Source organism: Taudactylus pleione, unplaced genomic scaffold (assembly GCF_031769625.1).
Source record: "Taudactylus pleione unplaced genomic scaffold, aTauple2 ptg000006l, whole genome shotgun sequence".
NCBI lineage: Eukaryota > Metazoa > Chordata > Amphibia > Anura > Myobatrachidae > Taudactylus > Taudactylus pleione.
In genome coordinates, this window is record NW_028284409.1 from 28,043,723 (window position 1) to 28,246,993 (window position 203,271).

Consider the following 203,271-nt stretch of genomic DNA (forward strand, 5'->3'; position numbering starts at 1 on the left):
TTTTGTTACCACTGTGAAGAGTATTTTCAGGAAAAAAATAGACACTACTCAGAGAATCTTATTGTGCATATCCACTACATGATATGCTCCCTGAATAATATCGTTGAACGATTTTCCTTTGAACTTTCCATATCTGGGATGTACGATATGATGTACAATTTACAAACGATTAATGATAAACAATATCGTATCATTCAAATTGAGTGACAGATGTTTTCTAGAGGGGTGTATACTGGGCAGATATGTTTCTTGAGGGGTGGGCAGTGCTTTCATGAGGGAATAAATAGGTGGCGGCAATTTTAATCTTTGCATTTATGCTCTGTGGCTAATTTGGTTTGGTTTATACCTGCTGAATACTGTTACATTGCTAATTTGCTCTGGTTTGTTTTTGGCTTGTCTTTAAACAAACTGTGTTTATTTTTGCAGATCATGGATCACTTTCATTATTGTGTGATGACAGCATATCAAACAAAATTGGATTAAAGTAGTTAATCTTAGAGGAAGCGCTCTGCGGTATCTAGCTACTCCTAAAATATGTGTCAGTCCCACTGAATGTGTACAATAAGGGGAAGTGGGGATTGCTGCCAAATAGGTTTATAGGTTCTAAAGTATTTTTCTGTCTCTATGTATATCCACCAGGGGAAAAAAATTCAGGCAAGTAATAACTTGAGGCTGGATCTTGTAGTTAATACTCTAATATTGTAATATTGTCTCAAAACACCAATAGTGAACACTGTTTATATCAGTAAATAGTTCAGGTGGACAAAAACTTGAGGCTGAGTCTTGATCGTTAGTGTTAACAACACAATTACTGCAGTAAAGTAAATGAATAATCATCAAAGGTGAAGTATATTAATCCCAACGGAGTAGGGGGATATATCCCATATAACCACGTGTCAGCTCAGCAAAAACTTTTGGCAGAGTGTTGTTTAGTTATATTGCAATCTTTCCTTCATGAGGGATGGAATAATTACCTCCGTCTCAGCTCCTTGTGACCTCCTAGATGTATAGACTGCTGGTCCGGTTCCTTCTTACGTCCTCTCTGCTGTATGGGTCTGGTCACAGGGCCCAGTGTTGGGAGAATGTTGTGAGGATTTCTCAAAAAGATTCTGATGTTTATTGTACCAATTTGTTTATTTCACAATAAACTGTTGTGGTATAATATGGTATAACAGAACCAAATCAAAATTAAATAAAAAGGAAAATAAATACAAAAATTGTATAAAAAACAGACAAATATCGGGGATCAAGTCTGTGCAGATATGTATAGACCCAACGCGTTTCATCCCTATAGGGGACTTTATCACGGGCAAATGGTGGTGATTAGCTTTCTGAAATATCTTTAAATAGCCCCCGTTTGTGCGGCAAAAAAGCCGCACTTCTGGGTTGCCGTTTGTAGCGCATGCGCACTAGTTTGTTATTGTGGACTGTTATGGAGACGGGGCCTTCCATCGGAGATTCAGTGCTGCTGAGGTATTGTGGCTGGGTGTCATGGAGACCAAGCTCTCCATTGGCAGATCATTGCTGGAACAGGGATCTCCGTATGTTGTCTTTAAAACGCCCATTATGTGCACTAACTAATGGCTGGTTGCACACTGGAAAAGCATTCCCAAAGGACAGTTCACCAGGCTCAGACGTAACTGCACCAACCTTTCAGATTACATTAAACAAGGTACAGATCTCAAACAGAAATTTGAGGAGAAACATTATCACATGGGAGAAGTAGAGGAAGCGTTTAAATCTCTAGAAGCTACATCTAGAGAATCACTTTTGATCCATCCCTCAAAAAAGTCTATAACAGCAAAAGAGAACACCTTCTTTGTGACTGAATATACAGGGGCCTCTAGGAAGGTCAACAATATTTTTAAAAAACACTGGCACATCCTTAGGATGGATAATAGCCTTAATACCATGCTACAAGACAAGCCAGATATAGTATTTCGCAAGGCTCCTGATATCCGAAAAAAATTAGTGCGCAATCATCTTAAACAACACAATAAAACCTCACAAATGACACTAGAGGGAACCAAAACAAGGGAGGGGTTCTTCCATTGTGGTAGGTGCGGCAATTGTAAGAAATTGGGGTATAAAAGTACAAAACCAACAACTTTCATTATATCCAATCAAACAAGCAAAGAATACAAAATTAGAAATACAATAACCTGTGATAGTACTGACGTTATCTACTTACTGGAATGCCCTTGTGGGCTACAATATGTAGGACGCACAACCAGAGCCTTGAGAGTTCGGATCTATGAGCATATTATAAACATCACAATAGGTTTTGAGAAACATAGCATCTCGGAACATTTTAAAACTATACATGACTGCAACCCGATAGGTTTAAAATTTACAGCTATTGAAAAGATCAATTACAACTGGAGGGGTGGCAACAAATCAGACAAAATAGATAGGGTGGAAAGCAGATGGATCTATGATCTACAGACATTACAACCAGAAGGTCTTAATATTGACTCTTAAATCTCCGGTCTCCTAGTGCACATCATTAATTTCCTTATCCTTTGTGCTCATTTCTTATTCTTCAGATAAATAATTATGATCAGCTGATCATTATTCATATTCTACCTCAACTTTTCTTGTATCCTCATTTTGACTTGGTCCTTTGATCCTTTTCATATTTATTAAGTTTTAATTTTCCATGCTGCTGATAGTGTGTCTAATGCATAAATTTACCATCATATAGAATTTTTAATCCTTTAATCCTTTATGGAATCTTAGCCCACTCAACAATGATTGTTAGAATAATGGGTAATAGTTACCTCATTTAGCTTAATATATTAATTTATTTAGGTTTGAGCCCCATAATGACTGTCTTATTAGCGTGTTATAGGGCTACAGTATAAGGAGCCAAATTGATCCCACCCAAAATGGCTGCCTCCATACCATAGGATCTATTTAAGAAACAGGAGCACAGTCACATCTAATCTGCATTGGAAATAGAGCATCAAAAATGGCCACCGCCAGTAATAGAGACACTTTCCAGTGTGCAACCAGCCATTAGTTAGTGCACATAATGGGCGTTTTAAAGACAACATATGTTCCAGCAATGATCTGCCGATGGAGAGCTTGGTCTCCATGACACCCAGCCACATCACCTCAGCAGCACTGAATCTCCGACGGAAGGCCCCGTCTCCATAACAGTTCACAATAACAAACTAGTGCGCATGCGCTACAAACGGCAACCCGGAAGTGCGGCTTTTTTGCCGCGCAAACGGGGGCTATTTAAAGATATTTCAGAAGCTAATCACCACCATTTGCCCTTGATAAAGTCCCCTATAGGGATGAAACGCATTGGGACTATACATATCTGCACAGATTTGATCCCCGATATTTGTCTGTTTTTTATACAATTTTTGTATTTATTTTCCTTTTTATTTAATTTTGATTTGGTTCTGTTATACCATATTATACCACAACAGTTTATTGTGGAATAAACAAATTAGTACAATAAACATCAGTCTTTTTGAGAAATCCTCACAACATTCTCCCGACACTGGGCCCTGCGACCAGACCCATACAGCAGAGAGGACGTAAGGAGGAACCGGACCAGCAGTCTATACATCTAGGAGGTCACAAGGAGCTGAGATAATTATTCCATCCCTCATGAAGGAAAGATTGCAATATAACTAAACAACACTCTGCCAAAAGTTTTTGCTGAGCTGACACGTGATTATATGGGATATATCCCCCTACTCCGTTGGGATTAATATACTTCACCTTTGATGATTATTCATTTACTTTACTGCAGTAATTGTGTTGTTAACACTAACGATCAAGACTCAGCCTCAAGTTTTTGTCCACCTGAACTATTTACTGATATAAACAGTGTTCACTATTGGTGTTTTGAGACAATATTACAATATTAGAGTATTAACTACAAGATCCAGCCTCAAGTTATTGCTTACCTGAATTTTTTCCCCCTGGTGGATATACAAAGAGACAGAAAAATACTTTAGAACCTATAAACCTATTTGGCAGCAATCCCCACTTCCCCTTATTGTACACATTCAGTGGGACTGACACATATTTTAGGAGTAGCTAGATACCGCAGAGCGCTTCCTCTAAGATTAACTACTTTAATCCAATTTTGTTTGATATTCCTGAGGGAGTCGGGACACTCCCTGAGGCAGCTGCTAGTGGCATCTTTTCATTTCCACCTTCTCACCTACTTTGTGAGCGCTGATCGCATATATCTTTCTCTTTACTGATGACAGCATATGCTGGAGTTGTGCTGTTAGCAGATAGTGAGAGGTCTGAGAAGCGGAGAAGGGTTAACTCATGCTGGACCAATGAGTGGCTGCTGCAGAGGGATACTCTTTCTCACATGCCACTACTGATGGGAATTTGTGAGAACAACCCTGATGACTTCTGCAACTTTCTGCGTATGGATAACGTCATTTTCTGGGAGTTATTGAGCCTGGTGATGCCCTACATTCAGAGGCAGAATACGAAGATGCGGAGAGCCATGTCCCTTGAGGAGAGGCTGAATGCTACCCTGCGGTTCCTGGCAACCAGCAGATCACTGGTCGATTTGAAGTTTGGCACCCTAATCTCAGTGCAAACTTTGGGTCGCATCATACCAGAGACTTGCCGAGCCATATTTACCATCCTGAAGGCTCAGTATTTTAAGGTAATCACAATTTATATTGTCTCTATTTGTCATATTCTGCTGGTCCCCACTGTATAACCCTTAAATGTTAATCATGCGCTGTCCTCATACTATATGCTTGCAGGTCCCCGATATATGCCCTAATATGTTATAAATCATGTGCTGACCTTCTACTAGATGCTGCTGGTCCCCACTGTACACCCCATAAATGTTAATCATGTGTTGTCCTCATACTATATGCTTGCAGGTCCCCGCTATATGCATTAATATGTTATAAATTATGTGCTGGCCTTCAACTAGATGCTGCTGGTCCCCACTGTACACCCCATAAATGTTAATCATGTGCTGTCCTCATACTATATGCTTGCAGGTCGCTAATATATGCTCTAATATGTTATAAATCATGTGCTGGCTGTCAGGATTCTGCCTGGGATCGACTGTTACTCACCACAGCGCTGGCTTCCCCTCATTAGTGAGAGCAGTGAGATGTCAGATCCAGTGGTAGCTGTGTCAGTTCTCAGCTGACTTGCTCATCCAATGGACAGCTACCTGGGGGTATAAACAGGACTCCAGGTGAACAGGAAATTGCCTGATCAACTTCATTAATCCCAGATGTTTGCTGTTTGCTTTATTCCAGGCTTCACATGCAATCTTCCAGAGACTCTTCCCAGTGGTATTTCCAGTGTATCCTCAGTACATCTCCTATGTACTGAGTCCTAGTGATTATTTCAAGTGCCTTTACCTGTGTGTTATTAACAAGTACCATATCCTGATAAAGCAGACCTACAGAACTACTCTTGGCTGTTTGTGCTTTTCAAGTGCCTTTGCCTGTGTAATATTTACAAGTGCCATATTCTTGTCTTTGTCTGTGTACAACTCCTGTGCCACCTTTTGGTGCAGCAGTGCACCAGAATACCTTTGCCTGTGTACTTGGTACGCACAGTGGTGTACAAGTACAGGTCCTCCTTCTCCTCGAGTCAGCAGCATATCCTTATTCTCCAGTGTTAGCTACGGAACATACTCCTCAGTGGATTTCCTTTCTCTGGTCTCCCAAAGGACATCTTCAGGAAACATTTCTATTGTGCTTACTCTGTGCTAGTGGTACAGAGATTATATTTCCAGTGGGCCAAAGTGGTTTGTCTTTTTCCATTCCCACTCGCTTCAGATCCCTGACCTGGGGACCGTGACCTGAAACCCATATACCGCTTGGAAGGGTCACTGGTGAACACCTCCTGGCAGGTTAGACTCTGCACTCTAGGTCAGATCTCGCCAACATCCGATGCTTGTGGACGAGGAGACTGAACATCCAGGCCCCTCGCTTCTGATTCCTTCCTTGACCCAGGACCACAACTTCCAGCCCCTTAGTAGGGGACTCAGGCTGCTAAACGTGACACTGGCCTTCTACTAGATGCTGCTGGTCCCCATTGTACACCCCATAAATGTTAATCATGTGCTGTCCTCATACTATATGCTTGCAGGTGCCCGATATATATGCTCTAATATATTATAAATCATGTGCTGGCCTTCTACTAGATGCTGCTGGTCCCCATAAATGCTGTACACCCCATAAATGTTAATCATGTGCTGTCCTCCTACTATATGCTTGCAGGTCCCCGATATATATGCTCTAATATTTTATAAATCATGTGCTGGCTTTCTACCACATGCTGCTGCCAAACTCAATTTGCTTATCAATTATTATTGGCAAATGCTATTATGGTATTTGAGTTGCTAAAATTTAGATTTCCTTTATTTTTATTTATGTTTTTTTTTCTAGTTTTCATTTTCCATTGATAATTGGAAAGTAATAGCCCAAGAATTTGAGGAAAAGTGGAATATTCCGAATTGTGGTGGGGCAATTGATGGAAAACACGTGCGCATTGTACCTCCAGCTTATAGTGGACCCCTTTATTTTAATTATGAAGGCTTTTTTAGCATATTACTGATAGCCATTGTAAATGCCAATTATGAGTTCATTTACGTGGATGTTGGCAAAAATGGACGAGCTTCAGATGGTGAGTCCTTCAAGGACACAGTATTCTACGAACGGATGATGTCATGGAACCTCCATTTCCCACCTGCCTCCCAGTGCCACAATAATCTTAATTTCGTATTTGTTGCTGATGAGACCTTTGCTTTAAATCAACATCTAATGAAAACCTTTCCACAAAGGGGTTTAATAAAGGAAAGACGGATATACAATTATCATCTATCAAGGGCTAGGCGTACAGTGGAAAATGCATTCATTATAATGGAGTAGTCGTTTCCGCATTGTCTATGCTCCTATCAATTTAAGGGTCGACAAAATTGAGTGGGTAGTGATGGCCTACTGTGTCCTACATAATTACCTTAGTCGGACATCCACACCTCAAAGGCCTGTACCTAACTCAGTTTCAGAACCTCAGGAAAACATGGTCAACATGGAACTGTGGCCCTCATTCTCTAGGTCACGATTTCCCATGGTGGCCTCAGGACGTGCAAAAGAGGTCAGGGAACAATATATCACTTTTTTTTAAAGGTGAAGGTGACAATTGCATTTAAAACTGTGTTTTTAAAAAAAAAAAAAACTTTGTATTTTCAATAAAGTGTGTTGTTTCATCCACATGTGTCCCATTTTTTTATTCCAAAAAAACCCAATTTAATAAAAATATGTATTATTATAAACATAATTAATGCTAATAATGTTTAAAATAACTAATGGATATTAATTACTTTATCCATTTCCACACTTAGGTAATTTGATAATGCAATTATCCCTAAGTAGATGATGATACCATGTTTGTGAACCACATTACTTTTTATATTTTTATAGGGTTTTATTTAAATTTATAGGCTGCAGCGGCCAGTGCCATCTTCACATGGCATTAGCTGCAGGGGTCAAAATCTAGAGTGTTAGGTTATGTTATCTAACATTTTAAAATAATCTAAATCTCTGACCAACCAACACCCTCAACACCACCAACACGCCCATCACCCCACCCCAACACCCTCCCTAGCACAACCCATCTACCCCTCAGCATGCCTTTTAATCTACCTTTATTAAACTGAATATTGACAATAAAAATAAATACACCACACATGATTTTTGATTTTTAAAATATTAATATACCGTTTTTTTTTTTTATATACTAGTCTGGACAGGATTCAGCAAAATATACCAGAGTGCCCCTAGAGCAAGGACTATTCCAATAAAAACAAAGAATCAGGCACTTAAACAATTGGTCATGTACAGTAGAGACCAATTTAGTGATGCCAACATAACCAAAGTAAAGGGAAGGATCCAGAATTTCAAAACTGTGTTCCCAAAAAGAGCACAAGAAATATAAAGAAGTCACAACATTCAGGAAACAGGGGTAATTGAACAAGGGTAAATGAAGCCCAAAAGCCATCATCATGGCACTTTGACCATACTCCAGATCATTCTGGAGAAAAAAAACAAAGAAAACGGAGTGACCAAATTTTGCAACACTTAAAAAATCGCTTAAAAAAATTACAAATTGAAATAATCTTCATCACCCTGAAGAGTGGTCTGTACACTCTGCCATGATGAATGCAAACCACTCGTGGAGGTGCTGGGAAAGGGAGGTGGAGGCACTCGACTACACGATACTTGGTAGGTGTGGGATGTGATGGAGGAGGAATTGGCGTGAGGGATACGCCGGTCGATATTGCGGGATGGGGAATTGCCTGAGGCTGAGGGGGTGGGCCGATGCCTAGGATATGATCCTAGGTTCGTGTCTTTCTCCAATTCACTTTCAAGACCACAAACCATAGCATCATACACTATGCGCTTGAAATGACAGACCTGGCTTGGCGTCATGGCCTTCATTTCATGGGCGATGTTCATAGCAAAACATTTTTCAGCAGCCGGGGGCTTCTGAAGAACCTCCTCCTTGTGTTTCAAAAAATGGTCACTCCTCAAAGGTCCAAAAGCTAGAGTCCTGGTATCCATCCTCCTCTTTTTGGCCGGAGCCTGGGAAGATGGTAGCTCAGTTGTAGACTGCATAACCTCGGTGGGCTTGCTGGAGGCGGGATCAAGATCCACATCCAATGCGACGAATTAGGGTAAAAAAGAACATGATAGTATCAAAACAAATACTTATGCTGGTATACCTTCGATATATCAAAAGAGTTGATGGTTGTGGTTGAAGTATGCATGACATCAGCACCTTCTCTGTCCATGCAATCTGTCCTCCTGGACTATTCTTTTGTGTTGATATTAATTCTGCCCTTAAGATGGGCTGCTGGAGTGTCACGACCAGGATTTCTCAACATAGGGGACGATGGGTATTACCTGTGAGGGTGCTGTGGCGTGGTCCTTCCAGTGGAGAGGCTGGTGTCTGGGGCTGGGCATTGGCTGTGCAAAGTGTTCCGCGTGCAGTTTGTCATTATAGCCGGGGTAGGCCTTGTGATGTTTCCATTCCACTCTGGTATGGGCACTGCCATCTTGCCTCTGGTCATGTGACTTAGCTGCTCCAGACCTGGTGTGTCACATGCTCTCTCTGACCTATCATGATTCTGCACTGGGTACTCCATGGAGTTCAGAGCTTCCCATAGTTGCCAGTGCAATGTGTTTCACAGCTCATGCTGTGAGAGAGTTCCTGTGCTCCTTAAAACCTGTCTGTTTGAGTGCTCACCTTGGCTTTTGCTGAATCAAAGCTTCCCAGCAGCTTACATTGCCCTGCCTGCTCCCAGTCTCCTGCTGGAACCATCCTACACCTTCTATCTACCCTTTCCCTGCCAGAGGACCTGAGTGTGCAGTTAACCCTGTACCTACACTGCCTCCATTTACCTAGCTCTCTGATTCTACACTGAGCCATCTCAGTCCAACTCTCCATTCAATTCATCAGCTGCTGCTAATCCAATTACTTAATTATAACCTCTCTGGATTTCATCTCACCAGTATCAATCAGTAACTGTTATCCTGTCTGCAGCCTTGCAGTGACCTTTTGGATTACAAAGACTTTTTATTAGTTCTGCCACTACCCGGACATTATTTATTCTTACTTCACTACAGTTTCTAATCATCATCATCCTCTTAATATTCTGGACTTTATTTTATCCGTGTACATGTCTTCAAGTTCATGCATCAGCTGTCTAGGCAATGTATGTGATATTATTTGACATACTGCAAACCACAACTCCTAATCTATAGTTGCATTAATGCAAAATTAGCTGTGTATTTAAAGTATGTGTTTAATGCTGTACATGTTTGTAATTAGTATTGTTTAAATATCTGTGAATCTTTTTTGACTTGCTAGCCATAGTCATGACCTGTGTTTGGATGGGGATCACTGAAGCATAGTTTATAGTGCCATACTGCCTGTTTACTTAAACTTTGCAATATATGTCCACTGATCAATCTGCATTTCAACCAGCTGACCAATTGGCTCAGATGTAAGCTTGGGTCTTAATCAGGCATACTATTTCTTAACATTCAGTATTAGGGCAGCTTGCTGAGGGTAGCAGCTTGATGTGGTTATGCATTAAGTGGTTAAAATCAAGTGTGCTTTCTGAACAGTTAAATAACAGTTGAAAAACATTGACGACCAGGTAATTACAAACCCATTACTTAAAAAATTTAATTTTTTCCAAATGCAAAAAAAAAGACAATGTATCAAAAACTTCTTTTTATAATCTCACTCCATGGAATACTCTCTAGGGCTACTACATCCTTTACTCTTCCTGCAGCTCACCCTTCTGTACATATTGCTGCCTCTTTAATCTACTCTCCACTTATGAACACACATGAGCTTTTAAATTGTCTACACACACTGAAAATAACATTTACAACCTGTCGCCATAAAAAACTTTCGGACAAATCCAACAATTATATTTATATCTCTCTCCTGCTGCTTCTATTAGCTGGTGACATATCACCAAATCCAGGCCCAACCCACATGCCACACCCACAACGAACTATAAATCCAGCTAACCTCATAAACATTGCGTGCCTCCCTTCACCATCCAAGTCACTAAAATGTGCCTTATGGAATGCACGCTCTGTCTGCAATAAGCTAACATCCATCCACGACTTCTTTATTTCAACCAACCTCAACCTTCTGGCAATAACAGAAACATGGCTTACACAATCAGACACTGTCTCCCCTGCTTAACTTTCACATAGTAACCTACACTTCTCACACACCTCCAGGCCTGGTAATTGTAAAGGAGGTGGGGTAGGAATATTACTCTCCCAATCTTTCACATACACAGTTCTCCCACAGGTACCTTCACTCACATTTACATCATTTGAAGTGCATTCTATCAGGACTTTCACCCCTTTCTCTCTGCGAGTTGCTGTTATCTACCGCCCACCTGGGCCACCCCAACAATTTCTGGAACACTTTTCTGCCTGGCTCCCTCACTTCCTATCCTCAGACATCTCCACCATCATTATGGGTGATTTCAATATCCCCATTGACAGTACACAATCTCCTCATGCCTCCAAACTACTCTCTTTAACATCCTCTCTTGGCCTCTCCCAATGGACTGACTCCTCTACTCATCAGGAGGGCCACTGTCTTGATCTTGTATTCACCAGACTATGCTCAGTTTCTGATTTCACTAATGCTCCTTTCCCTCTCTCAGATCATAACCGTATCACCTGCACACTCTCCTCCATTACATCAACATCATTGAAATCAACCAAACCTAAACCCAAAACCCGTAGAAATATTAATGCCATTAACCTTCAACAACTATCTACCTCTCTAAAACAACAGCTTTCGCCAATTTCTACATTCACTTCTCCTGAGACTGCTGCATCACACCTAAACCAGATTCTAGAAAAAGCCCTCAATGAAGTAGCTCCAGCTACCCATCACACACCACGTAGAGTTAGACGTCAACCGTGGCATTCTAGCTTAACAAGGCATCTACAAAAACTCTCGCGTAAAGTTGAACGTCAGTGGCGAAAGTCTAATACTCCAAGTGACTTCCTCACATATAAGACTATCTACAACTCTTATTGTACTGCTCTGGACACTGCCAAACAAACATATTTCCAATCTCTAATCTCTGCTCAAGCTTCTAATCCAAAGCAACTTTTTAATACATTTAAACTGCTTCTTACCCCTCCATCACCCAAACCACCTGCTACTATCTGTGCACAAGATCTTGCTTCCTATTTTAGGGACAAGATTGATAAGATCCGAAATGAAATAGTAGGCTCTTCCTCAGCTAGTGACCTGCTCAATTCCCTACCTGAACCCTCTGGCACACTCTCCTCATTTGATCTCACAAACGAAGATGAAGTATCTACACTCTTCTCATCCTCCTACTCTATTACCTCTCCTCTAGATCCTATACCCTCACAAATCAGTAAAGCTTTGTCTCCTGTGCTTATCCCAACCCTAACTAAAATCTGTAATCTCTCTCACTCTACTGGCAACTTTCCATCACTGTTCAAGCACGCAGTGATTACTCCCATTCTGAAAAAACAAAATTCTGACCCTAGTACTCTCTCAAATTACCGTCCTATCTCCCAGCTCCCATGCCCCTCCAAGCTACTTGAGAGACTTGTCTACACCCGCCTCACACACTTTCTTAACTCGCACAACTTATTGGACCCACTTCAATCTGGCTTTTGTTCCCAACACTCCACAGAGACAGCACTGACTAAGGTAGTAAATGATCTTGTCACTGCCAAGGCTAAAGGCCATTATTCACTTCTAATTCTTCTAGATCTCTCTGCTGCTTTTGACACTGTTGACCACTCTCTTCTCATACAAACACTACAATCCATAGGTCTTAAGGGCACAGCTCTTTCTTGGTTTTCTTCCTACCTATCTGATCGCTCTTTTACTGTTCATTTTTCTGATTCTGCCTCCTCTTCGCTACCTCTATCAGTTGGAGTACCGCAAGGCTCTGTCTTAGGTCCTCTGCTATTCTCAATCTATACCACCTCTCTTGGCAAACTAATCAGCTCTTTTGGATTTCAGTACCATCTGTATGCAGATGATACTCAAATCTACCTATCCTCTTCAGATTTATCTCCATCTGTATTGGTCCGTGTCACTGAATGTCTTTCTGCCATTTCATCTTGGATGTCATCTCGCCACCTGAAACTTAATATTTCTAAAACAGAATTAATTATATTTCCACCGGCCAATAACAATTACCAACCTGATCTCTCTATCACTGTTGATACCTTGACCATCCACCCCGCCCCACAAGCTCGCTGCCTTGGTGTCATCCTTGACTCTGAACTGTGTTACATGTTACATACACTTATAAAAAATATTTAAATTTCGACCATATCTCACACAAGACACTGCAAAAACTCTAATCCATGCACTTATTATTTCCCGCATTGACTATTGCAATAGCCTCCTTACTGGTCTTCCCAAAAACAGGCTATCACCATTACAATCCATTATGAATGCAGCTGCAAGGCTTATCTTCCTTGCAAAACGTTCTTCTTCTGCTGCCCCACTCTGTCAGTCCCTCCATTGGTTGCCGGTTTTCTACCGTATTCAATACAAAATACTTTCACTTACACATAAGGCTATTAACCAAACCACACCAACATACATCTCTTCACTCATCTCAAAATATCTCCCAGCCTGACCTCTCCACTCAGCACAAGATCTGCGTCTCTCATTCCCATGCATTACTTGCTCCCATTCACGGTTACAGGACTTTCTTCATGCTGCACACACTCTATGGAATGAACTACCTCACACAATAAGACTTTCATCTAGTCTCCAATCCTTCAAGTGATCCCTGAAAACTCACCTCTTCAGGCAAGCTTATCAAATTCCAGAACCTCCCATTTAACCTTCATAGCTTCCATATCTAATTACATCCCCTTTTTACAGTCCACACACAATCTCACACATTGTCTTTCTCTCACATCCTCATGACATTTGGTCGACATTCCTGTGTGACTGGATCATGCAGCCAACCAAGGAACTGTGCATTCTGGCTGGACCAAATGCAATATATAGCACCTATTCTTGTGTATCAATGCCTATTTCCCTATAGATTGTAAGCTTGCGAGCAGGGCCTTCCTATCTATATATCTGTCTGTTATTACCCAGTTTTGTTCTATTAATGTTTACAATTGTAAAGCGCAACAGAATATGCTGCGCCATATAAGAAACTGTTAATAAATAAATAAGTTCACCCATTAAAAATCCCACTTTTCAATTTAAATCTGTTCGGGGTGTCTGCTCCTATTACCACCCAGGGTCCACAACAAACCCAGATCCTAACAGTTTGCACTGGCCCAATGGGACAGGAGTCCAGAATGGATTTAATTCAGACCATAGCAACCTGTTTAGAAAACCTGGAAACTATGCAACACCAAATGGCTCAGTTCTTTCAAGAAATGGTTAAACGTCAAGATATCATGCAAACTACTTTGACTACTTCAAATATTACAGTGGTTACACCTGCTCTTCCGTCTGATAATACAGGTTACAGAGCATCTCCCCGGTTACATCTACCTATGCCAAGTAAATTTGATGGCAGTCCCAAGTTATGTCGCGGATTTCTTAATCAGTGTGATGTGCATTTTACCTTGCAGCAAGATAACTTTCCTTCTGCTAAAACAAAAGTGGCCTATATCATGTCCCTATTGACCGGCTCAGCTTTGGATTGGGCTTCTCCACTCTGGGAGCGTTCAGACCCTCTTCTGGACAATTATACTGAATTTATAACATCATTCAGGAGGTTTTTGATGAGCCAGGAAGAACAGTTTCGGCCTCATCCAGTATTATGACTTTAAAACAGGGAACCCGTCCTGTAGCCAGTATGTTGTACAGTTTCAGATTTTGGCATCAGAGCTCAAATGGAATGAAGAAGCCCTTACCTCAGCTTTTTGGCACAGACTTTCTGATCAATTAAAGGATGATTTGGTCACCCGCGAGCTTCCAACTAATCATAACAATATGATTTCTCTTTGCAATAAAACAGATCTACTATTTAGAGAACGCCAGGCAGAGAAGCATAGAACTGACCATTACAAGCCACCCCCACTACCCACTCCTACCCGCCGACCTTCTCCTACAGATGAAGAGCTCATGCAGGTGAATCATACCCATCTCTCTAAGGAGGAATGACAGAGAAGAATTTTAAAAAACCTCTGTCTATATTATGGAGATTCAGGGTACCTGGTGGTCTCCTGTTCCCGTAAGCCGGGAAATGCCCGATCCTAACTGGTCCTGGGGACATCAAGTTAGGAGTAATAAGTCCATCCCTAAAATCTAAAGATTCTGTCTTGATCTTAGCTGTAGATCTTAAGCCTAAACCTGTTTTTGTCACTGCTCTGTTAGACTCTGGATCAGCAGGAAACTTCTAGTTTTGTTGACAAGCTATAAATTCCTTGTACATCTATTGATCACTCTATCTCCCTGACCTCTGTAGATGGACAACCTCTGTTAAATGGAACTGTCTCTAAGTAGACTCAGCCAGTCTTGGTTCATATTGGAGCACTCCATTCTAAGCATCTTAAGTTCTGAGTGATACCCAAGGCATCCCATGAAGTTATTCTAGGATTACCATGGTTACATCATTACAACCCCAGGATTGACTGGTGCACTATGCAGGTTCTCTCATTGAGTACAAGTTGTCAGGAATCTTGTCTTCCCAAAGTACGACCCATGAGGAAAATAGCATCATTAGTACCTCGAGCAATGCCTAAAGAATATCAACCTTTTACTGATGTCTTTTCTGAAAAACAAGCTAATCTCTTACCTCCTCACAGAAAATGGGACTGCCCAGTCGATCTACTGCCTGACAAGATACCTCCTTGTGGTCATACTTATCCTTTGTCCCTGCCAGAGACCAAAGCCATGTCGGAGTATATACAGAATTATTTGATAGAGTCATATATAACGGATAACATATAGGCCTATAATCTTATCAGTATCCACGCAGGAGATAAGTGGAAGACCGCTTTCAATACAAGAGATGGACACTTTGAATATCTTGTCATGCCCTTTGGGTTGTGCAACGCACCTGCTGTTTCCCAAGGTTTTGTCAATTAAATATTCAGAAATCTGTTATACATTTTTGTTGTTGTCTATTTAGACGACATTTTGATTTTCTCTCCATCCCTAGAGGAACACCACAAACATGTAAAAGAAGTCCTGTCTCGTCTGAGAAAAACCATCTCTACTGTAAATTGGAAAAATGTGTCTTCAGCGTTCCTAGTGTACCATTCCTTGGCTATATCATCTCTGGTTCCAGTCTAGAAATGGATCCCAAAAAAGTTCAGGCAATTCTGGATTGGTCTCGACCTCAGACATTGGAGGCTGTTCAGAGACTTCTCGGATTCGCCAACTATTATAGATGTTTCATCAAGGGATTTTCATCTCTAATGGCTCCCATTACAGCTTTGACCTGCAACATTGTCAACCCTGTGCTGTGGCCTCCTGAGGCAGAAACAGCCTTTCCACTTCTGAAGCAGGCTTTCATAACAGCTCCCATCTTAAGACAACCAGACTTGGATAGACCCTTCCTGTTAGAAGTGGATGCATCTTCAGAGGCAGTGGGAGCTGTTCTTTCCCAACGATTTGAGGAAATTTTAATCCACCCATGCGTTTTTTTTTTCTAAGAAGTTCTCTCCAGCTCAGAAACACTACACCATAACAAGAACTTTTAGCCGTTAACTTGGGATTAAAGGATTGGTGATAATCTTTGGAAGGGGCTAAATTCCCCTTTACTATCTTCACTGATCATAGGAATCTTCTTTTCTTAAAAAATGTCCAATGCGTGAGTCCTCATCTGGCCCAATGGGCAATATTACTTTGACTTTCTGTTCAGGAGCTTTCAATCATAAGGCTGATGCCTTGTCAAGATCCCTATCCTTTGACAACAATTCTGAGATTCTACATAGTACTCCAGTGTTAGAGTCGAAAGTATTTGCTGCAATACAACTACAACATCCTACTGGGAAAACTTTTGTGGCCCCGGAGATAAGGAAGCTGCTACTTACATGGGCTTATTCTTCATGGTTCGCGGGTCACTATGGCATTCGGAAGACTCTGAAGTTCCTAAGAAGATCTTACTGGTGGCCATCAATGAAAGTTGACGTAGTGGAGTTCATTTCTTCCTGTACCTTATGTGCACAGCACAAGTCTCCTCGTCAATCTCCAGCTGGTGAACTTTTACCTCTGCCCATTCCATCTCACCCGTGGACACACCTCTCCATGGATTTTATAACAGATTTACCAAATTCTGATGGCTATACCACCATCTGGGTAGTAATAGACCAATTTTCAAAAATGGTTCACTATATACCTCTGAAGAAATGACCTTCTGCATTGGATCTGGCTCATCTTTTTGTTCAACACATACTTCGTCTCCATGGACTTCCTGCCGTGATTGTCTCGGATCATGGTGTCCAATTTGTAGTGAAGTTTTGGAGAGCGCTCTCTTCTGTTTTACAAGTGAAATTGAATTTCTCTATGGCCTATCACCCGCAAAGTAATGGATCTACTGAGAGAGTAAACCAGGATCTCGAAACCTTTTAAGAATCTTTATGTCTTCTTCCCAGATTAATTGGGTTGAATTTCTTCCCTGGGCTGAGTTTGCGCACAACGCTCTTACCATTCCTCCAGCAATAAAACTCAATTTTTTATTGTGTATGGCCTTCACCCTCGAATCCCTGAATTCCGGAGTCTGCCTGTCTTTGACGTACTGGCTGTGGATGACACTGTACAGAGGTTTGCCTCAATGTGGGCTCAAGTATGCACGAATTTGGAGAAGACCTCTTCACATTACAAAATTCAGGCAGACAGGAAGTGAAGGAAAGTGCCTCAAATGCAAATTGGGGATCAAGTTTGGCTTTCCACCCACAATTTGCACCTCAGAGTTCTATCAATGATTCATTGGACCCTTTTCCATTACTGAAGTAATTAATCCAGTTTCCTACCATCTCCAACTTCCTTCCTATCTAAGAATTCCTATTTCCTTCCACATATTCCTACTCAAGCCATTGATTCTTAACAAGTTTCTCAAAGTTCTTCCAGTTCTTCCCTGTGTCCAAACAGAGAGAGGTGTGGAGTTTGAAGTGTTCCAAGTCTTGCATTCCCATGTCCGAAGGGGTCGGTTACAGTATCTTCTGGGTTGGAGAGGCTATGGCCCAGAGGAACGCTGCTGGACTAAGGCCCAAGACATTCACACTCCTACACTCATTAGGAAGTTTCACTCTGCCCATCCAGAGAAGCCTGGTAAGTGTCCTGAGGCCACCCGTAAGGAGGGGGGTACTGTCACGACCAGGGTTTCTTAGCATAGGGGACAACGGGTATTACCTGTAAGGGCACTGTGGTGTGGTTCTTCTGGCGGAGGGGCTGGTGTCTGGTGGTGGGTGATGGCCGTGCAAAGTGTTCTGCAGGCACTGTGTCATTCTGGCTGGGGTAGGCCTGGTGGTGTTTCCATTCCACTCTGGTGTGGGTGCCGCCATCTTACCTCTGGTCATGTGACTTAGCTGTTCCAGTCTTGGCATGTCACATGCTCTCTCTGACCTATCACGATTCTGCACTGGGTACTTCAGGGAGTTCAGAGCTTCCCATAGTTGCCAGTGCAATGTGTTTCACAGCTCATGCTGTGAGAGAGTTCCTGTGCTCCTTAAAACCTGTCTGTTTGAGTGCTCACCTTGGCTTTTGCTGAATCAAAGCTTCCCAGCAGCCTACATTGCCCTGCCTGCTCCCAGTCTCCTGCTGGAACCATCCTACACCTTCTATCTACCCTTTTCCTGCCAAAGGACCTGAGTGTGCAGTTAACCCTGTACCTACACTGCCTCCATTTACCTAGCTCTCTGATTCTACACTGAGCCATCTCAGTCCAACTCTCCATTCAATTCATCAGCTGCTTTATTTAAATAAAGCATACATTTATATATAAATACTTGAATTGTGTGACACATTCATTCCAGGTCCAATAGTGAAGCGCCAGAGGTACCACTATTGTTTTAATTTGAACCATATACAGGGCAGGTGAATCCTTGATAACCTCAAAGGCAACATCCCTAACGGACCAAGTAAGTCTTTAGCACAGCCCTCATACATATACAGTATAACTATATCCAGTAGAGGGTTAAGTGTATTCGCTAGGATTTTTGCGTATATTTTCACATCTATGTTGAGTAGGGCATTCAGTCAATAATTATCTGATATAGTAGAGTTTTTTCCTGGCTTGGGAAATGCAGCTATTCTCGCCTATAGCATTTCTTTAGAGAAGGACCCATAGGATGAGGCTTCATTAAATAACCTGAGCCAGAATCGGGGATAGGGTATCCTTGAAACATTTATAAAAGTTATTGATGTATCCATTAGGACCAGTGGCCTTATCTGTTGAAAGGGAATGAATGAATGACTGTCTCTATTTGTTCCCTGGACAATGAGTGAAGTGTATGTACATCTTGTGAAGGTAAATTGATATCTTTAAGAACTTGGTGAGTGGGTTTAGACTGCACACCCTAATTTTAAACATAATAAGAGGTGCTACCATGCTGAGACTTGTAGTACAATACAGGGGACAAAGAATACAGTTGCACACTGTGAGTACTAAGAACAATGATAGTCAAAATAATGCCAATAAACTCTATAATTAAACTCTCACCCTATTAAATTTGGCCCATTGTATTTGTTCTCTGATGTCACTGTGTATCCCAGTGATATATTCCAATAGATGTGTATATCTTTCCATACTAAGTGGCAATTGCAGCTAGAACTGGGATGATGTCATCGGACATCTGGCTAATTGATTTAGCAACTGAAATTGATCTTCTTATATATGTATATGGATTACTGAGTAACTCTCTGAAGTCTAATGGTTTAATACATAATGTTTGTTCTCTGATGTCTTTATGTATCCCAGTAAAACAATCAATTAGATGTGCATCTCTTTCTATATTAGCAACTATATGACTATATCAAACTCAAGGTGCCCATCCACTAGACGATTTAATTGAGCGATTGAAAGGTAATGATATCGTTCATAAATCGTTTGCAAAAATGTCTTAGACATCTATCATCAGGCAAACATGCTGGACAACCTGACGATAACGTCATGTTCAGCATGTTTGCAGATGATTGCATTGTGCATACACTGAATGACTGCTCATTCAGTGCAGGCTCATCACAGACTGACAAACGACTGCACGATTACAATGTCGGAATCGTGCAGTCGTTTTCATGTCTTGTAGTGGATGGGCACCTTAAGCCACTATATTAAGGATTGTTTCAAATACAGCAGCAAAAAAAGTTGCCTTTTTTATGCAATCTGCCTGCTACAAGTCTCAAAAAGAGTATTGGATAAAGGAGACTTCTAACTTTGTCAGTTGATATGTATTATTATTATAAATGCCTATAATTTTTTTTAATGTATTCTTGTTTTTTAGACTGCTAATATTCATATAATACATTATTGTTATATTTAATCGATCACCATTTATACTTTTTATATATTTGTTATAGTAACCCTAAGCACTTACCTTAATTCCTTCCATCCTCTTGTATAATTGATTTAGCAATTGATACTGATCCTCTTGTATATGCATATGAAATACTCAGTACCTTTATGACTTTTGATGACTTAATATATAGTGTTTGTTCTCTGATGTCTCCATATGTCCAAGTGAAATAATTGAATAGATGTGTAATTTTTTCCTACACTAGCAGAAATCGAGGCAAGTACTGAGATGATGTCAATGAACATCTGACTAATTGAATCAACAATTGCAATTGATCCTGCAGGATCAGGAGGAGCTCTGCTGGGCGATACTTCACTTGTCAAGATGTGAACAAGCCCTCTAGATGAAACGATCGTCATCTTTACCTCTAACAAAGATACCGTCGTCTCTTCAGGAATTTGATCGCTAAGCAATGCAATGGGAGACGTTGATGTAACTTACTAGCGTCCTTACCTTACCTATGCTTATTCAGACAGTGTTGCATCATCCGCATACAGATTGCTGCACATGTTTTCTGACACTCCACATTCGCGCTCTCTCATCAGGACTTCCCCCGGCTTGTGCTGCACTGTTGGCTGACATCAGCACAGGTGGGTTGGTTACTGTCACGACAGCAGAAGTGCATCTCCATCTGTCTTTCACCCCAGACAGGGCCACTTCACTCTCTCATCTATCACCCTCTACCCTATGTGTGGCAGTAAGAAAGCAGAAGTAAAAGTGGACTCACCAGCCTGGATTAGCTCAACCTACTAAGGGTCAAACAACTTGCCTTGTAGTGAGTTAAGTCCACAAACTCACAACAGAAAAGCTCAGAGTTTCTAATCCACCCTCAGTGTATTTACCACAACCAAGAGCAAACATATTTACTTTAACTGTGTCTGATTTTAGTTAGCCACATCAATGACATATTTGTTGGATGCTATAACTATTAGAGATCTTTATGAAAGCCTATATACTAAGGGGTTATATTTTTTTAACCTCATATGCATTAATTGTTATTGAATGGCAAGCTGTATGATGCTCCGCTGTGAGCAATCTGAATATGCCATAATAATGTGTTTGCTATGATTTGTCTTGTCAGTTCTGAGATATAAAAATGTCTTGGTTACTGGCAAACTATATGTAACATTCTTAAACAAATGGACAAACATTCTTATACTTGGGCTGTATCTCGTATTTTGTTTGGGAAAAACCAGCAGCACTGGTAATAAAAGCCTGCTGGATCTTATGTTGCAATCGAATTGTACAAAATAGATACTAAGATATCCTTCACTAGCATTCTGTATGCGGGCTAAATTATTGAGAAAAAACAAGTATATGTGAAACAGAATTTCTTTTATTTAACTTGATTATCCTCAATAACAAAGGAAGTTTTGATATATCAACAGTAGATATATACGTGTCATGGGATTTAAGCTACTAATAATAATCGCCTTTGCCTGTTTGACACAAACGTGTTGTGAATTTTGTTGTATTTGTATTTTTTTATTTGTATTTTCTATTTCTGTACACATCATATTTAAATATTGACCATCGCTGTTTGAATTTTATATATAAATGGATGTTGTTTTTTCTCCCTATATATTCTAACCTTATATATTAAAAGTTAAGTTTTAATTTATTCATACACCTACAAGAGTGCCTCCAATGAAGAATCTTCTTTTTCTTTTTTCTTGAATCTTACTGTTCTGACTCAGGGGAGCACCACCAACCATAAAAGAGGAAGCAACCATTGTCATTGCTTAAAATCTAATCAAGTTAGTCTTCCACATACATGTATACTTTGTTGTATCAATTGTTGTAAGAATTTTTATATAAAGTATACAGAGCCAACTATCTCTAGGTTGGCCAAGCTAGATTGTTTTCTCTAGTGTGGGTCCCAACCCTACTGTTTCTTCAAAGAATCATCCACCAGATTATACAATTTGGAATAGTATGTCTAAAAAGCTTTAGCAATGACTGAGGGATCTGATACCTTAATACCTTTCGGGTTGATAATCGCTCTAATTTGGTCTTTTGCTAGTTTCCCTCTCAATTTTCTTGTGATTAGATGATCTGCCCTGTTTCCCTGAACACAGAATCTCTGTTTCAATTTTATCAGAGCTTTATGGACCTCTTTCGAGGCCAAAATATTCCATTCCTTTCATACCGTAAGGAGTTTGCGATAAAGTTTATCATTGAACGTGGATGATTTATGTCTAGATTCTAAGTCAGCCAGACAGAATTCTATGTCAGCCTGATATGGGATATAGCTGCATTACGTAGGTGTGCCGCTGCCTGTATGGCTGAGCCCCGAACCACTGCCTTTAGAGAACACAAAAAAGTAAATAGAGGTGTCTTCAGGTTTGTTGGTCTCCAAATACATGGAGAGGGATTGAGAAATGGTTTGTTTGGCTTCTAGGTCTAGAAGTAAATTATCACCTAGGTGCTATGAGCTGGGGGGGGGTAAAGGATTTAATACCCCAATGGAGACTTAATGCCACATGGTCAGACCACGTTACTGGCAGGATAGAAGCCTGTTATTTGTTGTAGGGTCCACTTATCTGAGATGGCCAAGTCAATATGAGAGTTGGAACTGTGAACATGGAAATATAAGGTGTAATCTCTCATAGTCTGATTCCTAGTCCTCCATATATCATAGAGATCATATTCACATACTATACACCTACAAGTTTTGGATGGTCTTGTGTAGATTGGCATCTGATTTTTCTTCTGGAGGAATATTTGTCTAAAGAAGGATCAATGACCATGTTAAAGTCCCCCAGAACTAGGATTGACCCTTTACAACAGGAGTGAAGAGCATTACAAAATTTCCTAGCAAACATAGTTTGTTTATTACTGATGACATACGCTACCTCAATCGTAACTGGTCTATCTTCTATATGCCCGATAAAAATTAAATACTGGCCTTCCTGGTCATTCACCTGGTTATCTAGAACAAAGTTATAGGAACTAGATAAAAAGATAGCAACCCGTTTTCTTACAAGGACCATTTGACATATAGCAGTGGGGAAACTTAATATTTGAAAATTGAGGGGGAGAAGTCTGGATGACATTAGTCTCTGCGGGCTCTGAGTTTAGCAAAGTAACGTAAAGGCGAATCTTCTTTTGTTCAGTGAATTAAGGCCTTTAACATTCAAGGATAACACATTAACCATTGAAAAGACAAGGCTTCCTGATTAGGTTCAAAGTGGACAAGTATTCTATATCAATTGTGTAATGTGTTTAAAAGCGGAGGAAATATTAAGTAAGAGTAGGGAAACAGTGCTAATGATTCTAATATCCAAAAAGGAAGAGAAAAACAAAAAAAGCTGGAGGGTTGTTAGGATAAAAAAAAGAAAACATAAAGAACTCACTAAAGGAGCTATATGGGACCACCTCCAAAGGCAGCACATTGGGGTACGTGGAGGTAGAGATTGACTTCCATTCTTCCAGTTGGAACTGAGAGAACATTACAAAATGATAAAAAATTAGAGTCACCCAGAAGTATTCTGGAGACAACTAGGTCTGATAGAACCGTTATACAGCTAAATAAAAAAAAACAACACTAGGATATGTGTTGCAGATAATAGCTTATACACTATGCAAGAATTAACATAGGAATTGATAGGAGAAGATTGGTATGGCTGAATTTATGTGTTTTAACAATCGCCTCTCTAGAAGGGAAATGTATATAAAATCAGCGGAAAATATAGAACCCAAAAGGGAAGTAGATCATACGGATTGTGAAGTAATTAAGGTTTTTTTCAAATTAGAACAACTTTTAAAAGACAAAATGAGGCATTGGTGGGACAGTGTTTCTCTGAAAAATATCTAGCTAACAAAAGGATATTTAAAGCATTAGCTATTCGAGATGATCCTAATTTGATAGCCACTTGGAATTGCACTTTAGATGAATGTTCCTTTAGATTGATAGAATTGTTCATTGCTTATAGAGAAAGAAAACTGATGGAAATAGGACATAAAATAGATGAGGTTAAGGAGACCCTTACTAACTATAAAGACTCTTTACTGAGAGAGACAGAAGTACAAACAAAAAAGTAGAGCTATTTGAAAAATAATTAGTGGAATTGAAAAATAAGAAATTTGCGAGAGATGATAGAGACTATAAAGATGATAAAGAAAATGCAATCAATACATTTTCCAACTGAATGAGGGACCCCTAGGATGTATAGGAAGCATGAAGCAGGGAGAAATAGTAGTCAATGGTATACAAACAGAGATAAGAGCCATAAGTCAATCAGAAATAGATGGGAGTCTCCTAGGAATGATAATATTGAACGGAACTATAATCATTCAAGGACAATAAACCCAGAAGACAGTATTATCAAGATCTAGGTACCACCCCTAAAAGGATTTTTTTTAGAAGAAGGAAATAGGTTGGCAAGATTCAATACTCAGAACAGGTTTGCCACCCTAGCAAGATATATCCCCAAGAGGTTAAGAGCCCAAGAGGAAAAAGAAGTGTAGAAAATTATATAAGAAGGCCAAGACTACAATAAATCAAGAGGGGATATTCAATCTGACAGATAAGAAGTTGAGTGATGAACAGATTACTCTTTTGAAAAAGGGTCTTAATTTTGCCCTAATATATTTGACTTGTTCATCAATTTTAATTATTTTGTCCATGATTTAAGCAGGAAAAGGTATTTTGCCTCTAAAAAATTAAAAGAATCTCTATCCCCACTGATCTTAGATAGCATGGACATGGAATCCCTATTAATTTTGGAAAGTTTGTGGGAGGAGAATCATGTGAATACAGATGAGAAATCAGAAAAAATGATATTAGAAATATCTTGGATTCTTTAAGAGAGAGAAATATTTTTAAAAGAAAATAACATTTTAATCCCATAAATCATAAGTCTAATACTATCTTATATTTCTATAAGAAGACTATGGATGATTTCCATAAGATCCATGCTAAAAAATCACATTGGTCTAATTTAACTAGGAAAGAACATGCAGCATTAAACAATTGGAAAAGGATCACTCTTTAGTGTTTAAAAGTGCTGACAAAGGTGGGGGTGTAGTCCTGCTAGAAAGATAAGCATACTTAAAAGAAGCTTACACTCAGTTGTATGATGAAACTTTCTATTGGAAAATAGAGAAAGATCCTACTCTAGAATTTCTAGTATAATTTAAAGTGTTGTTGAATGAGGCCCTCGGGAGAGGGGTCATCTCCAAACATGAATACACTTTCTTATATGTTGATTTTCTGGTTATCCCTTTATTTTATCACTTACCTAAAATCCATAAATCACTCACAGCACCTCTTGGTCTTTCCATTATTTCTGGTATTGGGTCTCTCACATCTAATTTATCACAGTTTATTGATAATTTTTTACAGAAATATGTCATTTCCTTGAAATCCCACACCTGGGATAACACAAGTTTATTGAATTTGATTAAAGACATTAAATGGAAACCGAACTATGCATTTGTGTCTTTGGACATTCAAGCTGTATATACGCACATACCCCACAATAAAGGGACTAAAGTTACAGAATGGTTTCTAGAGAAGGATGTGGAAATTTCCGGTGGACTTAGACAATTTCTACTTCCTGCAATCACTTTTATTTTAAAACACAATTATTTTATTTTTGAAGGTGAATTTTTTCTTAAGGTGTTGAGAACGGCCATGGGCATTTTGTTTGTGCCTAGTTTTGCCAACCTTTACATGGGATGGTCTGAAGAAGAATTTATTTGGGAGGGACCGTTTGGTGCAAACCTAGTGTACTATGGCCATTATATAGATCAGTGGTTCTCAAACTCGGTCCTCAGGACCCCACACAGTTCACTTTTTGCAGATCACCCAGCAGGTGCACAGGTGTATTCATTAGTCACTGACATTTTTTAAAAGATCCACAGGTGCAGCTAACAGTTTCACTAGTAATTATGTGAAGAGACCTGCAAAACATGCACTGTTTGGAGTCCTGAGGACCAAGTTTGAGAACCTGTGATATAGATGATTTGTTAATTATTTGGGATGGAGATGAACACACAGCACCTGATTTTGTGTTTCACTTAAATTGTAAGAATTATAATCTTATATTCACACACACTTTTAGTCACATGGTGGTGAATTTTTTGGATTTGACCATTTCCTCTGAGGGTGAGAGTATTTTGACAAAAAATGTTAAGAAACCTGTTGATGCAAATAATTTTTTACATTACTCCAGTAATCATTATAAGCCTTGGTTGCAAAATGTTCCATTTAGCCAATTTAGAATTTGTTCCTCTCTAAAGGATTTTCAAGTACAGGCAGATGCTATGCTTCACAATTTTATTTTGAGAGGTTACCCTGAACCGCTATTAAAGGCAGCTTATAGTAAAGTGGAGAGAAGCGATAGACCTGATTTAAATAAAATAAAAACATAACCAGTCAAGAATAGGGACTATAATGGCTCCAATCCTACCCAGATGTATTTTATCTCTAAATTCAATAGTCAATCTATCAACATTAAAAATATATTGAAAAATAATTTTAAGATACTACAGTAAGACCCTATACTCCAATCCAATATTACATCACAATTGAAGGTGGTATTTAGAAAGAATAAGAATTTAAAAAATATATTAGCACCAATTATGCTTAGGAAAGAAGCGAAGAAGAATTTGAATAATTTTAGGACCCAGACATGGTTACCTACCCCAAATATAGGATGTAATAAATGTGGGAAAACTAGATGATAACAAGTGGATTTATAGCCAATAGAACTGTGGAAATAGAATCCTTTACTACTAAAGAGAAATTCTCAATATGTGAATTCGTTAATTGTGACACCACCTATTGTGTATACGTACTGCAGTGCCTTTGTGGCCTGCAGTATGTGGGTCGAACCACCCGTACTTTAAAAACTAGATTTAGAGAACATAAGACTAAATATCACGAAAGGTTTTCAAAAGCACAGTGTGTCACAACATTTTTCTATAAAACATAAATTGTAACCCAGATGGTATCACTGTCGTTGGGGTATACCATGTCACCAAGACCTTAAGAGGGGGAAACAGATTTAAAAACCTGTGTGCTAAAGAAGCCCTCTGGATTTTTACACTCAGATCTTTGTTTCCTCATGAATTAAATTATAGTATTGAATTTGAATCTTTTGCCCACTTATATTTATTGTAGAGATGAGAGAAGGTTGTTAAAAGAGGTAAATTATTCTAGAGTATTTTATGGGGTCTATATTTAGCTGTGGGTCATGTTTCCTCTGTTTTAAGAGGATTTTAGAGTGTTGGCTTTTATATACTTGTGTAACTATAGGTCGACATTGGTAGTATTGGGAGGCCAAGCCCACCCCCCCTTCCCCTCCCTTCCCCCCTCCTTTATAGGCACATTCCAACTTGAGTAATATACTAATTAATTAATTTTTGGATTGTTGAGATGGACGAATGCAGTAATATATTATATGAGTTAGATGAGAAGTTAGTGGAAAGTACACATATGTACTAACAATAAAGTGTTTTTGTGGTAACATGAAGTATTTTCACTATTATCCACTGGGTTTGGAGTAGTTAGAGGGGATTCTGATTACGTAGGTATTAATTAGGATGATTCTGATGTACTGGGTTAAAATTAAATTATGATTTCAAGCAAAATGATCTATATTGGTTAATACACAAGTAAGAGCATTATAAGAGATATAGAGGTGATGGAGTAATGGTAGTGTAATGGGTTGGGATAGTATGTGTCATGGGTTCTAGAGACAGTTAGATTTGTCTATGTTTTTTTTGGTTTTAACCTTATTTAGATATATTTAGATGTATTTGTTTCTTAAAGATTAAGGGCAAGCAGTTAACTATTGGATCATTCTATACTAGAATTTTGGAGATTGATTAGTGATAATAGAATGCTGAATATTTAATGTTAAGTGGCTCTGAGAAGCCAGTGGCTAGATAGGGTAGTGGTAGAGTAATGGGCTGGATTACAATAGATCATGAGATCTAGACCTGGTTGGGTTGATTATTATTATTATTATTATTATTATTATTATATTTTTTATTAAGTAATATTTTATTGGGAGTTATATTATTCTTTATTTTGATAATACACAAATATGCTCAGATAAATGAATCTGATATTCTTACTTCTGATTAATGTTAGCACCTTGGACTAGGGTATATAGAAATGGATATATGTGAAACTTTGCTATGTATAATCACACATAGGATGCAGATCTCATTGAGTTCCAGCTGATATATGTGCAATTAATATGAATTGTTGATGGATCAATGAAATTAAATTTTGTTAATTTAAAAAGGTCCCTTGTGGAGTTAACTATCACTTTTTGATAAAGCCCCCAATTGTGGTGCAAAATACATTAAGGGTTTGGATCCCTTGAGATAGCCCTATGAGACATACACGTTTTTGTTGTGGAGCTCTGGAGAGATGGATATTTGCTGTGTTGTTGGACACACAGCGGCATTGAGGTTGATGCTGGGATCAAGACACGGCTGATGCAGGACAGAGACTGAGCCTGACAGGTATCTGTCGTGCAAAACCTCTGCCTGGAGATTAGGCTCCCTCTCCCACCCTTTCCCTCCATCAACACACAGGGGAATATGCAGGTATCCTGAAGTGGAGACATACTAACAATTGTGGAGTTCCATTAACAGACATACAATTAAACGACTAAGAGTACAGTCTATGGAGTGATTTAAGCACCATGAGTAAACTGGACACTGTTACATTTACTATTGTTTCGGCATAAGTGTGGACACAGCAAATATCCCTTTCATATTGGATTTTTTAGGATACTTGAGATCCACCTCCTTTAACAACCTGAATAAGCTGATTTTTAGATATTTTTTATAATAGAATATGTAATAACTGTTTTTATTTTATTTGTTTATAGAGAATTTATGTGAATAAGTTTTTTCATTCATGTTTGATCAGTCAATCGAATGTTCAAGGTAATAAATCTGTTTTATAAGTAATTTTTTAATTAGAATGTGAAAATTTCCATACCCACCTTCTCCCATATTATTAGCGCATAGGCTATTAGTAGATTTCTATGAACATAGGAATGCAGTAAATTTGTCAAAATGACAAATAAAAGATCAACACAGGGTGAAGTATCTAGCCATGTCCTATGGGTATAGAAATGAACAGGGGATTAGATCAGCATAGTACAGTACCAGTCAGCAATTGTGTATAAGCATAAACTAGAACAATATGCCAAAGAAAGAAAGGTAACAACCAGTTAGGTGGTACCAGGGCCGTATCTAGGGTAGTGCAACCAGTGCCATGGCACAGGGCATCGCAGGGCAGGAGGCGCTGTTTGTGCCTGACAATTTTCCTGTTTACTATCATCCTCACTTGTAGCTTCCTCTTCTTTTATTCCCAGCATCTCCTGGCCTCCTCTACCTCTTCCCTGGCCCTTCCTCATGAGGTCTTGGCCCTTTTTCAGGTACACTATCTTATTTCCCTAGTTAAAAAATGGGGGGGGGGTCCTCAATGCTCTCTCTGGCACAAGGCACCAAAAAGTCTAGTTAAGGCTCTGGGTGTTACCTTAAAAATGTACCTCCTTTAACATATAAAACTTGAACATACCATATAAGACCCTGTAATGGGGTAGCAAAGATAACAATTATTTCAAAATAGCCCAAGAAGTATAACATTAAGGGCAAACAGTACAGGCAATAAAACACGGTACTAGTATATGCATTGAAGAAACAAGAAAAACATTTTGGAGAATATAACAAAAGGATATCAAGTAGAGATGCCAGCTGTAAACCAATCTGATACAATCCGAGGGCTTCCTGGTACCTTTGATGAAATGTTCTCTAAATTACAGGATACCAGAAGTTGGATACCATCAGTGGGTGTGGAGATCACAGATGTGGAACCATATCTTCTAACTAGCAGCTTTGTCGGGAACCCCCAATGGTAGAGGATGTCAGCTTTTTGAAGAGCTTTAGTGACTGGGTAAAGAGACCTTCAAAGGGCCAAAGTAGTGGCTGAGAAATCTCCAAATATTTGGAGGTCCCCCAGAATAGGAGTTGAGGAATCCGAGGGTGTAGCTGCTCAAAGGATTGACTCTTTGACATGAAAAGAGTCACATCAGAGTGTCTCTAGGGACGCCCAGCGGAGCATTCCGGGCCTTGGGTAACTGATGAATGCGATCCAAAAGAAAGTTGGTGATCGGAGTTGTGGGAAGAAGTTTCATAAAAATATCTGTTACGTATTCTTTAAGATCCATATTAGAGACTGACTCTGGGATGCCACGCATTTTGATGTTATTGCACCGCGACCTATCCTCCAAGTCGCCAACCTTACTTTGCAGAGCATTGACTTCTGCCTGAAGTTCTTCATGAAGGGTGATCAGTTCGTTATGTGATTTGACTACTTCCTCAAGCTTATTTTCAAGATGATCAGTTTGATTTCATAAAGTGTCGACTGTTGCTGACAGGTCTGTAGGGTAGCTTTGAAGTCTGCGTATATATCTGCTTTAAAAGTAGCCAATATTTGTTTAATGGAACCCAAGGTCAATGGAGCATCATCTCCTAGATCACTCTGCTGTGTGGATATCAAAGGGGTAGGGTCAAAGGGCACACTAAGTGCAGATAGTTGCTTAGGCACTTTGTCCTGTGTAGAACTACTCTTTGCTCCTTGCGAGGAAGGGGGAGGTTTGAAGAAAAAAAAGCTGACTGGAGGAACTACAGCTGGATCTTTCTTACATTTAGGTGCCAGGGGAAGGCCAGAAAAAACAGCAGTATGAAGCACTGGTAATATCGAGTTAGGGTTATATCAGAATAAGTTCCAGAGAGAAAGTTATATAGAAATTTTATATCATGAAGGAGTGATGGAGCTAAAAGGGCACATTGCGTGCAGAGACAAAAAAATTGAGGGAGGTACCCTCTATAGACGGTCATGCCAGCACTGACCGTGTCACACTGTACTAAATGCAAGTGTTCCAAAAGCAACAAAATGAGGAATTCACCTGGGGAAGTATCACAACAGTGACAGGGAATGAGTGTTTTAGCTTGGGTCCCCTAGTTTGAGGATAATAAATGGGGAGTGCTGCCCTGGCGAGAGGCCGATTATCCAAGCACTCACCTACTCCTGGGCTGAGGAACTGTGGGCTGCAGCAGATCTGTGTCCCGCAGCTTCTCAGTGTCAGATGCTGCTGTTGAGAGATTTAAAATGCAGGGCATAGAGCTGCCTCAAGCAAGATGGCCGCCGTCAGAACATTCATACAGGGGAGGGAGACAGACCCATGCAGCCCGTCCTGTAGCTGCAGATAGTGTTTGGGGATCACTTTCCAGGTGCCCAGGGGGTTGGGGACTCCTGTCCACAGCCACCGGTAACCTCTGTGCCCACGATGCACCACCTTTGGGACTTCCGGTTCACAGCACCGGCTCCAGCTAGGAAAGGGCGCTTCTTTAGTCAGCTCCATAGGCCGCGATGTCCGGAGTGAGGCTAAATTAATGCTACTAGTTGGAAACAAGCACAAGTGGTCCTGGGCAAGAAGGGCAGTAGTCGGTGACCTCTCAAAATGTTTGGGACCCCGGGGAAGATGGTAAATCCTGGGAGAGTGCATGAGCTCCTGGATGACATGTCTGCACAGACGGACAGCTAGGCCATGCCCCCTACAGCACAGTCTTTAAGAGAATCCTTGGTGAGTGTTATTGCTGCACCCAAAAGAGAGGCCACTGAACAAAATGACATCACAGCAGAAGGTTTAAGCAAATATTTAACCACAATTTTGTAGCTTCACTTATAATGCTTTCAGATGTGTTGTCTTATATGTCTAAATTGTCTAAAGTTTGGCAAAGGAAAGATGTTAATTTAACAGAAATAAATCCTATCTTAAACGAAAAAACTATGCATTATGGAATTGAGACACACACCTGCTAATCATTTTTAATATCTCCATCTACATGTACATCTTGCTGGTGAATGGTCAGATCTTTGAATAAAGTGTTCTGCTGCTAAGGCTTTTAAGATAAATATCTGTGGTAAATATATAAATACAGTTAGAAGCAAGATTTCCAGATATGCCAATAATATCCAGTTTTTCAATAGATTGCAATTGTTATGAATCCCTGGGTAGATTCACTGTGCTGTGTATGAATGGTATAAGTAATCAGAAAAGAGGAACACAAAGAAGCTAGAAGACTGGGTAAGAAAGTAGCCTAAAGGCCTGCAGTAGTCAGAAAGGTCAGGAAATAATAAGGTAGGAGATGAGGACCTATGGCCAAGTTGCAGCCTCGAGTGCTGATGTGTACAAGGTTTGATATGTGAGAAAACGATAATTGTAGCCTTGAGGGCTGATATGTACTTGGTTGGGATGCCGCCTTGAGGCCGAATTGCAGCCTTGAGGGCTGATGTGTACTTGGCTGGGATGCGGCCTTGTGGCCAAGTTGCAGCCTTGAGGGTTGATGTGTACATGGCTGAGGTGCGGCCTTGAGGTCAAGTTGCAGCCTTGAGGGCTGATGTGCATTTGGCTGGGATGCGGCCTTGTGGCCAAGTTGCAACCTTGAGGGCTGAGAAGTACTTAAAAAATCACACCAAACAATAAGTGCTGTACCTCTCAAACCTTATTAATAGTAACCAAAAAGATCAATATAAGTGTAATATATATATATACACAAAATTACAATGCATGTACTAATAACTGACAGCAGCCGTCAAATTGGTGGAAACTGGACCCTCCAGTAATTAGCTTATCAGAAACACACACTATCAGGCGCTAAACAGTTAAATATTTAATATGAAAATTAGAGATACATATGAATAATATCAGATATATTAACAAGGTTAAAAATAAATATAAAAATGAAAATAAATAGATTCCAAAGAAACAATGTTGCTAAATGGAACTTAACATCACACAGTTCTAATTAGAAATGTTTAGGGCTTCTTTTATATCCAATACTGTTCACAGTAGAAAGCAAATAGTCTTCCCTATATCAGGGTATATTTTTCCAGTATTTACAAATTGGGTTGATCCTCCCATTTTGTGTAGAAATGACAAATGACGTAAGGGTCCCCCGTATTCAGCAGAAGCAGCCCTGGGCTCTGAGCTGGTCCTGGAAATACAGGGGGAAAATTGTGTATGATCCTCCTGTATTAACCAGAACCAGCACCGGACCCTTTCTAGCAGGAGGATGATGCCACAGCCAGGGGTGCCCTTTCACCGGGCCCCCTAGCTGAAGCATCACCCCTGACCACTAGTCAGCCCACGCCATGGAATCCCTGGGGAGTTGGGGACCCCCCCAAATGAAGGGGTCCCCCTCTCCAGGGCACCCCAGGCCAAGGCTGATAGCCTGGGGCTATCCCCAGCACCCCTGGGCGGTGGGTACTGGATTGATTGTGTTGATTGGTGCATATGTAAAAATAAATATTGTCTTTTGCAGTAGTACTACAGGTCCCAGCAGGCATCCCTGAATACTGGTACTTGGAGAACCACAAGTACCAGCAGGCGGGGCATTAAGGGCCCGCTGGTACCGATAGTACCCCTGAAAAAGAAATATTAAAATAAATCAAGGACACCATTTTTATAAGTATTTTATTTTTTGCATCTTCACCTGGGGGGGCGGCAGCCTTCAAGCTCTTTTTGATGGCTGCTGCTTCCCCCAGGACTCCCACGGCGTCTTCACCTGGAGGGCGGCAGCCTTTAAGCTCTTTTTAATGGCCACCGCCCATCCAGGGCTTCCACTGCATCTTCTTACTTCATTGGGTTATGCAGTCAGCGCTCCTAAAGAAGGGTTAGTGTGGCACCACTAGCTGCTACCTAAGGGATTGTCCTTACTTCCCTAATTTAGAGTGAATAGAAAAAGAGGAGGGAAGCGCTCTGTGGTGGGTGGAAGAAGTAGAGATCTATGGGGATAGATAGTACCATGTAATTTATGGCCTCTTAGTATGGTATAGTCAATATAGAGACGTATATGTGGAATATCCGGTAGGCAATAACTTGAGTCTAGGACTTGTCGGTGTAATATATAAAATAAATGCTCAGGAGAGTCTATATATCGGTCTATAACAGAATCTAGTGGGCAAAAACTGTAGGCAGTAGGTTCAGTATAATTGTGTGGACAACTGTGGGGTAGGGAAGTCGATAATTAGATCCAATAAGATCTTTTGCTGTGGAACTACAGGTACCAGCAGGCCTGTAATGCCCCGCATGCTGATACTTGTGGTTCTCCAAGTACCAGCATGAGGGAGGCTTGCTGGGAACTGTAGTTCCACAGCAAAAGCCAATATTTTAACTCTGTACTTGCACCACACTTTACACAATCTACCCGGCACCAGGGCTCTCAGCCTGGGGTGCCCTGGAGAGGGGGACCCCTTTATTGGGGGGGTCCCCAGCTCCCCAGGGATCCCCAGTCTGGGCTGACTAGCAGTCAGGGGTGATGCTTCGGCTGGGATGCCCGTTGAAAGATCTTCCCTTCGCAGTGGCACCCCCCCGCTAAAAATAGTCCGGTGCTGGTTCTGGTAAATACAGCGGGACCCTATGCATTTTTACCCCTGTATTTCCAAAACCAGGGCCGGCTCAGAGCCCAGTGCTGGTTGCACTGAATACGGGGGACCCTACGTCATTTGTCCCCCATATTTTGGCAACCAGGACTGGTTCTGAAAAGCCTGGTGCTGGTTGTGCTTCATACGGGGGACCCCTACGTCATTTGTCCCCTGTATTTAGCACAACCAGTACTGGCTTTCCAAAGCCCGGTGCTGGTTGTTGTTTTTGGGGAGGGGGCCACGCCATTTATTTTTACACAGCGCAAGCGCAAGCACTAATGCCCACTACAGTCCGCGGGTCCCGGCCACAGCTGATGCCCGCTACCCCGCCCCCTAGGTCCTGGTCGCAGTTAATTACCGCTTTCTTCCTCCCGGTTCTGACCCCCACTACTGCCCACAAAAGGCAGCCATCTTGCTGCACCCAAGTGAAGCCACAGTGAGTACACCTGCTGAAGGCTCCTACTGAGGCTGTGCAAGGAATTGAATCTCCCTATCTCTATAATGGCGGCTTTGTGAGGTAATAGTTTAAAAACTGTAACTTTCTCAATTACCTGAACCCCAAAAGGCCCTATTCTGGAACAATAGCTACCTAATAAAACAAACCCCAAGTCTTAATTCGCCCCCTACCCTGAGTTATGCCTTCCCAAAAATCCCCCATAGAGAACAGCAGAAAAGTGGTCCTAACTCTGAGTATGAGAAAAAAGTGACAGTTGGAGCTTTAGATTACTCCCAAATCCTCATTTTTCATTTTTTTGTCCTGAAATTTGGCATGCCACACCGAGCAACAGTTCTACCGAATGTAGCCCCTTAAACACCCTGACCCCCCCCCCCCTTCGGAATTCTCTATGGAGATTTCCATTTTTTTCTATTCAGCCTTAATATAAGGGCACGACAGTGCCCTTATAATAACAGTTGACCTACAGTTTAGAAATCCCTAATTTGGAAACTTTCCCCTGAATTGGTTGACTTAAAAGCCACTGTTTTCCTTTCAGTAAATTTACATGTTATGCAGGAATCCCTTCCGCATTTATGGAAACCCGCTGGTTTTTGTGGGCAGCCAAGTATTACAATTTTCTAAGCTCTTTATATCCCTCTTGAAGTGACTAGGTGCTAAATTTAGTTTTAAATTGGCTGATTTTCTAAAAATTACTGATTTGTAGGCTATAAATGAAGAACCAATAAAGTTATCTAATTTTAGAATAGGTAGGTTCTTTTTGAGTACTTTATTTCATATGAATATGAACTAAACTGTGTCACAAGGGCACAGGATCTTTCCTCATTTCTTTTCTCTCTATTTCTACCTTTCATCAGAATTTCCCTATCTATATCTGCTGTTTCTCTGTATGCATCATCTAACACGTTGACGATATCCCTGTTCTAGAAAGGATTTGAATAGGGCCGAAACCTGTTTCTCATAAGCCTCTCCCTGTGAACAGTTCCTTTTTAACCTTGGGAACTGTCATTTCTGAATATTTCTTTCCATCTTCGTAGATGGCTACTTCCATAGTTGAGGTATCTATTTTGATCAACCTCCTTAATGTATGGTTTTTTGATCAGTACCTATCAATAACGCAATGTCTAGAAAGTTGATTGAAGATGGGTTAATGTTATTTGTGAACTTAAATACAAAATTATTGTGATTAAAACTATCAAGAAACGTGTTAAGTGACAAAACATCCCCATCCCAAATAAAAAATAATATTGGATACATGTATATGTAGTTCCTTATTGGGTCAGCTGCAAATACATGGGATATGGAGAACCAATTATTATGATTTAAATACCAATCTAATGAGATAGTTGTAGGGAAATGTATATGCTGTTTATAGTTTAGGTTGTATCTTAAGTCGCCTCTTATTATAAGGGGTGGCATTTTATGACTGGATATGAGAAATGATGGCTACCAAAGTATTCTAAAACAAACATTTGAAGAAGATTTTCCACTATTTGGTAGAAATGACATTGTATTATGGGGTCAAATACAGTTTAAGCGTAACTAGTGTAAACCATACCTGACTATGGGGGGATAACTTTATAGAGCCCTTTTCATATATATATAAATATATATATATATATATATATATATATATATTTATATTATATGCACTATTTTTAAATATTAGCATGGATAAATCTTGATAAAATTAGAATAAATCAGACTATATGTTATGAAAAACCAAATGAGCACTGTGATATTAAGTACTGTATAAATTATAGAAGCGAATATATGGCCTTAAGGTGTATGTGCTTATTATAAGCTAAAATACAGTATATCATGCAATATTGAACTGGTATGCATTCTAATATGTGGTTCTTTCCGGATATTGAAACAAATGGAAATGGCCTGCTGCTCTATGTCTCTAGTACAATGGTTCTCAAACTTGGTCCTCAGGACCCCACACAGTTCACGTTTTGCAGGTCACCCAGCAGGTGCACAGGTGTAATCATTACTCATTGACACATTTGAAAAGGTGGAGCCAATCATTTCACTTGATTCAGTGTGGAGACATGGAAAACATGCACTGTTTGGGGTTCTGAGGACCGAGTTTGAGAACCTGTGCTTTAGTATAAACATCAATCTAAGGGCCTGATTCAGACCCACTCGCAAGCGGCTGTCCACTCGCAAGTGGGTCGATGTTGTGCACTGTGCATGCACATGACGGCGGGAACTCCGTCGTGCGCATGCGCCAGACGCGACGAGCGAAGGAAAGTCCTTCGCTCATTGTGTCTGATCAAAGGGGGCGTGCTGTCAATGTTGATTGACAGCACGCGCCCTTTGCTGGGCGTGCCGGGGGCGTGCCTCCCTGACGGGGGCGTACCCAAGGGAACGCCTCCCGTCAGAAGCCGGCCCACTGACAACACTAGTGATGTCAGTGGGAGTGATTTTGGCTCTGATAGAGCCAAAATCACTCCGGGCCTTGCGGTTGAAAACCTCAACCGCAGGCTCCGGCTCGCAGTTTCGATGGTCGCGATGGTCACGACCATCGCGGCCATCAAACTGCACGCTCGTATAGGCTGTGGGTGGTGACCCACAGCTATACGAGCATCCAGGAGGACGCTCCATTTTTATGGAGGGCGGCCCTCATTCAGAGCGTGCGCTCTGCTCAGAGCGTATGGCTCTGAATGAGGGCCCAAGTTATAGAAATTTGTTATGGGAAATTAAATGAGCACCGCGCTGGTAAACGCTATACTATATAGTGCTATATAGTACTGTTAAATTGAAATAGCATGACGTTTCATGCTTCTGATATGGGTCAAAATAAATAATGTAAAAATTTAATGAATATTGCGCCAATATGCGCTACAATATATAGGATTTCCTAATTGAATGTAAATGGCTTGACATTCTATGCTTTTAATATAGAATCTAAATTAAGTAAGAACATATGTGATACAATAATGAGGCTTGAAACGCACTGGGCGTTTAAATATTTGCTACTCTGACAGCCTCTGTAATCACGAACAACTGAGCCAATTAGAGTTGTGTGGGTATAAATAAAACAACATCGATACCACACACTCTGGGCCTGATTCAGAGACGGACGCTCTGAACGAGCGCTCGCTCTGAATCAGGGCGTTTTTCTTTTTTTCGCAACCATCGGGCTTGCGACAAGACCCTTGTGGTAGGGTCTCGTGGCCGCAAGCCCCAGAGAGCTTCTGGCTCTAATAGAGCCGGAAGCTCTCCCACTGACATCACTGTCTCCTGAGGAAGCCGCTGATACTCTGAAAGTGGAGAAACGCATAGAGAGAAGCGTGAGACTGCTAGCCGATTCAGTGGACCACTAGCTGCACACTGGGGGCTGGTCTATATCATACTGAGGCATAAGATCGCCGATGGGCGACTACAGCGGATTTATTATCTTCTTGGTATTAGAGAACACAAAAGAAAAATCCCAGCAGGGAAAGTGGATCCAAAAAGGGTCATGAGTTATACATACAAGCATGCATGCATAAAGTGTTGATTACCCTCTCTGCCTGTGTTATATAAAACTGCATAATAATAATGACTGTGCACACAAAACGGGAGTGGTCTGCATCTAAGGAGCAGCCACCCAATATGGAAATACTGGATAAATATACCCTGATATAGGGAAGACTATTTGCTTTCTACTGTGAACAGTATAAGATATAAAAAAAGCCCTAAACATTTCTAATTAGAACTGTGTGATACTAAAGGTGCCTACACACATGGCGATATTTTACCTGATCTTGCCGATTCCAACGCATCGGAATGACAGATCGTGTAAAATATGTTCTAATCATGAGTCCCCACTCACAATCACGATGCCGATGTGCGTCCCCGCTGGTCGCACATCGCATCTTCAGATCTGCCTTGCTGTAGGGCAGATCTGACAATTTGGGATACGATGCACTGGATAAAAAGAAAGGATACATGATGTATCGTTTGTTCATACACCAAATCGTGTACCAAATCATAAGCAGGACTGCCGGGGAGCTGCTGGGAGAGTTTCAAGGAAAATCGTACACATCGTCGGATCGGCAGCACATCGCCATATGCGTAGGAACCTTAAGTTCCATTTAGCAACAGTGTTTCTTTGGAACTGATTAACATTGAAACTAATCGCTACAGCAGATACGGGGCATTCAAACAAAGTGTGGCCTATAGCACATGGGAAAAAAATATGATTATTGCTAAATGCTATGTTATTTGTGCGCATATACGGTTTTATGATAAGGGCCAACTTTTGCATATTAAGTGCTAAATTGTTCTTAATCACTGTCCTTAATGTTTTATTTGTATGTTTCATGTGAATCTATTTATTTTCATTTTTATATTTATCCTTGCTAATTTTTATCTGATATTTTTCATGTGTACCTCTAATTTGCATATTAAATATTTAACTGTTTAGCACCTGATACTGATGTGTACTTGGCTGGGATGCGGCCTTGTGGCCAAGTTGCAGCCTTGAGGGCTGATGTGTACTTGACTGAGGTGCGGCCTTGAGGGCTGATGTGTACTTGGCTGGGATGCAGCCTTGTGGCCAAGTTGCGGCCTGGAGGGCTGATGTGTACTTGGCTAAGGCTCGGCCTTGTGGCCGAGGCAGTTGTGAACATTTTTTGCTTAGCTGTGGCGTAACGGCCATGATGAGGCTGAGACGGCCGGGATGAAGTAACAAAAGTCCACTCAGGCGCAGCAGTGCGACTGAGACTACTGTGAGGCTGGTAACTATAAGTCCAATCAGACGCAGCAGTGTGCCTGAGACAGCTGTGAAGTTGGTAATCAAAAATCCACTCAGGCGCAGCAGTGCAGCTAAAACTGCCGCAATGTAAATAACAAAAGTCCCCTCAGATGCCACAGTATGACTGAGGCTGTAAAGATACACGCTGGACAGGAGGTACTGGAACACACCACGAGAATGATCTCCACATATGGAACCGGAAGACACGTGTTGAGTGCTATAGCCGGCATACGAGCAGAGAATCTGCAGAGGTGAAAAAGGAGAAGGATCCAATCAGGAAAGGGCATAGATGACGAAGCAGCCAGGTAGGAGACCAGGATGCCGGTCCAGCAGTCCGGCGTCCTGGTCTCTTAGGAACGGGCCTGAGAGGACCACCCAGAGCACTGTTGTCAAACAAGACGCAGCGGTGGCTTCTGACAGCAAAACAGAGAGCCATGATCAACATGAGGCTTGTGACATTCTTTTTGAGCATTATTACAAAAATGGAAGTCCTGCAATCTTAAAGTATGAAAATATTAAACTAGAATGGACAGTTGCATCTAAATTGTTTGGAAGAGACCAACAAAAATATAGAGTCAAAACAAATAAAAATAATGAATACATTTTGTCACGGACAGGGTTTCTCGGCATGGTGGTCAATGGGTAATACCTGTGAGGTCACTGTGGCGGGGGGTGTCTGACGACGGCGCTGGTGTTTGGCGAGGGGCATTGGCTGCTTGTGGTTCTGTGCGGGCACATTGTCACTAGGGGCTGGTGAGGCCTGGCGGCGTTTCCATTCCGCTCGGTATGGGCGCCGCCATCTTGCCTCCGGCCATGTAATTCAGTTGTCCAGTCCTGGTGGGTCAAGTGCTCTCTCCAGACAGTCATAGCACGGCACTTGGTATTTAGGAAGGTCCAGAGCCTTCCTTCCTTGCCAGTGCAACGTGTTTCTCAGCTACAGCTGAGAGAGAGTACCTGTGTCTTACCTACCTCCTTGGAAATGCTACCTAGCCTGTTACCTTGCCTGCTCCAACCTGCTGGATTTACCCTGCACCCTCCATTTACCTTTCCCCTGCCTGAGTACCTGAACCTGCTGTCTCCCTGCACCTTGCCTCCACTTACACCCAGCTGTACTACATCACCTCTGCCTGCATTTGTTTTCAGCTCACCATACCTGCATACTGGACTGTTCCTGCCTGTCACTTTCTGGACATTCTCCCATTTACTCCACTACAGTTATCAAGTGCACTTTAGTGCTATACCTGGACTATTTCTTTTGCCATTCCCATGTCTACCAAAGCTCCACTTTTTTATTTAAATTTGCTTCTGCTTCTGCTCTTATCACACCCCGGGTCCACAACAAAAGCAGAACCTCACAGTTTGCACTGGCCCCATGGATCCGGCCACGGAACAGGAGTCTGGAGTGGATTTATTCCGATGTATTTCTGGCTGTTTAGAAAACCTGGAAGCTATGCAGCACCAAATGGCTCAGTTTCTACAGGAGATGTCTAAACGACAAGATAATCTGCAAACCTTGTTAAACACCCCTGGGGTATCAGCAATTACACCTCCTCCTGTGCCTGGTAATACAGGGAACACGGTATCTCCTCGTTTACACCTTCCTATGCCAAGCAAATTTGACAGAAATCCTAAGCTCTGTTGTGGTTTCTTAAATCAGTGTGATATACACTTTACATTACAGCCTGATAACTTTCTCACTGCAAGAACTAAAGTGGCATACATTGTGTCTTTGTTGCCCGTCTTGGTTTTGGATTGGGCCTCCCCACTCTGGGAGCGTTCAGACTCGCTGCTGGATAACTATGCGGACTTTGTATCATCATTCAGGAGGATTTTCGACTGACCTGGACGCACTGTGGGCCTGATTCAGAGCCACTCGTAAGCAGCCGCTCGTTCACTCCGATAGATGTTCGCACATCTGCGCATGCGTATGGGTCGTAATGCGCATGCGCCAACCAGTCATTGCGGTTGGAAATCAAGCGCTCGCAAAATAGCGAGTGCCTGCTAATTTGAGTGACAGGATGAGGTGTTTGTGGGTGGTAACAGGGGAAGGTGCTTGAAAACGAGGAGTGGTGATCCGAACGCAGGCGTGCCAAATGGGCAAAACGGGCGTTTTAAGGGTGTGCATAATTAACAAAGCAGTGTCATCGACCATGTCACTTGGTTGTTTCTTAGCCTGAACTGTTCGCATGATTGCGTAGGAAAATCCAACCACAAGCACTGCGAGCAGTTCAGACGCCCTTCGATGTACTCGATCAATCAAATAAATAGCGGAGATGACGTAGGATGCGAGCGGCCAGGGGCGTCTTTACAAAATAGCGAGCGCATGTTTCGTTCGCTCGCTCGCTCAGACATAGAGGCGTCAACAGACCGCAAAGAGCGAGCGCTCAATTTAAATAGCCGGCCCCTTTTTCTGAATGAGCGAGCGCAAATAGCGTCCGGCTCTGAATCAGGCCCTGTGTCAGCATCATCCAGTATCATGACCCTGAGACAAGGAATCTGTCCTGTCAGCCAATATGCCGTACAGGTTCAAATTTTGGCATCAGAGCTTAAGTGGAATGAGGGGGCCCTCATCTCAGCCTTTTGGCATGGACTTTCGGACCGACTAAAGGATGATTTGATCACCCGTGAGCTTCCCACTAAAGAGATGATCTCACTCTGCAAAAAAATTGACCTATGCTTCAGAGAACGTCAGGCTGAAAAGCACAGAACTGACCGGCAGAGTAATTTACTCCTCCGTTGCCTACCCATCCACCCCATCCTCCTATAGATGAGGAGCCTATGCAGGTGAACCAAACCTATCTCTCCAAAGAGGAACATCAGAGAAGGATACTAAAAAACCTATGTCTATAACGCGGAGATTCGGGTCACCTGGTGGCCTCCTGCTCCTGTAAATCGGGAACCGCCCGTTCCTAACTGACCCTGGGGACATCAAGTTAGGAGTTATGAGCTCGTCCCCATATACTAAAGATTTCAAAATTTCCTTAGATTTAGATCTCAAGCCTAAACCTGTCTTCGTTTCTGCTCTATTAGATTCTGGAGCAGCCGGAAACTTCATGACTTCCAGCCTAGTTGATAAACTACAGATTCCTTGTTCATCTCTCAATCACGCAATTTCCCTGACCTCTGTAGATGGATGGCCTCTAGCTAAAGGAGTGGTCACCAAGGAAACTCAACCAGTATTAGTCCATGTTGGGGCACTCCACTCCGAGTCTTTAAAGCTCTTAGTGATACCTGAGGCTTCCCAAGAAATCATTTTAGGACTACCCTGGTTAGGCCAGCATAATCCCAGGATAGACTGGTGCTCAATGCAGATTCTTTCATGAGGAACTGACTGTCAGAAATCCTGTCTTCCCAAGATAAGGTTTTATTCGTCCTTCCACCTCTCCTGCCAGAGCTGGGTTCTTTTTCATCGGCAAGGACGGTGGCCTAAGACCTTGTATAGACTACTGGAGCCTTAATGATATAATGGTCAAGAATCAATATCCACTTCCACTGATCACAGAGTTGTTCGACAGAGTTAAGGGGTCCATCATATTCTCAAAGTTGGATCTGAGAAGGGTTATAATCTCATCCGTATTCACGCTGGTGATGAATGGAAGACCGCCTTTAATACTAGAGAAGGACATTTTGAATACCTTGTGATGTCCTTTGGGTTGTGCAATGCCCCTGCTGTTTTTCAGGGCTTCGTTAATGAGATTTTCCGGGACTTGTTGTACGTCTCGGTTGTTGTCCACCTGGAAGATATATTGATTTTTTCGTCTTCTGTAGTGAAACATCATGAACATGTGAAGGAAGTATTATCCCGTCTAAAAAAGAACCACCTTTACTGCAAATTGGAGAAATGTGTCTTTGGTGTGCCCAGTGAGCCATTCCTTGGTTACGTCATCTCTGGCTCCAGTCTAGAAATGGACCCCAAGAAGGTGCAGGCGATTTTGGATTGGACCCGACCTCAAACTTTGAAAGCCATCCAGAGACTGCTTGGGTTCGCCAACTACTATAGGCGCTTTATCAAGGGATTCTCGTCATTATTGGCTCCCATTACCGCCCTGACCCGTAAAGACGCTAATCCTGCCCTATGGTCACCTGAGGCAGAGACTGCCTTCCAGCTTCTAAAACAGGCTTTTATTTCTGTTCCAGTCTTATGACAACCAGATCTGGATAGGCCTTTCTTATTGGAAGTGGATGCATCATCAGAGGCCGTGGGAGCAGTTCTTTCCCAGCGTTATGAGGACAATCGAGTTCATCCCTGTGGGTTTTTCTCCAAGAAAGTTTCTCCTGCCGAAAGAAATTATACTATAGGTGAACAAGAGCTCTTGGCAGTGAAGTTAGCATTAAAAGAATGGAGATACCTGTTGGAAGGGGCTAAGTTTCCATTCACTGTCTTCACAGACCATAGGAACCTCCTCTTCTTCAAGAATCTCCAGTGCGTGAGTCCTCATTTGGCCCGATGGGCAATATTTTTCGCTCGGTTCCAGTTCACTCTGACCTTCCGGTCTAGAGCCCTTAATCAAAAGGCAGATGCCCTGTCCAGATCCCTTCTCTGTGACAACAAATCGGAGAATCAACATAATACCCCTATCTTGGAGTCAAGAGCGTTCGCCACCTTACAGTTACAGCCCCCTACTGGGAAGTCTTTTGTGGCCCCGGAGTTAAGGAAGCAGCTCCTCAACTGGGCTCATTCCTCTCACTTTGCAGGTCACAGGTACCCGGAAGACCCTGGAATTTTTAAAGAGGCTATTAGTGGCCATCCATGAAAGCGGACGTGTCGGAGTTCATTTCTTCATGTTCCTCTTGTGCCCAGAATAAATCTTCACGTCAGGCTCCGGCTGGTGAGTTGTTGCCACTACCTATTCCATCACGTCCATGGACGAATCCCTCCATGGACTTTGTTACGTATCTGCCGAATTCTCAAGGGTTCACTACCATCTGGGTCGCAGTAGACCGATTTTCAAAAATGGTCCATTACATACCCCTAAAGAAACTGCCTACTGCTCCTGACTTTGCTCACCTGTTCATTCAACATATATAACGTCTCCATGGTCTTCCTGCCAAGATAGTCTCTGACCGTGGTGTTCAGTTTACAGCAAAATTTTGGAGAGCCGTATGTTCTGTACTACAAGTGAAACAAAATTTTTCTACGGCTTATCACCCACTAAGCAATGGATCCACTGAGAGGGTTAATCAAGACCTTGAGACCTTCCTGAGGATTTTTATGACATCTTCTCAAGACAATTGGTCTGTATTGCTGCCATGGGCCGAATTTGCACATAATGCCTCCTACCACTCTTCTACGAACCAAACTCCATTGCAAGTGGTCTGCGGTCTTCATCCTCAGGTTACTGAATTTCAAAGCCTGCCTGTCTTTGTTGTACCAGTCGTAGAAGACACTGTACGGAGATTTGCATCAATTTGGACTCAAGTACGTGCTGACCTGGAGAAGGCGTCCTCCCATTACAAATTTCAAGCAGATAAAAGGCGTAGGAAGGTACCATGTATGCAAGTTGGAGACCAAGTTTGGTTGTCCACCCGGAACCTACGGCTTAGAGTACCATCAATGAAATTTGCTCCATGCTTCATCGGGCCCTTCTCCATCATAGAAATCATTAACCCAGTGGCTTATAGCCTTCAGTTGCCCTCTTACCTGAAAATCCCCAATTCCTTTCATGTCTCCCTGCTTAAACCCCTGGTGCTGAACAGGTTCCACAAAGCCCTGCCTGTTTCTCCCCATTTCCAGACTGAAAGGGGCATGGAGTTTGAGGTCTCCCATGTCCTGGATTCTCGTAAGAGCAGAGGACATTTGCAGTACTTGTTGGATTGGAGGGGTTACGGCCCGGAGGAGCGTTGTTGGACCGATGCCTGAGCTATCCATGCTCCTGCACTCATCAAAAGGTCAAAAGATTCCATGCTGCCCATCCAGAGAAGCCTGGTGAGTGTCATGAGGCCACCCATAAGGGGGGGTACTGTCACGGCCAGGGTTTCTCAGCATGGTGGTCAACGGGTAAACCTGTGAGATCATTGTGGCGGGGGGTGTCTGGCAGCGCTGGTGTTTGGCAAGGGGCATTGGCTGCGCGTGGTTCTGTGTGGGCACATTGTCATTAGGGGCTGGTGAGTCCTTGCAGCATTTCCGTTCCGCTCGGCATGGGCGCCGCCATCTTGCCTCCAGCCATGTGATTCAGTTGTCCAATGCTGGTGGGTCATGTGCTTTCTCCATACAGTCATAGCGTGGCACTTGGTATTTAGGAAGGTCCAGAGCCTTCCTTCCTTGCCAGTGCAACATGTTTCTCAGCTACAGCTGAGAGAGTACCTGTGCCTTACCTGCCTCCTTGGAAATGCTACCTAGCCTGTTACCTTGCCTGCTCCAACCTGCTGGATTTACCCTGCACCCTCCATTTACCTTTCCCCTGCCTGAGTACCTGAACCTGCTGTCTCCCTGCACCTTGCCTCTACTTACACCCAGCTGGACTACATCACCTGCATTTGTTTTCAGCTCACCATACCTGCATACTAGACTGTTCCTGCCTGTCACCTTCTGGACACTCTCCCATTTACTCCACTACAGTTACCAAGTGCACTTTAGTGCTATACCTAGACTATTTCTTATGCCATACCCATGTCTACCAAGTCACTTATTAAAAGCTCCACTTTTTTATTTAAATCTGCTTCTTTGTCTGCTCCTATCATCACCCCGGGTCCACAACAAAACCAGAACCTCACACATTTTCAACAACTGAGCTCAAATAATCTTTTCCAAATTTAGCAAAATTAACTGCTATTGGACTGTCTATACCTGTAAGCACAGTTGAATGTGAAATAGGGTTTTCTACTCAAACAAAACCTGTTTAAGGAATTCCATGAAGCAAAGCACACTAAAAAATCTGATACTGATTATCCTACAGACTTTGATTACGAAAAATCTGCAGACAACTGGGCTTCTAAGAAGAACAGAAGAATTAATATATAAAATGTTAATTTGGAGTTTAAATCAATATACTGTAAGGTCGGGATTTCAACATTTTATTATTGCGAAGGCCCCTACCCGGCTAATTCTTGATGCCACCCATCAAAAGTTTCTGGGGAGAACACTGAGATGGTTTCTATCATTAGCACTGCCTTATACTTATGAAACACCAAATATAGTGAACAAAGGCCAACACCCCAACACTCAGAAACCCTTCTAGTGAGGAAATTCAAGAAAGGTAGTTTTCCAAGTTACATATGTGAGGTCCATCAAAATAGTTTCAGTATGTAATGACCTACAGTAAGAACAAGGTAAACCTCATTTGGTTTGTTTGAGTTCATGACTATGCCATTTAGGATTAATAATGTGCCAGCTACCTTCCAGAGCACGGTTGATGAATGGATTCAGAGATTTAGATCAAGCCTACTTGGATAACATTGCCATCTTCAGTCGAACTTGGAAAGATCACTTGTGACATGTGGGTTGGTATTAGAAAGGATTCAGTGGGAAGGTCTGACCATCAAGGCAGGCAAGTACCAAATGAGGATATCAGAGGTACAGTACCTGGGACACTATTCAGAGTATGTGGGGAGGCAAGGTGAAGCCTAAACTAGCATAGGAGTAGCAATCTGAAACTGGCCCACAACCGAGAGACAGGTCCTGGCCTTCTTCGAGGGTTACTACAGATGCTTTATCACTGACTTCAGTTCTGTGGCCACACCCCATGGCAGACCTGATTAAGAAACTCTGCAAGGTGGTTGACTGGACACCTGCTTGTGAGTTGGCATTTCAGTCATTGAAAATGGCTCTGGTAAAAGCTCCAGTATTGATGGCGCCTGACTACAGTAAAAACTTTGTTGTACAGACTAATGCGTCACAGTAGGGACTCAGGGACTGATTCAGCAAGGAACACACAGGAGAGAACGCACGCACTTGGCCGATGTTTTTGCACTGCTCATGCATCACACTGTGCATGCGCGAACTAGCAAGTGCGATCTGGTTAGGGTACGCAGACTACACGCAGTGTGTATGCAGACCTCTCCGAAGTGCCGTTTGTGGGTGGCGACAGGGAGTGGTCAGGCAAACGCAGTCGTTATAATGCCGTTATAGGGGTGTGCATAATTAAGGCAGTGCGGTGGCATATGCAGCCATACCTTAAGATGTACACAGGAATCGGCCAAAATCCTGTGGCAGGTCAGGTCAACCACTATTATGCTAATGTGTCTGATGGTTCTCGATGTTATTATGTTTACGCTATCTTGCATACTAATCAGGCTTTGAGTAAAAGGAGATTGGTGGCATGGTATGGGGCTGAGCGTCTGCAACTTGTGCTGCGGTCTCCGTGCATATGCATTGATTAGCATATTCTCGCAGTGGACGGGTGCGTGCGTCTGCATCCGTGTGTTCCTTGCTGAATCAGGCCCTCAGAGCAGTACTGATCCAGGAGGGGCCAGAGACACACTTTGGCTTATTTGAGTAGTGAACTACTACAGCAGGGTATGCCACAATTGAAAAGGAATGTTTGTGAAGAAGGACCAGCCGTATTTGTATGCTAGGCATTATTTTCTAAATGCATTACCGATGCCAGGTGGTTAAAAAGCTGTATTTCATGTTTTGTGTGATGTGCTGCAGCCTTGGATCACCTCTGCAGCAGGGGGCAGCATGTTAAAGTATACAAAGGGCTGCTACAGCCACAACATAGTCTAACTCCCAAGGCCCCAGCGCTACAGAGCAGCATGCGTTGCATCGTGGGAGTGTAATTGTATGTGCTGCCGGTGGCTGCAGTGATACAGTGGGAGCCTGCAGGGCTATGGGCTGCTTAGCATTGGGGGACCAGGAAACACAGCTCCTGGTACTCCCAATGCTGAGAGTGTCACAGTGGCTTCAGCAATTGAGGCAGTTAACCCCCAGTGCACTGCTCAAAGAGAAAGCCCCTGCTATTTTCAGCGGTGAAACGCGTCAGTAGAATCCCTTAGCTGTTATCTTTATGGTTTAGACGTCCACTTACTGAACCTCGATCATCCAGGAGGCTGATGTGCTGTTCACGTGGCGAGCACTGTTGAAACATTGCTCTGAGACATAGTCTAAGCGGACTGACGGCTGGTGCTAAATCTACACACCTAAGGCACCCGCAGCCAAGTCATGGCAAGGTGCCTCCAGGATACAGATCAAACCTGTGGGGTGAGCATTACTATAGACTTTGGCCCTGATTCAGAGCCGGACGCTCTGACAGAGCACTCGCTCTGAATCAGGGCGTCTATTTTTTTTTATGGAGCGGCCTCCTGGCCGCTCGCATTGCTGTGCTGTCACTCAACATTGACCTTTGGTGCGAGACCCGGAGCGACGGATTGCCCATCGCTATCCAGGTCTCGCGCATGCGAACGACGGAGCCGGCTCCGTCGTGCGCATGCACTCTGGGCCACCATCGACCCGGTTGCGAGCGCTCAGCGCTTGCGACTGGGTCTGAATCAGGCCCTCTGTCACATCCTAGGCTATTTCTAATATTTCACCCTCATGGGACTGTCTGGCTATTTGCATGATTGATTTCAGTATATGTAGTAAATACTACATGCGGGACATATACATTAATATCTGTGGACTACATCAAGCTATTTAACCTGGATTTGACATCAGTATTAAGGAGTTGAGAGATCTATAACTCAATTTATACATTGACATTGTTTCGTATATTGTCTCACTCATTCCAGCTGATTGATGAATGATAATTAGAGGTATTATGACGTCATAAGTATATAAAGTGTGTTATTTTTAAGGTCAAATGTTTTATATTACTATTCAATTAAAAATTTATATTTATGCATTTTTGATCGAGTCCTGACAATTCCCATTTCTTTTTGTTGTTGTCTGCCATCTCACATACTGACCGGGATGCACTAAACGGAAAATGCGGTAAAACCTGTTTACCGCATTTTCCGTGCACATCATTCTCCTGTCCGCCAGGATCCGATGCGGAGGGTAATGCCAGCTACACCAGACCCCCACCCCCGGTCGTCCCGCTGGCACACGCGGCACGTGTACGTTGGCAGAAGCGTGTAAACCATTCCCAGGTGCCGCCAGCCCGTCACAGTCCGCCCACCCAACCCGGGTACAAACACCGAGCTGCCGCAGACATCTCCAGTCTGCCATCAAGAACGCCACCACCATCACCACCAGCACGTGGCACAGCCGCTCCAGGAGACACAGTACAAAAAGAACAGCCTGCAGCCACAACACTGCACAACAACCAGAGACTGCCGATTACCATCTCCATATCGCAACGCCTACCCAGGCACCTACCGGTAGGTAAGTTGCACACTGTGCGGGACGCCGCCACTACACCCTCCACCACCTCATTGCCGGGCGACAAGACTGTTGACCAAAGGTCCAGCAGGGATTACGTGCTGGTCAAGAACTGCACGGCAAGGAGCCCCCTAAAAGGGTCCACCCACCTTCCCCCCCGTGCACGCATCCATCTACACCCCAGGGTCATTTGTTTTTCAAGCAGCACTGTGTCTACTTTAATAAAGCCTTTGACCCAACATTACCGCCTCAGTCTCTCTTTTAGACAACTCATACACACCCACACGCAGCACACACTCCTACTTCCCACAGAAGAGCGAGAGTTGTTAGTTCATCTCGCCCACTGTGTTCATTTAGCGCAGAGATTTATTGTATTTTTCTTTATTATTTATTTTTTATTTTGATTATTAAATGAGTTTTCACAGGCTCATTAAAGTCTCTACAGCTGGAAATATACTGTATGATAATTTTATTTGATGACAATTGATTTAACCTAAATTGATAAGTGCCGGAGTTATTTGATTATTTTGTCTGATACTAGTAAGATTGCACCTAAATCAACCATTTATCGGATCATCAAGAACTTCAAGGAGAGAAGTTCAATAGTTGTGAAGAAGGCTTCAGAGCGCCCAAGAACGTCCAGCAAGCGTCAGGAATGGCAGCAGGCAGGTGTGAGTGCAACTTCACGCACAGTTAAAAACATCAGGGACAGACTGATATTCTGCAAAAGGTACAGGGATTGGACTGCTGAGGACTGGAGTAAAGTTATTTTCTCTGATGAATCCCCTTTCAGATTGTTTGGGGCATCTGGAAAAACACAGCCATGAATAAAGAATGGTACTAAAACATCCTCCAAGACCAACCATCCAAGTACAGCTTGGTGACGAACAATGCCTTTTCCAGCATGATGGAGCACCGTGCCATAAGGCAAAAGTGATAACTAAGTGGCTCGGGAAACATCGAAATGTGGGTCCATGGCCAGGAAACTCCCCAGACCTTAATCCCATTGAGAACTTGTGGTCAATGCTCAAGAGATGGGTGGACAAACAAAAACCCACAAATTCTGACAAACTCCAAGCATTGATTAGGCAAGAATGGGCAGCCATCAGTCAGTATGTTGCCCAGAGCTTGATTGACTTCATGTCAGGGTGAATTGCAGAGGTCTTGAAAATAAAGGGTCAACACTGCAAATATTGACTCTTTGCATAAACTTAATGCAATTGTCAATAGAAGCCATTGATGCTTATGAAAAGCTTGTAATATTACTTTAGTATACCATAGTAACATCTGACAAATAGGTCTAAAAACACTGAAGCAGCAAACTTTGTGAAAACCAATACTTGTGTCATTCTCAAAACTTTTGGCCATGGCTGTAGGAATGGGGAAGTGGTTCCAAGTGCCAGTGAAGGAGCCTGGTGGTGGCAGCAAAGAACCCGCCCACTACGCACATGGAGAAGTCAGTAACAGGTGGTTACTGACAGTGAGAGGAAATCCCTAGGAGTGATGAAGCCCACTCAGGGTTTTGAAAAAGCTCACAACGTGGAGCAAAACTAGTTGACGAAAGGGTTACTATCGCTGGAATAGAGGAAGATACCCAACCCACCCAAGCCCGTCACTTTGCACCTTTGGCTATTGAAGTGAGCCCTGCAGACCGGACAAACATACAGCCACGGAGGGATTGACCGGGAGCTAGCAAGCGGCCGCTGCATCATCTGCACCCTGGTCTCCCTGAAGTACGGACCTACTACACATCAGTGTGCTGGTACAGGACCGTGGTAATATTCTGGAGCTACAGCCGCAGAGGATCAACAGCCATATACTATTACCATCTGTGGCAACTAAGACTGAAATATCTGCATATCTAATTACATCCCCTTTCACAGTCCACACACAACCTCACACATCGTCTTTCTCTCACATCATCATGACATTTGGCCGACATTCAGGTGTGAATGGATCATGCAGCCCACCAAGAAACTGTGCATTCTGGCTGGACCAAAATACAATATATAGCACCTATCCTTGTGTATCAATGCCTATTTCCCTATAGATTGTAAGCTTGCGAGCAGGGCCTTCCTACCTATATATCTGTCTGTTATTACCCAGTTTTGTTCTATTAATGTGTACAATTGTAGAGCGCAACAGAATATGCTGCGCTATATAAGAAACTGTCAATAAATAAATAAATCTGCAGAAGAGTAAGGACACTTTGATACGGGCTGTGCAAGCACTTACATTACACAAATCTCTGGTGGAGAGATATTTATCCACTAAGAACTAAACAAATGACTGTGGATTTTGGACATTCTCTCATATATTCCAGCGTGAAACATATATACTAAACATTCATTTTTGATCAGCGTAACAACTGGGCGCTACAGAGCCAGCTTGTGTGTATTACATGTTTTTAGTGTTGTGAGTCAAGTTAAAGAGTATATGTATTGAATGTAATAAATTGTGATTTTTTATTTTAAGAGAAGCCTTGTTCTTGGCACATTATTCAGACAGGTGCTACCATATTGCAACAAGTGTTTTATCATGTATACATTCCTTGCAGTTCAATAATTTGTTAGTGTGTGCTTTTGTGGACCAGATGGTACTGGTAGATGAACTAGCTAAATAAAGGGGGAATTCTTTACTACCCACCTATTATACTGCTACTCTTTAAGTAAAGCACAAGGATACTGGACACTAAGCTATTAGTATCCAGAAACTATCCCATTTTACTCATGATGAGTAACCACTCTCTATTCCAAGTGGAAAAAAAATCTGTGAACGCACGGCAGAGCGAGGTCATCCGGTCACAGCAAAAATAACGAGGATGTTGAAAGACCCGTTATACAACAGTCATGTATGAAGGGCAGTTTGTAACAGACCGTATAAAAGAAATAAAGACGGCGCATATAGGTCTAACCGGACCCAGAAGACACACCAATTGTAAAAGGAATAAATTGTTTAATTAGACATGCAAATGTTAAACTGTAAATGGCCAGTAATAATAATAAATTAAATGGTCAATAACCACAATAGATTTGCTGCAAAGAATTGGATATGATAGTGAAAAAGAGAGAATCTCACATATATAAAAATAAGGATTAGAGCACCAGCTGTAAGCTCCAATCACATAGATAATCAGACTGATAATGCTGTTGATAGACACCTCTATTTCATTGAGTAGAATAAAATCCTCTTCAGGAGTAAATGAATAATTAAATAGCCTGTTATTTGCATCAAAATGACATTTCCGTTAATAGGAATCCATGCTGACATAGATCTTGTATCCAAGCATTAGCTGTGATTGCTATAATGTAACAGATGAAAGAGCCAATGTTACCAAAAATGTGTATCTTTCTGGTGAGAGAGAGGATGAGTGTTTAAGCGTATAAATCCTCCTCTAGCCCACCTAGGAATTTAGGCTGGGAGATAAGACGTAGGTATGTCTCTCACCTAGTATTCTTAGATACTTGCTGCTGTGCACTGGATTTGTGCCGTGGAAAGTAGAGCAGTGATGCCGTCGATGCACAATGTGAAGGGGAATGATTCCCGTGTCAGCGCTGGTTCAGATTGCGCTAGCTGAAGTCTAGCTGCGGCTGTAAACCGAAGGATCCTGAGCCGTGGTTGAAAGGCTGTAGCTCTACGGAGGCACTCACATGGAGTATTTCAACTCCGGAGCATATCGCTGTCTGCGGCCACAGCAGAGGAGAATGTGCTCTATCGGCTGAAGTGGAAACAAACTCTGCTATGACTCCACAAGTGCTTCAGCAAGGCAGGAATGCAGGTTAGCTCGCAGGGACACCCTTAACGCGTTTCTTTCTCTGCTGATTAAAAATAATCCTTATTTTTATATATGTGAGATTCTCTCTTTTTCACTATCATATCCAATTCTTTGCAGCAAATCTATTGTGGTTATTGACCATTTAATTTATTATTATTACTGACCATTTACAGTTTAACATTTGCATGTCTAATTAAACAATTTATTCCTTTTACAATTGGTGTGTCTTCTGGTTCCGGTTAGACCTATATGTGCCGTCTTTATTTCTTTTATACATTCTCCCTTGGATTAGGGGACTGGAGGACCCCTGGGACGGCTGCTGGTCGATATAGGTTGCAGGGAGGTGGGCGCTACAAACCTTTATATCTTATTGTAACAGACCGATTTAGCATTACAGAAACCAAAGGGGAAAAGGCAGTGGATGAGTGAGAGAGTGGGGATAGGACAAGAGGCAGAGCTGAGAGGGGCAGGGAAGTGGACCAGGAGCAGCTGTGAGAAGGACTGAGTAATCAGGGGGGGGGGAGATAAATGGCCTGATTCAGAAGTGGACGCAGACGCATCTCTTGGTGGTTGCCTGTCTGCAACATTTAGCAAGTGCAAGGACTGAGATGTCACATTTCAGTGTCAGTATATGCTATAGTACCTCCTGATGCAATTTTAGACACCACCATCGAAAACTTGCACCAGCCCTTATGACTGGAGCAGATCTGCGGTCTGAGTATAGCCTCCAATGATTGAACTTGTTAGTACATAAACACTTCAGTGACAAGCCCGTGACACTACCATAACACGCTCATAGGACATCTGTTAGCCACAGTCCAGGAGCATCCAACACTTTACCGAGTCATCTTTGATACCGTACATTCCATCACAACAGTGCATTTGTGTGTACCATCTATGTGTTAGTACATAAACACTTCAGTGACAAGCCCGTGACACTACCATAACACGCTCATAGGACATCTGTTAGCCACAGTCCAGGAGCATCCAACACTTTACCGAGTCATCTTTGATACCGTACATTCCATCACAACAGTGCATTTGTGTGTACCATCTATGTAACGCATGCGATGTAGGAGTTTTTAGGAAAATTCTGTGCATGAGCAATAACAAAAAAAACATCACTCAACTCTATCAACATCAGCATTGCGTGCAGCTCTGAATCAGTCCCATAAAGAGTAAATAACATAAGCTATAGATAGTAATGGTAGAAAATATATAAATGTAAATAAGTAGATGATGGAAATTAGGTTGTTATTTTTGGGTTCAGGGTTATGGTGTCAAAAGTATATTCAAAGAGAGGGTAAAAGTCTGTGAGGTCCAAAAAGAGTGGGAGGAGGGATGGGAATAATGACAGCATGGGGCCCAATGAGAGGTGGAGGCTAATGGTGAGGAAACAGTGGTAGTACACATGGTGGGTGGAATGGTTGGTGAAGCGCATATGTGATACAGTAGATGGTGAGCAGAGGGAGCTTTTTGGACACATAAAGCTGTCTAAACCATCAAACTGAACACCTTCTCTCAAAAATTCCCATCCATACCATTGCATGGTTCCCTGGCCCAGCTGTTCCCTCAACATGCTATCTGTCTCACATGACCCCAGCTTCTCCATGACATGCCCCCTCCACAGCAGGTTATTCTCACATATCCCCAGCTCCTCTATTACGTACCTGGCTTCCCTTCCAGCTTCTCCTTGACAACTCCCCCCCCAAGTAGCGTGTTCCCTACATGCTCCCGTGTCAAAAATTCCTGTCTTTAGGAAATGCCCACCCCACATCAGGTTTTTGTCCACATGCACCCATGTACCCCACATGCCCTGTCTCCCTAACATGCTCTATGTGCCCAAAATACCCACAGTATCTGACCCTCCCAGCATGTTCCAAACATGCCTTCTGTGACACATACCCCTAGCATCTCCTCCTGTGTACTGAATATGCCCCCAGCATCATGCACCCTACATGCCGTTGTGCCTCATCATCTGTGACATGCCCTCTCAACAGCATCTTCTCCACATGCCCATATGCCCCCAGCTTCTGTGACATCCCCCAGCAGCATGTTCTCCACATGCCCCCAGCAACTCCCTAACACGCCCCATGGCCCAAATACCCTGACCATCTCTTCCACCAGCAGCGTCTTCCCCACATACCCCTAAGGTCTCCCTAACATGCCCTGAGTGCCCAAATGCCCCCAAAATTTACCTAACATGCCCACCTACGTACCCAAATGCCCCTGGAATAGGTGAAAAACATTCACCTATGAAAGCTCAGTGTTCTACCCAGAAATTTTTTTTAGCCGGGTGGCATCAAGAAGTAGCCAGGTGGGGGCCTTCGCAATAATAAAATGTGTTATTTCAAGTTTAAATCATTATAACGTCACCTTATAATGATTTAAACTTGAAATAAAACTTTATATATTAATTCTCCTCTTCTTCTTAGAGTTAGATTTTTTTCAACCCTATATTGTCAATTTGTTCAATTATTTTGTTAGTTATAGTTTCAGCTTTGCCATCAATGATACTACATGTGGATATAAAACTAACAGTAATCTCTTTTTTTACTTGACAAACATATTTAATGTATATAATAAGTTGCTTCAAAACAGAGATGTCTGTTGTTTCATCACATAGAACACTGAAATATTCTGCTGAATGCAATTGTTTAAGTATTTCACATCTTATCTGTGAAGCGAAGATGTCAAGCGGTTCTTGCATTATTCTTTCGGAAGTGTCATTTGCATTCTTCCCAATATCAAGATGGCGTAAGTATGTACAACCCATAGCCTTGCAGTGTTTAATCAAATTTCCATACAGTGTAGTATGTGGTACTTCGTTTTTTGCCAACCAATACATACTTCTTAACGCTCCCACAAAAGCATCTCTCTGCAAGTTAATCAAAATTGAAACTGATCGTTCAATGGGGCAGATGTATGAAGCTCTGGAAAGTGATAAAGTGCAGAGTGATAAACGACCAACCAATCAGCTCACAACTGTCATGTTACAGGCTGTGTTTGAAAAATGACAGGTGGGAGCGGATTGGTTGGTCGTTTATCACTCTGCACTTTATCACTTTCCACAGCTTCATACATCTGCCCTAATGTCTCCTATCCCTGTTTCTTGAAGAACACGTTTTTGAAGTATATTTGAACACGAATCGGTGTGTAATTTACTTTGCTCATGGTTAAGAAAGCTTTCTTTACGGAGTGTTTTGCACGGAATAGTTACCCAAGTTACTTCCTTATTTGCAGCCGGTCTCTTTCCATATTTTATACAAGTTGAACACATCATTCCACTATCTTTTTCCAACAACCACTGAAATGTTTTAAACCAGTCATAGTTTACTCCTGATGTGCGATGTTTAGAGAAACATTTATCATGTGAAACAGACTGATTCAGAAGATGGTCCGGCTTTGGCCCTCATTCAGAGCCGTACGCTATTTGCGTTCGTTCGTTCAAAAACAAGGGGTGGCTATTCAAATGATCCGTACGCACATTGCAGTCTGTTCACACCTCTAAGTCTGAACGAGCGTGCAAAACATACGCTCGTTTATTTGTTAAAAACGCCCCCTGGCCGCTCGCACCATACGTCATGTCCGCTATTTATTAGATTAATCGAGTACATCGACCAGCGTATGAACTGCTCGCTATTCTTGTGGTTGGTTTTTGCTACCACAAATTTGCGAGCAGTTCTGGCTATAAAATAACCCAGTGACGTGGTCAATGACGCTGCTGTATTAATTATGCACACCCTTAAAACGCCCGTTTTGACCTTTAGGCACGCCTGCGTTCGGATCTCCACTCCCCGTTTTCAAGCACCTTCCCCTGTTACCACCCACATACGCCTCATTCTGTCACTCAAAATAGCAGGCCCTCGCTATATTGCGTACCAACGATTTTCGGCCGCACTGACTGGTTCGCGCATGCGTACTAAAATCCGTACGCATGCGCAGATGTGCAAACATCGCTCGGAACGAGCGTACTGCCGCTAACGAGCGGCTCTGAATGAGGGCCTTTGTCTGAGGTGTCCTTGTTGGAAATCTCTGGCTCTGAGACTTTGTTAGTAGTTTCATTTTTCTTAAAGAAACTTAAAATTGTTATTTTCTGATTTATATTCTTACTCATTATGGGTAACAAGTGGCTGAACACAGATGTATTTTTAACAGCGCCCAGGTACTGTCCCCACTTGCTGGCACCAAAGAAATATATTTTTATACAGCCTTCAGATACAGGCCTAACTTGCTGGCTCAAATGAATTTATTTTTAAACAGCCCTCAAATACAGGCCTAACTTGCCGGCACTAAAGAAATTTATTTTTTATACAGCCCTCAAATACAGACCTAACTTGCTGGCACAAATTAATTTTTTTATAGCACCCTTAAACACAGGTGACTTACTGGCACAAATGAATTTCTTTTTATAGCACCTTCAAACACAGATGACTTACCGGCACAAATGAATTTTTTTATAGCACCCTCAAACACAGATGATTTGCCGGCACAAATGAATTTTTTTATAGTACCCTCAAACACAGCTGACTTGCTGGCACAAATGAATTTATTTTATAGCACCCTCAAACACAGGTGACTTGCTGGTACAAATGAATTTATTTTATAGCACCCTCAAACACAGGTGACTTGCCGGCACAAATTAATTTATTTTTATAGCACCCTCAAATACAGGTGACTTGCCGACACAAATTAATTAATTTTTATAGCACCCTCAAACACAGGTGACTTGCCGGCACAAATTAATTTCTTTTTATAGCACCCTCAAACACAGGTGACTTGCCGGCACAAATTAATTTTTTTATAGCACCCTCAAACACAGGTGACTTTCTGGCACAAATTAATTTTTTATAGCACCCTCAAACACAGGTGACTTGCCGACACAAATTAATTTTTTTATAGCACCTTCAAACACAGGTGAGTTGCCGGCACAAAATGAATTAATTTATAGCACCCTCAAACACAGGTAACTTGCTGGCACAAATTTATTTTTTTATAGCACCCTCAAACACAGGTGACTTGCCGACACAAATTAATTTTTATACAGCCCTTTGATACTGGCCCCTAAATACAGTCCCCACAGATTAGTTTGAGCTCCAACACAGAGAGAGTGGACACAGGTCTACTCTCTTTAAGCAGCTCAGACAACTGTTCCCGCCTGAACAGTGCGCCTGTGATTTTATACAGGGGGAGGGATCTTTGCACTGCAGTCTGACACCTCCCCTGCAGCATCCCCTGCCCAGCATGGTCATCCACTCGACACCTCCCCCGTCGCAGAGCCGCACCCCTTGTCCGGCACCTCCCCCGTCCCAGTGCAGCGTCCGCTGCCCGGCACCTACCATAGCAGCATCCCCCATCCCAATAGAGTCAGTGTCCCCTGCCCGGAGTCCAGCGTTGGCATCACATCCGGCACTAGCGTCGGCGTCATATCCGGCACCCGTGCCCTTGGCAACAGGGACACATTAAGGGTGACAAGGAGACGTTGCGCATTGTGGCCGGGGGGAATGCTAAATGCCGGGCGGCAGAAGTTAGGAGACTTTGCGCATTGTGGCCAGGGGGGAATGCTAAATGCGGGGCGGCAGACGTTAGGAGACTTTGCGCAATGTGGCCGGGGGGGGGGAATGCTAATTGCCGGGCGGCAGAGATTTGTTGCCGGGCGCTGCGTCCGGGACATAGAGCGTTGGGAGAACATTGAAGCTGTCAGAAAAAAGTGCAGAATTGGGGTTTTGGGGTACAAAGTTGCGGGAACCACCCTGCACCCTTGGGACAGCCCCCCAAACTGTGTCAAAAAAAGTTTACAAAAAACTTAAGAACACCCCAAAAAAGTACTTTCATTTTGGGGGCCGAAAAAAATCCAAAGTTGGTGGACAAACTTAAAAACTAGCTAAATAGAATCCAGTGGATCCTCAAGTATGCCCCAGGTGTTTTTAAGATTGCAAGTGCTCGCAGCAGGTGGATTTTTTATGTTTTTTAAAACGTCACATTAGCAACTCCCAAATATGCTAGTACCCATTTTCAAGTACCCCAAATTTGCTGGGACTACTTATTTTGATGAAAAAATATTGCTTAAGGGCCATTCGTCACCACTTATGTAAAGATGCTAATAGCAAGCTTTCTGAGAAAAAAAACAAACCAGATTAGCTTTATTAGAGGTACTAGAACACCCCTGTAGTGGTCCCCTATGTTAGTGCAGCTTTTCAGGGGGTTCAGACTGTTTTCCCCATTTTTGACAGGACTTTTCGCTGGTGCCTAATTCGCCGGGTGCCGTTTTCGCCACTTTGTAATTGGCCACGATTCTATTCAACGCGATGTAAATAGCGCAAGGAGATAGCTCCCGGAGCTATTCAATTCATCGCGATGTTAGGTCGGGGAAGGCTCGTTCTCGCGCCTTAAACAGGGTGTTTAGGCGCAATAACGGGTATTCCCCGACCTAACTTCCCGGCGCGAGGCTGTTTTCCAGGCGCGAAGGGCAGAAAACAGCCTCGCGCCAGGACTTTTGTCGGATTTCTTCTCTCATCCCCGGAGGGATGAGAGAAGAAATCATTAGTCGGACTTGGCAGCGCGGTGTATTGGATAGCTCCGGGAGCTCACTCCCGGCGCTACTTACATCGAGTTGAATAGAATCATGCCCATTGAATACGGGGATAAGCGGTGACACGAGAGACTTTTTCACATGGAAGATGGCGAAAAGTCCGACTTTTCGCTGCATTGAATACGGACTTCAGTGTCAGCTGTTACACAGCAGGTCAACGCAGCAGTCTCTCTCCTCCTCGCTTCCTGGACTCACTTCAGCAGCCTCTCCCAACCTGTGCCGTGTATGCTGGAGCCGGACTGTGTATGTAGCTAGTGTACCCGTCCCTACAGTCCCCACAGCACAGAGCGGCAGCGCTGCTAGAAAGTACACAGTATGTATTGTTGCTCCAGGCCCCACCCACAATCCCACGCCCTGCCTACCGCGCTGCCCTGTGTTTTTTGCGTATGCTTACATCATATAAATACTAGTTTTCACCATCGAATGCTTTTGATGCGGTTGTTACCATCGCATCAAAAGCTTCAATGGTGGAAGCCCAGCCATCATCTGATGGTGGGCTTCCGATGTCCATCCGGGTCACATGGTTTGATCACATGATCGGATGACTCCTGATGACGTCAGAGGATCCAATCGCTACCATTTTGGTGTACACCTCGTCCTCCTGCATTGATTTGGCCGGCCCCACTCCCTGCCCTCCTCCGTATGCACTCCAATGCCTGCTAGCGTGCCTCCCCTTTGCAGCTGCCTAATAGTGATTCTATGCTGTGAATGGGGGGAGAGCGCCTGCGCGGGAGGATCCGGCTCCCTTCCTGGCAAATAGTGATCCACTCGGTATTTGGTGATGGCATCTTGCAACTAGAGGGGACGAGAGAGGAAAAAAAGAACGAAAACAAAAAAAGTCCATAGGTGCAGCTTTGTGTCTCCAGCCGCAACTACTGCGATTCTGCTGCAGCCACGGATTCTGGGCACCATGCATTTGCTCTGGATCCTGAGGGAGCTCCTTAAGATGCTTTAAATAAAAAAAGACGTGGACGGGAATTTTGTTTCTATGAGGTATGTGATTTGTGAATGATAAGTGACGCAGCCTTCAGTCATGCTATCGTCACCGCCGGCCGGGCGGATGGCTATATGCAGCCGTGCACACTACTTGTTACACGGGCGCCGCTGCTGCAAGCTGAGCTCGGGCAGGACAGCTGCGGCTTGTTGCTGTAATGGAAATCTCGGCGCTATCGGTAGTGGGCTGCAGCCTGGTTGCATGTTAATGGTTTTGGTTGTTTTTTTGCAGTTCTGCCTAATAAAAAATAAAAGCAATATATTAAGTGAAACTTAAGTGGTTGAGTTGCAGAGATTCTGGCTTGTTGCTCATTCTCTAACAAAGCTTAGGTGGTTTGATGAGGGACTTGTTGGGCAATACCATGTAAGTAAGTTACCTGATGTGGTTATTATCATACTGCTGTGGTGGAGCATATGTACTATCCATAATCGGTTCAATTAGATTTGTTTTTTAAAATATATCTTTAACATTCGACTATCCAGCTGCTGAGGAACTACACATCCCAGCTTGCCCTGCTGCAGTTTTACTATTAGGGCATGCTGGTATGTGATGTGTAGTTGATCTGCAGCTGGAAGGCTGCTTATTGCTCACCCTGTATGTGTGGACAGTGATTGTGAAGGAGTGGGTGGCATTTACAAAAAGTTTTACCATCAGCTCAGGAGGTTGGAACTTCCTGTCTGTGGTGCATTCACCTCTATTGCAGAATTGCTGTATTTGAATCCTGGACCATTTTGCTATACATTGGTTTTATTGCTACTTATGTAACCAATAATGAAGGCTATTCAATCTTGATTTACTTTTTGCACAAAGGCCTATTTGTAGAATATCTTATATAAACATTAGTAAGATTAAATCTACCAGTTTATGGGGCCTATGTATTAATTGTGACAATGCTAAGATTATTAAGTCTGTATTGCAAAGGACCTTTTCACTGTAAAGAAAATTCCCCCTATAAGTATGAAAGAAAACTTGCCGGGACAGTAGTCGCAATAACCCCTGTCCCTTTGAGTTTGATCTCGACCACATAGGAGTATTATTTCACATATTTGAGTGACTCCTTCGGGGAAATCAGTGTCAGCTTTCGGGGGCAGCTGGAGAGTGCATGAAAGGGATCATAAGGTCCCTCTCCTGCGAATATGCCTCCATAGGCATTTTTTTTAAAAACAAAAAAATGCAAATAAAATCCTAATTCACACGCTCTTTAGAATGTTGTTTACAAACAGTACTTATCAGCTGTTATCACCTCTAACATAGTGTTAGAAATTAAGTGAATTGCGCCGGGGATCAACTCCAGGAGCTATTCAATTAATTTGCTCTGCTAAGCCCGACTAAGGGCTTCTTCTCGCATCCCTCCGGGGATGCGAGCAGAAATCTGACAAAAGTCAAAATGCAATGCTGTTTTCTGCCCTTAGCACCAGGAAAACAGCATTGCGCTGGGAAGTTTAGTCGGAGAATGCCCGTTTTCGCATCTAAACACCCTGTTTAAGGCACAAACGAGCCTTCCCCGACCTAACTTTGCGCAGAATTGAATGGCTCTGGGAGCTCATTCCCGGCACTATTCACTTCGCGTGTAAATGAATCGTGCCCAAAGTTGACTAACATTAACTTCCAGATGTGTCCTTATACATCTTTGCTGCAGTAGTGCTAAAAGCCCTTCTCGGCAAGCCAGGTCCCGTGAGAGTTTGCCGTCCTATTTGACATTTGGTAAGTGCATACACACTTGCCAATCGTCTGCCCACTGTGTCGTGCCTGACATCACAACTGGACGGCACTGAACGATATCGTTAATGATATCGCTTAGTGTATGTGCTCAATGTCGTTAAGGACATTGAGCACACCACTGCCGGGGACACACTAAACGATATCTCTCATGGAGCGAATAGTTTAGTGGATACCTGCCTTTACTGGAACCACTGCTCCATGAAATATCTGCATCGGAACTTCTCCACATGTGACCGTCAGGACCCTGAAGCCTCTGCTGGAGATGCCACTGCTGCCGGGAGCAGGTGTCATAGTGTTCACTCTAGGTCTGGCACCAGGCATGGCCTGAAAAAGGGACGTGACCAAGAAAAAGGGGTGTGTCTTTAAGATGCGCCCCCCTTTCATCACTCTTGGGAGCGTGCCCGGCATTTGGGGACATATCGGGTTGCCCCCAAGCTCTGCTGTCTGTGTGAATAAATGGCGGACGCATGCGCCCGGCATCCATTCACCGACAGTGACCGCTACACCGCAGATTTCCCCACCCGCGGGACACTGTGGGCTGTTTTAGCGGGGTCGCTGCTAAGGAGGACAGGGCGCGGCGCCACCCTAAAGCTGCCTTGCGGGAACGCTAAGTCATCTCTAGACCACCAGGAAGGACTTTTGAAATTTAAGCAGTGTTCACATGATGAATGCTGACATGCTAAGTATGTCTACATTTAGGCCATGTCGACATTCTCATGTTGACATTATGAATGTCGACCTTATACACCACACCTCATTGCCATGTAAGCCAACATATTTTACCCAAATTGGGTATGTGCTGGTTTTGCCACTCCAGCTGTGAAACATTCTGTATGCTGGTACCGGCTGGTTTTAGTACACTACTTGTTTTCCATTAATTGCGTTAATTTATATAAAATTATATATGTGTGCCTTTTTCTGACTTTTGGGAACAGCCTGTCACATAGTAGATGCAGCATTTGTTCCCTCTGTTTTAAGCATCCCTATTGTTTCTGCTTTGCAAAGGAGGTTAGGCGTTGGGGACAGTCTATTGCAATGTGTTACATGTCTGTTTGCTAAACACTATTGAATATAATTTTTTTTTCTTATAAATTATTATAATTTTTAAATATACTGGCTCCTTATTTTTGGTCCTGCCTCTTAACTTTTAGGGGGAAATGAAATTGTTTTATCGCAGCTGCAGCTCCTGTATAAAGTGAAAAACAAATAATTTATGGTCGCCCATCACTTGCACGGATGTCATGCCCGAAATATAGAGGATTAGCCACATAAAGCGCCTTCTCCTGTTTAAAGTAAGGTGCCCAAAAGCAGGGCACGCTGCAGATAAGGCACCCAAAAGCCCTACTTATCTGCGATAAGTGAAAAGAATTGACCAGTTCCCGGTCACTTTAGGCGGGAGCTACAGCTGTCACAAATAATTGAATTCCCTCCGTTTCCATGATTATGTAATGGTTAGATCATCTTATTATTAGCCTGGGCTAGTCTGCTTTGCAGAAGGAATCGGAAATCCTCTTCCTAAACACATCCTTAGAAAGGATGTTCACACAAAAAAGCTTTTTTTCTTTTTACAGTCAGAAAGTTTGGCCCTTAACTGCATGTGTACGGATTGTCGGCTTTTTTTCTTGTAAATGTTCTGTATTAGAACTCGTACTCCTTAGCCTTTTTAAATGCAATTTAAAAGTTTCAAGATGCATATAATCTGATCTGACAATAACATCATGTTTCTGTGTGATGATCTCTTAATTATTTTCACTTATTTTTGTTTGTACATCATGAGCTATGGTTCTTGTTACTTAAGGTTTCCGTTAATGTGTGTAGAAACATACCAGACTGGAGCCTTGCACCTCATTCATTCAGCCACATCATATGATACATACATCAATGATCAATCTCATTTTGAAATAAGCCATGAGCTTACACAGTCATGTAATATGTTTTGAATAAATTAAAATAAATATATACAGGTTGAATCTCCCATATCCAATATGTTTAGGACCAGAAGTATTTTGGATATCAGATTTCTCCGTATTGGAATATTTGCATATCAGAATGAAATATATTGGGAATGGGGCTCAAATGAAAACACAATGCTTTTTTGTTTTATACACACCTTGTACAGCAAGTCAGCGAAAAACAGTGTGTAACATCGAACCCATACGCACAGTTGTTTGACCATGACCTGCCGCAAAAACTGCTAAACTTCCTGTCGCCAACTAGTTCTTTGGCTACGTATATAATCGCAGGGGCTTAATTATGCACGCCCCTGTAATGACGTTCAAACGCACAGACACGTCTGCGTTCGCCCAAACACCTCCCTTCAGTAATGGGTCTGTGTGCTTACTGCGATCGATTGCAGATCGCAGTGGTCTGTTCACGCACGTGCACTGCGATGCATGCGCAGAATGCAAACATCGGCCGGCTGCATGCAAAATAAACCTGAATCAGGCCCTAAATTCAGAGTTAGTCCTTTTTAAAGTGACTATATATAGATGTGTCCTGCTACATCCTTGCTGCTTACACAGAAAATCGCACCATGCATGCGTTTGCAAGCATGCATCCATAGGATTGCACGGTGTGATCACAGTGCGTACCATAGCATATGCTACTGCGGGTAATTGTATGGCGTAATGCATGCGCACGTTTGTAGCACAATTGGCAAAGATGAAGCTGGACACATCTGTATATTAGTCAACCCACAGTGTTTGCATGCAAGAGCGATATTAGAACTTTGGGGACCATTTAGCAAGAACTTAAGAGGCCCCCTCCCAGAGGTAAAATCCCCCATACATTGGCCCCCACACAAAGCCCATTCAGGTTATGCCACACAGTAGTACCGTATATTATGCCATGCAGTAGTAGGGCCCCTTATATACGATGCCACACAAAATTCCCCTCACACTACACAGTAATGCCCCTTACACATTCTACCACACAATAATGCCCTTTACAGATTATGCCACATAGTAGTAGTCCCCCATATAACACATTATGCCCCACAGTAATGCCCCTTACTTACACATTATGCCCCCCCCCCAGCCATTCATCAGCCCGTGTCCCTCCAGCAGCCTCTTTCCTCCCCCTTGTGCCATCAGCAGCCCAGCAGGTGAGTATTTGGGGTTGAGCCGCCAGCATATTAAAGCTGGCACACAGGCAGGCAGCTACAGACATGGACAGACACCACCAGCGCAATTTGAATTTACGCTAGTCGCTGACCGTCAGCCAGCCGGGGGCTGCCTTTGTCTCGCAACCGGCTGCGTTGTTTCTCCATGTCTGCCTGCCAGTGCGCCAGCTGTAATCAACTGGAGGGCCGGCACCAAATCCACACCGCTGCCTAGTGTTCACTCTAGCTCCGGCAGCAGGCAGGGCGCCGGAGCTAGAGAGGGCACTTCCGCGCGCGCCTGGCGTGGTCACTGAAAAGGGGGCGTGTCTACTAGACGCGTCCCCTTTCCGTCACTCTTTGGGGCGTGCCCGGCACTTACGGATATGCCGGGCAGCTCCCAAGCGCTGCTGAAAGGAAGAATAGATGCCGGGTGCATGCGCCCGGTGTCTATTCACCGGCGGTGACCGTGTCACTGCACATTTCCCCACCCACGGGACACAACTGTTTTAGCGGTGCGCTGGGCGGTAAGGGCAGGGCGCTTGGCAGCACCAGAAGGAGGGCAGGGCGCCGCGCCCCGCTAAAACAGCCTAGCGGGTACGCTACCGCTGCCACCCAGAGGAGCAGCGGGCCACAGAGGCAGCCACCCACAGTAGTTATGCCACTGTTTGCATGCAATGGAATGGGGTTATAGGCGAGGACAATGTGAACAAATAAAGGCTGCAGGTGTACTGCAGGGTACAATCCGGGTATCCCAGCTAGTGTAAAATAATTTATTACGGTTTAGAGCTCTGTCCATGATCTGAGGTTTTATAATGAAAAAAAATAGTATTCTTGCATCTTAACTTTTGCCGGGCATAAACTGCCAGATAAAATGCCTGTGAGACATTTTATCTGGCAGCCTGACTGCACTGCAGATATCACGGGCATACACTGTGAGATATCAGTGTATTGAGACCTCTGCTTCCCGGTCACATGATGGCGCCAGACTCTCTCCAACAGTTGCCGTTCCCTGCGCCGCACGGGCTGACAGCGTGATTGTGCTCCCGGCCTCCATGCTCAGGTCTGTGGCTAGGTAACGGATCCCCCCCCTCTTCCCAGGCCCGATCCTATTCATGTTAGAACCCCGCCCAGAGCCGCAATGTCCGACCAGAGCAACACTGATTGTATCCGGATCATCTGCAAGGCAACCACCCATGAGATTGCCCCAAGAAAAAGCACCTGGACTGTGAGTAGCCACTCTCCAGGGCCACATCCTGTGTTAACCAGTGCCCAGTGTTTTACCTGGGACTGCCAGTGTGTGGTGGGGTACTCCTTTGATATGAAATGCCAAAGTGGTACCAGTGTGCGGTGTTGCTGTACTGTGTGGTACATGGGGGTACCAGGGTGAGCGAAGGCCTCTTGTGTTGCACTAGGTGTTCTTCATTGTGTTGTGGGACCCTCATTTCCCAGTGTGTGGTGGGAGTCTGCTCTGTTGTGCCCATGTGTGGTGGGACCCTTCCGTGCAATGCCAGGCTGGTGCTATTATGTAGTGGGAGCCTTCTGTGTGGTTCCAGGGTGCTGCCAGTGTATGGTGAAAGCCTTCTGTCCAATGCCAGTGAGAGCCCCTAACCCCCTCCTTGCCTCCCAGTACAGCACAAACTATCTACCCTTGCCCCCTCCCTACTCCCAGCACTGCCTGCCCTAGCCCCCTCTATGCCCCGCAGCACTGTTGCAACTGTTTTCTGCACTTATCCCCTCCCTCCCCTCCCCCAGCACCGCCTGCCCATCTCTCTGACTTTACCTGCAGCTCTAACCCAACTGCTGCTTGCCCTTAACCCCCTCTGCCCCAACTGCTACCTGCCCCTACTGCTGCCTGCCCCTACTGCTGCCTGCCCTCACCACCCGTGATATGTGATGGGACCAAGAAACCGTGCAGTCAGACCTCAATTTTTTAAAGTGAGGGGTCACCGGGACCCACAATTTTTTTTTTCACTCAGTGCGTTCGCTGGGGCTTGCCATATCATCTCTTTAGGTCGGAACACACATGAATTATGAAGATTCTGTGGATGGCTGACTTCAAGTCTCCCTTTCACTTGGTTTTAATCAGCCACAGAACCTGTGTAATATACATGTGTCCCGAATTAAAGGGATTATATGGCAAGCCTGTTCATACGTTAATGTGCATTCTTATCACATTGGGGTAGATGTATTTAACGTGCCGCTATATCGCTTCCTGCTTCGCCTGTTTACCGAGGCGAAGCAGGAAGCACTACCGATGAGACCTAGTGCTGACGCGCTGTGTCTCAGTCACGGCCAGCTTCACAGAGCATGCGTGGGATACCCGCGTAAAGCCTGGAGCTGGCAGTCACCACAGCAGGGACAGGGCTGCATTTGCTAGGCTGTAGCAGCGACAGCTACAGCGTGCCGAACGGTCAGGCGATCTGACCGTTCATACATGGCCCAGGCTATCGGTGCTGCTATCATGTAGATAGCAGCACCGATAATGACAGGTGCGCAAAACCCCGATCATACATCAGGTAGAAGCGGTATCAGCGCACATAACGTTCGCTGATACCGCTTCTGAGCTCCCCCATTGAAACTTAATGCACTGTAATGTGTACAAATGATTATAAAGCTTACAGTAGTTTGTTTGATGTAGATGCAGTCTTTATGGTTTTAATGCCCCACATGCATTGCACATAGGGCCTGATGCAGATCCTCTCGCTAGGATGTGTTCGCACACCGCCTGCCGATGTTTGCAATGTATGCATGCGTATGCATCGCAGTGCACGTGTGCAAACCAGTACGTGCGCAAACCAGTACGTGCGATCGCCCCTTGTGCACAGACTCCTCGCTAGCTTGACTGACAGGACGAGGCGTTTGTGGGTGGTGACGGGTTGGTCGATGGAAACGGGGGAGTGGTGGTTCGAAAGCAGGCGTGTCTGAGCGTCATAACGCCGTATCGTAGGCGTGCATAATTAAGACGCAGCGTCATAGTACATGTCACATGGCTGAATTTTACACTGAAGCACTCGCAGTGCTTGCGGTAGGGTATGGTAATCCACAAGTGCTGCATATGCAACCGATGGTAATCAATGTTACCGATTGTTGCATACACTTCCTGGAGATGACGTGTATTGCTAAGGGAAAGTGGGCATCTTAAGACAGGCTGGTGGGTGTCTACATACACACCGTGATCGCACACCAAGACATAGTGGGCGTGCTAATGCCTTGCTGTGCGAACGCAGAATTTGCGTACTTTGGCAGCGTGCGAGCGGGTCTGAATCGGGCCCATAATGCAAAACTCAATGACATAGCTTTCCACTTGTTTAATATGACTTATTTACGTCTTTAGTTTCTCGTGTACCATAACAAGAGAGAAAATATTTGGAGATTGTTTTCTTCTTTCCTTGTTTAAAGATCTTGACTTATCAGATGATTTAGGTAATAAAAAGCTATGTACAAGCTCCTACATTAGGCTTGCTTGCCTTATTGCAATAAATTTCTGGTAATACTGTTATAGTTCTTCTTGTATATGTCACTTACTTTTTTTCTTTAATATTCTCCACTCTCCCATATGTGCAAATGCGTATTCTCTTTCCCATGTTATAACCTGACATATAAGCAGTTTGTTGATAACATTCCAAAGGTGGCCATTATTATGGAATATAAACAGACTGTTGAGAGAGAGAAGCTGTACTGTATATCAAGTATCGTTTTGCCTGGCAGCTTGCAAATATTATTCCTGTATATTATTTTGAAAAGTGTCTGAACATGCTAATTTACTCAGACATACCATCTGGCCGAAAGAAAATGCTACTAATAACTTTTTGCTATATAGCCCTTAGCTTTGTTTTTAAGTAGGCATTGCTTTATTTTTTAACACCTTCCTCTTAGAACTATAGAAATTGAAATATAGTTTAGACTTCTCAGCCACTAGTGTTGAATTTGGACAAGAAAAAAAAAAAAAAGAACAGTCTTTGAAACAGCATATAAACTATATGGGGGGCAGTTCAATTGTTTTATCGCGCCCTATCTCCCGTATAAAGTGACGGGAGATTTGGGGGCAATATTCAACTGTTTTTGGGGACCCATGCTTTATCACGCAGGTCGTGCCTGAAGAGGCAGGGTTAAACCGGATAAAGAGGCTAAACCTGTCTAAAGTCCTGGTTAGGGCGCCCAAACTTATAGCTCGTTTCTGCTCACCACTTCAGGAGGGTACGAGCAGAAATGCCACTGCCGGCAGCTATTGCACTCAAACGGAGCAACAATTGAATTGCTCTTTTGGGCGCCCATTAAGCAGATCTGCTGGCAAAAACATTTGAATTACCCCCTATGTGGGGATTTCAATTGTTTTTATTGCGGCTTTAGCTACTTGTCGTTCTACAGAGCAATTCAATTAATGCTCCAATCGGATGCACATATCTCGAGGTGGTGAGCAGAAGTGTACAATAAGTATGTGTTTTGGGTGCCCAAGCGGTAGTTTGGGCACGATAGGCAGGACTTTAGACGGGTTTAGACGTTGCTTTTGGGCATGACAAGTGTGATAATTATTGGGTGCCCAAAACAATTGACTTGCTCCTGCAGGTGCCCATTAATTGTCACCCAAAAAACAATTGATCGCCCTCTATGGGGCAAATTCAATTTAGTGCTTGTTTGTTAAACTCCCGGGATGAGTGCTGGAGCTATTCAATTGCCTGTGCTGTAATTCCGCGACTAATGGGTTTCTGCTCGCACCCTCATAAGGTGCGAGCAGAAATCTGAGCTAGCTAGTGCGGGCAATTGAATATCTCTAGGCACTCAACTCCTGGAGCTTAACAACTTGCGCTGAATTGAATACCCCCTAATGGGCTTGCATACACAAAACACATTTACCATGAGAGCATATAAATGGCTGTGTAACAAAATTTGTGCCAATTTTCTACTTTTGTAGGGGGATACTGGTAACACGTTAATTGGGTGCGACATGCACAATAAGTAATGTGCGCCTGCCGGCACTAGCAATTGAATATCACCCTGTAACTTTAGATGGAACATCAGGAGCGATAGGGTGTGAAAAAGCAATTGAACCCACCCCCCCATGTTGGAAACAGAGCTAGATGGGGGCCTCCGTCCCTAATCTTTATTTTTTTTTTATTTAAAAAACAAAACAAAAAAACAACACAGATAAAGCCATGAAGCACTGTCGGTGGACTACTGAAGACTGGAAGAAGGTATTATGGAAATCTTTGGTTCATCATGCAGGGTTTTTGAATGCCACTGTGTAATTGCTCCTCAGTGTGTGGATTTGATTTCCTAATCAGGCTTGTAGAAACTGCCAATGCAATGTAATAGGCGAAAAAGTTTTGCCTATGAATGGGAGGCGGAAAAAAGTGCAGAATTGGGGTTTCGGGGTGCAACATTGCGGTAACCCCCGTGCAGCCTTCAGACAGTCCCCCAAAGGTGAACTGTGTCAAAAATTAAAAAAAAAAAAATACTTAAGGACACCCCAAAAAATTACTTACAAAAATGGAGAAAAAAAAATAAATTTTGGGGTACAAACTTAAAAACTAGCGAACGTGACTCTGTTGGGGTCCCCAAGTATGCCCCAAGTGTTTTTTTGATTGCAGGTGCTTATGGCAGGTGGATGTTTCACGATTTTTCAACTTCACTTTAGCAACTTTTAAATATGCTGACCCCAAATTTGCTGGGATAAGTTATTTTCTGGAAAAAAAAGCTCCTAAATACTATTCTGTATCACGTATAGAAAAACGCTATTTAGCAGCTATTGAGCCCGTTTAAAATCACCAAATACCTTCAGCAAGCCAAATCGGGGGGTACCATAGCTAACCCCATGTCAAAGCATCTTTTGGGGGGTGTCAGGCTGATTTCCCCAAATCTGACAGTGCTTTCCGCCTATTCACGTTTCGTCGGGTCCCGTTTTTCGCATACTTCCATATTGAATACGGGGTAAAGCAGGGACGGCCGCTATACTTTTCCGCCTGCAGAACAGGCGAAGTAGGTGGAAAGTCCAGGCGAAAAAGTATTGCGGCTCGGCTCATATTGAATACGGCTCTATATATGATACCTGGCACCCTGCACTCGCTACATCTCTGTTACGAGTGGTAGAGAATAGATCATCATGTCTATAAAGAGCAAAATAGATGGTCTTGTCTTTATATGTTGCTCCCACATATGTAGAATTGTTTCAGTGTTCCTTAAAACTCCAAGATAGCTTAGTGGCAAGACATGAAAGAGAGCAGTTTTGATTTGTCACATTTCACAGGGCCTTCCTCTAGTGGCTTGGGTATGAAATACCTGCAGTCGGGATGCCAGCTGCCAGTATACCGACAGTGGCATGCCGATGCTCCATATCCTGACAGGGGTACGTAACTATGCTAACCCTCCCCGTTCGTGCGTAAACCTAATGCTCCCCCATTGGTGCCTGAACTTGACCCTCTTCCCATCCCCCCCCCCCCACACCCAGGGGGGGTGTTCAGTTTCTTCACAATTTTATGAACTGTTGCAGTGTACTAATATCACAATGCACGATATTTCGCAGAAATCTCCGGCAGAGTACTAATTAGCACTGCAGATCACAGTCCCCATTATAATCAATGGGCACTACGATCTGAGGCTTTTCGGAGTTTGGCCCTGGTAGTTTACACTATCATCAGATGGTGTAAACTGCTTTAACCCTATGGAAGCTTACAAACAGGAGAGAAATCTTCCACACTCTCTCCCGCAGCCCCTGCCTGGTGGCGGAAGCTGTCACTGTGTGCTTGCGCAGGGTCAGCTTTCACAGAGGAAGTCTTTCGCAAACATGAAAGACTTCTACAATTTACAGGGGATATAACTCGCAGGGACAGCAGTTACCGCAACCACTGTTCCTGCTAGTTCCCCTTTGTACATAGCGGGAATATTTTCATTAAATATGAAAATATCCCCTGCAATATGGATCCTTAATAATTGCGCCAGTGCTGCGATTATTAATACATAGGCCCATAATACACAAAATTGAGGAAAAAGTACACAACTGCTACGAGTGACCTGTGCCGTGCATCGTCATGCTTTAATATGCTTAATATGCAACTTTATACCAATACACAAGATTGAGGTAAAAGTAGCAAACTAGAGAAAAAAGTATGCAGTCTGTAAGTTGGCAAAATACAGGTCCTATATGAGTGCACAAAAGGTATAGGTGTATGAGGATACATATGTTGTTCCAGAAATTCCCAAATTTGTCCTCAAGGCACCCCTAACACTGCATGTTTTCCAGGTCTCCCCACAGAAGCACAAGTAAAGTAATTCGTAACAGCGGTGGATCTCTTAAAATGTGTCAGTAACTAATAGACTTGGGTTCCTAGTCAAGGAAATATTGAAAAGTAGCTTTGAAATAACTGCACAGTGTAATACATCTGCACTATCACATACATATTAGATGTGGCTTACCTGCTGCTCCCTCTACCTGGCAGCTACATGCATCCTTTTTTTTTTTTTTTTTTCCAATGGGAAACTGTCGGCTCCTGCTAGGGAGAGGGACAAATTGGTAAAATCTTTTACCTTGGTGGTAGTGTAGCTTTAATTGTAATGTTCTAAATACTGCTTCCCAGGGCAGTAACTAGGGTAGTGCGGCCTGTGCCATGGCACAGGGCACCGCAGGACAAGGGGCGCTGTTCACGCCAGTCAATTTTCTGTTTATTATCATTCTCACTTGTAGCTTCCTCTTATTTCATCCCCAGCATCTCCTGGCCTCTCCTATCTCTTCCCTGGCCCTTCCCCATGAAGCCATTCCCCTTTTTTGGATGCGTTATGTCCCTATTTTAAAAATGGGGGGGCTCCAATGCTCTTTCTGGCACAGGGCACCAAAAAGTCTAGTTACAGCTCTGCTGCTTCCAAATCATTGTTTCACTACAATACATTTGATATTACTTTCTAAACAAACGTTATCTCTTTATTGAAGTGTAATAGCCTTGCAGTTCCTGTTTGATTCACTTTTGACCTTTGGATGCAGACGGGATGCCGGTTGGCTGTCAGCAGCCTTTGTGGGTGTGGGTTCATGACTATGGAAAATTGTTTCCAGTAACTGGAAGTTTAGAGCTTTGGGTGTTTGTGTAAATATGTAACTCCTAGTAACACGCCTTTCAATAGTGACCTTTATGGTATAGTTAAGAACATGTGGTTTGTTGCCAAGCTTTTCTCATTGCATAATACATTTTCACTTTACATAATTGTAGCTGTGTGCTTGTAGAAATCTTTTCTTTTATATATGGAGATAAGCATGTTCATTTTGTAGATGCTGTTCATGCTCAATATGATGGCCTTTTTCTATTTGAATTACTTAAAAAGGTGTTTATATGGAGATATAAGCCTGCTGATCTGTAAAACTTTTCTTGGATGCTGAGAGCCAGAGACTCCCGCTTGAAGACTGTACTTTATCAGAACGCTTCCTGGCAAGGAATCTTGTGCAACGGAGGCCATGTGTGAGGTCATCCAGCCTGTTAACTGAAGCTCAGAACTGCAATGAATTTTCTTCTCCCATTTGTATTACTTATTTCCTGGAAATAGCATGGGAAATATTTCAGTGGAAGAAAACTGATCTATCCCTCCACATCCTTGCTGCGGCTTACACTCTGTGCAGGCAGAACAGCTTTCTTACAGTTTAGTCACTTGTATTTCCTGGAAATACATCAGAAGCAGCCTGCACAGCAACTGAACTCCTCAACAATTCTTGCAGCAGTGTGGGCTTGTCTTGCAGCCCACATATGTGAAAAAAAAAATAGCCCCTTGCTTGTCTTAAGGCTGTTGTGAATGTTTTTTTTAATTAACTTTCTAAATATGTGTAAAATAAGTTTTAAGACTCTTCAAAATATCATCATTTTCATTAAGGTGCCCATCCACTTGCAGACATGAAAACGACTGCACAATTATGACATTGTAATCGTGCAGTTGTTTGTCAGTCTTGATGAGCCTGCACTGAACGAGCGGGCACGTGCATCGCTGGTCGTTTTAGACATTTCATATCGTTCAATCGCTCAACTTAATAGTCTAGTGGATGGGCACCTTTAGAGATATTTTCAGCTAAGCCACATTATTTATTATATTGTTTTGTACAGTTTGTAGCTAAAGACTATCTGATGGTGACACCACATAGCTGTCAATTAGAATTAGTGCTGAATTAATGATCGTTTTTTTTTGCATAATTATAAATACCTGATATTGAGATGTGCAGTGGTCATGTATTCACATTTTATATCCTTCCAACCAACCCGTGCCTTCCTAATTTTACTGCATGACATCTTGTCAGGGCATGTTTGCACTTCGGTAGGCTTATAACACTGCTGAGTTTTGCCTTCTGTGCAAATTCTCCTTCAGATAGATCACTTGACCTTGGTTTGAACTGCAGGAAATCACCTTTGTCACTATTGGTAGCACCATTTATTTAAACCTGTTGAAACAGTGTTTGGCAAGTGATGGACTTGCATTTTACTTTACTGACTCTGAATCCTAAGTATGCACTATTAAAATGTCACTTGCTAGGGCATTTGGATATCTACAAGAGGAAAATGTTGTCCAGCCAGGATGGTTTCAATGTAATTATAGCATGTTGGCATTTTAGACTTTATTTCCCAAGTTTTCTTTTTAATGTTAATTTCTATTCTTCTATAAAGTGCTATACAATGGGATTTGCCTTTCAAGGGCTTTCCAGTTGTAAAGGACTATGGGACTGAGGCACAGTGGGACATACGGCTCTTTGCGGAAATCTTGCATCTTTTCACACTATTACATGCACCAGAACTGGGGGCACACAAGTACAGATGATGCAGGGAAGTGCACATTGCGATCCCAATAAAGGCATAACAGTCCTTTCTCACATAAGCAAAGTCTAGTGGGTATAGTGACACAACTGCGGCTAGGCAAAAAGATATGCCTATTATCAGGACTTATTATAGTATTAACACTTATTTATGTAGTGCGTACGGAATCTATATGATTTACCGCCGGACCCATGCCCGGCGGTTGGAATCCCGACAGCGGCATCCCGGCAGAGGACGAAATTTCGATCGTCCTAAGGTAAGTATTGACTAACCTATTTCTGCCCCCTAACCCTCCCTTAGGGGTGCCTAGCCCTAATCCCCCTTCTAAGTGCCTAAACCTAACCCCCTCCTTCCCCGCCGCCTAAACCTAAGTACCCGGGGGGGTGCCTAATGCTAACCCCCCCCCTTCCCCTAGCCTAAACCTAACCTCCCAGAGGGGTGCCTAACCCTAAGTACCCCCCTGGGAACCCTAAACCTTAATCCCCTCCCCCCGCGCGGCTATCTGCCCGGTGTCCCTTCGATCGGGATGCCGGGCGTCGGGCTCCCGGCATATTTCTAATGACAGGCGTCGGCATATTGACGCCTTTCTTTAGACAGTCGGGAAGCCGGCTGTCGGGATTAGGTCCGCCGGCTTCCCGACTGCATACCGCGCATAAAGGTAGTACTTTGGTGAGGAATTGAACTCATGATCTCAAGGCTGTGAGGCAGTTATGCTAACCACTACACCAACTGTGTTGCCCAAGTTTGGTGCAAGTGTGGTCTTGTCGCAAACCAAGCATACATATAGATACTAGAGATGTGCGCTGACCTCCGTGTTTTGGATCTGGATCTGGTTTTGGATCTTTTGCCTTGGTGTTTTGTTTTTAGGTTTTGGATCTGTATTTTTTCCCCAAAATTATATAAACAGCTAAAACCACATAATTTGGGCCTGTTTTTTTCCTACAGTATTATTAACCTTACTAACAATCATTTTCAGGCATTTCCATGCATTTTTAGCCACCTCACAGTTCACAATATTGATTTCACAATTTTTCACCTATATAGGCCAAAGGCTGCATCGAGTTGGTGTCTAAAGTAAGCAACAGAGCAGTGGCACAAATGCACGGCAGTTTAAAAAAATATAGGACATCTATGAAACATTGCCACACAGCAGTGGCAGACAGGATGACAGTTTAATAAACTATAATAATGTCAGTCGGTAATGCCCCAAATTGTGCAAAATTTAAAGAAAAGAGGTGCAAGATGAAATTGTCCCTCCCACTTTCTCTTATGTGGGATATTAAATAGGACATGCACAGTTTAACAAACCAAGCACTTTAGAGACTAGGACTGACACGTTCGTGGCTGAACTCCTTGGTTTGTTTGGGCCCCCACAAAACATTTTTTGGAAGAACTGCCTTCAATTAGTGGTGAAGATTGCATGTGCTGGTCCAAACTGCTGGTAGCTGATACTGGACTGCTTGTTATTAATTTACAAAGTATTATAATTTGTTAAACAAATTGCATGAACTCGCTGCAAGTTACGTAACAGGGTGGAGGTGCCTAGATGGTTAACATCCCTTCCTCTGCTAACTTTGGCTTTGCAAATGGAATAGATGCCTTCACAACTGTTGTCAGAATTTAGATAAAAATAATTCCACACACAAGACGTGGCTTTTGTGGCTTTCTTATTATCATGAGCAAGAACTGCTGCCACTGGTGGCTGATTTACGCAAACAACATCCTCATCATCAACATCCTCATTAGCATCAGATAGGACACAAATTTCCCCCCGCATCCTTCTTTTGCACTTCCTCCACACGATCATCCTCATTTTTTATTATTTCACCATCTAATACTAGCACAGCTGTCATGGTGTCAGTGATCCGCTGTGAAACTGTGTGACACCTGTTATTCTTACTTCCTCTATCAAAGGACTGTTTAATAGTCATTTGTTTTTTAAATTACTACTAGTAGTAGTCTTCTTGGTCCCTTTCTGGGATGAAGATCCACACCCAGCAGCAGCAACAGGCATAGCACTCAAGGATCCTTCTGAGGAATCATGGATAGGAGAGGAGTCAGTCATGCTTATGAAATTGGATGCAGGACTACTTCTGATCACAAATGTGGATGTTGATGATGATCCAGGTGTTGGTGGTGGAAATTGCTGGTGCTTGGATCCAGATAGAAGGGAGCAGCTAGGTGACAATGGACTGATTGTTGTTTGGTTTTTTGTCCCCAAAGTTTTAGAATTTGAAATACCCTTTCCAATTTGATGAATGCGCTGCAAGTGACGTAACAGGGAGGAGGTTCCAAGATGGTTAAGGTCCCTACCTCTACTCATTGTTACTTGGCAATGGTTACAGATGGCTTGGCAAAGGTTGTCCGGATTTGGGTGGAAATAATTCCACACAATGGAAGTGCATTATCTGGTCCTTTACCCAGCATGGCAACAATGGGATTTTTCCCACCATGGGCAACAACTGTTACCTGATTTACAGTTTTTACACAAAACATCCTTGGCATCAACATCCTCATCATCCTTGTTATTATCGGCAACTACATAAATATCCTCCTCGTGCAATTCCACAGAAGTATCCTTGATTTCTACGTCAGCATGTTGACTTGTGCTGCTCATTCCCACATTTGCAGAGGGCACACAAATGGTGGAAGGAGGATCCTCTTCAAGTACAGTATTAGAAAAGTCAGGCTCACTTATGGCAACCGCGGACACACTTGGATTCTCCTTGGGGATTTGTGATTTTTTGGAGCGCACAGTTGGTTCCGGTGTCTTACTCGTCTTAACAATTTTTTACTTTTTTTGTGCCTCTTACAAGCAGAGGGGCTTAAATCATCACTAGAACCCCCAGTCATAAATAATAAAGGCCAAGGACTTATCCTTTCCTTGCCACTTCATGTAATGAATGGCATATTGCCAATTTTTTGTTTCTATAAAGCTGACTTAACTCTAGATTTTTTTTTTTTTCTTTAACTGGGTAAAAGTAGATTTTTTGAGTCTGACTTTTTGGCCTGACTTAAGCACTGGTACATCGGCCTTAATGGATGCCAATGACGGCCTTGCATCGTCGTCATGACTGCTGCCGGCAGCTACAAGACTGGTATGTGGATCCTGCTCTCCTGTCATGTGACTGTCCTCCATACTCAGTGCGGTCTTACAGCAGTGTCACCAAGCAAATATAACGCGGCTAACGCACACAACCAACCACACGCACACAAAAAAAATGTTTTTATTTGAATACTGGTGGTGTGGCAGGCTAACACACACACACACAAAAAAATGTATTTCATATTTTTCACACTGGGGGTGAAGAGCACCCCTGAAAGAGGCAGCAGCCTCTTGATAAATGAGACACAAGCAGCACAGCACCCTTGCGAACCACGTTGCTGATAGGTGTGGCTAACAGGCGTGCGCACACACAGAACCAGAAATAAAAATAACAATACTTTATTTTTTTTTTCACACTGGGGGTTAATAGCACCCCCTGGACAGCACAGCTATAGACAACAGCCAGCCAGCCCCTATAGAGTGGACAGGACAACAGCCAGCCCCAATATATAACTTACATATGGAATGGATATTATGGATAACAGCAAGCCAGCCCCAGTATATGTACAAGAGCCAGCCCCGTTCCCTATGGACATAAGCAGCCAGCCGCTGAAACAACAGTAGCCAGCCCCTATTAACACTAGGCCAGCACAGCTCCCAGCTCCCTCCCTCTTCAATCTCCACAGCCGGAATGAAAAATGGCGGTAAGTGCGGGACCTGTTATAGAATCCAAAACTTGCGAGAATGCGACAGCGGGATGATGACGTTTTGCCTTGTTTTCATATCCGAGTCAGGCGGGAAAACCCGAGCCGACTCGGATCGCCTAATTTCGGGTGGGTTCGGATCTCTGAAATCCGGACCCGCTTATCTCTAATAGATAACGAAAGATACCATCAACTCTGCCTACTATGATTATAAGCATTTTTCTGTGCGTGTACTTTATGAGAATATGCCCCGATTTGGTTCCAACTCTGCAGTTTTACAACTTTAGAAAATTTTTTCACTTTCAATGTGTATTCCCAGCCGCATTAAGCTAGAACAATAGTTGTATATCATCTTATGCTTGTAGCTACTATAATGTAGCGTTCCCGCTAGGCTCTTTTAGCGGGGCGTTGTGCCCTGCACTCCTTCTGGAGGGCAAAAAGCGCCCTGCCCTCCTTCTGGAGGGCAAAAACTGCCCTGCCCTCACCGCGCAGCGCACCGCTAACACAGCCTGCGGGTGCCGTCTTCACCCGTGGGTGGGGAAATGTGCGGTGGTGAATAGACGCTGGGCGCATACGGCCGGCATCTATTCTACCAGTCATCAGCGCTTGGGGGCTGCCTGGCATGTCCGTAAGTGCCAGGCACGCCCCCAAGAGTGACGATAAGGTGACGTGTCTTATAGACACTCCCCCTTTTCAATGGCCACGCCTCCTTTTTGGGTGCACGCGCTCTAGCTCCGGCGCCCTGCCTGCCGCCGGAGCTAGAGTGAACACTAATAATGGGAGGTAGTCAAACAGACTGGAATTTTTATATGCAGTTTTTCTTTATGACACCAGCCTTAATACGAGATTTACTCATAATTAAAATAGTGTAGTACCTGGGGCAAAACATGCTTGTCCACCACAGTTTTACCAGTGCTCCTGAGACATTGAACCTATGTGGAGATGGATGAAACCAACTGGGGAAAGATCATGGCTTACTATGCAACTGAAGTTATTTGCTTTTACGAATCAGCTACTCTCCTCAATAAAGGGGGCACAGAATAACACCTAAATGCACTGAATAGCAGTTTGGCGCACCACAGACTTTGACTAAGCCTTGCAATATGTTTTGCCACAGACTTTTTCAGAAAATATACATCTTATCCTGGGTAAACACTGGACGATATGTTGGGCGTTAAATCGAACACCCAATATATTGTTAGCGCTTTGGTGGCTGTGTACTCACGATATGAATATGAACAACGTCGTTGAGACAAATCACAGCTGCAGATATATCGCTGCTTCCGCTGGTGTGTTCGGGTGACCTGCTGAACACCCATACACATGTTGCAGGGCCCCGGCATTGAGTCACAGCTGAACTGGATGGGCAAATGTAAATGCCTGTCCAGTTGTGACGTCAGGTCTGACACGGGCGGACGATTGGAAAGTGTATGTGCACTTACCAATCGTCAGGTCTGTGGGTCGACCTAGTGTGTACCAAGCTTTAGTTTCTCTGCTTATGTGACAAAATGACAATTACCAGGTACCCCAGACACTGGGGCTGACATTGCGTGCAGTTGCTGTGTGCAACTCAGACCCTAACTTGTGGAAAAGTAAAAGACAGATGACCAATACAAGTGCTACATGCTGTCCATCATTGTGCTTAATCTGCAACTTTGTATCTATTCCTTTGCAGCAAAAGCACTATTTCTAGCTCCTAGTACACTATAAGCAACTTGTATGTGATAACAATGCAAATATGATAAATATTGGACAAAGTATATGTACCTGTGTTGGAGCATCAAAGTTGTGTCATGCGTCCATATGCCATAAAAAAGGATACAGTAGGTGTATGAGTACACATCTGTGGGAGATGCTGTCTCCTAGGGTTGACAGTGACGGCTCAGCGGCAGCTAGTAAACCATACAGTCCAGTAATATGGTGCACCTTGACACAGTTTTAGTAGTCAAGAAAATAAAATACAAAAACAACTAAATAAATCTTAAAAATGTAGCTCTTACTAACACATGGTTCCATTTTTATTTTTTGGGGGGGGAGGTGTGCTAATGTCTGATACACAGAGTTGTAATTAAATTTGTCTGACTAAGGCTGGGTACACCCTGGACCAGAGGTTCCCAAACACGGTCCTCAAGGCTCCCCAACAGTTCAGGTTTTAGAGATATCCATGGTTAAGCACATAAGCACAGGTGACTTAATTAGTACCTCAGTCAATTTGTTTAACCACCTGTGCTCAACCTTGGATATCTCTAAAACCTGAACTGTTGGGGAGCTTTGAGGACTGCGTTTGGGAACCTCTGCCCTAGACGATAAATTGGACGATTTGTCTTTTTGAGCTGAATTGGAACGACAAATCATCTAATGTGTACGCACTATTGCGCGCTCCCGTGCTTCCCTCCTTGCATCTTCTGATCTGCTGTACATGCACGGCAGATGAGAAGATGGCTTTAGCGATTTTGTGCAAATCGTGTGTGTACGCCCAAATGGACGACCAGGCGATACGTTAACGTTATATCTGAACGATCGAACGACTAAACGATGCAAAATATATTGTTCAGCCATTTGAAGGATTGCATAGTATGTGCGCACTATATCGTTTGTTCTGGGGATGAAGGGAAATCATGACTATCATCGAGTTGTTGCACATCATTTAATGTAGGGGTGGGCAATAAGCGGCCCCTCAGCTGTTGTAGAACTACACATCCCAGCATGCGCTGCCACAGTTTTGCTATTTGGCAATTCTAAAACTGTTGCAAGGCGTGCTAGGATTTGTAGTTTAACAGCTGGAGGGCCGCTTATTGCCCACCCCTGATCTAATGTGTACCCCACCTTACAACTTATGCAGGTGTCTCTTCATTGGCCTCCTGCCTACTGTGTTTCTTCTGGTAGAGATAGACACACTGCAGCCAACACACCCTTCATTTAGACGGAGATTTAGCTACCAATCAGTCTGCTGTGTTGCTTTGAGACCAGAAAACCCAAATTGGGCCTCAGACCACCCTCTTTTTCCATTTACTTCAGGGAACCCTTAATCCAGCTTTTTCTAGAGCTACACCTTTTCTGTTCAGTCCTACATGCCAGCCATTCCCTATTAGATTAGTTAGCTAAAAATAAAAAAGTACTCTGACAATATATCATGCAACGCTTCCCATTCCTCATGTATTTTCTGGTCTCTAGAGCAGGTAGGTCAGCCAGTGGTCTTTTGGTTTCTGTATTGTGGTGACTTAACTGTTTGTAAGTTCTGGCAAGACTCTATCCGAGGAGGCAACTCATGGTGTCACACGTCCCCCCCCCCCCCCCCCGTGGACCTCCTCCTGTATCACCCCATACAGAATCCTTAGTAATGTGTTTCACGCAAGCCCTGGGATATATGTAAATGTTGCCTTTTTGGTCTCTAAAAGCCCCCACACATGGAGCGATATAGCGGCCGATCTGACATATTGGAATGATATCGCAGCTACAGTGTTCGTTTGTGGGTATGATATTGATCACTGCATGCTCCCGTGGGGTCGTTCTCGCTCCTCCAGATCTTTCATGCTGTACAAGAAATCTAGAGAAGCGATGAACGATCCCATGTAGGTTTATGCGGGGAGGAAGGGGGCCGTCATATCGGGCGGTCAGGCACCTGATCGCTCCGTGTGTGAGGACCGCCCGCTCTGTTGGCCATGGTATTGTGTGTACCCAGCTTAAGGGATATATATATATATATATATATATATATATCCCTTAAGCTGGGTACATGGCATATGGACGCATGACACAACTTTGATGCTCCAACACAGGTACATATACTTTGTCCAATATATATATACACACAGCCCGTTGTGGATGGCTCTCCCATACAAAAACAACAATCCGGGTGCCTTCAGCAGATGGCTATAGAGCAAGTATATTCACCATGTCAGCGGCACTCCCGATAAATAAGGGAAATCCAAGCAGGATTTTGTCAACGTTTCAATGCTTTAATGCATCGTTCTCAAGACATGTGAATATATATATATATATATATATATATATATATATATATAATATGTTCCTCCCATGAACTGCTCGCTTAAGGTCCTTCCACAGCATTTCGATTGGATTAAAGTTAGGACTTTGACTTGGCCATTCCAAAACTTTAAATGTATTCTTATTTTAACCATTCTTTGGTCGAATTACTTGTGTGCTCGGGGTCGTTGTCTTGCTGCATGACCCATGTTCTCTTGATGTGAATCTCATGGACAGATGTCCTGACATTTTCCTTTTAGAATATTATGGTATAATTAAGAATTCATTGTCCCATCAATTATGGCAAATCATCCTGGGCCAGATGCAGCAAAACAGGTCCAAACCATGATACCACCACCACAGTGTTTCACAGCTGGTATGCTGGAATGCAGTGTTCTCCTTTCTCCAAACATAACACTTCTCAGTTAAACCAAAAAGCTCTATTTTAGACTCATCTGTCCACAAAACATTGACCCTCATTCAGAGTCGATCGCTAGATACAAGCGGTCGCTCTGAATGAGGGCGGCCGCTTGTGGTGTGAAGTGCGGCCTCCTGGTCGCCAGCTAAGCTGTGGGTTACCACCCACAGCTCTAGAGAGCGACCAGGTTGATGGTTGCGACCATCGGGGCTTGCGACGAGACCCTAAGGTTGGGTTTCGGCAACCGCAAGCCCCAGGGAGCTTCCTGCTCTGATCGAGCAGGAAGCTCCCCACTGACATCATTGCTGATGTCAGTGGAGCCGCCCCCAAATGTCAAGCATTCAGTCGGAAACTCCTCTGTTTGGCCGGCCACCCCCCATGCCCGCCTCCCAAACGGGGTAAGCTGTCAATCACCATCAACAGCCTGCCCCCTTTGGTGCGAGACGCGTAGCGACGGAGCGCCCGTAGCTAGCCGGGTCTCGCGCATGCGCACGCCGGAGCTGGCTCAGACGTGCGCATGCCCAGTGGGCAAACATCGACCTGGTTGCGAGTGCTCAGCGATTGCGACTGGGTCTGAATAAGGCCCATTGTTCCAGTAGTCTTCTGGCTTGTCCAGGTGATCTTTAGCAAACTGCAGATGGGCAGCAATATTTTTTTTGGAGAGCAGCGGCTTTCTCCTTGCAATCCTGCCATGCCCGCCATTGTTGTTCAGTGTTCTGATGGTGGACTCATGAACATTAACATTAGCTAATATTAGAGAGGCCTTCAATTGCTTAGAGGTTGCCTTGGTTACCTTTGTGACCTTGCAAACTATTAGGCGTCTTGCTGTTGGTGTGAACTTTGTTGGTCGACCCCTCCTGGGGAGGATAATAATGGTCTGGAATTTCCTCCATTTGTACACAATCTGTCTGACAGTTGATTGGTGGAATCCAAACTCTTTAGAGATGGTTTTGTAACCTTTTCCAGCCTGAGGAGCATCAACAACTCTTCTTCTGAGGTCCTCAGAAATCTCCTTTGTTCGTGGCATGATACACTCCCACAAACGTGTTGTGAACATCAGATAGATCCCTGTTCTTTTAAAAAGACAGGTTGTCCACTCACACCTGATTGTCATCTCATTGAAAATACCTGACTTTAATTTCACCTTCAAAATATCTGCTCAGCCTAAAGGTTCACATACTTTTGACACTCAGGCGATATTGGATCATTTTCCTCAAATATAAAAAAAAATTAGCACGTCCTAATTTTTTTTGTCTCGTTTGTTTGATTTGGTTCTCTTTATCTACTTTTAGGACTTGTGTGAAAATCTGAGGTTTTAGGCCACATTTCAGCAGAAATATAGAAAATTCTGAAGAGTTCACAAACTTTCAAGCACGACTGAATATGGATGGTCTGTAGATGCTGGTGCTCTGCACATGCATGCACACAGCATCATGGAACGGTGTCAGATATGGACCAGGCATTTTCTGTCCCTAAAACCAGAGTGCTGGCAGTTGCATATGGCAGAAACAGCATCTGGACACATTATGGAGTCTGTGTCTACCCCAATAAGCCAAAAAGCAAACGCTTGAGGTAAGCCCTAAGCTTTTATATTGGGCTTTTATACTGTGCATTTCTATACCGGACTTTCTGCACAATGGTACGCTCCCTAAACCTAACCCTCCCCCCACGGATAACGCTAAGGGCGCCCCGGACTTACCTCGTTCGGGTTGGCGTCCTTCGGTGTTCCGGCGTCAGGATTAAGATAGGCATCAGTATTTCTACGCCTATCTTAAGTCCCTTGTCTGGATTCAGCTGTCTCATGACTACATCCCGTATCAGCGCTGAATGGCTTGTTGGAGACCAAATTGACTTCAGAAGAATTAATCATTTGTTTCTTTAAAGTAGTGCCCCTTTATTAGGCTATTTTTTTAGCTATATGGGATCTTTAGTGTATAATGTTATTGTGGATGCCCTATTTATACCTATACAGGAAGTATCTCTCAGATCACACTGAAGATAGTGTTCCTGGAGGAGAGTTAAGGCCCCCCATACACGATGCGATAGGCACCTTGCGCTGCGACTTGCGATCCGACGACAGACATCGGGCGGTCCCCACACACGGAGCAATCCACCACTGCCCGATATGCTGGCACCCCCCTGCATTGCTCAGCATGGGATCGTACATCGCATCTACAAATCAAGTGAACATGCACTAAGATATGGAGGTACGATCCCACGAGAGCACGCACAGTCCAATATCATGCCCACACACGATATGATATAGCAGCGATATCGTTCCAGTCCGTCGGTCAGCTATCGCACAGTGTATGGGCACCTTTACAAGCACTTGGGTATTTTTAATTATCTATGGGGTGATTCATTTGTTTTATAGGGCGCCTAAACTAATGAGCTCCCGACGGAGCAATTCAATTGTTGCTCTGTTTGGCTCACGTAGTCACGGTCAGACCTATTTCTGCCCGCAGCCTCCTGAGGGCGTTTTTTTTTTTCCAGTAGGGATGATGCCTGGGGACAGTTAACCTCGAAGTGTAATTCGCAGTGATCTTGTTTTAGCAGTTATGCTGTATACAAGTAGCAGAAAGCATAGTCAAACAAACTGTATTTATATACAAACAAGATCAAATGGAATCTGTATGACATACCTCCGGACCTAAGCCCGTCGGATGAAATACAGACGCCGGAAGTCCGGCAGATGAAGAGCCCGACGGCCCCTGGTAAGTATACTAACCCTACCTAACTACATACCGATTAAACACAAGCTGCTTTCAACATGAAGGAGGAAAATATATTCGCGTCTGGATAAACACTCCTCTTGACTACTTTTTTTTTTTTTAAATAACTTTATAACCAGCTGAACATGAATGACATTTGCATGTATAATGACCACAGGTGAGATCAGTGGTTGCCATATCAAAATTACCAAATTGGCCACTCACCCAATGGTGTGCTTTTATCATGGCTGGTGTTAAGTTCTCTTGGGGAGGAATGTGTCTATGATGGCATGCTTACTTTTTCAAGTGGGAGGAAGGAAAGGGATGCTATTTCTACACTGACCGCTTACGTCAGTGACTCGTGCTGAGTGGCCAGTGAAAGCTGCGGGGAGGTGGAGGAGAGCTGGGGGCAGGGTAACTGTGGTAGCAGCGAGGAAAGCAAAAAAGCTGATTTGGTAGGGGGCCTGCCAAAGGGGGGCTTGTATGAGAGAAGGTGCCCGGGCTGTGTCACGTGCATCCACCAAAGTCTGGCCCTGCAGGCAGTGATTATCCAGGAGGCAAACTGCTTCTGATTAACAGAATAAGAAGCAGTTCACAGCAGGGACCTTCTGCACCTCCGGTCGCCTCCTGTCTGGCCAGGCGCCTTACGGGTGTACTTCCAGTACCCTCCCTGGTGACAGTCCTGTTTGTAGGGATTTGCTTTGACTGTGTATCACCTGGTACTTTTTTACATTCAAAAAAAGCATTCATTATGTCATACAATAAATAAAGTAACATTTTTGGTCTAAATATAATACAACAAATGTATGGTCTGCATATTTACAATTTACTTCCTTCCACTAATGTCTCTCCATTTAGTAATGGGTAAAACCTTGGTGTTTTGAGCATAGCATTGAAAATGTTTAAAGCTACAATTCACCTACATATACCTTTTACTTCCGTACCCCTAGCCGGAGTTCTTGTAGCTGCTGCATACAGTATTTAGAGGGGAATTCATTTAGGTGAGGGTTTTCTAAAGGCGAAAAACTCTCACACTGGGCGGAATTCAATTGTTTTCGCGCCCCGCATTTCCCGTCTAAAGTGACAGGAGATCGCAGGCCGCTATGCAATTGTTCCAGATTTTCGCGCTGATCGCGCCCAAAGTGCGTAAAGCAGCTAAACCCGACCAAAGTGCTGGGCGCGATTGGGAAAAGTGATGATTGGGCGCCCAAACATGTCACTTTTCGCACATTTCAGCTCTCATCCCCCAGGGGCTGCGAGCTGAAATGTAGCGCTGGCAGCTGATTGTGCCCGACAGGAGCAAGAACTGAATAGCTCCGTCGGCGCGATGGGGACAGGAATCAATTGAATTCCGTCCATTTGCCTTATAATTCGCTGCCTTCATGCGTGCACCCGAGATGCACACAATTCAATTAGAAATACGAATTCGCACTCCTCGCAGTAAGTGTGCGAATTATGTACAAAAAGTGAAGAGCGAAGATAGCAAGAAAGAGTGGGGAGACCTTCCTGGATCCCAAAAAAGTTAAAATTTTGTTGGAAGAATCATGTAGAAGACTGTTAGTGGGAATATGTAGAGTACTGTATGCTTTTAAATGGTGTCAAATGGCTGATTTGTGCATTTAAAAAAATAAATACAAAAATAAGTAAATGTAAAAAGCAGTAGAATTTAAATTCATTACAAAGGAATTGAATGGAAAATGCAAAAAAGAAAAGTAGAAAAAAAAGATGATTTTGGGGTAATTTGAGGCAACTTTATAAAATGTAAAAAAATTATAGAAAGCAATTATTTTTCATTGAAATACTTTCATTAAATTTAGGGTGTATTATTTAGCTAAAAAAACTTATTTTGGGGTAATTTGAGGCCATTTTACTTTTTTTTTCACCTCCAAAAATGACATGTAATTATTGGCCCAATTAAGCTAATTTAATAATTCCAAAAGTCCTGACATTTTTACCTTAAATTACAGATTTTCCCTACCTTTTCCCTGCTCAGGGGGATGCGAACAAAAACAGGCGAATTTACTCTAAAAAAAAATAAATGCGAGTTTGGAATTGATGCGTAATGGAAAATTTAATTCGCAAGGCGAATTTGCAGTTATTTCACCTTGCAGGGCCAAACTCGCACCTAATTGTATTCCCCCCTTACTCTCTTTTTAATGCAGAAAAGTGAGCGTTAGTGTGAGAATCCATCACAAGCCCCAATCTTTTGATTTGTCCTTCCGCTTACACACCCTGGTTTTTGGCTGGACTGTTATGCTAGGTACACACTAGACGATATGTCGTCCGATCCGGTGAATTGGAGTGACATATCGGGCACAACTAGTGTGTACTCTTTATTTTGCATGCAGGTCCGACGGGGAATATCGTTAGCGAGGGCCATGCTGCCGAATGTAGCATGGCCCCCACTTTTGCTGCCGGCATCGGCAAGTGTGTATCCCGTGGTCCCGTCGCTAAAGATGTTGGGTATCGTCTAGTGTGTACTTATCTTAGGGGGGTATTCAATATGTGAGCGAAAAGTCCGTGTTTTTTTTTTTTTTTAAATACAAACCTCATTTAACATCCAAATGCTTTCCAGTTCTAGAGCAGGCAGCAGCTTGTTCTAGACCAGTGATGGGGAACCTCAGGCCTGGCGGCCGTGTAAAGCCTGCGGAATCAGTTGGTCAGTTTTCTGACCTTTTTTCTGCTAGCCTCATCTGGCTAGCAGGGTGCCCAGAATAGAATGGCACCCTACAGCTAGAATCTAGGCAGCAGTGCCGCTTGGAGCGTCCTTCGGATGCTTCGGGCATTGCTGTAATCACCAGAGATTGTGGCCCCGCCCCCGTGTGAAGTCACACAGAGGGGGCGTGGCCTGCACCAGGCCCGCAAATAATGTTCTATATATCAAAATGGCCCTCCGCAGATAAAAGGTCCCCCCCCCCCAGTTCTGGACTGTTTTTGCACAGGGGGTCGAAGTGCTTCTGGGGGTCTTTTGCGTACATATCTGCAGCTAGAATAATACCAGCATCACAAGTTTTCCTATTCCTAATCTCCACCATAACTCTTTGCGGTGCTGTGTGTTTAGTTTTCTTTTTTCCATTTGGAATGTTGTGTAATGATCCTGATTACTGGCAGCACATTCTAGTAAATAATGATGTATTTAACTGCTGAGGGTGGTGTCAAATTTGACTCATTAGTGTAGCAAGTTTCTTACAGGATTATCCTGGTGCAGCAGGCATTACTTTTCACATCCATGGATCTGGTTGACATCTCAGCCACAGATCTAGTGCATCTAAAATACTGTATTTTGAGCCAAGAGATTTATTGAGATCTATGAAAATGGAGCTAGCAGACAACATATGTCTTCTCATCAGAATACAGTGTGGTAAGCTTGAAATCGTTGTTAATTTCTTAAAAAGTGCAGAGTAGAATATGCACTGTATTTTTCTGACTGGTAAAATAGTTGTTACTGTGAAGTAAGCTTGTTTTTTAGCTCCCTGTGTCTGTATTCAGATTTACAAAATAATGAATTTTGTGCTATTTCAACAGCTCTTACCCTTGGTAGGTATATAATTTGTCTTGTAGTATTTACTACCTGTTGATCATTTGCCTGACTGATCTGCACAAAGACCTGTGTAAAGCTGGGCACACACTGTGCAATTTTTTATCTAAGATGAACATACAATTTGTTCTTGCGAGAAAAACCTCCAATATTCATGCATACACACTATACAATTGTTTCTTCCGATTCTCCTATTTATCTGTCCTAGTGATCAGATAGAAAGATCGTGTCCCTGTTCACAAGTCACAGATGTATATAGTGGCCACCTAATCCAAATAAAATCTGTCAGCAGATCGGTCGTCAGTGCGTACACATTGAAAAATATGTACAATACCATGACCAGAAATATTATAATATTATGAGTATCCTAGAAGATGCGATCAGACTGATTTATCCGCGATAAATGGAGATTGTACATGTGTAAACATACAATCTTCTGTAAGATCATAAAAATCTTAGATGATCTGACGGAATGGGTATGAAGTCCCGGCGGCTCATATCCTGAAGCCAGCAGCCCGAAGGGAGAAGATCCCGACAGGGCAGGTCAGAACCCTACCCCTCCCTTAGTGGTGGATAACCCTAACCTCCCTTGTGCACAGGCAAAGTTTACAGGTATGTAATAATGAATGCAGGATGACATACAAGTCTGTGCTACAATGCATTCTTTTAGTTGAAACCATCAACAGTGCTGCAAGAGTTACTTTATTGTAACACCGCATACTCTGCAGGAAACCTGTACAGTTCATTTAAGGTCAGGAAGATTTTATAATTTTTTCAAGAATTTGGAGGCTTGAGGCACTGACATATATTTGAAACTCACTTCACTACAGCATTGTCCATCCTGGGCTTACCCATTGTTGCTATTGACAGATGTTGCCAATAGCAAGACCATGCTCTTTAGCAGGCACTTTAAAGCAAAAGCCAGCTTTTCTCAGATTATAGTTTTGATATTTGAACCCCTGAAACATTCTTTGCAAGTTGCTGCTTCAACTGTTAAAGATTAGCTTTCAACTTCAGTATTATATCACTGTGGCTCTCTTAATTGATGATTTAGTTGTGGTTGAGATGTGTTTTCTTTTTGCTTTTGAGGTCTTATACTAATGGCTTATAAGCATTGAATAACATTTAAATGTAAAAGTTTTTTTCCCTAGGCCCATCGATATAAATAAAAGAAATTCAGTTGCAGTGCATGAACAGTATATAAAATATAAGTTGTTTTTTGTTCCTTACTGCCCATTTTAGTGATTTGACCAACAAAGAATGTTGATGCTATCTGACTCGAAGTGTGGGCTTTACTCAAAGTATTTAATAGAAATGAAAACTTTAGCTGTAACTATATTGTTTTCTGCTACTGTTTATTATTATTATTATTATTATTATTATTATTAACAGTTTCTTATGTAGCGCAGCAAATTCCGTTGCGCTTTACAATTTGAATTAACATTATACTGGATTGTAAAAGACATACATGACATAAGGGTAAGAGGGCCCTGCTCGCAAGCTTACAATCTATACATTTATAACATCATTTATGAAATATTTGTAGAAGGTCTTTGAGAATCTATCCCTGCTTCTTGAAACTGCTCTGCAGGAGGCAATACTCTTAATCGTCTGCATTCCCCCATGGGGACCCTAGTGTGCAAGAGTGTGGGTGTCATGGCTTTTGAGTCATTCTGCACAAGCTTATCCCAGTGTAGATGTTCTAAAAGAACCATGAGGAATGTTTTCCTTGGGTCATTGTGATCTGTAACCATATTAATATAAATGTTGTTTATTGTATAACTTATTTTTTTTTTACCGTGGTATGTTTGGAAGAAAGAATTATAAATCTATGTACAATTCCACATGTTCATATTGACAGGCTTATGTATGAACTGTTTAAAATGTCTCAAGATGTTAAGTGCCAGATCTGTTACCTTTTAAAACCCATGATGAATGTCATTGTAATCTTTGCAAACATTCTCACTATGTTTATGAAATATTTGTCCTGTTTATTATCTACCAGTAAACACCACTGAGCTCACTAATTACTCCACCAGCTGTAAATAACAAACAAGTTGTCAGTGTACAGACATTTGGAGTTTGGCTGTAAAATATTTGATTGTGCTTACCCTATTTACGTAGGATTGAGTGTTCCTACCTGACTAATTGTGATGCAATGTGTATACTTTTCTGTGATTATGCTATATTGTTAGCCTCTGACTTACGTTTATCAGTTTTAATTACATACAGTACATGGCCAAAAGTATGTGGGTACCGAAAAGTCAAACACACAGATTCTTTATGAACATCTGATTCTAAAACCATGGGCATTATTATGGAGTTGGACAAACCTTTGCTGCTATAACAGCGTTCTTGCTTTTAAGGTTTTCCGCTAAATTTTTTAACATGACTGCAGGGATTTTTTATCCGTTCTGCCACAAGCACATTAATGATGCTGGTCGATGAGGCCTGGCTCTCAGTTAGCGTTCCAATTCATCCCAAAGGTGTCTTGATTGTGCTTAGATCTGGGTTCTATACAGGCCATTCAAGTTCTTCCACATCAAACTTTGCTAAACATTTTTTTTATGGGCTTCTTGCTTTATTACTGATTATTTCATCCAACTGATAAAACAAATTTGTGGCATAATAATTATTATCAGTGCACGGGGCCATTGTCATGTCAAACTATTGCCAGAATTCTCTAGAGTGGCATTGTATGCTGTAGCATTAAGATTCACTGGAATCTCTAAAATATTTCCAAGATCAGACCCTTTCTCGCCCAGGATGCTACTAAAACCCTCATCCACTCACTCATCATCTCTAGATTAGACTACTGTAACCTCCTTCTGTTTGGCCTCTCTTCACTAAAATCTGTCCTCAATGCTGCTGCTCGGCTCATCTTCCTCTCCAAACGTTCTACATGTGCCTCCCCTCTCCTACAAGCCCTCCACTGCCTCTCCTCCTCCTTTAAAAAACAATTCAAGGTTTTTACTCACTTACAAAGCCCTCACCCATTCCTCTCCTATTTACATTTCTGACCTCATCTCCCTTCACACTCCTGTTTGCCCTTTTCGCTCAACAAATGCATGCCACCTCTCCTGCCAACTGATTACTTCCTTCCACTCCCGCCTCCAAGATTTTGCCTGTGCTGCACCCTACCTCTGGAACTCTCTGCCTCTCCCCATCAAACTCTCCACCTCTCTACAATCCTTCAAATGGGGCCTCAAGACCCACTACTTCACCAAAGCCTTCTAGCTCTAATCATAACCTGCTACTACATTCTGCTTCCTCCCTGTCTACCACACACCTCTTTGTCTGCGCCTCCCCTTTAGAATGTAAGCTCTCATGAGCAGGGCCCTCTTCCCTCATGTGCTTTTCCTTACTTATACTTTCATCTACTCCCCACTAGGGCACCTATCACTTGGTTGCTTACACCCTGTTACTTATTTGAGTGTTGTTATCACTAATGCTGCAGTGTCCTGCATTACAATGTGCTGCATTGTAATGTACTGTAAGTCACTAGTTTCTTGTTCACTGATTTATGTACTTTGTAAGGCGCTGAGGAACACTTGTGGCACCATATAAACAAAGCATAATAATTAAAGGGCCTGACCAAGCTATGAAAAATAGCCCCAGATCTCATTCTATTTTATCTAAGTTAGCAATTGACAATACATTAGGGTAGAAAGTTTTCTCCCGGCATATTCCAAATCCAAATTCATCTGCCAGATTGCGAATCTAAATTCATTGCTCCAGAAAATTTGTTTTCACTATACCAGAGTCAAGTGGCAGTGTGTTTTATACCACACCAGCCAATGTTTGGCATGGTGTTATGAGATTTGTATGTAGCTGCTGATCCATGGATAAGGAATCCTTGAAGCTCCTGATAAATAGTGCTGACATTGCTTCCAGAGGCAGTTTAGAACTCTGTATTGCGTGTTGCAACCGAGAATAGACTATTTTTATGGTGTTCCGGACTATAGATAGACAGTAATTAGATAGACAATGTCTAGATAGACACCAGATGTTAGACCGTCAATACTTAAACAGGGACAAAAGTCAGACACACTAAAGTTCGACATGTATAAAGGTTGACAGGGTCAAAAGTTCGACAAGAAAATGGTCCATTTTCTTGTTGAACTTTTACATCACATCAGTAAAATTTGTTTTCCTTTGTGTTCCAGGCACATGCGCAAAACAGAAAATGCTGCAGGAGACAATCTGGGTTGTGAACCTGATGAGTTTTCGGATGAAGCAAGTGCTGAAACCTTCTATGGCACCTCTCCTCCCAGCACTCCCCGACAGATGAAACGCATGTCAGGCAAACATCAGCGGAACAGCAGTGGGAAGCCGGTTAGCCGCTCCTTATGTAAAGGTCTGTTATGCCTGACAGTTGCTAAAGCAAGTTAGACCTAATGATCTTAGGAAGGTTATTGGTTCATTAATGAGTTTTTTTACACAAATGTTGTTCAATGTTCTTAGTAATGTATGTCAGAGATTCCTAGGTATATAAAATAATAATAAAGTTTCACATTAAGTTAATTAAGTTTCTTACAATGATGCTATAAAACGAGTAGACTGAGCCTTGATGTTATTAAAACCACCTGTGTTTTTCATGCAATAATTTATAGCTGCCCATCACATTAATGGATGCCATAATGGTGTCCTCAGTTCTTGGCTATTATAACCTGTAATACCATGCACTAATTTGAGCTATAACTTGTCTCATGTTTAACATTGTCAGTTTATTGACACCTTATTGATTTCTTTTATTTTTTATCTGTGGGCTGACTGTATTGCTTGAAGTTGTTTTTCTAGAGAAAATTAAGCATTAACCATTTGTATCCTGGGGGGGGTCAGGCGATGACACTTTTGTTAAAGAAATAATTGAGGAGTTCTTCTTCTATCTCTCCAACCCTTGTCCCTTCCTTCAAAATGGGGTCCATGCTAAAGCTATTGTCTGATGGTCATTATGGTCACCAGACATTAATCCATACTTTGCAAAAAAATAATGGAGTCCAGGGATGGGGAAATTCTCCCCCACCCTTACCTAGCTCCATAAGTTCAGGGGTACCCACATTTAAAACAGGAGGTCCCCTTTTTTAAATTATGCACCCCCCAGTAACTATTTATTGGTGATCACCAGACAGCATTATCCCACACTACCTAAACACGTGTCCCATCATACCCCCAGAATTACACCTTTACATATAGGATAGGAGTACTCTCATATGAAAGAGGGGGAGACATCTTAGTAGCTTTTATCTAGTGGTCGTCAGGCAACATTACCCAGTGGTATGGAAAAATAATTTTCCATACGTAGAGGAAGGGCTATCTCATCCATACTGATCTGTACACATGTTTGTGGCACTCTAGTTTGAAAGTGGGCAGTCCCCTGTTTCAATCAATGTAGTAGTTTTTGCCTAGTGATTATCAGACAATCACTACAACATTACAAAAAGGACTGAGTTATCCACAGTTGGAGGTATAGACCAGATCTTTCCCAGTTTGTGTCAAATAAAAAAGGGATCTCCTCATTTAATATGTTAGATTTTTTAGTTTAAAAAATGGCAGGACTTGTTTGGCTATCAACCGATTTCTTTACATTCTAATAGGGGAATTCAATATGGAGCAAAAACTCTGTTTTTTGCGTTAATATCGCACCTATGACGTCATTATCGCAGGTTTTAGTTTTACACTGTATTCAATTTCAAAGACTTTTCGCAGGTTCAAAAAGTCTTTGAAAAAAAACGGGGATAACTTTTCACCACTGAATAGGTAGCGAAAAAAAGTGCAGAATTGAGGTTATGGGGTGCAGGCTTCAAAAAAATAGCCTGCACCCCTGGGAATGACATTTAAAACATAACTCTGTCAAAAAAGTAAAAAAAAAAAATAGGGACACCCCAAAAAATTATTTTAAAAATTGGGGTGAAAAAAAAAAAAAAAAGGAAAAAAATTGTTTAACAATAGGGAAATAGGTTCAGGGCTATTCTGCAAGTATGCGGCAGGTGTTTTCTAGAATAGATTTATAGCGGCAGGTGCACAAATGCTGAATTTTTAAAAACTTACTTTAGGGACATCAAAATATGCTAGTACCCATTTTCATGTACCCCAAATTTGATGGGACCACTTAAAAAAACTAAAAAAATAACCTAAGTGCTCTTCTGCATCACATCTTCAATGTCGGGAAAAAACACCTGCTGCGGCTATTTAAATCCCTGACTTTCAATTACAGGCTAAAACGGGGGTACCCATAGTGATCCCCCATGTTTTTACAACTTTAGGGGGGTCCTACAATTTTTTTAAGGAAAATTTCGTAACTGTACGCAAATCCCACTTCGCAGGCTCCCGTTTTCGTTAGTTTCATATTGAATACGGGGATAAGCAGGCGCGCGCCCGATACTTTATCCCAGGTAAAAGCTCCGATATGAAACGTAAACTTCGACAGCGAACTTTACGTTTCATATTGAATACCCCTATAAGTGTTAAAATCAAGACTTTGACAGTTGGCTAAAACATTTTTTTTGAAAAGTGGATTAATGGTAAAGCATTAACTACAAATTATTTATTTTATCATTCTTTGTGGATAAAACAAACACATTTGCTTTTGGTTCACAGTCTTGAATATTGGTAATAACAATTTGTTGGCTATTTTGGTTACATTTTATTTGAGGAGACAGAGTGAGCAAAAAAGAGTTATTGTAATTTCTGAAAATACAAAGTCTTCTGAAACCCCCTCAAAAAAACAAGGTGTATGGCATAGGGGTGAGTGAACTCACAGCAGAGAAGGGGTCATACGGTACAATGTGTAAGCTAATATAACATTTCATTTCCCCTAACTGATGAACTTCAAAGGAATTTTTTCCAATTCTATAGTATGTGCTTAATTTGAATTTTACCATGTCCATTTCTCATATTTCTTATTTTGTTTTTACTCAAAGGAGTATTTATCAATGCAACCCTATGACATTTCACTGACCGATGTGCTGAATATCTGAAATGGTATCAGAGTATAATACTGAGGTTTAAATGTAAATATATGACATTGAGGAAAAATGCACCACTCTGTAAATTTAGAATTTGTGGAAGTTATAATGGTATCACCAGCAAAAAAAAAAACCTTATAGATATGTATGTTATACTTTCAGTAGATCCCTATTGCACTAATTTGCAATTCATTTTCCGTATTAAAGTGTTGCTTAGAAGTGCAATGACTGAACACTGAAAAAAAGTTCCAGTTTATGCCAATGATGTCCATTAAAACTTTGCAGTTATTACAGTCTGTATATTTAGAGCAAGTATACAATGGCACACTTTAGATTGTATCTTGTTTCACTAAGTATCATTCTTGTAAGGGTAGCACAACGTTTTATGTTGTACTTGAGCTATTCTCATCCAGCTCTCATAGTGAATAATAACTGCAGGGAAATGCATTGTCTTACAGAACATGGCTTTCTTTTTCTTCTACAGTGTGTACTGACCTGTTTTGAAGGTGTACTAGTCATAGTTATTTAATTGTAATATGGAACTGCCTTGTTGACTGTGTATTAAAATATAAAGAAATGTGATCTATGTTATAGCTCAATGTCTTCCTGATTGCGTGGAAGGGCATACACATTGGGGACGGCGCATCACTAATAAAAAAAATATAAAAAAAACCTGGAACATAATAGCCACTGAAAAAGAGCGCTGAAAGCTGCAGTTTTGCTCTCCATTTAGGTAATTTTAGGCCCATTCCGCTACAATTTCCAGCATATATAGGCCCATGATTATTAGTAATTCACGGTAACACAACAGAAGGACAAAACTCAGCGGTGTTACAAGTATACTGAAGTGCAAACATGCTCTGACAAGAAATCATGCAATAAAATTAGGAAGGCACTGGTTGGTTGTAAGGAAAACTAAAGTGACTACATGATCACTTCACAACGCTTATTTCTTCTACGATCCCCCATGGCAGCCATTACAATAGGATAACATCCCTCCTCCTATAGTTTAGACAGGATATTTTCTAGGGACCGCCCACTTGCTGGTATATAGCCTCACTCCTCCCCTTCCATTTGTGTCTTTTCTCCTGTCTCCTAGTGAGTTTAGATAGTGTAGGGAAGTTTATTTATTGTTTCAGTGCTTACCTTCTTTTTTTAGCCAGCATGTGCTGGGTGGCACCCAGGGGGGGGGGGGGGGGGAGAAGAATACAGGACCTGGGAGTGTGGCCTTTATAGAATCCTGCCCAAAGTGTGCTGTGGGGACTGAACTAGCAGTCACCATGGACAATGGGCGAGGAGTTGGGAGCGTGGCCCTTTTCAGATTCCTGTCCATACTTCCGCCGAAGGGGATCGAACATAGAAGCGGCCGTTTGACTTGGTTATGTTGCTGCTGGAGGAGCCGGGACATTGGGTGTATGGCCGGTGCAGTTCCCAGCTACTTCCGGGATCGCGGAAGACCCGTGTCCGAGGATGCAGAGCGTGTCAGGTCGCGCATGTGCAGTAGCTAACCAAGGTAACGGTGCGTCTTAAATATGGCACAGGCCACCGCAGAGCAAACATTGTAAACTGAGTTGCAGCACTGACTTTGCTATTGAGCTGCTTACAGGATTGAGTTTGACTCTGCTAAACAATGGATAAAAAACCTTCCCCCCCCCCCCCCCCTAAAGCCTAAGAATTCCCCAAAAGAGGTTAGTCCTTTTTTAAAGGGCTTAGTTTTATTGTTTGTTAATTTTAGGTAGTTATAGGCTTTGTTGTTATTTTCAATGTTCCTGCAGTAACTTCAGGACCTAGAAAGAAAGTGGCTAAAGCTGGGTACACACTGACCTATATTCGCCGATCAATTGATCGGCCAATATATCTGCTGCCCGTCGGAAAGTGTGTACACACGATATGTCTATGAACTGCGTCATTCACAGACTTATCGCATTGGCGGTGCTGCACAGCTCATGGACTGATATGTCTGCAGACACACACACAACGGCAGCCGCGGGGAGGGGGGTGGGACACGCCCCCGACCCGGGCCGCCAGGACCCGAGGTCACAAGCAGATGATGGCCATTCAGTGTGTATGAACGACCATCATCTGCAGATATATCTGTCAGGTGTGTACCCACCATAAGAAGAAGCATTTATCTTTAACATGTGCTGCCTGTGTTAAAGTTTTTATTGGGACTCAAGATATAGGCCCTGATTCAGAGCCGGACGCTCTGACCAGAGCGCTCGCTCTGAATCAGGGCCCACCTCCATTAAAATGGAGCGTCCTCCTGGACGCTCGTATAGCTGTGGGTCACCACCCACAGCATATACGAGCGTCCAACAAGATGGTCGCGATGGTCTTGACCATCGCGACCATCTGACTTGCGAGTGAAACCCTGTGGTCGGGTTTCTCAACCGCAAGGCCAGGAGTGATTTTGGCTCTATCAGAGCCAAAATCACTCCCACTGACATCACTTGTGATGTCAGTGGGGCCGGCTTCAGACGGTAGGCGTTCCCATAGGAACGCCTCCGTCTGGCAGGCACGCCCCCGGCATGCCCACCAAAGGGCGCGTGCTATCAATCAACATCGACAGCACGCCCCCTTTGGTGCGAGACCCGGAGCGATGGAAAGTCCTTCGCTCGCCGGGTCTCGCGCATGCGCACGACGGAGCTCCCTCCGTCGTGCGCATGTGCAGTGGGGAACATCGACCCACTTGCGAGTGTACTGCCGCTCGCGAGTGGGTCTGAATGACCCCCATAACTTTTTGTGAGGATAATTATAATGGAATGGATGAAGAAAACATTTGTGTCTAGAGAAGAGTTTTTGGGAACACAGCGTGTTAAAAGTTCTAGATCCCAAACTAGCCTAAATTATGATGGTGCAGTTTCCTCAGAGGAGCTTTTAGAATATGAAGCTAGAATGTTTAATGTTGACCTGGTGAATTCTAAAGTAGCTTTGGATCCTTCAGAGGAATATGATCCGTTATTTGAAGATAGGATAAAGAAAGGTTGAAGTTTTACTGTGCAAAGAGTAATGAAAGAGTTAATTTCTAAGAAGTGGCAGAATTTGGATGAGACAAGGTAAACTGTTGTGGATGAAGCATATGTATTCCTTTAGGATGAACAGCTCCTTTAATTGTTTTGTAGCGCCTAAGGTAGACTTCTAGAACTACAATACCCTGGGAAGATGGTGCATAATTTCGTGATTCTATGGATAGAAGAATGGAAAATTCTATTAGATGTTGCACGTTTCTTCTGCGGTGTCCTCAGTAGCAAGGTCCCTTAGGTTGTGGAATTCTATAATGCATACTGATCTAGAGGAGAACATTTCTAAGCATTACATAATGAGAAATTTGGAGATTATGCAAAAGGCCATAGAATTCCTTTTGTGAACCATCTCTGGATGTGGCATCTTTTTTAGCAAGGTCTCTAGCGTCGGGTGTAACAGCAAGGAGAGCTTTACAGCTACGAGCTTGGGCAGCAGATGCCCAATCCATGAATAGGCTGGCAACATTACTGTTTGAAGGTACCCTACTGTTTGACGCTAACCTTGATGCTATGATACAGAGTTTGAAAAAAAGGGAAGGTAAAGGGAACTGGGAAGGATTCTGCACAAGAGAATTAATACGTGTAATTATGGATATGATTCCAACAATAAATATATACACGGAAATTAACCAACTATAGCAAACAATAATAGGGAATACCCCCCTTATACTCAATTGAAATTGTTGGTGATGCTCCCAATAGTCTGTTATTTTAAACAAGAAAAAATTCCCTGCACAGGCAGACCAAGTGGACTATTTTTTGGGGCACTCTTAACTGATGACAAATGAAATGATATTTGATGTGATGTATAACAATTAAAACATCAATTTTATTACTCTCCTCAATAAAATATTAGTGCCATGAAACACTATATAACGAAACAACACATACGACAATAAACATACAATGAACTAAAATCATAAATCATTAACCTTGTCTTTGGAGATAAAAAATGAACTCCTATGACAGGAATAGTGTGGGCGAAATTATTAAGAAATGGCCATCTCATATGCATGGAGATGATAAGATGCTAGCAAACACAGGAATTAGATCATGAATCAGAATTGTAAAAATCACATTAATTGTTGTGTCTCTCACTAGTGGTACAGGAAATGTATATATATCAACCCAAAATGTATTCACATATCAGATATTATTGTCGGTACAGAGACATATCCAATGCACACCATAAGGATAAGATTCTAATGAATCATACCAGTGTCTAAGAAGTTATCATGGGTCATCAGATAGTCACAATTGGTTTAAGCAAAATACATTGCAAGTGAAAAAATGTAATCAACAGTACACTTATACTGCAACATACCACTATTGTCAAGTGGTGAAACCTTACATCTTCTATTGAGAAACAATTACCATTAAATCACAATTCATTAATTGACCATTGCATAAGCATTTGGAAGAAATGTCAGTTTTTTATATATATCACTATTATTTAATAGTGAAACTTTACATTTGCCACTGATGACCAAAATACCTTATATTGCAGCTCATCATTGCATAAGCATGGTCTCATAAAGCTTGTTATAGTGACTGTATGTCATATGTGAAATATATTCCAGGTTGAAGAAAGAAAAAAGTAAGGCACATAGAATGTCTCTCCACTTTTTACAATCCTGATTCATGATCTAATTCCTGTGCTTGCTAGCATCTTATCATCTCCATACATATGAGATGGCCATTTCTTAATAATTTCGCCCACACTATTCCTGTCATAGGAGTTAATTTTTTATCTCCCCAGACAAGGTTTATGATTTTAGATCATTGTATGTTTATTGTCGTATGTGTTGTTTCGTTATATAGTGTTTCATGGCACTAATATTTTATTGAGTAGAGTAATAAAATTGATGTTTTAATTGTTATACATCACATCAAATATTTCATTTGTCATCAGTTAAGAGTGCCTCAAAAAATAGTCGACGTGGCCTGCCTGTGCAGGGAATTTTTTCATGATACAGAGTTTATCTGGTGGAAAATCTGTCAGGCTGCCGCAAGATAGAAGGAATAGATTTTCTTTGCCTACATCTTCCAGACAACAATTTAGAGAGGCTAAAAGCTATAGACCTGGAGTATCCAGGCATGCCTTTTGTCAGTTGTATAGAAGAACTAATACAAGACAATGACTGCTGAATTTCCGCATCAGTGGGGGGCAAGACTTCTACACTTTACTGAAAGGTGGAAGATTTCGGTGCCGGACAAATGGGTGACAAATCTGGTTACCACATAGAATTTTTGGAATGTTCCAAAGTAAAACAGATTTGTGATCTCGAGACTACCAAGAATAAATATACAAGTCAAAGCGTTGGAGAAAAGCTTGAAACAGCTGTTAGATTCCCAGGCAGCGGAATCTGTACCTCTGATGCAAAGAAGGAGAGGTTTTTACTCTTGTCTATTTCTGGTAAAGTACAGGACTATCCTAGATTTCAGAGATTTAAACCGTTTTGTACAAATAAAACAGTTCCATATGGAGACATTAAAAATCAATCTTTGCAGGCATAAAAAGGGAAGATTTTCTGCGATTTATCGACTTAAAAGATGCATATTATCATGTACCCGTCAGTCAAGAAAGTTGGAAGTATCTCAGATTTTGTATTCAGGACAAACACTTCCAGTTTACCTGTCTTCCATTTCTCCAAGCAACATCACTCAGAACCTTTACAAAAGTCCTCATAACGTTGATGGGATGTCTGAGGAAACAGGACATAGAGATTTCGCCATATCTCAACAACATTTTAATATCAGGAAAGTCGGAGGAAGTAGTAAGTGAAAACTTGATTATACGATACAGTTTCTTCAGTTCCACGGATGGATTGTGAATTGGGAAAAAGTCACTTGACCCCAGTACAAAGGATTCAGTTTTTAGGGTTACAAATAGATACCAGAAAGTTCAATGCCACTCTGTCAAAAGAAAGATGCACAAAGATTCAAACTTTGGCTGCATTCATGATGGAAAGCGACAGTTTCTCTTTAAGATTAGGACTTTGCCTCCTTGGGATGATGGCATGTCCACCATAGGTGTAGTTCCTTGGGCCCAATGGAGATTGAGGTGTCTTCAATGGAATATACTCCAGTACAGTCGGGGAAAAATATCTTTTAGATTCCCTAGTAAAATTGAATCAAAGGACAAAACGATACATTTCTTGGTGGATAGATGAAGAATTAAGAAGCAGAGCGTTGTCTCTTGCCCAACCACAGTTTTTGGTAACGACAACAGATCCAAGTTCTACAGGATGGGGAGCTCTATCAATCAACAAATTAAACAGGGAAGTTGGAGTATAAAAGAAAAACTGATGTCATCAAATTGGAGAGAGGCAAGAGCGGTCTGGGAGGGGGGATATGTGGTTTCCGAAATCAATTAACAGGAACGCACTTGTACCGTCAAGGAGGTACAAGAAGTTGTTTATTAATGCAGGAAACAGCAAAAATCATTACATGGGCAGAAAAGAATCTGAAGTCTTTTTAACTACGATGCATGTGCCCGGGAAACAAAATGTATTGGGAGACCTCATCAGGAAAGTTGTTCTTCCAGGAGAGTGGGAGCTGAATGGTGACGTGTTCCAAATGATTGTAAACCTATTTGGCCAGCTAGATATGGACTTGATGGCAACACCTCTCAACAGGAAGATAGAAAGCTTCTATTCCAGATATTCTCTTCCAGAGATAAAAGCAGTGGATGCTCTCTCAATACAATGGAAGTTCCAACTGGGTTATATCTTCCAGTCATTCCCCCTAATAGCTCAAGTTTAAAAAAAGATAAGAGAAGACCAGGTGGCGGTAGTGGCGGTTTATTCCTTTCTGGCCAAGGAGAGCATGGCTTGCAACTGCCATGATCTTGGCAGTACAGGAGCTGTGGGCTCTGCCAGTCAGGCCAGATTGTCTACATCAGGGGTCAGTTTACCACTCTTACCCACAAAAACTCTGCCTGTAGGCATGGAGATTGAGTGGGACCTGTTGAAGGATAAAGGCCTATCTGACCAAGTAATCCAAGTCCTGTTGCAAGGAAGAAAGTCTCCTCAGAGATATAATATAAAACCTGGAAAAGATTTATTGCCTGGAAAGGGTCTGCTGAGGATGTTACCAAGTCAACAGCTGCGCAAATCTTGCAATTCCTACATGTGGGGTTTTAAAAGGTCTGGCAATTTCAACTATCAACGGGCAAATGGGAGCATTGAGTGTCCTATTGGATAGAAGGCTGGTAGAAGAAGATTTAATTAAGATTCTACCAGGCTATTAAAAGAATCCGTCCAACCATCAAATCTTTTGTAGCTCCTTTGGACTTGAACTGGTTCCGAATTCCCTAATGATGCATCCATTCGAACCTTTACAGGATGTTCCATTAAAATTTCTGACTTGGAAAATTGTATTTCTTGCAGCAATCACTTCAGCTAGGAGAGTCAGTGAGCTGCAAGCTTTGTGGGCAGAACATATTTACCTAAATGTTATGACTGATAAAGTGGTGTTGAGAACAAACCCAACCTTTCAGAAGCGGTATGAAATACTGCCGGCCGCATGGCCGTGAGTTCGAATCCCGGCAGCGTGAGGCAGACAGCTGGAAAGATCCCGGCAGCTGCAGCCCGACAGCGCTGGAAATCCCGATCGTCCCTAGGTAAGTACTTACTAACCTAACCCCCCTAACCCTCCTTAGGGGTGCCTAACCCTAACCTCCCCCCCCCGTGTCTAACCCTAAAACTAAAACCCCCGCTAAGTGCCTAAACCCAACTCCCCCCTTCCCCGCTGCCTAACCCTAAGTCTCCCGGGGGGTGCCTAACCCTAACCTCCACCCGGGGGTGCGTAACCCTAACCCACCCTCCCCCTAGCCTAACCCTAACCCTCCCGGGGGGGGGTGCCTAACCCTAAGTCCCCCTGGGAGGAGTGAGGCTGTATACCAGCAGGTGGGCATTCCCTAGAAAACGTCTTGTCTAAACTATAGGAGGAGGGATTGTCATCTCATTTTAATGGCTGCCATGGGGTCTCTATGAAGAAATGGAATTATCGGTGAGTATAATTCGCTACTATCTGTGAATAACACAGACATTGCAATATCAGGTATTTATCATGCGAAAATAATGTTCGTTAGTTCAGCACTAATTCTAATTAGCAGCTACATGGTATCACCAACTGACAGTCTTTAGCTACAAACTGTACAAGACAAGATAATAAATAATGTGGTGTAGGTGAAAATAGTCTATTTTTATTGTATAATGTGGTTTGGTCGATTACAGTGTGTTCTGAATGCGCTAATTTTGCCTGTATGTGTATATACAAGTTTTAGTATACAAAACCCTCCCAAAGAAACAAAGAACTACATTTGTGAAAGGCTAGTACATTTTAGGCACAATGTCAAAAGATATATATTCCTGCAGTCTTGTCGCTATATTTGCCAAATGTTCTTCACGATTATATTTATATGATTGTATACATTTTTAACATTATTTTGAAAAAATAAATAAATAAACCAAGCTGATATTCCAGGAACATTCACTTTTATAAATTTTTATTCTGTTGGCAGTGACAGCAGTATGAAATAAATGATGACTGCTTCTGAAACGTTCCCTCTTACTTTACATTGCAGAAAAGATGAGCACACCCAATCAGACACCTCAGAAAGAAATAGGCAAAAACATTGAAAATGTTGAGGACCACAGCTACCGGCAGGAGAAAAAGAACAGAGCAACGCTGAGGACGACAGAGAGAGATCGTAAAAAAAACGTGCAGTGCTCATTTATGCTGGATCCAGGCTGTGGATCCTTGCCAAAAAAATCCATACCAGATGTTGATCTTAATAAGCCTTACCTCAGCCTTGGCTGCAGCAGTGCCAAGCTACCCGTGTCTGTGCCTGTGTCTGGATTTGCCAGGACCACGCGACAGACCTCAAGAACAGACTGCCCAGCCGACCGCTTGAAGTTTTTTGAGACTCTTCGTCTCCTACTTAAGCTTACGTCAGTCTCCAAAAAAAAAGAAAGGGAACAGAGGGGTCAAGAAAATACATCTGCCATGTGGCTGAATCGATCTAATGAGCTATTCTGGCTAGAGTTACAAGCTTGGCATGCCGGGCGCAGTATTAACGACCAAGACTTGTACCTATATACAGCTCGGCAGGCCATACCTGAAATCATTAATGAAATTCTAACTTTTAAGGTAAACTATGGGAGGTTGTCTGTTATCAGCAATGGGGGCAATCTCAATGGGACTTTTTCAGAAGGTCAGTTTATGGGCTCTCCTGAAGCGATTGCAGTTGGTCACTTAAGCTATCTTGACCACATCCAGAAACAACGGGTCTCTTTTGAGCAAGTAAAACAGATTATGGAACTCCTGGAGTACATTGAGGCACTTTACCCATCTTTGCAGGCTCTCCAGAGAGACTATGAAAAATATGCTGCAAAAGACTTTCAAGCACGAGTGCAGGCACTCTGCTTATGGCTTAATATAACCAAGGACCTGAATCACAAGCTGAGGATTATGGGAACTGTGCTAGGCATCAAAAACCTTTCTGACATTGGCTGGCCAGTGTTTGAAATTTCTTCACCACGTCCATCAAATGGTCCAGAGGAGGAAGAGAATGACATGGAACATGAACGGGATATGAGCACAGAGGGCTCTGGGACATGTACAGAAGAAAGTGAAGGAGAAAAAGATGATAAAGACAGTATATTAGATTCTAGGCAGTACACTGACAATAACTTAAATAACGGACTAACAAATCAGTTTATGAAAGGGGACAGCTACCAAAAAATACTGGACAGATTTGTGTCTGAGGATGACTCTTGCTGGGGAGTTCCAGACTGCTGCCATGACACTGGTTGTAACCGGCACTGTTTGACCTCAATATACAGGCCCTTTGTGGACAAAGCATTAAAGCAAATGGGGCTACGAAAGTTGATTTTAAGGCTTCATAAATTAATGCATGGCTCACTTCAGAGGGCACGTACAGCCTTGATGACAACTGATCATAAACTTGAGGTAAGTGTTAAAGTGTATTAACACATACTAGACTGTCAGCAATTACATCTATAACTAAGTGAAATATTTGTAGTGCAGTGTTTAATCCATAGTGCCTTTATGATTGGAAATACAAAGAATTCTTCAGAAATAACTGGCGTTGAGTTTTTCCGTGTGTGTGTGTGTGTGTGTGTGTGTGTGTGTGTTCACTTTTTATTGTCTGAAAAATGTAATTGTGCATTAAAACATGTTTGATCTAGAGAGGCGAGTGATAAATGAGCTATTTAGTATCTGTAAATAGAATTAGCTACAACTATGGAAATTACAGTAACATCACATGTCACATTGTTTTGGCTGGTAAAGCTTCAAAGCATAGTTCTGTTGAAAGACATGAGTCCGTTTCACAACTGGTATGGTCCCACGCTTTTCTAGTGATAAGAGAATTACTTAGCAGAAAACTGATGAGTGCATAATCTTTTGTGATAAAATTTGCCTGAATCTGGGTTAAAATAGATAACTAATTTAACTGTCTTTTTCATATCTATCACTGCCATAACTAGAATTGTGTGAGGAAGGCAGCTGCCAAGGGTGCAAATCTAAAGGCAGGTGCAGGGATTTAATAGGTTAGGTTCATTTTAAAATTTAAATGCAAAAATATACAACATTTGGGAGTCAAATTTCCTTCATATGTTAAAATTTTTAGTTCTGACTCTGATCCATATTACTGGTTATTAGAAATTAACTGCGTAAAACGAAATGCTTAGTTTTAGGTGGAAGTAAGTATGATGAATAAAAGAAAATAAGAAAATGTTATATACCTTTGCTCCCTTTACCCTCCTTTCCACTAAGTCCCCCAAAAACCTATTTCAGATACTGTTTCAAATAGGTACTGGTGTTTTGGGATTTGGATGAATGGGTAACTGACATGGTTGGAGCCTTGACAGTGGATCTGCTAGAGCAAAAAGGAAGAATATTTGTAACTTTATTTCCATGGAAATTTACAGAAATTTGCAATTGGAAACAAAGTAATATAGAACACACCAGAAAATGACAGGCTGGACCTTTTTTTGAACTGATCTGTAATGTTGGACATTTTTTTTTATCTACAGCATAAGAAACATCTGTCTCTGACACATATTGTGAAAGAGACCATTGTTCTACCCAAGGGTAATTCTGCCAGTCAATTCAGTGAGTGAAAAGCACTTTAATATTTCAGAGTTTTTTCTTCTCAGCCATTGCTGAAATGATATAGCCTCACTTGTATGACTTAAGACGACCTCCCAGCGTTTAATATGCACAAAAAGTTAAATGTTTTAATTGTACTATTATTTTTGCTCTTTATGTGAGTACAGTCTTCAGAATTCCCAGACCTCATGTTATGCTCGGATTACTTGCCTGACCTGTTGAAGCAGTCGTCGAGCTCCATGCTGAGCTCAGAACCCTCATGTGACCTGGTTTCATTAGAAGAGCTGAGCGCCATGGATTTACCATCGTTTGAGCCGGCTTTTTTGGTTCTCTGCCGTGTACTTTTAAATGTAATTCATGAATGTCTCAAACTGAGATTGGAACAGAGGCCTGCTGGAGAGCCATCACTGCTAAGCATTAAACAGGTTGGTATTGAATGTCTGCTAATAAATGTGGTTTTCTATATGTGCTTACTGCCAGGCTCAGAATGCCGGTGCCGGAATCCCGACCGCAAGTAGTGGGGTTAGGCACTAGAGGGAGGGTTAAGGTTAGGCAGAGGGGGAGGGTTATGATACCGACTGACAAGTATCTATGCTAACCCTGTTGGGATGCCTGCGTTGGGTTTCTGACCGACTGGATCCTCACCGCAAATAGTGGGGTTAGGGTTAGTCACTAGAGGGAGGGTTAGGGTTAGGCACTAAGAGGGGAGGGTTAGTTAAGGGTGTGGGAGGGGGGTAGGTTTAGGCACTAGGGGAAAGGTTAGGTTTAGGCACTGGGGAGGGTTAGGGAGGTGGGGAGGGTTACGATACCGACTGACAAGCAGGGTTGCATAAAATTTGATTTTTTTTTTTTAAAAATCAAAAACTAATTTGATTTAAATCAGATTTTTTTAAAATTTAAATATGATTTTTTATTAACATTTTCTTTTTAAGTAAACGTTTTAAATGTTTAAACGTCTATTTAATTTTTTTTTTTTTATAAAAAAAAACCTATTTAAATCAAATAAATCGTTTTTTGATTTTTTTTTTTTTAAAAATCCAATTTTATGCAACCCTGCGTGACAAGTGTCTGTATCCTAACTCTGTTGGGATGCCAGCGTTGGGTTTCTAACCGCCGGGATCCTGAGCGCTGGCATCCCGTACCCAACCCATTTGGACAGATACATCATGAATATAATATCCTCTTTTAGCAGATTGTTGATATATAGGGGTCCAGACGTACGTAATTCTGTGAATGCCCAGCCAGCCCTTACTTCCCAACATCAGTGATTTGTATTGACTAGCATGAAAAGCTATTTGTTCTAGTACTTTCAAGCCAGATGATGATTAGGTTTATAACACGTCATTGACATCTAGACATAGACAGAAGCTTGATCATGCCTGGCTTCCTGCATCTTCAGAATCTGCTGAAATAGGCACTTGTTAGATATACTGCTAGAGAGTGTATCATGCCAACGCTTAAATCTACAATACAAGTTTTTGCATGCAATGAAACTGGTTGTCATCATCTATCTTCTACTGACCAAAGCAAACACCAAACCTTCCATACTATGTTATATATCTAATATGTGAACAATTGTGAAAGGTGAAAGTAGCCTATTTAGGGTCAAATCTTGCAGTGAAATCTCCAAGTATATGGTAGTCTGTATGAGACCATTGTGGTAATAATAATGCAGTGTTGTCGTTCTCTTGTAGCTAGTGAGAGAGTGCAAAGAAGTGCTGAAAGGTGGACTGCTGATGAAGCAATACTATCAGTTTATGCTAAGGGAGGTATTGGATGACTTTCAAAAGCCTGATTGCAACAATGATGCTTTTGAGGAAGACCTGCAAAAAATGTTAATGGTAATTTTTGTTTTTACATTATTGGCTGGAAGAATATGTGCATGAAAGTGACAATTACTTTGCTTTGATTTCTGCAAACCCTGTATGAATTCTACATTGAAATTGTAGTATAACAGTAAACATAGATTAGTAATGAAATATCCACATGTACACTGCTGTCTTTTGATCTTTAACCCCTTATTACCTTTTATTAATTGGCCTGGGTCACTCACCTTTTAGTGTAGACATCGTGATCTCTAAACAGCATATTAAATAAAGGCAATTAACTTTATTATTAATACTTCTATTTCATTGGTTTACTTATAACGAAAATAGTCTCAGCAGTATTTCCATTGTGCAGAGATTTGGTTGTATCAAAGGTCTGTCTTCACGGTTGTTTCTTGATTTGAAGGTTTTTTTTATTTTTTTTAGTGAAAATGTCATTTTTCCATAGTTGGGGGAGAGCACATTGGGTCCTGTCTCCCCATACTGGTCAAGCACATGTTGGGGGGATCTTTGTGTGATAGAAAGGGTATACAAGACTAACTAAAACATTACACAAAAATAAGTTTTTATAGATAGTGGAGATATAAAACCCAGATCTCCCCCATCTTGTGTCAAATAAAAAAAGGCATCCCCTCCGTCCATGCAGTATGTTTTCTAGTTACAAAAAATATTTGGCCTTGTTGGGCTACCTTGTATACACAGCGAAAATGAGCAAAAAATAAATAAAAATGCATAATCCTTTGCAAGTGCAGAAAACGTAGACAATAGCGGAAGATTTAATTTGCTGCGAATTAGGTCACAACACTTGCATACCTCTTCAAAAATCTGTATCCGCAACTTTTTTGGTATTCCAAAATTTAGCGTTGACTTAATGCTGCTCTCACACAGAGATATTGCAGCTTTTAATTTGCACCTACAGAATGTGTCCATTTGATTGCAAAGGATCAATAATTGTAAAATATTATAGAGCTTCTAATAATATAGTAGTACACTTTACAAAATGCCTCAGAAAATGTACATTTTATTTTTTTAAATGATGCCTTTCCTTACTAGAAGTGCCAGGAGGATCCCAAATCTGTAACTAGCCTAATGGCTATAATTGATTTCTGTTTATTATGGCAGCATGAAGAACATTCAATGATTAACATGTCTTGGGAGAGATTGGATAGGTTTTCTCCTACATATATATAACACAAGCCATTTCTGCCTCAGCATTGCTTTTAGAGATTATTCTGCCAGTTATGATATCTATATATAAATCTAGCAACTCCTTTAATGGTGCCTGGTCTCTTAAGAACTTCTGAGTCAGCATTTCATCTCAGATAATCTTGAGTAACTCGTTAGGCAACCAGTCTGCTACAGAAAGCATTTGTTACAATGTTTGAATCACATACAGTATTGAAATTGGTTAAATAAAAAAGTATTTTTAAAGTATTGTTTGTGAAACTAGCTCTATTACTACTACTAGTTTTGCCTGTGATGGTGCACAGTGTATAATAAAATATGCATTTCCTATTGACACTGATTCCTCTGTCTGTACACCAACCTATAATTTTAGATAATATTATATGTTCTTTGAGTGAACGCCTAGATTTACCCCAACGCATATGAGCATTTAATCATGTTTCATTCCGTGTTTCCAGTAAACAAGGAGTGTTAAGAAAATGTTCTCATCTCAAAGAAATGCTTATGTAAGATTTAATATATCTTTGTACCAACAACAATCTAAAACGGAACAGTTTGTTTTTAGAAATATTTGTAGTGGCTTGTTACGTGGCTCTTTTCATACTTCCATGGTTTATTTTATCTGAGCTGCGGTAACAAACCTTAAACTCTACTTCAAAAGGGAATTGTTGATTCTTTTGCAAATGGGCCTGCATTAAACATAAGCATTTACACTGAACACTTGAATGACCATTGAAGCAAGGCAGCAGGCCTTTGCTGGATCCTGGTCTGCCTCACTATGATTATGCTTACCTACTGTGGGTAAGGTTTGAGTTTAATGATTTCTACTGTATCACACAAAAAGTTTCCTCCATCATTCCAACAGAAACACACGCGTATATAAGCCTTTAGTGATGAGTGTTTTGAAAATATTTTTTGTATGTAATTATGATGTTCAAGGATTTAATATATGCCCTTTAACCCCTTTGCTGCTGAGGGTTTTGTCATCATTGTGCTCAGGTCATTTTTCACACTTGCGCCCGTCACACTCAAACATCACTACCATTGATTTTTTTTTTTTTTTTTTAAAACAATCTTTTTATTGGAGCAGCCAAACAAAAGAGCAGCATGTAACAATGGTGGTGTACATGAGACATGAGCTGGCAAAGATAGACATTCTGAAAGCATTGATGGAACAATCACGAAACATGCATAAAGATGGCCGGCATTACAAATACAAATAACTAGAAGAAAGAAAATAGGGCAACTAGGACCAGACAATGGGCTGCATCCAGTTCTTTTTTTTTTTTTTTTTTAATGAATGGAAAGGCAAAGAAAGGGTAAAAAAAGGTATGGGGTAGTGAAACAAGGGGATCAAAGGAAGGGAAGAGGGGGAAATGCAATAGCCAGTATTGCAAAAAGTATAAGAAAAAAAGAGGAAATAAAGGGAGAAGATATGGGTATCGGCAGAGTCAAGGAACTAAGGGGGCACTACTCTTACAAGACAGGCTGCCCCTATGTGTGTGCATTGCAGTATGGGGAGGATGGGGCATAATGTGCCCCATCTATGGAAAACCATTTTTTTTCCATAGTGCTGGGCAATATTGTGTTATAATGGGTGATTACCAATCAATATCTGCTGAAGGTGCCACATAATTTTAAAGAGGGGAGTCCCCTTTTCATTTATGGGTAACCCCACATTTGCAGATGTAATTATGGGTATGATTGGGCCCCATGTACAGAAAATATTGGTTTTTATAGCGCAGGGTAATATTGTCTGGTCATCCAAAGTGGGGACTTCTCCCTTTAAAATGTGGGTGCTCACTTAGTTGCAGCTGTCATAATGGGGGGTGATATGTCACATACAGCCTCATTTATCAACGAATTTATAACTCAAAACTAGTGATAAATATCACGTTTTATGATAAATGGTGCTCCAGCCAATCAGCTTCCAACTGTCATTTTTCTAATAGTTAACAGTTGGGAGCTGATTGGCTGAGCACCATTTATCATACACAGTGAAATTTATCACTAGTTTTGAGTTATAAACTCGTCGATAAATGAGGCTCATAGTGACCTCTCCTCATATATGGAAAGCGTTCATTTACCGTAGCACGGGTGATCACCAGGCACTAAGTACTAAGAGACCACTACATGATTAACCGATTACGAACCATGCCTGTTCTGAATCTGAGCCTGTGACCCTGACCATTGCAACATCAGACCATTCTCTGTAGGGGTCGTTAGCGGGTCGTGGCCTGCAGACTCTCGTCAGCATAATTTATACCACCTTATGATGGTTCCTGGTGAAGACCGGGGAGTCAGTTAAACTCTGCTTCAGTACAGCCAGCACCAACCCTGAACTGACGACAGAATCCTTACAGCCAGTCTGCCACATGACCTATTTGTATAATATTAGATTTCATGTATTCAGGTCCTTGCCCCACTTAGAATATATAGGACCAGCATACTGTTACAAACTAGTTCTTTATTTTTGTACATTGTTTGTCGCATTAGCAACACACTGACCTAAGGAGGGCAGCCTGAATATATTATTCATACAAGGTCACAAGGCATGTATCAAGTCCCAATCTTTCCGTGTCTGTGACTGAACTCGTGAACATCTCCTTAATAATGAACCCAGAGTGGAATCATTGACTATCACTAAAACATATTTTCAGTTGGTCCATTGAAGTGTGGACATTTTTATTTGCACCTGGGCAATTCTAGTTCTCAGCAGAATGTTTCCACTAATTTCTTGCTTGAACAGAAATTTTCATCCTGTGTTACGTTATGATGCATAAGTTATGAAAGAAAAAATAGATATAAGTGGTTAAAAACAGCTTAAATTTTAAAAGAATGGAATGTCCCAAGTGCAAGATACCATATATTAGTAGTTCCCACATGTGTGACAAGCACTGTCCATCAGAACGGTAGTGAATACATGCAGTGGTTTTTTTTTTTTTTTACATTCCACAATATGAAAAGCCCAAAACAGTCTTGTATATCCATATATTTTGTTATAAGTATTCAAAAATTATGTGCAAGTTTTTAAACGCTAGCTTTCTGTGATGCTGAAATTTGGTGTGACAATAAAATGTTCTCTTGCAATTGAATGTCTTGCACAAGCATACATAGAGAAGCTACTAAATATATAAAACCAGGTATTCTTCCAAATCTAAAGGAACTTTCTATATCCAGGTGCACATAAGTTTATGCCTGGAAAATTGACCAAACTGGATCAGGGCACAGTGGCTCTCGCATGTAGAGGGCAAATAACGCTTGGGGCAGAATGGCAGTTGGGTGCTTATCTGGTTAGTAAAAGTAGGAGCACGATAATGGTTGCTTGGGGTGGACATCAAGGATAGGAACGCAGAAGACTTCACAGATGTGAAAATTCCCACTATCCTATATGAAAATGTATTTGGTATAGTCAAGGATTTAATTAGAGTAGGCAACGTGTGACTTTTAGTTATTTGAAGCTGCAAGTACCAATATACCATGTATACTTTGCTTAATTTAGTAGGCAGGGTAGGCGGGGACAAGGGATTTTTTTTCCAAGAAAGGCAACCTGTGGCACTACAAGATCGGGGAAGATGGAATTTATAGTTCCATAATAAATCACAGCAACAGGATGATTAGTAAATAGGCCATTGTGAGCTTTCATAACTACACAGCCTGTGGCCTCGGCTGTTGCTGATATATACCTCAATTCCCCAAGTTCTAGAGGAAGCTGTGCATTAAATCCTAGGAGTATATTTTGTCTGTGGTCATATAATTGTTAATAATGCTCAGTGTTCTCCCCAGAAATTTTTTCCAGCCAGGTGGCATCAAAAAGTAGCCGGGTGGTGGGCTGTTTCTTTCCCAGTGGTGCACCCGCCACATACAGCCTGTGGAGAACACTGATGCTATAATTTATAAAGCCATCTTATTTTTATATGTACTATCATTTTTCCATAAAGTCCAATTCTGGATAAACTGGAAATCAATTTTTCTTATTTTGTGCTAAATGAGCACTTTGTGAAACCTTTTGTATTTAAAATTACTAGTTTGTTTTGTAAAGTAGTGTCAACATCTTCTGGTTGTTTATAAACCTGTGGAAAGTTACCATACATTTGTAAATAAAGGCAACTTGGCTCTTACAAGGCTGGTTAATGTTCCTTTTTGTGCAGATCAAAAAGCAAAAGCTCTTTGTTATTCATTTAGTACTTGATTATCAGCTGTGAGTGACTTCCTGCTGAGGAAATAATTAGAACACTTTACATCCTTACATTCCTCAGATTAGTTACAGGTGTTGTTTGTTTTCTATATACTGCATATTACAGTACATACTGTACATTTTATTTTATGACATTCCTATTTCTTCATAATGTATTATGTTTGGTAAGGAATATACGTATACCTTAAGAAAACCTTTGTATATTTTGTATTATAGGGACCATTTCATGTTTGCGATGTCCATACTGATTGGTTCCCTAAATATTCTATATTAGTTAAAGCCACATTCATGTGAGTTTTATTGGGAAAAATATAAACTGGTTATAGACTTTAGCCCGAATTAAATAGTGTTTCTGTTAACACGATGAAAGTGGTTGTCCTTGTCACACAAGAGCTTTTTTATGATGAGCTATGTCATGGAACATGTACAGCTGGTGTTGTACGGATTCCCAGACAGCCTCCATGCACTTTGTTATATGGCTCTGGTTGACAAATGCATGTACATAATGCATAGCTGGGCCATCAAGTGAAATTGCAAATTGAACTGTTGCAAATGATGTCGTTAGCAAACTACCTCCGCTGAATATACACAATTTATTTTTGAGCTTTTTATTTTTTGCTACTTTTTTTTTTCTTTTGGTAGTTTTGTACCTGTATCCACACATGTATTCTTCGTGTTGTATGCATGGTTGTCTACCTACCCTATAAGGGCATACCACCATTTCCAGTTGCATATTTGTTATGTGGTCCCTCTGATCTCTTCAAATGAACTATTATGAGTTGGGTCAACTGTCTCTCTTCCTAATAAAGCTTGTAATCCTGAGTTTGCTACCTATGTGCACTTTGTGTGATGTTGCAGCCTTACATGCTTTGACATTCTATATTTGCATTTCTAAAATGAAGGCACTGTAAATTTGTGTGGAAACTTATTCTGTTTTTAAATTCATATAGAATATTCTAAACATTGTGACAATCATATACTGTCTTTTACAAATGATAGGTGTACTTTGACTACATGCGGAGCTGGATCCATATGTTACAGCAGTTACCTCAAGCTTCCCACAGCCTGAAAAACCTTCTAGAGGAAGAATGGAATTTTACCAAAGAAATTACTCCTTACATTCGAGGGGGAGAAGCTCAGGCTGGGAAACTTTTCTGGTAAGAAAATACTATTTACTTTTTATAGCATTAGTTAACCTTCAGTAGCATATTCTTAATTATATTACTCCATAGAATGATGATCTGCAACTTAGTTTTCTGGGATGATGCTCTTAAAAGGAACTTTGCCATATGTTGTACAGTACATCTCTATTCATGTGCCCTATTGTCTTTCCAGTGCGTAGCTACGAAACGACATCAGCGATTTTATATAATTTGTTGATTTGTAAGATGCTACAGTGCTTCACAGCACTGGACAGTGGGGAAAAGGGACATACATAAAACTGGGACATACAAGGCAACAAAAGTACATTCAGGCATAAATATAGAGCAGAGAGAGGGTGCATCAGTGTGGGAAAGTGGAACAGTGGAAGGCTGAGACATGCCCCGAAACCTGTTGCAATATCCCCTCCTGCCCCGTGTTGTTGCTCACAAAGGTCCCTTGAGAATAAGTTCTTACTGCAAGTGAGATCTGAGACTCAGACACGTGCGAGATCACTGATAATCGCTCAACTACATTAACATCAGCATTGTGTCCATCTTCAAATCAGGCCTTTATCCCTGGTTGGTGAAGACTTGAATAAGGAGAAACAGCCACTGTTTTTATTGTCCTACACTGATTGTGTGCAGAGAGGGTCATATGGGAAACAGTCGGGAAGCCGACGGGCGTGATCCCGACCGCCGGCTTCCCGACTGTCCAATCCCAGCAAGGCACTAATGACAGGCGAAATCCCGACGCCTGTCATTAGACCTACGTCGGGAGCCCGATCGACGAAAGTGGTTGTCCTTGTCACACAAGAGCTTTTTAATGAGGCGTCTAAAAATAGACGCCTCATTAATGTTGATCTTTGGGCGCGGACAGCCGCGCGCGGGGGTGGGGGGGGTGGAGGGTTAGGTTTAGGGTTCCTGGGGCGGGACACGACTTAGGGTTAGGCACCCCCGCCATGGAGGTTAGGTTTAGGCTAGGGGAAGGGGGTGTTAGGGTTAGGCACCCATGTGGGGGGAGGTTAGGGTTAGGCAACCCCCCCCGGGAGACTTGGGTTTAGGCAGCGGGGAAGGAGGGGTTAGGGTTAGGCACTTGGGGGGAGGTTAGGGTTAGGCACCCCCTAAGGGAGGGTTAGGGGGTAGAATTAGGTTAGTTAGTACTTACCTTAGGACGATCGGGATTTCCACCTCATGCGGCCGGCGGTAAATCATGCTGATTCCGGTCATATTTCATCTTTGATAGATATATCTATCTATCTATCTATCTATCTATCTATCTATCAGTGTGTGTGTGTGTGTGTGTGTGTGCGCACTTGCCAGACTTGCATCGGTCATGCACTCTTTTTATTCATACTTGCTAGGTCATACAGACTGCTTTTCAGACTTAAAACAGACCTCTTTCAAAACCACTAGAAAGAAAAAAAAGTCACCACTTATCCATCTATACATAGGCATCTTTATAATGGGTGCAAGGTGTGCGGTGCACACTGGCCTCTGGGTCCAGGGGGGCCCACACCGCATACCCTGCACCTATACGTAATTTTACTTATCTCTACACCAATGCTGAAGTGCTGCTCCACAGCGCCGGATCGGCGCTGCAGGGCAGCAAACACTCGCTCAGAAACTGGCGGTGGATATTTTCCCAGTGATCTGCGCATGCGCAGTAAAGATGTCCCCGGGAAAGTAGGCGCGGGCGCCATTTTCTGGAGACCCGTGTATGCGCAATGTATTCTGACATGAAGCCAGAATCTACAGCGCTTAGTGCCGCTGAGCCGCCAACAGGGAGAAGGGGGCCCAAACAGAGGCTGCACATGGGCCTCCTCCTCTCTTAAAATGTACTGTATATAACTTTAGTATCCGGTCAAAACACCACGGCACCATCCCAGTTCAAGTAAATTGACTTAGCAGCTTTTGTGTTTTTAAGCCCAAAATGTAAAACCACACCCCCATCCAAGGGAGCGTCTGAACTGTAACCATGCATTATTGTGAAGAAAGTGAATGATTTGCCTCCCGTGATATGTCTATCAAATGGCTTTGTCTGGTGCTGCTGGCCAACGGAAATCAGATAGATGATTGGAGGTTTCTAATTCGCTCATGGATGTTCCTAGCAGTCCACATACATCAAATTACAAAGAGAAGTCACTATATAAACCATATGGTTCATATGATTTGTTTAAAGTATCTCTACTTTGTTCTTGTTTTGAGTTTGTGAGACGGGTGCAGATACTTTAATCACCATAGAAAACTCAGTCATCAGTTGTAAATGTACATTATTAATAGTAAAACTACAATATGCACAATAGTGCTTAAAGTGGTCCCAGAGAAGTGATGGAACTCACTAACCCCACGGCACTTTTTCAATAAAGGTACAGTGTTCGTCGTAGGCGTGCCCCGAAAAAGGCGTGGTCTCAAAGGGGTATGGTCACACAATAGTATTCCCAGTTAAAATTACGCCACACAGTAGCACAATCTTCTCCATATTACACCGCACATAGTGCCCCTTATGCCTCCAATACACACAATGCCCACAGTAGTAGTGCACCCTTATACAATGCCCACAGCAGTAGTGCCCTTTATGCAATGCACCCTGTAGTAGTGGAATTAGTAGTGCACCCTTACAAAAAACAAACAAACAATACCTTAAGCACTCCTCCTGCGTCCGCTGCCATCTATCTGGGTGCCTGCTCTTCGGAACTATGGGAGAGACGTTGTGAAGTTTCTCCTACAGTATAGTGTCCACTGCTGGAGCCGGAGCTCAGGAGTGAACTCCAGCCTCCGGCTGCTGTTGCGGGGAAGGTGCCGGGCGCCCGCTGTTAACAAAATCTCAGCGGACGCCCAGCATCTCCCTGCGGCGCCGGGATGACATCCTGAGTTAGGTGGGCCAGAGAAAGCGGAACTTGTTCTGTTTCCAAATGGAACTGACAGAACGCAGTTCTGGCCCACTTTAACCCCTGATGCATAATAAGTACAGTGAACTCTTAGATTTCAGCAGCAGCCTTAATTGGTTGATATTCAAACAAATTCATATGTAGAAAACCAAAACAAGCCCTCATAAATATCTGCTCAAATACTTGGCAATGTAATCATATAACATTGAGTCAATGAAAAATAGACGCCTCATTAATGTTGATCTTTAGCAAGCCAACTTGCAAAATAAATGTTCTCTCACAAGTCTTTGAAAACCGCTTCCCTAGTAACAGTTGTATAATAAATTTCAACTTGTATGATATTATCATCTATTCTTATCAAATGGTCTTCCAATAATAAGATGTTGTAACATCATTTGTAAATCTGGAGGAAATACAGACAAAGAACAATAGTAACAGTAATTGCAGTTTGTCTTAATTGCAGTCTTTGCTTGACTCTGTGCAGTGTCTTCCTCCATGCGGTGGTCCTAGCTATGAGAAAATTCATTGAGGAGAGAGGGTATACATTTCTCTGGAGATTAAATTTGTTACTTCTCGCCAGGAGATAATAGCTCTTTCATCCAGCATTTATCATATTGGTCCTGCTTGGCAAAGTCCAGTGATATCCCTCCAAAGAATTGCCTCTTCTCTGTTTGGTAAATAGATCCGTTAGGGCTGAATTCAATTAGTCTTGCTACTAACTGCCCTGAGCTATTTAATTACAAACCGCTTTTCTCGTGCGGTAAATCCATGGCTTACCCACAGATACCGGCATAAGTGCCCGGAGCTATAAGTTGACACTTTTGAGGTGGCCGCGAAAAGGGCTGAAAGCGAACAGAAATCTGCGGTAAGTGCAGCCTGCAGGCTTATCACAGGTTGCAATTGAATAGCCTCGGGCGCTGCTTAGAGGCTAATTGAATCTGGCCAGTAATCTTTAAATTCATTATAATAAACTTCATCATAAAATAAGAGTTGTGTTGCACTTAGCTCTTATATAGCTCCTACAATAATTAGCAGCTGAGCACAGCCAAAGCATTTTGACCAGTGATTCTCATCTAATATCACAGAAACAAATAGACAGAGTAAGATATTAATCGAGGCAATTAATATATACAAAAAAGATGATCTTAAATGATATAATGACTAGATTTGTAAAATAACCCAGATTCTGTGTCTAGAGTGTTACCACATAATCAATCTTTCAAAGAGAAAAAGAGAGTGGCTATGATTAAATATGAATTTAAAAAAAAAAAAATTGTGGAGCGCTTATACCAAATATCATGGTTATATAGCTGGTTAAATGGTGATGTCTTTATTCACTTTCTGGTCGTCTTGAAAAAGGTCTGTGTTAAGGACTGTACCATTAATTATATGACATGGTAAGTTTAGAATCATTCTAGAACCCTTTATTCAAAGTCTGATGTTTGACTACCTAATCCATCTGTTGGAGAGTCTGGGGATGCTGTAGCCATGGGGAAGCTCTCCTACAAGTGGAATGACACAGATTATAGCTGGTTATAGAAATACCATTCAGCCATTCAGTTTAGCATGTGAACACCAAATTGCTAGGCTAGTAGGCTTGTTTAGGTCCAGTTTCATTGTAATTCATTAAACTTCCACTGTTCTTCTAAATTGGGATATTTTATTTTTCATCAAATATCCATTTTGGGTGTGGTTTGAAATGTCGACATGTCAGCATCGCCTTACTGTTGAATTAGTCATAGTATCAACATTGTGCATGTCGACATGGCATTTTTACAGTATGTAAACACACTGACATGTACAGTCGACGTGACTGTCAAAATTCACAATGTTGACATAATGACCATATCGACATTCTGACTACATGCCTCCATTTTGTCGTTCTCTTTATAAAAAGATCTGAGTTCTCATGTTGGTAACCAAGCAACAAAATGTGTATTCCATTGTGAGTACAGAAATAGTCTGAAGTTAAAATAAATAAATTGTTTATATGATCTACAGTATCTTTGCAAATATTTAGAGAAATCCGTTTTCTATTTACTATGTAATCTATTTAAATGCATCTCCTCAGTTTTTTTCTAAAACTGAACAAATAGTTAATCTCAGACAAGCAGTATTTAATGGTTAATATATAGTGCTGTGGTGCATTTATGTGGGAATTATAGTCATCAATCCACTTAATAGTTTAAACTTGCACGGTTTATTTGTGTTTCAAGACAAATGAACTAGTTAAAGTATATTTTGGTGTGATTATATTTGCTTAAAAATTAGATTATTTTCAGTGCATGTCTAAATAAACTCATGAAGAATAATCTAGTAAAACTATAATATTGTATAAACACACATTTGGAATCTGTCTCTCTAGTGATATAGCGGGAATGCTGCTGAAGTCCACAGGGAAGTTTCTGGATGCCGGCCTACAGGACAGCTGTGATGAATTTTGGGCCAGCACTGATGATAGCTGTGTCTCTGATGAAATACGGTAATCCTGGCATAGGGAGCTATGGAGCACTATTTATGTAATATAATGCTTTGTGGTCTTAATATGCCTGTAAGGAGTTTGTTTCTTTGGCAATAATAACAATTGATTTGCTGTTTTCAACTGCTGTGAAATAAGTACAGTTTTTTTGCTCAGCAGAGTTAAACTGTTTTAAAGACACCGAATACAAAAAAAAGGTGTATCATTCTTTTTATTTGATTTAAAGAGGACCTCTCTCCAACATGGTATCTCTGATGGGAGGATTGGCAGACTATAAGGGAAGAGACAGTTGCATGCTGATGATGGTGGCATGAACTCTCTCATAAATTTCTGTAATTTCTTTGTGGTACCCATATAAATGCTCTCCGGGGACTTAAGAGCTGGGCCTAAAAGGATTTTCTCTACCAGCTTAGAACACAACTACAAGAGAGACATTAAAGGCTGAACTAAAAGCCAGGAACTCAGTTTGTGTGTGCGGAAGGAAAATCTTCCCTCTGCGGGTGCCCATCAAGCACACTGAGGTTACCAACGAAGTTTATAGCATGGAGTTTGCGGCTCGACAATGAGCTCACATGCAGACAAATACTACATAACAGAGGAGCAAGAGGGATAAAGAGCAAAATTACCAATACATAGGAAAAATGTACTGGAAACTGTAGGTCTTATTGCTTACCTTTTTCACAGGGTTAAGAGTGTACTGCTTGGGGGAAAATGAGACTGCACTTGGCATGATTGGTGCATTTTTAATATAAAGTTGTTGCTGGTAGAGGCGAGCTGCAAGTGGACAAAACACATTTAACGAAACGCATGCAATATCGCCCTGTAAAACCTTTTTGCAGTGTAATTCTTTTCTAGAGATATAGCAAAGCAGGGATCCTCCATTTTTTCCTTTCCTTGGGACACAACATGATTTAATTTGCTTATGATGCGAGTATTGCTGTGAAGCAAATGGGTGTTTTACATCATATATGTAAGCAGATTAGACCTATAACTTTGTCCATGTTGCTTCCACAGAAGATCAGTCATTGAAACAAGTCGAGCATTAAAAGAACTCTTTCATGAAGCCAGAGAGAGAGCGTCCAAAGCTCTTGGTTTTGCTAAAATGCTGAGAAAGGTAACATCACTTGATTGATGTTTGAATTTGGACGTAGTTTAGTTTGGAAGTGATTTGGGTGTTCTTTAAATTGTATATGTTGTATATAATTTTATAAAAACAAGAAAGCGGATAAGATACAAATATTTTACTTTAAATTAATTGTGTCTATAATTATACTGTGATTAGACCTACCCTTATAGAGAGGGCTAATGTGTAGATTGGGAGAGGTCAGAGTAACTGCAGAGGTAAAGTGTATAAAGCTGTTATGTTATGTTTAGAAGAAACAGCAGAAGGCCTTATTTATCAACAAGTTTCCTAACAGTTGGGAGCTGGTTGGCTGGAGCAACATTTATCATACACAAGTTTTATCACTCGTCGTGAGTGTTAAGTCGTTGATAAATCAGACCCAAAGATATTTACAGTTAAGATAAATGTGACATGAATTTGACATAGCACTTTTATCCACAAAATATAGCAGTAAATAGACTACCAATGTTTAAAATAACATTGTTCGTATAATCCCTGAGTCATAACACGCTCTTTAGTGTAATAATTCAGATAATATAGTTGCAGAGGTAATAGTCGTACCGCAAAATGATGGTTTATGAGCCCATTAAAGGGGTCTTTAAGGAACCGGTATGGCTTTTCCTCACAGCCTAGTTTTCAATAGTGATGGGTCTTTTATTAGGGTACACCTGAAAATGATTTCTTCCACCCGAACTTTATGTTCCTCCTAGCTTAACTCAGTGAAGATTTTTCATGTGGGTATAAGACAGATGCGCTCCCATAGTGTAGTATTTTACTAGGAGTTTTTAATTTACATATACCACATATAAAAACAAACAAAAAAAACCCCAAGAGTCTTATGGTGCATGCAGACGGTCAGATTTTTCTTCAGATCTTAACGATTTAAAAAATCGTTCATATTTGAAGGAAAATCTGATATGTCTGAACGATGAACAATGAACGATGCGCGTTCCCGATGGTCGGATAACAATATCTGACATCTGATGTGTTTGCAGTCAGATTTGGACGATTCCATTCATTTTAATGCAGTCAAAAATCGTTCATAGTTAAAATTGTTGGTCAAATCGTTCATCAGATCGTTCATCTGACACATCTGACAAATCTGACCGTGTGTATGCTCTATTACATTCAGTTGAATGAGTAAGGAGAGGATGTCCATAACAACCGAAATGTGCTCGGCGCGTTTCGTCACCTATGTGCTGCATCACGGCAATTGCCGTTGTTACCGACATCCTCTCCTTACTAATATAATATATATATTCAGATGAGCCGGCACTCCACTGCTGTTGCAATATACCTACGTCCGGTGCCTTCCTATTACCTCCCAATGTTGGGGGGAAAAGAATATAAGTCTTGCAGGCGGCACTCGGTACGATTTGAGAATAAAGACACTTTGACTCTGCTAAGTTTTATCAACGTTTCAATGCTAACTGCATTTTCTTCGGGACACAAACAAAGTCGTATTAGTTACAATGTAACAAGCGTGCTGTCTGGCAGCAGGTTGCAGCGCGATTCCAATAGGGTACAAGACTACTGTCAATAGATTTCCTACGAAAAGCTGACAGCTGATAGGACAATAAATATAAATGTCAGACCTCTCATATATATATATATTATATATATATATATATATATATATATATTATATATATATATATATATATATATATATATATATATATATATATTAGACAACCATGATGTTACTATTAAGTATAGGAAGAGACATCTTATCATAACACTGTTGGGTTAACCGATAAGGGTACAATAAATGCTCTCTGCTTTGTAATAGACTATTAAATAGGCACTATAAAAATAGTGATATGATAACATAATTGGACAATCACTATAGGAAATAACATAGTACTTGTTATTAATGTAATTGATACTACAAAAAACAATGGTAAAGCAGTATAGCTCTATCTATTGAATCTGCTAACAAACAGACGTTGGAGAAAGATCAAGCCATGAATTGGTTAGAAAAACTTAATAGCCAAATGGACCAATGTATAAAGAAACTGAAGAAAAACAAGCTAGCCAGAGTACAAGGGGATTATGATAAACAACATATCTATAGCTGGCTAATGGGCACTCAAGGCAGGGACCGCAGATGGATTAAACCTAGGAGATTTCAGCGATTTATGTCCAGATTCCAACTTTCAGCAAGTGATCAAGAAGCATCTGGTTCTATGGCGACATCCCTTTAGGAGTAGCGACAAGAGCCTTCACTTTAGGCCAAGAGACAACACGCGCAGAGCAAGGTAGAAACAGCAGGAGCCCACCACTGCAGAGAAGAACTTGGTTTTCAATCTGTTACCTCTGGTAATATCATGGTTCTTTAACTTGTCTAATGGTATAATGATGCATACACACGGGGCGACCGTCAGCGATAATGATATCGCTGAACGATCTCCCGGGGGTGTGCTGTATGATCGATATTGATCATCTAGCACACCACCAACCCACCAATGACTGGTCCCTATAGTAATCTGGTCGATATCCTGCATGCACGGTCGATGGACGATAACTTTATCGTCCATACATGTCCGCGCATCGCAGGTTGTTGGAGGCACCAAAAAATGCATGATATGAACGATAACGATATGATCGATATCATTATCGTTCATATCGTGCATTTTAATCGTATTGTGTACACCATTAGGACTAATATAAATACTGAAAACATTTTCACTATTTACAGACAGTAAAATTGATAATGTATAAGAAATTAATATTTAAAAAAAGACAGCATCAGTAAAATAACAGCCATAAAATAAAAATAATCCAAAACATAAAGCATAAAATAGCTCACTTCTAGGAGTATTCTGGCTGCGCTGCCCGGCACCTGGCCGATTTCTCAAGTGCTTCTTATTCAGCTTCAACAACTCCCCCGCCCTCACTCTGACCGCTACCTACTCTGCTTCAGCACTGCTCCTCTGCCTCCCTTAAGACCCTTGTTGAATCTTGCTGCTCTTGACAGTTTCTTATGCTCTCTAGATTCCCTACTCTTCCTAATCACTACCCTTACCTGCCTTGACCAAGCTGTCCTCCGCTGCCCAAGTTGTTACCATCAATCTACTTTGATCCCCTCGTCAATCCTAACACTTTACCCTTAACTACTTTCTCCAAATGTGCTTGAGGAATACACGCTTTCTTGCTGTATTCTTCCACTTCAAGTTCATTCTCTGATTCTATAGCTCCACTCTGTCACTTGCTGAACAGTTCATTTATAAGACTATCATGTCAACCCAGATCTCTAACCCTTGCACTTTTTTAGTTATCTTCAACTCCCACCTCCCCTCTTCCTTCAGTGCACTCGAATTTGCAACCCACTTAATCTCCCAAATAGTCCATTCACCAGGAGATCTCATCACTGCCTACCTCTTTGAACAATCCACTCTGGCTTTCAGTGTCTTCGGTCCACTGAAGCTGCCTCACAGCCAAATTCATGGACCAATACAATATTCTTATGCTACTTGACCTAATAGCAATATCAGACACTATCAAGTTATGCAACTCCATTCTCTCCTGGCTCATCTACTACTTATCCATATCTACAACCACCTCTATGTCCCCTCTATTTACCATTCCTGTTGGGTTCTCTCATGGTTCTGTTCTTGGCCATCAATTCTTCTCCCTCTATACTACTTCTCCCAGTGAGCTTATTAGTTATTTTGGTCTCCGATGCCACCTCTTTGCAGCCAATACACAAATTTAGTTTTCCACTGAACTCTCACTCTTTTCTCTCAGATGTCTACCACCCATCTCATCCTGTATGGCACTGCACTTTCTGAAACGTAATAAGAATTAAACATCTTTCCCCCAGCCAGGCTACACCCTCTCCCACTCTCTTCCTCCCTGTTGATAACTGTATGTAGTCAGGAAGCCGGCGGTCGAAATGCCGACCGTCGGCTTCCCGACTGTCAAATCCTGGCATGGGACTAATGATAGGCCGTCGAAATCCCGACGCCTATCATTATCCACACGCCGAAATCCCGACGCCCGGGATACCGAACGAAGGAAAGCCGGACGTCGGTACCTCTTAGTCGTCGTAGGGGTGGTTAGGTTTAGGGACTCCTGGGAGGACTTTTCTGTCCAACCATCCAGCTAGTTGATTGGTTGGAATGAAAATCTGGTAAGGTATGAGAACAAATGACAATCAGCAATCTGCTCCCAGACGCCGGAAAATGGACAAAACCTGTTGTTGTTTGAAAAAATTGTTTAGATCAAACATTTAACAAACTTGTCTGAACGACCATTTTCATCTGTTTTCTGACATTTAGGAGCAAATTGCTGATCATCAGTTTACTCCCATTCCTTACCAGATTTTCATTGCAACCAATCAACTAGTTGGATAGAAAATCTTTAGGTGTGTACCCAGCTTTAGAGTTAGGCACCCCCCGGGAGGGTTAGGGTTAGGCTAGGGGAAGGGGGGGTTAGGGTTAGGCACCCCTGGAGGGAGATTAGGGTTAGGCACCCCCCCTGGGAGGGATAGGTTTAGGGTTGCGGGGAAGGGGGGGTTAGGGTTAGGCGCCCCTAAGGGAGGGTTGGGGGAAGGGTTGGGATAGCCTACTTACCTCCACTGTCGGGATCTTCACCCATCGGGCTGCCGGTGTCGGGATTTCATAAATACTGATTCTGTTGATAACATTTCCCTCTTTTCTGTTCCCTGAATTAGATGTGTGTATTTCACCCTTGACTCTGCTCTTTCTCTCCCCACACATTCAATCCTTCTCCCAAGCCTTCTGTTTTCACCTCCCACAATATTTTTTTCGTAATCAGGCCCTTCCTCATATTTCACCCTTGACTCTGCTCTTTCTCTCCCCACACATTCAATCCTTCTCCCAAGCCTTCTGTTTTCACCTCCCACAATATTTTTTTCGTAATCAGGCCCTTCCTCATCCTGGAGGCTTCTAAAACTCTAATCCGTGCCCTCATAATTTCTCACTTAGATTTCTGCAATCTTTTTCGGTGTGGCCTTCCTAACTCCAGTCTCTGTTTCCTCTATTTATGCTTTACCTCTGTTGCCCCCTCTGCCAGTGACTCCACTGGCTCTCTATACACCTCTTAGTCAAATTCAAGATTTTCTACCTCACCTAAAAAGCTCTCCGGTACACCTCCCCACATCTCCAGCCTCATTTTCTTACATACTCCTGCACGCTTTCTTAGTTCTGCAGCTCGTATTCTGCCACTTTATCTCTCCCTGATCACCACTTTCCACGCTCACATTCAGGATTTTTCCGAGGCTGCTCCTGGAATGTGTCAAATTTGCTCATCTTTTCATTCTAGCTTACCTACCACACCTCCATCTAACTCTTCTAGTCTGTCTTTTCCTCACTATTGTGTCCACCGTATCCCCTACAGATTATAATCTCGTGTGAGCAGGGCCATCTACCTTCTCTACATAACTATGCTAAATGCACACTGTAATTATGTATTTGTGTAAGACTGGTATTTTGTTTGTACTATTCTGTACGGAATTTTGTATTCCCCGTTTGGCACTATGGAAACCTTGTGGCGCATTGTAAATGAACGGGTATGCTGTTAGATTGTGGGCTGTGAAAATGTTGATTTTCATAATGTCGACATCAGAGTTAGTGTTTTGGAGTTAGGGTTAGCATTAGGGATAGCCTTACCTTAAAACCACATTAACGACAGTCTGACCATGTCGACACTCCAAACGTCAACATGATGAATGTCAACCTAATATAACAAAGTCAATTACGGATTATAATTATAGTAATACCCTAGTGTAGCTGCTGTATGCTAAATGTGATTTGTTTTTACAGGACTTGGAGATTGCTGCAGAGTTTACTTTTTCTGCACCTATACGAGAGCTGTTAACATATTTAAAAACCAAAAACTATGCAAAGGTAAGTAACATTTTGTTCAATAGATTCAAAGGAAACGCTGACCACATGACTTTCACTTTGCAAATGATTACTATGTGCGTACGTAATCACACGCAATGGCAAATCGCCCGAACTGTGTAAATTGCAGAATTGCATCTGCTGCTAAATCAGGCACAGTGACTGTAAAGCTGGCCATACAGTGAGTGATAATCATTCAGATCAGCCGATGAAGTGACTGTTGTGAATGATTATTATCGTTCAGTGTATGGACATAAACGATAATCTTTCACAGCGTCAAAACGGCTGAACAACTCGCTAGATAATTTTTTTCTTGGATATTAAACTTGTCACATCTTCCCGACTGTCCTTCAGTCAACTCCAGACCATGAATGGGGATAGCTTCCATACATCTTGTAGTGTATGGAGGCTCTCCGGTTATTGGCAATTGCTCCTTCCCTCGTCCGGCTTAACTGTCATACAGTTCTTTGTGCCTAATATCACTAATAAGGGTAAAAGTGATAGGCTGCGGCTTTGCGACAAATCCCGTGCGAGACTGCCCGATGTTTTAAAGCATCTTCGTACCTAAAATCACTAACGGGGGTAAATGTAAAAGACTGCTGCTTTGTAACATCGGGTAGTCTCGCACGGGACTCACTGATATCTCAAAGCTGCAGCCTATCACATTTACCCCCATGGTGTTTTGTGGCCTGGTAAAATGTGAGGTGGAGTGGAAGTCTGCAAAATGCTTGACAAATGTCTCTGCTACATAAACTCTTTAAAGACATATGATCACATTTCTACACATTTTCATCTAGTTTAAACCAAATTCGGCAATAGAAAAAAAAAGGTTGAAAAGTTTTTTGACATTAACATCCTGCCAGCAAATAAAAGAAAAGTATTAGAGTATACATGATTTTCAGATGTGTTTATTGCTTGACATACTAGCTGGGAGAGAACATTTGATTGGTTTATTGTAAATATTCTAGTAAGAAAGTGCATTTTAATATGTTAGACCGGTGGAAACTAAGAAGCTTTTTTGTGTATTGAAAACCTTTCTAATTTAGAAGCAGTTTCACGTTGTATAGCTGTACCGATGGCTTCACTTTGCCAGGCGCACCTGCAGCATTATAACAACCGCTGGAAATGCCTTGTGTTTACCACCTCTCTCCCTCCTTTCTTTAGGTGGTAATTCCTACCCTGGAGAATGTGCATGTGTTTGTGCCAGATAACCTTTGTAGAGGAAAAACGGTTATTCTGCAATTACTAAATGCAGCAGCTGGCATAGATTGTTCAAAGGACTGTGAAGATGATGCATATGAGGCCTTTCTGCTGATGACCATGCACTCCGATAAGGACCAGGAAGTGGAAGATGCCTGGGCTTGTTGGGAAGGACAAACCGTTAAAGTAGTGCCACCAGTGGAAACTGCGGATACTCTCAGGAGTATGCAGGTAAATGTCTTCACTGCATTTCTCTCAATCTCTTAATCTCTGGAGCAGATGTATCACAGCTTCCAGAAAGTTTGTTTGCCCGTAGCAACCTATCTGCTTCTAACTGTCAATTTATAGGCTGTACTAGATGAATGACAGTTAGAAGCTGATTGGTTGCTATGGGCAACTTCTCCACTAGCTCTCTGGAAGGTTTGATACATCCATACTTGCCAACTCTCCCTGATTGTCAGGGAGACTCCCTGAAATAGTAGAAATCTCCCTGAGTCCCTGAAGAGTCTAGTAATCTCCCGCATTGCACCTATGAAGCTGTTATATTAAAAAAAACAGAGATATATATACATTCATATGGGATCATTAGTATCATTTCCCTGCATTGGTTATAAGGCACAATGATCCCTATGGCTACATGCATTTTCTGAAAAGTATTAGTGTGTTTTCACCAACAAGTAGATCTTACTAATTGCTTTGGGGCTCATTTACATTTGGATGTAAAGCAATTTTAGGACGTGCCTCTCAGATGTAGCAATACAAGAGAAAAGTATTACCAAGTGCAACAGTTGTATATTAAAGGAAAATATAAGTTTATACCCCCATATGTCAGATAAGATTATGCTTTTTGACACACAATTTTTCTTTATACATTTCCTATGAGATGTGGGGTGCAACCACTGACAATTATAAATACACAAAACTCTGAGACCGGGAGCTATTCAATTGTTTGCACTGCAGGCGCCCATAATTTCTGCTTGCACACTACCGTTTGGGCAGCATACCTACTAGTTTGCACAGGTTTAGCCGCTTTATGAGGCTAATCCCAGTGCTGTTGGGTACGACCTCTGCGTTAAGTAATGGACTCCTGCGACACTTGGGCCCAGCGGCACAAACCATTGAACAGCTTCTGTCACTGTAGACGGGAACTGCGGCCACCTTAAAACAATTGAATTTCCTTTCGGTGTGCCATGCATTTATATACTTTAAATTACTCTACTCTGGCAACCTACCACATAGAATGTTTCAGTAACACTTATAGTATAAATAAATGAGTGGACATTATATAAATAAGCATTATTTTTATCTTTTTGAAACATGAAATTTCTCTTGAAATGTAAGTGCAGAACTGCTCTGGCCAGTTTGAGAACCCATGATAATGTCATGAAGATTTTATAGTTTATTATATTGCATCCACTGTGAAACATGATTACTTCCTGCTAACATAGCCGTGTTTTGTGTTACAGTATATGTTGAAAATGTTCCATAGTAAGCTGAAGGGACATTTGCCATATGTTCTTAATGCAAAGATACTTCCCACATCTTATCCCTCAGCTACCTACCATAAGCCTTTCTGTGATCCAGACTTTACATACTTTAGCAAAGAAATGTTAGGTATGTTTATTATACAAATGTTCCTTTTTTTGTTTTGTCTTTTTGTGATATCTGGCAGTGGTGTTGTGTTGGATACATGGCACAGTAGGTTAAGAGCATGGGTGATGAACAAGATCTACAGATCCATCTATTGTTGTGTTTTCCTCCAGGAAAAGGCATAGCTTATGATCAATTAGGTTTATTAAAGTAAATGTTCTTAGAGGTTTCATGCTGTGACAACCATTAAAAAGCTTTAAGCGGCCTTTAGGGTCAGAAGAGATGGAAGAAAATGCTTTGCAGAAGTCTGTTATTTCTCCTACAACCTGTCACTCTTTCATTTAATATGCAGATTTTCAGCAGCTATGTATGTGTTTGTCCTTCTAGCAGGGGAAAAACTCTGAAGTCTCTGCTGTGTGACCTTATCTTGCATGGATACAATCCAGTCACTATTGAATATAACTTTCCTTTTTTTTTTTTTTTTTAAAGTGCATACAAACAAATTGCATTGTGCTTTTTCTACTCCTAAGGTTGACAATCTACTGCTTGTGGTGATGCAGTCTGCCCACTTGTTGAGCCATAGAAAGGCTTTCCAGAACTCCACTGAGGACATCTTGTCTTTGCGGCTGGAACAGACATCTAGCAATCCTGTGATTGCAGAAGCTTTGTATCAGCTCAAGGTAAAAATAATGACTTCAGCTGTATCTCTTTTAACAGTACTTATCTATTTCCACTTTCGACCATTTCACGATATTGTAATATTGTATGTAGGGAGAGTTTTTTTTTTTTTTTTTAAATATGACTGGGGTACACATTTCGTTTTATTTTTAAATATTACTCCAGCCCCTCAAACTGAAGGACCTAAAAATTATTTTTTCTTTGAAATAAAGACGCTATAATTGATTGTCCCTCAAAAACAAATTATTATGGTACAATATTTAAAAAAAATAAAAAAGTAAATAAATATATATATATATATATAATATCAGAAAATGGTCCGGCACTCACGTAAAGTGCGTATCTTCGCCCGGTGCCTCCACACTACACAACAGTAATAGCAATACCACGGGTGCGGCACTTAGGGCTATGTAAAAGAAAAAAACTCCAACACGTGTAATAACGTATATATATAATAAACAAAGCCTTCTAGTTTTTACAGTTCGAGAAAGCCATAGGGCTAAATAATGAAAATTAAAGGGCTTCAAACACATTTATCTATGTTGCACTCTTAGGGGGTGATTCCATTATCTGCAAGGTTCCATCTGAATGTTGTGGTCTAACATGAGTAGTACAGACGATAGCACAGTCTATTAGTTTGCATTACTGTCTCACAGCACTGAGGTTGTGGGTTCAAATCCCACAGTTTGTATACAGGTTGCGTGGGTTTCCTCCGGGTACTCCGTTTTAGCTCCACTGGGGCAGGGGCTGACGTAAATGGCCAAAATCTGTTTATTTAAAACTTATACTTTTATTGGTTAGATGCATTTTTCTTTAAAGTATATCTCTACCTCATCAATTTCCAAATGGATCTATTTAAATATTTTTTTAATTGTAAATGAATGCGTACAGTATATGGGCGATAGTCCCGCATACGCATTATTTTCCTGACTTCTTTTGAGGCTCAGTCACCTACAGTAGTAGCTTATTATGGTGAACATTTGAATTGCCACTGATGTGAGGAACACAATGCTTCTAGGAAAGCATCCCTTGTAAGCTGAGATGGAATAGAAGCCATTATATGCACTGTATTAGAGTATTTCTAGCCAACTAGAAATAACTGAGAAATGAAGTACAGGTCGAGTCTCCCATATCCAAATATTCCGAAATATGGAATATTTTTAGCATGACTGAAATAGTGAAACCTTTGATTTTTGATGGTTCAATGTACACAAACTTTGTTTAAGGCACAAAATTATTAAAATAAAGTATAAAATGACCTATAGGCTGTGTGTATAAGGTGTATATGACCTATAAATGAATTTCATGTATCTACACAAACTTTGTTTGAGCCACAAAATTATTGAAAATATTGTATAAAATAACCTTCAGGCTGTGTGTATAAGGTGTATATTAATCATAAATACATTCTGTGTTTAGATTTGGGCCCTATTCCTAAGACATTTCAAAATGGTATGCAATTATTCCAAAATACGGAATATTCATATATCCAAAATACCCTTGGTCCCAAGCATTTTGGATATGGGAGACTCAACCTGTATATCAATAACCCTGCAGTGTAGATGTTAAATTGATGTCTTAACTGTCTTACACATTTTTTGGCCTATTGCTGGGTACACACTAGATTTATCTTTCTTACAGCCGCCGAACGACATACCGTCCCAACCGCTGGTCTGTGTGTACACGCGATATATCTTAGAACCACATTGTTCACACATATCACGTTGGCTGTGGATCATGGCAGATGTGAGATATAACATGTACGTCTACCTGTGTATATGGACGACTGACCCATATGCCAGCCGCAAGAACCAACGACAATGACGTTCCTATGGCCAGACAGATCGGTTGGCCGATTGGTTAGTGTGCATACTTACCAAATCGGTTGGCCAAGTGTACACCCCACATTTGTCTACTGTTCTTGGGCTACATAAAATATTATAGCTACCCACCAATTGAAAGACTCTGTTCAATTGGCTGTGCACATCTATGGCTAAAATGGAAATAGATTCAGTAATGAAGTGGGCATGTTACTTTTGAATGTACTATGTTCATTTACATAGTAAATGTGTGTGAAGCCTTTTTTAAGTGTTGCTGGCTGTTTAATTATGGATACAAACAAGTGGGTTTGCTGAGTAATTCATGATAATTTTTTTTGTCACTGTAGAGTGATGCTTTGCAACTCTGCACCAAGATCAGCAGTGCCATAGATAGGGTGGATCAAATGTACACCTCTGAATTTGAAGCTGAGGTGGACGAATCAGAATCTTCCACTTTGCAGCAGTACTACCGTGAAGCAATGATTCAAGGTTACAACTTTGGTTTTGAGGTAAGGTTTCATATTTTGCAACTTCTACTTATTTTGCCATATTGTGTATGTGGCATGAAATTTCAGTCTAGGATCAGAATTAATTTGTTATATTGAGATCCTAATAAATTTGATCAGGTTGTTGTTTTTTTGGGTTTGTTTTTTATTTTCCTATATTTATTCGACCCTTGGCTGCTTTGGTGCATGAGTGTTGAATTTTTTAATAACTTTTTCTATTTAATCTGTACATATAAACATATTGATTACAAAATTGCTAGGTTTTTATTTATTTATTTTATTTGTTCTACCTTTAGCAAAATGCCTAATTTTGCCACTTCAGATATTTAACACCATTATTTTAGTAATATTATGCAATATTAACTAACTGAATAGATGATCAAATACGGTATAGCAGAGGTTCCCAAACGCGGCCCTCAAGGCTCTCCAGCAGTCCAGGTTTTAGAGATATCCGTGGTATAGCACAGGTGGTTAAATCAAATTGACTAAGGTACTAAATTAAGCCACCTGTGCTCAACCATGGATAACCTCAAATTTGAACTGTTGAGGAACATTGAGAGTGCGTTTGGGAACCTCTGCCGTAAAGTAGTTATTAAGACTTTGCCACATTTTGTCATTTAGGACTTGTAATGTGCATTGCAATTAGTAATGGTCCTTTGTTATACTGCCGGATTCACTCATTCATCTTTATAACTTTCATTGTGGTGTAGTTCAAATTTGTGGTGATAGAAAAATACAGGAATGTTTTCATTTGATTCAAAACTTAAATAAAATGTGTTCACCTAATGTTTATAGGAATGTGAGTTTCTGTACTGTTCTTTTATATAGCTCTTATCACTGTGTGAACAGATGTAAGCACGTGTCGTGATAGAGGTGTGGTTATAATGAGATTTGCCTTTGTGTGAAATTATAGTACATAATGTTACTGGTTTTAGCAATTATTCATATATCTGTCAGCTGTAACTTGGCCCCACCTAATACCATTTTTGTTTAGGAATTTGCCTTAAATGGACTTGCCTACATCAGTAAATGGAAAAATAACTAAGCTGCTTCCTTTGCAAGAATCAAGCCGTTAACCTTTTCCTTACCCTGTCCTACAGTACACTATCTTTAATGGCAGTTAGAAAAAACTAAAACAAAACACTTGAATGGAAACTTGTATCTTATTAACAAAATTATAATTGCTGCTGATTAACTGCATCATATCCACACAAAACAGTGTGCTACAAACTTTGCTTCTGCTACAAAATATTTTAAAAGAAAAAAGGTAGAGTAGAATTAGGATTAAGGGGTTTATTCATGTAGAACATGAAGTGTCTAATGGAAAATATCCCTATATATTGCATCACATCGAGTGATGTTTAGTAGCAATTCATGTAGCCTTACCTGTCCGGCGTCTTTGTGCGGTATCTAGCCCTTCCGCGATCCTGGAAAGCAGTGAGAAGATAGACCTATCAGGTGCCCGATATGTCTGCTTCTTACTGCGCATGCGCCTGTATGTGATGGCAGCAGGTCAGGTCAGACCAGCTTCAAAGGATGTTGGATTTTCTGTTCTTCTATGAATCGCACTCACCATACAATACATGAAGCGGGGGTGCCTCTGGAGAATAACCTCCATGGTAGCCCCTTGTATGAATTGACGAAGACAGTGAAAATCCCTGTAGTGTTCATACTAGCACCCGGCACCTGCCACAACCCATGCAGTTCCTCTTTCCTGAGAGGGGTGTCACTCTCTGCTCTGGTGATTCTAGCACACTAAACTAATGCAACAAACTACTGAGATACAGACCAGAGTATGCTAGAAGCACCAAAGCAGAGAGCGACACCCACCAATGAACACTAGCTCTGTTTTCAGCTAAACACTATGCTTTATGAATAGACCCCCAAAAGTTCACAAAACGCAAAGTTGGGTTGTGAAGAGGCATTCTCATATAGATAAAGTTCAGTGAGGACAATGTTCATGCAAATGTGGCCCATTGCAGACCTGGACCTGGCTAATATATGCCTGTTTGGAGGCTCCTTTTCTGCACCTTGTATAGGGCAGGTGCAAGTGGTTGGGTATGAAATCCAGGCTGTCTGGATGCCGCTGTTCAGAATACCGACAGCGGCATCCCAATAGCCAGAATCTCGACACTCATAGGAAGACACGTAAGTATTTTCCCTACCCTAACCCTCCCCCTCCCCGCACCCTAGTCTCTTAACACTTCCTCCCCAGACCCTAACCCTCCTCCTAATGCCTAACCCCGCTAGCTAACACTAACCTCACCCTAACACCCCGATACTTATCTTCAGGATGCCGAAGGTCGGGATACTGGTGCTGGGATCTCGACCTGTCGGGATTTCGGCGCCGCTATTTGGACCGTCGGCATCCCGCACGCCGGTATGCCAACTACATCCCAGTGCGAGTACTCACTGATGATGACTTATAGCAAGCCAGGTGCATATGCTACACAGGCTAATACAGTAACATCTAAAGATGGATACAGCTGTATATGGGAGACTATATGTATTTTTTCCATAGTTCTTTTGAGCAATGTACTCCTGATTTATTTCCAACTCTGCATCAGCCCCAGATTGTTTTCAAGTCTTACATTGTAGCTGCTTTAGGGGCGGTACAATAGAGACTTTTCAAAGTGTAACTTTAATAAAATAATTACCATGCAGTAGCTTAATGTGCACAATAGAGTTCAATGTTCAACTGTATTTAACTGCACTTTCTGCATAATTTTATGTATCGATCCTATGTACTAATAGCACAATGCAGGAGGTTTCACAGAAATCTCCGGCAAAGTGCTAATTAGCACAGCAGATCTCAGTCCCCATTATTATCAGTGGGGACTACGATCAGACCCTTATGTACTAAACTCTAAAAAAGCAAAGCTTTTTGGAGTTTAGCACCGGTAGTTTACACTATATTCAGACGGGATGAACCACTGTTTTTCTATGGGATGTAGTCAATTTAGAGATGGCCGGCATGCTGACTGCCGAAATCCCGACTCGGGATTAAAGATAGGCTTCTAAATACCGACCCTATCTTTAGCCCAATGCCGAAAGACAGACAGTCGGCATCCGGAACGAAGGTAAGCAGGGACAGGTTAGCGTTGGCCGCAGGGAAGGGAGGGGGGGTTTGGTTTAGATACTCCCGGGGGAACCTTAGAGTTGGGCACCCCTCCGAGAGTGTTAGGGTTAGGCTGCGGGGAGGGGGGTTAGGGTTAGGCCCCAAAGGGGGGAGGTTAGAGTTAGGCACCCCTCTGGGAGGGTTAGGTTTAGGGTGCGGGGAGGGTGGGTTAGGTTGAGGTACCCCTGGTATTAAGGGTTAAGCACCACCAAGGGAGGGTTAGGGGAGGACAGGGTAGATTTTGCCTACTTACCTTCTCTTGTCGGGATTTCGACTTATCAGGCTTACACCGGGCAGCTATTCAGCTGTTGGGATAACGTACCCAACTCTTTGTCTATGGGGTCTCCAGGGACAAGAGAGAGATCAGTGTCAGCTTTCCCCGGGAAAAACTTCTCCGAAATGCCGGGGACATCACTCGCAGGGACAAAGGTAACCACAACCGCTGTCCCTGCAAGTGCCCCGTAATACATAGCTGGGATATTTTTATTAAAAGTTAAAATAATCCAGACGAGTTGAAACGATAATAATCACGGCAGTGCCTCAATCATTAATACATAGACCCCACAGTCTGTAAAATGTAAGTTAGAAGTTGATTGGTTAGTACTTTATCTCTCAGAATTTTATCTCTCCAAACTTTGATAAATACCCCCCAAATCTGATTTGTTAAAGCCTGTGGCCTGAAAGCTTTGTAATAAAATTAAAAAGCATAATACATTATGATGTATAAAAATGTGGACATGTTGTACCCCTTCTTTTAAACTGTCTAACAAGTCAGATCTTACTGAAAGTAACATCTTTGTCTTTAAGTACCACAAAGAAGTAGTCCGTTTGATGTCTGGGAAATTCAGACAGAAAATTGGTGACAAATACATCAGTTTTGCGAGAAAATGGATGAACTATGTACTGACAAAATGTGAAAGTGGACGGGGCACCAGACCAAGGTAACCAACATGGTAGAACTTGGCTGTTGTATAGTCCATTTAATAGTTGTATGTTCCTTTCATATACAAAAACATAAATGGTGATTTTTTTAAATTGTACTGTGCTCCCACCAGGCTTGAGGTATGTGGGAAGGAGTCATGGACAAATGTCTAGAATTTTAAGTGCCCATCATGTTCCCAGTGTCCGCCAATAGTATGAATTAGATCACCAGGAAAAAAATAATTCATTGTGCAGAATAAATTATAGTGTAACCGTGACAGGGCCGTTGAGATGGGGGGGTGTGGCGTGTACTAATTATCTGGGTTCAGGCTTGTTGGAGGGGCCGGACAGCCCCTGGAGTCTCATATTTATTAAAACACTGGGGATATTCCCCCTATTATGTGTGTTCATACAGACCCCACTAGTCCAAGATTAAAGGTTTCATCATTTTATATATTAAGATGTTTTAATGCCATAAATCAATTCAGCTTCTATGGTCTATCGATTCAGCTTGTATGCTCACTGGCCCCCAGTGCAGGGGGGGGCCCCCCCTGCACTGGGGGCCAGTGAGCATACAAGCTGAATCGATAGACCATAGAAGCTGAATTGATTTATGGCATTAAAACATCTTAATATATAAAATGATGAAACCTTTAATCTTGGACTAGTGGGGTCTGTATGAACACACATAATAGGGGGAATATCCCCAGTGTTTTAATAAATATGAGACTCCAGAGTTTTTATATAGTCCTATTCTATACTAACATATTAGGGGACATCCTTTGGTAAAATATATGGAGCTATAGTGACTACCTTATTTGCACAAGTGTCTGTTGTTCAGTAATGGCTAATCACATTGGAATTGGATCTATGTAAATATTTTGTTATGTTAAGATGCTTCCTCAGCATACATTGAATGAGTATTGTTATTTAAGAGAACACTCAGACGAAGTTAGTTCTAACCCTGTAGTGTAGAGGATTCGTATAATCCACATATCACAATTTTTTTACATTTTTTTTAGTTTTTACTTTTTTATTTTAACTACATACAGACATACCTTCCATTCTAAAAGAAAATGCAATACAAGCGCACAGTTGATGATTTTATTTTACATGTTTTCTAAATTACACATTCTTAATTCCGATTTTTTTTAATATAATATTTTGCTGTTCATTTGTATTAAGAAATTTTAAATTATAGAATAAAAGTAAAAATGTATTTGTTATATTGTGTACCCAATACAGACTTTCTCCATTCAATTGATGGTAGAATGCCCAACTGGTAGAGAAAGCAGATGAGCAAACATATTGTGTGAGACTTTGTCCCAACTTACACCCATTCTTTAGTCCTTTAAAAAAATGTAATTATATATTTCGTTACATTTTAAGAAATTTTAAATCATAGAATAAAAGTTACATGTTATTGATATTTTGTGCATTCTATACATACATTCTTCTTTCTCCATTCAATTAGAGCTATTCTAGTCTGTGGTACCACCCCCTACTTCTTAATAAACAATATGATTATACAAATTATAGATGTATAGGGCTTAACACTAGTTTAATACTACTAGAGAAATGTTTCCCATGCAAAAGACACCCCCGTTCTCCTGTTAAGCATTATGGCATCAGCAATTCGGCCTGAGCACCAAACACAAATCTGATCAATTTGGCCTCATATAAACGTGGCAGGTTGGAGAAGAATTTAATTGTCCTGCACTTGGGCAAAGCAAGTTGCTTTTTCTGTGTATTAGAACCTTTATTTAAAATTTTCAAGTACACTGAACGTGTTTTATAAACACATCATTTTATTTTCAAGGTGGGCAACTCAAGGTTTTGACTATCTGCAAGCCATTGAACCAGTCTTCATTTCAGCACTTCCTGAGGATGACTTTCTGGTATGTTTTTTCTTTCTCTACACTGAGATTTTGTATACATCATAGTATGTCCATTTGTGAAACGTATACACACATCTTTAAGATACATGTTTTTTACATTTAAATAAAAATACTCAAATCTTAAATATAACACTATAGTTCTCATGATCAATCTAATTTAGGTATATAGCAAAAACACAACAACAACACAGACAAAAGAAGTGGGCACTCATGAGACTTCACTATATTTAAAATAAGTTCCCAACAAGTTCTATATGAGTGCCTGCTTCTTTTCTTATATAGGTGTATAATAAAGAAAACAATATGATGAAATAAGAAAGGAACTATCAACGTCATATTTTATTGGCGCTTGAAAAGGGGTTTTTAACACTGTATCTTTTCCAGATTGCTAGTGAACAACTCCTTAGAAACTTCCCTGTCACTTATACACAAAGCATATTATACATACATTACCTGTCAAGCTTTTTAGGACACTCCCAGGTTTTATTGACTTTTATCCAGTGTGATGTCTAAATGTACTCCTGATATTAAAGCATAGAACAAATAAACAATTGGTGATAAAATAAAATTCATGGCATGATTTTAGCAGATATAACCGCTGTACACTCTTGTGGCAGTCTTTCTACAGTGGAAATCAGGAAGTTCTTCACAACACTGTTGCAGAAGTACCCACAAATGTGTTGCACTTGTAGGTTGCTTTGCTTTTGCCCTTCTGTTCAATTCAACTCAAACCTGGTCGATTTAGATTCTAATGTGGAAACTGCTCTGTGCAGGCCATTCCATGATTTGAAGCCTACCGTTTTGTTCTTTACCTCAAAGGTGGTTCTGACATAGTCTGGCGTTATGTTTTTGTATCATTATCTAGCTGTAGGATGGACCGCTGACCAATGGGTAGACCAGAGGGTATTGCATGATACTGCAAAATTCCCTTATGTTTCAAGGTGCCAGCCACTTTGTGCAAGTTGTTGACTTGGGATCCAGACCATAATTCTTCCTTCTCCATGTTTGACAGTTGGTGTTACATGGGTTTATTTACCTCTTCTCGGCATGTTTAAGACCATAGTTTCAAAGAGCAATGCTTTTAATTAGCAATACATAGCAATTTCCCTTTTAAAATTTTGGCTTAAACTTGCTGAGAAGAAGGAAATAATAAATAAATCCTATAAACCGAGGAACCATCCTTTCACCTAATCAACGGTGCACAAAAACCCTGCGTTTTTTTCACATTTTGATTAATCAGTCCATAAGATCTTAATAGTCCACTGATGGTGCTTCATGGTCCAGGCAAGTCTCTCTTTCATTGCTGAAGAACAGCTGGTGTAGTTCTTAACCCTTTACTTATTCCTTGAAAAAGGCATTTTATTTTAGTAACTGTGAAATTTATATTATGTTTCAGTTTTTGGTAGCCTTTTATTTATTTATTTATTTTTTAAACCTCTACCAGCTTACTGCTTACCATTGTTACCATATCAGGTGATTCACTGAACTTGATATGCTTCACTTTCAGTACAAACTGGAAAAAAAGGGGTATTCTAAATCTTTAATCGGTATTGTACAGCATCTGACCAAGCTTATGTTCATATTTAAAATGTGTTGGAACTATGTAATTTCTTTTTGATTTGCTTGCTTGAAATTAACTGAGAGTGAACATGCCATGTGCAAGAAACATCCTGTGACTCCATCAGCAGACAGCTGTCAGTACATTGGCTCTGAGTGATCACATTGGATCAGCATCACAGGAATGTTTGCTCTCACTAACAAACAATTTGAAAAATGTCTAAATCATTTATGAAGCAGATTGTGAGGAGCAGAATGTTATAACTGATTTTTCTTAATGATGGTATGTGTGTTAATAATTGGGCATCGCATTTAGGCTTTTGCTTTCACTTTACTGTTAGATTTTTATATATGACAGAGTGCTTTATTGCATATCTGTTGTAAGCTTAAAGTTAAAACGGCTGCTCTATTCATTACTGATAAGAAAGTCTATCCCTCTTACACTCACAAAATAGATGTTCAGAGACACTGTAATTTATACAGAGAATTAGATTTAATGAATTTTCAAACAATTATGTGTTGAAGTGTGACACACCACATAAAGAAGGCAAAATCCTCCCCGGTGTAAGGAGCCTTAGGCCAGGCTGTAGATTGCAAATGTTTTCTCACCTCCTAAACTTTGCATACTTATTCTTTTTTAGAGCCTGATTTAGAGGTGGCCACAGAATCGCCCCCACAGCTGCGTCTATTGGCAGCCGTCCATCTGAGACTTTATGCAAATGCCTCTACAAAGTCCTTCCATGCGTCCAAATGTGCAAGGAATGAGACATCCACTTTCATTGTCTGTACACGCCATAATACAGAGCGGTGTGTCCTTAGATGTCACCACCTGTCAAACCGTCGACTCTTGCACCAGCCATATAGCTGGTACAGATTTTCCATCTGACTATGGCCACCACTATGATCGATTGAGTGTCTGTGTACACTTACACTTTCACCAACACGCCCACGACACTCCCATAAGGCAAACCATCTCTGTGCATGAGCTAAGCCACCGCCCAGGAACACCCACGTCATTTTTTATATTCTTGTTGTTTGCTCCCATAGCATTACCAGATTTTTGTTCCTATAAGCCAGGGGTCTTCAACCTCTTAAGGCAGTGTGGGCCACATTAAAAAATTCAACAAAGCCGAGGCCCACTAAGCTATACTGCGGTATTTAAACTCTGCCCCCTCCTCACACAATTATGTCCCATAACTGCCTCCCTCTGCAGTGCCCCTTATACAGTGCCCCAGTAATGGTCCCCATTGTGCAGTGGCCCCAGTAGTGGTCCCCATTGTGCAGTGGCCCCAGTAGTGGTCCCCATTGTGCAGTGGCCCCAGTAGTAGCCCCCCTTCTGTGCCCCCAGTAGTAGTCCCCCTATGCAGTGCCCCTTATATAATGCCCCCACTAGTATTGCCCCTAGTAGTGCCCCTTATATAATGCCCCCAGTAGTAGACCCCCCTATGCAGTTCCCCCAGTAGTGGTACCCCTGGCCCCCAGTAGTGCCCCTTATCCAGTGCCCTCAGTGGTGGTCCCCCTTATGCAGGCTCCCAGTAGTGATTTCCCCTTTGCAGTGCCCCAGTAGTGGCCCCCCTTATACAGTACCCCCTGTAGTGGTCCCCCTATGCAGTGTCCCCTGTAGTGGTCCTCCCTATTCAGTGCCCTCAGTAGTGGTCCCCCCTATGCAGTTCCCTCAGTAGTGCCCTTTTATAAAGTGCCCTCAGTAGTAGTCCCGTCCCCCCCCATACAGTGCCCCCAGCAGTAGTCCCCAACCCCCCCTCCCCCCCCCTCCCCCAGCAGTGCAGGCAAATCCTTACCTGAATCCCAGCTCCCGCTCCTGCCGCCGTCCGCTCCTCCATCCGCCCGGCCCGCTCAGAATTATGGGAGAAACGTAATGACGTCTCTCCCGTTACCCACTGCGGGAGCCAGAAGATGGAGCTCATGAGGGAGCTCTAGCCCGGCTCTCTAAGGAGCTCTAGCCCGGCAGTGGGCGCAGCAGCCAATGAGTCTGTCTTACTCTCATTGGCTGGCTGTCAAAACAAACACACTGCTGTAACCATCGGTGGGCCACGGGTTGAAGATCCCTGCTATAAGCCAACTAGTTGTCTGGTTGGAAAGATAATCATTAGATGTCTGACCAGTTTCATTTTCATCAAAGACCTTCCCCTCTCCCCTAGTTTTCACAGGATCTCTGTATTTAGCAATTTTGTTGTCTCTTTATAGAATTTGCAAGCACTCATGAATGAATGCATTGGCCATGTTATTGGAAAACCTCATAGTCCTGTTACAGGTTTGTACCTTGGTAAGATATTGGTCATCATATTTCTTCTTCTAAACTATTGCATTTATTTTGTATTCTCTCATTTAAGTAGGTTACTACATTAGAATATGGACTTAATGTAGATGGCACAGCAAAATCACATGGATAGATTTGCATATGATGCAGTCCAAAGAAAATAGTATTACATTCAATTTCCCAAAAATGTGTGTGCATGTATGTATAGATACATGCAAGTATAATATGAAGACACAAATACATTGTTCAACATCCCCCATGTTTCAACATCCCTCACATATCTGCTAAAAAGTAAAGTTTCATTAAGTATATCTAACCTATCTAGGCCAAACCCTACATTCACTCCATAGCTGTAGGAGCTAAAAAGCACAATTTATAGACAGGCAATTGTGTATCTCTGTCAGTGACACTCTGTATGGAGCCCCCAAATAATACATTTCAACATGGATAATGATTAGTGTATTGGTTTATTAGTTGTTAATGTATAATTGAGTGGTTTTCTTATGTGTTAAGAATTTATTTCAGTTTTTTATCACATTTAGCACTCTTTTTGTAGTCTGCTCAGTCTTTCCCCTATCACAGACTTATGTAAGACAGATGGAGCTAAAAGTTTGTAACTGCTACACCTAAGTCTCATGCCCTAATTAACATGTACAGCATAATAACAGTCAGAGCTGTACTCAACAGTGAAGCAGTAGTCCTGACATCATATGGGATTTTTTTTTTTTTTTTTTAAAGTACTTTCTAATGTTTTTGTTCAGCTATATTCCAGCAAGAGAGATAAATGATGAATTTCTAAAATATTACTTTATTGCTAGCATCAGTTAAGATTGGACACCTTTTAATTATCCTTTTTTATGGTATGAGGCCATTTTAAATACTAATGATATTTTATTTTGTTTTATTAGCTACGCATCGCAATAGTCCAAGACCTATGAAGGTGCCTCGTTGTCACAGTGATCCTCCAAATCCGCATCTCAATACGCCTACACCTGAAAGCTTCAGGTATTTGCCTATTTTGTGAATAACACATAGTAGACAACATATACTTTACAGTTATGTCACAGAATTGCAGTGGTAATTATGGAGTGGGGATAAAACTGATTGAGACTAAGGATGTAGGACTTTTCAGAAATGGGTAATAATGAATAGGGACTTTGAAGTTTAGCCATTGGGTGATATTCATATTTCTTACCTTTTGCTCATACTTTTTCTTTCCACGTAATTTGATTCACCTGTAAGAACACTTGCCTAATGTTAAACAAAAAATCTGAAAATGGACATTTTAGAAATGTAGTCTGTCGCTGTTGATCAGAAAGTTATTTTGCAATCCTTTTTCCGGGCGCTACCTACTAATTCTTAAAAAGGTCCGGGCATTAAACCCATGCTTTCCCCGTGGGGTAAAAATCATGGGTAATTGAATCTGCACCGCAATTTGAGTAAGATTTAAGACAAAATTACAAGCTAAAGGTGGCAACACGGTGAGACACAGAACGCAGTAATTTCATCTTTAGAGTATAATACATCGATTTGTGACACCAAGTAGTGATCAGATAATTTGCTAAAACCTTTCTGGTCTCCAAAATATGTATGATCATACTTAATGTAAATATCTTTCTTTGATTTCAAATGAAACCTTGGGGGCTGATTCTGAGTCAGACTGATATCTTTGTATGGATGCAAATAGCGAGGTTTATGCGGTTTAACATATAGCCCATGCGCAGAAGCGAATTTACACATTTTTGTGTTTCTCTGTCCAATTCTTAGTCGGATGGCTCTTTGCCAGATCTCGCTTTAGCTATCTTTAAAACGTGGACTTTTAGAGTGCCTTGAGGACACAGTTTGGGAAACCCTGTAATAGATGGACAGATTTGATGCAGGTCACAAAGCTGATTTATTAAGGCATTTACGTTTCTGTGAAGGTCACTGGCTCTGCCCTTGTGTATAAATCATACAATCCAGGGGTGGAACAGTGCGTCACAGAGCTCCATAGCAAAATGTAGGTAGGTACCCAGCGATGCTGATGTTACCTGATAGGCCCATCACTTTATGCTTAGTACGCCAGAGCAAGGACCTCTTCTTAGTATGTGCCAAACATAGGGCATCAGCAGAAAGTGGGCTTCCTAGGAGCTGGATAACCGTAATTGATGGACCACCTTGCCTCTGGGCTCTGTTGTCGCCACATGCACTGTTCCACCCCTGATCTAATCAATACAACGTATTTGTGCAAGCTGCCATTTAAACTCTGCGGGGGTAAATTCACCAAGAGGCTCTTTTCAAAGATGCAATGTCTTCTGTGATTTTGGCTGCTAGAGTTAGAGGGGCACTAATAGTAAATACAAAAGCAGTTTTGTATTTTACTGTTATTACCCTTTTAAATCCAGTGGTTAGAACTGCCAAAGACACAGCTGCTTTGAAAAGCAATGCTTAGTAGTTTTACCCCTAACTGTTTGGAGAGAGGTTATTTTCAGACTAAATATCCCCGCCTGCCTTAGAGAAGGGGAAAAAACGATGGTTGACATGTTAAATAGAAACTCAAGTTTTCTCATGTACATTATTTAGCTCAGTAAAACACGGCATGAGATGTACCGTATGTAACTTAAGCTCTGTAGTGCACAGTTTTTCTACATATTTATGTCATATAGTGGCTTTACTTGCTCCTTACATTGCAACAGGTTCTCTCTGTTTCTGAACTGTTAGAACTGTTCTTGATGTTTCTCTTCTTGTCGCAGCAATCGTGTTGTCTCTTGTGATGTGAAGAGTCAATCCAACACAGCTGCCGGTCGCCCCATCCCTCTTGGTAGCGACTTGGCTCAACAAAAAAACTTCAGCAATGCAAATGATAACAGGTAGTGCCAGCTGGTCAGGCCATTTGTTATTGCAATATCTGGAGGTGTCTTCTACTGGATGCACACTGCCTTTGTGTATGTGCATTCTCATAGTCACTGGTTTGCAACCAAAAAATTTGGATTTTTTTTTTAAATGTGTATGAATACCCCAAACTCCTGTAACTACTATATTTTAAAGTGTTTATAATATATGGTTCAAGTGACATTGACTTGACATGACTAGGTCAGACCTGCCTTTCTGATCACTTTACACTCAGCTTTCATGATAGAGCTTTGTAGCACCATTTTTTTTTATAATGGAATCCATGCATCCATGTTTTTACCTTAAAGGGCAGATGATCCTGAGGACAGATGACCTCCAGAATCAATAGAGTTAAACTGGACTTGTCACTAGGTGGAAAACTACCTAACAGAAGGCATTTTTGTGAGATTTGCTCTGTGGTCCGTATGTTATAGTGTATTATTAAATAACAATACAGAAAGGTGTCTAAGGCTTACGTGCAGCTTTTTATAAAACTTTCCAGCAAGTTATTCAGCCTTCCCTCCTGTTCTGAAATCGCTTGCATGTTCAAAGCCATTTTTAGGTGACTGCATGTCAGTGAAATAATCAAATGGACCCATTGCTAGAGGATGTTGTGGCTAGACAGGTGGAAGGGTGAGGGTATATATAGTTTCAAGAAGAAGTTTGTGCTATCCTGTACATACGTATCACAGTATAATATGAATCAGCCTGGATTGGGAGCTCAATGTACTCAGTCTGTGCAGATTTGTGTAGTAAAGCGATTCTTATCTACAAGCATTTACATTGTTATCCCATTATTTTTGATTGTGACAGAGCCTATTTTCTTATTAAATAAGAAATTACTCAACTCTCACTAATTATAATCCCACTCTTGTTTGATATAACGTGCATTGACACACAACATCACAAACCTCTTGTTGTCCGGTCTACCTTTCCAAGTATTTACCAACAACATCCGCTGGCACAATGTCCATTTGATTCTTACATCAATTCTCTTTAGGTGTATGTGGGCACACCGGTCCTGTCCTCCCATGCTCTGCTCCTGCCTCCCCGTCCTTCACTCCGGTGCCCCGTTCCCTCAGACTATACTTCTGATGCTTCTGGTTCAATCCTTGCTCCCAGTGTTCAGCTACTCACTCCAGTCCCGCCATCCCTCCCCGTGGCTCTGCTCCAGGCTGTGCCCATGCCCCAGCAGCCATATTGTATATGATCCACTAGCATTTGAGCGCAGTTACTGTATTCCTTATAACAAATTCCCCCATGGCACTGCACTCCAGTTTTTTGTTTTACTGTATTTATTTCTTTTTTGACAGTACTGAAACCTTATTGAAGGATGTTGGCACCTAATATATATTTATACATTTTATATATACAGGTTTTTTTCAAGTACCTGTAAGCATTTCTTACAGATGATAACATGCACTGTTAAATGCACAAATTCTTCATTTCTTGATTTGTAGCCACCAATATGGATTTACATTGATGTGAAGTCCTATCTCTACTGGTGGGCAGTGATACACTGTGCTCTTTTGCATACCAGCTTTGCTCTAATGTATTCAATTTTTGAAATCTAGAAATAAGCAGTATTGCCTTGCTCTAGTGATATCGTGTGTTTTGTGTGCTCATGGCAATTTATTTGTGGTGTGTGAGATAAAATAACAAGTGTTAAATGTGCATGTGTTGGCTTGTGGCTGGGAATGTGTCCAATGGAGATGATAAATGGTGACTCAGTGCCAATCCCTTAGGAACATGACTACTTGCTATGTTGTTTTGTCAGACAGAGTAACCACTGATTCATGAAAGCATCCTGATTCTGCTTCTTTACTGTTATCAGAAGTTTTCATTTACAGTGTACAAAGCATTGATTCATCATAGTTTCTTTACAGAAATGATGGAGACCAGTTAGTTTATATTACAACTCATTTAGGCAGCATTATTAACAAACCAGACAACTAACAAATCCATTAAACTTTAACAATTACCTGTAGGTGCTATTTTTTTTAATTTTTTTACTTTTGCTGCTTACAACTTGGAAACAAATGCTTGTTCTGCGTATACAACCGATTATATTTTGGTAAATGGAAATTACCTATACTTTTATTGACTTTTGTATTTAGAACTTATATTTTCATAAGCACTGTCCATCTTCAGGAAGCCATACATGGTCCTATGATATGCAAATCTGATGATGTCAGCATGACCTGCGACAAACACAGACAAAAGGACTTGCTATGGTCTCACCCCTCTCCTGACAATGGCAGGTACTTTAGGATATTTAGGTGCAATGTACTTAGGAAGTATGTACAGAGCATCCGGAAAGTATTCAATGCGCTTCACTTTTTCCACATTTTGTTATGTTACAGCCTTTTTCCAAAATGGAATAAATTAATTTTGTCCTCAAAATTCTACACACAATACCCCATAATGACCACGTGTAAAAAGTTTTTTTCGAGATCTTTGCAAATGTAATAAAATAAACAAAAAACTAAGAAATCACATGTACATAAGTATTCACAGCCTTTGCCATGAAGCTCAAAATTGAGCTGACGTGCATCATGTTTCCACTGATCATCCTTGAGATGTTCCTACAGCTTAATTGGAGTCCACCTGTGGTAAAGTCAGTTGATTGGACATGATTTTGAAAGGCATACACCTGTCTATATAGGGTCCCACACTTGACAGTGCATGTCAGAGCACAAACCAAGCATGAAGTCCAAGGAATTGTAAGTAGACCTCCGAGACAGGATTGTTTCTGGGGAAGGGTACAGAAAAATATCTGCTGCTTTGAAGGTCCCAATGAGCACAATGGCCTCCATCATCCATAAATGGAAGAAGCTTGGAACCACCAGGACGCTTCCTAGAGTTGGTCAGCTGTCTAAACTGAGCAATCGGGGGAGAATGGCCCTAGGCAAGGAGGTGACAAAGAACCTGATGGTCACTCTGTCAGAGCTACAGCATTCCTCTGTGGAGAGAGGAGAACCTTCCAGAAGGACAACCATCTCTGCAGCAATCCACCAATCAGGCCTGTATGGTAGAGTGGCCAGACGGAAACCACTCCTTAGTAAAAAGCACATGGCAGCCCGCCTGGAGTTTGCCAAAATGCACCTGAAGGACTCTCAGTTCATGAGAGACAAAGATTGTACTCTTTTTGGCGTGAATGCCAGTCGTTATGTTTGGAGGAAACCAGGCACCGCTCATCACCAGGCCATTACCATCCCTCCAGTGAAGCATGGTGGTGGCAGCATCATGCTGTGGAGATGTTTTTCAATGGCAGGAACTGGGAGACTAGTCAGGATAGAGGGAAAGATTAATGCAGCAATGTACAGAGACATCCTGGATGAAAACCTGCTCCAGAGCGCTCTTAACCTCAGATTGGGACGACGGTTCATCTTTCAGCAGGACAAAGACCCTAAGCACACAGCCAATATATCAATGGAGTGGCTGCAAGACAACTCTGTGAATGTCCTTGAGTGCCCAGCAAGAGACCAGACTTGAATCCGATTGAACATCTCTGGAGATATCTGAAAATGACTGTGCACCGACGCTTTCCATCCAACCTGATGGAGCTTGAGAGGTGCTGCATAGAGGAATGGGTGAAACTGCCCAAAGATAGGTGTGCCAAGCCTGTGGCATCATATTCAAAAAGACTTGAGTCTGTAATTGCTGCCAAAGGTGCATCAACAAAGTATTGAGCAAAGGCTGTGAATACTTATGTAAATGTGATTTCTTAGTTTGTTTGTTTGTTTTTTTAATTAAATTTGCAAAAATCTCAAAAAAACTTTTTACAAGTGTCATTATGGGGTATTGTGTGTAGAATTTTGAGGACAAAAATTAATTTATTCCATTTTGGAATAAGGCTGTAACATAACAAAATGTGGAAAAAGTGAAGCATTGTGAATACTTTCCGGATGCACCGTACATACTTCCTAAGTACATTGTACATAGCACCTACATATCCTAAAGCACCTGCCATTGTCAGGGGAGGGGTGAGACCATAGCAAGTCCTTTTGTCTGTGTTTGTCCCAGGTCATGCTGACATCATCAGATTTGCATATCATGGGACCATGTATGGCTTCCTGAAGATGGACAGTGCTTATGAAAATATAAGTTCTATATACAAAACTCAATAAAAGTAAAGGTAATTTTCGGATGCACTGTATAAAATGGTATAGTGGGGGTTACATTTGCAGACTTCTATGCATATAAAGGTTAAGAAAGTTTAACCTCTTTTCTTTTTAAACAGTTTTAGAACTGATATGTTTTTCTATATTTTTAGATATAATTTTACACTTAAATCCTACCTACTGTACTTTCAATTTTGATTTTGAATCAGTAGTGAATAGTGAATTATTGGTCATATTCCTCCATCTGGGGGACACTGATCATGGGGTTGTGTTAGGGATGCAGGAGCGGGCACGTAATAGGCTAAGTATTTAAATCTAAAGTATTAGGGCACTTAATAGGCTAAGTATTTAAATCTAAAGTATTAGGGCACTTAATAGGCTAAGTATTTAAATCTAAAGCTCCTCAGTTATTTGCTACGTGCATCTGCAAAGGAGTATGTGGGTTAAAGCTGCCCCAGGTAGTAGTTTTTTTTTTTCTATTTTGCTTTGGATAAGCTGGAGCCCGTCTGTAACACAAGAATATAACCTATTGTGTAGTTGCCTCTCTGCTGTATCATTTCGCTTCACAGGGGCTCTGCTGCACATGGAGTACAGCATCAGCTGATTATTTATTTAAGCCCTCTCTCCCAAGTGCAGCTATCGAGTGGGGGGGAAATCCCTTCACAATAGTCTTGGATGTTTTTTGAAACAAGTAAGGATCTCCATTCTCCAGAGATAGTACCCCTTCACACAATACACATTGGACACACCTGTATTACAGGAAGGATGCAAGCACTGTACCAATAGGGCGGGGCTCCAGCAGCACTTCCGGATAGGACCATCTTTTCTCAGGAAAAGGGAAAAACACCAGATGGAAACTGTTGAGACAGTGGAGGTTGTAGCAGCACACAATAGGATGATACAAATGTGCATCTATGCAGGCATTGGAGCCTTTTGTTATTTGGATGGAAGGAGGAGAAAACACAACATAAGACTAGGGGGTAAATGTAATGGACTGCAGACATCGGCAAGCTCCTTGCACGACTGCCCAATGTTTTAAAGTAGCCGTCATTTAAAAGGCAAAATCAACCCAGATCTCCAATGTGACCCCTTCCATCATGTACAAAATGCTCTGCTGGAATTCCCGCCTAATTTATGATTAGAATCACCTGTGTTGAACTAGTTAATTTATGAGAAAGGTGTTCAACACAGGTGGCTGCAATCATAAATTAAGAGGCAAGTCCAGGAGCAGAGTATGTTGTACCTGATGAAGGGGTTATGTTGGAGGGTCTGTCAACCTGGTTTCATGTAGGCTCAAATTCCAGCTCACTCCACCAGGTCAGTTGGTGCTTCTTGGGCTGCTAAGCATGAAGCTTCCACTGAGCAGTTGTGGCTGGCAGCTACTTGGTCCTCTGTCCACACATTTACCCGGTTTTCTCATTTCAGATCTTTATGTGTAAGAATTTTAGCATTGGATGCCAAGTTTTGTGTTCAGCTAAGTCTGAACCTCCTCTTCCCTAGTAATCTTTGGAACGTCCCCATGGTCAGTGTCCTCCAGATGAAGGAAGTGGAAAACATGATTTTAAGTATTTTACTGTTAAATTAATTTAAAGTCCATCTGGGGAACACTGCGTTCCTTCCCTTTTTTGAGTTTTATCTTTTAGTTCATTCTCTTTTGATTACACCGTACACTTTGAGGCGATTTAGTGTGGAAGTGCTTTTGTATCCTAACATGACCCCATGGTTAGTGTCCCCCAAATGGACTTGGAGAAATGGATTTAATAGTAAGTTCTAAAAAATAATTTTTTAAGCGGCCACTCACAATGCGACCTACTGAACATGGTTATGTACACTTCCTTAGTATCAATGTTTTGTCTGTTTGTTAACAGTGCTGCTAAACATTGTTTCTAATTAACTGGTAATGTGTTGTTAATCAGGGAAGCCGTTAAGAGTGGGGGCTACAGAATACCTGGGCTTGTCTGGTTGGCCCAACCATTCCAAGAAGGTGGAGCTTTGCCTAGCTTTGACCGTTACATTATTCATAGGAGCTCGTGTTTTGATTTGGGTGAAACCACACCTGCATGCTTGTCCCCATGACATACTCACATTCAGGCACCTGTACTCTTGGCAGTCCTATTAAATAGCAGATCCACAGTAAGCTTGGTGTGTTGAAGAGTGGGAGAATATACATCAAATAAAGCCTATTTCGTGGTCATAGTTCGCTCGCATTTTCCTAAATTTATTATTGAGATTTGATAGAGCGGGACCTGCACACACAGCAATTCTAATGCGGTAAAACTAGAAGTGGGAAGATTAGCTGAATAACTTCTTTCTTCTTTTTGACTCATCGTATCTATCTTTCTATCTATCTTTACTCCTTTAACTTAGTTTCTGTTGTATTACCATTGAACTGGTTTTAAACTGAATATTATTGTATTTGTAATGTGCATTCTTTGTTTCAACTTTCTTGCAGGGGCTCAAGTGTTCCAGAGAATGACCGTCTGGCCTCCATAGCATCAGAGTTGCAATTTAGATCTCTTAGTCGTCACTCGAGCCCAACAGAGGAGAGAGAGGGTAAGCATACTGTCATGTATTCCCTACTTCTGTTGGACACTTGGAGCCGAATGTAATAGGATGAGAGTTTAGAAAATGTAAGAGTTTAGCAGTAAACTCTGACACTATTACATTGGTTGAGTTGTATTTTCAAACTGGGAAAACATCTGGATGAGCGTCTAAATCGTGTTTTTTGAGTCTAAAAACATGTGAGTTTGCATGTTCCCGGACTCTATTACATTGGTTTACTGCTAAACTTTCACATTTTCTAAACTCTTACCCTATTACATTAGGCCCTTAAACCGTTTATTGATATGGTATACATTTTCATGGTACAAAAAAAAATTGCCAATGGAATTTATTAAATTTAAACTCCCGTACACACAGCGGCAGCCGTGGGGAGGTGTGCAGGATCACGCCCCCTACTTGCCCCCAGGCCGGCCGGACCCGCTGCAGCATGCAGATGATGGTCGTTCAGTGTATATGAACGACCATCATCTGCAGATCACTTGATCTGCAGATATATCCCTGTAGTGTGTACCCACCTTAAGGCTTTAATAGTTGTGAAAAAATTAGATTGCTGGTTATTGTGATGTAACCTTTTTGTATATGTCTCATGTACAATATTACCATTATTGGTATCATTGATTTTGTATTCATGCTGTACTACAGTGCCTCATTTTATCATTTATGCTTTTCAGTCTGCAAAATGCTGCTTTTTTGTGTTGGCATGTCTGTCTACTACAGAAGGATCGTGTCATTATTTCTAATGGATTCATTTTCAGAGCCTGTTTATCCGAAAGGAGAACAAGGCGGTTCTTCAAGACGAAGTTGGGAACTTCAGACACTTATCAGTCACACTCGAGGTACTAAAAATCGGCCTGCAGTTAAGTGCAGCTCTAGTGCTTAACATGCACTTTAGTTAGGTGTGTTTTTGTGTTTGCTGATGTACAGTAAAATCTAAAAACCATTTATCTGAACACAGGCTACTGTATGGGAACAAAATATCTTTTAGTTAAACTGTTATAAATATTTTGTTTGTATTGTACAGTTCACTGTTTTCTTTCCTCATTTGTTTCCTATGTGATCCACTGATGAAATTAATTATTTAATGATATATTAGCCCATAAAATGTAAATTGTATCATAAACGTTAAAAACAAAAAACCAACAACATACGTAGGTTTATTTAATACATGTAAAATTATCCATAGAAACTGATTATTATCCTAACTATTCTCTGTCCAAATCAATTGGGATAATTAAAGTTCTACTGTAGTCATTGTAACCATGTTGACGAGTTTGATTACATTCAATTGTAAATTCAGAAACATGATGTCTTTTATGTCAGGCTACGGGCTAAATGTGGCCTATTTAATGTGATATATTTTGATTAGCCCATGAACATCTTTGAGCATTTTCTAGTTCTGTTGCTGCAGGACCTTTAATCCTGGCCACATTTAGGCAGATCTTACATCTCTGCCTACACATCGAGCAACAAGATGTCTGATTTCTATATGGCTCTTTTCAGAACCAAACTCTACAGTATTGGGCCAGTTGCCAATATCGAAGCTTATATGAAGTAATATTTCACCAGCTTAGTAAGTTGTCATATGATCTATGAAAGGCCTTTTTCCTCCTCTGAGAGTAAGAATGTAATAAAGTAGATAAAATCTAGTTCTCAAAAAAAAAATAAAAAAAAATGACATAATGGAAAATTATCAGTTATGATATTGGTAATGGGTTTGCACATACCATAAAAAAATAATCTGCTTTTTGCAGTTAAGCACTTGAACTTGTGAAGTACATCATGGAAGAACAACCCTGCTAAATTATTTTGTCATTTATTTTTTTTTTCCCAGACATAGCTGCCAGGCATCGACCTATGGATACTATTCAGAAATCGGTCATGTTATTTGAAGATGAACGATATAGGGATATGCGAAGTAAAAATATAATTGGCCAAGTCTGTGATACCCCTAAGTCCTATGACAATGTTATGCATGTTGGACTTAGGAAAGTGACATTTAAGTGGCAAAGGGGAAACAAAATTGGTAAGTTTTTTTTTTTTTTTTTTTATCTACATTGTAATTGAATTTTAGAAGTAAATATAGTTAAGGGGTTCTGAACAAACTCTGCAAACAAAACATAAAGAATAGTAATAGATCCATTGATTTATTTACCTTCAACGCACCATTTGCCTGAACCTGGGTTCAGGTGATCAGGTAATCTTGCTAGCAAATAATAAGAAATAGTAATCTACCATTGTAATAATGCCTCATACATCAATGCAAACATCCAGCATAATATACACTATATGGACAAAAGTATTGGGACGCCTCACCACTACACCAACAGGTACTGTAATGACGTTGTCTTCAAACACATATACTTTTAATATGGAGTTAGTCCCCCTTTTGCAGTTATAACAGCTTCCACTCTTCTTGGAAGGCTTTCTACAAGATTTTGGAGTGTTTCTGTGGGAATTTGTGGCCATTCATTCTGTAGAACATTTATGAGGTCAGGTACTGATGTTGGACGAGAAGGCCTGGCTCACAATCACCGTTCCAGTTCATCCCAAAGGTGCTCGATGGGACTGAGGTCAGGGCTCTGTGCGGGCCAGTCAGGTTCTTCCACACCGAACTCATCAAACCCCGTCTTTATAGTCCTTGCTTTGTGCACTGGGGCGCAGTCGTGTTGGGATAGAAAAGGGCCTTCCCCAAACTGTTGCCACAAACTTGGAAGCATAGCATTGTCCAAAATGTCTTGGTATGCTGTAGCTTTAAGGTTGCTCTTCACTGGAGATAGGGCCTAGCCCAAACCCTAAAAACCCTCCCCATACCATTATCCCTCCTCCACCAAATTTCACAGTTGGCACAATGCAGTCAGGCAGGTAACGTTCTCCCGGCATCCGCCACACCAAGACTCGCCCACCTGACTCCCAAGCAGACCATTGTCGACTTTTACGCACCATGCGCCTTAGCAGTCGTCAACCTCGCTCTGTGATTTTACGTGGTCTTCCGCTTCAAGTCTGAATTGCTGTTGTTTTCCGAAACACTTGCACTTTCTAATAATATCACTTACAGTTAACTGTGGAATATCCAGCAGGGATGAAATTTCACAAACCGTCTTATTGCAATGGTGGCATTCTATCACAGTACCACACTTGAAGTCACTAAGCTCTTCAGAACTAATCATTTTGTATCACAAATGTTTGCAAATTGAGACTTCATGGCTAGGTGCCTGATTTTATACACCTGTTGCAATGGGTCTGATTGATACCTCAATTCAATAATTAACAGGTGTGGCCAAATACTTTTGACCATATAGTGTACCTGCATGACAGTGTTTTATTGAATATTCTCTCCATAAATGTAATTAAGGAAGTAATGCACAATAGTGACGAAATGTTATTATGTAAAGTGCGCCATAGTTGTGTATTACTGGATTCTCATGTGACACACAGGTGTTTGTGTGACAGATAAGGGAGAGTTTTCAGCCAGTGCTGTGAGTTATTGAGCATGAAATTCATCTGTATTGGGACACTGTTTGTGTTTTCTGTTTTGATTTCCAATGTGCTTCTGTGTTCTCATAGGTGAAGGTCAGTATGGAAAGGTCTACACCTGCATTAGTGTTGACACTGGAGAGCTCATGGCGATGAAGGAAGTAAGTGAAATTATGTCTCGTGGATCTTATCGGAATAACGACCGTACGGAACAGAGAAAAGAGTGGGAGAGAGACATGGTGGGGGCGAGAGGAAAAGAGTTCCGGAAAGAGGGGGAGAGAGATGGGGAACACTGTTAAATATAGGGAAAAGGGGGGAATGGGGAGAGTTAGATAAGGGATCGGGCAGGAGGGAGAGAGAGAATTGGGGTGAAAGGAAAGCAGACATAGAATGGGTTATACAGAGAGAGGGGGAAAACAAATGGCAATACTGGTCCTAACAGCACAGAAACAGTAGGAAAAAAGGGGAGAGGTAGAGGAATAGGGGGAGAATTAGGGTGAGATGGGAGGATTAGGGGAAGAATAGTGGGGGGGATTAGAGGAGTAGGGTGATATGAGAGAAATAGGATCACGAAAAAGGAGACTGGCGGAATAGGGGAAAAATTGGGGGGAGTCCAGAGGAAAAGGACGAATAAAGAGAGGAGATGGGAGTAATAGAGGCAAGAATAAGGAGAGATGGGAGTAATAGAGACAAGAATAAGGAGAGATGGGAGTAAATAGAGGCATGAATAAGGAGAGATGGGAGTAATAGAGACAAGAATAAGGAGAGATGGGAGTAATAGAGGCATGAATAAGGAGAGATGGGAGTAATAGAGGCATGAATAAGGAGAGATGGGAGTAATAGAGGCATGAATAAGGAGAGATGGGAGTACTAGAGGCATGAATAAGGAGAGATGGGAGTACTAGAGGCATGAATAAGGAGAGATGGGAGTAATAGAGGCATGAATAAGGAGAGATGGGAGTAATAGAGGCATGAATAAGGAGAGATGGGAGTAATAGAGACATGAGTAAGGAGAGATGGGAGTAATAGAGGCATGAATAAGGAGAGATGGGAGTAATAGAGGCATGAATAAGGAGAGATGGGAGTAATAGAGGCATGAATAAGGAGAGATGGGAGTAATAGAGACATGAGTAAGGAGAGATGGGAGTAATAGAGGCATGAATAAGGAGAGATGGGAGTAATAGAGGCATGAATAAGGAGATATGGGAGTAATAGAGGCATGAATAAGGAGAGATGGGAGTAATAGAGGCATGAATAAGGGGAGACTGCAGGACTAGGGGGAAGAATAGGAGGATACAAGCAGAATAGGGGTAGAGAGGATTAAAACCCTGCATAATAGCTATGACTGGTCCAAATACTAGTACTAAAAAATGTCTCTAGTACTGAAATGAGGTTAAAGGTGGCTAAAACAAGAAAACCTAGAATAAAGCTTTATTTAATCTTTTGAATTCTAATACTTCATTTCAATAATTGCATAATAGAAGAGCAGATATTGATAATAAAATAAATAATGAATAGAAACAAAAGTTTTCAGAATATATTGATCTCATCATTTAACACCTCCCTGCATAGTCTAGACATTAATTTTTATATCTTCTGCCTCATATTATTATTATTATTATTATTATTATCCTTTATTTATATGGCGCCACAAGTGTTCTGCAGCGCCGTACATAGAACTAATAGGTGAACAAGAAACAAGTAACTTACAGTACATTACAGTGCAGGACAAGGACACAACTTATATACATTGCTGAAATAGTGATTAAAGCACTCACAATAAGCTGCCGGGAGTTGGTGGTCCCGTGTTAGGTGCCCTAATGGGGAGTAGAGAGTAGAAGAAAATGTAAATAGAAGCACATGAGGGAAGAGGTCCCTGCTCATGAGAGCTTACATTCTAAGGGGAGGGGCAGACAGACAGGCGTGACACAGAAGGGTAAGAAAGGAAGGAAAGAGCATGAGGTGGGTTAGGATGAGTTCTGGAAGGCCTTGATGAAGTACTGGGTCTTGAGAGCCCGTTTGAAGATTTGTAGAGAGGTGGAGAGTCTGATGGGGAGAGGGAGAGCATTCCAAAGGTAGGGAGCAGCACGGGCAAAATCTCGGATGCGGGAGTGGGAGGAAGTAATCAGTTGGCAAGAGAGGCGGCATGCATTAGTTGAGCGAAGTGGGCGGGCGGGAGTGTGAAGGGAGAGAAGGTCAGAAATATATGCGGGAGAGGATTTGGTGAGGGCTTTGTAGGCGAATGTAAGAACCTTGAATTGGCATCTGAAGGGGAAGGGGAGCCAGTGTAGGGCTTGAAGGAGAGGGGAAGCAGATGTAGAACGTCTGGAGAGGAAGATGAGCCGAGCAGCAGCATTGAGAACAGATTGTAGTGGAGAGAGGTGAGAGACTGGGAGGCCAGCTAGGAGAAGGTTACAGTAGTCCAATCTGGATATGACCAGTGAGTTGATGAGGGTTTTAGTGGCATCCTGGGTGAGGAAGGGTCTAATCCTGGAGATATTTTTTAGGTGAAAATGGCAGGACTGCGAAAGGTGCTGAATGTGCGGTTTAAAGGAGAGGGAGGAGTCTAGGATAACTCCAAGACAACGCACTTTGGGGCTAGAGGAGATAGTTGTGCCATCAATAGAGAATGAAATTGTGGAAAGTGATGTAGTGGAAGAGGGTGGGAAGATGATCAGCTCAGTCTTAGACATGTTAAGTTTAAGAAAGCGCTGGGACATCCACGAAGAGACAGCAGAGAGACAGTTGGAGATACGGGTAAGGAGCTAAACACACTAATATACACATACGTGTATACATACACACACACACACACTTTATTTGTCAACTGCACATTCAAGCTGCAAATCTCCCGTTCAACAAAATTCCAAAGGTGCTCTATTGGATTTGATCTGCTGATGGTGGAGTTTATTGGAGTACAATTAACTCATTGTTATGTTCTCGGAACCAAGGGTAAGGTGTGCTTTGTGACATGGCATGTTATCCTGTACAAATAGCCATTAGAACATTGGTAGACTTAAGGGGCCTATCCATTAGCAGATAAATTGAACGATACATTGTTCAATTTATCTGCTATGGATAGACCCTGAACGATGAGGGATGCGCACTCCCGCGGCCGATAAATTGAATCTTTCATCTCTCCAACATGTTGGTCAATTATCGCATATCGCTGCCAGATATTAGAAATATGTGTCAGTTTATATGGTAAACGATGAAAGATAGTAGCAGCAGCTACAGAGCACTGCAGAGAAAAAAATCCACTCCCTGAATGATGTAATGCGATATCGTTTGTCATTTGCCAAAATCTGTCATGTACATAACAGATATCGTTCAGCACAGCCACCGGAATTTTCAAGGGATATCTTTTGTCTTTCATCGCTCAGAAAAACATCTGCTAATGGATAGGCCCAAAGTGATGTACATAGTGAGCGGCAATACTCAGGCAGGCTGTGGCATTTCATTAATGTTCAATTGGAATTAAAGGGATTATTGAAAATAAAGCCAAGAAAACATTCCCTGCAGCATTACACCACCACCATCCAGACTGATCAGGATGGATTCTGGTGGTTTATGCCAAATTCTGTCCCTACCATCGGCATTTTGCAGTAGAAATTTATTTGGTCAGATGTTTTTTGTTTTCGTTTTTTTCTCAACCTTGAGCTGAGCCTATGCCAGTTTGTAGTCTCAGGGCCTAAATCTGTAAAGCAAGGTACACACTGACAGATACATTGGCCGATCAATTGATAGTTGGGCATTGTTTACCTTCGATATGTCGGTGAACGTCGGCATTCACCGACGTATCGCATTGGCTGTGCTACACAGACGATGGACAGATATGTCTGCAGATATATCTGTCCATCGGCAGATGTGTACGACCGGTCTGCAGACCGCCCATTCGCACACAGCGGCAGCCGCAAAGAGGGGGGCAGGACACGCTCCTTGGTCACTGGGACCTGCAGCAAAACACAGATGATGGCCGTTCAGTGTGTATGAACTGCCATCATCTGCAGATATATCGGTCAGGTGTGTACCCACCTTAAGGATCATAATTGCAAAGCTGCACACAGGCTATAGATATATGATGTATGCACACAGGCAGCTTTGCAATTGCGATCCTTGCAGATATGGTAATGCAGCAGGAGGCATCACACCTCCTGTGCATTACTTAACAGAGCTGCGTTGTCCACTGCGATATCAGTTAATCTGCGTATCATCAGCCGGCTGCTGTGACCTACGGGGTCCCGCAGCTGGCCGCCGCAGTTTAGGGGAAGAGACTAGGAAATCTCCGTCAGCCGACAGAGATCCTGGCTTTTTCCCTCCCCTGTAATGGCGGTGACACGCCTCTGTTTCAAGAAACGGAGGGCATCGCCACCCCCTCCCCGCCCACAAGCGGCAGCAGACTGTCAATCACTGACAGTCTGCTGCCAGTTTGCGTGCGGCCTCGCAGACCCGTTCTGCACATGCGCATAATGGGTCTGGCGCCTGCGCAGATTCGTAAAGATCTGCTGAGTCAGGCCGTCAGTTTCCTTTACTTAGCTGACAGGAGTGGAACTTGGTGTGTTCTGCTGCTGCTGTAGCTTATCCTCGTCAAGTTTCTGCAACATACTGTGTACTCATAGGTGCTCTTCTACATATTACTATGGTAACCAATGGTTATTTGAGTTATTGTCGCTTCTGGTTGGCTTGCATCGGTCTGGGCATTCTCCACTGACCTCACTCATTAACAAGGCATTTTCATCCACAGAACTGCTGCTTACTGGATGTTTTTGTTGTTGTTTTGCTCACCATTCTCTGCAAACTATAGAAACTGTTGTGTTTTGAAAATCCCCATCAGAGAGCAGCTGTTTGCAAGATACTCAAATCATCCGACCTGGCACCAACAATCATTCCTCGGCCAAAGTCACTTAGATCATATATTGTAAACATTCTGGTGTTTTGTCTGGACAATAACATAGTCTCTTGATCATGCCTGCAGACTCTTACGCATTGGGTTGTTATAGCTAGATCGATCCATCTTTCTATGTTATATTATCTGTAATGCTTGGCACATTTCCCCAGATAAGGGTTTTTCTGCCTAGATTTGGAGCATGATGCTTAAGATCTACAAAGATGATTTTAAAAATAGTTTTTCTCTGTCCCGTGTCCACTGTCCTATTATTACCCTCCTCAATAAACTATAGGAAGAAATGCTTGCTGTTCTTGTTTGTGAAGAGGACAATATTGCTAGCAATTTACTTTGTTGCCTTTCCTTATTCTTTCTGGATACCTGTTATCCAGCAACACAAACACAAAAAAAGTAATGAATTCCTGCCGCTCGGTGGTTAACATACATATGATCATTAAGTGCTGCTTAAGTCCCCAGATAGGAGAACTGCTAAATGATGTCCTGAGAAGTCCCACATAAAATTGATTTATTTGAATTTCTAATTAATAATATATAATTAATCCAAATTTCTATAAAAATAAGTATGTATAGAAATAATATAAATGTATAAAATAGTTTGACAATGAATTGTTAATGACCATATATATGCTTTTTTTTGTATTTTGTAACTGAGGCTAAAGCAGTGGACTTTGTATTTGTCTGACAAGAGCATTTGCATTGGTCTGATATTTGTAGAACTCGCCAAAATCAAGCAATAGGAGACTTCCAACTTCGGCGTCTGTTGTTGAGTAATAGAACTTGATACTTACCAGTTAATGAAACCCACTTGATGCTATTCTTCATTGAGTTATTGTTGCCTGGATACAAAACAATTCACCCTGACCTACATTCAGGAGCATGACTCAATCCTGACAGCACTGAAAAGCCTGTTCTCAAGATACAAAATAGTTATAATTTGGCTCAACCTGTGCTAAGACTAACAGGCATCATGCTTTGTGCTTTTTTGCCAACTGTACGATTTTCAGTTCTTTTACTAAGGAGTAAAGTTAATAAGCATCATGTTTCTGCAAGATTAAACTCGGGAACAGGTTCGTACGAAAATGCACGTTTTCCCAGACCAAACATGCAAATTTACCAAGAAGCAAGTTTAGCAAAATTGAGTTTTTCGATGGTGAATGCAAACATGTATTGTGCGAGTTTTTAGTGAGACCAAACGCATGCAAATGTCAACGTATTTTTAAAAGACATGCGATGAATAAACACGCACGACTATGGGTGTGTGAACACGCATGATAATGAATGCATCCCCATAGAAACATGTTGTGATTGGCTGAAACAGTCACATGTCATGTGCACACTGCCCAAGCATATAAAAATGCCCCAAACAGCCTGATCTTTGAGGGTTTTGTTGGTTGGAGTTTGTTTAGTGGTATAGGAGAGTTTTTGACTAGTGGAATCGATTGTTGCTTGGTGTGTGTAAGTTGTTTTGTGCTTATTTGTTGTCTTGTAATTTATCTGTCTCATTTTTCTTTCTTGATTGTTTTCTTTTGTTTTCTTTTGTCTTGTTTGTGTTTTTGTCTGTGTGTGTGTGTAGTAGGAGAGGAGGTTTGTGTTAATTTGTCTTTTTGTGTGTTTGTGAGAAGTGGACATTAATATGTCCAGGGCAGAGGAGAGACAGGGAGAGATTGAGGTAGAGGAGGTTGCTGCTCAAGAGGTCAGAATGGACCTCCATACAAGCAGCAGATAATGAGGCCCCCAGGCAGAGGGGCACAACCAAGATGGCGCAATGTGAAATTCTCTGTGGAGGAGAACATGGCCCTTGTGCAGGAGGTCATGAAATCCCACCACCTGCACGTTTGTCAAATGGGCATGGTGCCTATTGAGATATACATGTGCTCTGGCACTAGGTGGTCTTAGCTGAATGTGTGTTCAGTCAAGCACCCAGGACATAAGGCATGCCTGCAATGCTATAAAAAACTTCCCTGACTGCATGCCACTGTGACTCCTGACTATGGAAGCAGATGCAGGTATCCTTTAGTGGCTGAAATGCTGCCATTACCGGAGTTAGATACTGTGAGAATGTTGACTGGGATATCCCGAGAACTCTACCAGTTACAGAATGAGAATCACCAGTAGCCAGAAAGTGCAACACAGCCAGAAGCTTATGCATGCCCTAGACAGAGTGGGAACGTGCTTTCAGGGTCCAGGTCCAGTTTGACTTGGTCATACAGATGGAATATGTTACGTTCAGTCAGAACATCTGTATGACCTTGCCATCGGTCAATGTGTTAATGTCCAAACGCCTCCTAAAAACGTGGCCTGTGCAGCTTTTGTTGTACATGCATTACCTCCTGTGCCTGTATAATTTCTTGCTCCGGGGTCCTTCCAGCCTGGTGGTAGAGTCTCTGATATCCCAACCATGAGCAGTGTACAGCAGTACTAGCATATTCTGCCATGTTTGCATCACACAAATAAATACAGTCTATTTGAAAAGTGTATTTTGGTGTGAGTTTGGTAATTTCACGTGTGCGATTCAAAACCCGATACTTTGGTAAATTTGTGAGTCTTGTTGTTTCCTATTTTAAGTACTTGCAAGTTTGGTTGATGGAGAGTTTTGTTGTATTTTTGGGGTTAATGCGAGTAAATTTGCGAGTCGGGAAAACAGGCTAAACTCACACGTGAATGCATTCTTGCCCAAACACAAATCTTAGTAACATTACCGCTTATAGAAGAAATATTGTATTACATTGCTTGTTCTCTAAAATAATTTGAAATAAATTACAGCATAGACCCATTTTTATTTTAGTAAGGTATATATAACATTTAGTATTTTTTACCTATCATTCACCAGGTCGCTAGCTAGTTTTTCTGTGCAGAGCCCCCTACCACCCCTAAGCATTGCACCTTACCTTGTGCCGACCATGTAACGGATGTCAGCTCAAGGTGCTACTGTAGCTGGATGAGAAGTGAGGCTGTGGCTGTGTCTAGTAGGCACCCTGTGAGACTATGAGGAAGATGGGCCTTCCTGCAGCTCTCTACGGAATCTGCGCTCAAAGGACAATAGCAGCATTTTATAATATATGTGATTACATTATAATCTTGAACGTGAGCTATGAGTTGTGTAATGTCAACTACAACTCTTTTATTATTGGCTGAAAATGTTTGGAATGTTTCAATAATAATGTATCTAGAAATACATTCTATATAAAAAAAGTCTGTTTTTTAGTACATATATATAGAAAAATTAAGCATAAGTAATGAAGTATTGTTTCCCTTTAATACATGGACACAGTATTTATTTTAATTCTGTAAAATATTTACACTAATTACGGGTTAGAAAAGAGCCATAAAATGGATAAAAAAATATAGTCAGGGAACACTAGGGGTATTTGTGCAGTTACATTTCTACTTTGGAATTTTTTTTTTACAGTTAAGACCTTTCTGCTTATTAAAAATGTGCAAACAACCGGTTTTCTTTAATTATTTTCTGATTCCAGATCCGCTTTCAGCCAAATGACCATAAAACAATAAAGGAAACTGCTGATGAACTGAAAATCTTTGAAGGGATCAAGCACTCAAATCTTGTCCGTTACTTTGGCGTAGAACTTCACAGAGTAAGTGTTTTTATTTCAAGAGAAAGTTAAAGAAAAATTATCACTTTGGTATAAATGGTTGTAAAAACAAAAAAAATAAAAATAAAAAAATTAAATGTTACATGTTGCCTGCAGATGCGGTTGAGAGTTGTATTGCATTTTCTTTCACCCCAACTCCTGTGTCTCTCCTTCCCTCGTCACACATTCCTGCTATGTAAAGAATGCTACAGGGTCTAAGAATCTCCATTAAAATATGTATTTACATTTTTTTAAATTAATTGCAGGTGGTACTCTTAGAACAAACAGTTGTTTTATAGATTAAAGTATAATTGTAGTTACCTCAAAGAGCTACTTTATCCCCAATGCAAAAAAATAATTGCAGGTAAAAAATACATTTTAACGTGTATGTATATGTGTGTATTTGTATATATTATATGTATATAGAAAATAATGGCGGCACTCCACGACTAATTTATAGATGAGAACAAGCGTTTTAATGTATAGGATCTCTGCATTAAAACGCTTGTTCTCATCTAAACATTAGTCGTGGAGTGCCGTCATTATTTTCTGACTGTATTGGACCTGGTGGTCCATGGAGGGGAGGGCAACCACGCCATTCAGTGCGTTATACCCAGTGAGTGCCGGAATTGAACATATATATATATATATATATATATATATATATATATATATATATAACTATTTTTAAATAATCCCTATAACTTTCCATAAAAGAAAGAAAATTACCAACATTAGAAATTGGGTATCAAACTAAATGGGAGAATTAGGAGAAAGCATGTAAGGAGATATTTCAAGGGGCTCACTAATTACTTTATTATATTTGTTTTATTATTATTAATAAATAATAATTATTAATAATATTAACAATAATAATTAATATCATCTTACCCTAAAAAACGTAAGGCACTTTTTCCTATGCACCTTTTATTTGTTGTTAATATGTATTGTAAAATGTATCAATAAAAATGATGTTTTCAAAAACAAACACACACTTGATTTAATATTAAAAAAAAAATTTAGAAAAATAAATATTTCCTTTTTTTATTTTTTTACTCTCATAACATTTTGTTGTTTTAACTAGTACATAGCAAATATAGTAATGTGACTGTCTGCATACAGAACGTGACTTTTCATACCACACCTGTCCAGTCAGAATGTCAACATGTTCATCATGTCGACACCAGCATGTTGACATATGGTTTTTTGCTTTCTTAACGATATTAAAAAAATCAATATATTGACGTGATAGATGTTGCGTTTTAACCATGTTGGCCTTTTTGAATATTGAATGTTTGAATTATTATTTTTTATTTTAAGTACAATAAACAATAGCAACTCACTATAGCTTAAGTACATAATTTTACTCGAGGGTAAAGCAACTCACTATAGGCTGATTTGAAGGAGCAAGCAGTGACAAGACAATGGGGTGGAGCACTCGTGAATGGGTAATGCTAGGGCAGAACAAAAGGGAAGAGCGGAGAGGGCAGGAGGCAGTTTACGTAGAGTTTGAAATTATATGACCACTTTCACGACCATTTTGTAGTGTGTGTGTTTTCTTCTACATTAATATTTTATAAACTGTTGAGCTATTTTATTTAACTCCATTTTATTATTGTAATGACAAATTATTGCTGTTTAGAATGTGTTTGTGTGAAGTGTAACCTTAAATATTTAATTTGATTTATCCCAAATTCAGGAAGAAATGTACATTTTCATGGAATACTGTGATGAAGGTACTTTGGAGGAAGTTTCTAGGCTTGGTCTTCAGGAACACGTTATACGACTTTACACAAAGCAGATCACCATTGCAATAAATGTGCTTCATGAACATGGCATTGTTCATCGAGATATTAAAGGTAAAAAAAATGACGTACCATGCAGAGTGTATGCTAGATTTACATGTCTCTGGCTGGAGATCTGATGTGTAATATAGAAAAATACACTATATTAGACTTTTGGAAACTCTTGTCATTTTACATATTACACAAGTGACATAAATTGTAAAATGTCTTTAAGCTTAATATTGATGAGTAGTGATGTCAGCAGTTGGAGTGATGCTTCTCCTGTAAAATGTAACTTAGGGTCCTATGTATAAAGCTATTTTTTTACATGTTATTATCCAGAAACTGCAGTTTCTGCACAATTTTATTTATTTTTCCTATGTACTAAAAGCACAGTGTAGGAGATTTCACAGAAATCTCCGGCAAAGTGCTAATTAACTTTGCAGATCGCTGTCCCCATTATTATCAATGGGGACTACGAACTGACCCCTATGTAGTAAACGTCAAAAAGCTAAACTTTTTAGAGTTTAGCCCTGGTAGTTTACACCATCTTCAGATGGTGTAAACTAGTATAAGCCTATGGATGCTCCAGGTGCAGGAGAGTGATCTTTTGATCTCTCTCTCGCAGCCCCTGGCCAGCCCCAGAAGCTGACACTGTGCACATGCGCATTGTCAGCTTCCTCTGACAAAGTCTTTCACTTCTGTGAAAGACTTCTCTTAAATGCCAGGGATATACCTCACAGGGACAGCGGTTACCGCAACCATTGTCCCTGCGAGTTTCCCTTTGTACATAGCTGGGATATTTTCATTAAAATTTAAAATATCCCCTGCGAGTTGGATACATAATAATCATGGCAGTAGAGTTAAAGCAAAGCTGTAAGTTATGGTGATGAACTCATGGGATGCTACTAGTAATTCTCAGCGTGCTAAGTGACTTAACAAGCATTCTAAATAGCCTGGTCATCATGGTAATCCTGACCACTGCTGTCCCCTTGCTGGAGTGGAACAACAGAGTGGCTATTTGTCCTCTACCTGGAAAACATTTGTGGTATAGGTCCTGAAGGTTTTGAATAACTTGTACTAAACTAGAGGACATGCCAAACGGGTGTATGGCTGCAATTTCTAATATAACCTTGTTATTAGTTCATTCCTCTTCTAATCCCAATGCTATTATGTATGTTCTCACTTCCCAGGAGCAAATATACTTCTTACATCCTCTGGCCTAATAAAACTTGGAGACTTTGGATGCTCAGTGAAATTGAAGAATAATGTGCAGACCATGCCTGGAGAAGTAAACAGCACACTCGGAACCGCAGGTAAAAGATGGTGCTTGTAAATCTCATAGCTTCTTCTCATTTCTTACACTTTTAAGCAGTCTGTTAGCTTTAGGAGTTAGCACCCTGACAGGGGTGTATCTAGGGATCCAAGCGCCCCTGGCAATGTAATAGACTGGCGCCCCCTCCCTCCCCCCTTATGCAGTACTGCATTGCCCCCAGGAGTAGTCCCCCTTATACAGTGCCTCCAGTAGTAGTCCCCCCTTTGCTGCATTGCCCCCAGTAGTAGTGCCCCCACTAGTATCCCCCCCTATACTGTGCTCCCAGTAGTAGTCCCCCTATACAGTGGCCCCAGTAGTAGTGCCCCTAGTAGCAGTCCCCCCTACACAGTGCCCCCAGTAGCGCCCACCCCATACAGTGCCCCCCCACTGCTGTGCCAGGCTTACACACACACACACACACACACACACACACACACAAGAAAAAAAAATACAACTTACCTGATCCCCGCTCCTGACACGACCGCCGCTGTCCGCTCTGAATCCCGGCTCTTCTTGCACTAAGGGAGAGACGTGATGAGCGGGAGATTACCCGCTGCGAGGGGGAGCCGGAAGATGGAGCTCATGAGTGAGCTCCAGACGGCTCCCTCCGTGGACGATGCAGCAGCCATTGAGAGTCTGTCTGACTCTCATTGTCTGGCTGCTATAACAAACACACAGCCACCGCTGGCGACTGTGTGTTTGAAAACTGTGTAGGGCAGGCCGCTCTCACTGCGGTCTGCCCTACACTTGTGGGCCCGGGGGACTAGCGGGGGTAGTCCACCCCTTGGCTGCTGATGGCACTGCCGGACGGCGCCCCCCCTTTGGTCAGCGCCCCTGGCGAATGCCATCCTGGCCATTGGGTAGATACGCCCCTGCACCCTGATAAACGGTATTATTAACTGTGTTTTGTCAGAGACAAAAAGCCTTTTGTACTTGTCCCATCCTTTATGTATACTCAATAAACAACAGGGCCCATCAATATGTGTTTTCAGTTTATGTTACATTTCAGTAGCTGATTGTGGGAGGGAGCTGTCTGCGTTTGTTCTGTGTTCTTGATCATTTTCCCTTTAGGCAGAATTACTGCAAAAAAGCTTGTCCCATAGCTGGTAATTAGAAACTCTTAATTTATAACCAGGAATATAAAAATGAAAGAATGTTTTTGACTAAATTAAGAGTTATGTATTACCAGATTAGAACAAAAACAATCTTTTTCTATATGTGAAATATGTTTCTACAGCGTACATGGCCCCAGAAGTTATCACCAGAGCTAAAGGAGAAGGACACGGGCGAGCAGCAGACATTTGGAGTCTTGGCTGTGTGCTGATTGAAATGGTTACTGGAAAAGTAAGACAAATCTGTGTCATGTCCAGCTCCAAATGTAATAATTAAACCAACCAAACTATTGTCAGTCGTTTTTATCTCTCATTCATTCTTTGGGGGGGACTCCTGACTCAGGGAATACATTGTAACCTTAAATATGTCCCTCCACTGTATCCCCATTATGCTGAGAACTCAGTGTCTTATATTTTATTTTAATGTAAATCTATTGGATTAATGTACTCCATAATATATGAAGGAGTTGCAAAGTGGAAGCCTGTTGAATCCTTTCAAAGTATGAAAATCACCTTTCATTGGTGATTTTATTTTCACCTCTAATCTCCCTAAATCGATATACACTGTATACCGTGATCGTTTCCATCTACAGATTTGTCATGATTTGAGACTATGGGGTCTATATACTAAGCCTCGGAGAGAGAGAGAAAGTGGACGGAGATAAAGTACCAACCAGTCAGCTCCTAACTGTCACTTTACAGGCTGTGTTTGAAAAATGTCAGTTACAAGCTAATTGATTGGTACTTTATTTCTGTCCACTTTATCTTTCCCCAAGGCTTAATACATAGACCCCTTTGAATTCAAGCAGGGAGATCTGATGCCACATTCAATTTCACCCACCTTTTATGACGTTGGTTGAGTCGACAATATTTCACACCTTTATTTTTTTATTACGTCACTCCAATGTACGCCATGGAACTTCGAAAGAGCCGCTGTGCCAAGCCGCCACATGGTCATTGGTACTTATTTTTACTCCATTTTACAGGTTCGCTGTTTTTGCATATAAGAATGCCAAGGTTGGTCACACCACAACTCTGTGAGCATACCCACTCAAAGGAGCAGATTTGGGACATCCCCATTGTCCAGTGTCCCCCAAAGGATGAATGAGAAAACAAGATTTGTATACTTATGTTAAATCCTTTTTTTCTGATCTATTGGCGGACACTGAGGTTCTCACGAAATGAACGCTCTAGTTTTCCTTTTCATTTTGTGCTTCTCTGCTCTGTCCTTTGAGGCTTTTTAATAAAAATAATTGAATTCCCTGGAGGATGGGGGTGCAGAGTAATGAGTATTTATTAACATTTGTTATATTGCGCACACATATTACGCAGTGTTTTACATAGAATAATAGTTATTCACATCAGACTATTGCGCAGTTGAGCTTGCAATCCATATTTTCTACCAAATGGAAACACATACACACTAGGGTTAATTCTTCCCAGAAGCCAATTAACCTATCAGTATGTTTTGGGAGTGTGGGAGGAAACGCATGCAAACATGGGGAGAATATAGAACCTCTACTCCGTTATGGCCTTGGTGGGGATTTGATTCATAAACCTGGTGCTGTGAGGCAGTAATTCTAACCAGTAATAGTTATCATATAGAGTGTAACGAGCAGAGCTTTTTCCTCATGTGCTTATCCTTTCCTTACTTCGAACATCTCCTCACTGCCCCGCCAGCTTTTCTGCCAGTAGCAGCACTGAAGCTTCTGGACTTATGGAAATAACTGTATATGCATTAATGTCCATATGACACCTGCATATGTGATTTTGGTTGGTCAGCTTGAACATTTTTGACGAACATGTAGGATCATCTTTTGACTGCAAACATATCGATATGTGCTTTGATATGTTATCCAGATGTTTAACTTTAAGTCTAAACTAGCATTTCTGTACAATTTAGCCATCCATATGTGTCCAAAGTTCTAGGTGATCCAGTAATTCAGTGATCACGGCACAAGGCCAGATTTCTGCACGTGTAGACACAATAACCATGTGATTGTCTTTAACTTCCTAATAAAGGAACAGTAATAAGTCAAACATGTTTTTGATACTTATAAGCATTTTAAAAGTAAGTATAGGGCTCCCTCTTTAATTAGTCAACTGGGAAAGTTTCCAAATTTTACTTTGAGATATTAGCTTTCTACTTGTGTTTTTTGGGACTGTATAGTACTCAGAACTGAGTTATATATTCTACAATGGCTTTTGTAGAAATGCTGATTTGCTGCCTGTAAGGCTTGAATTAATACTGTAAATACTCACTTAATAGTGCCATTTCAATGTTACAGAGACCATGGCATGAATATGAACACAACTTCCAGATCATGTACAAAGTAGGGATGGGACACAAGCCCCCTATTCCGGATCGAATTAGCCCAGAAGGAAAAGATTTTCTTTCTCATTGCATGGAAAGTGACCCAAAGAAACGATGGACGGCTAGCCAGCTCCTGGACCATCCATTTGTCAAGGTTTGCAACACCTAACATTTTTATTTAGCTATATAAGTATTTTAGCCATATTAGTATTTTGCCATTTCACTATCTGTTAAGTTATTATGCATACCATTTGATTAATTTCCTTCTCCGGGTAAGGGCTTCTAGACATTATTCTGTTAACTAATTCTGTGTATGTTTTAATCCTTACTGAACCCATGTATGACAATGAAGATCCGGATGGATCATTGCTTTTCCTTTCCTTAGAACATGTTAGGGTTCAGAACCTTATATGCGAGTATATTCAGGTTACTGACAGAATGAACAGCTATATATATCTTTCTGCAATTTAGATAGGAAGCGTCATCTAACCATGGGGAAGTTCCAAATTGATTTTGCTACTGAAGGCTATATAATATAAAGTATCTATTAGCAATACATACAGTGCTTGAAATTCTAAATATTCCATTAAATATTATGTTCCTGAAACGTATGAAAATATTTTTGTTTCGGTCCATGTGTTCATGGAGCGCTAACAGCCTTGGTTCTCATGGACTTCTCTCCCTGTGTACAGGTTTGCACAGATGAAGAATGAAGCTGTTGGGAAAATATGGCCTAACGTATTTCAGCAAGTCATCTCTTAATCACTACTGTATGTAATATTTACATAAAGACTAAGCTGAGGCACGCAGTGCAACATTGTGTATTACCGTGACTTAAAGACTGCACAGGTGACAACGTCACTTCTCCTCCTGCTGCTCTTTTACATGTTCTCCATGTGACAATGTCCTGCACGTTTTTTTTTTTATATATATATGTAAAAACTGCATGTTTCAGTGAAGTGCCATTACTACTGTATATGGACCATTGTGTTTTCATTTGTTCTCCAGCTTTTTATTTCTCATATGATTGAGAACTGTAATAAAACATAGTACTGTTTTAAACTCTTCAGGCTCTGACGCAAGTTGTAGTATTACCAAGCATTCTGGACCTTGTAAATGTTTTTCCTTTCCCTGTTCAGTGCACTGTGATCCTGTCATTTTATGGCCAGCTTTGAATTTGTTATGCAAGAAAAAAGTTAATTAATTAAATTGAAAGAACATTTTCTTAATAAATGGTTTATTTTAAGATGTGTAATAGTGTTTTATTTCCTGTTTCCCGATTTGATGATATATTAGGGGTGGCGAAGAGTTTAGAAAGGTGCAGGGAAAGGAGATAAGGCTTAGGAAAATTGCAGGAGGTGGGAAAACCTTTAAGTGGGTCCACATTTCAGTGCATTCCACCTTTGTATAACTTAATGCAAAAAGCATGAATTATTCATGTAACATTACTTTAGAGCTTTACTTATCAAACAAAAAAATAATTATAAATACATTCTACATACAGTACTTGCTGAAGTACCTGGCGTTGCCCAGGTTTAAGTCTTGAAGTTATTAAATTAGGCATCCCAGACCAATTGCCACCCCTTTGTGAAGATTTCATCCAAAGCAGGCCCAGAACAGGCTCCCCAGGTGAAAGTTCTGCCCAGCGTACACCAATGGGTGGTCTGGCTGGGACTTCAACCTCCATAGTATGTCTTCTGGGATCCAATGTTACCACACTGTGAAATTTTCATCCAAATACATTCAGTGGAAGGCTCAGAGCTGGCTCCCCTTGTAAAAGTTGATTGAGTAATGAGTAAGGAAATATTAATCCACTGTCTACACATATGCTATGGGAGTAGGGGGAAACTTTTTAGGGTATGGCGGCCATCTTTGATGCAACTCTAATTTTTTTTATTGGGAAGGTAGTCATGTGACATATCAAACAGATGCAGATTTTCAAGAAAAACAATGAAGTGCTTTGTTTTAACGTTTGTTTATTCATTCTTGAGTTACAGTTTATAGGATATGTTCGAAGTGCTGTCCACCATGTTGCAGTGTTAAGGCTATTGTCTTTTCCCATTCCTGATGAACCTTGATCAACATGCCTCTGTATGTGTGTGTATATATATATAATGTGTGTGTGTGTGTGTGTATGTATGCATGTATGTATGTGTGTGTGTATATATATATATATATATATATATATATCTATATCTATAAAATAAAGTGCCGCAGCCTTTTTTGCTTTATTTTACATTTCATCACTTGCTGAGGGCACCGGAGCCAGCTGTTTCTTACAAGAAGGAATGCCGGACCGTAACTCTTTGTGTGTGTGTATGTGTATAATATATATAGCTAACCTGCGCTATAATCATACACAGCTGCATCCTTCAGTATGTCCTCTGTTAGTAGGACTACTTTAAAATAAATACAAAAGAGTTACTGCTGGGGCGCTTCATTCAGACTCTATAAAAATGATAAATACAGTCTTTATATTCCTTATGTTGTATAATACAGTTCCTTCAAGGCTTAAGTTCCAATTCTTTTTCTTTTGGAGATGTAACTCTCCGATATTCGTGCTTTTTTCAAAACTGGTGAATAAGTTCGTATAATAGAGCTTGTTTTAACGTCCTCCTTGAGGTTCTACAAAAGATACCCTCATACCAGAAAACACCCAAAGTAGGCCCAAAGGCCAAAATTATTAATAATTCTTAATCATTAAAATAGACTTTTATTAAAATTTCTGCAATATCAGATGGACAGAAGATCTTACACGCATATGGTGATTTGTCAACATCCACTACATAAATCAAATTGATATCTTTACACCTTCCAAATGAGGGAAATGCTTTAAGTGTAGTGTCCACCTTTCCACATAAAACCTACGCGTTTTGTCTTTTAACAAGACTTCTTCATGGATAGATCTCATAATAAATGTGCATATATATATGGTCATAGTGTGACACAGTGTTCTAGGCAATTCTCAGAATCAATTGATATGTGACCTCACAGCTGATGTGTATAAAAGACTATACAAAACTTGTTAAGTCCTTATGCCTCTCTGTCCCACTGCTGCAATATATATATATGTATGTAGGTAGAGATTTGTGAAGTCTCAGACTTTTGTTATGACATTGTAGATCATAGCTGTTTCAGCTGCAATACAGTAGGTCGTTTGGTGACCTCTGAAACAAGTTTCCTTCTAACACGAATACTTCATTTTGCAGGAAGCCTGTTTTAGTCAAATTTATAATTGTCCCATATTCACTGTTTTGACTACTATAGTCAATAGTGCCATATTAAGCATTTTTTTGAAATTCTTATATCCTTAAATTGCTTGGTGATTTTCATCAACCTTCTGTCAGAATTACATCAAGATTTCTATAATCAAGTTATGGTGTGTAATTTCTTTTAGCAACTGCTAAACCTTTTACAGACCGGTTCATTTATTTATAAATCAATTGAAAAACTTGAATTATGTATAGATAAATTCCTTCCAATTTATTATGACGTATGATGACAAGTGATACGTACACTTGCAGACCCCATATACACCTGAAAAAGTTGTATTATTTGTGTTTGGACTGATTACAGCACTCATAAACCTGACTGGCTGATTACAAAGTTCACTGCTAATGTGTATTGCATGTATACAAGCATTTCTTCTTCCTGCTGGCAGCCATTACATTTGGGTATACATCCCATCCTCCTAATATTAGACAGGAAGTTTTTTCCCCTCTTAGGATGGCCCCCTTAATGTATATATGGTCACTCCTCCCCTTCCTCATTTTTTTTATTTTTTTTTACTGTCTCCTAGCTATGACAGTGTAGAGAAGTGTGTTATTTATTTTTATCCAGGACTTACCTAATTTATATGCCCACTAAATGCGCCTCAGCCGCAATCTGGAAGGGGGCCGGCTCCCCGGGGAGAGGTGAACGTGTCATATGGGCTCCGGTAAATGCTCGACTTGTTGCCTTAAATTGGGCTTCTGCTGCGCCTGCGGCTGTTAACACTGCCCCAGGGACCTTCGGACATTATCGCTGCTTCCTGCTTTCCCCCACCCCCGTTCTCCATCCCTGTGCTGTGGGTATTGTGGGTGGAAGTGGTACTCCTGGTTTAGCTGCTTTTTCCCTCCTTTAAGAGATTGGACTTGGAGTGATCCTGCCTGTGGTTCTGTGTCGTCAAATATGGATAGGGAACCTTCTCCCCAAAAGCCTGTATGTGTCCAAAAGAGGTCCTCATTTAAGGGCACTGTTAATATATATGATAGGGTGTATAGTGATCGTTGCTATCCTATCCTGCAGTGTCTCAAACTTCAGGAGCCAAGAAGATTTGTAAAAAGAAGCATGCTGCATCTATCTATAATGCTTGTGATAAACCTTTTTCTGGTGATGAGGAATCTAAAGCTAGGTACACACTTGTCCAATCTTCGGGAGATCCAGCTCCCGACCGACTGGTCTGCCTGACTTTGGACAAGTGTGTATCCGCCGCCGACCATTCCACAGACCAGAACCTGGTGGGCTGTCAGGTCTAATGGTTTCTAAACATGCTTAAAAACTAGGAGACCCAACTGCCGACCAGGCAACCAATGTTGGAGTGTGTAGGCTGTGGAGATCGGAGCTGGTGACCGATCTCCGGTCCAGGCAGCCCAACACACGTTTCATGTGGTGGCAGTGCGGAATCTGGTGGTATCCCACACCGTCCGCCACTACAGCGGCAAGCGTGGTGGCGTGGGAGGTGGCGCACTTTGTGGACGACGGTGCGGCTTCCTATTTTATAAATGGCATTGCGGTGCCATTTTTGAAATTCAAGATGACCACGGTGAGCCAATCACGGCAAGCCGCGTCATCACTCTGCCCCCTTATGCTGGCTTATATAAGCCAACGCTAGGGGAGTGGTTGTCAGAGTCCGATGGCAGAAGAGAAGCGAAGAAGATCTCCTGAAGATTGAAGATGACTGGAAAGTCCTGGGTGGGTGGCGGTGGCAACCATGTAAAAGAGCTTAAAGGCCGCTGCCCCCCCCCAAGTGAAGGTGCAGCAAAATAAACGATTTAACCTTTCGATGCCCAAAATATTTTCTTGTGTATTTTAGTCCAAAATGGGGTCAAAGTTGACCCCAGGTTACAATGAGTTATTAAATGTATTGTGAGGCTGTCTCATACCTACTATATTCAATAATACACAACATCAGTAATCTAATTAACAAAATTGAATGAAAATAAATACAATTCATATGTTGTACCGATAAGTAAATCAAAATTTACTTGTAGTAGTTCGTAAGAAAGTGTTGTTTACAATATGCTAAATTGATTTGTTGCAGTCACGACATAGCTTATGAATCTCTATTTTTATATGGTCCTTACAGAAAAAAGTCGCTTTCCTCACATCTGTCAGAATTTTTTCTGTCGTTCTCCCTTGGGCACAATTTACAACGTCCTTGTTTCATATCTTGGGGTAAATTTACTAAGAATCGAGTTTTGCTTTTTTTAAACACTTTACTTCGCCGAAACTCGGGTGAGTGTTCCGTTTTTCAACTCGCAAATTTAAAGTGAGTTTAGCTGAAAGTGAATTTTCCGATGCTGAAGCAGATCGAGATTTCTTCCCCTAGTTGTGGATTTAGATGAGATTACTCACCCGAGATTGCAATGTTTTCTTTCTGCCAAACTCGAGCAAGCAGCCTGCACATATCGGTGAGATATGTTTAAGCTTGTGTTGTACCTGTAAAAAAAAAATGGGTTAAAATATAATTTTAAAAAAATAACGTAGGGTCCTTCCCCCCCCAAAAGCATAACCAGCCCCGGACTTGTCAGCCAGTCCTGCTTCCTAAAATTACGGGGAGCAAAAACGAGTAGGGTTCCACCGTAACTGGCCAGTCCTGGTTTTAAATATAGGGGAAGAAAATTGTGTAGGGGTACCCCTTTATTTAAAACCAGCACCGGACCCAAACCGACCGGGGTGTAATGCCACAGCCAGGAGACCGGGTCTTCAGGCCCAAAGCATTCTCACCCCAAGCCGATCAGGCCAAGCTGAGGATCTCAGGGAGGTGGGGACACCCGAAAAAAGGGGTACCCCCTCTCCCAAAACCCCAGGCTTGGTCTGAAGCCTGGGGCTCTTCCTCGCACCCCTGGGCTGTGGGTATGGGGGTAATAAAGTGTAAAATCAAAGTAAACTATTGTATTTTACAGTGGAACTACAGGTGCCAACATTCCTGCCCTTTGGCACTTGTGGAACTACAAGTGCCAGCAGATGGCCAGCACGCATACCTCCACTGTAAAATAAATAGTACACACACCGTATATAGTAAAAATATAATACACACATACCTCACTCTCACATACTTACCTGCTGCCAGATGTTCGCATCCACTTGTCCTGTAAAACCCGTTTGGAGTACCTGAAAAAAAGATCCTATACTCTCCTCCATCCTCACGCTGGTCTCCGTAGAATCCAGGGAGGTCTTTGCAAAAAAACAAACCGGGTACGCGATCCATATACTTACCATTAGCGGTGTATGTGTGTGACCACATACACCGCTAACCGGCTCCCGGTTGATCAGTGAGGACTGTCAGGAGCTGCCAGCCAATCAGCAGCCGCTCTACAGTTAGCGGCTGCTGATTGTCTCCGGCTCCTGACAGTTCCCACGTGGTCTGGTCAGTGTATCAGGAGCCGGAAGCCTTTACATTAGATATACAGGCAGAAACATATACAAATCACACTGATCTGTGTGTGTTTCTGCCAACCTCGCAGCTCTGGAGGTGGTCTATTTGAAACTTCAATTTATCAGTGCATTTGCTTCAATCTCACCTGAGATTGTAAACTCGATTCTTTGTAAATTCCTGAGTTGCATCTTTTTCATGAAAAGTACTTCCTAGTTTGGCCGATAGTGAGTTTTTTCAAGTTTGCTATCTCACAGGAGTTTTAACAGTGAAAAGAGAGAACTCTCTTCCAAACTCACTCCAGTTTGTCTTTAGTAAATTTGCGAGTTGAAAAACATGCCTAAACTCACGTGAGATTGCAATCTCACCCAAACTCGATTCTTAGTAAATTTATCCCCTTGTCTTGGTTGAGATACTTTACTGACGACTTTGATGACAGTTTTCATAGCAAGTTGAATACTTTTCTGGGCTCCGGTAAATCCTTTCTCTACACATCGCTGCACCAGAGGACGTATCAATTGAAGACTCAGGCCCTGATTCAGAGACTGACGCTCTGACAGAGCGCTCGCTCTGAATCAGGGCCGTCCCTCCTACCTTTTGGAGCGGCCTCCTGGCCGCTCGCATAGCTGTGGGTGACCACCCACAGCTATAGCGAGCGGCCAAAATGATGGTTGCGATGGTCAAGACCATCGCAACCATCGGGCTTGCGACGAGACCCTGCGGTAGGGTCTCGCTTCCGCAAGCCCAGGAGTGCTTTTGGCTCTATCGGAGCCAAAAGCACTCCCACTGACATCACTAGTGATGTCAGTGGGGCCGGACCCAGACGGTAGGCGTTCCCATGGGAACGCCTCCGTCTGGGCAGCCACGCCCCCGGCACGCCCACCAAAGGGGGCGTGCTGTCAATGACCATCGACAGCACGCCCCCTTTGGTGCGAGACCCTTAACGACGGCTTGGCCGTCATTATTCGGGTCTCGCGCATGCACACGACGGAGCCGCCTCCGTCGTGCGCATGCGCACTTGGGCACCATCGACCCGCTTGCGAATGCTCAGCGCTCACGAGCGGGTCTGAATCAGGCCCTCAGTTCATTCAGGAATAATCCTCTTGAGCATGTTCTCTTCTGCTGATAATCAGGATTCTTGATGCAATATAAAATATAAGCATTTATTGCTCCAATGTCAATGCAATTCATGAAAATCACGAAAGGCCATCTTCCACATTTTCTGCTTCTTTCTCCAACTCTTTTTGGGTCAAAAGTCTCAACATTACGCAAGGAACTTTTAAATAAACGGGTGAAAGCAATCATTTGTTAGACACACCACAAGTTTGTGATGCACTGGCACGTGTCACCACTGACCATTATAATGTGGTGCAGGCTGCAAAAAAGGAAGGCGGTAACCCCTCCTTTTACTTACCGCGCTGACTGAAAAACCTAGAGAAAGAAATAATAATTGCACCGATGCAAGTCATCACACAGCATCCCAAAATGGGGTCAGATTGGACCCAACTATAAAAATACATTTTTACACTTAATTGGGTTATTTTTTAGATCTCAATTCACAATAGCATTACCAATTGACTAAAAGTTAAATACAAAAATGATCAATGATTATCTATAAATATTATTCAGTATGCATGTAAAAATCTATGTTTGAGGTAATTTCTTCAGGGTTCATAGGGATCCACAGGGATACCATGGGGAATATTATGGTTGCAGACCAGGCACCAAACAGTTAAAGCTTCATCTCCCAGGATGCCTCGGGTCCTCCTCCATATAAGCCCCATCCCTAGCCATAGGACTTCAGTTGTTTGTTTGGTGCGGGAGGATCAAGGCGCACCATTGTAACGGGACTGCTCTGGTAGTCCTAAGCTTTTATGTTTCTGGGTTGGCAGCATTAAGCGTCTGAATTAAGACACATATGCTGCGACTCCATCTACCTCTGCCGGGCCACAAAACCAGTAACTAGGGTGTTGATTTTGGCGGGTCGCGGCTAAGATTCCTAGCCGCAATGCCATGACCTGGACTGCAACCGGATGCACGGAGATGTCAGGTAAGGCGATTCCTCGCTCATGGGGAATCGCGTGCGGCAGTCAATGCTTCTTGTGTCAGACGCACCAGAAGCCGCTAATGTCAGGGCCTGGAATTGTCCGCATCCTCACTACACCACCCGGGGTGTTATTGTCTGACGCCGGGGATCAGCAGCAGATGCTTCTGCCACGAGGCCAGCGCACCCGGCTGGTTAACGTATCTTAGGGAAGGTAGGCACTCCCCCGGCAGCTCCGACCCAGATACAGTCCCTACGAAGGGTTTTGCATGTCTGGGTTTCTCCGCCTACCCTCCACGTGTGTGTAAGATGCTTACGGACCACGCTCAGTACGCCCTGCAGCTGTTGGTCTCAGGATGGTTTGGGTCATTCTCCCTGTATACCTCTCCATTGGTTTACAGTATGCAGTGCTCCATATCCTACCATTCCTTTGTATTTGTGTAGTTGATTTAGAGTCGATTTTAATTTTATTACTTATGCATTGTATGTGACTGTTTGCTAGCTGCTGTGTTGACACTGTCTTTTATTTCTGTCTGTCAATTATAACTATCACTCTTTTTTCTCTCCATCCTCTTGGGGTGGAGGTTTTTCTCTGAGTACTTCACATTCATTTAGATTTTGTGATGGCTGTCACATAACATTGCAATTATTGCCTTTCCTGAACATGTCAAAAGATAAAGGGGTACAGGAGGGGGAGCCCTCTCCTGGTTTCATGTAAATCATGTGTGGATTATTTGTCCCCTCAGGACATTAAGGATGGTTTGTGTGTTGTCTGTCATAAACAGCCACCTAACCAGTCCGGTTTACCTGTTCCTGGACAAGAGCCTTCTTGGGTAGCCTCTTTGTCCCAGGTAATAAAGCAATTTGTGTATCGTATGGCTGGCCCCACAATGCTTCCTTGGATGGGGTGTCCATCCAAGCACCGCCTATACATTTGTCCTGGAAGGATGTTGAGGGCCATTCTAGTCATCTAATGTTGATACCAGACCGGTAGTTACTAAGGCGCCTAAGCGCAAGTAAGCTTTTTATCAGTCTGCTCAACATATGGATTCAGACGTATCATCAGAGGATTCAGATGATGTGCAAAGTTCCTCTCCAGGGTATAGCTCGGAGGAGGAGGACCATCCATCTATAGTGGATGTTCCTTCTTTGGTGAAGGCGGTTAAATCAATCCTAGATATGTGGTGGTCAAACCGGAGTTTCCTGTATCTGAACAGCTCGCTGAGCTTATGGATGAGGCATGGGATAACCCTGACAAAGTTTTTATGTGAATAAGAGAAAAACATTGTTGTATCCTTTCCCGGTTTCTGTTTGTTCTGTATGTACTAAGCGGAAGGTACCTCTTACTGTGGATGCTCATGTGACGCATTTAATCAGAAATTCTACATTGCCTATTCCGTCTGATAAAAAGATTGAAGTATGTCTTAAAATGATCTTTTCATCATATGGAGCTGTTACTTGTCCAGCTATGGCTGGAGCCTGGGTAGCCAATGCTATTGAAGAATGGATGGGAGCATTGGAAAATTCTCTAACAAATGCTAGCAGAGAGCAGATGATGTAGATCTCCCATACACGTGAAGCAGCTTCCTATCTGGGAGGAGCAGCTGTAGATGCTGGAATTTTAGCTTCTAAAGCATCCGCAGCTTCAATAGTGGCACGCAGGGCCCTTTTGTTAAGATCCTGGAAAGCTGATACAGTATCAAAGAAGGCGCTTGAACTTTTACCTTTTTTTGTTGCAGAGTTGGATAAAATAATAGCTACTCTGGCAGCTTCAAAGTCAGCAGGTCTGCAATCTACAGTGACTATAAAGTCTAGGCAGGTTTTTTTTTTGGACTTTCCGTTCCCAGGGATGAGCAAGGGAACAGCCTTCCTCTAAGATGTCTAGTTTTCGCAAAATATCAAGGCAACAAACTAAGAGGTCTGGCCCGGCAAGACGTCCAGCTTCTAAACCGGACGACAAACCCTCTGCCTGATGGGGTGGACTGCCTCCTGGGGGATCCTAGGGTGGGTGGCCGACTTCTTTAGTTTGCAGATTGCTGGCGTCAAACAACAACAGATGCATGGGTCCGAAAAGTGGTTTCTCAGGGGTATGCCCTCACTTTCAGGAGGCATCCTCCCCAGAAGTTTTTTTTAGCACAGATCCTCCAGCAGATGCGGTAAAGACTTTGGCCCTTCAGGAAACCATTCAATCCCTGCTGTAGGCGGGGGTAATAGTCCCGCTTCCTGGGTCTCAACAGGGAAGGGGTTATTATTTCAATCTATTTCTGGTTCAGAATTTGGCTTATTGCCCTATACTAAATCTAAAAACACTCAACAGGTTTATCCATGTACCCAAGTTTCATAAAGTTTCATATGGAAACTCTCTGATCAATTATTTTGAAAATGGAGCCAGGGGATTACATGGTTTCCGTGGACATTCAGAATGCATATCTGCATTTTTGTATTATACCATCCCACCAGCAATTTTTACGGTTTGTTGTCCTTCAGCAACATTACCAATTTCATGCTCTACCCTTTGGCCTATGTACGGCTCCCCGGGTATTTACCAAAATAATGGCAGTCATGATGGCCTATCTCAGGCGTCAGGGAGTCCAAATTGTGCCATATGTGGATGACCTTCTAATAATGGCACAGACTCCGTTTGTTTAAAAACCATCTTCATCTGACCATAGCCTGCTTACAAAAGCAAGGATGGATCATCAATTGGAAGAAATCATCACTTTCTCCAACACAGCAGATGGCACATCTGGGAGCTCTTCTGGAATCTCGGGCACAGATGGTGTTTCTGCCAGAGGACGAGATTCTGGCCCAATCGTTGCGAATACACAAGCTGCTTCGCATGCACAGGGTATCCGTTCTGTTAGCAGTACAGGTCCTGGGATCAATAGTATCCACCTTCGACATGGTGGGCTATGTTCCGTTCCATTTCAAGCCTCTGCGAAGATTGATTGTCCCCAAGTGGACTGGACAGTATCATCGAATAAAGTTCCAGAGGATCCTTCTTACTCCAGAGGTTTGTCACTCCCTCCTGTGGTGGCTGAGATAGGATCATCTGAACAAAGGGCGCTCATTCTGGATTCCAAATTCGGTGCTGCTCACCACAGATGCCAGTCTTCGCGGATGGGGAGCAGTGACAGGTCGTTACACCTTGCAGAGAAGATGGACAAATCAGGAAATTAATCCGCCAATAAACATTCTGGAACTGCGAGCAGTACACAAAGCACTTGTATTGGCACAGGACCTGTTCCAGGGCAATCCAGTCCAGATCCAGTCCGTTAATGTGACAACAGTGGCCTACCTCAATCATCAGGGAGGCACAAGAAGCTATGCAGCCATGAAAGAAGTGACCAGGGTTCTGATTTGAGTAGAACATCATTTTCCGGCCATCTCGACATTATTCTTACTGGGAGAACTCAATTGGGAAGCAGACTTCCTAAGTCACCAGGACATACATGCCGGAGAGAGTCCATCCGGGAGTGTTTCAGCTCCTGGTAAACAAATGGGGTCTACCAGAGATAGATCTTATGGCGTCACGTCACAGCCACAAGGTCCCCAAATACGCATCCAGGTCCAAGACCCATCAGTAACCTTTGTGGATGCAATGGCAGTTAGATGGAACTTCAAGCTGGCATATGTCTTTCCTCCAATCTCCCTCCTCCCAAGAGTTCTCAGGAAATTCAAGCAGGAAGGTGGAACAGTAATACTGGTGGCTCCGGCTTGGCCCAGATGTCATTGGTTCACCGACATACAGAATCTGTCAATAGATGGTCCATATTCTCTCTCTTTATGGCAGGATCTGCTAACGCAAAGACCCTGCTGGCATCCGGGCTTACCTCATCTGGCTTTGACGACGTGGCTCTTGAATCTTCCATCCTAAGAGCAAAAGGTTTTTCCAGTTCTGTATTTCAAACGATGCTTAGGGCACAGAAGCCTGCTTCTGCCCGCATATATTACAGAGTTAGGCATTGATTTGGTTAAAGGTGTTCCCAAAGAAAGTACGATCCTAAGATGTTTAGGATTTCCAGGATACTGGCTTTTCTCCAGGCAGGTCTAGACAGTGGTCTCCGCCTGGCTACTTTAGGAGTGCAGGTTTCTGCACTGTCAGTCTGGTTCCAGAGGAAGATTGCATTAATACCAGGTGTTAGAATTTTTTTCCAAGAAGTTCTGTGAGTGCAGCCTCCTTTTGTTCCACCGGTAGCATCATGGGATTTGTCTTTGGTTCTTAAGGGGCTACAAGCTCCTCCATTTGAACCTCTAGACTCTCTAGATTAGAAGTGGTTGACAGCAAATACACTTTTTCTTCTCACTATCTCTTCTGCTTGCAGAGTCTCTGTATTGGCAGTGCTTTCTTGTCGCTCTCCATTTTCATACAAGGGAGCGTTACCTCCCTAAGGTAGTGTCCCATTTTCATGTAAATGAAGTAATTGTAGTTCCAGCTTTTCAGGCTCCAGATCTTTTTGTAGGTGAAGCCTCCCTGGATGTAGTTTGTGCTCTCCGTATCTATGTGGAGTGCACAAACTCTGTTAGAAAATCAGATGCTCTTTTTGTATTATATGGTTTTCACAAGTGAGGATGGCCAGCTATTAAGCAGACTCTGGCGAGATGGCTATGGATGACTATCTCTTAGATGTACACACAGGCTGATCATCTTGTCCCAATCACAGTGACAGCACATTCTACTCGGTCTGTATGTCCATCGTAGGCATTTAGTCATGATGCCTCTACTGAACAATTACGCAAGGCAGCCACGTAGTCCTGTGTCCACACTTTTCTTAGGTTTCACGCCTTTGATACTTTTATTTCTCGGGATGCTTCCTTTAGGCGATGAGTTCTCCTTTCTGCTCAGGAGTGTCCCACACCCTAGGGCAGGCCTGGCCAACCTGTGGCTCTCCAGCTGTTATGAAACTACAAGTCCTAGCATGCTTTTCCATCTGATCGGTGGGGAGGTATGCTGGGACTTGTAGTTTTACAACAGCTGGAGAGCCACAGGTTGGCCAAGCCTGCCAAAGGGGAACTGCTTTAGGACATCCCCATGGTATCCCTGTGGACTCTGAAGAAAAAAATTAGAGTTATGGTAAACTTACCTAGATAACTCCTTTTCTTCAAGGTCCACAGGGCACCCACCTTCTTGGACCCTATGGACCTCGAAGAAAAGGAGTTATCTAGGTAAGTCTACCATAACTCAAATTTTTTTTCCTCCATTTGGGGTATTCAAAGGTAAAAACAGTTGGTGTTATGTTTTTGTTTTACTATTTCTTTTACAGGGGTATTATAGATACCAGCAGACTCTTAATGCCCCATCTGCTGGTACTTGTAGTTCTCCAATTACCAGCATGCAGGGGAGGCTTACTGGGACCTGTCATTCCACCTGTAAAAGACAATATTACACTTTTAATAATGAACTGTCAACACAGCCCAGGAGTGCCGGGGATAGCCCCGGGCTTCAGCCCTGGCCTTGTGTGCCCTGGCAAGTTTGTCCCCTGGCTGTGGCATTACCCCCCTGCTAGTGGAGCCAATGGTTCTGAAGATACAGGGGACCCCTACTTGTTTTGTTCCTCATATTTGTAGAACTAGTGCCAGCTCCAAGAGCCTTGTGCTGGTTCATCAAATATGGGGGATCCCTACATGTTTTTTCCCTGTATTTTGTAAACCAGGGCCAGCTTATAGAGCTGGGGGCTAGTTATGCTTCTGTGGGGGGGAACTCACGCCACTGTTTTTTTTTTTTTTTTGGAAACCTGAAATCCTGTCCCATTCCAATTATCAGGTTATTAATTCTCAACCTCCCCCTCTTCACCATTATAATTCATTAAATTCCTCATGAATAAATCCCCTTTTCTTCAAAGCCGAATGTATTTTTTCAGCAGACACAGATTGGACACGTGAGTAGCGAGGATTGTATGTAGAATCTGCGAGCAGGTCTGCAGTAGGATTGTGTAAACAGTCTGATCTGCCGTGGATTAGTTTTGCAGTAGTCTGAAGCTACACCTGTTGTTAATCAATCTAAACAGCTGCAGGCTTTAATGGTTTATGGAGGCACAGGGAAATAAAAGGTCTAGGTCACAAACTAGTTTGGGTTTTGACTGTGATACTTTTCCACCAGAATTGAAGTTTGAACAAGAGATACAGTATAGTGAAGAGTCTGGTGTGAAGTACAGGATAATGTTAGAATATTTAACTTGGATTTTGTGGACAGTCTGTTAAAAATATATATAAATCTATGAATTATAAAGAGAATGTGGAAGATGTACAGGATTTACTGTTTGATGACAGAACTAACAAAAGCAGATATTTTCCAGTGCATAAAATTATGAAGGAAATCGTGTGTAAAGAGTGGCAAAATGTTGATAAACGTCTAGGGAATAGAGGATTGATTGCATGTATCCTACTAAAGACTAACAATTTTTTAGCTTGGTGTGCGGTGCCTAAGATTCAGGGGCGTTGCTAGCGAGGAAGGGGCCCGTGTGCAGTCTCTGACACGGGCCCCCTCCTATCTGTCCGGCGGCCGGCAGTGCACTGAGCTGTGCGTGGCTAGAACTGGAGTTATAGACTCTGGGCACTAGAGTGCAACCAGAGTCTACTGAGTATGCGCAGGTCATTTTCCCTGTACTGCACATGCGCAAATGACAGTAAAATGGCCACGGCGGCCATTTTCCAGTCCTTTTTACAGTGCCGGACCCCCGCAACGACGTGGGACTCCGGAGAGGTAAGTAATACCCATTATAGATACACCCCTGCTAAGATTAATGCAGCAATTTCTGAAATTGTGTCTAAAACTTCCATTCCTGGGGCTGTTTTGAGAGACACTATGGCTAAAAGGATAGAAAGCTCCTTTAAGAAATTGCATTGTGCCGCAGCAGTCAGAAATCTCTCTATAATGAGTAAAGCTATAGATTATCTGTGTGAAGCATCACTTGATGTGTTTGAATATTCTGCAAAATCTATATCTGCAGGAGTGACGGCAAGAAGGGCGCTATAGTTGCGTTCTTGGGCAGCGGATATACATGAATAAAATAGGCAAGTTCTGTTACCTTATGAAGGTTTGCTGCTCTTTGGTGAAAATAGTACCGGCACTGCTACCCCTTGCTGTCATCATAACCTATGGACTTTCTCTTTGGATAATCATTTGTTCAAAGCTGCGCATTTCAGATCAAACCAGCAGCTAGAAGACTGACAGCATACATTGCTGGAATAAAGGAACCCAGCCAACCTTGCCTGCCGGTTATTAGTTATAATACTTCCGTTGTTTTCCTGGCCAGGAACTAATTTTGGGGACACACCTAGCAGATATATATGCAGATCGAGCGATCTGCAGATATATCTATAGATAATGGTTGTTCATATAAACTGAATGACAATCATTGTCCAGGCAGCCGCAGGTCCCGCTGGCCAGGAGGGCTGGTCGGGGGATTGTCTGCCCCCCTCCCCGCGGCTGCCACTGCATGTGTATGACCACCCATACACACTTGCAGATGGACAGATATGTCTGCAGATATATCTGCCATCTGCTGTGCAGCACAGCCGACACGCTATGTCTGTGAACGACGTCGTTCACCGACATATCGCTGGTACACACTGGCAGATGGGCAGCAGATATATCGGCTGATCAATTGATCGGCCAATATATCTATCAGTGTGTACCCAGATTAAGACATACAATCAGATAATATTGTCTTTTTCTCCGTCTCTCCCTCCCATCTTTTTTTTGGAAACTTTGGCCTTTTTTTACATCATTAACGGCAAATGTTAATCATATTACATTGCTAAGAGACTGTTCAGTCTAAGGACATAATTGCAACTAACAACAACGCTATCTTTTACTAATCAACACTGTTTAAACACTGTTAAGCCTAACAACAGAATTGCAATTAATAACAAGACACTGTTTTACTAATTAAAACTGTCTACTAGTACTAAACTTAAGGACAGGACTGCAATAATGAATTGCTATAAGGTCTCTTGCTGTTTGTGTTCTTACAATGACTGTTGAATATAGTTTGATGTAGAGACAGAATTGGAGAATTTACTGTTCTAACATCATAGTTACCTGAAAAATTGAATAATTATAAATGATAAATCATACCTGGCAATAACTAGAGGGTTAAATTAGGTAGCTATATTAATTAGCTATATTTTTACATATTATATTATTTTGGGATACCGGCCGGTAATTTTAAAAGTTTGTGGGATTACATATATGTGTTTAGTTTGGATCTAAAAACAATATATATTTCTTATTTCACCAGCGCTGTACTTTTGTTATTTCTCTGTTTTGTGGAACGGGTTTTTTTGGGGTATCCTCAAAAGACGGCTGCAGGTGAATCTGCATATTGAGCAGCAGCGCTGAGTAATATTAGAGTTTACTCTTTGATGATAGTTGGAAGCCATCATACTTAAGTCGACGGTAAATCTGTAAAGTTCCCTCAGGATAGAAGAAGCAGGTATCCTTTGCCATCTTGTAAACAACAGTTTAAAGAAGCAATAAGTTATATAAACCTGGGCGGCAATATAGTCGCAGGGATGACAAGGAGGTCCTTTCGTCAGTCTTATGGAAGAAACAATAGGAGACAATGACTATCCCGGGTCCCTGACACAAGTGTCAGTAGGGGGCAGACTTCTAAAATTTGCCAACCAGTGGAAAATTACTGTTCAAGACAATTGGTTGTTGGAAGTTGTGTCTCGGGGATACCGAATAGAGATTCTAGAGATGCATACAAAAGAATCATTTTTTTGGAGTCAAGTGTTCCGGTAGAGACTTTGGGAGTCAGGGCTCTGGAAGACAGTTTGGAGAAATGATATGCTCAGGAGCCATAGAGTTTGTTCAGTGGTTGGAAGAAAGGAAAGGAATAGTCCTCATGCTACTGAGGAAGCTGTGGGATCTACCACAGCGAAACGCGTTTGACACCCCTATATATTGTACAGCACTTGGATTCCTATGTGGATTACATTCTCCGGACCAGCGTTATTCATCACTTTCCAGCTCCAGCTATTTACAATACGTCAGCATGCCAGTGCAATAATTTCTGCACCATCTTTAGGCTGTGGACATCTAACTAAGTCTGGTAAATATATCAGCTGGATATTATTCCGGATCCACCTGTGTAGGCCAGTGACTGTTGCTATACTCTTTTAAACTTTCAACTATAATGTGAATGAGACACACATTTTTTTACCCAGCTATTATTCTAGATTGGTTTATACTGTTTATCTTATGGACATTTTTTTCTTCTTTTTTGATTTGGACATTATTCAATTCATTTTTTATGTACTGTTATTATTTATTTTTATTGTTAATTTTTTATTTATTTTTTTATTTTTATGATTATCGTCATTGTACCTTCTTATTATTTATATTGGTTCTATTGATTGTCTTTTTTGACAACAATGTAATATATGTTGCCTAGATTGTGGCTATTATATTAAACTACCCTTTTCAATCAAGCCGTATAGAGTCACATAGTAGATCATGATATATATTGATTTATTGTCTATGTATTCTTAGTTATCATTTGCATGTACTGATAGGTTCTCTAGCGCTGTTCATACCCACCTTTTCCCTACTAAAATCCATTCTGATGGGTAGAGGACGAGAGAATTTCTTGGTGTCAATAGATCTAAAGGATGCCCATTTCCATGTTCCAGTGGACAGGAGACATCGAAAGTTTCTGAGATTCTGTGTATTGGGAAAACACCTAAAATTTACCTGTCTTCCGTTCGGACTGCCAACTTCCCCGAGAACATTTACAAAGGTCCTGGTGATGCTTATAGCTCATTTAAGAGAACGGGATTACTATCTGGGCATATTTAGACTATCTGTTAATTGCTTGAAGTTCAAATAAATTGTACTAAAGGCGGTAGACATTACAATAAAATTTCTTCAGGATCATGGTTGGATTATAAACCAAGACCACAAATACGATTGCTGTGAGTACAGATAGACACCCTAAAATATTTAATCGCACTATCGAAAGAAAGATGAGAAAAGATTCAGAGCTTAGCCTTTTTTATTCAGGGATGTGACACAATACCATTATGCCTTGGATCACGCCTACTGGGAATTATGTCTTCCACTATAGACATAATTCCTTGGGCAAGATGGAGGATGAGAAATTTACAGTGGTACCTACTCCGATACAGCAGAAAGTGACTTCCTCTGTCATATCAAGTAAGCATACATCAAGAAACAAGGGATTCTGGGGGTCATTCAGACCCAGTCATTAGCGCCGATACGCTCGGACCGGGTCGATGGCCCCCCACAGAGCATGCGCGCGTCGGCGCCGCCGTGCGCATGCGTGAGACCTGCTACGACCGACAGCGCCGGTCGTAGCGGGTCTCGATCCAAAAGGGGCGAGCTGTCGATGTTGCTTGATAGCTCGCCCCGTTTGGAAGGCGGGCTGGGGGGGTGGCAGCCCAAATGGGGGCATTCCCATGGGAACGCCTACCGTTTGGGGGCGGCCCCACTGACATCACTAGTGATGTCAGTGGAGAGCTTTCGGCTCAGACAGAGCCGAAAGCTCTCCGGGGCTTACGACAAGGGAGACCCTACCCTAGTGTCTCGTCGTAAGCCCTGATGGTCGCGATAGTCTTGACCATCGTGACCATCACCTTAGGCAGTCATAAGGCTGTGGGTGTTAACCCACAGCCTTACCACGGCAAAGGACGTCTTGAAAATTCAAGAGGTTCCCCACTCATTCAGACCGACCGCACGCTCTGTGCGACCGGCTCTGAATGAGGTCCTCTATATCTTGGTGGACAAATACAGAGCTAAACTCCAGGACAACACCATTATCAGAAGCTCCAGTTTTAGTCTTAACCACCGATGCAAGCTTGGTAGAATGGGGAGCAAAGCTGCTGGAGCAAAATAAGCAGGGAATCTCGACTATTCAAGAAAAGATGATGTCCTCAAACCAGAGAGAGATAAGGGCAGTTAGCAAAGCGATAAATTGTTTCCGAGATCAGTTATGAGGAAAACATTTAAAGATATTTTCAGACAATGGATCGGTGGTGGCCTATCTGAACCATCAAGGTGGCACCAAAAGCCAATCTTTAATGGAAGAAGTATCAAGAATCTATGAGTGGGCAGAACAACACCTCAGTTTGCTTTTGGCCCTTCATGTACCAGGGAAAGACAATGTTGTTGCAGATTTCCTCAGCAGATGCCAGGTTCTACCGGGAGAGTGGGAATTGGATACTCAAGTATTCATGAACATTCTAGCAAGGTTTGGTCACCCACAAGTAGATCTGATGGCAACACATCAAAATACCAAGCTACCAATTTTCTATTTCCAGATACCACATGCCAAAAATAAGCAGAGTAGATGCTTTCTCCCTAATTTGGGACTTCAAACTGGGCTATATATTCCCACCATTTCCAATGATCTCCCATATACTAAAAGAGATCAGAGAAGATCGAGTGAAGGTGATAGCTGTTCTTCCTTAATGACCAAGAACAGTATGGTTTCCAATGGTGATGAGAATGACGGAAGGAGACCTTTGGATTCTGCCAATCACACCAGGATTGGTGCATCAGGGTCCATTGTTCCATCTGAATCTCCAAAGCCTTCTTTTGATGGTGTGGAATTTGAACGGAAACTACTAAGACAGAAAGGACTGTCTGATCAAGTGGTACTTTCTTTCTTGCTTTCATTAGAAATTGTATCTTCAGATATCTATTACAGAACCTGGAAAACATTTGCACTCTGTGCAGATTCAAGATTTGATATTATGAAAGATGACACGCCACAAGTGTTGCAGTTCCTGCATGATGGATTTGAAAAAGGTTTAGTGGCTTCAAACATTAAAGTACATATAACAGCATTAAGTGTGTTGATGGACAGAAGATTATCTGAGGAGAATCTTGAAAAAATGTTCTGTCAAGCAATGAAAAGAATAAGGCCTCAAGTTCGGTCTGTATCGCCCCCTTGGGACTTGAATCTAATTCTTAATGTACTAATCATAGCTCCATTTGAATCATTACATGAGATTCCATTGAAATTATTTACCTGGAAGTTTGTCTTTTTAAGCGGTATTACTTCAGCAAAAAGAGTTAGTGAGCTACAAGCATTATGGGCAGAAGAGCCCTATTTAAATATATATTTTTAGATAAAGTCATTCTGAGAACAAGTTTTTGCCAAGTTTTTGTCAAAAGTAATGTTAACGTGTTATTTAAATCAAGAAATTATTTTTCCGCAATTGCAGGAGGAAAGATTGCATAGGCTGGACTTATTGCGAGCAATCTCTGCCTATCTGGATAGAGTTAAAGAGTTTAGAAAAACCAAGCATCTGTTTATCCTGCATGCAGGTGCAAGGAAAGGTGGGGCTCCCACGAAACAGACAATAGCGATTGGATCAAACAGCTAATCACGTTTGTTTATGAGGAGAGTGGTCGTAGAGTTACAGAGCGTTTGAAGGCACACTCAACCAGGGCATTGGTGACTTCATGGGCTAGGAAGGCTCAAGCGTGTGTTAAAGACGTTTTGTGCAGCAGCTACTTGGTCATCTGTTCATACTTTTTCTAAGCATTATTCTTTGGATATTTCAAATGCACATTTTGGAAGCCATGTCCTTAAGGGGCATTGGCATAAATACATATAATCATTAGGTATGAGAATTTCTGTTGGACTATTTAATATCCCTCCCTATATATATTATGCTTTGGTGTATCCCACGTGTAATGGCTGCTATTAAGTGGGAAGAAGAAACAGCAAATTATATTTACCTGATTTCTTTCCAAGATGCTTCATGGCAGCCAATATTAAACCTCCCTAAGTGTGTTTTTTCCCTAGATACAGAATGTGGGGAGACACTCAAAATGACTAAGGAGGAAGGGGAGGAGTGAACTTATATACCCTATGGGGCGGTCCCGAGGGGGGAAAAAATCTTCCTGTCTAATATTAGGAGGATGGGATGTAAACCCACGTGTAATGGCTGCTATGAGGTATCTTGAAGAAACAAAATTATCGTGTAAATATAATTTGCTGTTATCAATTACCCCTCGTCGGTTACTTTAGATAGCAGGTAAACTGTCTTTCTTCTTCACTACATAGGGAACACAGGCTTTAGACAGTGGGGTATAGGCTGTGTGTAGGAGTCCAGGCACCAAACAGTATACCCTGCCCCCAGCCCCAGGCAGGCTAGTTTTAGTTTGGTGCCTGCAGGAGTGGGCACTCTTACAGGGGGCTGCTTTTAAGTAGCCTCAAATTTTATTTCTCTTATTTTCCTTTTATTTTCTTTTAGAGTGGTCAACGCTGGGCATCCTACAGGACAGCCGAGTTGCAGCTCCACCAAGTCCCTGCAGCTGCAGTGCTGGTGAGCTGGTCAGTGTCATCAGCCAGGTCTCAGCAGCACAACAGGGAACTACAGCTGGATACCACAGGGGAACAGGTAAGAGCAACTCCCTTCTTGCAGAGAGCCACATTGTAGTGCGTGTCACTGCTGGTGTGGTAGATGACCAGTGGTGCTGACAGCAGGCATCCAGGTCACCTGGTACCTCTGCTAGACCACCAGGGCAGCAGGCAATGAGGCACTTCTATTGAGGTGGCCATTTGCCCTGGAGGTCAGTGTCAGAAAGGTGAGGTAGGCTCTAACCATTAGCTCCTCCCCCACTCCTTAGCGTGTCCCTTCACTGTAGGCTTCCTGCCATAGGGTGACCCCTCCTGCTCTCCCCTTCCTTACAGAGACGTTGAGCTGCCATTTTCTCCAGTGCCTGCTACAGCTAGTCTCCAGAGAGTATCACAGTCTCCTGTTTCCCAGTATACCTCCTACTCAGCGGTTAGGTTATACAGAAAGCTCTTTCTGTCGATTGGGGTTTGGATTGTTGAACATTTACTGTCCATTTTTTCCTGCATTGAATGTTTGTGTGCATGTTAACAGGTTTAGCAGTACTTTGTGTTTCTCACGATCTCCTGTTATCTGACTTTATTCTGTTCTGCCTGTCATTTTCTGTGCAGATAGCTTAAAGTGCTCATTGTTGCGGAAGCCCCACTTATTGTGGTGTGGCAAAAATATTTGCACTAGCCCTTTATTGCACACTAGAGTTTGCTTATCACTGTGTGTGGGGACTGCCTTAGATTGCTGTTCCATGTCTTCCTAGGGCAAGGCACCAGGGATGGGGGTGCTCCCGTGTTGTGTAACTGCAGGACTTGTACCCCTGTACTTTCTCCTCCATGCTCCTGATCATGGTGGTCTCTGTGTCTGGTGTTTCATAACTACACAGCAAGAGGGTCTGTTAGCTGCAACTTCCAGCTAGGATCGGTCTTTGGGTACCTCTCTATCGCAGGTAATGTTGCAGTTAGTTTATAAACTTGCAACCCTGGGGCCTGCTCCCACTACTAGTATCTCTAAAGGGGCCCAGCTGCCCCTGGTTATACCATCTCAGTGTACTTTACAGCTGACTGCCATAGAACCTGGATGCAGTCTTTCATGCAGTGAGTACAGGGGTTAGAGCAGGTGTTAGCATCTTTCCAACAGATGCTTGACAGAGATCATACTTTCAGGCGCAGACTCTCCAGGCAAGAAAGTTCTACACCCCTGTCTGGTTTGATTCGGACTCGGAGGTTTCCTCAGGCCTCAAGGAAATTAAGTCCAGTACTTTGGATGTAGAGACCTCTATCCCAGAAGACTCCCTATATCAGGTAGATGTAGTGGCCCTGATTAAGGCGGTTACAGCTATCCTCCACATCTACGATGCTGAGCCTGCCCCTAAGGCTAGCACTCTAGTGTTCAAGCATCAGAAGGTTTTGGCAGAGTTCCCTTCTACATAGATAGAGGACCTTCTAGTGGAGGCATGAGCGCTTCCAGGTTTCTAAGTGTATTGCCTCCTTTTATTCACTACCTGCTGTGGATCAGGCAAAATGGGAGTATCCTCCTCTGATGGATTCTTACATTGCCCGCTTAATCTAGAACACTACTCTTCCTATTCCTATTACAGCATCCCTTAAGGATCCGACAGATAGGAAGCTGGAATTGTACCTCAAAGGGATTTATTCTTATGTAGATGCCATCATATGTCCTGCCCTAGATTCCGCTTGGATGGTTAAAGGCATCGGGAGTTGGGCAGGTGCCCTGTTAGATGGCCTCAGCTCAGGTACACACAAGAACAAGCTCTTATCTCGGTGTGCCAGCAATGAACACAGGTATCCTAACCTCCAAGGTGTCAGCATCCTCCCTGGCTGCTAGACGAGCCATCTTTCTTTTTTTCTTGGCACACTGACACAGACTCTAAGAAAGCCCTGGAGGCTCTTCCTAATTGAGGGAACAACCTCCTTGACCCATATTTGGACAAGACTGTGGCCACAGTGGCCGCATCTAAAACTGCTTCCCTTACTTCTGCTGCAACCCCTAAGTTGCGAATGTCTAATTTTTGCTCCATTCATCCACATGGAAAAGCCAAGGGCCAGCCTTTCTAAGGGCTATTCCTCCAATGGCTCCAAGTCCTGAGGTAAACAGCTCTGGTCAACCAGATGCCCTTCCACCAAGCCTGCTGACAAGCCTGCTGCATGATGGAGCAGGACTCTACCTGGGGAAATCCAGCATGAGGCCGGATTCTGCTGTTCTCGGAGATCTAGATGGCAATCATGTCAGATGCCTGGGTACGAGGTGTTGTCTTCGAGGACTGCATCCTAACCTTTCGGGAATGGCCTTCGGCCCAATTTTTTTTAGACAGGCCTTCCAGTGGATCCACACAGGGCAGAAGCGCTGTGCCTGTATTCACTCCCTACTGGCCTCTAAGGTAATTGTTCCACTTTCACCATCTCAGAGAGACACAAGCTTCTATGCCAACATCTTGGTTCAGAAGCCAATGGTTCCTTCTGGCCAACCCTCGACCTGAAGACCCATAACAGGTACTTGTGTTTCCCCAGGTTCCACATGTGATCCATCTTTATAGCACTGAAGTGGGAGATTTCATGGCATCTTTGGACATCCAGGATGCCTATTTGCATGTTCCTATCTGACTCAGTCACCAGCACTCATTCAAGTTTGCGGTCCTGGAGGAACAATTCCAATTTCAGGCATTGCCATTTGGTCTTTCCACGGCTCCACATGTTTTCACGAAAGTCATGGTGGTTATAGCAGCTCATTTGCGGCACAGGGGTTTCAGGATTATACCTTATTTGGACAACCTGCTTATCCTCGCCTGGTCACCAGAATTAGAGGAAATCCTCCTGCTGCAGGACATGTGCCATATATGGGCCTTGCTGGATTCCAAAATTCAGCGGGTCTTCCTCCTGGGAGAAAAACTTTGGGACCTACAGGCCAGAATTTGCAAGTTCTTTCATCTTTGCCGCTTGTCAAAACACTATTGCGTGCAGTTCCTGGGCTCTCTTATGTCTACCTTCAACATGGTGGAGTTTGCCCAGATTTACACTCTGCCTCTTGGGAAGTTCTGTTCTGGTGGAACAAGTCCCATCGGCAGCTCAAGACACAAACTATCATCCTCTGGGGAGGTCCGGCTCTCCCTCTTGTGGTGACTCCATGCATCCCACTTGGACAGGGGCCGTCTCTTTTGGATTCAGGACTGGTTCCTTCTCACCACCTATGCAAGTCTTCGCATGTGTGGGACAGTAACCTGTCATCAAACCTTTCATGGTCAGTGGACAGCTCCAGAGAGCAGGCTAATGATCAACATTCTGGAACTCTGAGCATCCTTCAGAGTTCTCTGCCTAGATCTGCAGCTTCTATAGCATCATCCGGTCCAGGTACAGTCCAACACTGTGACAGCTGTCACCTACACAAACCATCAGGGTGGCACTCGCGGTCACTGCATCATGAAGGAGGTAAGTCGCATTCTCAACTGGGTAGAGTGTCATCTTCCTGCTCTGTCTGCGATCTTCATCCCCGGAGTCTAGAATTGGGAAGCAGACTTCCTCAACCGCAAGGACGTTTACTCAGGTGAAAATCTTGTTGGGCAAGACAAATTACAAGTGGGTCAAATGTAAGTGACACCCGTGTGAATTCCAAGTGTCAAATTTGTTGCCCAAGGCTATTTAACCCTTGCAGAACTACAGCTACTTATTCAAATGTATAAAATCTGGTCCCTGTGCCCACTTGACCACACTATTTCATGCCCAAAACCTTGTTGGGCAAGGCCAATTTCAAGTGACCACCCTGTGTGGATTCACAGTGTAAAACTTGTTGCCTAAGGTTATTTAACCCTTGCACAATACAGCTACTTATTCAAATGTATAAATTGACGTCTGCGCCCACTTTACCACCCTATTTCATGCCCAAAACCTTGTTGGGCAAGGCAAATTGTAAATGGGTCACGTGTAAGTGACCCCCCTCTGTAGATTCCAAGTGTCAAATTTGTTGCCCAAGGCTATTTAACCCTTGCACAACTACAGCTACTTATTCAAATGTATAAAATCTGGTGCCTGTGCCCTGACCATTGTTGGGCAAGGCATTTGCAAGTGGGACATATGTAAGTGACCCCCTTTGTGGGTCCAAGGCTATTTAACCCTTGCCCAAGCACTATACAATTGCAATTTGTGTAATAGACACGCTTTTTTGTTTATACAATGTAAATATAGTGATTCAATTTAATGGTTTTAACATAACATGTTCTGAATAAGAAGCTTTAGCTCGAACAAGAAGTTAATATGAAGCTGGCTGAATTAGAAGCTAACTTCAGTCTCGTTATTTCTTTCTTGTTATTTGTGTATAAAACTTGTTTGTACCTTTTATATTGCCTCACTGTTGCTGCCATCTACTGGCAGTTTGAACTAATTACAAGGTCTGTTACAGATATGTTACCTGTTTATAATTACTTTGTCATATTTGTTTAAACCTACTCACTACTGCAAATGGATAAAAAAAAATTAGATGGCATCCAACTGTCTATTAATTCGATACTATCGCATCTGCATTCTAACACAAAACATATCACTGAGTTATACCCTTTTTACACCAGAGCTAAAACCCAGGTTATTGCAGGGTTAACCCGGGTAGCTCTTTGGTGTAAAAGGGGACAGGGTGGATTCCCGGGTGGAGTGACCCGGCAATCCAACCCAGGTAACTTGCAGGGTTTAACACGGGAATAACCCGTGATACCCTGTAATCTAAACGGTGCGATCCGGGTCACGGTGACCTGGATCGTGCCGCATGCCTGCCGATTGGCCAGCTTCAGTGAAACTTGGAGACGGCGTAATCTCCAAGTGTCCACTTCAATGCTGGAAAAGCCAGCTCCGGTGTGAACGTCGCCAACTCAGGAATATCCTGGGTCGGGGAAATTCCGGGTCTGATCTGGATTGGAACCCTGTTCCAACCTCCGGGTCAGACCCGGAATTTCAGTATAAAAGCAGTATTAGAGATGCCAGACAAGTGATTACTAGATTCCTTGATTACATTGATAAGGAGAATATCCTTATTGCCTATCACAAAGTACAATCTCTTCAGATTCAAGATTTTAAAGTGTTTATTTCTCAGTATTTCCCCCCTCCTGTTTCTCTAAAGACACTAGAATGTAGACCCATTTGCAAATATCTTAACGAGAAACACTACAAGTTAGCTCTACAATACCTGGCAAGATTGATCGTTTAACAGATGGTAAACCTGTCCTTTTTAACAACCGGCAGGCTACTAGGTTACATTTTAACTTAACTTAATCACAGTCCTCTATGGCTTCCTAACTCCCTCCCAGTAGATTACTATCCCCCACAACTTGACATATTTCTATATATTGCACTGACTTACATCACTGTTTAAGTTATACTTTAGTGTACTAACACTTGCTTATGTTTTTGATACTCTCGTGATTTTCTTCTCGTTGACTTTCCTACCTGTCTACTTTTTTCCTTTCTCCCTTCCCTTTTTTTGCAGTGAGCTTTGGATAAATGAAGGTGGAGATGCCCTTGCCTTGACCTGGAGTAGCCTTGCCTGGAATTCCTCCTCTCTGGAAGAGACTTGCCCAGCTTGCTGAGAAGGTGCATCGGTGTGCTTACTCTCAAATTATATTTATATCTCTGTTTTCCATTCCCTAGTTGTAATATAAGCTAATGTTCAGTTCATCTGCTGCTCATTGCTTTGCCGAACACTCTACCCTTTATCTGCGTTTCCTCTACTGTAACGTAGCCAGTTTTAATTCCCATGTTAATTGTTGTTTCTCATATTAACTCCTTCAATCCTGACAGTATTATTGCAGGAGACCCATTGGGAGGGCGGCCCTTATGCTAAATTGCCTGGCTCCTGCATTGGTGACCATGTGACCCCTTATGTCCAATAGAAGAGGGGGAGTGGCAATATTAATTCATAAACATTTGCAATATGAAATCCAATACAATTATAGACCCTGATGGCTTATTTATTCTGTTAAGTATCTTAATTCATGGGGAGGCTTATACTGTCCTCAGTATCTATGCCCCAAATTATGACATTTTTACTAACATTTCTAATTTAATAGTGATGACTTCAATTCAATTGTTTATCCCTTCCTCTCTTTTGTCCCGCATCCACCACCACCACGAGATGGTAGGCTGTTGATGTTGAGTCACCAGAATCTGCTAAATCATAACAGCAAAAAGTTCTCACACATGTACACAATGTTTTCATGAGAATTAACAATATTTTGGTCCTGGACTCTTTGCTGTTTAGATTGATGTGTGCACGCACACAAGGCTAATATTGTTATATCTGACCACACTCTTATCTTTTTTTGACCTGTTCTTTAGTCTTCCAGTTACTAAACACTGATTTTGGTACTTCCCCTCCTTCCTGTATCACAGTGGAGATTTTAAAATAACCAGAAACGTAACTGGATTAATTACATGCTCTTTTAGGGGGGTGTCATGTCATTTCATACATGTCTCGTAATGTCTACACATCACAAGCAGCTCCTTGAGGTCTTCCTATTGAGGGAAGCTCAGAGGAAAACTGACTTTACAAAAAATAAGTTCTTTTAATTGGGGAAGGGGGTTGGTTGGTAAGTTTGTCCTATCGAAACTTTCAGGTGGTTACCATGTATCTCAATGTGACATTGCTGCCCAGTTTTGCTCCCACATTTCTTCCCTATACACAGTTACACCTGGCAACTACAAGCTATCTTGCTCGCCCCTCTCTGAGGCTAAGCTTCAAAAATTGACTACCCAGCAGAGGGACCTTCTCGGTGCTGATATTGGGATAGAGGAGGTTTGACTGGCCTTCAAATCCCCAGATCCTGGTGGTATCAGTGGGTAATACTATTGACTTTTGATGGATGAACTAGTCTCCACCCTTACTAATCTTTTTCAAAACTTATTTAACGCAGATGATTCTTACCCAGCCTTTAACAAGGCTTACACTATTCTTATACCAAAACCTAATAACAACTGTGAATTGGTTGACTCCTATCATCCCATTACCCTTTTAAACCAAGATTGTAAACTCTTGGCCAAGATTATTTCCTCTTGTCTTCAATCCCTGATGCCTCTATTCTAAAACATTATCAATTGTCTTGGTTACATTAAAACCAAGTTGATAAAGTTATGAGTGAACATAAAAATTAGCAGATTTTGCTTATTTATTTCCTGGGACAGTGTCCTCTCATAACGATGGTGTCCTTCCCAAAGCTATTGTACATGTTACAAGTACTGCTCCTTTTGTTGACCACTAGGAATGAACAGGTCATTTATTCAGCCTTTCACAATTTTATTTGGAATGGTGACAAGCCTACAATTAGTTTTAAAATACTACAGATGGGGGCATCAACCTCCCACATTTTTCTTTTGTAATAAAGTTCTTATTTGTTGGTGTATTAAAAAATGGCTATCTTCACAAAATCTACAGTGAGGTGCATAAATATTGGGACATTGGCAGAATTCTCATATTTTGGCCTCTATTCACCACCACAATGGCTTTGAAATGAAACAAACAAGATGTGCTTTAACTGCAGACTTTCAGATTTAATTTGAGGGTAATTACATCCAAATCAAGTGAACGGTGTAGGAATTACAACAGTTTCTATATGTGCCTCCCACTTTTTAAGGGGCCAAAAGTAATGGGACACACTAAACAATCCTAAATCTAAATTTCACTTTTTAATACTTTGTTGCAAATCCTTTGCAGGCAATTACAGCCTGAAGTCTGGAATGCATAGACATCACCAGACGCTGGGTTTCATCCCTGGTGATGCTCTGCCAGGCCTCTACTGCAAATGTCTTCAGTTCCTGCTTGTTCTTGGGGCATTTTCCCTTCAATTTTGTCTTCATCAAGTGAAATGCATGCTCAATCGGATTCAGGTCAGGGGATTGACTTGGCCATTGCATAACATTCCACTTTTTAGCCTTAAAAAACTCTTTGGTTGCTTTTGCAGTATGCTTCGGGTCATTGTCCATCTGCACTGTGAAGCGCTGTCCAATGAGTTCTGAAGCATTTGACTGAATATGAGCATATAATATTGCCCAAAACACTTCAGAATTCATTCTGCTGCTTTTGTCAGCAGTCACATCATCAATAAATACAAGGGAACCAGTTCCATTGGCAGCCATACATGCCCCCGCCATGACACTACCATTACCATGCTTCACTGATGAGGTGGTATGTTTTGGATCCTGAGCAGTTCCTTTCCTTCTCCATACTCTTCTCTTTCCATCACTCTGGTACAAGTTGATCTTTGTCTCATCTGTCCATAGGATGTTGTTCTAGAACTGTAATGGCTTTTTTAGATGTTGTTTGGCAAACTCTAATCTGGTCTTCCTGTTTTGTGGCTCACCAATGGTTTACATCTTGTGGTGAACCCTCCATATTCACTCTTGTGAAGTCTTCTCTTGATTGTTGACTTTGACACATATACACCTACCTCCTGGAGAGTGTTCTTGATT

At 41.8% G+C, this 203,271-nt stretch overlaps 1 protein-coding gene across 4 annotated transcripts; it reads left to right on the forward strand.

Annotated features, from left to right (window-relative positions):
* Positions 1 to 60,916: 60,916 nt before the first annotated feature.
* On the forward strand, positions 60,917 to 174,048 carry MAP3K4 (mitogen-activated protein kinase kinase kinase 4). Of its 4 annotated transcripts, none has more exons than XM_088456303.1 (27): positions 60,918 to 61,337; positions 94,507 to 94,697; positions 105,922 to 107,309; positions 108,641 to 108,898; positions 110,168 to 110,314; positions 116,682 to 116,839; positions 122,078 to 122,194; positions 123,206 to 123,305; positions 129,104 to 129,187; positions 130,349 to 130,615; positions 132,505 to 132,654; positions 134,820 to 134,981; positions 138,904 to 139,037; positions 140,837 to 140,915; positions 144,678 to 144,756; positions 145,659 to 145,755; positions 147,483 to 147,599; positions 154,198 to 154,298; positions 155,063 to 155,143; positions 156,139 to 156,330; positions 157,872 to 157,942; positions 166,164 to 166,280; positions 167,977 to 168,136; positions 169,255 to 169,377; positions 170,614 to 170,720; positions 172,777 to 172,956; positions 173,495 to 174,048. In XM_088456303.1, exons 1-27 carry the CDS (start codon positions 61,333 to 61,335, stop codon positions 173,513 to 173,515), a joined length of 4,686 nt encoding a protein of 1,561 aa, XP_088312429.1. In that variant the 5' UTR covers positions 60,918 to 61,332; the 3' UTR covers positions 173,516 to 174,048. The 4 variants fall into 4 exon arrangements, with proteins under 4 accessions (XP_088312661.1, XP_088312429.1, XP_088312507.1 ...); XM_088456381.1 differs by having other exon boundaries at positions 144,678 to 144,744; XM_088456535.1 differs by lacking the exon at positions 147,483 to 147,599 and having other exon boundaries at positions 60,917 to 61,337; positions 144,678 to 144,744.
* Positions 174,049 to 203,271: the final 29,223 nt, after the last annotated feature.

What these genes read in the sequence shown, in the direction of transcription:
- MAP3K4 (XM_088456303.1), top strand. An exon ending in TAGCCGCTCCTTATGTAAAG is followed by an intron (nt 94,698 to 105,921) that starts GTCTGTTATGCC and finishes TTTACATTGCAG; the next exon opens with AAAAGATGAGCACACCCAAT. An exon ending in AAGCTTTGTATCAGCTCAAG is followed by an intron (nt 132,655 to 134,819) that starts GTAAAAATAATG and finishes TTGTCACTGTAG; the next exon opens with AGTGATGCTTTGCAACTCTG.